Consider the following 288,358-nt stretch of genomic DNA (forward strand, 5'->3'; position numbering starts at 1 on the left):
CAAATGAATAGATGAAGCAATACATCCAGGATGAGATTTCTTTTACCTCTTTGTGGGATGTAGTTTCCCTCTTTTTGTCTCTCATTTTCCCTTTTTCTAAAACTATACCCTTTCCATTTCTACTTTCCTTTTTATGTTATATCAATAAAATCAGATTATATATATAGTCATAGGTTCTTACTAAGTGCTAAGTCGATACTTAACAATTCTCTAGTTCACATCTTTAGTTCACACCTTTAAAAGGAGTTCTGAAAAGGAGTTTACACAACCTTTAAAAGGAACAAGTTCACTAATTGAAGTATTTCTCACAAGTCACTGAGTTCCCATGAGCCTATTCTCTGGGAGGATAAAAGAAAACAACATTGGGCCTGGACAAGCAGTCTGGATTGGGGAAGGACAAGAGCTGGAAGAGAATCAGAGCCAGGATTCAGGAAGAAGAAGAGGCTGGCTGGAGGCTCTAGAAGCTTCCCAAGAAACCTGCACACAGAGAAAAAGTTTCACAGAGAAAAGAAACCTCCTCCCAGAGAAGGATTATAATTGAGAGACCACAGGACATTACAGTCTTTATTTATACTCACAACAGAAATACAGTTCTCAAGAATTCCTTTTACCTTTTTTTCTGCTTCTCTGGAGTCCTATGATTAGAGATCAAATTTTTTGTTTAAATCTGTTTTTTTTTTTTTTTTTTTCTTTAGAAACATATGGAAGTCATCTATTTCATTAAATGTCCATCTTCTTCCATGGAAGAAAATGCTTAGCTTAGCTGGGTAGTTTATTCTTGGCTGCATTACAAGTTCTTTTGCCTTTCAATATATGAGATTCGAGGCCCTTCGATTCTTTAATGTAGAGGCAGCCAAATCTTGAATGACCCTTATTGTGGCACCTTGGTATTTAAATTGTTTGTTTTTTTTTTTTTTTTTTTTTTTTTTTCCTGGCTGCTTGTAATATTTTTTCCTTAGTTTGATAGTTAAGAAATTTGGCCACAATGTTCAGTGGAGTTTTTGTTGTTGTTGTTGTTGTTGTTGTTGTTGTTGTTGTTTTTTTTTTTTTTTTTTTTTTTAGGGTCTTTTTAGAGTCTTAGGTGCTCAATGAATTCTTTCAGTGCCTATTTTACCTTCTGGTTCTATTACCTCTGGGCAGTTCTTTTTGTTGATTTCCTGTAAAATAGTATCTAGGCTAATTTTTTCATCATAATTTTCAGGAAGTCCAATAATCCTCAGATTATCTCTCCTAAATCTATTTTTCAAGTCTGTCATTTTGGCAAGTAGATATTTGACATTTTTCTCCATATTTTCATTTTAAAAAATTTTTCTTTTGGTTTTGCTTGACTGATTCTTGGTTTCTCAATGAATCATTCATTTGTATTTCTTCAGTTCTGCTTTTTTTAGTTCTTTTTGTATATGTCCAATTGAATTTTTAAATGAGTTGTTTTGCTCTATGGACTGTTTTTCTATTTCACTAATTTTGTTTTTAGTGAGTTATTTTCTTTTTCCAATTCACAAATCCTACTTTCTTAGGAATTCTTTAACTTTTCCAATTCACAGATCCTACTGTGATTTCTTTACCTTTTCCAATTCCCTAATTCTGCTTCACTACACTTGCTTTGAATTCTTTATCTTTTCCAATTCACATTTCAGGAAGTTGTTATTTTCTTACATAGCTTTTTTATTTTCCCCCATTTTTCTTCTAAGTCTCTTTTGAGATTTTTAATAATCTCTTGTAGGAGAGCATTATTTGAGGTATTGCCTGGAGGCTGTCTGCTATTAGGCTCCTCAGGGTTGGAAACCTACTCTCTTTCTGTATAAAATTATCAATTGTTTTCTTCATTTTTTTAAAAAGCCTTTAGGATCTACCTTCAGGGCAAGGAGGTTACTGCTTCTTACTGCAGAGTAAGGATGGGCATATGGACAGTGGAAATGACTGCTGTGGGCTGTGCCCCTGCTGTGTGTAACTGTCCCCCAACAAGAGCAGAATGCCCTGAAGAGCTATGTTATGGTCTGCACTTTGTCATTTCTGGTCCTGGGTGGGCACAGCCAGATCCTCTCAGGTTCTGGCATCCCTCAGTGTACCCACTACCCTAGGCTCCAACTTCTCTGCTGGTCCACTACTCTGGCACCAAAGCAAAGCAGTCAGGCTATGGCAGAGAGCACTATGTAAACCTTTCAACCACAGAGGCCACCCCACTCCTGATTCTATCCCTGCCCTGTGCAGATCTACTCCCGCCACCTCACTATACTCAGCCTGCGGTAGTGGAATTTCCCCAACTCAACCATTCTGCCTAGGCACAGACACTTCCAGTGCAGTGAGGGATAGGGTGACAAGTAATACTCAAAGAAGGCATTTGTGGAGTGGTTTCCATCCCTGTCTTTTCAGAGAAGTGAGAACCCCAAAAAGTAGGTGATCACATCCTCCCTGACTTCTCAGGAATGGAGGTGAAAACACCAAAAATGATATGATCATGCCTCCTTGCCTTTTCAGGAATGAGGTGTAAGTACTAAAAAGGAGATTATCACACCCTCCCTGACTTCTCAGGAAGAGAGATGAAAAACACCAAAGGGAATTGGGGAGTCAAGCCAGATTGTTAGTGGGTTTCTGGGCTGAATGGTCTTTACTAGAAATAGGTATACAAAATCCATCAGCATGGGAGGTATTACACAAGCATATAACAATAAAGCAGAGGCTAATAATGATGATTTTTCCCACAGCCAGTGCAGGCTCAATGTGGTGTAGCAAATATTAATTGTACATGCAATAGTGATATAACAAATGATATGAATTAACATGGTATTGTAAATAATTTCTAGAAGTCTTAGAAGAAGGGTATGTAAATAACAATCACACATACCCCTCCTTTAGCAAAAAAGAGATAGTCTAGAACCAATAGGGAACCCAATGATTCCCTGCAAGTTTTTGAAGTCCTGCAACAGTCTTTTTATGTGTTAGGGAATCCAGTGATTACTACAGATTTTGAAGTCTAGCAACAATCTTATCATGTCTCAGGGAATCCAATGATTCCTGAGTGTTTTCAAGTCCTACATCAGTTCTCATTAATAATTTTTGATATCCATGACTCAATTGCCATAACTGCCATGCTCTTTTTGTGGTGGGCATAATCAGCAATGGAAGCACCCAATGTTTATTGGGTCTTCTTCTTTGTTTCATGGGTCTTCTCCATCTCTCTCCAGTGGACAAGGTGAATACAATTCATTGGCAACTATCTGATTCCTTCTCCATCTGGAGAGATATAAGCAAACCCTCTTCCCCAAACAGTTAACCTATCTGGTCCCTTCCATTCACCACTTTCTGGATCTCTCCACATCATCTGGTGATTATCTAAAGATAGTGGAGTTGTTTGCATGTGACATTGTCCTTCCAGTGAGTTATAAAACCTGCCAGAGCCAGTGCATCTTTGTTAAAAATCAAGAAGTTAATTGTATAAATGTAACGTTCTGTTGTCTCCAGAAGCTGCCCATCACTCTCTGGGAGGAGATCTGCTGTGTCAACTCAAATCTCTCAGACAGATTCTTCTTCCTGTAGAGAGCCGACTTCCCTTCCTGCAGAGAGCAGCCTCAAGTCTCATCCAGAAAAAACTCTCTCTTTCCTCTAGAGCTGCCCTCTTTTATCCTCCCAGAGAATGGGCATGGGATAATGCAAGGGCTTCTGGGAAAAATTACTTCAACCAATGAACTTGCTCTTCCTAAGCATGCAAGCTCTTCCCCAGGAATTCACAAGTAAAACTCCCAGTAAAAGCCGGAACTAGAGAATTGTCAAGTACCGACTTAGCACTTAGTAAGAGCCTAATATCTCATTATCTCATTAACACTTAGTAAAAATCTAACATATAAAGAGCTAAATTTAGTAGTACTCTAGGGTTACTTGTGGCTCCCCCTTTCTTTTGTTTTTAAAGGAGTCTTGATATCTCTGTTTCTCCTCTGTACTATTGCCTGTCCTTGAGGATTAAAGGATATACCAGTGGTGTGTAAAATCTTATATTGTGCACAAAAGTGTGCAAAATGTTTAGAAGAATATGCAAGTCCATAGCACACCCATAATTGCAAATGCTTGTATAAGGAGGTCAGTGAACACTCGGGCTGTCTCTTTTGCTACTGGTATTGCAAAAGTGAATCCTAAAAAGGTGTCTACTACAATATGGATAAAAGACAGATGACAAAAAGATTTATAATGGGTCACAATCATTTGCCAAATTACATTGGGTCTCAAACCACAAGGATGGAGTATAGGAGCATAAAAAGGAAGACAAGCTGTACAGGCTTTTACTATGGTCCTAGCTTCCTCTTTTGTTATCCCAAATTGCAAATGTAAAGTTCGAACAGGCTGATGATATTTAGAATGAGATTCTTGGGATGCCTGAAATAAAGAAGTATTCACCAACATAGTTAAAAGACAATCTGCCTTTGAATTTCCATGAAAAATAGGACCTGGAAATTCACTACGTGAGTGAACCTGCAAGGTATAAATCTTACCTTTATGCTTTCTGACTTGCTGTTGAAGTTCCTTAAAGAGCTGATATATATATTAGAAGCTAAAAATTTTATTTGAGCTGTGGCAATTATTTGTACCACACCTACTGAATTGGCTGAATCAGATAATTATGTTTATATATCATGGATAATAGGTAAAAGCTAGAGTGATTGCATACAATTCATTCTGCTGTGTGGACTGAAAAGGAGTTCTGACTACTCTATAGTTTAGTCATGAGAGTATACAGCATAAATGTTATGTTTGGATGCATTTGTAAAGATAGTTGGCCCTAGAGGAACTTTAGAAGCCTTTTCTTAAAGAATCCCTTGCCAATTATGTAATAGTTGATTTATCTTTAATGGAGAACCAGAGGGATAGAATATAAACAGTCCTCAATGTCTATAACCCAAAGAAGCCTTTCTCTAGGCAATTGAGTAGGAGATGGAGGTCCAGGCTGAAGAGTTTCCATAGTTTCCATCTGTTCATTTACTTTTCTGAAGTCAACATCCTCTATTTTCCATATTTCTTTCTTACAACAAACAACAGTGGAATTCCAAGGACTTAGAGAAGGTTAAAGTGTCCTTGGTCAATTTGCTCCTGTACTATATCTAATAAGGCCTGGATTTTATCATTAGCAAAAAGGCCACTGTTCTATTCACACTGGTGTATAATTTTTCCATTGAATAGTAATAGGTGAGAGTGTTGGCAGTCCTTCAATAGCCTAAAAAACCTAAATACTCATTTTTTAAATATTTATTTTATATTTATTTATTTTTTTTATTCATTTTTCCAAATTATCCCCTTCCTCCCTCCACTCCCTCCCCCCGATGGCAGGTAATCCCACACATTTTACATGTGTTACAATATAACCTAGATACAATATATGTGTGTAAATACCTTTTTCTTGTTGCACATTAATTATTAGCTTCCGAAGATATAAGTAACCTGGGTAGATAGACAGTAGTGCTAACAATTTACATTCACTTCCCAGTGTTCCTTCTCTGGGTATAGTTATTTCTGTCCATCATTGATCAACTGGAAGTGAGTTGGATCTTCTTTATGTTGAAGATTTCCACTTCCATCAGAATACATCCTCATACAGTATTGTTGTTGAAGTGTATAGTGATCTTCTGGTTCTGCTCATTTCACTCAGCAACAGTTGATGTAAGTCTCTCCAAGCCTCTCTGTATTCCTCCTGCTGGTCATTTCTTACAGAGCAATAATATTCCATAACCTTCTTCTCCAATTGATGGACATCCATTCAACTTCCAGTTTCTAGCTACAACAAAAAGAGCTGCCACAAACATTTTGGCACATACAGGTCCCTTTCCACTCTTTAGTATTTCTTTGGGATATAATCCCAATAACAGCAATGCTGGGTCAAAGGGTATGCACAGTTTGACAACCTAAATACTCATTTTTAATCCTAACTGTTGTAAAATGTCTCTTCCCCACAGATTGATGGGGATTTTTCAACTATAAAAGGAGAAAAAATTCCTGTTTCACCTTCAAATATCCATCTCAAAGGAGTAGCACTAACTTCAGTTGCTATTGATCCTCCTGCCCCAGACATGTAGGTGTCTGCCTTAATCTTTGGCTAGTGACTGGGCCAGTTGGCACCTCTAATGACTACAATCTGCACCTGTGTCTACCAATCCTTCCAGTCATGTGCCATTTATATAGATAGTGAACATAAGTTGGTCAGCTGTAACTGCTGCAGTCCAGAATATTCCTAGATTCTGTTGCTTGGAGTCAGAATCTTAGCAACTATCCCAAGATTGCCTATTAGGAATCTGCATCAGTAAACCTGTTGCTACTATTTCTCCTGATTGATAAGTCACACATTATCTACCTCTATAAGTGACTGGGATATTATCTACACATTCCCCAGTTTCCCACATCAGTGTATGAATGAACACTATTTTGTAAGCACTCTCAGGAGGTGAAATGGTCAAGTTTATTGTGCCTAGAGGCAAGGGATCCATAGGCTGGAGAGGAACAGATTTCACTTTTCCAGGGCATATCTCAGTTGTCCCAGCCGCATACAATTCTATCCTCCCTAATTGTAATCCCTTTCTCCTATCAGGTCGATTCCTGACTGATTGATTATCTAATCCCTTTTTCCCATCAAATTGCTTCTTGGCTGATTTGTCATATCCGAGTACTGAACATCTCAAGATTCTCTGGGTGTAGCATCAGCTGCCATCATGCCCCAAGTATTTTTTGTTTTGGACCTTGGGGCTGGGTCCCTCATGTTACCCTGTTTTCCTGAATCAATCTACATTCTGATGCCCAATGGAAATATCTGTTGCATTTTGGACATAGGGCTTTGGATCTTGTTCTCCCATCCAGTTTTCTCACTCTGTCTTTATGCCAATATTGAGCTTTCTGATGTCCTACATTACCCATTGAAAGCATTGATGAGTCTCCCTGGAAGTCCCTTGCCAAAAGGGATCCTGTTTTCCCATGTTTGGATCTTGGGAAGTCTGCATGGTCTGGCTATAAAAAGTATGTGTGCCCACTGTGGCACAGCATCTTATTGTCTCATTTAAAGGAATATTCTTGAATAATTCTTTAACAAACCTCATTAGCATTTTCTTTAGCAAGTTGCCTTATCATAATTTCTGTTGTTGCATTTTTACCAATAGTTCATATGATAGCTGCCTTTAGATGTCCCACAAAATCACCAAAGGGTTCATTTGGACCTTGTGCTATTTTTGTGACGGCTTCTCCTCTGTCCTGTTTACCTAGGAAAAAGGATCAAGCTGTTGTTTTGCTGAATTGTTTGATTTTTTACTAATCTTTATTATAAGGAATGCATCTTCTCTAAGAAAACTATTACAGACAGAGCTAAGTTGGCAGAGAGGAGATATGTTTTTCCTGACCTCTCCCCATGATCCTCAAATGAACAGCACATCCAGTTTCTGAACTCATTCAGGAGTGACAGAACTCAAGAATAATGGGAATATAAATTAGCAGAAGATACTTTCAAAGATCTCCAGAAAAGTCTATTTCAATCAGGCAGGAAGGGAGATAGGCCAACCACAGGCAGCTGAACAGACACTGAATGCAGGTATAGCATAGTCCCAGGGCCACATACCCGGAGAACCTATAGGGAGGAATCTACAGCAGTTTTGGCTACTCTCTCCTGGTTGCAAGGCAGTAGATCAGCAAACTAGTTATAAGACATCCAACACAAATGCAAAAGGCAAATAGTGAACCCCAAAATGCCAGAGTTTCCCAGGACCTGGAAAAGCCCATCTAGCACCAAAAATTAGTCAGCACTGACTCAGCACAGCTACTTCCACCTGTAGAAGAAGCTTGGGTAATCACCCCTTCACCCTAAAAGCAGACCTCAGCTTTTATTTTTTTTAATGAACAAAAATCAAAAAGAACTCTGACCATATGTATGTTTGTATGGAGAAAGAGAACAGTTTTTAAATCCCGAGATCATTAAAAGTAGAATATCTCCAGATGAAGTACCAAAGCAAGATATAAATTGGCGCCGACCATTCAAGTCTCTTTTGGAAGACATTAAAAAGGATCTGAAAAAACAGCTAAAAGAAAAATGAGGAAAGGAAATGAGAACTTTGCAAGAGGATATTGAAAAGGAAACAAAGAAATTATCTGAAGAAAATGTCTTACAGAATAGATTTAGTGAAATAGAAAAAGCATATAACTCTTTACAAAATATATTTGACAAATGGAAAAAAGAAAGCATCTTCCTGAAAAACAGAAATTGTGGATGGAAAAAGAAAATAACTGCCTAAAAAACAAAATTTGTGAAATAAGAAAAAAAAAAGACTCAATTAGAAATCCAATTGGCCAAATACTAAAAGAACTAACAAAAAGTAACTGAAGAAAATAATTCACTAAAAATCAGAACTGAACAAAGGGAAATGAATGACTCAATGAGAATCAAGAATCAGTCAAGCAAAACCAAAAAAAAAAAAAAAAGAAAAAATAGAAGGAAATATGAAATTCTTCTTTGCTGGAAAGTTCTCTCTTTTCATTTTTAAGACTAAGAATATGATTCTCTTCTTTCTTTTTTCTAATCAAATTTATCAAAGATTTATCTATTTTATTGTTTTTTTCATAAAACCAACTCTTAGTTTTATTTATTAATTCAATATTATTTTACTTTCAATTTTATTAATTTCTCCTTTTAATTTTAGGATTTCAAGTTTAGTATTTGATTGGGGGGGTTTAATTTGCTTTTTTTCTAGCTTTTTAAGATACAAGCCCCATTCATTGACCTTCTCTTTCTCTATTTTATTCAAGTAAGCCTCTAAAGATATAAAATTTCCCTTTTATTATTAATTGTGTCTGTGATTTGCTGTTTCACCCATTCATTCTTTAGGATGAGATTATTTAGTTTCCAATTCCTTTTTGGTCTATTTTCTCCTAGCTTTTTGTTGAATGTAATTTTTATTGCATCGTGATCTGAAAAGAATGTATTTACTATTATTGCTTTTCTGCATTTAATTTTGAGGTCTTTATGTCCTAATATATGGTCAGTTTTTGTATATGTACCATAAACTGCTGAGAAGAAAGTGTATACCTTTTTGTCTCCATACAGTTTTCCCCAAAGATCTATCATATCTAACTTTTCTAATATTCTATTTACCTCTTTAATTTCTTTCTTATTTGTTTTGTGCTTTGATTTATTGAATTCTGAGAGTGCAAACTTGAGATCTCCCACTATTATAATTTTGCTATCTATTTCTTCTTGCAACTCTCTTAACTTCTCCAGTAGGAATTTAGATGCTATACCGATTGGTGCATATATGTTTAGTATTGATATAGCTTCATTATCTATGCTACTTTTGGCAAGTTATAATTTCCTTCCTTATCTCTTTTAATTAGATCAATTTTTCCTTTGATTTATCTGAGATAAGGATGGCTACCTCTGATTTTTTTTTAAATTCACCTGAAGCATAATAGATTCTGCTCCAGTCTTTTACCTTTACACTCACGAACAGGAAAAGAATATGTGCTGTAATTGAGGAAAAAAGGGAGGGGAAATGTACATTGTGAGACTCTTATTCTCACTGGATTTCACTCAAAGTGAGAAAAATTTTGGTTGCACAGAGAAACTTATCTCATCTTATAGGAAAATGGAAAGGGCAAGGGGAATTCTAATAGAAGGGAAAACAAAAGTAGTAGGGAAAAGGCATAAGAAAGTGGAAGGACTACTTGAAGGAACTGGTGGGAAGAAGCAAAATACTTGGGAGAAGGGAAAGGGGAAAAGGAAAGACAAAAGTATAATGTAGGATAAAGAAGATGGCAGGAAATATGAATGCAGTCATTTTAACTGTGAATGTGAATGGGATGAACTCTACCATAAAAGAGAAGTGTATAGCAGAGAGCCCAAATCCTATAATATCTTGTTTATAAGAAATATATTTAAAACAATGTGATACATAGATCCTGATCTCAGATCAAACAAAATTAAAAGTACATCTAATTAAAAGAGTTAAGAAATAAAACTATACCTTGCTAAAGGTTACCGTAGATAATGAAGTAATATCAATACTAAACATATATGTATGAAGTGGTATAGCATGAAAATTCTAAAAAGAGAAGTTCAGAGAGCTGCAAGAATAAGAATAAAAAGAGAGGACAATTATAATAATGTGGATCTCAACCTTGCTCTCTAAGAACTAGATAAATAAAACCACAAAAGAAATTAAGGAGATAAATATAATTTGAAAAAAGTTAGGTATGACAGATCTTTGGAGAAAATTAAATGGAGACAGAAAGAAGTACATTTTTTTTCAGTGGTTCCTGGAACTTGCCCCAAAATGGCCATATATGAGGGTATAAAATCCCCATATTACAATGTTGAAAGGGAGGCACAATAAATGCATTTTATCAGATCATAATTCAATTTTAAAAATTCATTCAATAAAAGGCCAGGAATAGACTAAAAATTAAGTGGAAACCAATTAATCTAATTAATTAAGGGAATAAATGGGTAAAACAATAATTCATAGACATAATCAATAATTTCATCTAAAAAAATGACAATGAGAAAACATACCAGAATTTGTGAGATGTAGCCAAAGTCTCTATAAGTGGAAATTTTATATCTCTAGCTACTTACTTGCATAAAAGAGAAAAGAGAACATAAATGAATTGGTCTTGCTATTTAAAAAGCTAACCCCCACCCCAGTCAAGGCCCAAATTTGAAATTCTAAAAACAAAAGGGGATGATTATTAAAATTGAAATTAAGAAAACTATTCAATTAAGAAAAAAAAACTGAGAGTTGGTTTTATGAAAAAAAAAAACAAAATATGTAAATCTATAGTTAATTAGATTATAAAAAAGAAAGAGGAAAATCAAATTGTTAGTCTCAAAAATGAAAAGGAAATTAGAGCATTAATTAGGAATTATTTTGTCCAACTTTATGTCAATACATTTTATAACTTAAGTGAAATGAAGGGATACTTACAAAAATATAGATTGCTCAGATTAACAGAAGAGAAAAGAAATTACTTAAATATTCCTAATATTAATATTAAATCATATTTAAATTAATATTTAATTATATTATTAATATTAAAATGAATATTAAATAATATTATTAAATATTTTAGAAAAAAGCCATAAATCAGGCTATTAATCAACCCCGTAAGGAAAAATCTCCATGTTCAAATGGATTTATATGTGAATTCTACCAAACATTTTTTTTAAAAATTAGCTCCAATACTATGCAAACTATATGAAAAATAGGGAAAGAAAAGCTACTATCAAATTCCTTTTATGAAACAGATATTGTACTGATACCTAAACAAGGTATGTTGAAAAAAGGGAACAAAAATTATAGACCAAGTTCCCCAATGAATACTGATACAAAGATTGTAAATAAAATATTAGAAAAGCTTACAGAAAATCATCCCCAGGATAATAGACCATGGCCAAGTAGGATTTATACCAGGAATGCAGGACTGGTGTAATATTAGGAAAACTATTAGCATAATTGACTAAATCAATAATAAAACTAACAATCATATGATTATTTCAATAGATGCAGAAAAAGCATTTGAAAAAATCCAACACTTAGTGCTATTAAAATGCTAGAGTGTATAGTAATAAATGGACTTTTCCTTAAAATGACCAGTAGTATTTTTTAATACCACCAGCAAGCATCATATGTAATGGGAGCAAGCAAACATCATTCCTAATAAGATCAGGTGTGAAAAAACTTTGCTCACTACCACCATGATTATTTAATATTGCATTAGAAGTGTTAGTTTTGGCAATAAGAGAAGAAAAAGAGATTAACCTAATTAGAGTAGGTAATGAGGAAACCAAATTATCACTCTTTGTACATGATATGATGGTATACTTAGAGAAGCCTAGAGAATTAATTAAAACACTATTAGAAACAATCCACAACTTTAGCAAAGTTGTAGGATTCAAAATAAATCCACAGAAATCATCCACATTTTTCTATATTACCAACAAAGTCCAGCAGCAAGGGATACAGAAATTTCATTTAAATTAACTGTTGATGGAGCAGCTAAGTGGTGCAGTAGATAGAGTACCAGCCTTGAATTCAGGAGGACCAGAGTTCAAATCTGGTCTCAGACACTTAACACTTCCTAGCTGTGTGACCCTGGGCAAATCACTTAACCCCAGCCTCAGGAAAAAATAAATAAGCAAATAAACAAACAAATAGATAGATAGATAGATAGATAGATAGATAGATAGATAGATAAATTAACTGTTGATAATGTAAAATATTTGGTAATCTATTTTCTAAGACATATTCAAGAACTATATGAAAGCAACAACAAAATATCCTCTACACAAATAAAGTCTGATCTAAACAATTGGAAAAATATCAAGAGCTCTTGGATAAGCTGATCAAATATAATAAAAATGACAATACTACCTAAATTAATCTACTTTTTTGGTAATATACCTATCAAATTCCCAAGAAATTATTTTACAGATATAGAAAAAAATAATGGCAAAGTTCATCTAGACAAATAAAAGGTCAAGAATTTTAAGATAATTAATGAAAAAAATGCCAATAATATTGACCTAGCTGTGCTAGATCTAAAACTGTATCATAAAGCAGCAGCCACAAAAAACATTTGGTACTGGCTAAGAAAAAAGAGTAGTTGATCAGTGGAATAAATTAGGTTCACAGGATAAAACAGTGAATGATGATATTAATCTAATGTTTGACAAACTCAAATACCCCAGCTTCTGGAATAAGAACTCACAATTTGAGCAAAACAAAACAAAACAAAACAAAATAAAACAACAACAACAAAAAACAAAACAAAACAAAACAAAAAACAAAAACAAAAAAAAACTACTGAGTTAATTTGAAACTAGTTTGACAGAAACTATGCATTGACTAACATCTAATAACATATACCAAGATATGGTCAAAATAGGTTTGTGATTGAATAAGAAATTAAGATTTCATATTAGAATTATAAGCTCACTCAAATCTAACAGGCCTGAGCTTCTAAATTATAGGAACTTGACTGTTCCATAAACTCTGTATGTCCTTGACAAGAGATACCAGGTACTACCCATTCTTGGAAATGCTTATGCTTAGGGCCAGGTGGCTTCCTCCCTGTGCATATGCAATTGATAAGGAAACATGTCAAGCTTCCAGGGTTTGGAATGAGTCAACATGAATATATAGATAAGTTTTGGCTGGGAGCCTTCTTTGTCTGAAAACATATAAAAATCCCATGTTCTAAACCATAGTTGAGCTTCACCTGTGGGAAGTACACTTCGCCCAGGAAAATCTTTACACAATTCAAGTTGATTGAGGCTGAAATGGGGCTCCCAGCCATTTGAGTTTTTGAGGTTCCCTTGAATTGGTGATGTATTCTCTTCCTCTATCTGCTATAATTGTCATATTGTTAATTGTTCTTATTTCTATTTTTTTATGCAAATCTAAACTGTCTATACCTTGTCCTATTTGATTAAAACCTTACTTTCATTTTCAATTGAGTCTGAGAGCATCATTTATTTATAGGAGTGAATCCGAACACATACAACTTTTCTTAATACAATGATATAGATATAAAGAGTGATATAAGCAAATTAAATGATCATAGGATAGTTTACCTCTCAGACCCATGGAGAAGGAAGGAATTTGTGACTAAAGAAGAATTGGAACTTATTATTGATTTCAAAATAGATAATTTTGACTATTTTAAGTTAAATTTTTTGTACAAACAAAACTAATGCAGATAACATTAGAAGGAAATAAATACACTGGGAACTCAATTTTAGATTTAAGGTTTCTGATAAAGGCCTCATTTATAAAATGTATAGAGAATTGCTTTCAATTTATAAGAATTCAAGCCATGCTCCAAGTGATAAATGGTCAAAGTATATGGACAGACAATTTTATGATAAAGAAATTGAAACCGTTTCTAATCACATTAAAAGGTGCTCTAAATCATTATTGATCAGAAAAATTCAAATTTAGACAACTCTGAGATACACCTATATACCTTTCAGATTGGGTAAGGTGGCAGGAAAAGACAAAGATGAATGTTGGAGGGAATGTGGGAAAACTGAAACACTAATGCATTACTGGTGGAATTGTGAACAGATCCAATCATTTTGGATAGTAATTTGAAACTATGCCCAAAGGGTTATCAAACTGTGCATACCCTTTGATCCAGCAGTGTTTCTACTGGCCTTATATTCCAAAGAGATATTAAAGGAAGGAAAGGGACACATATGAGCAAACATGGTTTTGGCAGCCCTTTTGTAGTGGTAAGAAACTGGAAACTGAGTGGATGTCCATTAGTTGGAGAATGCTTAAATAAGTTATGTCATATGAATCTTGTGTAATGTTATTATTCTGTAAAAATGATCAGCAGGATGACTTCAGAGAGGCCTGAAGAGACTTAAATGAATTGATGGTAATTGAAATGAACATAACCAGGAGACCATTGCAAATGGCAACAAGATTATATGATGAACAATTCTGATGGATATGGCTCTCTTCAACAGGGAGATGATTCAGACCAGTTCCAATGATTTTGTGATAAAGAGAGCCATCTACACCCAAAGAGAGGACTGTAGCAATTGGGTGTGGTTCACAACATAGCATTTTCACTCTTTTTGTTGTTGTTTGCTTGCATTTATTTTCTATCTCATTTTTTTTCCTTTTTGATTTGGTTTTTCTTGTTCAGCAAGACAATTATATAAATATGCATGCATATATTGGATTTGACTTGTATTTCTACCATGTTTAACATATTGGATTACTTGCCATCTAGGAGAGTAAAGGGGGGAATTAAAACACAAGGTTTTGCAATACTTAATGATGAAGAATTATTCATGCATATGTTTTAAAAATAAAAAAAAGCTTTAATAAAAAACCTGTTATTCTTCTCTGGGAGAGCATTAGATGATACATATGCTGAAAAGTAAGGATGACATTAAACTTGGATATAATTTTTGAAAAGATATACATTTTTTCTTATTTTGGAAGGAAGTTTGCAAGTGAAAACTTCCCTTGTAAATCAGTATAGAAATAGCCATAATCCTTTCACCTTCATTTGGAAAAATAACCTACATTTTATCTACATGAAGCTATTATTTGACACTATTACAAACAGAAACATTGTATTATCTCTGAAACATGATCACTTACTTATCTTCAGTTTATGTTGTCGCTCACTCACATTTTCAGTTATGTTAGGATTCTTACAAGGTACTTATGCACTTAGTTCGCACCTTTAAAGGAGTTCAAACCTTTAAAGGAGTTTACACTTTTAAAGGAGTTCGATCATTGGTCCACACATTAGACTCACCTTTAGAGAGCATATAAAAGCCCCCACTCTGGGAGGAGGAGTCAAGATTTCATTCCAATTTCAACTTTCGTGCTGGTTGGAGACACTCAGACAAGAGCTCTCGGGAACCAAAGAGAGAGAGAGGCCTCTAAGAAAGTTAGCTGAGCCCCAAGTGAAGGAGATAAGTCTTGAAGGAGAAAATAAAGGATCTGAAGATAAGATTTGGAATGAGACAGTAAAGGACTTTAACTCCTGGCTGCATTTTGGGATTATTAAACTGAATTGAAACTAAGGCTGCTTCCAAGAAACCTGCACACAGAGAACAATTACAATCTAGAGAAACAGAATATCACACAGTTATGTCTGATTTTTACAAACCTCCATTGGGAGTTCTCTTGACAAAAACACTGGAGTGGTTTACTTTTTTTTTTTTTTTTTTTTGACTAGCTCATTTTAAATGTCAGAAAACAGAGATAAACAAGGTTATGAGACTTTCCCAGGGAGAGACAGCTTGTAAGTATCTGAAACCAGATTTGAATTTAGAAGTTGAGTTTTTTTAACCAAGTATTCTAACCTATGTACCAATTAGCTGCCAGACTGAAAAATTTTGAGTACTTCATTTGGCAAATTCACATTGCTTACCTCAATAGATTGTCTACTTGGTATTCAATTTGCTGATTTAGGAAATGAGTTCCTAAGGTTCCTAATAGAGACTTTAATCAATAAAAGTTATTTAAGGTATTTAAAAAGAATTGTTATTGAGGCTTAAAACTACACTTATTTTTAGGGCCACCTTTATAATCAGTGAGGAGACTTCCAGAGAAAAAGACACCCTTCAAAAAATACATATTATTCTGAAAGAAGATTTTGCTAATAGGTAGCTAAACATTACTCAGAAATGATGATGACTGGAAAATTATAGTGTATGTGTGCTACTTGTACTTAATCCAAATTATATTAGCTCTTTATTAGGAAACAACACTGGCTTGTTCCCTTGTTCTTTGACGTTCTTTTCATTTTGACTTATGATGCTGTAAATGGGTTGTCCTTCAAAAGTTACTTGCAAAACAGACAGAATTATTTGTTTTTAAAACTTTTGTAGAGAAAAGCTTCAGAAATGTGTCTTTTAAAACAAAAAAATGCATATTATTATGACAGGACATTCCAAGTGATCGACTGGCAATTTTGAACTGTCAGCAGAATACAATGAAAACCTTCAGCATAGTGAGACCACAAGATGGCAAACTTAGGGGAAGCATAACGAGCAGGAATGAATGGGTTGTTATTGACATCCTTGGGAAAAAACATCAAATTGATGTGAGAAAAATTCTATTAGATATTTGAGATTTTGAGCTTGTTCCCCAAATTTTTTTGCTAAATTTCAATACTTGAACATCTGGCTTGCAGATTCTTGCCAGTGTTTTAATTGAAATATACACTTACCTACTGCTTACCAGAACGTTTGCATTAGATATTTAATCCACAAATTTGATAATTCTTCATATCTCTGTACCTTAAAGATCAGAATTCAGAAGGCTTTTATTCTTTCTACTTCTTTCCTTTCTTTTCACTGTCATCATCTTCCTGAAGTCTTTGGTAGTACAAACTTAGAGGAAACCCTACTTACATGAAAAAGCTTTGGATGAGCAGACTGATAATATGCTGAATAAATTTATTGCCAGAATATGACTCATTTTAAAGGACAAAAACTTGTGAAGATGATTTGCTCCACAGTTCAGGAATTATGATCCACAATGTTGTGAATACCTTCATTAATGAAATAACAAGACTCTCATAAGGATGATGTTAGTAGCAATAATAGTTAAAATTCTCATAGAATATTGAGCTCTACAAGGGAATTTATTTACATTTACTTTTTGCAGCCTTACCAAATTCTGATAATTAAATTTCCCAGTATCACACAACTTTTATGTGGTTAAAGCTTACCTGGAACATAGGTTTTTATGGTTCGTAGTTTGTTCTTTATTATGCCAAAGTTTACCAAATATTTCTTCATTTGGTAATGGTAGTAACAATAAGGACTGAGAAAAGTTTGGTGTCCTGAAAAGAGTTCATGTTAGAATCTGGAGGGATTTGGTTTCAATTCTGTCTTCTGATAGTAATAGCTCTGTAACTCTAAGATGTTTAAACTTTCATTACTTTAGACAACTTTGCAATAGGTGTTCTTATGATCACACACACACACACACATATATGTAAGATATTTATATGATACAAGCTTATATATGTTAAATTACATTTGATATATATATATATATATATATATATATCAAATGTAATTTAAACATATATAAGCTTGTATCATATATATTATATAATAGGTGTGTTTTTGTAATATACACATCATATATATGCGATATATACATAAATTATGTTTTTATATTTCAATATCATTGGGCTCATTTTGATCCTAAGTGTTTTATTCTATATAATTATCCTGATAAGGCTTCAAAAATGCTAACAGTGTCTATGATATAAAATAAAATTAATAACCTTTGTTTTAAGACTGGAAGTCATAGATGGATTGTCAATTTGTGGCTTAGAATATTTCCCCCCTTCTAAGATTTGCAAAATCAAAGAGTAGATTTAGATATCTGTTCCCCGCCCACAAAAATTAAAAAAAATATGAAAAAATTTAATATATTCTTAGGAAGATGGCAAAATAATGTCAAATGATACTCCTTCTATCCAAAATGAATATCTCTTTGCCCCCACATATGCATATACTCAAAATTTATAATTTTCATTTTTTGTGGTTAAGATTTTCATATCAGAGTTACCTTAGGTACTACTATTCTAATGCATTATGTTCATGAACAATTTCCTAAAGTGAGTGAAAATTTGCAGACTTTTATATATTTCACATATGGATATACACAAATATGCATACACATTTATAAATATACATTATGTATACATATGTAGGCATTTTTTACAATTGTGTATATATGCATATGTGCAACTGCAATATAATATTGTACAATGTATGATTATATCAGTTTGCAACTACATATAGCTTAGTTTATGTATACTTGTGAACATACATGTATATAAATACTACATACAGATGTACATAAATATATGTAGTCCTTGAAACATAGTAGGCAGTCAATGAGTGCTTGTTGACTTGACTGTGCATATGCATATATATATATATATATATATATATATATATATATATATATATATATATATATATATATATGTGTGTGTGTGTGTGTGTGTGTGTGTGTGTGTGTGTGTGTGTGTGGTATATGGAAATCCATGTGTACATATATACATATATATGCATAAATTCAGAAAAATAAAATGTAGAAGGATCATTTTACTAATAACTAAATATATTTTCACTTACTCCAGTACCTTGAGCCTCTCCAAGTAAATTGTATAAATAACAATATTATCTTGAATAGATATTTTGAAGGGGGAAATAAGTGCTTATGTTGAGGAGCCAGAAATAGAATTTAACTATGATAACATTGAAAGATAGACATTACACTTTTTAAAGGCTCCAGGAATCTGGGCACTTGAATTAAAATTCATGAATAAAGACCAAAAATAAATGTGTTCAGCATTTAATGGAGGAAGATATTTTAGATTTTTTTTTTTAGCTTCCTAAGTAGAAGTTTCTTTGCTTCATTTTTGGCAGAGGCAAGATATTGATGTTTGGAGATGGAAGGATTTTCTACATGTTTTCAGGATGTTAAGGAATATTATCTCCCCTTATCATTTAATAGTAATAGAGATAAACACTTTAATAAATTGATTTATGCCAATAAGATCGTTATTAAAATAAACAATAGTTGTCAAGTAACTAATTAACAAAGAAAAAATAATCAAATATATTATCACTATTATACTTTAAGTAGATATTTTAAAAAGAAACTTTAAGGCACCCACCACTGAAGGGAGAAGAGAAACATATTACTGTATGGTACTAATGCCTATATAGGCTTAGTTAACTTTTAGGGTTCCCAACACACATAAAAAAAATGCTGAGCAAAAACTAAGAATGTCTTTTCTAGCTACAAGGAAGGAAAAAAATGGTGAGAATGTGGTTGTGTAAATTTATCATTTTACTGAAGGAAAAGTAAAATTAAAATCTTTAAACCTTATGCTATATGCCAAGACATTATTGAGGATTTTCCCTACATTCATTCATTTATTCATTGATCTGTGCATTCATTCATTATCAGAAAGTCATTCTCTTTAGCAAATATTTACTGAAGAGACCTTGAGAATATCAGATTCTCAGACTTGAAAGAGAAGTCCATTTCATCTAGTCATTAGCTAAGCAAAAAGACTCTCTACTTTGTACCCATCAAGCAGGCCTAAAGTTTTTTCCTTAAAAATGCCAACAAAATATTATTTACTATCTGTTAAAGTTTAACCCTTTCCCTTTGGGATTGCTCTAATTATCAAAAAGTTTTCCTTCATCGAAATATCCAAATAAAGCTGTGATTGTTATACTTTTTTATATCAAGTAAAGTCAGCTTTTTCTACACTGTGTAGCTCTGACTCCTTGTTCTGCTCTCTGGTACAAAGCAAAGGTGTGTTCAGTTCCAAATGATTATTGTCAAATACTTGCCAACACCTCTCAATTTTAAGATGGTATATTTGAAACTATTTTCTACTCGTATGCAAGGGTGTTCAAAATTATTATTAATCAGAGAAATGCAAATGAAGACAACTCTGCTATACCACTACATACCTGTCAGATTGGTTAAGAAGACAAGAAAAAAATAATGATGAATGGAGAGGATGCAGGAAAACTGTGACATTGATGCATTGTTTATGGAGTTGTGAATGAATCCAACCATTCTGGAGAGCAATCTGGAATTATGTCCCAAAAGTTATCAAACTGTGCATACACTTTAATCCAGCAGTATTACTACTGGGCTTATATCCCAAAGAGATACTAAAGAAGGGAAAAGATCTGTGTGTGCCAAAATGTTTGTGGCAGCCCTTTTTTAGTGGCCAGAAACTAGAAAATGAATGAATGCCCATCAATTGGAGAATGGTTGGGTAAATTGTGGTATATGAATGTTATGGAATATTATTGTTCTGTAAGAAAATGACCAGCAGGATGAATACTCTTCCAGAGAAGCTTGGAGAGACTTACATGAACTGATGCTGAATGAAATAAGCAGGACCAGGATATCATTATACATTTCATCAACAATACTGTATAAGGATGTATTCCTGATGGAAGTGGATGGCTTTGACAAAGAGAAGATCTAATTCATTTCCAATTAATCAATGATGGACAGAATCAACTACACCCAGAGAAGGAACAATGGGAAATTAATGTGGACTACTTGAATTTTTTATTTTGCTTCCCAGGTCATTTTTTATCTTCTGAATCCAATTATTCTTGTGCAACAAGAGAACTGTACGGTTCTGCACACATATATTGTATCTAGGTTATACTATAAACATATTTAACATGTATAAGAGTGACTACCATCTAGGGAAGGGGGTGGAGGAAGGGAAGGGAAAATTCAGAATAAAAGTGAGTGCAAGGGATACTGTTTTTAAAAAAATTACCCATGCATATGTTCTGTCAATAAAAAGTTATAAAATAAAAAAGGGATTAAAAAAAGAATTATCTCTCAGTATTGTGTAAAATATTATTAGTGACTCACAAATTATCACTATTACTGTAATTACTTTCACAAAATTGAAGGACTTGTAGAAAACTTTATGAAAGAAATAGTTTGAGGTTTGATTTTAAATAATGCATTAGGATCCAACAAATGAAATAGGAAAGAATGATGTTCTAACTCTACAGAACAGCATATGTTACAAATAGGTAACTGAACTTCTCATTACACCAGATAAAAGCTATGATTTCTCCATGTTGCATAAAGAACCCTGTGTCATCGTAAGCAAACATATAATAAGTATTAATAAAGGCTTGTTGGTAGAGTGTGATATTCCAATATATTTTTCCTCAAATTACAAGTATTTTCTTTTCAATTGCATTTAAAAAATATTCTGAACTCAAAGGTAAATAAAATTTACCTTTAGAAGATTTTGATTTCCATTTTTTTTCTTATTCCCTTTTCTCCCCCCTCCCCAAGATGACCAGTAGTTTGATACAGGTTATATACGGGTACTTTCATATTAAACATATTTCCACATTAGTGATATGAAAGAATTACAACAAAATTAAAGAAGAATCAGAACAAAAGTATTCCAATAATCTTACTTCCAACTATCACTTTCAAGTATCCAACCTCAAATAATTTACATTCTAGTGGAGGAAGAAGACATATTTGAATTTTTCTAACACTTACTGGAAACTTCCAAACAAATAGATGTTCTTCTAAATGATGGACTCATAAATTTATGATTAGAAGAGATCATAAAGATGATCAAGACCAATCTCTGATCTTATTAAAGAAGAAACAAAGAAAATATGAGGTAAATTTCCCAAGATGGTAGAATGAGGAGATAAAATCCAGATTCCCTCACTCTAAATCCAACATTCTTCCAATTTTACCCCATATTGCCGATTCAAGAATATTAAAGATTTTATCTTATTCTGTGTCTGAGCTACAGAAATATCACTTCTTCTTAAGTTTGCCCTGAGTTCCCAATTTTTTTTATGTCCTCAGCAAGTTTTTTCAAATGTAGTATGAGTTTATGAATTAAAATGAGCAATTTACCACTCTCAAAATCAATTTTAATCCTCAGTCTACCATTTATAACTATATCTTCTCCATTTCCCTCTTAAATTTTTGCTTATGTTTTCTCCTGGTCCTTGATAAATTATCCTAATGATAGTATTTGTGTTGAAGTTGATAACCTGTCAAAAATAATTAGATTTGTTTCCTAAATTTAGCATTACTGCATACAGGACCATAAAGACAAGAGGAACACTTTCAGAAGCAGCTTGATTTTTAAGATAGGCATTTTATAATCTGGTTTTAATCTATTAAAAATTCCTTCTCAATATATATGAAAAATTATCCTCACCACCACACATATCAAACACAACAAACTATAAGTAAGTAAAATGGACATTGTTATGAATTTGATCAAATGAAATGGTGAGGATTTTATCCAATTCTGCAAAAAAAAAAATCCAGTTAAAGCACCTCTGTAAAAGATGTTTTAAGACAAGGATTTTAAAAACATATCTGTCATTCTTAATGATGTGATATTGAATAAATCACATTGATTAAAAAATATTTTAATTTATAGGTATGTGGGGAATTACTTTTAGTCAAGAATCTCTTTAGGCAAATTTACAACAAAAACAAATAAGAGGAAAGCTAGGTAATGTAGTTCATAGAACACTAAATTTGGACATAGAAAGATTCATCTTTCTGAGTTCACATCCAGCCAGAAACCTATTGTTTAAGTGATGCTGAGAAAGTCACTTAACTCTGTGTGCCTCAGCTTCCTCATCTGTAAAATGATCTAGAGAAAAAATAGCAAACTACTCCAGAATCATTCTCAAGAAGACTCCTAACTAGGAATGAGGAGGAAACTCATGAAGACTTGAAAAATACAATTGAAATGCCTAAACAGCAACAATAGCAACAGTGGTACAACTATCACTTTTAACCAGATTAGTGTAACTTATTCATTTTTTGAAAATTTCATTTTGTAACATCTCTGAAATTAGACTTTTAGGAAGGAATGTTAAAAATGCCCCATCTTCTCATCCTTTATCTCAACATTGTATATTAGAAAGAATAGTGGAATTGCAAAATACCAACCAAAATCACACCCTTGCCACTTGCTGTCTTTATGATCTAATGAAACTAATTCATTTCTATAAATATGTTTCTTCATTTGAAAATGAATGGAATAAACTAACCAATCTTTAATTTCCCTGAAAAGGAGTGATCCAAGATGGGAGAGAGTAGACAGATCTTTTTCTGAGCTCTACCTGACATCCCTCAGATCAACACCAGATCAAACATCTGAATTGGAGTTGGAGTGTAATAAATTTCCAGCAAAAATATATTTTGGAAGAGCTTCAGAATACATCTGTTGCAATAAATAAAATGGGGGAAGGGGAGGAGGTACTCTAGTGGGAGCAAAGCAAGGGAACCAGAATAGTGTGGCATCTGCTCACTAGGGAATCTGCCTGCAGGCTCTTAACCATCATACTACAGGCTTGGTTATTCTGTCCTGATTGAGAAGCCAGTGGATCAACAGATTAGTAGTGAGGCATCCAATACAAATATTAAAGGCAAATAGTGAGTCTCTGAATCTCAGAATAGAGGGGGACTTCACCATGCCCACCCAGCTCCAGAAGAAAGTGAGCAGCACCCAACTTTATGCAAAAATAGCAGAGGAAAGGGGAAAAGAAAGGGAGTGTTTTCAATGTTTGTAAGTTTTTATATACCATATTACCCATAAAATCTTGTACATAAAAGGTACACCATAAATTTGCTTTGAATGAATGATCCAAAATATTTTACTTTTAATCTTGTTTTTTTTTTTAATGTTCCTCATATGTTATATTAGCAATTTTACATTGTGCTTACATACAATTAGGGTTACAAAATATTCATATTCTCTAACATCATGATCCTAATACCTGAACCATAGTGGATTATAAGATAATAGATTTAGAAGACTGTGCATGTAGCCTTCTCTTTTGTCACACAAAGAAATAGATCAAGAGTCAGAGAAGTTGTTATTGTACAAGGCACACAGTCTATATTGCAATTAAACTGGCAAACAGAATTGTTTGATGCCCTCCACTTTGGTCATTCCATTTGCATCTCTTTCCCCTTACCTAGGATGTATTTTTGTCCACCTTCACTTCTCAAAATTTGTCAAAATTTAAACCATACACTCTCTCCTTAGTAAGACACAGAAAGATAATGAATATTAGTTTCACCTAATCATTTCTCTAAAAATATTGGCTAATATAGAGTTACCTTATGTGCCTTTATTTTTTATATTTTATTACTTATGAAAATGCCTCACCATCCAATGTAAACAATATATTTTAAATAACCCAGGCTGGAATGTTCTGCCTAAACTTTAGAAGTAATCCCAATTATTAAATATACAGAACTTAGGAAAACAATCATTCTCCATAGTTTCTTGGTTCATTTGGGGGAATAGATAGAATCTAATCTACCTCATATTCTGATGAAGGAGATAATTGTATTTAGTATGTATGTATATTTTGTATACATGTTATGTGTGTATCTGTACATATATGTGTATTTATACCCACATTGCACATATATATATGTATCGTATATATGTGCATTTATGCTTAAGATGGCATATAAATTTCCCACAGTTCTATTATGTCTGTGGTAGAACAAATAAGATAACAATCCAATCTTAGTACTTTTGTTCCTCATCTTTTTAAAAAATAGGTTTTAAAAAGAAAGAAATGTTGGAAAGAAATCCATAGTTCTAAACTAGAGAACACTGGATTCTTGACATTTTCCCCTTTTTCTTAACAAAAAAAAAAATTGAAAAAAGTCTTACTTTTCTATAAAAACCATGTTATATACCCCACATGAACTTTATAGCTTTTTTTCTTTTCCTTTGCAAGCATTTCTGCCCCTCCCCCCACTCACTCAGGTTCATTTTTTATTATGCTCAGGGATCAATACAGGAAATCTCAGAGGCTAACTTAATACTTAAAAATTCAAATGAGCATTAACTAGATTTTGTCTGAAAGGATAAAGCTTCTGCTTTATATTTAAAAAGCTCCTAAATGTAGTCACATTTTATCTCTGGGATCCAAAAATAATCTGTATTTTAATAGATACTTGAACAATTTCTTTTTCCAAAAAAGAAAAAAAAAATATGCATTTCAAAGTCAGGACTTTTATGAAGTATTTTGAGGGAATTGTGATTTCATAAAAGTTGTCAGAAGTCTTTTGTTTCTTCCTAGAATAAGTGCAATGGCAAGAAAGACAGGAAGGGAGGGAGGGAGGGAAAGGAGACAGAGACAGAGACACAGAAAGAGGCAGAGAAACAAAGACAGAGAGACAGAGGAAGAGAGTGAGAGAAAGAGACAAAGGCAACAAAAGAGACAGAGAGAAACCCTCTTATATCATCAGGTTATATATCCAATTCATTTATTTTTTTCTCTCCACAGCTCTATTTTTATAGAGAAAAATACAGACTAGTCATTTTATATTGAAATCCAAATTGGTCAACTGACCTCAAGATCATCTAGGGAGAATGGGAAAGAAGGGCTTAGAAAGTTTGTTATCTAGCTTCCACAACAATATTCTTTCCACTGTACTTTGCACCCTCCTATATTTTTCAGTATCTACATATAAAAGTTGATTAGTCATTTAACAGGAATTTTCAGGGAATTACTTTGAGCTAGGCATTGTGCTAAGAAAAACAAAGAAATAAATGCCCCTACTCTTCATATTCCAATTCAGGCAATAAACTTAAATAACAGGTACATGCAAAATATATTCATGAAACATAATGCAGCCCTAAGTATTATCTAAGTATGTCCAGTTCACCAACAGGAATTCTCTTTAAGAATCTTTGGAAGATGTCCAGATTTCCTAACATGGAGAACTCTGTTTCCCAACTGCATACATTACATAGCCTTCTTATTGACTGTCTACACTGTTAAAACTTGCAGATTGAGAAAGTTGCTTTTTTTTTGGTCACTTTTTGCTGATCTCTTTCCTGTGTTTGATCAAAGAGTAAAGATCCCAGTTCACTAATGAGAGGAGATGGATTTCCTTCCCTTTTGCTCCCCTTTTACATCGACTATGAGAAAGAGGGAAAAGTAGTTTGTTTTTTTGTTTGTTTGTTTTTGTTTTTGTTTTTTGTTAATTTTTCTTTTGTGTTAACAGAGGGTACCTTTCAAATTCCAATGGAAATTTTGAATGATCACAACATTGGGGCCAGGAATTTTAGACAAGATGGCAAACATAGACAAGGGCTGCAGAACCTCAAGAATTCTCTTCATTCCCTCTTTCAACAACTTCTACCTACCTCTTGAACAGGTGCTGCATTGTTTCCCAGAAATGAAAAGAGTATCTCACATTAATGGGCACTGGGACTCAAGAAATTTTGTAAGTAATTGGTTTTTCAAAAATTGTTTTAAATTGAAGTTTTTATTTTCATTATTATTATTATTATTATTATTATTATTATTATTATTATTATTATTATTATATCTTTTGTTTACAAGGTATATGCATGGGTAAATATTTCAGCAAGGACAATTGCAAAATCTTTTGTCCCAATTTTCCCCTCCCCCAGATGGCAGGTGGACAAATATATGTTAAATAGGTTAAAGGATATGTTAAATACAATATATGTATACATATCCACACAGTTATTTTGATGCACAAGAAGAATCAGATTTTGAAATAATGTACAAGTAACCTGTGAAGGAAATAAAAAATGCCAACGGACAAAAACAGAGGGATTGGAAATTCTATGTAGTGGTTGACACTCATTTCCCAGAATTCTTTCACTGAGTGTAGCTAATTCTATTTATTACTGCACTTTTGGAACTTATTTGGTTCATCTCATTGTTGAAGAGAGTCATGTCCACCAGAACTGATCATCATATAACACAGTTGTTGAAGTATATAATGATCTCCTGGTAATGCTCATTTAAGCGAACATCAGTTCATAAAAATCTCTTCAAGCTTCTCTGAAATCATTCTGCTGGTCATTTCTTTTTTTTTTTTTTTTTTTTTTTTCTCTCCCAATTTTTTTTTTTATATATATATATATATATATATATATATATATATATATATATATATATATATATATATATTTTTTTTTTTTTTATAATATTATCCCTTGTATTCATTTTTCCAAATTACCCCCCCTCCCTCTATTCCCTCCCCCCGACGACAGGCAATACCATACATTTTACATGTGTTACAATATAGTCTAGGTACAATACATGTGTGTGAATATCATTTTCTTGTTGCACAATAAACATTAGAATCCGAAGGTACATGCAACCTGGGCAGACAGATATTAGTGCTAACAATTTTCATTCCCCTCCCAGTGTTTCTTCTCTGGGTGCAGCTACCTCTGTCCATCATTGATCAACTGGAAGTGAGTTGGATCTTCTTTATGTTGAAGATTTCCACTTCCATCAGAATACATCCCCATACAGTATTGTTGTTGAAGTGTACAGTGATCTTCTGGTTCTGCTCATTTCACTCAGCATCAGTTGATTTAAGTCTCTCCAGGCCTCTCTATATTCCTCCTGCTGGTCATTTCTTACCGAGCAATAATATTCCATAACCTTCATATACCACAATTTACCCAACCATTCTCCAACTGATGGACATCCATTCATCTTCCAGTTTCTAGCTACAACAAAAAGAGCTGCCACAAACATTTTGGCACATATATGTCTCTTTCCGCTCTTTAGTATTTCTTTGGGATATAATCCCAGTAGTAGCGCTGCTGGGTCAAAGGGTATGCACAGTTTGATAACTTTTTGGGCATAATTCCAGATTGCTCTCCAGAATGGCTGGATTCTTTCACAACTCCACCAGCAATGTATTAGTGTCCCAATTTCCCCACATCCCCTCCAACATTTGTCATTATTTGTTCCTGTCATCTTAGCCAATCTGACAGGTGTGTAGTGGTATCTCAGAGTGGTCTTAATTTGCATTTCTCTGATCAGTAGTGATTTGGAACACTCTTTCATGTGAGTGGATATAGTTTCAATTTCTTCCTCTGAGAATTGTCTGTTCATATCCTTTGACCATTTATCAATTGGAGAATGGTTCGGTTTCTTATAAATTATGGTCAGTTCTCTATATATTTTGGAAATGAGACCTTTGTCAGAACCTTTGTTTTTAAAAATATTTTCCCAATTTGTTACTTCCCTTCTAATCTTGTTTGCATTAGTATTATTTGTACAGAAACTTTTTAGTTTGATGTAATCAAAATCTTCTATTTTGTGATCAATAATGATCTCTAGTTCTCCTCTGGTCATAAATTCCTTCCTCCTCCACAGGTCTGAGAGGTAGACTATTTTCTGTTCCTCTAATTTATTTATTATCTCCCTCTTTATGCCTAAATCATGGACCCATTTTGATCTTATCTTGGTATATGGTGTTAAGTGTGGATCCATATCTAATTTCTGCCATACTAATTTCCAGTTTTCCCAACAGTTTTTTCCGAATAATGAATTTTTATCCCTAATGTTGGAATCTTTGGGTTTGTCAAAGATTAGATTGCTATAGATGTACCCTTTTTTGTCCTTTGTATCTAATCTGTTCCACTGATCTACCGGTCTATTTCTTAGCCAATACCAAATGGTTTTGGTGACTGCTGCTATATAATATAGCTTTAGATCAGGTACACTTAGACCACCTTCCTCTGAGTTTTTTTTCATTAGTTCCCTTGCAATTCTTGACCTTTTATTCTTCCATATGAATTTTGTTGTTATTTTTTCTAGGTCATTAAAATAGTTTCTTGGGAGTCTGATTGGTATAGCACTAAATAAATAGATTAGTTTGGGGAGTATTGTCATCTTTATTATATTCACTCGGCCTATCCAAGAGCACTGAATGTCTTTCCAATTATTTAAATCTGATTTTATTTTTGTGGCAAGTGTTTTGTAATTTTTCTCATATAATTCCTGACTTTTCTTTGGTAGATGGATTCCCAAATATTTTATACTCTCAACATTTGTTTGGAATGGAATTTCTCTTTGTATCTCTTGCTGTTGCATTTTGTTAGTGATATATAAAAATGCCGAGGATTTATGTGGATTTATTTTGTATCCTGCCACTTTGCTGAAATTTTGAATTATTTCTAGTAGCTTTTTAGCAGAGTCTTTGGGTTCTCTAAGTATACCATCATGTCATCTGCAAAAAGTGATAGTTTAATTTCCTCATTTCCTACTCTAATTCCTTGAATCTCTTTCTCGGCTCTTATTGCCGAGGCTAGCGTTTCTAGTACTATATTGAATAGTAATGGTGATAGTGGGCAACCTTGTTTCACTCCTAATCTTACTGGAAAGGTTGCAGTTTATTTCTATTGCATATTATGCTTACTGATGGTCTTAAATATATACTCCTGATTATTCTAAGGAATAATCCATTTATTCCTATACTCTCAAGGGTTTTTAGTAGGAATGGATGTTGGATTTTGTCAAATGCTTTTTCTGCATCTATTGAGATGATCATATGGTTCTTATTAATTTGATTATTAATATGGTCAATTATATTAGTAGTTTTCCTAATATTAAACCAGCCCTGCATTCCTGGAATAAATCCTACTTGATCATAGTGTATTATCTTGGAGATGATTTTCTGAAGTCTTTTTGCTAATATCTTATTTAAGATTTTAGCATCAATATTCATTAAGGAGATTGGTCTATAATTTTCTTTCTCAGTTTTCGATCTACCAGGTTTAGGTATCAGTACCATGTCTGTGTCATAAAAGGAATTTGGTAGGACTCCTTCATCCCCTATTTTTTCAAATAATTTATATAACATTGGGGCTAATTGTTCTTTAAATGTTTGGTAGAATTCACATGTGAATCCATCTGGCCCTGGGGATTTTTTCCTGGGGAGTTGATTAATAGCTTGTTCTATTTATTTTTCTGAAATGGGACTATTTAAGCAATTTATCTCCTCCTCTGTTAATCTAGGGAGCCTATATTTTTGGAGGAAGTCATCCATTTCACTTAAGTTATCAAATTTATTGGCATAAAGTTGGGCAAAGTAACTCCTTATTATTTCTCTAATTTCCTCTTCATTGGTGGAAAGATCCCCCTTTTCATTTGTAAGACAATCAATTTGATTTTCCTCTTTCTTTTTTTTGATCAAATTTACCAAAGGTTTATCTATTTTATTGGCTTTTTCATAAAACCAACTCTTGGTTTTATTTATTAATTCAATAGTTTTTTTACTTTCAATTTTATTGATTTCTCCTTTTAATTTTTGTATTTCGAGTTTAATTTTTGGTTGGGGGTTTATAATTTGGTCTTTTTCTAGCCTTTTAAGTTGTAAGCCCAATTCGTTAATCTTCTCTTTCTCAATTTTCTTCAAATAAGCCTCTAAAGATATAAAATTTCCCCTTATTACTGCTTTAGCTGCATCCCAAAGATTTTGATATGATGTCTCATCATTATCATTATCTTGGGTGAAATTGTTAATTGTTTCTATAATTTGCTCTTTCACCCAGTCATTCTTTAAGATGAGATTATTCAGTTTCCAATTACTTTTTGGTCTATTTACCCCTAACTTTTTACTGAATGTAGCTTTTATTGCATTGTGATCTGAGAAGAAGGCATTTATTATTTCTGCCTTCCTACATTTAATTTTGAGATCTTTATGTCCTAATATATGGTCAATTTTTGTATAGGATCCATGAACTGCTGAGAAGAAAGTGTATTCCTTCCTATTGCCATTCAGTTTTCTCCAAAGGTCTATCATACCTAGTTTTTCTAATGTTCTATTTACTTTTTTAATTTCTTTCTTGTTTGTTTTGTTGTTTGATTTGTCTAAATCTGAGAGTGCAAGGTTGAGATCTCCCACTATTATAGTTTTACTGTCTATTTCTTCTTGCAGTTCTCTTAACTTTTCCTTTAGAAAGTTAGATGCTATACCACTTGGTGCATATATGTTTAGTATTGATATGGCTTCATTATTTATGCTACCTTTCAGCAGGATATAGTTTCCTTCCTTATCTTTTTTAACAAGATCTACTTCTGCTTTTGCTTGATCTGAGATAAGGATAGCTACCCCTGCTTTTTTGGCTTTACCTGAAGCATAATAGGCTCTGTTCCAACCTTTTACCTTTACTCTGTATGTATCTCCCTGCTTTAAGTGTGTTTCCTGTAGGCAACATATTGTAGGGTTCTGCTTTTTGATCCAATCTGCTATCCGTCTCCGTTTGATGGATCGTTCATCCCATTTACATTTACAGTTAAAATTACTAATTCTGTATTTCCTGCCATCGTATTATCCCCAGATTATGCTTTTTTCCCTTGACCCCCCTGATCCCCCTCCCCGATATTTAATTTACAGACCCCCCTTGTGACGCGCAACCCTCCCTCTTTTTTTTTTTTTTTTTTTTTTTTTTAGGATCCCTCCCCCCTCCCTCCAAGTCCCTTCACTTATTCTCCTTTTCCTTTTCCCTTTTCCTCTCCCCCCTTTTAATGAGGTGAGAGAAAAATTCTCTGAAAAACAAATATGTTAATTATTTACTCTTTGAGCCTCTTCTGATGAGAGTAAGATTCACACAATGATTCTCCCCCTCACTAAGTTCCCTCAGATATGGTGTATTTTCTATGTCTCTTCCTGGGATGTAGTTTCCCTCTTTTTATCACTCCTTCCCCTTTTTCTGAACCGACCTCCTACCCTTTACTACACCCCCCTTTTTTTCTTTTATATCAGTAAAATCAAATTATCCTTGAGTATTTTTTATATACCCACAACAGAGTTACAGTTCTCAAGGGTTCTGTGTACCTTTTTCTGTTTCTCTTCAGTCTTGTGGATGTAGATCAAATTTTTTGTTTAAGTCTGGTTTTTTTCTTAGAAACATATAGAATTCCTCTGTTTCATTGAATGACCATCTTCTTCCATGGAAAAAGATGCTAAACTTAGCTGGGTAGTTCATTCTTGGTTGCAGTCCTTGATCTTTTGCCTTACGGAATATCAGGTTCCAGGCCCTTCTATCTTTTAATGTGGAGGCAGCCAGATCTTGGGTGACCCTTATTGTGGCACCTTGGTATTTAAATTGTTTTTTTCTAGCTGCTTGCAGGATTTTCTCCTTTGTGTGGTAATTCTGCAGCTTAGCCACAATATTCCGTGGTGTTCTTTTTTTAGGGTCTATTTCAGAAGGAGTTCGATGAATTCTTTCCACATCTACTTTCCCTTCTGTTTCTATTATCTCTGGACAGTTCTCTTTGATAATTTCCTGTAAAATAGAATCTAGGCTCTTTTTTTGGTCATAGTTTTCTGGAAGTCCAATAATCCGCAGATTATCTCTCCTAGATCTATTTTCCAGGTCTATAGATTTTCCCAGTAAGTATTTGACGTTGTTCTCCAGCTTCTCATTTTTTTTGTTTTGTTTGACTGATTCTTGGGTTCTCTGTGAATCATTCATTTCTATTTGTTCCATCCTGACTTTTAAGGAGTTATTTTCTTCTTTCACAGTTTTTAGTTCTTTTTGTAAATGCCCAATTTCGTTTTTAAATGAATTATTTTGCTCTATTGAATTTTTTTCCATTTCCCTAATTTTTTTTTTTTGAGAATTATTTTCTTTTTCCAATTCAGAAATTCTATTTTCTTGAGACTTTTTATCTTTTCCAATTCAGAAATCCTACTTTCCTGTGTTTTTTTAACCTTTTCTAATTCACTAATTTTGTTTCCCTGCATCTCCTGTGAATTCTTTATTTTTTCCAACTCCAATTTCATAGCTTCCCTTTCCTTTCCCCATTTTTCTTCGATCTCCCTCAATTTTTTAAGAGCTTCTTCTAGGAGAGAGTTATGTGATGGGGGGCAGGAATCGTTCCCTTTAGGTTGTTATCTGTTGATTCTCTGTTGTCAACTTCCTCGGGGTTGGGTACCCGCTCTTTCTCTGTGTAGAAGGAATCTATAGTTTTTTTAGCTTTTTTGCTCATATTTAAAAAAATGTTTTGGGGTCTGTCCCTGGGGTAGGAAATTATTTACTTCTTTACCAGCTTCCTCCCAGACCGGATGGATGCAGCGGCCCCTGCGCCTGAGCTAAGAGAGAGCTCTGGGAGAGAGTTCCCCACCCCCTCCCTGGAAGTGCCTCAGAGGTGATTAGCACTACTGTGCTTCGAGGGCGTAGAATAGTGAAGACAGCACGAAGCCCAGGCTATGTGTCCGGGTGGGGAGTGGATGTCTGCAGCAGGTGACGTGAGAAGCCCCTGTGCACAAACTGGAAGTGTCTGCCAGAAACCGCGGTCCCTAGTTCAAAGGTTCCGCTTCTCTGGGACTTCCTGGAGCTGAGTTCCACTCCCTCCAGCTAAGCTAGGCAGTGTGTGTTGCCTTGGGCCGTATCCACCCACTTGTCAATCTCTTAACTATTCTCAGGTGGTAGCTGAGGCCACACCCCCTGGTGCCGATTTTCTGCTGAGTCACCCCCAAGATAGGGGAAAATCTAATTTGAGTTTTAAAATATTTTGGCTTTCTCTTCTGAACTGCTAAATAATTAGCAGAGAAGAGCTAACAGCCTGTGCCAGATTTCTTTACCTCAGTGGCTTCTCTGATCCCAGAGCCCTTCCCAGCGCAATGGGCGCAGTGTGCCCCTACCCCACCATCTGTGCTGGTCTTTCTTATTCCTCCCCTGAGAACTGACCTTTCCTGTTGAAACTCCAGATTCTCTTCAGCTGGTAAGTCGTGCTTCCAGTCCTTGTGGTATCTATCAGTCCTGAGCTAATTCTGAGACTTAATTTATCTAATTGGTTGTGAGGGAGTGAGGAAGTTCACTGAGTCGTGTGTTTCTTCTCCGCCATCTTGGCTCCGCCCCCTGCTGGTCATTTCTTACAGAACAATAATATTCCATAATATTCATATGCCACAATTTATTTAGCCATTCTCCAATATATAGGAATCCTCTCGGTTTCCAGTTTCTGGCCACTATAAAGAGGACTGCCACAAACATTCTTGCACATACAGGTCCTTTTCCCTTCTTTAAAATCTCTTTGGGATATAAGCCCAATAGTAACACTGCTGGATCAAAGGATATGCACAGTTTGATAACTTTTTAAGCATAGTTCCAAATCGCTCTCCAGAATGTCTGAATGTATTCACAATTCCACAAACAAAGTATCAGTGTCCCAGTTTCCCCACATCCACTCCCAAATTCAGCATTATGTTTTCCTGTCATCATAGCCAATCTGACAAGTGTGTAGTGGTATCTTAGAGTTGTCTTACTTTGCATTTCTCTGATTAATTATGACTTGGAACATCTTTTCATATGGAATAATTTCAATTTCTTCATCTGAAAATCATCTGTATATATCCTTTGGCCATTTAACAATTGGAGAATGGCTTCATTTCTTATACATTAGAGACAATTCTCTATATATTTTGGAAATGAGGCTCTTAGCAGAACCTTTAGCTGTAAATATGGTTTCCCAGTCTATTGTTTCCCTTCTAAACTTGTCTGCATTAGTGTTGTTTGTACAAAAGCTTTTAAATTTGATATAATCAAAAATTTCTATTTTGTGATCAATAATGATCTGTAGTTCTTCTTTGGTCACACATTCCTTCCTCCTCCAGAGGTCTGAGAGGTATCCCATGGTTGAAGTTTTTATTTCAAAAAATATGCAAGGATAATTTTCAACATTGACCTTCAACAAACAAACAAACTTGTGTTGTAATTTCTTTTTTTATATATCTTTAATAGTTTTTATTTACCAATATATGCATGGGTAATTTTACAATACTGACAATTGCCAAGCCTATTGTTCTAATTTTTCTCCCCCTTTCCCCCCAGATGGCAGGTTGATTAATACATGTTTAATATGTTAAAGTATAAATTAAATATAATATATGTATACATATCCAAACAGTTGTTTTGCTGTACAAAAATAATTGGACTTTGAAATAATGTACAATTAGTCTGTGAGAAAAATAAAAAAATTGAATAGGGACAAAAGTAGAGGGATTGGGATTCTATGTAATGGTTCATGGTCATGTCCCAGAGTTCTTTCACTGGGGTTAGCTGGCTCAGCTCATCACCGCTCTATTGGAACTGATTTGGTTCATCTCATTGTTGAAGATAGCCACATCCATCACAATTGATCATCATATAGTATTGTTGTTGAAGTATACAATGATCTCCTGGTCCTGCTCATCCCACTCAGCATCAGTTCATGTAAGACTCTCCAGGCCTTTTTGAAATCATCATGTTGCTCATTTCTTAAAGAACAATAATATTCCATAATATTCATATACCATGATTTATTCACAATCTCCAATTGATGGGCATCCACATAGTTTCCAGTTTCTGGCCACTACAAAGAGGGCTGCCACAAACATTCTTCCACATACAGGTCCTTTTCCCTTCTTCAAGCTCTCTTTGGGATATAAGCCCAGTAGTAACACTGCTGGATCAAAGGGTATGCACAGTTTGATAACTTTTTGAGCATGGTTCCAAATTGCTCTCCAGAATGGCTAGATGTATTCACAATTCCACCAATAATGTATCAGTGTCCCATTTTTCCTACATACCCTCCAACATTCCAAATTATCTTTCCCTATCATTCTAGCCAATCTGGCAGGTGTATAGTGGTATCTCAGAGTTGTCTTAATTTGCATTTCTTTGATTATTAATGACTTGGAGCACCTTTTCATATGGCTAGAAATAGTTTCAATTTCTTCATCTGAGAATGGTGTGTTCATATCCTTTGACCATTTATCAACTGGAGAATGGTTTAATTTCTTATAAATTAGAGTCAGTTCTCTATATATATTTGGGAAATGAGGCTTTTCTTGAAACCTTTGACTGTAAAAATGTTTTCCCAGTTTATTATTTCCCTTCTAACCTTATCTGCATTAGATTTGTTTGTACAAAAAATTTTCAATTTGATATAATCAAAGTTCTCTACTATGTTATCACTTATGATCTCTCGTTCTTCTTTGGACATAAATTCATTCCTCTTCCACAAATCTGAGAGGTAGACTATCTTATGTTCCTGCATCTATTGAGATGATCATATGGTTTTTGCTAATTGGCTTATTAATATGGCCAATTATACTGATAGTTTTTCTAATATTGAACCAGCCCTGCATTTCTGGTATAAATCCTACTTGATCATGATATATTATTCTGGGGATGATTTTCTGTAGTCTTTTTATTAATATTGTATTTAAGATTTTAGCATCAATATTCATTAGGTAGATTGGTCTACAGTTGTCTTTCACCATTTTCAACCTACCTGGTTTGGGTATCAGGACCATATCTGTTTATTAAAGGAATTTGGTAGGTCTCCTTCCTTCCCTATTTTTCAAATAATTTATATAGCATTGGGGCTAATTGTTCTTTAAATGTTTGGTAGAATTCACATGTAAATCCATCTGGTCTTGGGGATTTCTTCTTAGGGAGCTGATTAATAGCTTGTTCTATTTTTTTTTCCTGAAATGGGACTATTTGAGCAATTTACTTCCCTCCTCTCTTAATCTGAGAATCCTATATTTTTGGAGGAAGTCATCCATTTCACTTAGGTTATCATATTTATTGGCATAATGTTGGGCAAAGTAACTCATTATTTCTCTAAATTTCTTCTTCATTGGTGGAAAGTTCCCCCTTTTCATTTTTAAGACTAACAAACTGATTTTCCTCTCTCGCTTTTCTAATCAGATTTACCAAAGGTTGATCTATTTTATTGTTATTTTTTTCATAAAACCAACTCTTAGTTTTATTTATTAGTTCAATATTTTTTCTTGCAATATTATTAATTTCTCTTTATAATTTTAGAATTTCAAGTTTAGTATTTCATTCAGTGTTTTTAATTTGCTTTTTTTCAAGCTTTAAAGTTGCAAGTCCAATTCATTGATCTTCTCTTTCTCTATTTTATTCAAGTAAGCCTCTAAAGATATAAAATTTCCCCTTATCACTGCTTTAGCTGCATCTGGCAAATTTTGGTATGATGTCTCATCATTACTATTATCTTGAGTGAAATTATTGTGTCTATAATTTGCTGTTTTACCCAATCATTCTTTAAGATGAAATTATTTAGTTTCCAATTACTTTTTGATCTATTTACCCCTAATATTTTGTTGAATATAGTTTTTATTGCATTGTAATCTGAAAAGAAAGCATTTAGTATTTCTGCCTTCCTGCATTTAATTTTGAGATCTTTATGTCCTAATATATGGTCAGTTTTTGGATAGGTTCCACGAACTGCTGAGAAGAAAGTGTGCTCCTTTCTGTCCCCATTCAGTTTAATCCAAAAATCTATCATACCTAATTTTCCTAATATTTTATTTACCGCTTTAATTTCTTTTTTCTTTTCTTTTCTTTTCTTTTTTTTTTTTTGTGGTTTGATTTTTTCTAATTCTGAGAGTGCAAGGTTGAGTTCCCCCACATACAGTTTTGTTGTATATTTCTTCTTGCAACTCTCTTAACTTCTCCTTTAGGAAGTTAGATACTATACCACTGGGTGCATATACATTTAGTATTGATATGGCTTCATTGTCTATGCTACCCTTTAGCAAGATATAGTTTCCTTCCTTATCTCATTTAATTAGATCAATTTTTGCTTTTGCTTGATCTGAGATAAGGATCACTATCCCTGCTTTTTTTACTTCAACTGAAGCATAATAGAGCCTACTCCAGCCTTTTACCTTTCCTCTGTATTTATCTCAATGATTTAAATGTGTTTCCTGTAAACAATATATTGTAGGTTCTGACTTTTGATCCAGTCTACTATCTGCCTCCACTTAATGGGAGATTCATCCCATTCACATTTACAGTTAAAATTACTAATTCTGTATTTCCTGCCATCATATTATCCCAAGATTATGCTTTTTTTTTTCCCCTTCCCCCCCCCGAAGACCTTCCCCAGTATTAAACTTATGGGCCCGACTTGTGTCCCACAGCCCTCCCTCTTTAGTTTCCCTCCCTCCTCCCTTTAAATCTCTTTCCCTTTCTTGTACCTTTCCCTTATTACTCTTTTCTTTTCCCCTTTTCCTCTCCCCTTTTTGATGAGGTGAGAGAGAATTTTCTGTAAAACAAATATGTGAATTAATTTCTCTTTTAGCCAATTCTGATGAGAGTAAGATTTACACAATGTTCCTCCCTCTCTCTAACTTTCCTCAGATATAATAGTTTTTTCTTTGTCTCTTCATGGGATGTAGTTTCTCTCTTTTTATTTTCCCTTTCTCTTTTTAGGACACTATCCTCTTTCCATTTCTACTTCCTTTTTTTTTTTTGTTGTTATATCAATATAATCAAATTATACATGTAGTCTTAATATATATCCACAGCAGAAATACAGTTCTCAAGAGTTCCTTTTACCTTTTTTCTGCTTGAGTCCTATATTTGGAGATCAAAATTTTTGTTTAGATATGGTTTTTGCCTTAGAAACAAATGGAATTCACCTGTTTCATTAAATGTCCATCTTCTTCTATGGAAGAAAATAATTAGCTTAGCTGGGTAGTTTATTCTTGGCAGTATTCCAAGTTCTTTTGCCTTTTGGAATATCAGATTCCAGGCCCTTTGATCCTTTAATGTAGAGATAGCCAGAGCTTGAGTGACCTTTATTGTGACACCTTGGTATTAAATTATTTTTTCCTGGCTGCTTGTAATATTTTTTCCTTAGTTTGATAGTTCTGGAATTTAGCCACAGTATTTCTTGGAGTTTTTTCTAGGGTCTTTTTCAGAAGGTTTTCGATGAAATCTTTCAATGTCTATTTTCCCTTCTGGTTCTATTACCTCTGGGCAGTTCTCTTTGATGATTTCTTGTAAAATAATATCTAGGCTCTTTTTTTATCATAATTTTTGGAATGTCCAATAATCCTCAGATTATCTCTCCTAGATCTATTTTCCAGGTCTATCATTTTTCCAAGTTGATATTTGACAGTTTGGATATATGAGGAGGAGATTCACAAGGCAAGGAGATTCACAAGTAGGGCAGAAGTATAAGAAAGAAGCTCTCAGGGCCACACTCACAAGCCCATTAAAGCCCAAGCCCACTCTTGGACTTCCAGGATATTCACAAGTCAGACGTCCACAATCCCACTCTCTTGGAGGCTGATTCAAGATTTATTCCAACTTCCATCTTTGTGCTGGCTGGTGGCTGAAGGACAAACTATCAGATTCAGAGACATTTGGAGGTAGCTTTTGGAACCAAAGAGAGAGAGAGAGAGAGAGAGAGAGAGAGAGAGAGAGAGAGAGAGAGAGAGAGAGAGGCCTCTAAGAAAGCTAACCAGGCCTTAGGAAAAGAGATAAGACTGTGAAGGAGAAAATAAAGGATCTGGACTTTAATTCCTGGCTTCATTTGAGGTAATTATTGAAAATGAACTCAAAGGAAGGCTGCCTCCAGAAGTTCCCCAAGAAATCTGCTCACAGAGAACATTATATTTTAGAGAAGTGAACTTTACAATGGCATATTGAGTGAACCGGGTTGGGGTGACCTCTGTGGTTAGAAAATTTACAGAGACAACTCTGCCATAGGCTAACAGCTCTGCTCTGCTTTGGTTGCAAAGCAGTAGACCAGTAGAGAAATTAAATCCAAGGGTAGAGGATGCTCTAAAAAAAACTCTATATCCTAACAGGATACCCAAAACTTGAAGTGACTCAACACAGACAACAACACAGCTGTGCAGCGGCATTCTGCAGCACAGTCTGCAGTGGGGCACTCACAAATGTACACTTCCTGAAATATGAATTGGAAAAGGGAAAGAAATCCCAGGAAAGAAGGATTTGTGAATTGGAAAAGATAAAGAACTCCCAAGAAAGTAGGATTTGTGAACTGGAAAAAGAAAATTACTCACTAAAAAAAAAAATTAGTGAAATGGAAAAAAAATTCCATACAGCAAATTAACTCATTAAAAATAATAACTGAACAAATAGAAATGAATGATTCATTGAGACATCAAGAATTGGTCAAGCAAAACCAAAAAAATGAAAAATTAGACAAAAAAAAAGTTAAATATCTACTTGGAAGAACAACAGACCTAGACAATAGCTCTAGGAGAGATAATCTGAGTATTGTTGGACTTTCTGAAATTTATGATGAAAAAAAGAGCCTAGATACTATTTTACAAGAAATCATCAAAGAGAACTGCTGAGATGTAATAGAACAAGAAGATAAAATAAGCATTGAAATAATTCATTGAACACCTTCTGAAAAAGACCCTAAAATAAAAAACTCCAAGGAATATTGTGGTCAAATTTTAAAACTGTAGACTAAGGAAAAAAATATTACAAGCACCCAGAAAAAAAAAATTCAAATACGAAGGTGCCACAATAAGGACCACTCAAGATCTGGCTGCCTCCACATCAAAGGATCAAAGGGTCTGGAATCTGATATTCTGAAAGGCAAAATAACTTGAAATGTAACCAAGAATAAACTACCCAGCTGAGCATTTTCTTCCATGGAAGAAGATGGATATTTAATAAAACAGATGAATTCTATTTGTTTCTAAGGAAAATGCCAGATCTAAAAAAAAAAATTGATCTCCAATCATAGGACTCAAGAGAAGTAGTAAAAAGTAAAAGGAACTTTTGAGAACTGTATTTCTGTTGTGGATATAAATAAAGACTACATGTATAATTTGATTTTACTTATATAACATAAAACAGGGAAGTAGAAAAGGAAAGGGGATATTGTCAGGAAAAGGGAAAAGGGGAGATAAAAAGAGGAAAACTGCATTCCAGGAAGAGGCAAAGGAAACTTATCATATCTGAGTAATTTAGAAAGGGAGAGGAATATTGTGTGAATCTTACTCTCATCAGAGTTGGCACAAAGAGAAAATAATTGACATTTTTTTTAAAAGAGAATCTTCTCTCACCTCAATAAAAAGTGGGAGAGGAAAAGGGAAAAGGAAAAGAGTAATAAGGAAAGGGTACAAGAAATGTGAAGAGATTGAAAGAGGTGAGGGAGGGATCCTAAAGAGGGAGAGCTGCATGAGGCAAGTGGGGTCCATAAGTTTAATACTGGGAAAGAGAGTAAGGGGGGCAAGGAAAAAAAAACAACCTAATCTGTGGTTAATAAGATTGCAGGAAACACAAAATTAGTAAGTTTAACTATAAGTGTGAATGGGATGAACTCTCCTGTAAAGTGGAGGCATTTAGCAGACTGGATCAAAAGTCAGAACGCTATAATATATTGTTTATGGGAAACACATTTAAAGCAGGGCGATACATACAGAGGAAAGGCAAAAGGCTGGAGCAGAATCCATTATGCTTCAAGTGAAATAAAAAAGCAGAGGTGGCCATCCTTATCTCAGATCAAGCAAAAGCAAAAATCGATCTAATTAACAGAGATAAGGAAGGAAACTCTATCTTGCTAAAAAGTAGCATAATCATTGAAGCCATATCAATACTAAATGTATATGCACCAAGTGGTATAGTATCTAACTTCCTAAAGGAGAAGTTAAGAGAATTTTGCAAGATGTAGACAGCAAAACTATAATAGTGGGGGATCTCAACCTTGCACTCTCAGAATTAGATAAATCAAACTACAAAACAAATAAGAAATAAATTAAAGAGGTAAATTGAATATTAGAAAAATTAGGTATGAGAGATTTTTTAGAGAAAAGTGAATGGTGACAGAAAGAAATATACTTTCTTCTCAGCATGGAGAACCTGTATGAAAACTGACCATACATTAGGACATAAAAAACCTCAAATTCAAATGCAGGAAGCAGAAATAGTAAATGTTTTCTTTTCAGATCAGAATGCAATAAAATTACATTCAACAAAAGCTAGGGTTAAATAGACCAAAAAGTAATTGGAAACTAAATAATCTCATCTTAAAAAATGATTGGGTGAAGCAGCAAATTATAGACACAATTAATAATTTACTCAACATAATGACAATGATGAGACATCATACCAAAATTTGTGGGATGTAGCCAAAGTGGTAACAAGGGAAAATTTTATATCTTTAGAGGCTTACTTGAATAAAATAGAGAAAGAGAAGATCAATGAATTGGGCTTGCAACTTAAAAAAACTATAAAAAATACCAAATTAAAAACCCCCAATCAAATACCAAATAAGCATAAAACAGAGTAAAGAAGATGGCAGGAAATAAAGAATTAGTTATTTTTACTATTAATGTGAACAGCATGAACTCTCACATAAAACAGAAACAGAGAGCAGACTGTTTAAAAGCCCCAATCGTACAATATACTGTTTATAAGAAACATATTTAGAGCAGAATTATACATACAGCACAAAGGTAAAGGGCTGGAACACAATCTATTTTGCTTCAGGTAAATTTTAAAAAATCAGGGGTAGCAATCCTGATCAAGTAAAAGCAAAGACAGATCTAATTAAAAGAAATAAGGAAGAAAACTATATTTTACTAAAGGGGGCTGTAGATAATGAGGCAATATCAGTAACAAACATATGCTCACCAAGTGGTATAGCATCCAAATTCCTGGAGGAGAAGTTAAGAGAAATGCAAAAAGAAATAGACAACAAAACTGTATTAGTGGGGGATCTTAACCTTGCTCTTTCAGAACTAGGTGCATTGAGGAGGATGGAGCCAAGATGGTGGAGAAGGCATGTTCTACTTTCTAAGCTCCTCTCATACCATCATGACCAATTATTAAATTCAGCCTCAAAAATAGCACTTGACTGGTAAAATCCATGAAGATTAGAAGTACAACAATTTACCAGCCCAAGATAATCTAGAAGATTGCCAGAAAATGTTTGTCCTGAATGCCCAGAGCATATCAGTGTGAACAGGGAGATAGGAGAGTGTAGCATCCGGAGCAGACCAAGGGCAGGGGTGGCCTCTGTGGATAGAAAAGTTATAGAGTCGACTTTTCCATAGGCTGACTGCTCTGCCTTGATTATAAAGCAGTAGACCAGCAGAGAAATTAAAGCCAAAGGTAAAGGATACCCTAAAAATACAAGAACCTAACAAGATCTGGATATTCTCACCCATAACTGGAAGTGACTCAGCACAGATCACAGCACAGCTATGCAGCCCCATTCTGCAGCACAGGGCTCTATCTGGCAGTCACTAATCTGCACAGGGGGGGTGGGGGGGGAGAGAGACAGCCCAGGACAGCCTCTAAACTGCAGAGTGGTGAGCTTGGCTTGGACAATAGAACTTCTGTAGTACAACTTCCCTGGGCAGAGCCACTTCTGGTGCTATGCAGGACTATTTGCTAGTCAACTGTTAATACCCACAGCCCCACTGCAGGCTTTGGCTTGGGTTAGTTACAATTTCACTGCTGAGCCTCTAGCCCCAGGGCAGTTCTAATCTGCACAGCAGGATTCTTTGCAGGGCAAATCCACATCTCAACCCAGGCCTAGTATCTTCCTGTGGGGAACTTTTTTTTTTTTTTTTTTTTTTTTTTTTTCCCCCAGAGCACTCCCATATCTTGTAGCTCTTTGCAGCCCCTTGGCAGGACAGCTACCGTCAATACACCTATCCTTGCTCTGCAGAGAAAGGGTATATGCTCCTTGCCCTGAAGGCAGACACTACAAGCTTTTTTTTTTTTTTTTTTTTTTTTTTAAAGTCTTTTTTTTTTATTATTATATATATATTTTTTTATAATATTATCCCTTGTATTCATTTTTCCAAATTACCCCCCCTCCCTCCACTCCCTCCCCCCGATGGCAGGTAATCCCACACATTTTACATGTGTTACAATATAACCTAGATACAATATATGTGTGTAAATACCATTTTCTTGTTGCACATTAAGTATTAGCTTCCGAAGGTATAAGTAACCTGGGTAGATAGACAGTAGTGCTAACAATTTACATTCACTTCCCAGTGTTCCTTCTCTGGGTATAGTTATTTCTGTCCATCATTGATCAACTGGAAGTGAGTTGGATCTTCTTTATGTTGAAGATTTCCACTTCCATCAGAATACATCCTCATACAGTATTATTGTTGAAGTGTACAGTGATCTTCTGGTTCTGCTCATTTCACTCAGCATCAGTTGATTTAAGTCTCTCCAGGCCTCTTTATATTCCTCCTGCTGGTCATTTCTTACCGAGCAATAATATTCCATAACCTTCATATACCACAATTTACCCAACCATTCTCCAACTGAAGGACATCCATTCTTCTTCCAGTTTCTAGCTACAACAAAAAGAGCTGCCACAAACATTTTGGCACATATATGTCTCTTTCCACTCTTTAGTATTTCTTTGGGATATAATCCCAGTAGTAGCGCTGCTGGGTCAAAGGGTATGCACAGTTTGATAACTTTTTGGGCATAATTCCAGATTGCTCTCCAGAATGGCTGGATTCTTTCGCAACTCCACCAGCAATGTATTAGTGTCCCAATTTCCCCACATCCCCTCCAACATTCATCATTATTTGTTCCTGTCATCTTAGCCAATCTGACAGGTGTGTAGTGGTATCTCAGAGTGGTCTTAATTTGCATTTCTCTGATCAGTAGTGATTTGGAACACTCTTTCATGTGAGTGGATATAGTTTCAATTTCTTCCTCTGAGAATTGTCTGTTCATATCCTTTGACCATTTATCAATTGGAGAATGGTTCGGTTTCTTATAAATTATGGTCAGTTCTCTATATATTTTGGAAATGAGACCTTTGTCAGAACCTTTGCTTTAAAAAATATTTTCCCAATTTGTTACTTCCCTTCTAATCTTGTTTGCATTAGTATTATTTGTACAGAAACTTTTCACTACAAGCTTTTTAAAAAAATTAGTAAAAAATCAAAAGAATGCTGAATAGCTTCCATACAGAAAGAGAACAGGTTTTCAACCCATAGGAGACTCATAGCAGACAGTCTGCAGACATTTTTGGTTCCCAACACAAAAGGCTCTCCTAGAAGAGATTATTAAAAATCTTAAAAGACAGCTAGAAGAAAAATGGGGAAAGAAGAGAGAAGCTCTGCAAGAGAGTAACAACTTCCTGAAATGTGAATGGGAAAAGGGAAAGAACTCCCAGGAAAGTAGCATTTGTGAATTGGAAAAGATAAAAAATTCCCAAGAAAGTAAGCTTTGTGCATTGGAAAAAGAAAATAACTCACTAAAATAAAAAAAAATAGTGAAATGGAAAAAAAAATCCACATAGCAAGACAACTCATGTAAAAACCCAATTGGACATAAACAAAAATAAGTTAAAAAAGATAATGAAGAAAATAATTCAATAAAAATCAGAATTGAAAAATAGAAATGAATGATTCCTTGAGACATCAAGAATCAAGAATCAGTGAAGCAAAACCAAAAAAATGAAAAATTAGAAAAAAGAAAGTTAAATATCTACTTGGAAAAACAATAGACCTGGAAAATAGATCTAGGAGAGATAATCCGAGGATTATTGGACTTCCTGAAAATTATGATAAAAAAGGAGCCTAGATAATATTTTACATGAAATCATCAAAGAGAACTGCCCAGATGTAATAGAATCTGAAGGTAAAATAGACATTGAAAGAATTCATCTAACACTTTCTGAAAAAGACCCTAAAATAAAAACTTCAAGGAATATTGTGAAAAAAATATATTACAATCAGCCAGGAAAAAAACAATTCAAATACCAAGGTGCCACAAATTGGAAAACTGTATCCACTCATATGAGTGTTCCAAATCACTATTGAGAAGAGAAATGCAAATGAAGACAACTCTGAAATACCACTACACACCTGTCAGATTGGCTAAGATGAAAAAATAATGATGAAAGTTGGAAGGGCTGTGGGAAAACTGGGACATTTATATATTGTTGGTGGAGTTGTGAAAGAATGCAACCATTCTGGAGAGCAATCTGGAATTATGCCCAAAAGTTATCAAACTGTGCATACCTTTTGATTCAGCAATGCTACTACTGGGCTTATATCCCAAAGACATACTAAAGAATGGAAAGGGACTTGTGTGTGCCAAAATGTTTGTGGCAGCCCTTTTTGTAGGGGCTAGAAAATGGAAAATGAATGGATTCCCATCAATTGGAGAATGGTTGGATAAATTATGGTATATGAATATTATGGAATATTATTGCTCTGTAAGAAATGACTAGCAGGATGAATGCAGAAAGGTTTGGAGAGACTTACATGAACTGATGCTGAGTGAAATGAGCAGAAAGAGGAGATCATTATACACTTCAACAATGATACTGTATGAAGATGTATTCTGATGGAAGTGGATATCTTCAACATAGAGAAGATCTAATTCAGTTCCAGTTGATCAATGATAGACAGAATCAGCTACACCCAGAGAAGGAACATAGGGAAATGAGTGTAAACTGTTTGAACTTTTGTCTTTCTTCCCAGATTATTTTTACCTTCTGAATCCAATTCTTCCTGTGCAACAAGAAATTCAGTTCTGCATATATATATATATATATATATATATATATATATATATATATATATATATATATATATATAGTATCTAGGATATACTCTCTCTCTCTCTCTCTCTCTCTCTCTCTATATATATATATATATATATATATATATATATATATATATATATAGTATCTAGGATATACTATAACACATTTAGCATGGGGACTGCCTGTCATCTAAGGGAGGGGGGTGGAGGGAAGAAGGGGAAAATTTAGAACAGAAGTGAGTACAAGAGATAATGCTGTAAAGAATAACTCTTGCATATGCACTGTCACAAATTATAATTATAAAATTAATTTTAAAAAATCCACAAAAAAAGAAAATTGGGAGAAAAAAAAAGTAGGAGAGGAAACAGGAAAAGGGAAAAGTAATAAGGGGAGGGTACAAGAAAGGGGAAAAAATACAAAGGGAGGAGGGAGGGATCCTAAAGAGGGAGGATTGCGTGACACAAGTGGAGCCCACAAATTTAATACTGGGGAAGGGGGTAAAGAGAGGCAAGAAAAAGAAAAACATTATCTGGGGATAATAAGATGGCAGGAAATACAGAATTAGTAATTTTAACTGTAAATGTGAATCAGATGAACTCTTCCATAAAGTGGAGGTGGAGAGCAGATTAGATCAAAAGTCAGAACCCTACAATATCCTGTTTACAGCCAACACCTTTAAAGCAGGAAGATACATACAGAGTAAAGATAAAAGGCTGGAACAAAATCTATTAAACTTCAGGTGAAGTAAAAAAGCAAGGGTACCCATCCTTATCTCAGATCAAGCAAAAGCAAAAATAGCTCTAATCAAAAGAGATAAGGAAGGAAACTATATCTTGCTAAAGGGTAGCATAGACAATGAAGCAAGATCAATATTAAACATGTATGCACCAAGTTGTGTAGCATCTAACTTCCAAAAGGAGAAGTTAATAGAGTTACAAGAAGAAGTAGACAGCAAAACTATAATAGTGGGGAATCTCAACCTTGTACTCTCAGAATTAGATTAATCAAACCACAAAATTAATAAGAAAGAAATTAAAGAGGTAAATAGAATATTAGAAAAATTAGGGATGATAGATTTTTGGAGAAAACTGAATAGTGACAGAAAGGAGTATACTTTCTTTTCAGCAGTCCATGGAACATTTACAAAAATTGAACAAATAATAGGATATAAAGATTTCAAAATTAATTGCAGAAAGGCAAAACTAGTTAATGCTTTCTTTTCAGATCATAATAAATATTATATTCAACAAAATGTTATGGATAGACCAAAAATAATTGGAAATTAAATAGTCTCATCTTAAAGAATGATTGGGTGAAACAGCAAATTATAGACACAATTTATAATTTCACTCAAGATAATGAAAACGATGAGACATCATACCAATATTTTTGGGATGAAGCCAAATCAGTAAGAAGGGGAAATATCTTTAGAGACTTACTGGAATAAAATATAGAAAGAGAAGATCAATGAATTAGGCTTGCAACTTAAAAAGCTAGAAAAAGACCAAATTAAAAACCCCCAATCAAATGCTAAACTTGAAATTCTAAAATTAAAAGGAGAAATCAATAATATTAAAAGATTAAAAAAACCAACTATTCAATTAATAAATAAAACTAAGAGTTGGTTTTATGAAAAAAACAATAAAATAGATAAAACTTTGGTAAATCTGATTAGAAAAAGGAAATTGGAAAATCAAATTGTTAGTCTTAAAAATCAAAAGGGACAACTTTCCACCAATGAAGAGGAAATTAGAGCAATAATAAATTACTTTGCCCAACTTTATGCCAATAAATTTGATAACCTAAATGAAATGGATAACTACCTCCAAAAATAAAGGCTTTCCAGATTAACAGAGGAGGAAGTAAATTGCTTAAGTAGTCCCATTTCAGAAAAAGACATAGAACAAACTATTAATCAACTCCCTAAGAAAAAATCCCCAGGACCAGATGGATTTACATTTGAATTCTACCAAACATTTAATGAACAATTAGCCCAACTGCTATATAAACTATATGAAAAAACAGTAAATGAAGGAGTCCTAGCAAATGCTTTTTATGAGAGAGACATTGTACTGATACCTAAATGAGGTAGGTTGAAAACAAAGAAAGAAAATTATAGACCAATCTCCTAATAAATATTGATGCTAAAATCTTAAATAAGATATTAGCAAAAGGCTAGAGAAAGTCATCCCCATGATAATATACCATAATCAAATAAGATGTATACCAGCAATGTAGGGCTAGTTAAGTGATATACTATTAGTATAATTGACCATATTAATAACCAAATGAACAAAAAACACATGCTCATCTCAATAAATGCAGAAAAAGCATTTGATAAAATCCAAAATCCATTCCTCTTAAAAACATTTGATAATATAGGAATAGATCGTCTTTTCCTTACAATAATTAGTAGCATCTATTTGAAACCTTCAGTAAGCATCATATGTAATGGGTAAATAAGATCAGGAGTGGAACAAGGTTGACCACTATCACCATTACTATTCAATATTGAATTAGAAATGCTAGCTTTGGCGATAAGAGTTGACAAAGAGACTAAAAGGATTAAAGTAGGTAATGAGGAAACCAAATTATCACTCTTTGCTGTTGATATGATGGTATACTTAGAGAACCCCAGAGATTCTACTAAAAAGCTATTAGAAATAATCCATACCTTTAGCAAAGTTGCAGGATACAAAATAAACCCACATAAGTCATCAGCAGTTTTATTTATCACTAACAAAATCCAACAATTAAAGTTACAAAGAGAAATTCCACTTAAAGTAACTGCTGATGGTCTAAAATATTTGGGAATCTATCTGCCAAAGGAAAATCAGAAACTATATGAGCAAAACTGCAAAACACTTTCCACACAAATAAAGTCAAATCTAACCAATTGGAAAAATAGTAAATGCTCTTGGATAGGGAGAGCAAATATAATAAAGATGACAATATTACCTACAGTAACCTATTTATTTAGCACTGTACCAATAAGCCTCCCCAAAAATATTTTAATGACCTAGAAAAAATAAAAACAAAGTTCATATGGAAAAAAACAAAAACAAAAACAAAAACAAAAGGTCAAGAATTGCAAGGGAATTAATGAAAAAAAATCAAATGAAGGTGTCCTACCTGTACCAGGTCTGAAATTATTTTATAAGCTGCAGTTACCAAAACCATTTAGCATTGGCTAAGAAATAGACTAGGTGATCATTAGAATAGGTTAGATTCACAGGACAATATTGTCAATAATTTTAATAATCTAGTGTTTGATAAAACCAAACACCCCAGTTTTGGAACAAGAATTCACTGTTTGACAATAACTGCTAGGAAAATTGCAAATTAGTATGGCAGAAACTAGTCATTGACCCACACTTAACATCAAACACCAAGATAAGCTCAAAACTGGTTCATGATGAAGGCATAAAGAAGGAGATTATAAATAAATTAGAGGAACATAGGATAGTTTTTCTCTCAGACCTGTGGAGGAGGAAGGAATTTGTGACAAAAGAAGATCATTATTGATTACAAAATGGAAAATTTTGATTATATCAAATGTAAAAGCTTTTTTTGTTCAAACAAAGCTAATGCAGACAATATTAGAAGTTATATAATAAACTTGGAAAACAATTTTACCGTCAAAGGTTCTGATAAAGGTCTCATTTCCAAAACAGAGAATTGACTTAAATTTTAAAGAAATTAAGCCATTCTCCAATTGCTAAATGGTCAAAGATATATACAAACAATTTTTAGATGAAGAAATTGAAATTATTTCTAGCCATATGAAAAAAATGCTCCAAGTCATTATTAATCAGAGAAATAAACATTAAGACAACTATGAGATACCACTACACACCTGTTAGATTGGCTAGGTTAACAGAAAAGGTAATGCTGAATGTTGGAGGGGATGTGGGGAAACTGGGACACTGATTCGTTGTTTGTGGAATTGTGAATACATCTAGCCATTTTGGAGAGCGATTTGGAACTACGCTCAAAAAGTTATCAAACTGTGCATACCCTTTGATCCAGCAGTGTTATTATTGGGCTTATGTCCCAAAGAGATTTTAAAGAAAGGAAAGGGACCTGTATGTACAAGAATGCTTGTGGCAGCCCTTTTTATAGTGGCCAGAAACTGGAAACTGAGGGGATGCCTATATATTGGAGAATGGCTAAATAAATTGTGGCATATGAATATTATGGAATATTATTTTTCTGTAAGAAATGACCAGCAGAATGATTTCAGCGAAGCTTGGAGAGGCTTACATGAACTGATGCTGAGTTAACTAAGCAGAACCAAGAGATCATTATATACTTCAACAACAGTGTTTTATGATGATCAATTATGACGGACATGGCTCTCTTCAACAATGAGATGAACCAAATAAGTTCCAATAGTGCAATAATAAATAGAACTTGCTAGACCCAGTGAACAAACTCTGGGAAATGAGTGTGAAGTACAACATTGCATTTCAATTCCCTCTCTTTTTGTCCGCTTGCATTTTTGATTTCCTTCTCAGGTTAATTTTACCTTATTTCTAAGTCTGATTTTTCTTGTGCAGCAAAATAACTCTGTGGATATGTATCACATATATTGTATTTAACATATACATTAACATATTTAACATGTATTGGGCTACCTGCCATCTGGGGGAGGGGTTGAGGAGAAGGAGGTGAAAAGTCAGAACAGAAAGTTATGCAAGAGTCAATGCTGAAAAATTAGCCATGCATACATCTTGTAAATAAAAAGCTATAATAATAATTAATAAAAATAATAATAAATAAATGGTCAGCAGGATGATTTCAAAGAGGACTAGAGAGAATTATATGAAGTGATGCTGAGTGAAATGATCAGAACCAAAAGATCACTGTATTCTGCAACAAAATTAACCAATGGTCAGTTCTGATGGATGTGGCTTTTCTCAATAATGAGATGATTCAGACCAGTTCCAATGATCTTGTGATAAAAAATAGAACTGAGGGAACTGAGCGTGAAGTAGAACATAACATTTTCTCTCTTTTTGCTGTTGTTTGCTTGAATTTTTATTTTATTTTTCATTTTTTCCCTTTTGTATCTGATTTTTTTGGTTTAGCAAGATAATTTTAACCATGCTAAATTATATTTTAAATTCAATATATGCATACATATTTTACAATAACCTTGCTGCTCAAAAAAAAATCAAATCAAAAAGGAAAAAATGTGAAAGAAAATAAAATGTAAGCAAACAACAAAAAGTGAAAATGCTATGTTGTAATTCACATTCAGTTCTCACAGTCCTCTCTCAGGTTGTAGATAGCTCTCATCATCAAAAGATCATTGGAACTGGCCTCAATCTTATCATTGTTGGAAAGAGCCACCTCCATCAGAGTTTATCATTGAATAATCTTGTTGTTGCCATTTATTATAATCTTCTGATTCTGCTCATTTCACTTAGCATGAGTTCATGTAAGTCTCTCCACACCTCTTTGAAACCATCCTGCTAATTGTTTCTTAAAAAACAATAATATTCAATAGCATTTATATAACACAACTTATGCAGCCATTCTCCAAATGATGGGCATCCACTCAGTTTCCAGTTTTTTGCCACTATAAAAATCACTGCCACAAATATTTGTGCACATAATAAGAATTTTTTAGAACTGACTCTGAGACATTTAAATAATCAGATAAAAATACATAAAATACATTTAACAGCAGATTAGAATAACCCAAAATGGAAAGGAAGAAATGAGGAATCAGAAAATTCTTCTGCAAATTTGGGATTTAAACAAATAGCAAAGAAAGCCAAAGAGCCTAAAATAGGTAATGGGCAGATCATTCTAGCCATAGGGAATTGCCAGTGCAAAGGTAAAGTGACTCATAATGGAGCATTGTTATTTTGCTCTTGGAATTTCAATGAAGCAAATATAGTTTATCATAGAATGCTAGAAGGGAACTATGGGCAAAAGAACATACAACTAGGAAGGGTCCATGCTATGAGATTTATAAAATGCAAAATAGAATATTCTAATTAATCCTAGAAAAAATAGGGATTTACAGGTTCTCATTGAGAAAGGAGGTAGAATAATCAGACCAATTGCTATTGTTGCTATTGCTATTTTTATTTTTCTTTTGATCTCAAAGAGGATCATGACATTAAGGAAGTGATGCTATGACATAAAAGTGAATTAGGTTAAGATAACCACATACTTTGCAAATATACAAGCCTCATTTCTTACCTAGACTTTATCACTGCTTGAACATTGCTTCAGTCAAATTGAGGCTTGTTAAAGATCATAGTTTTAAAAGGCCAAGATCTCCCACTTCATTCAGTGCAATCTTCTGTCTTCTGTCATCCTACACTATATTGAGATAATTCTGGGGGAAAAATGATTTACTTAAAAATTGGGACAAACAGCCCTGTGTTTTAGACAAAAAAATAAAAATAAAAACAACTTGGCAGCTAAGTAGAAGATGGATTATAATAGGAAAAGTCTTGTGGCAATGAAATCATATTAAAGACTATTTCAGTATTTCAGGTTAGAGGACTTGAATCAGGGTGATTACTGTATCAGTAATAGAAGACATATTCAAGAACTATTGTGTAGATAAAAATGTTTCACCACAGACTGAATTTTTGTAATAGGATGGATTGAGGATAGATATATGGAACTGAGTTTCTGAGCTAAAGTGATTAGGAGAATGGTAGCTTCATTAAGGAAGTTGGGAAGAGAAAAGGTTTTTCTGAGGGAAAGTATAGGTTCTTGTTCAATCATATTAGTTTGAAATGCCTACTGGACATCTACTTCAAAATACACGTAATTAGAGATATATGACTTAAAATTAACAAAGAAAGTAGGACTGGATATATGCTCTCGCAGTTAAACATCACTTTTAATCTCATTATTATACTGCTAACTTACATCTTTACTGAAACCATCTCCCTTAGCTTTCTTCTAATTGGAGAATTGCTGGGGGAATACAAAAGTCATCTCACTGTCATTATTTAAAAAGGGCAGAAAATGAACTTTGGGGGTTATTCCATGCTGTATCTACAGCATTGCCTATTTTGTTTTTGTTTTTCATTTAATTTTTGTTTGTTTATCAAATACAAAGTACAAGATGTTCTACCACCAGGTGCCTCTTTATGTTTTCCAGTTTCCTGACCCTTCAGCCCCCACTTCTTCCCTACTCTCCCTTCCCACTGTTGCTTTTTTGTGTGTGTGTTTCTTCCTCTATTAGACTGTAATCTCTTTGAAAGCTAGAACTGTCTTTGTTCCTAATAATTGCATTCCTAGCACTCAGCAAAATGTCTGACACATAGTAGTTGCGTAATTAATGTTTATATGATTGAAATATATGGGATGTATATATCTAACAATATCAATTATGGAATGACAATTAAATGCACAGGAGTTTATTATGTCACCACCTGGAATAGTAAGTACTGAAATGGGGGCAGGGATTAAGTAATAAAAATAGCTTTGGGGAAGACAGTGAAAGGAGAAGAAAAACAATTAGTATTCTTAATTAACAATCAAATCAGCAAATGAGCTACCTTCAGAAGTTGACCATTTTAAGTGTTCCATTTACACATATCCTAAGTGGTTTTTTTTCTCAGAATAAGTGTATCTATGCTACCTATGATCTTAAAATATAGAGAAGTCTTTCAGTGCATTGAATAAAATATTATCATTATAATAAATAAGGATCAAAAAAGAGAGAATCTGAATTTTGTGGCAACAAAATAACTATATCTGATTTCTGATCCCTAACTACTAGTCTTCTGCTCACATCCTATTAATGAAGAAATTGTTTCATCAGGAAGCATTCTAATATATTTGTATACATATATATATATATATATATATATATATATATATATATATATATATATATATAAATTAATTTTATAATTAAAACATTTTTTGACAGTACATTATGCCTTGTATTGTCTTCTGTTCCGAGATTTTCCTCTCCTTCCCTAAATCCCCTCCCCTAGATGGCAGGCATTCCCATACATATTAAATATCTTATAGTATATCCTAGGTACAATATATATGTGAAGAACCAAATTTTGTTGTTGTTGTTGTTGCAAAGGAAGAATAGGATTCCGAAGGTAAAAATGATCTGGGAAGAAAAACAAACAAACAAAAATGCTCACAGTTTACACTCATTTCCCAGTGTTCCTTTTCTGGGTGTAGCTGATTCTGTCCATCATTGATCAATTGGAATTGGATTAGCTCTTCTCTATGTTGAAGATATCAACTTCCATCAGAATATATTCTCATACAGTATCATTGTTGAAGTGTATAATGATCTCCTAGTTCAGCTTGTTTCACTCATCATCAGTTCATGTAAGTCTCTCCAAGCCTCTCTGTATTCCTCTTGTTGTTCATTTCTTAGAGAACAATAATATTCCATAACCTTCATATACCATAATTTATCCAACCATTCTCCAATTGGTGGACATCCATTCATTTTCCACTTCGTAGCCAATACAAAAAGGGCTGCCACAAACATTTTGGCACATATAGGTCATTTTCCCTTCTTTAGTATTTCCTTGGGATATAACCCCAGTAGTAGCAATGCTGGATCAAAGGGTATGCACAGTTTGATAACTTTTGGGGCATAATTCCAGATTGCTCTCGAGAATGGTTGCATTGATTCACAACTCCACCAACAATGCATCAGTGTCCCAGTTTTCCTATAGCCCCTCCAACATTCGTCATTATTTGTTCCTGCCATCTTAGCCAATATGACAGGTGTGTAATGATATCTCAGAGTTGTCTTAATTTGCATTTCTCTGATCAATAGTGATTTGGAACACTCTTTCATATGAGTGGAAATAGTTTAAATTTCATCATCTGAAAATTGTCTGTTCATATCCTTTGACCATTTATCAATTGGAGAATGGCTTGATTTCTTATAAATTAAAGTCAATTCTCTGTATATTTTGGAGATGAGGCCTTTATCAGAACCTTTAACTCTAAAAATGTTTTCCCAATTTGTTTGTTCCCTTCTAATCTTGTTTTCATTAGTTTTGTTTGTGCAAAATCTTTCTAATTTGATGTAATCAAAATTTTCTATTTTGTGATCAATAATGGTCTCTAGTTCTCCCTTGGACACAAATTCCTTCCTCCTCCACAAGTCCAAGAGGTAAACCATCCCATCTTCCTCCAATTTATTTATGATTTTGTTCTTTATGCCTAAATCTTGGATGCATTTTGATCTTATCTTAGTATGTGGTGTTAAATATGGGTCCATGCCTAGTTTCTACCATACTAATTTCGAATTTTCCCAGCAGTTTTTGTCAAATAATGAATTCTTTACCCAAAAGTTGGGATCTTTTGGTTTGTCAAACACTAGATTGCTATTTTTATTCACTATCTTGCCCTGTGAACCTAACCTATTGCTCTGATCAACTAGTCTATTTCTTAGCCAATACCAAATGGTTTTGGTGACTGTTGCTTTATAATATAAATCTAGATCAGGTACAGTTAGACCACCTTCATTTAATTTGTTTTTCATTACTTCCCTTGAAATTCTCGACCTTTTGTTGTTCCATATGAATTCTGTTGTTATTTTTTCTAGGTCATTAAAATAGTTTCTTGGGAGTCTGATTGGTATAGCACTAAATAAATAAATTAGTTTAGGGAGTATTGTTATCTTAATTATATTCACTCAGCCTATGGAAGAGAACTCAATGTCTTTCCAATTATTTAAATCTGACTTTATTTTTGTGGTACGTGTTTTGTAATTTTGCTCATATAATTACTGATTTTCCTTTGGTAGATATATTCCCAAATATTTTATACTAGGAACAGTTATTTTGAATGGAATTTCCCTTTTTATCTCTTGCTCTTGGATTATGTTGGTAATGCATATACATGCTGAGGATTTACATGGATTTATTTTGTATCCTACAGCTTTGCTAAAGTTCTGAATTATTTCTAATAGCATTTTAGCAGAGTCTTTAGGGTTCTCTAAATATACCATCATGTCATCTGCAAAAAGTGATAGCTTGGTTTCCTCATTTCCTACTCTAATTCCTTGAATCTCTTTCTCGGCTCTTATTGCCGAGGCTAGCATTTCTAGTACTATATTGAATAGTAATAGTGATAGTGGGCAACATTGTTTCACTCCTGATCTTACAGGGAAAGGTTCCAGTTTATTGCCATGACATATGATGTTTACTGACAATTTTAAATATATGCTCCTTATTATTTTAAGGAATAGTCCATTTATTCCTATACTCTCCAGCATTTTTTGTAGGAATGGATGTTGGATTTTATCAAATGCTTTTTCTGCATCTATTGAGATGATCATATGGTTTTTATTAATTTGATTATTAATATGGTCAATTATACTAATAGTTTTCTTAGTATTAAATCAGCCCTGCATTCCTGGTATAAATCCTACTTGATCATAGTGTGTTTCCGTGGGTGTTGGAGCCCCTGCCCCACACCCCAAATACCAAGAACTGATAAGCAATACAGTGAAGCATGAGAACATCCTGCCATAAAATATCACAAGGTCATACATATCAACCACCAGATGTTCCTTAACCACCAAACGTTCCCTTAGTCATGTAGTCACAGAACTGTTTTATCAAACCTATACTCTGGAAACATATATAAGCCTTGTACTTTCCTCCAATAAATGAGCTATTCTGCTTTGCACAGAGTTGTCTCTGCCTCTTGCTTTCTTCACCCATTCCCAGGTTGTTGCCTTATTAGCTTTGCTTACAGGTTGACACGCGGCTTCAGACCCCCTTAGTTCAAGACCCGCAGGTCGGGTCAATTGGCGCCCTCGAACAGGGACCTGAAGATTCGCGGCAGCCCGGCAGATCGGCGAGGAGAAGGAACAGACCCGTCTGGCCAGACCTCCCTACTTGAGCAATCAAAAGACTGCGAACGGTGAGTACGCCATCTGCCGCATTCATGGGTTCCCAACTCTCTAAAGAACAAGCTTTTATATAAGATCTCAAAGAAAGCTTTAGAGAAAGAGGCTTAAAAGTTAAGAAAAAGGATCTTATAAAATTCTTTATCTATATTGACAAAATTTGTCCCTGGTTTATAATAAACGGTCCAGAAATACACCCCGCTAAGTGGCAGAGAGTAGGTTGTGATCTGAATGAAGTTCTTAAACGAGAAGGACCTGATTCCGTCCCCATAAATGTTTTCCCTTATTGGACTTTAATCAATGAAGTTGTAGAAAGTGCCGCTTCTGACGGCGGAATAAGACAATTAATTATCAATGCAGAATCTTATCTACGGCCGCTGTCTCGTGCTGCCTCTATGCAATCCCTTCCCACACATTGCCTCTTAAAATTCCCTCTACAAAAATGAACAGAGAAAGATGCGCTCCTTGATTTTTAAAATCAAGAAGAAGCAAACAGCCTGACTGCTTAGATGCAGTTAGATGAGGCATGGGACAAAAAATAGTTAAAGCCCATATCAAGCCAACAGATTCAGGAGTATATGCTTCACAATTATATAAACTCTGTAAAAAGAATGGAGTGGATCTTAACTTAAAAGCATGCAGAGCCTGGGTAAAACAAAAGAAAAAACTTGACTATTTTAAACTGGTGGGAAAGTTTTCTCTGAAAAGCAGATTTTCAAAGCCTGGGGGAGTAACGGCATTACAATCTTATCTGCTTAATACCGCCTGGGAAGCTTCTTACTAGTGGCCTTGAAGCACTCAGGCAGAAAAAAAAAAAAAAAAAAAAACTATTTGGTTTGCTTCTGAAACATTGGGTAATTTGTTATCATTATGGTTATGAATCTTAAAGTTTAAAGTTTTTTAAAAAAGGGGGTGATTAAAGACAAGGGACAAGAGAGATTGATTTACAAAAGCAATTGATAGTTTAAATGAAAGCATCTAGTCAGAAGAGTTATTGGTTTGGAAGTATTTAAAGTATGTCGGAGAAAGTTTGAGCAAGTAGGCATTGGGAGGAGAGAAACAGAGAGATGGGACAGGAGAATAAAGGTGATTTAAGAAGGATTTATTAGTGGGAGCAAATGATTTCAAGAAGAAATCAGTGGGGAAAAGAAGGAACTTGTTGGAAAAGGTAGTCACGGAGAGGTGACTGTGAGACGGAACGTATTTTTGCAGGGGTAGAGCAGCAATAGGAAGCTGCAGCTGTTTCTGGTTGAAGAAAGCAAACTGATTTAAAGGGATTCAAAATTCTTCCTTGTATCCAATATTTGAAACCAAGGATTTGTTTTTTAAGGAAATATGTTATGTCTTTACTGTAACATCTGAAAACTTTATAACTAAACAGGCTTAATGCTCAGACTCCTCCCTTAGGATTTCAACAGTGCATGAGTTCTAGCTTGGAGACAGGGTCCTGGTTGGGACATGGAAGGAGGACAAGCTGACCCTGAGCTGGAAAGGACTGTTCCAGATCCAGATACAGCAGTGCTACATAGGAAAGAGAGTGGACTCTGAGGGTGTGGACTTCCCAACTGAATGCAGAGAACAAGCTGAGACAAACATTGAAAAGCAACTGATAAACTGTGCATGTAAAATCTTGATAGCGGTATTGAAACCTCACTATTAGATAAAATATCTATTACTGACACCTCCCCCTCCTACAAAACATCCTCCATCAATCATAAGAGTTCCTAAAACTTGTACCAATAATGTAACTTTTCCTCCTCTGACATATTGTGTTAGAAAGAAAAGAACCTGGTATGACACTTTATTTGGTGGTGCTGGAACTGGTTTGGGTATAGTTAATTCAATAGACCTTGAGACCTTGGCCAGCAGACTGCGCAGTGCTGGACAAGATGTTTCTCAGGCTTTGACTGTAAATGCTCAATAGTTGCCTACGACGATCCTACTCCACCAAAATACATTAAAATATCAAGGCCAATTTCTACAGATTTTTAATGATAGTATTATTACTAGTTTGGGTTTTACTGGAAATATTAGTAAAATATTTAAGTGGACCAAATGCTCTTTACAAAATATGTATACCTAGATACAAAAAGAAAATGCTCAGAGATTGTTGCAATGTGGGATTATATGTTTAATTTAGCAGAAGCATGGAAAAACAATGATCTGAAAATGCTATGTGTACTTCTTTTTGGTGTACTGGAACTATTGTGTATTGTCAAGTTAAGATATGGGCTCTTATGTGTTAATTTCATGTGTTACCTTTTGTCTTACCTAATTACTTTGCTTTACTTCATATATATGGATATCCTAAACAGATCTTTAGTTATAAAGAAACTATTAGAGTCTAATCAGCGCGCATTAAATGAACATCGAATACAGACTCTTATAGCTGCAGGACAACTTATCGAGGCCTCTCATTTAGTGACATCAGATACTAACCACCATTGGTATGATTTCTTATTTAGATCAGGTAGCGCTACCATTTATTTTAATAGTTTAGCTATACCCATAGTATTATTATTACTCTTTCTAGTTATATTATGTATGTGTAATTGTCTTATGTATTGGAAAATGAAATTAATTTACTTTAATTTCACCCCACTAGCTCAGTCCTCTTATTATTTTCGTGATCTTAAGGCCAAATGATTAAGAAATTTAAAATTTCATATTAGGATTATAAGCTCACTCAAATCTAACAGGCCTCAGCTTCCAATTTATGGGAACTTGACCATTCCATGAACTCTGTATATTTTTGACACTAGATGATAGGAACTAGCCATTCCTAGAGATGTTTGTGCTCCAGAGAAGAGTGGCTCCCTCCCTGGGCATAGACAATTAATAAAGAACTGTCAAGATACAGACGATACAGAACGATTCAACTAGTGAAGCCCTCCCGTACCCCGCACCTGCACAGATGTATGTGCCAAACCCTTAAATAATTTTTTGGTAAAAATCCTTCTTTGTCTATAGACATGATAAGAAAATTAACTAGAATGAAACGAGATAGTTCTTTTGATACAGCTATATCATTGGTTAATTTGGCTCTTAATGTGATAGAGGAAATGCAAATATATAAAATACAACAGGAGGTAGCTTTTTTAGCTGCGAGTCTACCACAATTTATGATAAAAAACAATGCTGCTTGGCGGCATCAAGAAAGTTTGGATTGGATAATGTTAAATAAAATCTCACAGTTATCTGATGTAATGCAAATTGTTGTACATCAATAGGCATTGGCCTTTACTCTCACAAAAATCTTTTTTCCCACCTTTGATAAGAGAGAAGGCAAAATGATATTCATAAGAATTAGTCCCTCAAATTCTAACCTCTAATTGGCTGATAAGCCTTTATAAAAGGCCAGGCTTTCTCATACTCTTGCTAGGGGAGAGAAATACGGAGATGGAGATGCAAAACTCATAATGCACTGGCTGTTCCCTGAAAGGCAGAAAGGTACTGACCTCAGCAACACACGAGTACCAGAAGATCATCAGGACTGTATGCTTGATACCCGTCTCAAATCGGCCTGCAATACATATGGTCATTAGGAATTCTGCCTACCATAGAATAGACAGGACCACCTATGACTCAATGGCCTAACAAAGACAGACAAACTCAACAAAAATTGGTGTTCCCCATAGCTGTTGGTCGCAGTGGACCATCTGAGCCTAGGGATAGAAGCCTCTGCTAATTCTCCACTCTGTTCAGTGCTCTCCTCCCTATGCATAGAATTGAGAAAAACCATAACAACAGGATTATAATAATTAAAATTTCAAATTGGCTAGACGTGATTCTTCTGAGTCAAAATGCCTTCCCTCCTATTTTCTAATTCAAGAAGGGGGACATGCTGGAGCATCTGCCCCACACCCCAAATACCAAGAACTGATAAGCAATACAGTGAAGCATGAGAACATCCTGCCATAAAATATCACAAGGTCACACATATCAACCACCAGATGTTCCTTAACCACCAAACGTTCCCCTAGTCATGTAGTCACAGAACTGTTTTATCAAACCTATACTCTGGAAACATATATAAGCCTTGTACTTTCCTCCAATAAATGAGCTATTCTGCTTTGCACAGAGTTGTCTCTGCCTCTTGCTTTCTTCACCCATTCCCAGGTTGTTGCCTTATTAGCTTTGCTTACAGGTTGACACGCGGCTTCAGACCCCCTTAGTTCAAGACCCGCAGGTCGGGTCACCTGGGGATGATTTTCTGAAGTGTTTTTGCTAATATCTTATTTAAGATTTTAGCATCAATATTCATTAAGGAGATTGGTCTAGTGTTTTCTTTCTCAGTTTTCAATCTACCTGGTTTAGGTATCAGTTCTATTTCTGTGTCATAAAGGGAATTTGGTAGGACTCCTTCATCCACTATTTTTTCAAATAGTTTACATAGCATTGGAGTTAGTTGTTCTTTAAATGTTTGGTAGAATTCACATGTAAATCCATCTGGTTCTGGGGATTTTTTCTTAGGGAGTTGGTTAATAGCTTGTTCTATTTCTTTTTCTGAAACGGGACTATTTAGACTACTTACTTCTTCCTCTGTTAATCTGGGCAAGCTATATTTTTGAAAGTATTCTTCCATTTCATTTAAGTTATCAAATTTATTGGCATAAAGTTGAGCAAAGTAGCTCCTAACTATTGTTCTAATTTCCTCTTCATTAGTGGTGAGTTCTCCCTTTTCATTTTCAAGACTAACAATTTTTTTCTTTCCTTTTTTAAATCAGATTTACTAAGGGTTTGTCTATTTTGTTGATTTTTTCATAGAACCACCTCTCAGTTTTATTAATTAATTCAATAGCTTTTTACTTTCACTTTTATTAATCTCACCTTTTATTTTTAGAATTTCAAGTTTTGTGTTTGTCTGGGTGTTTTTAATTTTTTCCTTTTCTAGCAATTTTAGTTGTAAGCCCAATTCATTGACCCTCTCTTTCTCTATTTTATGCAAGTAGGTCTCTAGAGATATAAAAATACCCCTTATTACTGCTTTGGCTGCATCCCACACATTTTGGCATGATGTCTCATTATTTTCATTTTCTTGGGTGAAGTTATTAATTATGTCTGTGATTTGCTGTTTTACCCAATCATTCTTTAGTATAAGATTATTTAGTTTCCAATTATTTTTGGTCTATTTTTACTGGCTTTTTATTAAATGTAATTTTAATAGCATTGTGGTCTGAAAAGGATGCATTTACTATTTCTGCCTTACTGCATTTGATTTTGAGGTTTTTATGCCCTAGTATATGATCAATTTTTGTATAGGTTCCATGAACTGCTGAGAAGAAAGTATAGTACTTTCTGTCTCCATTTAGCTTTTGCTAAAGATCTATCATATCAAACTTTTCTAGTATTCTATTTACCTCTTTTACTTCTTTCTTATTTATTTTGTGGTTTGATTTCTCTAATTCTGAGAGTGCAAGGTTGAGATCTCCCACTATTATTGTTTTGCTGTCTATTTCTTTTTGCAGCTCTCTTAATTTCTCTTTTAAGAATTTAGATGATGTACTACTTGGTGCATATATATTTAATATTGATACTGCTTCATTATTGATGCTACCCTTTTGCAGGATATAATGCCCTTCCTTATCTCTTTTAATTAGATCAATTTTTGTTTTTTCTTTATCTGAGATGAAGATGGCTACCCCTGCTTTTTTGGCTTTACTTGAAGCATAGTTGATTCTGCTCACCCTTTTACTTTTATTTTGAATGTATCACCCTGTTTCAAGTGTGTTTCCTTTAAACAACATATAGTAGGATTCTGCCTTTTAATCCAGTCTGACTACTGCTTCCTCTTTATGAGGGAGTTTACCCCATTCACATTTATGGTTAGAATGACTAATTCTATATTGCTTGCCATCCTGTTAACCCCTGCTTATGCTTTTCTTCTTTCCTTTCCTCTTACCTCCCTACCCAGTATTAAACTTGTGAATACCACTTGATTTTCACAGTCCTCCCTTTTTAGTATCCCTCCCCGTATCCCTCCCCCTCCTTAAAGTTCCTCTTCCTATTTTACCCCTTTTTCTCACAATTTCTCTATTGCCTTCCCCTTAGCTTACTCCTTCCCTCTCACTTTTCAATGATGTGGAAGAAGTTTCACCATAAATCAAATATGTTTATTGATACACACTATGTTCATCTCCCTCCTTTCTTTCTCTCAGATATAATAGGTTACCTTTGCCTCTTCATGAGATGTATTACCACCACTTTACCCTTTTTTATGATATAATTTCCTTTCCACCTCTAGTTTATAGGAAAAATTATACATGTGTTCTTTACATATCTTTATGGCAGAAATATAGTTCTCAAGATTTCTTTTTACCTTTTTAGAAATCTCTTAAGTTCTGTATTTGAAGATCAAACATTTTGTGTAGATCTGGTTTTTTCATCAAGAATAGATGGAATTCATTTATTCCGTTAAATGTCCATCTTCTTCCCTGGAAAAGGATGCTCATTTTTGCTGGGTAAGTTATTCTTGGCTGCATACCAAGTTCCTTAGCCTTTTGGAATATCATGTTCCAGGCCCTTTCTTCTTTTAATGTGGACATTGCTAGATCCTGGGTTATCCTTATTTTGGCTCCTCCATATCTAAATTGCTTTTTTCTAGCAGACCTTTGTCTGATGGTTCTTGAACTCGGCCACTATTTTTCTTGGTGTTTTGATTTTAGGGTCCCTTTCAGTAGGTGATTGATGAATTTTTTCAATGTTTATTTTACCCTCTGTTTACAAAATTTCTGGGCAGTTCTCTTTGATAATTTCCTGGAAAATAGTGTCCAGGTTCTTTTTTTCCTCACATTTTTCAGGGAGTCCAATCATTCTCAAATTGTCTCTCCTGGATCTGTTTTCCAGGTCTGTTGTATTTCCAATAAGGTACTTGACATTTTTTTCAATTTTTTCATTTCTCTGGTTTTGCTTGACTACTTCTTGGTTTCTCCTTGATTCATTCATTTCTACTTGTTCGATTCTAATTTTCAATGATGTGTTTTCTTCACTCACTTTTTTTTATATCTTTTTGTAATTGTCCAAATTGAGTTTTTCTTCTATGGAATTTTTTTCCATTTCATCCATTTTATTTTTTAGAGAGCTGTTTTCTTGTTCCAGCTCCCTAATATTGTTTTCCTTAGAGTTGTTTACCTTTTCTAATTCACTAATTTTATTTCTCAATGATTTGTTTTCTTTATCCACTCTGTCTTTAAATGCATGGAATGACTTCTCCAGACTCTCTTGCCAAGTTTCCCTTTCCTTTTCCCATTTCTCTTCTAGCTCTCTTGTGAGAGCCTTTTTGATTTCCTCTATGAGATTCTTTTGTATTGAGGAGCAGATCATATCCCCCTTAGGGGATTTCTCTGGAGACAATCTGCTTTTAGTTTCTTAGTATTTGAAGTCTGCTCTCTCTCCATACAGAAGCTGTGAATGGTTAAAACCCTTTTAAATTTTTTGTTTATTTTGTCAGAGCAGAATCAAATAAAACAAATTGACAAGAGAAACAACTGGTCTGTTTCTGGGGGGGGGGGGGCTGGATGGTGTTACAGAGCTTCCTCTACAGACTGGGGGAGACAGCAGCAAGGTGCTAACAGGACAGCGATGTCTGTGCTGTGTCTGAGCTCTGAGGCTCTAAGAATGTGCTGAGTCACTCCGGGTGGGGGTGGAAATGGCCGGTCCCAAGATGCTAGCTTTCCGGGGTTTTATTCTTCACCTCTGGTAATTATACCTTCTCTGCTGCTCCTGGCTTGCTGCCAAGAGGGAACATCCACTCTGGGGTAAAAGTCTTTTCACAGAAACAGAAGAGATCCTACCCCTCCCCCCTCAGGTCTGCAGTGTGAGCTGCCTGTCTTACTCTCACTGCCTGCCCTCAGTCTGGGCCCAGTCTGTTTGACCCTTCCCTGAGCAAACACACATTTTCTCTGAGGAATTTCAAGGATTTCTTCTGTTGCTGATTATTTGTGGGTTTCTTTTCTGGTCAAGCATTAACTCCAAGGCTTGTCATGAAGTAAGTCCTGAGAGAAAATGCAGAGCTGAGGCAGCTATCTGCCTCCACGCCACCATCTTGGCCAGAATTCCCAGGACGCATTCTTAATTAAATTTTTATCCATTGGGATTTTCAAGTTTAATTCTGATCATCTGATCTATATCTGATTTCTCAATTCTTGCCGGATTTTTGGAATGAATCAAAACAAAATCTATGTGTACATGTTTCTGTTTCTCTGTAGTGTGTGTGTGTGTGTGTGTGTGTGTGTGTGTGTGTGTGTGTGTGTGTGTATTTCAGTAAAAAGAGAGAGAGAGAGAAAGAGAGAGAGAGAAAGAAATGGAAATAGAGGGAAGGAGAGAGAGGAAGAGGGAGAGGGGGAAGGGGAGGTAGCAAGGAGGAGAGGCAGAGGGAGAGGGAACCCTCAGGTAAAATGAACATTTATGATTTTTTCATAGTCAAAGGAAAGAAGATGCAAATAAAGTAAAATCAGAATTCTATTATGGAGCCACTAAAACTTAAAAGGCATTCATATCCTCTTTTGTATCACCCCAATGTAAATTATTCATATCCTTAAATCATCTTAAAAATAAAAACAAAGTACAGCCACAACACATTCAAATTCCACAGAGCCATGAACTCTTAAATCAGTCTCCCTCTAGGGAATTTTTTGTTTTAATTTCAAAATTTGAGAATCAAATTGCTTTCATAAAGAAAAATGTTTCTGAAATAGGAGAATTAAAATGTTGTAGCAAAAACAAAAACAAAAACAAAAACAAAAAAAAATAGAACCCAGATCTGCTACTTAGTTACTATCCTGATCAATTCACTCTTCATCTAACTGGGCTTCAATTTCTTCATCTATAGTATAAGGAAATTTGCCTAAACAATTTATAACATCTCTTCCATCTCTCTATATATATGATGCTCAGAAGGTTTGATTTACCCTTTTCTTTTTTCCTTCTATCTACATCTCTACTCTGTTGACTATAACAGGCTAAATATGATACTCAGAGTGTTTCCTTAATCAAATGTCCAGTGAGAGGATTAATACCATCAAAACCATGGTTTTGCATACAGTTTTGCCTCCAGTGACAAACATTAAAAGATAGACAGCAATAAATATATAAAACTATATATATATATATATATATATATATACACACATATATATATGTATATATATACATATATATATGTATATATACAAATGTGTATATATTATATATATATAACATATGTTATATGTATAAAATATATAAAATGTGTGTGTATATATATATATATATATATAAATTTAAATTTAACTGGTCAATGCACATTCCTTACTTGGTTGTCTTTTACATTCTTATGATTTTTGTGTATCAAGCTTATCTTTATGGGATTATTGTCTTCTAAATTGAAATTCTAATTTGCCAAATCTCAGATGGAAACTAGACCAACATATTTATAGATTGCTACTTTATGTTCTTGAATATGAAAATGTTAATTATTTAAATATATTTATTCTAATGAAAAAAATATCAACAATTTTCTAATTGAATAGCCATAATTGAAATGTCTGGCATTCATATATAAACACAAAAATACATTATTTTATATATTATGTATTATTTTATACAATCACACATGATCTCTCATTCGCTGCTGACATCAATTTTTTTGAAATAGCTAGCACAAGTTTATGTAAATATAGTTATATATAGTTTTATATATATATATATATATATATATATATATATATATATATATATATATATATATATATATATATATATATATATACATAAATAAAATTTCTATTTTAAAGATGAAGAAAGTGAAGCACACAAAAGCATGCATCAGCTTTCCCTAATATAAAAAGGATAGATCCAGAATTTGAATTCATTTATTTTAACTCCTTCACAAACCTATTCCAATATATATTTGGGCACACACAACAGAGCTAAGGTAGAACATATATTACGTTTCTACTTGGAAGAACTATCCCAAATATTATAATCTAAATGTTATGCAATTGGCATTATTTTAAAATTACCCTGAAGACTTGTCTTCTGCTCATATCCTATTAATGAAACAATTGTTTCATCAGGAAGCAGTCTTAATTAAGTTTTTCTTCATTGGGATTTTCAAGTTTAATTCTGCTCAAGGCTATTTAGTACTTTCTTATGGTTTTATGTTAATAAGCAACCATCTCTGAAGTAATTAATATTGCACTAATATTTTCAGGGCTTTTAAGGTTACATTTTCAATTAATAAGGCTCCCCCAAAAGTTTTCACAGACAACATTTCAGCTGATTTTCACAAATTACTTTCAAATTATGTCTCAATTAAATGAAAAACTTGTTTTCTGCTTAACCCTATTGAGTACAGGATTTGAAATTGGAATCTAATGTTTTTTTTTTTTTTTCCCATTTTCCAATATTTTTTAACAAACTCTCCTACTAGATCATGACTCTCTTGAGAACAATAACCATGAATTTTTTATCTTTTGCCTTTGAGACTTATAAATAACTTCTGTAATACAAGTGAAAAATCGTTTGTGTTTTCTGAAGGAACCCAATTACCAATACAGAAATATCAATAATGGCACATTATCTAATCTTAACTATTTTGCCAAGTCATTATACTTGTTAGCCCTTCTAGATATCAATTTCCAGAAGCAAAGAACCAAGGATAGAATTCTCTATAAAGTTCTTCATCTAATTCTAACTTTTCAATTATATATGAAAGACTTCAAAGTCCTATAGAGGTAAAAGTTATAGATGGTGGCAGAACTACAGGATGAGAACCTATTCCTTACATTTTTAGAGACATTGTCTAACAGGTGATTTATGTTTCTATCCATTCCTCATAAATTAACTAGCCTTCCTATAAAATTTTGACATAGAGCCAATTCATAATTATCCACATTTCTGCTTACTAGGAAAAAATTTTACTTTGTTAGTATTCTTAATGATATTGTCACAAACCCTGTTCCATCCAATACCTTGTTAACCTGAATTGGATATTTCTTTCTTAAAGAATCAGAGAGAAAGCATTTAAGGAAAATAATTTTATTCAGCCCCACTCTCACCACTACCACTCCTCAAAAATGTTTAAACCAGAAAGTTTAGAGAAAAACACAGTTCTACTTAAGAGTGGTAGTATTTAAGGTTTATCAATTGAATTAAACTTGAAAAGATTATTGACAAGTGTGTTAGATTTGATAAACTTTGAGGTTTATATATTCAGTTACCTTGGTTAAGCAACTTGATATACAAAAGTCAGCTATCATTTTCATTGCATCTGCCTGGAAGGTGAGGGCATCTTCAGTATTATTAATCATATTCCTTCAAGGTAATTGTAATATAGATAAAGAAAGGACTTTGTTATATTTTTATCTCACAGAGTGCTTGGCCTAGTGTTATGCACCCAGCCAGCACTCCATAAATACTTTGCTGAATGAATGAAAGGAGGAGTGGAAAGTTACATGGATAAAATAATGAATGAAATGTCAGACATTATTACCTATAGAAACAAAGAATTAAGATATATGTATATGCATTTATATTTATAAATTGAGTTAATAGTGGAGTACTATATAGATTAAGAAATATTAAAAATTGTTTCTTTTTAAACTGTTTTTTAGATTGTGACTTCCAAATTTTTTCCCTCCCTGCCACCTTTCCCCTCCCCCATCATTATATGGCAAGAAATATGATATCAACTGCACATATGAAATTATGCAAAGCATCTTTACATATTAGCCATGGTGCAAAAAAGCAAATAAAACAAAGAGAAAAATTATACTTCAACTTGTACTCCGTTCATCAGGTCTCTCTCTCATGTGGAATAACATTTTTCATCATAAGTCCTTTCAAATTGTCTTTGATCATTGTATTGATCAAAGAAACTAAATCTTTAATAATTTACCATTATTATAATATTCCTGTTAAAATCTGCTGATATTACTTACTTCACTTTGTATCAATTCATATGTCTTCTCAAGTTTTCTTTCCCTCCTTCATAATCTGCTCCCTCAATATTTCTAGACATATACTAGTATTTCATCACAATCATGTAATCCAACCTGTTTAACCCTTCCTCAGCTGATAGGTATTTCCTCAATTTACAATTGGTTGAAGCCACAACAAAAAGAATAGCTATAAATATAATAATACTCCTGGGTAAATTCACAATTTTAGCCCTTTAGATCTAGTTTCAACTTTTTCCCAGAATTGTTGGATCACTTTACATCTCCATCATACATACATACATCATACATACATAGATTCATCAATCTATCTTTTTTCCCAAATACCTTCTAGCATTGTTACTGCTAGTAGTTGTGAGACATACTCATAGTATGTGACTTAAAACATTTTTCATGAGTGTAGAAAGCTTTGATTTCTAATTCTGAAAAAGACCTATTCATATTGCTTGATCAATAAGATCAATTATCCAATAATCAACCAATATCAACTCATAAGTAATTATCATTTGAGTAATAGCTCTCTATTTTGTTTTATGAATTTGTGTCAGTTTACAATATAAGGTCTTTAATAAAGAAATGAGCTAGGATTTTTTAGTATTAATTCATAGCCTGTGTATCTTTTAGGAAAATGTAGTTTCCCCAGTAATCTTTTTAGCTAGATCAATTTTTACTTATGTTTTGTCTGATATTGTGATTGTTACCCCTGCATTTTTTTTTTACTTCAGCATGATGATCATTTCTTATGAAACAATAATATTCCATTACATTCATATAACATAACTTATCCAACCATTCTTATATAGCTCAATAATTTCTAAACTATCTTCCCTTGAGATATTTTAGGTTATTTTTATAAAGAGATTTTTAACCTTGTTTTCTATTTATAGATATTTTTATGTTTTAATTTTTTAATTTTATTATTTTGGATGCTTTATAAAAGTTCCATTTGATTAGTTCGAATTTTTCATTATTATTGTTGCCTAAATTGTTGCATTTTTTTATTTGTAGTTTTCATTTTTTCTAAATACATGAAAAGTTAGTTTTCAATACACACCTTGTCAAAAGCCTTTTGTTTGAAATTTTTTACTCATTTCCTTCTCTTCCCCAAGACAGTAAAGAATTAATATAGGTTAACCATGTATAGTTCTTCTAAACATAATATTTGTTGTGCTGTGGAAAAAATGTTACAAAATGAAAAACAGAATCATGAAAAAACCCTAAACTTTGACACAATTTCTCCCTAACTTCGTATAAAAACAGGGAACATGATGGAAAAATCAGAGGAGTCCTAGGGTATGCAAAGTATGCAAACTTACTTATGACAAGTAAGTTATTCTGACATGAGTTCCCTCCCTAAAACAAGGTTTTGAAGGTCATCGCTGCAGTGTCCAAACAGAGGGCCAGTGGATAGCATTAGTTAGCATATGACAGTTAATAGGATTTTGTAGTATGACCAGTATTTTATCAAAAATTATTTAAAGGACCATGGTGAAAATGTCAGAGAAGTTCCAAAGTACTACAACAAGGTAAGAAATGAGGATAGAATTATAATAAATTGCTTGTGTTTCTTAGCCCTTCAAATGTTGAATATCTCCCATATTTTATACATGTAAAGGGAAACTATAATGATTTTGATTAACCATTCATTTTTGTTATTCATTTGAAACAATTCTTTTTTTTTCTTTTTTTAAATAATCTTTTTATATATATTTACAATATTTATAATAATATTTTTATTTACATGATATATGAATGGGTAATTTTTCATCATTGACAACTGCAAAATCTTTTGTTCCAGTTTTTCCAATCTGAACCCTATTCCCTCCCACAAATGGCATGTAGATCAATACATATTAGATATGTTAAAGTATATGTTAAATACTATATGGGTGTGTATGTGTGTGTGTGTGTGTGTGTGTGTGTGTGTGTGTGTGTGTGTATATATATATATATATATATATATATATATATATATATATATATATATATATATATATATATATATATCCATACAGTTATTTTGCTGTACAAGAAGAATCGGACTTTGAAATAATGTACAATTAACATGTGAAGGAAATAAAAAATTCAAGCGGACAAAAAGAGATGGATTGGAAAATCCATGTAGTAGTTCACACTCATTTCCCAGAGTTTGTTCTCTGTGTGTAGCTGCTTCTATTCTTTACTGCACAGTTTCAATAGGAACTGATTTGGTTCATCTTATTGTTGAAGAAAGCCATATCTGTCAGAATTGATCATCATAAAACACTGTTGTTGAAGTATTTGATAATCTCTTGGTCCTGCTCATTTCACTAAACATCAGTTCATATAAGTCTCTCCAGGCCTTTCTGAAACATCCTGCTGGTCATTTATTACAAAACAATAATATTCTATTACATTCATATACCACAATTTATTCAGCCATTCTCCAATTGATGGGCATCCACTCAGTTTCAAGTTTTGGGCAATTACAAAGAGGGCTGCCACAAACATTTTTGCACATAGAGTTTCCCTTTCCTTTCTTTAATATTTCTGTGGGATATAAGCCCAGTAGATAAAACTACTGGATAAAAGAATATATACAGTTTGATAACTTTTTGAGCATAGTTCCAAATTGCTCTCCAGACTGGCTGTATGTATTCTCAATTCCACCAATGTATCAGTTTCCCAGTTTTCCCACATCCTCTCCAACATTCTGCATTACTTTTCCCTGTCATTCTAGCCAATCTGACAGGTATGTAGTGGTATCTCAGAGATGTCTCATTTTGCATTTCTCTGATTAATAAGGACTTAGGGCATCTTTTCATATGGCTAGAAAGAGTTTCAATTTTTTCATCTGAGAATTGTCTGTTCATATCTTTTGACCATTTATCGATTGGAGAATGGCTTGATTTCATATAAATTAGAGTCGATTCTCTATATATTTTGGAAATGAGGCCTTTATCATAACCTTTGACTATAAAAATGTTTTCCCACTTTATTGCTTCCCTTCTAATCTTTTCTGCATTAGTTTTGTTTGTACAAAAACTTTTCAATTTCCTATTTTGTGATAATAATGACCTATAGTTCTTCTTTGGTCACAAATTCTTTCTTCCTCTAAAGATCTGAGAGGTAAACTATCCTATGTTCTTTTAATTTATTTATAATCTCATTCTTTATGCCTAGGTCATGAACTCATTTTGACTTGATCTTGGTGTATGGTGTTAAGTGTGGGTCAATGCCTAGTTTCTGCCATACAAATTTCCAATTTTCCCAGTAGCTTTTGTCAAACAGTGAATTCTTATCCCAAAAGCTGGAGTTTTGGGGTTTGTCAAACACTGTTTTATTAAAGTTATTGACTATTTCGTCCAGTGAACATAACCTATTCTACTGATCAATTAGTCTATTTCTTAGCCAATAAAAAAATGATAACCACTGTTTTATAATATAGTTTTAACTCGGTACAGCTAGGTCACCTTCATTTGATTTCTTGAAAGTCTTTATATTTTGTTCTTCCAGATTAATTTTGGTCTTATTTTTTTCTAGGTCTTTAAATTGCTTTTTTGGTATCTGATTGGTATAGCACTAAATAAACAGATTAGTTTAGGTAGTATTGTCATCTTTATTATATTTGCTCATCTTATCCAAGAACACTTAATATTTCCCAAATGGTTAGATCTGACTTTATTTGTGTGGAAAGTGTTTTGCAGTTTTGTTCATATAGTTTCTGATTTTCCCTTGTCAAATAGATTCCCAAATATTTTAGACTATTAGCAGTTACTTTAAATGGAATTTCTCTTTTTAACTCTAATTGTTGAATTTTGTTACCGATAAATAAGACTGCTGATGACTTATGTGAGTTTATTTTGTATCCTGCAACTTTGCTAAATATGTGCATTATTTCTAATAGATTTTTAGTAGAATCTCTGGGGTTCTCCAAGTACACCATCATATCATCAACAAAATGATAATTTGGTTTCCTTCTTATTTACTTTAATTCCTTTAATTCCTTTCTCAACTCTTTTTGGAGAAGCTAGCATTTCTAATACAATATTGAATAGTAATTGTGATAGTGGGCAACCTTGTTTCACACCTAATCTTATTGTCTTATTGGGAATGGTTTCAGTTTATCCCCATTACATATGATGTGTACTGATGGTTTTAAATAGATGCTACTAATTGTTTTAATGAAAAGTCCATTTATTCCTATACTATCAAATGTTTTTAATAGGAATGGATGTTGGATTTTATCAAATGCTTTTTCTTCATCTATTGAGATGATCATATGGTTTTTGTTAATTTGGTTATTAATATAGTCAATTATATTAGCAGTTTTCCTAATATTGAACCAGCCATGCATTCCTGGCATAAATTCTACTTGGTCAGGGTGTATTATCCTGTAGTCTTTTTGCTAATGTTTTATTTTAAGATTTTAGCATCAATATTCATTAGGAAAATAGGTCTATACTTTGCTTTCTCTGTTTTCATCCTACCTAGTTTAGGTATAAGTACCATATCTGTGTCATAAAAGGAATTTAGTAAGATTCCTTTATTCCCTATGCTTTTGAATAGTTTATATAACAAAGGAGGTAATTGTTCTTTAAATTTTTGGTAGAATTCACATGCAAATTCATCTGGTCCTTGGGATTTTTTCTTAGGGAGTTGATTAATAGCTTGTTCCATTTCTTTTTCTGAAATAGGACTATTTAAGCAATTTAGGTCCTCCTTTGTTAATCTGGGAAGCCTATATTTTTGGAGGTAGTCATGCATTTCACTTAGGTTATCAAATTTATCGGCATAAAGATTGGCAAAGTAACTCTTTATTATTGTCCTAATTTCCTCTTCATTGGTGGAAAATTCTCTGTTTTCATTTTTAAGACTAACAATTTGATTTTCCTCTCTCCTTTTTTTAATCAGATTTACCAAAAGTTTATCTATTTTATTGTTTTTTTCACAAAACTAATTCTTAGTTTTTTTGTTTTGTTTTGTTTTGGTTTTTTTTACTTTCAGTTTTATTAATTTGTCCTTTTACTTTTAGAATTTCTCATTTGCTATTTGATTGTGGGTTTTTAATTTGGTCTTTTTCCAGCTTTTTAAGTTGCAAGCCAAATCATTGATGTTCTCTTTCTCTATTTTATTCAAGTAAGCCTCTAAAAATATAAATTTTTCCTTATTACAGCTTTGTCTGCATGACACATATTTTGGTATGATGTCTCATCATTGTCATTTTCTTATGTGAAATTATTGTATCTATGATTTGCTGTTTCACCCAATCATTCTTTAGGATGGGATTATTTTGTTTTCAATTACTTTTTGGCTTATTTAATCCTATCTTTTTATTGAATGTAGTTTTTATTGAATCGTGATTGGAAAAGAATGCATTTACTCTTCCTGCCTTTCTGCATTTAATTTTGAGGACTTTATATACTAATATGTGGTCAATTTTTGTATAGGTTTCATGAACTGCTGAGAAGAAAGTGTAGTCTTTTATGTCTCCATTTAGTTTTCACCAAAGATCTATCATGCCTAATTTTTCTTTCTTTTTTTTTCTTTTTTTTTTAATTAATAATTTTTATTATATATATATTTTTATAATATTATCCCTTGTATTCATTTTTCCAAATTATCCCCCCTCCCCCTATTCTCTCCCCCCGATGACAGGCAATCCCATACATTTTACATGTGTTACAATATAGTCTAGATACAATACATGTGTGTGAATATCATTTTCTTGTTGCACAATAAACTTTAGATTCCGAAGGTACATGTAACCTGGGCATACAGATATTAGTGCTAACAATATACATTCACTTCCCAGTGTTTCTTCTCTGGGTGTAGCTACCTCTGTCCATCATTGATCAACTGGAAGTGAGTTGGATCTTCTTTATGTTGAAGATTTCCACTTCCATCAGAATACATCCTCATACAGTATTGTTGTTGAAGTGTACAGTGATCTTCTGGTTCTGCTCATTTCACTCAGCATCAGTTGATTTAAGTCTCTCCAGGCCTCTCTGTATTCCTCCTGCTGGTCATTTCTTACAGAGCAATAATATTCCATAACCTTCATATACCATAATTTACCCAACCATTCTCCAACTGATGGACATCCATTCATCTTCCAGTTTCTAGCTACTACAAAAAGAGCTGCCATAAACATTTTGGCACATATATGTCTCTTTCCGCTCTTTAGTATTTCTTTGGGATATAAGCCCAGTAGTAGCTCTGCTGGGTCAAAGGGTATGCACAGTTTGATAACTTTTTGGGCATAATTCCAGATTGCTCTCCAGAATGGCTGGATTCTTTCACAAATCCACCAGCAATGTATTAGTGTCCCAGTTTCCCCATATCCCCTCCAACATTCATCATTATTTGTTCCTGTCATCTTAGCCAGTCTGACAGGTGTGTAGTGGTATCTCAGAGTTGTCTTAATTTGCATTACTCTGATCAATAGTGATTTGGAACACTCTTTCATGTGAGTGGATATAGTTTCAATTTCTTTCTCTGAGAATTGTCTGTTCATATCCTTTGACCATTTATCAATTGGAGAATGGTTCGGTTTCTTATAAATTAGGGTCAGTTCTCTATATATTTTGGAAATGAGACCTTTGTCAGAACCTTTGTTTTTAAAAATATTTTCCCAATTTGTTACTTCCCTTCTAATATTGTTTGCATTAGTATTATTTGTACAGAAACTTTTTAGTTTGATGTAATCAAAATCTTCTATTTTGTGATCAATAATGATCTCTAGTTCTCCTCTGGTCATAAATTGCTTCCTCCTCCACAAGTCTGAGAGGTAGATTATCCTCTGTTCCTCTAATCTATTTATGATCTCATTCCTTATGCCTAAATCATGGACCTATTTTGATCTTATCTTGGTATATGGTGTTAAGTGTGGATCCATATCTAATTTCTGCCGTACTAATTTCCAGTTTTCCCAACAGTTTTTTCCGAATAATGAATTTTTATCCCTAATGTTGGTATCTTTGGGTTTGTCAAAGATTAGGTTGCTATAGATGTACCCTTTTTTGTCCTTTGTATCTAATCTGTTCCACTGATCTACCAGTCTATTTCTTAGCCAATACCAAATGGTTTTGGTGACTGCTGCTATATAATATAGCTTTAGATCAGGTACACTTAGACCACCTTCCTCTGACTTTTTTTTCATTAGTTCCCTTGCAATTCTCGACCTTTTATTCTTCCATATGAATTTTGTTGTTATTTTTTCTAGGTCATTGAAATAGTTTCTTGGGAGTCTGATTGGTATAGCACTAAATAAGTAGATTAGTTTGGGGCGTATTGTCATCTTTATTATATTCGCTCGGCCTATCCAAGAGCATTGAATGTCTTTCCAATAATTTAAATCTGATTTTATTTTTTTGGCAAGTGTTTTGTAATTTTTCTCATATAATTCTTGACTTTTCTTTGGTAGATGGATTCCCAAATACTTTATACTCTCAATATTTGTTTGGAATGGAATTTCTCTTTGTATCTCTTGCTGTTGCATTTTGTTAGTGATATATAAAAATGCTGAGGATTTATGTGGATTTATTTTGTATCCTACAGCTTTGCTAAAGTTCTGAATTATTTCTAATAGCATTTTAGCAGAGTCTTTAGGGTTCTCTAAATATACCATCATGTCATCTGCAAAAAGTGATAGTTTAATTTTCTCATTTCCTACTCTAATTCCTTGAATCTCTTTCTCGGCTCTTATTGCCGAGGCTAGCGTTTCTAGTACTATATTGAATAGTAATGATGATAGTGGGCAACCTTGTTTCACTCCTGATCTTACTGGGAAAGGTTGCAGTTTATTTCTATTGCATATTATGCTTACTGAAGGTCTTAAATATATGCTCTTGATTATTCTAAGGAATAGTCCATTTATTCCTATACTCTCAAGAGTTTTTAGTAGGAATGGATGTTGGATTTTGTCAAATGCTTTTTCTGCATCTATTGAGATGATCATATGGTTCTTATTAATTTGATTATTAATATGGTCAATTATATTAATAGTTTTCCTAATATTAAACCAGCCCTGCATTCCTGGATTAAATCCTACTTGATCATAGTGTATTATCCTGGAGATGATTTTCTGAAGTCTTTTTGCTAATATCTTGTTTAAGATTTTAGCATCAATATTCATTAAGGAGATTGGTCTATAATTTTCTTTCTCAGTTTTCGATCTACCTGGTTTAGGTATCAGTACCATGTCTGTGTCATAAAAGGAGTTTGGTAGGACTCCTTCATCCCCTATTTTTTCAAATAATTTATATAACATTGGGGCTAATTGTTCTTTTTAAATGTTTGGTAGAATTCACATGTGAATCCATCTGGCCCTGGGGATTTTTTCCTGGGGAGTTGATTAATAGCTTGTTCTATTTCTTTTTCTGAAATGGGACTATTTAAGCAATTTATCTCCTCCTCTGTTAATCTAGGGAGCCTATATTTTTGGAGGAAGTCATCCATTTCACTTAAGTTATCAAATATATTGGCATAAAGTTGGGCAAAGTAACTCCTTATTATTTCTCTAATTTCCTCTTCATTGGTGGAAAGATCCCCCTTTTCATGTGTAAGACTATCAATTTGATTTTCCTCTTTCTTTTTTTTGATCAAATTTACCAAAGGTTTATCTATTTTATTGGCTTTTTCATAAAACCAACTCTTGGTTTTATTTATTAATTCAATAGTTTTTTTTACTTTCGATATTATTGATTTCTCCTTTTAATTTTTGTATTTCAAGTTTAATTTTTGGTTGGGGGTTTATAATTTGGTCTTTTTCTAGCCTTTTAAGTTGTAAGCCCAATTCGTTAATCTTCTCTTTCTCTATTTTCTTCAAATAAGCCTCTAAAGATATAAAATTTCCCCTTATTACTGCTTTAGCTGCATCCCACAGATTTTGGTATGATGTCTCATCATTGTCATTATCTTGGGTGAAATTGTTAATAGTTTCTATAATTTGCTCTTTCATCCAGTCATTCTTTAAGATGAGATTATTCAATTTCCAATTACTTTTTGGTCTATTTACCCCTAACTTTTTACTGAATATAGCTTTTATTGCATTGTGATCTGAGAAGAAGGCATTTATTATTTCTGCCTTCCTACATTTAACTTTGAGATCTTTATGTCCTAATATATGGTCTATTTTTGTATAGGATCCATGAACTGCTGAGAAGAAAGTATATTCCTTTCTATTGCCATTCAATTTTCTCCAAAGGTCTATCATACCTAGTTTTTCTAATGTTCTATTTACTTTTTAAATTTCTTTCTTGTTTGTTTTGTGGTTTGATTTGTCTAAATCTGAGAGTGCAAGGTTGAGATCTCCCACTATTATAGTTTTACTGTCTATTTCTTCTTGCAATTCTCTTAACTTTTCCTTTACAAAGTTAGATGCTATACCACTTGGTGCATATATGTTTAGTATTGATATGGCTTCATTATTTATGCTACCTTTCAGCAGGATATAGTTTCCTTCCTTATCTTTTTTAACGAGATCTACTTCTGCTTTTGCTTGATCTGAGATAAGGATAGCTACCCCTTCTTTTTTGGCTTTTCCTGAAGCATAATAGGCTCTGTTCCAACCTTTTACCTTTACTCTGTATGTATCTCCCTGCTTTAAGTGTGTTTCCTGTAGACAACATATTGTAGGGTTCTGCTTTTTGATTCGATCTGCTATCCGTTTCCATTTGATGGGATCGTTCATCCCATTTACATTTACAGTTAAAATTACTAATTCTGTATTTCCTGCCATCATATTATCCCCAGATTATGCTTTTTTCCCTTGACCCCCCTGATCCCCCTCCCCGATATTTAATTTACAGACCCCCCTTGTGACGTGCAACCCTTCCCAGTGCGATCGGCAGAGTATGCTAGCATCCAGCTGTCTGTGCTGGCCTCTCTTCTTCCTCCCCTGGGAACTGACCTTTTCTGTTGAAACTCCAGATTCTCTTCAGCTTGTAAGTCGTGCTTCCAGTCCTTGTGGTATCTATCAGTACTGGGCTTATTCTAAGGCTTAATTTATCTAATTGGTTGTGAGGGAGTGAGGACGTTCACAGAGTCGTGTGTTTCTTCTCCGCCATCTTGTCTCTGCCCTCCTAATTTTTCTAATATTCTATTTAACTGTTTAACTTCTTGATCATTTGTTTTATGATTTGTTTTATCTAATTCTAAGAGTAAAAGTTTAACATCTCCCACTATTGTAGTTTTGCTTTTTATTTCTTCTTGCAGCTCTCTTAACTTCTCCTTTAAGAAGTTAATGCTATTCCACTTGATGAATATATGTTTAGTACTGATATTGCTGCATTGTCTATGCTACACTATAGCAAGATAGTTTCCTTTATCTCTTTTAATTAGATCATTTTTATTTTTGCTTAATCTGAGATAAGGATGACTAACCCTGCTTTTTTTTTTTTTTTTTTTTACTTCACCTGAAGCATAATATATTCTGCTCCAGCTGTTTATCTTTACTCTGTATGTATTTCCATGCTTTAAATGTTTTTCTTGTGAACAACATACTGTAGGGGTCTGGCTTTTGATCCAGTCTACTGTCCACCTCCATTTTATGGGATAGTCCATCTCATTCACATTTACAGTTAAAATGACTAATTCTGTATTTCCTGCCATCTTATGATCCCCAGATTATCCTTTTCTTTTTCTTACCCCTTTTACCCCTTCCCTAATATTAAAGTTATGGGCACCACTTGCCTCATACAGTTCTCCCTCTTTAGGATTTCTCCCAACTCCTTTAAATTCCTTCCCCTTTCTTATACCTTTCTATTATTATTTTTTTTCCTTTCCCTTTTCCTCTCCAACTTTTTAATGAGGTGAGAGAAGTTTCTCTGTAAACCAAATATGCCAATTATTTTCTCTTTGAGCCAAATCTGATGAGAGTAAGATTCAAACAATGTTCCTCCCCCTCTCTTAATTCCCTCAAATATGATCAGTTTCCTTTGTATCTTTGTTGGATATAGTTTTCCTCTTTTTATCTTCCCTTTTCTTTTTTTTTCTGATACTATCCCTTTTCCATTTCTACTTCCCTTTTTTATATCAGTAAAATCAAATTATACATGAACTCTATATGTATATCCACAATAGAAAAACAATTCTCAAGAGTGTTTTTTACCTTTTTGTGCTTCTCTTAAGTCCTATAGTTGAAGGTAATTTTTTTTTTTTTTATTTAACTCTAGTTTTTTCATTAGAAACAAATGGAATTCACCTGTTTCATGAAATGTCCATCTTCTTCCCTGGAAGAAAATGCTCAGCTTAGCTTGGGTAGTTTATTTCTGGCTGCATTCCATGTTCTTTTGCCTTTCAAAATATGAGATTTCAGTCCCTTCAAACTTTTAATGTGGAAGCAGGTAGATCTTGAGTGATCCTTATTGTGGCTCCTTGGCATTTGAATTTTTTTTGGCTGCTTGTAATATTTTTTCTTAGTTTAATAGTTCTGAAATTTAGCCACAATATTCCTTGGAGTTTTTATTTTAGAGTCTTTTTCAGAAAGTGTTTGATGAATTCTTTGAATGGCTATTTTACCTTCTGATTCTATTACATCTGGGCAGTTCTCTTGATGATATCCTGTAAAATAGTATCTAGGCTCTTTTTTTCATCATAAATTTCAGAAAGTCCAACAATACTCAGATTATCTCTCCTAGATCTATTTTCCAGGTCGGTTGTTTTCCCAAGTAGATATTTAACTTTTTAAATATTTTTTCTTTTCTTTTTTTTTTTTTTTTTGGTTTTGCTTAACTGATTCTTGATGTCTCAACTAATCATTCATTTCTATTTGTTCAGTTCTGATTTTTAATGAGTTATTTTTTTCATTAGCTTTTTAAACTTCTTTTTGTATATGTCCAATTGAGTTTTTAAATGAGTTGTTTTGCTCTATGGAACTTTTTTCCATTTCACTATTTTTTTTAAGTGAGTTATTTTCTTTTTCCAATTCACGAATCTTACTTTTTGGGAGTTCTTTATCTTTTCCAATTCACAAAATTCTGTTTCCATGCACTCCCTGGAAGTTCTTTACCTTTTCCAATTCACATTTTAGTAAGTTGTTTTCTTTTTCCACTTCATTAAATTTTTCTTTAAGTGAATTATAAGCCTTTTCTGTATTCTTTTGCATAACATCTCTTTCCTTTCCCCGTTTTTCTTCTAGCTCTCTATTAAAATATTTTATAATTTCTTCTAGGAAAGCCTTGTGTGATGGGGATCAGGTTACAGCCTCCTTTGGCATTTTGTCTGGAGACTTCCATTAGTCTCCTCAGGATTGAAAACCTGCTCTCTTTCTGTATGGAAGTTATTAATGGTTAGCATATGGTTGGCCTTCTTACTCGTTTTTTAAGAAGTTTTTTATGTCTGCCTTTAGAGCCAGGGTGTTATCAGCTTTCTCTACAGAGTAGGGATTGATATATGGACAGTAGCTGTCCTGCAAATGGGCTGCTAAGTGTTGTGGAATTGCTGAAGTGTCCTAGGAAAAGCCCTGCACCATAAGTGTCTCTGCCTTGGGTAGCACTGGCCGAGCTGCAGAAGTGCCCTGTGAAGAGTCCCACTGTTCAGGTTAGTGACTTCCCTGAGAATAGAGTTTGAGCAAGGAAAGTGTCACTCCTCCAGGCAGAACTCCTCTGTGGGGATTAGCAATTGTCCTGGGAAGAGTCCTGCAAGGGAAGTGTCTCTGCCTTGTGGAAGTTCTATTGCCTTAGGCAGAGCCCCATGCTGTGCAGATTTGTGGGTGCCCCGGGCAGAGTCCCCTCCACCATGCAGATTTGTGATTGTCCCAAGGAGAGCTCCCTTGCTGTGCAGAAGTATGACTGTCCCTGGCAAAAGTGCTGTACTGCAGAATGTAGCTGCACAGCTGTGTTGTGGTCTATGCTGAGTCACTCACTTTCAGTGCTGTGTTGGTGTAGCCAGATCATGTTAGATTCTTGTGTTTTTGGAGTATCCTCTACCTTTGGCTTTAACTTCTCTGATGATCTAATGCTTTGCAACTAAAGCAGAGCAGCCAACTTGTGGTAGAGTCCTCCCTGTAAATTTTCCACCCCTGCCCTGACAAGATTTGAAGGGAAACAATAAACTGGGAAAACATTTTTACATCCAAAGGATCTGATAAAGGCTTCATTTCTAAACTATACAGCCTTTTTACTGAAGAGAGCATTTGTTGGATCTTCATAAGCGATATCTAGTGAGGATCAAGCTATAGAAGTGGGAAGTTTTCAGGCTTGTGTAGTGGCAAAGATGGGCCAGCTCTTCTCCTCCATCCCTAAAGATTCAACATTGGGCTGTCTCTTGAAAAATAGGGACAAATTCAGCTTGAAATATTTAAGATCGAAAAGGCTCATTCATTTTTGCCATACTGTCTGGCCTCAATATAAGTTAGACAACCACTATGTATAGCCAATTTATGGCTTAATCAATTTCACTACTATTAGGGAATTATACTTATTTTGCAGGAAACAAGGTAAGTAGACTGAAGTTGCCTATGTTCAGACCTTCAAGGGTCTTTCTCAGGATCCTAAATTGCAGTTAACTTGCAGGATGTTTCTGGTTAATTTTACTGAGGGGGAACTGGAGACAAAAGCTGATACCCTGAAGGACCGTCTCTTTTCCACTCCTTTGGGGGAGTAAGGACTGTCTACCCCCCCCCCCGTGTGACCCCCAGCAGGACACTCCTAACTTGCCTCCAGAGCTGCCCCCTTATCAGCAGGGGGATCACAGATTCCCCCAGAGCCTGATTCTGCTTCAGCTGTGGCTCTGTACTCTGACTTAACTACCTCCTCTAAGCTTTGCTCCATGAGGGAAATGGCCAACCCTGGGAGGGGAATGCTTAGAGTGCAAATGCCCTTCTCCTTGTCCAATCAAGGAGAAACTGGGCAGATACTCTGGAATTTCACCAAGTTTATTGAGGGGTTTAAAGCTATTGCTCCCCAGCACCATGTCCTGGGGAGATCAGGAGGGGAGTGGGGATAGAGAGAAGAGGGATCATCTCCTAACCTGCCTCACTCAAGGCAGGAAAAAGAGGATTAAAAAGCAGGTGAATTACGATAAACTTAGAGAAATCACCCAACCAGCTGCTTTATTTCAGGGTCACCTTGTAAAAACTATTAGGATGTACACCAAACTGGATCCCACTTCTCCAGAGGGGACTACTGTCCTTTCTATACATTTTATCAATCAGTCTTCCCCAGATATAAGAAGAAAGCTGCAGAAACTGGCTCTAGGGCCCCAGACTCCCATGACTCAATTATTGGAAGTTGCCTTTTGGGTATTTAATAACAGGGATCAAGAGGAGGACCAAAAGGCCAGAGTAAAGAACAGAGAGCAGGCACAGATTCTGGCTACCGCTATTTTCAAGGGGCCCCAAAGTTTGTGCTTTAGGTACAGCCAACATGGCCACTGGACAAGGAATTTTCCTCAGAGGACCTGGCCTCCAGACCCTCACCATGCATACAAACAGAAAACTGGAAGAGCAACTGTCCAGGGAAGGGGAGGACCACAGCCCCCAGCCTGGCCCTATAGGCCTCTCCAGACTTGGACTGGCGAGGCCCTGGGCTTAGTCCCCCTTCCTCCATCAACAAAGCCATGCTGCCTTGGGTAACTTTGGATGTAGCAGGTATGCTAATCTCATTTCTCTTTGATATGGGGGCTTCTCTTTCTGTTCTGTTCAAGAGTCAGGTCAGGTCCCTCTTGCCTCTCTCCCCATAAGGTGATGGGAATTGAAGAAAGACATAGAAATTGTTTGGAAACCCTCTCCCTGTCTTGCCGTCTAGGGGACCTCATGTTTCCACATTCCAGCTCATTGATGGGTAGTGATTTGATGATGATGAACCTGGGAGCCCAATTCTCTCTGCTCTAACCTCCAGATAATCTCTTTCCTAATTTTGAGATTATTCCCGGACCCCTCTATGATTCTACTCAAGGTCTTGATAATCTTCCTCTTGAATGGGGACCTGGGCAGGTCAAGGCTTTTAAAAATCTGTAAGCTAAACTGTCCCCTGCCCTTGCTTTGCCTAATTTACAGAAACCTTTTACTCTGTATGTAGATGAGAGGCATGGGCAGGTGTTGGGAGTCCTCACTCAGCCTCTAGGGACTGATCCCAGGCCTGTGGCTTATTTCTCAAAGAAGTTGGACTAGGTTTTCCTAGGATGGCCTTCTAGTCTCAGCACAGTGGCTGCCACAGCACTGTTAATTGAGGAAGCCTCCAAACTGACTCTGGGTCAGCCATTAGAGGTTTTAACCCCCCACAGACTCCAAAGCATTCTAGAAACCAAAGGGCATCAGTGGTTCTCGAGTGGGAGGCTTACTAGGTACCAGGCTCTCCTACTAGATACCCCTGACCTGATTCTCTGAGTCTGTCACAGTTGAAATGCTGCCACTCTTCTTTCTTACATCTCTCAATTGGGAGAGATTGTCCATAATTGTGAGGAAGTCATAGATTCTGTATACTGCAGCAGATCTGGCTTAAAGGACACCCACCTTGAGAACCCAGACAGGGAGTGGTTCACAGATGGGTCTGGCTTTTTCAAGAATGGAGAGAAAGGCAGGTTATGCAGTGGTGTCTCTTCATAACACCCTGGAGGCCAAGCCATTGCCTCCTGGGACTTTTGCACAGGAATTGGAGCTCACCGAATTAACCAGGGCTTAGAACTGGGGAAGGGGATGAGAGTCAATATTTACACTGATTCCAAATATGCTTTCCATATTTTGCCTGCTCATGGAGCTATTTGGAAAGAAATGGGCCTGTTGACAGCAAAAAAACCTCTCCCATTAAACATGCGGGAGAAATTCTGCATCTATTGCAAGCTGTCTGTGAACCTAGAGAGGTCTCAGTCATATTTTGTAAAAGGCACCAGAGGAGAGATTCACCTCAAGCAAAGGGGAATAGGCTGGAAGATTCAGCTGCCAGAGTTGCTGCTCTTTTAACCACTGATAACACCTTTAATACCCCAGCTGCCTGAGTCTTTTGTTCTTTCCTATAGCTCACAGGAAATAGCTCTTGCAAAGGAAAGGAAAGGGAGTATAGCCTTTCCTCCTCTGATTGGTTTCAAACGCCCTCTTAATCCCGGAGGCAAGTCAGTGGAAACTAATCTCTGGTCTGCACCAGGCCACACACCTGGGGAGAAATACTTTCCATTCCCTGGTGAAGTGCGTTTTCATTGGCCACAAACTGGGAGAAACAATCAAACAGACGTGCTGGCCCTGCCCAGTCTGTGCCCAGGGAAAATCCTGAGGGAGTTGTTAAGCCCTCACCTCTCCTAAAGCCAGTCCAGAGGAGAGGCACATACCCTGGTGAGTATTGGCAACTAGACTTCATGCATATGCCCCCTTGTAGAGGTTTTAAGCTGCTTTTGGTATTTGTTGATACATTCACTAACTGGGTGGAAGCCTTTCCTTCTAGGACTGAGAAGGCCCATGAAGTATCTAAATGCTTGCTTAAGGAGATCATAGCACGTTTTGGTTTGCCCAGCTCTTTGCAGAGTGATAACAGGCCGACCTTCATTTCTCAGGTAACCCAAGGAATAGCCAAGGCACTTAACATCTCTTATCATCTCCACTCTGCTTGGCATCCTCAAACCTCTGGGAAGGTAGAAAAAATGAATCATACCCTTAAGAGGGTCCTTACTAAACTCTGTTTTGAGACTAGGGGAGACTGGATAAAGAATCTCCCATTGGGGCTACTAAGAGTTAGAATTGCCCCCTGGGAAATAATTAAACTAAGTCCTTTTGAACTTTTGTATGGGAGGCCTTTCTTAATTACTGACATTCTAGTAGATTGATTTGCATGGAGTCACAGAGTTCACCACTCAGCTCAGTGCATTTCAAAAGACTCTCTGAATATGCAAATGAGCACCTCCCTGAGCACCTCCCTAAGCCCCTGGAAGCTTCAAACCAAACCCCATCCTCCATCAATCCAGGTGATATGGTGTATTTGAAAACTTGGAAGCCCCAGAGATCCGACCCTCTAGGCATAAAGTGGAAAGGCCCATACAAGGTCATTCTAAACCACTCCAACTGAAATTAAACTGGAAGGGTCCTCCAGCTGGATTTATATTTCTAGATTTAAAAATGCTGCTTTTTTTACCTCTCTGTTGCTCTCTCTCTAGCTTTCCTGGTCTTACTTTGTGGGCCTTCGCCATTGGGGTGACAACTTCCTGGTCAGACTAGGGGACTCTGCAGGTAATGGGGGTGTCCAGGATTGCTGGGTATGCCATCACCACCCCCAGGGTGGCCCACAGATGCGGCCTAATTCACTATTTGCAAAGGCCCCATTCCCACGTGCCACTATTTCCTTCCTAGATGCCACTCCCTTCGCACTAGCTAACCCTCAAAGGAACTACTCTGACACCACTGTGCCTTGCTTTCTGGCTGAGAAGAATCTTGCATCTACATATCATCACACTACAGAGAAAGTGGATGTCACTGTTTCCCATGATGGCCAGGTCATATCCCTGATGTGGGGACACTGACCTGTAATACCAACACTGTAGGTGCAAATGAATGTGATCTCTCTCAGGCCTACTGTAATTTCACCTTGGCAACTTGCACCAGCTGTGTGAAAGGGTCACAGGTGAGGGTGCACTTTTGATCATGCGCCTTCCCAGAAAGTGACTGTGGGGAACCCATTCCAGGATTATCCTGGCAAACTCCTTCACCTTGCTTCTAAGACTCCTTCCTTAAAGCTTCTGCATAACCTCTTGAAAACTAATATTCCAATTGATAGATTGCTTTGCGACTATACTCATCTATGGGGCCAAGCAACCAGGAGACTGCTTCAGAATCTAACCTCAAGTACCATTTGTGCACCTAAGGGATATGCTTTCCTCCTCCAGTACCTCTCAAAGGCCTGTTAAGAGAAATGGCTATGATTGGAACCCTCTCCCACTTGTGATTCTCTCTTAAGGGCTTAATGCCCTCCAAACACTAAGGGTCTTGCACTTTAGGCCACTTGATTACCCCTTTCATTATATACAATGCCAGTACCCCAGATGCAGCCCCCACTCCTCTGAGAGACATAAGTGGAGATTTTGGGAGAATGCTCTGTGGTACTTGAAGAAAGGGGCTGGGATGCTAATTCCCTGGGTTGGATACTTAAGAGCATGAAAACATTCTCTCCAACCTGACAGCCACAATCCACCAATTTGCCAACAAAATGGCTCATTCCTTGAGAGAGATCCAGGAATCTCTTGACTCGTTGGTTAATATGGTTTTGGATAATGGCATGGCTTTAGATTATCTTCTTGCCTCAAGTGGAGGGATCTGTGCTCAAGTCAATACCTCTTACTGTATATATATTAACAACTCAAGGAAAGTTGAGCCGCACACTGAGAGAATCTTACAAAAGGCTGCCTTGATGTAAGACATCCATGAGCAGTTTCTCATGCCCTCCCCCCACCAAGTTCTCCTCTGGGTGGAGTTCCTGGATATGGTCACTACTGGCCCCTATACTAACTTATCTTCTGATTATTATTCTTTTGCTCATATTTGATCCCTGCATTTTCAGATTGCAGGTGAGATTTGTTTCCTTTAGGCTTCAGGCTGCAAAGTTCCAACTTCTCTTGTGACCTGGGGATCTTTTTTTTTTTTTTTTTTTTCCCATAATATTTGGTTTTTATTACACTTTTCATTAGATAAATGGATAATAGATAATTGATAGATACATTGGATATAGATACATAAACACAGAGATAAAGATAGACAGACAGATAGATAGATAATTTGCCATTTAAGATATTCCTAATTGTAAATGCAATCCTTCTTCTATGAATGCTAATCTATATTGCTTCCTGGAGAATGTATACACCTCTATATATTCACTCTCTCTTCACTATTTATATCTAGAATATAATGGGAAATTTGTGAACAGTTTTGCACAATCTTTATATTTATCTCCCTAAGAGCAACCTCAAAGTAAATTTTCCTTGAGGAAGGAAATAACAAAGCTCTTTTTTAAGTCTAAGGAAAAAAATCCTTAGAATATTGTGACCTGGGAATCTTGAGACAACTGATATACAAAGTCCACATCCACTGGACACTAGAGCTGCTGCTTTCAGATCTTGCTTCTGGCCCCCAAGTACCACTCCCCTTTTTTCTCCTTTAGGGTGAACTCTACTGCCCTTTCCAGCAGGAAGTAACTATAGAAGATTTAAGACCATCAAACCCTTTTCCAAAAGAAATTGTGCTTATTGTTTGAGGGGGAAGATGATGAGGGTGGATAGCCCTACAAAGTGATGTAAACAAACTTAAATGGATTTACCCCACATCCTCTGGAAGCAGGAGAAAAGATTTTCTAAAGAATGTACCATTTCTGGTGCAATTCTGTTCTATTGTTCTGTATCTCTATAAAATAGGCTTTGAGAAAAATGTCTCTTGGCAACATCACTTCACTCTTGAAGCTGATCTTGCCCACCAAGACATCTTGGTGTCTTTTCCTAATCAATAAAGCTTTTCATCACAAAAAAATATATACATATATAAAAAATAAATATATATATATCCTTGACCTTTTGTTCTTCCAGATGAATTTTGTTGTTGTTTTTTGTAAGTTAGTAAGATTGTTAATTGGGAGTTTGATTGATATAGCACTAAATAAATAAATTAGTTTAGGAAAATTTACAAGAGGGACTTTCAAGAATTCTTTTATTTTTTTTTGCAAAGGCAATTGGGGTTAAGTGACTTGCCCAAGGTCACACAGCTAGGAAGTGTTAAGTGTCTGAGAGCAGATTTGAACTCAGGTCCTCCTGCCTTCAGAGGTGCTCTCTATACACTTCACCACCTAGCTGCCCCAACTTTCAAGAATTCTTGATGAAAAAACCAGAACTGAATAGAAATTTTGACAATATTAACATTAATTTTTAAAATTCTGAATTCCAAATTTCTCCTTTCTTTCCTTTTCATCACTCCAATTAAGAAGACAAACAGTTTAATATGGGTTATAAATATGTAATCATGCAAAATATGATTCATGTTATGAAAGAAAACATAGACCAGAAAAATACCCTCAAAAAATGAAAATAGTAAAAAAAAAAAATAAACAAAAAATAAATAAGAAAACAATAACACATCCTTCAATCTGTATTCAGACAACAATATTTTTTTTCCCCTAGGGATAGATAACATATTTTTTCCTAAGTCCTTCAGAGTTATCATGGATCATTGAATTGCTGAAAATAGTTGTCATTCATAACCAATCATTTACAATGTTCTTACTTTGTACATAGTACAATTGCCTTAAGTCTTTTCAGTTTTTTTTCTGCGAACATCCTGCACACTGTTTCTTACAATAGAATTGTGTTCTATCATATCATATATCACATTTGTTTAGTCATTTCTCAGTTGATGGGCATCCCCTCAACTTCTAATTCATTGTCACCAAAATACAAATAATTTTGTATCTATTGATTCTTAATTTTTTTGTTGTTTTCTTATCTCTTTTCAGATACAGACTAGTGTTGGTATTGAAAAGTTAAAGGCTATATGTGATTTTTATAGCCCTTTGGGTATAGTTCTAAATTGCTCTACAGAATGGTTTAATATGTTCACAGTTCTACCAACAATGCATTAATGTCTCATTTTCCCTTCACAACTCCACAGTAAATATCACTTTCCTTTTCTGTCCTATTATCTATTTTTTAATTTTAATTTTTTTATTAATTTTATGATTACAAATTTCTTGACAGTACATATGCATGAGTAATTTTTTTTATAACATTATCCCTTGTATTTATTTTTTCAAATTTTCCCCTCCCTCCCTGTACTCCCTCCCCTAGATGACAGGCAATCCCATACATTTTACATGTGTTACAGTATAACCTATATACAATATATGTGTGTAAATCCAATTTTCTTGTTGCATGTTAAGAATTGGATTCCAAAGATATAACTAACCAGACAGTAGTGCTAAGAGTTTACATTCAATTCCCAGTGTTTCTTCTCTGGGTGTAGTTGTTTCTGTCCATCATTGATCAACTGGAAGTGAGTTGGATCTTCTTTATGTTGAAGATAACCACTTCCATCAGAATACATCTTCATACAGTATTGTTGTTGAAGTGTACAGCTATCTTCTGGTTCTGCTCATTTCACTCAGCATCAGTTCATGTAAGTCTCTCCAAACTTCTCTGTATTCATCCTGCTGGTTATTTCTTATAGAGCAATACTATTCTATAACCTTCATATACCTTAATTTACCCAACCATTCTCCAATTGATGGACATCCATTCGTTTTCCAGTTTCTAGCCACTACAAAAACAGCTGCCACAAACATTTTGGCACATATAGGTCATTTTCCCGTCTTTAGTATTTCCTTGGGATATAAGCCCAGTAGTAGCACTGCTGGATCAAAGGGCATGCACAGGTTGAAAACTTTTTGGGCATAGTTCCAAATTGCTCTCCAGAATGGTTGGATTCTTTGAGAACTCCACCAACAATGCATTAGTGTCCCAGTTTTCCCATATCCCCTCCAACATTCATCATTATTTGTTCCTGTCATCTTAGCCAATCTGAGGTGTGTAGTGGTATCTCAGAGTTGTCTTAATTTGCATTTCTCTGATCAGTAGTGATTTGGAACACTCTTTCATATGAGTGGATATAGTTTCAATTTCATCATCTGAGAATTGTCTGTTCATATCCTTTGACCATTTATCAATTGGAGAATGGTTTGATTTCTTAAAAATTAGAGTCAGTTCTCTATATATTTTGGAAATGATGCCTGTAAAAATATTTTCCCAATTTATTACTTCCTTTCTAATCTTGTTTGCATTAGTTTTGTTTGTACAGAAACATTTTTAGTTTGATGTAATAAAAATCTTCTATTTTGTGATCAATGATGATCTCTAGTTCTCCTCTGGTCATAAATTCCTTCCTCCTCCACAGGTCTGAGAGGTAGACTATGCTCTGTTCCTCTAATCTATTTATGGTGTCATTCTTTATGCCTAAATCTTGGACCCATTTTGATCTTATCTTGGTATATGGTGCTTAGTGTGGGTCCATATCTAATTTCTGCTATACTAATTTCCAGTTTTCCCAACAGTTTTTTTTTCAAATAATGAATTTTTATCCAAAATGTTGGTATCTTTAAGTTTGTCAAACACTAAATTGCTATAGTTGTACCCTTTTTTTGTACATAATCTGTTCCACTAATCAACTGGTCTATTTCTTAACCAATACCAAAGGGTTTTGGTGACTGCTGCTAGATAATATAGCTTTAGATCAGGTACATTTAGGCCATCATCATCTGACTTTTTTTTTTATTAATTCCCTTGAAATTCTCGACTTTTATTCTTCCATATGATTTTGTTGTTATTTTTTCTAGGTCATTAAAATAGTTTCTTGGGAGGCTGATTGGTACAGCACTAAATGAATAGATTAGTTTGGGGAGTATTGTCATCTTTATTATATTTGCTCGGCCTATCCAAGAGCACTAAATGATTTCCAAATATTTAAATATGACTATTTTTGTGGCAAGTGTTTCATAATTTTGCTCATGTAATTACTGACTTTTCTTTGGTAGATGGATTCCCAAATATTTTATACTCTCAACATTTGTTTGGAAAGGAATTTCTCTTTGTATCTCTTGCTGTTGCATTTTCTTGGTGATGTATAAAAATGCTGAGGATTTATGTGGATTTATTTTGTATCCAGCAACTTTGCTAAAATTCTGAATTATTTCTAATAGCTTTTTAGAAGAGTCTTTGGGGTTCTCTAAGTATACCATCATATCATCTGCAAAGAATGACAGTTTGATTTCCTCATTTCCTAATCTAATTCCTTGAATCTCTTTCTCGGCTCTTATTGCCAAGGCTAGCATTTCTAATACAATATTGAATAGTAATGTTGATAGTGGGCAAACTTGTTTCAATCCTGAGCATACTTGGAAAGGCTCCAGTTTATCTTACTGAAAGTCTTAAATATATGTTCCTGACTACTTTAAGGAATAGTCCATTTATTCCTATACACTCAAGAATTTTTAATAGGAATCAATTTTGTGTTTTATCAAATACTTTTTCTGCATCTATTGAGATGATCATATGGTTTTTATTAATTTGATTATTAATATGGTCGCTTATACTAATAGTTTTTCAAATATTAAACCAGCCCTCCTTTCCTGGTGTAAATCTTACTTGATCATAGTGTATTATCTTGGAGATGATTTTCTGAAGTCTTTTTGCTAATATCTTATTTAAGATTTTAGCATCAATATTCATTAAGGAAATTGGTCTATAGTTCTGTTTCTCAGTTTTCAATCTACCTCGTTTGGGTACCAGTACCATGTCTATGTCATAAAAGGAGTTTGGTAGGACTCCTTTATCGCCTATTTTTTCAAATAGTTTATATAACATTGGGGCTAATTGTTCTTTAAATTTTTGGTAGAATTCACACGTAAATCCATTTGGTCCTGGGGATTTTTTCCTGGGGAGTTGATTGATAGATTGTTTTATTTCTTTTTCTGAAATGGGACTATTTAAGGAACTTACTTCCTCCTCTGTTAATCTGGGAAGCCTTTATTTTTGGAGGTAATCATGCATTTCACTTAAGTTATCAATTTTTTTGGCATAAAGTTGGGCAAAGTAACTCCTTATTATTTCTCTAATTTCCTCTTCATTAGTGGAAAGATCCCCCTTTTCATTTTTAAGACTAACAATTTCATTTTCCTCTTTCCTTTTTCTGATCATATTTACAAAAGGTTTATCTATTTTGTTGGCTTTTTCATAAAACCAACTCTTGGCTTTATTTATTAATTCAATAATTTTTTTTAACTTTCAATATTATTGATTTCTCCTTTTAATTTTAGTATTTCAAGTTTGGTTTTTGGTTGGGGGTTTTTAATTTGGTCTTCTAGCTTTTAAAGTTGCAGGCCCAATTCACTAATCTTCTCCCTCTCTATTTTGTTCAAATAAGTTCTAAAGATATAAAATTTCCCCTTATTACCTCTTTAGCTGCATCCCATAAATTTTGGTATGATGTCTCATCATTGTAATTATCTTGGGTGAAATTATTAATTGTTTCTATAATTTGTTGTTTCTCCCAGTCATTCTTTAAGATGAGATTATTTAGTTTCCAATTACTTTTTGGTGTATTTACCCCTAACTTCTTATTGAATGTAGTTTTTATTGCATCATGATCTGAGAAGAAAGCATTTACTCTTTCTGCCTTCCTATATTTAATTTTGAGATTTTTATGTCCTAATATATGGTCAGTTTTTGTAAAGATTCCATGAACTGCTGAGAAGAAAGTATACTCCTTTCTATTGCCATTCAGTTTTCTCCAAAGGTCTATCATACCTAATTTTTCTAATGTTCTATTTACTTTTTAAATTTCTTTCTTGTTTGTTTTGTGGTTTGATTGTCTAAATCTGAGAGTGCAAGGTTGAGATCTCCCACTATTATAGTTTTGCTGTCTATTTCTTCTTGCAACTCTCTTAACTTTTCCTTTAGGAAGTTAGATACTATACCACTTAGTACATTTATGTTTAGTATTGATATGGCTTCATTGTCTATGCTACCTTTTAGCAGGATATAGTTTCCTTTCTTATCTCTTTTAATTAGAACGATTTTTGCTTTTACTTGATCTGAGATAAGGATGGCTACCCCTGCTTTTTTTTTTTTTTTTACTTCACTTGAAGCATAATAGGTTCTGCCCCAGCCTTTTACTTTTACTTTGTATGTATCTCCCTGCTTTAAATTTTTTTCCTGTAAACAACATATTGTAGGGTTCTGACTTTTAATCCAGTCTGCTATCCGTCTCTGTTTGATGGGAGAGTTTATCCCATTCACATTTACTGTTAAAATTACTAATTCTGTATTTCCTGCCATCATATTATGCCCTGATTATGCTTTTTTTTATCCCTTGACCCCCCTGAATCCCTTCCCCAATATTTAATTTACAGACCCCACTTGTGTCACACAGCCCTCCCTTTTTAGTATCCCTCACCCCTCCTTTTAAGTCCCTTCCCCTTTCTTGTACCCTTCCCTTATTCTTCTTTTCCTTTTTGCTTTTCCTCTCCCCCCCTTTTAATGAGGTGAGAGAGAATTCTCTGAAAAACCAATATGTCAATTATTTACTCTTTGAGCCTACTCTGATGAGAGTAAGATTCACACAATGTTTCTCCCCTTCTCTAAATTCCCTCAGATGTGATAGATTTTCTTTGCCTCTTTCTGGGAGGTAGTTTCCCTCTTTTTATCTCTCCTTCCCCTTTTTCTGATACTATCCCCTTCCCTTTACTACTTCCCTTTTTAAAAATATTATATCAATAAAATCAAATTATCCATGTGGACTTTCTTTATATCCACAACAGAGATATAGTTCTCAAGAGTTCTTTTTACCTTTTTCTGCTTCTCTTGAGTCTTGTGGATGTCGAACAAATTTTTTGTTTAAGTCTGATTTTTTTTTTCTTAGAACCAAATGGAATTCCTCTGTTTCATTAAATGCCAATCTTCTTCCATGGAAGAAAATGCTAAAATTAGCTGGGTAGTTTATTCTTGGTTGCAGTCCAAGTTCTTTTGCCTTTTGGAATATCAGGTTCCAGGCCCTTTTGATCCTTTAATGGGAAGGCAGCCAGATCTTGAGTGACCCTTATTGTGGCACCTTGATGTTTGAATTGTTTTTTTCCTAGCTGCTTGCAATATTTTTTCCTTAGTTTGTTAGTTCTGCAGCTTAGCTACAATGTTCCATGGAGTTCTTTTTTTAGGATCTTTTTCAGAAGGTGTTTGATGAATTCTTTCAACACCTATTTTCCCTTCTGTTTCTATTATCTCTGGACAGTTCTCTTTGATGATTTTCTGTACAATTGCATCTAGGCTCTTTTTTTGATCATAGTTTTCGGGAAGTCCAATGATCCTCAGATTATCTCTCCTAGATCTATTTTCCAGCTATATAGATTTTCCCAATAAGCATTTGACGTTATTCTCTAGCTTTTCTTTTCTTTCTTTCTTTCTTTTTTTTTTTTTTTTTTGTTTTGTTTTGTTTTGTTTTGTTTGACTGATTCTTGGTTTCTCAATGAATAATTAATTTCTATTTGTTCAGTCCTGATTTTTAATGAGGTAGTTTCTTCATTCAGATTTTTTAGTTCTTTTGTGTATGTCAATTTGAGTTTTTAAATGAATTATTTTGCTCTGTTGATTTTTTTTACATTTCACGATTTTTTTTTTAGTGAGTTATGTTCTTTTTCCAATTCAGAAATCCTACTTTCCTGTGATGTTTTTAAACTTTTCTAATTCACAAATTTTGTTTCCCTGCACCTTCTGTGAATTCTTTATTTCTTCCAACTTGAGTTTCTGGATGTTGTTATTCTCTATCATAGCTTCTCTTTCCTTTCCCCATTTTTCTTCAAACTCTCTTAATTTTTTAATAGTCTGTTCTAGGAGAGAGTTATGTGATGGGGGGCAGGTATCATTCCCCTTTAGGGAATCTGTAGATTCTGCTGTTAGCTTCTTTAGGGTTAGATACCCACTCTTTCTCTGTCTAGAATGTGTCAATCGTTCTCTTCAGCTTCTTACTCATTGTTAAAAATCTGTTGGGGTTTGCCCTTGGAGTAAGAAATTTATTTATTTACCAGCTTCCTCCCATTTGGGATGGATGTAGTGAATTTTGTGCCTAAGCTAAGGGAGAGCTCTGGGAGAGAGTTCCCTTCTCCCCTCCCCAGAAATGACTCAGTGGTGGTTAATGCCACTGCAGCTTTGAGGAGTACCCAGTGAAGGACCCTGCTGTGTGGCCTAGCAACTGCCCTAAGGTTTAAGGCTGAACAGTGAAAGCATCACAACCCTCAGCCAATGCCTCCCATGGGGCCATGGATATTAGCTGACATTAAAAGCCCCTTTGCTCAAACCAGAAGTGTCTGCCTGGAAACCGCTGTCCCTACTTCAAAGGTTACGCTTCTGTGGGATTCTGCTTCTCTGGGAATTCCGCTGCTGCTAGAATTCCAGGCTGAACCCCACACTATGTGAATTGGAGGCTGCCTGTGGTTGTGTCCCCACTGTTCAGGCTCTCAACTACCCCAAGGAGAAGCCCCAGGCAGTAGAAGGCCGTGCCCAGATCTGTTAGGTCACTTCTGGATTGGGGTGAATTTAGGATCTGGCTTTATATTTTAAAGTGGCTTGATTTCTCTTTTGAACTGCTGTTTTATAAGCAGAAAAGAGCTAACAGCCTGTGCCAGACTCCTCTATCTCAGTGGCTTCTCTGATCCCAGAGTTCTTTCCAGCCCGATCAGCACAGTGTGCTAGCTCCTAACCCTGTCTGTGCTGGTCTTTTTTTTTCCTCCCCTTGGAACAAACCTTTTCTGTTGAAATTCCAGATTCTCTTCAGCTGGTAAGTTGTGTTTTTAATCCTTGTGGTTTTTATCAGCTCAGCATTATTTTTGAGGCTGATTTAACTAATTGTTATTGAGGGTAGAAGGGAGCTTACAAATTCACCTGTATCTTCTCTGACATCTTAGCTCTGCCCCCCTGTTAGCTAATCTAATAAGTATGTGGTATTACCTCAGATTTATTTTAATTTGAATTTCTCCAATCAATAGTAAGAATTTTTTTTTTCATATGGCTATAGACAACTTTGATTACTTTATATGGAAATTCTTCCTAACTTTTGAACATTAACTGGGGGGGGGAATAGATGTTTTCATTGTGAGTAATGAGCCCTTTATTAGAGAAACTAGGTTCAATTTTTTTTTCCATAGTTACTATCGCTGACTGTATTTCCTTTCATCCCTCCCTCTCCCATTTATTGTCTCTCTCATTTCTCCCTGTTTCACTTCAAAAAGGTTTTCTGACTACCCTTTCCCCCAATCATCATTCCATTTTGTAGACTTGCTGCTCTCTTGTCTTAGTCCCTTTCCCTCTTATTGTCTTGAATTGTAGATAGATTTAATTACCCAGTTGAATATATATGTTTTTCCATTTTTTGAACACCAAATTTTAAAAATGGTTTTTACAGGGAATTAGAGGAAAATGAAATACTGAATTTATCCAAAAAGAAAAAACAAAATGGAGAATAAACTTGCCATCTTGATATTGTGAGGATCTTGTGCATTGAAAATACTTAAATATCTAATAGTTGAACGTGAAGCCCATGAAGAAAATGAGAGTGAGGAGTAAGTTGAAGGATGAGGATTAAGACCATAAAATCAACAGGTAACAATATTTAGAGTTGAAAAGAGAAATTACCTCTAAATTTTAATCTCTTTTTTTTCTTTTTCATTCTTTATTTTTGCAACTTGAGATTAATATTATACTTCATGCATCATTATGTTATATGTTGTGAAAGGCCCATTCTTACGCAAACTATTAGGGCAGATGAAAAGAATCAGTTGTGGCTGATTGTACAGCTATAAATTTGGATCTGTAAAGAATATCAGAGTGGCTTTAGTTTATTTGTCTAATTTTATAGATGTAAATACCAAATCTGGAAGAGTTTGTGACTTGTTAAGTCACTCAGGTATTAAGCATCAGAACATCAAGTTCAAGTCATGGACCATTAAGATGGCTCTCAACCACAAAAAAGGGGGAAAAAATGATATTCTGTAGTTGTCACCATCAGCTATAAATTTTTAATCCTTTGAAATTATATGATCATTCTAATTTAAGTAAGATGTAGTGTTGAGTGCTGGATAGAAAAAAAAAAATCATAGCCACACCCTCTTCCTTGCTATTAAGAATGGAAAATTGACTTTAAGAAAGAACCCAGGAAAAATTGTGAAGCTCTGATCATCTTTACCTAAACTCCAGATACATTATCTTGATTCTTTCTAGGAAAATTCCCCCTCCTTTTGAGTATTGCTCCTCACCTTGCTGTCTCCTGTCCATGACCTTCTTATCTTGACCTGTATCCTGTCAGGATTAAGTTATGATCTTTCCTGGGAATTATGGCTTTTCCATCCTCCCAGTGTCCTTGCCGCTCCCCCCCCCCTTCTACCTTTTCCCATCTATGAGATTGTATACCAGGTTATGTATTCAGCTTGCAAACCCTAATTGGCTAAAATCCTATACAAGTTCCCTGCCTCAGTTTAGCTGCACCAAATGCTTTAGACAAGACTCCCATCTGGTCAACAACCTTAAACTGCACAGTAAAGATTAAAAACCAATCTCTGATTGCCTCATTTTCTCTGGCATCACAGTAGCAGTAGTAGTAGTAGTTTTAACAGTAATAGTAGTAGTAGTTGTTGTTGTGGCTTTTTAGTCATTTCAATTACTCCTTGTACTCTTTGGTGGGGATCACCACCAAAGTGATTTGTCATTTCCTTCTCTGGCTCATTTTACATATGAGAAAACTGATAGGATTTTTACTTGTCTGTGTTCACACAGCTAGCAAATATCTGAGGACAAATTTGATCTCAGCTGTTAATGACTATATACTGAGCCACTGATCTGCCCTAAAAATAAGTAACATACATATTTCCTTCCCCACCAGTCTGATCATGTTTTGTGTCACAGATGTATTCTCTTATCCCTCAACATTTTCTTATCATCAAATTTACCTACTAAATATAATCTAAGTGTTCAAAATCTACAGCTCTCATTATCCACTACATGTCTGCTGCTTTTAGTTTTGGATGGACTGGTATCTCAAGGATGGTTGTAGTTCCCCTTACTGTTTTTATTCTGCTGAAAATATTTTGAGATTCATGTGTATTGGGTTTTATTTGTGTTCTCGATTCAAGAAAGAATGTAAGCTTCAGTTTACTTAGAAAGAAAGAGGGAAAAATCAAGTAATGCAAAATTAACAAACAAAAAGCTCCTAAAACCTGAGAAATATGTAGATAATATTATGAGAAAGATCTGCCAATTAAAGATGCAAAAAAAATCATAAAAGTTGACAAGGATAGATTTTTTTTTATTTATGAATAGAAGTCTAACTGAACTAAGAACACAGTATTAATATAAGAAATTTAGAGTACATAGGTTGTTTTAAATTTTGTGTTGGTGGTAAAGAATAATGAATCCATGACCTCAACAATTTTCATATTTCTTCCAAAAACAGATCCATTTCTTCCCATCCTGTGCATCCTATTCATGTCTTACATTAAATTTTACAACTTGAAAAACTTAAATAGTAGATAAAATTCTAAACAGATATATCTATGTATAAGGATGAACATAAAATAACCAAACTACATATATGTGTCTGTGTGCGTGTGTGAAATAGCAATTTGATGAAACAAAATTAAATCACTTTCTTTGTGTCCTTTTCCCCTTTCATATTTGCATATTTATCTAGAATTTTGCGGGTTATTATCTTATGTTACTCTGGAAATTTTGTTCTGCCTTTAAAAAATGTTTGGTTTTATTTATTTTGCTTTTGGGTAATCTTGATTTTTGTTTCCTTTCATGTCCTTCATTAGGATGGGATTAAGGGACTATGGTTCTTCATCTACAGCTAACCATGAAGTAAAAGCCCTTCAAATTAGAATCATTTGACATTATAACAATTCAAATTCAGTAAATACTGATAACCTTCCTGGCTGTAAACTATTTTTTCTTTACTCTTTTTTTTTTCCCTATAGCTTCTTCTAAATGTTCTCTGATTAGGAAATGTCAATACTTCTTTGGTGAGAATCTGCAATTCTTTCTATCATCCCTAACCCCATACAATTGAAAGCTGTCATTTACACTCTCTGACTGACTCTTTCACATCTACTAATTTCATTCCTTGATCTTTAGAGCACATAGATAGTTAACCAATAAGAGATCAAGTTGTACTTAGTAGCTAAGTGCAAAAGAATAGACTTAGGATGCTACTGTCAGGAAACAATGAAGAAAACAATAAAAGTTAGAGAAGCCAGCTATGGATATCAGTATCAGTCCTTTAAAATCCTAGCTAATTCCAGAGCACAATGCAAGAGAACAAGAAATAGAAGTCAAGTAGTCAAAACAGACTGAAGTCTTCAAAAGCACTAGTTAATCCATTCAATTTAGAACAAAATAAAACAAAAAGAAAATCTCTATGTTTATATCCTGAGTTTTCATTTCATAATATGTAAACATATTTGTGTCTACACAACACAAAGCAAATAGAACATCTGGTAATTGTGCTGTCAATTTGATTAATGCAAGCAGACATTTGAGATATCAGGCCCTAAAATGGAAAATTTTGTTGCAGATTATCCAAATTGCTATTTTATGGTCCAAATTTTCCAAATATCAGTGCTTTCACTTAGTGCAATGTATTCCTAGGCACAGCTATGTCATAAGGAAGTTAAAGTGTTTGGGGATTTATATAATTATCTCAGGTTTTTTTTCCCATTTTTTCTGCATTTCTTCCATCTGTCTTCTGTTTCTTCTCTAGAAATATTTATCTTTTGGTAACCAAATAATATTACACACAGTTAATCATAAAAAATTCATAAAGTTTTCACAAGCTCAATTCAAAAACACTACCTGATCTGTCAAATCACATTTTTAAAATATCAAAATGCCTTTCCATTATGGACCTTGTCTATAGTGTGTTGTCTTATAACTCCATTTTACTGGGGAAAAGGAAGTGTTAAGATTCAGAGGGAAGATGTTTCTTCTGGGAGGAAAAGATAGCCATGCATTGATGTAATGCAGGACTTTTCTAAATCAGCAATGTTTTCATTATTTATGTTTTAAAATTATGTAAATGCTTATTCAAACCTTGAGGCAAAGAGCACATTTTGAAAACTGAAATAGAAATTAATCATGTGGATTTCTCTAATTGCTTAAGACAAGTCAAGCATATCTCTCACTTCACTGTTAACTTTTTCTGAATTTAATGAGTATGCTAAGCACCAAAGTTTCCTCATCCTCTTCTCTTTATATACCTTTTGGAAATCTTAGTATCTACTCCTAAAACATACATTATTCCTAAATTCCATATACTCAAACTCAATATCTACCTGAAGCACTGATCCCACATTTCCAGATGCCTATGAAACATTTCCTTTAGGTGTTACACACAATCAAATTCAACTTATACATAATTTGAAATGAATAAAAATCAGTAAGAACCTACTATATGTGAAGTACTAGGGAATGGAAATATAGAGAAAAACTTTTTTTCCCAGTAAATCTGCTTCTCCATTGAGATGGCCATAATTATTCTAGAGTCAAAAACATGGAAGTATTTTGTACTCTTACCTTTTCTTCATCCCCTATATCAGCTCAGTTGCAACCTTGAACCCATTCTACTTACCACCAAATTCTCATCTTACTTCTCAACACTCACATGACCACAAACTTTTTGGAGAATCTCAATATATCTTATTTGACTAATTTATTCTTCTTTGTATTCTCCCTAATATCAGAATTATATTCTACAATTTATGTTCCACATTTTACTATGGGTTGTCTTGATCCACTTACTAATCCCCTCTAGCGCTCAGAACTGTAGGAGTGGCCAGCATCACTGAAGCCATACTTTCTGCTATTAATATTCTTTTTTTTATGGTGTCAAAGAACTTCACATACATTTAATTCTTTTTTTTTTAATTCATTTTTCCAAATTATCCCCTCCCTCCCTCCACTCCCTCTCCCCATGGCAGGTAATCCCATACATTTTACATGTGTTACAATATAACCTAGATACAATATATGTGTGTAAATACCATTTTCTTGTTGTACATTAATTATTAGCTTCCGAAGGTATAAGTAACCTGGGTAGATAGACAGACTATACCCAGAGAAGGAACACTGGGAAGCGAATGCTAACAATTTACATTCGCTTCCCAGTGTTCCTTCTCTGGGTATAGTTATTTCTGTCCATCAATGATCAACTGGAAGTGAGTTGGATCTTCTTTATGTTGAAGATTTCCACTTCCATCAGAATACATCCTCATACAGTATTGTTGTTGAAGTGTATAGTGATCTTCTGGTTCTGCTCATTTCACTCAGCAACAGTTGATGTAAGTCTCTCCAAGCCTCTCTGTATTCCTCCTGCTGGTCATTTCTTACAGAGCAATAATATTCCATAACCTTCATATACCACAATTTACCCAACCATTCTCCAATTGATGGACATCCATTCAACTTCCAGTTTCTAGCCACTATGAAAAGAGCTGCCACAAACATTTTGGCACATACAGGTCCCTTTCCACTCTTTAGTATTTCTTTGGGATATAATCCCAATAACAGCAATGCTGGGTCAAAGGGTATGCACAGTTTGACAATTTTTGGGCATAGTTCCAAATTGCTCTCCAGAATGGCTGGATTCTTTCACAACTCCACCAACAATGTATCAGTGTCCCAGTTTTCCCACATCCCCTCCGACATTCATCATTATTTGTTCCTGTCATCTTAGCCAATCTGACAGGTGTGTAGTGGTATCTCAGAGTTGTCTTAATTTGCATTTCTCTGATCAGTAGTGATTTGGAACACTCTTTCATATGAGTGGAAATAGTTTCAATTTCATCATCTGATTATTGTCTGTTCATATCCTTTGACCATTTATCAATTGGAGAATGGTTTGGTTTCCTATAAATCAGGGTCAGTTCTCTATATATTTTGGAAATGAAACCTTTGTCAGAACCTTTACTTTTAAAAATATTTTCCCAATTTGTTACTTCCCTTCTAATCTTGTTTGCATTAGTATTGTTTGTATAGAAACTTTTTAGTTTGATGTAATCAAAATCTTCTATTTTATGATCAATAATGATCTCTAATTCTACTCTGGTCATAAATTCCTTCCTCCTCCACAGGTCTGATAGGTAGACTATTCTCTGTTCCTCTAATCTATTTATGATCTCATTCCTTATGCCTAAATCATGGACCCATTTTGATCTTATCTTGGTATATGGTGTTAAGTGTGGATCCACATCTAAGTTCTGCCATACTAATTTCCAGTTTTCCCAACAGTTTCTTCCGAATAATGAATTTTTGCCCCTAATGTTGGTATCTTTGGGTTTGTCAAAGATTAGATCGCTATAGATGTACCCTTTTTTGTCCTTTGTATCTAATCTGTTCCACTGATCTACCGTTCTATTTTTTAGCAAGTACCAAATGGTTTTGGTGACTGCTGCTAGATAATATAGCTTTAGGTACACTTAGACCACCTTCCTCTGACTTTTTTTTCATTAGTTCCCTTGCAATTCTCGACCTTTTATTCTTCCATATGAATTTTGTTGTTATTTTTTCTAGGTCATTAAAATGGTTTCTTGGGAGTCTGATTTGTATAGCACTAAATAAATAGATTAGTTTGGGGAGTATTGTCATCTTTATTATATTCGCTCGGCCTATCCAAGAGCACTGAATGTCTTTCCAATTATTTAAATCTGACTTCATTTTTGTGGCAAGTGTTTTGTAATTTTTCTCATATAATTCCTGACTATTCTTTGGAGTATATATGGAGTATTCAAATACTTTATACTCTCAACATTTGTTTGGAATGGAATTCTATTGCTGTTGCATTTTGTTGGTGATATATAAGAATGCTGAGGATTTATGTGGATTTATTTTGTATCCTGCCACTTTGCTAAAATTCTGAATTATTTCTAATAGCTTTTTAGCAGAGTCTTTGGGGTTCTCTAAGTATACCATCATGTCATCTGCAAAGAGTGATAGTTTGATTTCCTCATTTCCTACTCTAATTCCTTGAATCTCTTTCTCGGCTCTTATTGCCGAGGCTAGCGTTTCTAGTACTATATTGAATAGTAATGGTGATAGTGGGCAGCCTTGTTTCACTCCTGATCTTACTGGGAAAGGTTGCATTTTATTTGTATTGCATATTATGCTTACTGACGGTCTTAAATATATGCTCCTGATTATTCTAAGGAATAATCCATTTATTCCTATACTCTCAAGAGTTTTTAGTAGGAATGGATGTTGGATTTTGTCAAATGCTTTTTCTGCATCTATTGAGATGATCATATGGTTTTTATTAATTTGATTATTAATATGGTCAATTATACTAATAGTTTTCCTAACATTAAACCAGACCTGTATTCCTGGTATGAATCCTACTTGATCATAGTGTATTATCCTGGGGATGATTTTCTGAAGTCTTTTTGCTAATATCTTATTTAAGATTTTAGCATCAATATTCATTAAGGAGATTGGTCTATAATTTTCTTTCTCAGTTTTTGATCGACCTGGTTTAGGTATCAGTACCATGTCTGTGTCATAAAAGGAGTTTGGTAGGACTCCTTCATTCCCTATTTTTTCAAATAGTTTATATAGCATTGGGGATATTTGTTCTTTAAATGTTTGGTAGAATTCACATGTAAATCCATCTGGTCCAGGGGATTTTTTTCCTGGGGAGTTGATTAATAGCTTGTTCTATTTCTTTTTCTGAAATGGGACTATTTAAGCAATTTATTTCATCCTCTGTTAATCTAGGAAGCCTATATTTTTGGAGGAAGTCATCCATTTCACTTAAGTTATCAAATTTATTGGCATAAAGTTGGGCAAAGTAACTCCTTATTATTTCTCTAATTTCCTCTTCATTGGTGGAAAGATCCCCCTTTTCATTTGTAAGACTAACAATTTGATTTTCCTCGTTCTTTTTCTGATCAAATTTACCAAAGGTTTATCTATTTTATTGGCTTTTTCATAAAACCAACTCTTGGTTTTATTTATTAATTCAATAGTTTTTTTTTACTTTCAATATTATTGATTTCTCCTTTTAATTTTTGTATTTCAAGTTTAATTTTTGGTTGGGGGTTTTTAATTTGGTCTTTTTCTAGCCTTTTAAGTTGCAAGCCCAATTCGTTAATCTTCTCTTTCTCTATTTTCTTCAAATAAGCCTCTAAAGATATAAAATTTCCCCTTATTACTGCTTTAGCTGCATCCCACAGATTTTGGTATGATGTCTCATTATTGTCATTATCTTGGGTGAAATTATTAATTGTTTCTATAATTTGCTCTTTCACCCAGTCATTCTTTAAGATGATATTATTCAGTTTCCAATTACTTTTTGGTCTATTTATCCCTAACTTTTTACTGAATGTAGCTTTTATTGCATTGTGGTCTGAGAAGAAGGCATTTATTATTTCTGCCTTCTTACATTTAATTTTGAGATCTTTATGTCCTAATATATGGTTAATTTTTGTATAGGATCCATGAACTGCTGAGAAGAAAATATATTCCTTTCTATTGCCATTCAGTTTTCTCCAAAGGTCTATCATACCTAGTTTTTCTAATGTTCTATTTACTTTTTTTAATTTCTTTTTTGTTTGTTTTGTGGTTTGATTTGTCTAAATCTGAGAGTGCAAGGTTGAGATCTCCCACTATTATAGTTTTACTGTCTATTTTTTCTTGCAACTCTCTTAATTTTTCCTTTAGAAAGTTAGATGCTATACCACTTGGTGCATATATGTTTAGTATTGATATGGCTTCATTATTTATGCTACCTTTCAGCAGGATATAGTTTCCTTCCTTATCTCTTTTAATTAGATCAACTTCTGCTTTTGCTTGATCTGAGATAAGGATAGCTACCCCTGCTTTTTTGGCTTTACCTGAAGCATAATAGATTCTGCTCCAACCTTTTACCTTTACTCTATATGTATCTTTAAGTGTGTTTCCTGTAAACAACATTTTGTAGGGTTCTGACTTTTGATCCAGTCTGCTATCCGTCTCTGTTTGATGGGAGAATTTATCCCATTCAAATTTACAGTTAAAATTACTAATTCTGTATTTCCTGCCATCATCTTATCCCCAGATTATGCTTTTTTCCCTTGACCCCCCTGAACCCCTTCCCCAATATTCAATTTATAGACCCCCCTTGTGACACGCAGCCCTCCCTTTTTTTTTTTTAGTATCCCTCCCCCTCCCTCCACGTCCCTTCCCTTATTCTCCTTTTCCTTTTCCCTTTTCCTCTCCCCCCTTTTAATGAGGTGAGAGAGAATTCTCTGAAAAACAAATATGACAATTATTTACTCTTTGAGCCTCTTCTGATGAGAGTAAGATTTACACAATGATTCTCCCCCTCTCTAAATTCCCTCAGATATGTTGTATTTTCTATGCCTCTTCCTGGGATGTAGTTTCCCTCTTTTTATCACACCCTCCCCTTTTTCTGATACTACCCCCTCCCCTTTACTACATCCCCTCCTTTTTTTTCTTTTATATCAGTAAAATCAAATTATCCTTGAGTATTTTTTATATACCCACAACAGAAATATAGTTCTCAAGGGTTCTGTGTACCTTTTTCTGTTTCTCTTCAGTCTTGTGGATGTAGATCAAATTTTTTGTTTAAGTCTGGTTTTTTCTTAGAAACATATGGAATTCCTCTATTTCATTGAATGACCATCTTCTTCCATGGAAAAAAGATGCTAAACTTAGCTGGGTAGTTTATTCTTGGTTGCAATCCTTGATCTTTTGCCTTTCAGAATATCAGGTTCCAGGCCCTTCTATCTTTTAATGTGGAGGCAGCCAGATCTTGTGTGACCCTTATTGTGGCACCTTGGTATTTAAATTGTTTTTTTCTAGCTGCTTGCAGGATTTTCTCCTTTGTGTGGTAATTTTGCAGCTTAGCCACAATATTCCGTGGTGTTCTTTTTTTAGGGTCTATTTCAGAAGGTATTTGATGAATTCTTTCAACACCTATTTTCCCTTCTGTTTCTATTATCCCTGGACAATTCTTTTTGATAATTTCCTGTAAAATAGAATCTAGGCTCTTTTTTTGGTCATAGTTTTCGGGAAGTCCAATGATCCACAGATTCTCTCCTAGATCTATTTCCCAGGTCTATAGATTTTCCCAGTAAGTATTTGACGTTGTTCTCCAGCTTCTCAGTCTGAGACCTTACCTACAGAAACTCTTAAAAACAATTTTTTTCACTTGCACCCCAGAAATCTTGGGGTTTACTGGCTAGATTTCTAAAGGATCATGTTTTATATCAAAATCAATCTGATTCCAATTTACTAAGCCAAGTCCCATTTGGTCATTTTTTGGGTACTGATTGAAATAAAATGTAAATAGCAGTTATTTCTGCTTTTGCCAGAAATCTGGAGGGTCTTCCCCTCTCAAATTCATTTACTTATTTAGATTTCTTTGGACTAGATGAAAGAAGAGATTCTTTGCCTCAATTGCTATCTAGCCTTAATCATTGAATGTATGCAACCTCAGTCAAACTAGGACCCAATGGAGACCTTGGTTAAAAAAGGCAAACATCTATTTCATCAAAGTGAGAAAGCATCCAGATAAGATGTATATCTTGCATATGCACTCACATACTGGACTTCCAGGTCCTATTTTTGGTGGAAATTCAAAGACAGATAGCCTTTTAACTATATTAGCCAGTAGTCCTTTAGGTCACAAAGCCCAAGAATCTCATTTTAAATATCATCAGGCTGCTCAAGCTTTACATTTGCAGTTTGGAATAACAAAAGAGGAGCATAGTAAAAAGCTGTACAGCTTGCCTTCCTTTCCATGCTTCTACACTCCCTCCAGGGAAGAACCCTCATGGCTGCCAATGAAATTTGGTAAATGGATGTGACCCATTATAAATCTTTTGGTCATCTGTCTTTTATCCATGTTGTAATAGACATCTTTTCAGGATTCACTTTTGCAATGCCAACAACAAAAGAGACAGCCCAAGTGGTCATTGAATTTCTTATCCAAGCATTTGCAATTATGGGTGTGCCACAAGAAATAAAAACAGATAATGGACCTGCATATACTTCTAAACATTTTGCACACTTTTGTGCACAGTATAAAATTTTACACACCATTGGCATAGGTTTTAATCCTCAAGATCAGGCAATAGTAGAGAAAAGAAACAGAGACATTAAGACACTCCTTCAAGAAGTAACAAATTGGGAAAACATTTTTACAGTTAAAGGTTCTGATGAAGGCCTCATCTCCAAAATATACAGAGAATTGACTCTAATTCCTAAGAAATCAAGTCATTCTCCAATTGATAAATGGTCAAAGGATATGAACAAACAATTTTCAGATGATGAAATTGAAACTATTTCTACTCATAGGAAAGAGTGTTCCAAATCTCTATTGATAAGAGAAATGCAAATTAAGACAACTCTGAGATACCACTATACACCTGTCAGATTGGCTAAGATGACAGGAACAAATAATGATGAATGTTGGATGGGATGTGGGAAAACTGGGACACTGATACATTGTTGGTGGAGTTGTGAAAGAATCCAACCATTCTGGACAGCAATCTGGAATTATGCCCAAAAAGTTATCAAACCGTGCATAGCCTTTGATTCAGCAGTGCTACTCCTGGGCTTATATCTCAAGGAAATACTAAAAAAGGGAAAGGGACCAAAATGTTTGTGGCAGCTCTTTTTGTAGTGGCTAGAAACTGAAAAATGAATGGATGCCCATCAATTGGAGAATGGTTGGGTAAATTATGGAATATTATTGTTCTGTAAGAAATGACCAACAGGAGGAATACAGAGAGGCTTGGAGAGACTTACATGAACTGATATTGAGTGAAACAAGCAGAACTAGGAGATCATTATACACTTCAACAATGATACTGTATGAGGATGTATTCTGATGGAAGTGGATACCTTCAACATAGAGAAGAGCTAATCCAATTCCAATTGATCAATGATGGACAGAATCAGCTACACCCAGAGAAAGAACACTAGGAAATGAGTGTAAACTGTGAGCATTTTTGTTTGTTTGTTTTTCACCCCAGGGTATTTTTAGCTTCTGAATCCAATTCTTCCTTTGCAGCAACAACAACAACAACAAAATTCCATTCTGCACATATATATTGTACCTAGGATATACTATAAAATATTTAATATGTATGGGAATGCCTGCCATCTAGGGGAGAGGGTGGAGGGAAGGAGGGGGAAAATTCATAACAGAAGGAGTACAAGGGATAATATTGTAAAAAATTACTTATACATATGTACTGTCAAAAAATGTTATAATTATAAAATTAATAAAAAAAAGACAATACTTCAAAAACAAAAGAAAAGTGTAGCCATGGGTAACCTTAGAGAACTTGTAAATTTAGTTCTCTATATCATTAGTTTTTTTTAATTTTTGACAAAGATGCATTGGCTCCAGCAGACAGGTTTTATAATCCACCGGAAGGACAGTATCCAGTGCGAGGAGCTATTATTTGAACATTTGAAATTATTTAAATTATTCACTCCTTGAAAGGCAAGATTTTTATTATTTTTTATTATAGCTTTTTATACAAGATATATGCATGGGTAATTTTACAGCATTGACAGTTGCAAAACCTTTTATTCCAACTTTTCTCCTCTGTCCCCCCACCCCCACCCCCTGATGGCATGTTGACCAACACATGTTAAATATGTTAAAGTATAAGTTAGATGCAATATATGTATACATGTCCAAACAGTTATTTCACTGTACAAAAATTATTGGACTTTGAAATGGTATACACTTAGCCTGTGAAGTAAATAAAAAATGCAGGTGTACAAAAATAGAGGTATTGAGAATTCTATGATTCATAGTCATCTCCTAGAGTTATTTTGCTGGATGTAGCTGGTTCAGTTCATTACTGCTCTATTGGAACTGATTTGCTCCTCTCATTGTTGAAGAGGGCCATGTCCATCAGAATTAATCATCATATAGTATTGTTGTTGAAGTATATAATGATCTTCTTGTCCTGCTCATTTAACTTACCATTGGTTCATGTAAGTCTCTGCAGGCCTTTCTGAATTCATCCTGCTGGCCATTTCTTACAGAACAATAATATTCCATAATATTCAAATTCTGATAATGGGAATGAAGAAAAAAGCAAACAACTTTTGATTTACTTAATTGTCTGTTTGTATTGTGGTATAAAACAAAAGAACAAATGAGTATTAGTTAAGAAAAATGAAAGCTAAATAACTAGCTGTGCATTCTGGCATAAATCACAAAATCTCTTGGGGTCTCAGTTTGTTCATTTGGAAAATGAGTGAGCTTGATTACCTGCTTTAAAGCTTAAATTTCACATTGGTCTTAAGTTCATTTATTAGTATTACTATTAAGTAAATTTTTATCTTTGAAAAAAATTAACCCCCCCTAAATTAATCAGCTTAACAAATGGACAAATCAGGCAGAATATAATATACCATAGGAGATTGCAAACAGACCAATATGACCCTGGATTAAAAGGACCCTAAATATCAAAAAGGCTACTCTTAGATTTTTAATTAAATTATCTTAAAGAACTAGAAAATTCAATAATGTTGATATTGGTAATATAATTTTTTACATCCAATCTCTTAATATATATTTATCTAGTTATCATCTCTCTATATAGCTATTTTCTAAGTCATACATTTTATTCAGTGTCAGAGGCCTTCTCTTGAAAATATCATCTGCAATATTTCATCAATATACACTTCCCTACACTGTGAGAGGGAGTTTCTATCTTTAAGCAGCTTATTATCAGGATTGGGCTAACAAAACAAGGTTCATAATTCAGAAAATTATTTGTATAGAAAACTCATAAAAATAAAGATGGCATCAGAAGGAAACAAAGTAACTTCTAAAGTTGTGCAGGCCTGAAATAGATCATGGATTGTGAATTAAGAAAGAGTAAAGAATTGTGGTATATAGTAAAGTTAAATGGGTAGAATGTAGAAACTGATGAGATTTGAAGAAGGAAGAATCCACTCTATAAAGTTCAGAGAAAATTAGGATAGGCTTAGGTAGGAAGATGGTGAGTGAATCATTTCTTCTTTTTTATTAAAGCTTTTTATTTACAAAGCATATGCATGGGTAATTTTTCCAACATTGACCATTGCATAACCTTTTGTTGCAAATTTTCCCTTCCTTCCATTCAGCCCCTCCCCTAGCTGGCAGGTAGTTCACTACATGTTAAATATGTTGAAATACAGACTGCATACAATGTATGCATACATATTTATACAATTACCTTGTTGCACAAGAAAAATCAGATCAAAAAGGGAGAAAAAAGAAAAGTAAGAAAGAAAACAAAATACAAGCAAATAACAACAGAGAGTGTGAGAATGCTATATTCTGTTCCACACTCTCCTCCTACAGCTCTTCCTGGGTATAGATGGCTCTCTTCATCACTGCACAAGTAGACCTGATCCAAATCATCTCAAAGTTCAAGAGAGCCATGTCCATCAGAATTAATCATGGTATAGTATTGGTGTTGCTGTGTGTGTAATGATCTCTTGGTTCTACTCATTTCATTTAACATCAGTTCATGTAAGTCTCTCCAAGCCTCTCTGAAATCATCCTGCTGGTTATTTCTTACAGAATAATAGTATTCCATAGCATTCATATACCATATTTTATTCAGCCATTCTCCAATTGATGGGCATTCATTCAGTTTCAAATGTCTTACCACTACAAAGAGGACTGCCACAAACATTTTTGCACATTTGGGTCCCTTTCCCTCCTTTGGAATCTCTTTGTGATATACTCCCAGTAGAAACACTGCTGGATCAATGGGTATGCACAGTTTGACAAGTTTTTGAGCATAGTTCCAAATTGCTCTCCAGAATGATTGGATCTCTTGACAGTTTCAGCACTAATGTATTGGTGTCTTACTTTTCCCACATCCCTTCCAACATTCATCATTAACTTTTCCTGTCATGGTACCCAATCTGACAAGTGTGTATTAGTATCTCAGAGTTTTCTTAATTTGCATTTCTATAATTAATAGTGATTTGGAGCATCTTTTCATGTGGCTACAAATAGTTTCAATTTCTTCACCTGAAAATTGTCTGTTTATATCTTTTGACTATTTATCAATTGGAGAATGGTTTGAATTATTATAAATTTGAATAACTATTATCCATATATTTTAGAAATTAGGTCTTTATCAGATCTTTTGGATGTAAAAATGTTTTCCCAGTTTATTGCTTCCCTTCTAAACTTATCTGCATTAATTTTGTTTATACAAAAATATTTTCTCTTAATATAGTCAAAATCATCTATTTTATGATCAATAATGACCTCCAGTTCATCTTTGGTCACAAATTCCTTCCTCCTCCATAAATATGAGCGGTAAACTAACCTATATTCTTCTAGTTTGTTTATAGTATCATTCTTTATGTCTAGATCATGAACCGATTTCGACCTTATCTTGTTATATAGTATTAGGTGTGGGTCTATGCCTACTTTCCACCATACTAGTTTTCAATTTTACCAGCAGTTTTTGTCAAACAGTGAATACTTATGCTAATAAGAAGGAACTTTGGGTTTCTCAAATACTAGATTGCTATAGTCATTGGCCATTTTGTTCTGTCAATCTAACCTATTCCACTGATCAACTTTTCTATTTTTTAGCCAGTACCTAATGGTTTTGATAACCACTGCTTTATAATATAGCTCTAGATATGATACTGTTAGGCTACCTTTATTTGCTTTTCTATTAATTCCTTTAAAATCCTTGACCTATTGTTCTTCCAACTGAATTTTGATGTTATTTTTTTCTAGGTTAGTAAGATAGTAACTTGGGAGTTTGATTGTTGTGTCACTAAATAAATAGATTAGTTAGGGATTGTTGTCATCTTTATTTATTTATTTATTTTTGATACTTTACATTTTTATTAATTTTATAATTATAACTTTTTTTGACAGTACATATGCATGGGTAATTTTTTTACAACATGATCCTTTGTACTCATTTCTGATCCAAATTTTCCCCTCCTTCCCTCAACCCCCTCTCCTAGATGGCAGGCAGTCCCATACATGTTAAATATGTTATAGTTTATCCTAGATATAATATATGTGTGCAGAACCGAATTTCTTGTTGCACAGGAAGAATTGGATTCAGAATATAAAAATAACCCGGGAAGAAAAACAAAAACATAAACAGTTTACACTCATTTCCCATTGTTCCTTCTCTGGGTGAAGCTGATTCTATCCATCATTGATCAATTGGAAGTGAATTAGATCTTCTCTTTATTGAAGCTATGCACTTCCATCAGAATACATCATCATACAGTGTTGTTGTTGAAGTGTATAATGATCTGGTTCTGTGCATTTCACTCAGCATCAGGTCATGTAAGTCTCTTCAAGCCTCTCTCTATTCATCCTGCTGGTCATTTCTTACAGAAAAATAATATTCCATAACATTTATATACCATAATTTGCCCAACCATTCTCCAATTAATGGGCAACCATTCCAGTTTAGGGTTGCCACAAACATTTTGGCACACAGAGATTTCCCTTCTTTAGTATTTCTTTGTGAGTAAGCCAAGTAGTAGTACTGCTGGATCAAAGGGTATGCACAGTTTGAAAACTTTTTGGGCATAATTCCAGATTGCTCTCCAGAATAGTTGGATTCTTTCATAATGCCACCAACAATGTATCAGCATCCCAATTTTCCCACAGCTCTTCCAACATTCCTCATTATTTTTTCCTGTCATCTTAGCCAATCTGACAGGTGTGTAGTGGTATCTCAGAGTTGTCTTAATTTGCATTTCTCTGATCAACAGTGATTTGGAAATCTTTCATATTTATGGAAATAGTTTCAATTTCATCATCTGAAAATTGTCTGTTCATAACATTTGACCATTTATCAACTGGAAAATGGCTTGATTTCTTATAAATTAGAGTCAGTTCTCTAGATATTTTGGAAACGAGGCCTTTATCAGAACCTTTAACTGTAAAAATATTTTCGCAGTTTGTTACTTCCCTTCTAAACTTGTTTGCATTAGTTTTGTTTGTACAAAAGTTTTTTAATTTTATGTAATCAAAATTTTCTTTTGTGATTGATAATAATCTCTAGTTCTCCTTTGGTCACAAATTCCTTCCCCTTCCACAAGTCTGAATGATAAACTATCATATGTTCCTCTAATCTATTTATGATATCATTCTTTATGCCTAAATCAGCTACATCCAGAAAAGGAACACTGGGAAATGCGTGTAAACTGTGAGCATTTTTTATTTGTTTGTTTTTCTTCCCAGATTATTTTTACCTTCTGAATACAATTCTTCTTTTGCAACAACAACAAAATTCAGTTCTGCACATATATATTGTACCTAGGATATACTATAAGATATTTAATATATATATGGGAATGCCTGCCATCTAGGGGAGGGGGTAGAGGGAAGGAGGGGAAAAATTTGGAACAGAAGGGAGTACAAGGGATAATATTGTAAAAAAAAAAAATTACCTATGCATATGTAGTGTCAAAAATGTTATAATTATAAAAGTTAATAAAAAATAAATTAAAAAAATTAACTTGTGCTTGATCTGAGATAAGGATGGTTACCCCTGCTTTTTTTAACTTCACCTTAAGCATGATAGATTCTGCTCCAGCCTTTTACCTTTACTCTGTATGTATTTCCCTGATTTAAATGTGTTTCTTGTAAACAACATATTGTAGGGTTCTGCTTTATGATAGAGTTCATTCCATTCATATTTACTGTTAAAATGACTAATTCTATATTTCCTGCCATCATACTATCCCCAGATTATGCTTTTTTTTCCTTGCCCCCCCAAATCCCTTCCCCAGTATTAAACTTATGAGCTCCTCTTTAGTATCCCTCCCTCTTCCCTTTGAATCCCTTTCCCTTCCTTGTACCCTTTTCTTATTACTCTTTTCCATTTCCCTTTTTCTCTCCTCCTTTTTATGAAGTAAGAGAAAATTCTCTGTAAAACAAATATATCAATTATTTTCTCTTTGAGCCAACTCTGATGAGAGTAAGATTCACACAATTTTCCTCCCCCTCTCTAACTTCCCTCAGATATGTTAGATTTTCTTTGCCTCTTTGTGGAATTTATTTTCCCAATTTTTATCTCCCCCTTTCCCTTTTTTCTGACATTATCCCCTTTCCATTTCTACTTCCCTTTTTTATCTTATATCAGTAAAATTAAATTTTACATGTGGACTTTATGTATATCTACAACAGAAATACAATTCTCAAGAGTTCCTTTTACCTTTTTCTGCTTCTCTTGTGTCCTATGGTTGGAGATCAATTTTTTTGTTTAGATCTGGTTTTGTCCTTAGAAACAAATGAAATTCATCTGTTTCATTAAATGTTTATCTTATTCCATGGAAGAAAACACTCAGAGTAGCTGGGTTGTTTATTCTTGGTTGCATTCCAAATTCTTTTGCCTTTTGGAATATCAGATTCTAGACCCTTTGATCCTTTAATGTAGATGCAGTCAGATCTTGAGTGACCCTTATTGTGGCACCTCGGTATATGAATTGTTTTTTTTTTTTTTTTTTTCCTGGCTGCTTGTAATATTTCTTTTCCTTAGTCTAATAGTTCTGAAATTTGGTCACAATATTCCATTTATTTATTTATTTATTATTTATTTATTTATTTTTTTTTTTTTAGGTTTTCAATGAATTCTTTCAATGCCTATTTTCCCTTCTGTTTCTGTTACCTCTGGTCAGTTCTCTTTGATGGTTTCCTGTAAAATAGTATCTAGGCTCTTTTTTCATCATAATTTTCTGGAAGTCCAATAATCCTCAGATTATCTCTCCTAGATCTATTATCCAGGTCTGTTGTTTTTCCACGTAGATAGGAAATATTTCCAATTTTTCATTTTTTTGGTTTCGCTTGACTGATTCTTAATGTCTCAGGGAATCATTCATTTCTATTTCTTATGATTTTCAATGAGTTATTTTCTCCATTAGTTTTCTTTTTACTTTTTTTTTTTTTTTTTTTGTATAAATGAATTGTTTTGCTCTATGGGATTTTTTTTTCCATTTCACTAATTTTTTTGGTTTTTTTTTTTGTTTTTTTTTTTTGTTTTTTTTTTTGTTTGTTTTGTTTTGTTTTATTTTGTTTTGTTTTAGTGAGTTCTTTTCTTTTTCTAATTCACAAATCCCAAATCCTACTTTCCTGGGAGTTCTTTACCTTTTCCAATTCACAAATTCTTTTTTCCCTGCAGTTCCTAGGAGTTTTTTACTTTTTCCAATTCACAGTTAAGGAAGTTGTTACTTTCTTGCATAGCTTCTCTTTCCTTTCCCTATTTTTCTTCTATCTCTCTTTTAAGATTTTTAATAGTCTCTTCTAGGAGTGCTTTTTGTTTTGGGGACCAACAATTGTCTGAAAACTGTCTGCTATTAGTCTCCTCAGGGTTGAAAACCTGCTCTCTTTCTGTATGGAAGCTATCAATCATCCTTTTCAATTTTTTATTCATTTTTTAAAGCCTGTAGTGTCTGCCTCAAGGGCCAGGTGGTTACCAGCTTCCTCTGCAGAACAGGGATAGGTGTATGGATGGCCTCCCAACTGGCTACAAAGAGTGGCCAGGTAAGGGAGTGCTCTGGGAAATAGTTCCCCAATGGAAGTGACTCAAGCCTGCATGGCCCACCTGTGGGGTGCCCTGGTAAGAACCCCGCTGTGTGGATTGATGACTGTCAAGAAGCAAGAGGCTGAGCAATGAAAATGTCACTATTCCAATCCAAAACTGGCTGTGGGGCTTTGGGTATTAATAGCTGACCAGCGAATAGCCCTGCATGGACAGGAAGTGTCTCTGCCCTGGAAGCACAGGTGTGCTACGAAAGTTCTGTTGCCTCAGGCCAAGCCCCTCACTGTGTAGATTAAAGGCTGCTCCTGGCTGCACACTCCTGCCATGTAGATTTGCAGCTGCCTTGGCCTTGCTTCAGTGTGCAGCTGCACAGTTGGGCTGAGTCTCTTCCAGTTTGGGGGAGGGGTACAGTTCTGGTTCTAATCTCTCTGTTGGTCCACTCAATCAAGGCAAAGCACTCAGCCTATGGCAGAGTCATTTCCACTACTGTTCTAGCCAGAGAGGCTACCCCTATCTGTGGAACTCTCAGGATGCCAGACTTTCCTATCTCCCTACCTGGTGCTAGTCTGTTCCCACCAATCAGAACAAACCTGCTCTGGCATTCCTCCAGATTATCTTTAGCTGGTAAGTCATTGCACCTTTACTCTTGATGAATTTCACCAGTCAAGTGCTATTTTTGAGGCTGAACTAAAAGGTTAGTAGTGAGGGTATGAGAGGAGTTTAAAGAGTCATGTGTGAGAAGGCACACTTCTCCACCATCTTGGCTCCATCCCCTGTCATTTTTATTATATTCACTCAACCTATCCATGAGCACTTGATAGTTTTCAAATTGCTTAGATCTGACTTTATTTGTGTATAAAGTATTTTGTAGTTTTGCTTATATAGTTTCTGATTTTCTCTTGTAAGATAAATTCGCAAATATTTTACATTATCAACAGTTATTTGTATTTCTTGCTCTTGGATTTTGTTAATGAAAAATAAGAATGTTGATGATTTATGTGGATTTATTTTGTATTCTGCAACTTTGCTAAACTTGTGGATTATTTCTTATAGCTTTTTAGTTGATTCTCTGGGGTTCTTTAAGTATACCATATCATCTGCAATGACAATTTGGTTTGCTTATTACCTACTCTTATTCCTTTAATCTCTTTCTGAACTCTTATTGCTGAGTCTAGCATTTCTAATACAAAATTGTGTAGTAATGATGAGAGTGGGCAACCTTGCTTCACTCCTGATCTTATTTGGAATGGTTGTAGTTTATCCCCATTACATATGATGAATGCTGATAATTTTAAATAGTTGCTACTGACTGTTTTTCAGGAAGAATCAATTTTTTCCTGTGCTCTCAAGTGTTTTTAATAGGAATGGATGTTGGATTTTATCAAATGCTTTTTCTGCATCCATTCAGATAATCATACAGTTTTTGTTAATTTGGTTATTGATACAGTCAATTATTCTAATAGTTTTCCTAATATTAAACCATCCCTGCATTCCTGGCATAAATTCTACTTGGTCATGGTGTATTATCCTGGTGATGATTATCTGTAATTTCTTTGTTAATATTTTATTTATGATTTTTGCATCAATATACATTAGGCGATATAATTTTCTTTCTCTGTTTTTGTTTTTGTCCTACAGGATTTAGGTATCAGTACCATACCTGTGTCATAAAAAGAATTTGGTAGGAGTCCTTCATTCCTTATTTTTCAAATAGTTTATATAGTACTGGAGTTAATTGTTCTTTAAAAGTTAGGTTGCATTCACAGGTAAATCCATCCAGTCCTGGGGATTTTTTTTTAGGTGGTTGATTAAAAACTTGTTCTATTTCTTTTTCTAAAATGGGACTATTTTGGTAATTTATTACTTCTTCAGTTAGTCTGGGCAATCTATATTTTTGTAGGTATTCCTCCATTTCACTTAGGTTGCCAAATTTATTGGTATAAAGTTGGACAAAGTAACTCCTGATAATTGTGATAGTTTCCCCTTCCTTGGTGGATAGTTCGCCCTTTTCATTTTGAGACTAACGATTTGGTTTTCTTCTTTCCTTTTTCTAATTAAATTAACTATAGATTTATCTAGTTTGTTTTTTTTTCATAAAACCAACTCTTAATTTTACTTATTAATTCAATAGTTTTTTTTTTGTTTGTTTCAATTTTATTTCTCTCTCCTTTTATTTTTAGAGTTTCAAGTTTGGTATTTTATTGAGTGTTTTTAATTTATTCTTTTTCTATTATCATTCTCTTGGATGAAATTATTTATTGTGTCTATGATTTGCTGTTGCACCTATTCATTCCTCAGGATGAGATTATTTAGTTTCCAATTTCTTTTTGGTTTATTTTCCCTGATCCTTTATTGAATGCAATTTTTATTGTATCATCATCTGAAAAAAATGCATTTCCTATTTCTGCTTTTCTGTATTTGATTTTGAGGTCTTTATGATCTAATATATGGTCAGTCTTTGAATACATTCCATGAACTGCTGAGAAGAAAGTGTACTCTCTTCTATCTCCATTAAATTTTCTCCAAAGATCATCATATCTAGTTGTTTTTTTTGTTTTTTTTAGGATTCTATTTACCGCTTTAACTTTAACTTTTTTCTTATTTATTTTGTTGTTTGATTTATTTAATTTTGAGAGTACAAGCTTGAGCTCTCCCACTATTATAGTTTTGCTGTCCATTTCTCCTTGCAACTCTCTTAACTTCTTCTTTAGGAATTTAGATGCTGTACTACGTGGTGCATATATGTTTGATACTGATATTGCTTCATTATCTATTGTACCCTTTAACAAGATATAGTTTCCTTCCTTATCTCTTTTAGTTAGATCAGTTTTTGCTTTTGCCCCATCTGAGATCAGGATAGCTACCCCTGTGTTTTTTTTTTTTTTCTTTTTTTTTACTTCACCTGAAACATAGTAGATTTTGCCCCAGCCATTTACCTTTTTTTCTGTATGTATTGCTATGTTTTAAATGTGTTTCTTGTAAGCAACATATTGTAGGATTCTGGTTTTTAATCCAGTCTGCTATCTGCTTACGTTTTATGGGAGAGTTCACCCCATTCACATTTACAATTAAAACTACTAACTCTGTATTTCCTGTCATCTTATTAACCCCAAATTATATTTTTCTCTTTCCCTTTTCCCTTTCTTTACTCCCCAATAGTTTTCTTATGAGCACTACTTGCCTCAAGCAGTCCTCCCCCTTTTAGAGAGCCCCCTTTTTTACTTTCCTCTAATATTTCTTTGCCCTTCTTTTCAGCCTTCCTTTTCACTTTTCCTTTCCCCTCCCACTTTCTTTAAGATGAGAGATTTTTTTCTTGGTGAAAACAAATATATCTCATATTTTTTTTTCCTTTGGGCCAAGTTTAATGAGAGTAAGACTCACACAATATTCATCACCTCCCTTCTTTCCCTTAATTATAATATATTTTAATTGTCTCTTCCTGATGTGTAATTTCTCTCACTTTACCTCCACTTTCTCCTTTTTTCTGTTACAATGCCCTTTCCATCTCTAGTTTCTTTTTATATTATAACAGTAAAATCAGATTATATATGTATTCTCAATGTATATCTATAACAGGAATACAGTTCTCAAGAGATTTTTTTGCCTTTTTCTTATGCTTCTTTTGAATTCTATATTTGGAGGCCAATTTTTTTTTTGTTTAGCTTTGGTCTTTTCATCAAAAATAAATGAAATTCACTAGTTTTATTGAATGTCCATCCTCTTCCCTAAAAAAAAAAAAATTCCTTTAGTAGGGTAATTTACTCTTGGCTGCATTCCAAGTTCCTTCACCTTTTGGAATATTAGATTCCAGGGTCTTTGATACTTTAAAATGGAAACTGCTAGGTTCTGTGTAATTCTTATTGTGACTCCTCAGTATGTGAATTGTTTCTTTCTGGCTGTTTGTAATATTTTTTTCCTTAGTCCAATAGTTTTCAAATTTAACCATGATATTCCTTGAAGTTATGGTTTTGGGAATTCTTTAAAGAAGTACGGAGTGAATCCTTTCAATGGGCATTTTAACTTCTATTTCTATGCTATCTGAGAAGATCTCTTTGATGATTTCCTGAAAGATAATGTCTAGTCTCATTTTTCATCAGGTATTTCAGGGAGACTAATAATCCTTAGATTGTCTCTCCCAAATCTATTTTCCAAGCCAGTTGTTTCCCCAATTAGATATTTTACATTCTTTTCTATTTTACATTTTTGGGGGGGTTGCTTGTCTGATTGTTGTTGCCTTATTGAGTTATTAATTTCCATTTGTTCAATTCTGAATTTTAATGAATTATTTTCTTCATTTACCTTTTTAACTTCTTTTTTTTTTTTTATTTGTCCAATTGAATTTTTAAATGAGTTGTTTTGTTATATGGAACTTTCTTCCATTTCACAAATTTTGTTCTTAAGAAGTTATTTTCTTTTTCTGTTTCACAAATTCTGTTTTTCTGGGAGTTGCTTTTTCCCCCATTTTATCAAATATATCTTTTAATGAGTTAAATCCTTTTTTCCATTTCACAGTATATTTTATAGTGACATTTCTTCAAATAGCTTCTGCATTGCCTTTTCCAAACCCTCTTGAAAATTTTTCATTTCTTTTCCCATTTTGCTTCTAGTTCTCCCAACTCTTCCTACCTTCAGACCCCATGGACTTTCTATTCTGCTACAGAACCTATCAAAGGAGAAGAAAATGAGCATACAGACTTTCAGTAATATCAGCAAGGAAATAAAGTTCTAATTTTAAAATCTATCTTTCAAAGATTCCTAAGCTTTATTGTAGTTTTTAGGACAATTTTATCTAGACATTTTAGCTGCTGGAAAAATTAGTTAATATGTTGTCAAGAAATATATGTATTACATTTATTGGAAGTGCTGAGTCCATCTAATAGCCCAAGTAAAATGGTAAGGAAAAAGCTAGGGTGGGATGGGAATGAACAGCAAGGAAAGGGATTCTTTGATGTTTCATGGTCTACAAAATATGGGAATGACATAGAAAACTAACAGCAATACTAGTAAACACAATGTTTAAAGAGAACAATTGAAATCAAATGGCTCTTAAATCTAAACATGGCCCTACTTTGACAGGCTTGATGTGACAAAATCAAAATAAGGTCAATTATAAGTAAGGAATGTTTAAAGTTTATCAATTCTTGAATCTTATTTAGGTTTTCTATAGACCTCTAATTTGTTTTGATTCATTTTCTTTTTGCAAAAAAAAGAATGTTTTTTAATTATTATTTTTATAACATAGGCATTTCTACTTTATTCCCCCTTCTCTCTGGAAACCCTTCTTTATAATAAAGAATTAAAAGATGAATGTAAAATTTAAACAAAGATAAAAAACACATAATAATGAGGGTAAATTCATTACTGGTGTTTCATCTTTTGACTCCTCTCAACTCTACAAAGAGTTATAAACAGGGAGCTACTCATACTTCTTCTCTGGGGGTCGTTTGGTTCAACTCATTTTCATCTGAACCAGCCAATATTTACAAAGCAACACAATTTAGACATTATAAGATTTAATCATTCAAACTATTATTTATTATAGAATAATTTTTTTGGTCAATTGTAGTAAAGTTAAGGAAAGAATAACTCTTAGAATCATTTTGCACCTATATGTGGAACATCATCTTTATTCTACACTTGAGACAAGAAATTATATGTATTTTTCTTAAAAGAAAAAAAGTACAAAAAGTTGATAGAAGTAAATAAACTTATGCGTGAGGCCTTATGACATGTTACCTGTTTACAATCATGTCACTTTCCACCTTTAAAATGAAAATGTTTTAATTTGCGACACAGATAATAAAGTTCTCTATATGGACAGAAATAAATAATAAACAATTTCTAATTCAAAGTATGTCTTCAAAACGGAAGGACCTATTATTGCAATGTTTCACCCATTCTGTGCTGTGTGAAGAGTTATGGAAAGGTCAGATAATTCATAAGGCTAAAGCAATATAATTTTTATATCTTTTTTATTTACAAGATATATGCATGGGTAATTTTTCAGCATTGACAATTGAAAAACCTTTTGTTCCAGCTTTTCCCCTCCTTCCTCCCCACCCCTTCCCCCAGATGGCAGATTGACCAATACATCTTAAATATGTTAAATTATATGTTAAATACAATATATGTATACATACCCAAAAAGTTATTGTGATGTACAAAAAGAATCAGACTTTGAAATAATGTACAATTAGCCTGTGAAGGAAATAAAAAATGCAGGTGGACAAAAATAGAAGGATTGGGACTTCTATGTAGTGTTTCATAGTCATCTCCAGGAGTTCTTTCACTGGGTGTAGCTGGCTTAATTCATTACTGCTTTATTGGAACTGATTTGGATCATGTCATTGTTGAAGAGGTCCATATTCATCAGAATTAATCATTATATAGTATTTTTGTTGAAGTATATAATGATCTTCTAGTCCTATTCATTTCACTCAGCATCAGTTCATGTAACTCTCTGCAGGCCTTTCTGAAATCATCCTCCTGGTCATTTCTTACTGAACAATAATATTCCATAATATTCATATGCCATAATTTATTCAGCCATTCTCCAACATATAGGCTTCCCCTCACTTTGCAGTTTCTGGCCACTACAAAGAGGGCTGCCATAAGCATTCTTGCACAAAGGTCCCTTTATCTTCTTTAAAATCTCTTTGGGATATAAGTCCAGTAGTAACACTGCTAGATCAAAGAGTATGCACATTTGGATAACTTTTTAAACAGATTTCCAAATTGCTCTCCAGAATGGCTGGATATATTCACAATTCCACCAGCAAGGTATTTTCCCGCATCCCCTCCAACATTATGCATTATCTTTCCCTGTCATTCTAGCCAATATGATAGGTGTGTTGTGGTATCTCAGAGTTGTCTTAATTTGCATTTCTCTGATTAAAAATGACTTGGAGCATCTTTTCATATGGCTAGAAATAGTTTCAATTTCTTTCTCTGAGAATTGTCTGTTCATATCCTTTGACCAATTATCATTTGGAGAACGAATTGATTTCTTATAAATTAGAGTCAATTCTCTATGTATTTTGGAAATGAGGCCTTTATCAGTACCTTTGACTATAAAAATGTTTTACCAGTTTATTGTTTCCCTTCTAATCTTGTCTGCATTAGTTCTCTTTGTACAAAATCTTTTCAATTTGAAATAATCAAATTTTTCTATTTTGTGATCAATAATGATCTCTAGTTCTCCTTTGGACATAAATTCATTCCTCTTACACAGGTCTGAGAGGTAAACTATCCTTTGTTCTTCTAATTTATTTATACTCTCATTTTTTATCTCTAGGTCATGAACCCATTTTGAACTGATATTGGTGTACAAAATTAAGTGTGGGTCAATGCCTAGTTTCTGTCATACTAATTTCCAATTTTCCCAGCAATTTTTGTCAAAGAGTGAGTTCTTATCACAAAAGGTGGGGTCTTTGGGTTTGTCAGACACTAGATTATTAAAGTTATTATCTGTCTTGTTCAAAGGACAACCTATTCCACTGATCAACTGTCTATTTCTAAGCAATACCAAATGGTTTTGGTAACTACTGCTTTATAATATAATTTTAGATCTGGTACAGCTAAACCACCTTCATATGATTTTTTTATTAATCCCCTTGAAATTCTTGACCTTTTATTTTTCCATATGAACTTTGTTGTTATTTTTTCTATGTCATTAAAATAACTTTTGGGAGTCTGATTGGTATAGTGCCAAATAAATACATTAGTTTAGATAGTATTGTTATCTTTATTATATTTGCTCACCCAATCCAAGAGCATTTAATATTTTTCCAATTGGTTACATTTGACTTTATTTGTGTGAAAAGCTTTTGTAGTTTTGCTCATATAGTTTCTAATTTTCCCTTGGCAGATAGATTCCTATATATTTTATACTATCAGTAGTTACTTTAAGTGAAATTTCTCTTTGTAACTCTAACTGTTGGATTTTCTTAGTGATATATAAGAATGCTAATGACTTATTATGTAGGTTTATTTTGTATCCTGCAAGTTTGCTAAAAGTGTGGATTATTTCTAATAGCTTTTTAGTAGAATCTCTGGGGTTCTCTAATTATACTGTCATATGATCAGCAAAGAGTGATAATTTGGTTTCCTCATTACCTACTCTAATTCCTTTAATCTCTCTCTACTCTTATTGCCAAAGCTAGCATTTCTAATACAATATTGAATAGTATGGTGATAGTGGGCAACCTTTTTCACTCCTGATCTTATTGGGAATGGTTCCAGTTATCCCTATTACATATGATGTAAAGCAATAAAATTTAATCACATAAGCCAGATGTCCAATCTCTGAAAGTAGAATTATCTTTTGGATGTAAATTTAAGTATTCGTTTAAAAAGCAGTCATTATCTCTTTCTGTTATATAAATTAAGAGATCTGAAAATGTGTTCTTTACTTTGATGATAGTTACTGAACATATATTTACTTGGTAAATATTATATATAAAATTCAAATAATTACTTCTGCACAATAGAGATTAGATGTTAATTATTTTGAGATTAAATGTCATGTTTCATGAGACTGTACACAGAACAATACTTTTCTTATTGCCTTAAACTCATCCCCAAACTCTATAATTCTCACACAAAATATGATCACTTTAGCATAAAATTTTCAAAGATTTTATAGAAGGGTTCTAACTAAGAGGTTTCTCACTATTTGATTGTTGACAAGCATCATCACAATTAAACAAGTTTGGAATTATTTATATAAATTCTGTAAATTCAGTACACTGAATCCTTAAGTATGCCAGTACTTGAGTTTTCAGTGAGGTCTCACAACCACTCATGTAGCCAAAAAGCACTTTGACTATCTTTCCATAACTGACTTGTAGCAAAGGTATTATAGAGCAATATAATGAATATAATTGACAAAATTGACTCTGCACTTACTGTGATGATTTTCTCCTTCTAACCAGTCCCTGAAGTCTTATACTCAGTTTTTTTTTGTGGAAAAGCAGCTACCCAAATATCTGCTATCTCAGGGATTTCTACTCATATTTATTATGAAATTTTTCCAGACAACAAAGAATGGCATTTATAAAGAAGCTAAAATATTTGAAAGAACAAGGGTCAAGCTAAATAAGTGAAGCCTTAGTATTAATTTTTAAATGTTCCATTAGGGATTTGCTAATTAAGTCTTTAATTCTTTTTTTTTTTCTCATTTAAAGCACAAATTCAGATAATGATTTTTAAAGAAAAAAAAATAGAGAACTGCTGAGTGGAAATTTTCATTTGACATTAGTGCACTAAAAAGTCTACCAGATTTTTCCTTTTGATTAACAGGATCTATGTTTAGATTTCTGACTGTGAGATGAGTTTGCAAATCTGCACTTCTGAAAACTACACAATCAGTGTTTAGGGAACTCAAACTGTTTCTTATCTGGGGCAAGTGGTAAATATTTTCCTCCTCATTCCAAGTAATTATATTACTTTGAAAATTTCCATTGGTGTCCCTAGTAATCTTTTGGCCTGGAAGTAATATAAGTTGAAATATATTTTTATTTTTTCTGTAATCATAGATCCTGCTGCCTTTCTTACTGTTTAATTATTGGAGAAGAAAATGCAAAAATATTCACATTAGTACTGGAAATTTGCTACTTTGCTATTTGCTAAAAGGAAGAAAACTTTCTAAATAGAATGTCTTATTCTTCCAATTCATAGAATGATTTGAAGATGGTAGAATGGTCATAGAGTGCATTCTTATCAGAATGAGTCTTGTTAAAGAGGTCATATTACTGTTTATATATAAATATTGAAAACTTGAACCTACTTTCTAATCCTTTCCTCTTCTAGCAAGAGAAGATGGACAATTTAGAGAAAAATTCTTTGTTGAAACTAATCAATTAATAAAGATTAAGCACCAACTGTGTGTAAGAAACTGTGATAAATGCTGATGATGGCAACAAAGAACCTGACCTCATGGAGCTTATATTTACTTGAAATGTAAATAATTAAGCTTGAACAGATAATAAATAACAATATGTGTGACAGACAGAGGAAACAAAGTTGAAGAAAAGAAAAGAGAGAAAAAAAATGATTGTGAAGCATCCCTAAGTTTGTGAAACAATTTCCAATGGAGAGGAAAATTATCCTATTATTACTCAAACAAATATAAAATGATAGATCTAGTAGATGAAATGAAAGTCATATAATTCTCTTTCTTCATTTTGGATATGAAGAAATTGAAGCAATGAGAAAAATAAATGGTCTATGCCAAGAAAACTCCAAATATTTGCAACTGGAGGTTACAATTTAGCCCTGCCATTCTGCCAGGTAATTCTCTGTTATCAGATAGCTAACTTAGGGAAACAGTGGAAAGTCAGTTTCCCAAAGATAAACTGTAAAGAAAAAGTCTCTAAATCAATGTTCAATCACTTTAAAATTATTTATGCAGATGTTTCTTAAAATAATCATATCATTGACTTTGATAATATGAAAAATCCACTTTCTGATCACTAAGGAACCAATACTTGATAAAAAGAAAAAAAAAATGATGTTAAAGATTTTAGAAAAAAAATTATAGAATAATACCCAATGATAAAAATTCAGATGGGAAGGCAGTCCCAATTAATAAGTGGTCAAAAGAAACACCCTGGTTCAATATATGGAAAACTATTATCATAATTGATTATATAAACAACCAAATTAACAAAAACCACATGATCATGTCAATAGATGCAGAAAAAACATTTGATAAAATCCAACATCAATTCCTATTAAAAACACTTGATAGTATAGGAACAAATGGACTTTTCCTTAAAATAGCCAGTAGTTATCTATTTAAACCATCAGAAAACATCATATGTAATGGGGATGAACTGGAACCATTCCTGATAATATCAGGAATCTTCCCAATAAGAGAGAAACAAGGTTGCCCACTGTCACTATTACTATTTAATATTGTATTAGAAATGGTTGCTTTGGCATTAACGATTGAGAAAGAGATTAAAGGAATTAGAGTAGTTAATGAGGAAACCAAATTATCACTCTTTGCAGATGATATGATGGTATACTTAGAGAACCCCAGAGAATTTACTTAAAAAAACTATTAGATATTCTACAACTATTAGATATCTACAACTTTAGCAAAATTGCATAATAGAAAATAAATCCAAATAAATCATCAGAATTCTTATATATCACTAATAAATCCAACTGCTAGAGATACTAAGAGAAATTTCATTTAAAATAACTACCAGTAGTATAAAATATTTGGGAATCCATCTGCCAAGAGAAAGTCAGAAGCAGTTAGCAGACTGAATTAAAAGCCAGAATCCTACAATATGTTGTTTTCAAGAAACACACCTAAAGAGGGTGATACTTATATAGTAAAGGTAAAAGGTTGGGGCAGAATCTACTATGCTTCAGTGAAGTACAAAAAGCAGGGGTAGCCATCTTGAACTCAGATCAAGCAAAAACAAAAATTTATCTAATTAAAAGAGATAAGGAAGAGAACTATATCTTGCTAAAGGATAGCATAGATAATGAAGCAATTTCAATATTAAACATATATGCACTAAGTGGTGTAGCATTTACATTCTTAAAAGGAAAATTAAGAGAGCTGCAAGAAGAAATAAAGAGTAAAACTATAATAGTGGGAGACTATAATAGTGGGAGATTTAAATCCTAGCACTCTCAGAATTAGATAAATCAAACCACAACATAAATAAGAAAGAAGTCAAAGAGGTAAATAGAATACTAGAAAAATTAGATATGATAGATCTTTGGAGAAAACTAAATAGAGACAGAAAGGAGTACACTTTCTTCTCAGCAGTTCATGGAACATACACATAAATTGACCATATATTAGGACATAAAAACCTCAAACTCAAATACAATAAGGAAGAAATAGTAAAAGCATCCCCTTCAGACCATGATGCAATAAAAATTACTTTTCAATAAAAGGGGAAAATAGACCAAAAATAATTGGAAACTAAATAATCTTGTATTAAAGAATGATTGGGTACAACAGCAAATCATAGAAATAATTAATAACTTCACCTAATAAAATTATAATAATGAGACATTATACCAAAATGTGTGAAATGCAGCCAAAGTGGTAATTAAGGGAAATTTCATATCTCTAGAGGTTTACTTGCATAAAATAGAAAAAGAGAACATTAATGAATTGGACTTGCAACTAAAAATGCTAGAAAAAGACCAAATTTAAAAACTCTAGTCAAGCACTAAACTTGAAATTCTAAAAATAAAAAGAGAGATCAATAAAAATGAAACTAAAAAAACTATTGAATTAATTAATAAAACTAAGAGTTGATTCTATGAAAAAAAAAGGTAAAATAGAGAAACTGTTAGTAAATGTGATTTAAAAGAGGAAAGAAGAAAATCAAATTGTTAGTCATAACAATGAAAAGGGAGAACTCATCATGAATGAAGAGGAAATTAAAGCAATAATTAGGAGTTACTTTCCCAACTTTATGTCAATAAATTTAATAACTTAAATGAAATGGAAGAATACCTTCAAAAATATAGCTTGCACGGATTAACAGAGGAAGAAGTAAATAATCTAAATATTCCCATTTCAGAAAAAGAAATAGAACAAATTATTAACCAGTTCCCTAAGAAAAATCCCCAGGACCAGATGGATTTTCAAGTGAATTCTACCAAACATTTAAAGAATAATTAACTCCAATGCTCTATAAACTATTTGAAAAAATATGGGTTGAAGGAGTCATACCAAATTCCTTTTATAACACAGACATTGTACTGATACCTAAACCAGGTAGGCAGAAAACAAAGAAGAAAATTATAAAACAATCTCCCTAATGAATATTTATTCTAAAAATCTTAAATAAAATATTAGCAAAAAGATTACAGAAAATCATCCCCAGGATAATACAAGTAGGATTTATACCAGGAATGCAGAGCTGGTTCAATATTAGGAAAACTAGTAGCATACTTGACTATGTCAATAATCAAATTAACAAAAACCATAAATATGATCATCTCAATAGACACAGAAAAAGTATTTGAATAAATCCAACATTCATTTCTAAAAAAACTCTATAGAGGATAGAAATAAATGGATTTTTCCCTAAAACAGTCAAGAGCATATATTTAAAACCATCAGTAAGCATCATATGTAATGGGGATAAACTGGAACCTTTCCCAGTAAGATCAGTAGTGAAACAAGGTTGCCCACTGTCATCATTACTATTCAAGATTGTATTAGTAACTAGCCTCAGCGATAAGAGTCAAAAAAGAGATTAAAGGAATTAGAATAGGTAATGAGGAAACCAAACTATCACTCTTTGCAGATGATATGATGGTATATTTAGAGAATCCCAGAGATTCTACTAAAAGGCTATTAGAAATAATTCATAACTTTAGCAAAGTTGCAGGATACAAAATAAAGGCACATAAATCCTCTGTATTTTTATACATTACCAAAAAAAGTCTAACAGCAAGAAAGGCAAAGAGAAATTCCATTCAAAACAACTGTCAATAGCTTAAAATATTTGGGGATCTATCTGCCATAGGAACATCAACAACTATATGAGCAAAACTACAAAACACTTTCCACACAAATAAAGTCAGATTTAAATAATTGGGAAAACATTAAGTGCTCTTAAATAGGCCAAGCAACTATAATAAAGATGAGAATATTTCCTAAAATAATCTATTTATTTAGTGCCATACCAATAAGACTCCCAAGAAACTATTTTAATGACCTAGAAATAATAACAACAAAATTTCTGTGGAAGAGCAAAAGGTCGAGAATTTCAAGGGAATTAATGAAAAAAAAAAATCAAATGCAGGTGGCCTAGCTGTACCTGATCCAAAACTATATTATAAAGCAGCAGTCACCAAAAACATTTGGTATTGTCTAAGAAAAAGATTAGTTGATCAATGGAATAGGTTAGGTTCACAAGACAAAATAGTCAATAACTATAGCAATCTAATGTTTAACAAATCCAGAGATCCTAACTTTTGGAATAAGAATTCACTATTTGACAAAAACTGTTGGGCAAACTGGAAATTAGTATGGCAGAAATTATACATGGACCCACACTTAACTTCATATACTAATATAAAATAAAATGGGTCCATGATTTAGGCATAAAGAATGAGATCATAAATAAATTAGAGGAACATAGAATAGTTTACCTCTCATACTTGTGGAGGAGGAAGGAATTTGTAACCAAAGAAGAACTAGAGATCAGTATTGATCACAAAATAGAAAATGTTGATTACATCAAATTAAAAAGCCTTTGTACAAACAAAACTAATGCAAACAAAATTAAAAGGGATGCAACAAACTGGGAAAACGTTTTTATGCTTAAATGTTCTGATAAAGGTATTATTTCTAAAATATATAGAGAATTGACTTTAATTTATAAGAAATCAAGCCATTCTCCAATTGTTAAATGGTAAAAGGTTATGAACAGACAATTTTTTTTTGAGGCTGGGGTTAAGTGACTTGCCCAGGGTCACACAGCTAGGAAGTGTTAAGTGTCTGAGACCAGATTTGAGCTTGAATCCTCCGGATTTTAAGGATGTTGCTCTATCCACTGTGCCACCTAGCTGCCCCAAAATAGACAATTTTCAAATGACGAAATTGAAACTATTTCCAATCATATGAAAGAGTGTTCCAAATCACTATCGATCAGATAAATGCAAATTAAGACAACTCTGAGATACCACTACATACCTATCAGATTGGTTAAAATGAGTAGAAAACATAATGATGTTTTGGATGGTATGCAGGAAAACTGAGACATTGATGCATTGCTGGTGGAGTTGTGAATGAATCCAACCATTCTGGAGAGCAATCTGGAATTATGCCCAAAACATTATATCCCAAAGAAATACTAAAGAAGGGAAAGAGATCTATTTGTGCCAAAATGTTTGTGGCAACCCTTTTTGTAGTGGCTAGAAACTGGAAAATGAATCAATGCCCATCAATTGGAGAATGGTTGGGTAAATTGTGGTAAATGTATGTTATGGAATATTATTAAGAAATGACCAACAGGATGCACATAGAGAGGCTTAGAGACACTTACATGAACTGATGCTAAGTGAAATGAGCAGAACCAGGAGATCAATATACACTTCAACAACAATACTGTATGAGGATGTATTCTGATGAAAGTGAATATTTTCAACAAAGTGAAGATCTAATTTAGTTCCAATTGATCAATGTTGGACAGAATCAGCTACACCCAGAAAAGGAAGACTGGGAAATGAGTGTTTGCATTTTTGTTTTTTTCCCCAGGTTATTTTTACCTTCTGAATCCAATTCTCCCTGTGCAACAAAAGAACTATTCAGTTCTACACACATATATTGTATCTAGGATATACTATAACATATTTAACATGTATAAGACTGCTTGCCATCTAGGGGAGGAGGTGTAGGGAGGGAAGGGAAAAGTCAGAATAGAAGTGAGTGCAATCAATAATGTTGTAAAAAAATTACCCAAGCATATATGCTGTCAATAAAAACTTATAATAAAAAAAATTAAATGATCTTTCCTATGCTGGACTGTTTTTCATTAATGGGACTACTAGTTGAGTAAATGACAAGAGTAAATGAAAAATGAAAAGATAAGAGAACAAGGGTTTTTTGATTCTCAATTTGGTTTCATTTTTCCTTTACCATCTGTGAAGGTCCCAGCTAGCTCCTCTGAAGGGCTCAGAATAAGTCCATGTCAGGATAAGCAAAAGTCCTTGCCCCAGGTTGGGCACCAAAATGTAATGTAATTAACAACTAAAAAGATATTCCCCAATTGATAAATGGTCAAAGGATATGAATATACAATGATCAAAGGAAGAAATAATTATTTTATTTATTTTAATTTTTCGAGTTACATTCAAAACAACAAAAAAGTTTACATTTATTTTTAATAAAGTGATTTTTTTCAAAACATATGCATAGAAGGATACAAAATAAATCCACATAAATCCTCGGCATTTTTATATATCATTAACAAAATGCAACAGCAAGAGATACAAAGAGAAATTCCATTCCAAACAAATGTTGAGAGTATAAAATATTTGGGAATCCATCTACCAAAGAAAAGTCAGGAATTATATGAGAAAAATTACAAAACACTTGCCACAAAAATAAAATCAGATTTAAATAATTGGAAAGACATTCAGTGCTCTTGGATAGGCCGAGCGAATATAATAAAGATGACAATACTCCCCAAACTAATCTATTTATTTAGTGCTATACCAATCAGACTCCCAAGAAACTATTTTAATGACCTAGAAAAAATAACAACAAAATTCATATGGAAGAATAAAAGGTCAAGAATTGCAAGGGAACTAATGAAAAAAAAACTCAGAGGAAGGTGGTCTAAGTGTACCTGATCTAAAGCTATATTATATAGCAGCAGTCACCAAAACCATTTGGCATTGGCTACGTAATAGACCGGTAGATCAGTGGAACAGATTAGATACAAAGGACAAAAAAGGGTACATCTATAGCAATCTAATCTTTGACAAACCCAAAGATTCCAACATTAGGGATAAAAATTCATTATTCGGAAAAAACTGTTGGGAAAACTGGAAATTAGTATGGCAGAAATTAGATATGGATCCACACTTAACACCATATACCAAGATAAGATCAAAATGGGTCCATGATTTAGGCATAAAGAGGGAGATAATAAATAGATTAGAGGAACAGAGAATAGTCTACCTCTCAGACTTGTGGAGGAGGAAGGAATTTATGACCAGAGGAGAACTAGAGATCATTATTGATCACAAAATAGAAGATTTTGATTACATCAAACTAAAAAGTTTCTGTACAAATAATACTAATGCAAACAAGATTAGAAGGGAAGTAACAAATTGGGAAAATATTTTTAAAAACAAAAGTTCTGACAAAGGTCTCATTTCCAAAATATATAGAGAACTGACCATAATTTATAAGAAACCGAACCATTCTCCAATTGATAAATGGTCAAAGGATATGAACAGACAATTCTCAGAGGAAGAAATTGAAACTATATCCACTCACATGAAAGAGTGTTCCAAATCACTACTGATCAGAGAAATGCAAATTAAGACCACTCTGAGATACCACTACACACCTGTCAGATTGGCTAAGATGACAGGAACAAATAATAACAAATGTTGGAGGGGATGTGGGGAAATTGGGACACTAATACATTGCTGGTGGAGTTGTGAAAGAATCCAGCCATTCTGGAGAGCAATCTGGAATTATGCCCAAAAAGTTATCAAACTGTGCATACCCTTTGACCCAGCAGTACTACTACTGGGCTTATATCCCAAAGAAATACTAAAGAGCGGAAAGAGACATATATGTGCCAAAATGTTTGTGGCAGCTCTTTTTGTTGTAGCTAGAAACTGGAAGATGAATGGATGTCCATCAGTTGGAGAATGGTTGGGTAAATTGTGGTATATGAAGGTTATGGAATATTATTGCTCGGTAAGAAATGACCAGCAGGAGGAATATAGAGAGGCCTGGAGAGACTTAAATCAACTGATGCTGAGTGAAATGAGCAGAACCAGAAGATCACTGTACACTTCAACAAAAATACTGTATGGGGATGTATTCTGATGGAAGTGGAAATCTTCAACAAAAAGAAGATCCAACTCACTTCCAGTTGATCAATGATGGACAGAGGTAGCTACACCCAGAGAAGAAACACTGGGAGGGGAATGAAAATTGTTAGCACTAATATCTGTCTGCCCAGGTTGCATGTATCTTCGGATTCTAATGTTTATTGTGCAACAAGAAAATGATATTCGCACACATGTATTGTACCTAGACTATATTGTAACACATGTAAAATGTATGGTATTGCCTGTCGTCGGGGGGAGGGAATAGAGGGAGGGGGGGTAATTTGGAAAAATGAATACAAGGGATAATATTATAAAATATATATATATATATATATATATATATATATATATATATATATATAATAAAAAAAATCAAAAAAAAAAAAACATATGCATAGATAGACTTTAACATTTACCTCTGTAAACCCCACATTACAGGTTTTTTTTTTCCTCCCTCCTTTCCTCTTACCCTCTCCCTGAAATGGCAAGAAATCCAATATATGCCAAATGTATTTCCACAATCATTATGATGCACAAGAATAATCACATCAGGAGGGAAAATTGGGGAAAAAAAGTAAAATGCCAGCAAACAACAACAAAAAAGTGAAAATACTACATCGTGATTTACACTCAGTCCCTACAATCCTCTCTCTGGTTGCAGATGGCATTTTCCATCACAAGGCCATTAGAACTTATCTAAGTCAGCTCACTGTTGAAAAGAACTAAATCGATCACAGTTGGTTATCACATCATCTTGTTGTTGTGAACAGGGTTCCCTTAATTCTATTCACTTCACTTAGCAAAAGTTCATGTAAGTTTCTCCATCCTTTTCTGAAATCATCCTGCTGATCATTTCATATAGAATAATAATATTCCATATTTATACAACATAACTTATTCATCCATTCTTGAACTGATGCACATCCACTCAGTTTCCAGTTCCTTACCACTACATAAAGGCCTCTACTAATATTTTTTGCACATGAGTATCCTTTTCCCTTTTTTATGATCTCTTTGGGATATAAGCATAGAGATACTGCTGAATCAAAAATAACCTTTTGGGCATAGTTCCAGATTACTCTCCAGAATGTTTGGATCAATTCACAATTCCACCAACAAGGTATCACTGTCCCTGTTTTCCCACATCCCCTCCATCATTCATCATTATCTTTTCTTGTCATATTAGCCAATCTGAGAGGTGTGTAGTGGTATCTCAGAGTTTTCTTAATTTGCATTTCTCTGATTAATAGTGATTTAAAACATTTTTGCATATGACTAGAAATGGTTCAGTTCCTTCACCTGAAAATTATCTGATCTTTTCATTTGGCCATTTATCAAATAGAGAAGGAATTACATTCTTACACATTTGAGTCAATTCTATATTTATTTTAGTAATAAGGCTTTTATCATAACCTTTGAATGAAAAAAAAAATCCAGCATATTTCTAAGGTATCCAGAGTGCTAATGCAGTCACCACAGATCTGAGAGGTAGACTATCCATTGTTCTTTTCATTTGCTTATCATCTCTCTCTGTATGTCTAAATCATGAAACCATTTCCACCTCATCTTCCTTTAGGGTGTTAAGTATTGGTCAATGCCTAGTTTCTGCCATATTAGTTTCCAATTTTCCCAGCAGTTTTTTTTTTTTTTTGGTCAAATAGTGAGTTCTTATTCCAAAAACAGGGATCTTAATGTTTGTCAGATACTAGATTACTATAGTCAATGACTAATTGTGAATCTAACCTATTCCATTTATTGACTACACAATTTCTTGAACAGTACCAAATGGTTTTATGACAACTGTTTTATAATATAGCTTTAGGTTTGGGACAACTAGGCAACCTTTGTTTAATTTTTTTTTCATTAATTCACTTGAAATTATTGATTTTTTTGTTCTTCTAAATGTGCTTTTGTCATTTTTTCTAGGTCTGTAAAATAATTTCTTAAAAGTTTGATTGATATGACGCTAAATAAGTAGATTTAGGTATTGTCATTTTTATTAATTAGCTCAACTTACCCAAAAGCACTTGATATTTTCTCATTTATTTAAAATCTGACTTAATTTGTGAAAGAAGTATGTTGTAATTGTGTTCATATTGTTTCTGACTTTGGCTTAACAGGTAGATTACCAAATACTTTATATTATCAACAGTTATTTTAAAATAGAATATCTCTTTTTCTATCTCTTGCTGATAAACTTTGTTGGTAATATACAAAAATGTTGATGATTTCTGTGGATTTGTTTTGTATCCTGAATTTGTACTAAAGTTGTAGATTATTTTTAATAGTTTTTAATGGATTCTCTAAGTATACCATTATATTGTCTGTAAAGAGTGATAATTTGGTTTTCTTATTACCTAATATAATTCTATTAATTTATTTTTCTTCTCTTATTGTCAAAGCTAACATTTCTATTTACAATACTGAATATCAATAGTGATAGTGTGCAAACTTGTTTCACCCCGATCTTATTAAGAATGGTTCTACTTTGTCCTTATTATATAAGATGCTTGGTGATAGTTTTGAATACATGCTACTGATCATAAAAAGTCCATTTATTCCTATACTCTCTAGTGTTTTTAATAAGAATGTGTGTTGAATTTTATAAACTTTTTTCTGCATTTATTGAGATAATCTTATTATTTTTGGTAGTTTAATTATTGATATAGTCAATTATGTGAATAACTGACATAATATTGAACCATCCCTGCATTCCTGGCATAAATCCCATTTGGGCATAGCGTATTCTTCTGGAAATGGCTTTCTGTAATCTTGTTACTAATATTATATTAAAGATTTTTACATCAATATTCATTAGGGAAATTGGTCTATAATTTTCTTTCTCTGTTTTCACCCTATGTGATTTAGCTGTAAGCACTATATCTGTGTCATAAAAGGAATTTGGACATCTTTCCCTATTTTTTCAAATAGTTTATATAGTATTGAAATTCACTGTTCTTTGAATGATTAGTAGAATTCATATGTAAATCCATCTGGCCCTGGAGATTTTTTCTTAATAATTTGAATAATAGAATGCCTGCCATTTAGGGGAGGGGGTGGAGGGAAGGAGGGGAAAAATTCAGAACAGAAGGGAGTACAATGGATAATGTTGTAAAAAAATTACCTATGCATATGTACTGTCAAAGAAAATGTTATAATTATAAAAATTAATAAAAAATAATTTGAATAATAGCTTGTTCCATTTCTTTTTCTAAAATGGGAATGTTTAAATAATTTATTTCCTTTTCTGTTAAAGTGGGAAATCTATATTTTTGCAAATATGCCTCAATTTCATTTAAATTATCAAATTTATTGTCATGTAGTTTTGCAAAATATCTCTTAATTATTGCTGTAAATTCCTCTTCATTGGTTGAAAGTTCTTCTTTTTCATTTTTATACTAATAATTATATTATTTTCTTTACGTTTTCTACTCAAATTAACTAAAGATTTAGCTATTTTGTTGTTTTCTTCATAAAACCAACCCTTGCTTTTATGTATTAATTCAATAGTTTCCTTACTTTAAATTTTATTAATCTCCCCTTGTATTTTCAGAACTTCAAATTTGATATTTAATTGGGGGGAGTTAATTTGTTCTTTTTCTACCTTTTTTAGTTGCAAGCCCAATTCATTGATCTTTTCTTTTTCTATTTTATGGAAGTAAGCATCTACAAATATAAAATTTCTCTTTACACCACTTTGGCTTCATCCCACAATTTTTTTTATGTCTCATTTTTGTCATTATCTTGGATAAAGTTGCTGACTGTGTGTATTATCTGTTTTTTCACCCATTCATTCTTTAGGATTAGATTATTTAATATCCAATTATTATTTGATGTATTTTCTCCTGGTGTTATATCGCATGTGATTTTTTGATGGATCATGATCTGAAAAAAATGCATTTACTATTTCTGACTTTCTGCATTTGATTTAAGGTGTTTTTGCCCTGTCAATTTTTGTAGAAGTTCCTTGAACTACTGAGAAAAAAGTAAACTCCTTTCTGCCTCCATTAATTTTTCTTCAAAGGTCTATCATACCAAACTTTTCTAACATTTTTTTACCTCCTTAACTTCTTTCTTACTTATTTGTGATTTAAATTATCTAGTTCTAAAAGAGCAAGGTTGAGATCCCCCACAAGTACAATTTTGCTATTTCTTCTTGCATCTCTCTTGATTTCTCCAGTGGAAATTTGGATGCTATACCACTTGGCACATAGATGTTTAATATAGATATTGTTTCATTTCTATGGTACCCTTTCTTAAACATAGTTTCCTTCCTTATCTCTTTTAATTAGATTGTTTTTACTTAATCTGAGAACAGGATTGCTACTCTTCCTTTTTTTTACTTCACCTTGAAGCATATTTTCTGCTTTAGCCTTTACATTCACTCTGTATGTATCATTCTGCTTTAAATGTGTTTCTTGTAAACAACATATTATAGGATTCTGGCTTTTAATCCAGTCTGCTATCAATTTTAGTTTTATAGAAGAGTTCATTCCATTCACCTTCACACTTAAAATAACAAATTCTGTATTTCCTGCAATCTTACTTATCCTAAGTTATACTTTTCTCTTTTCTTTCCACCTTCTATCCTCCCCAGTATTTTGCTTTTGATAATTACCTCCCTTAAACAGTCCTCCCCTGTTAGGATTACCAGATGAGAATTCAGGTTGTCTGGACAGTGACAAGGTGAGAATTCAGGTTGTCTGGACAATTACAATGTGAGAACTCAGGTTTACTTGACAGTTCTCTGGAAAAGACCTTTGATTCAGGCTTTTAAAGGCAGTTTACACCTTAGGAATTCTAAGAGTAGCAAGTTCATTGGTGGAAGTATTTCCCCATGCCCCACTGAGTTCTCACCTGCCTATTCTCTGGGAGGTCTGAGAGAATTGACTCTGGGATAGAGTTTTGACACCAGGCGGGCTGAAAGGAGACCAGTCTGATTTGAGGAAGGACAAGAGTTGGAGGAGATTCAGAGCTCCCAAGAAACCTGTGGACAGAAGAAAAGATTTTACAGATCTCCTCCCAAAGAAGGATTATAATTGAGCAGACAGAACCTCACAATTCAAGAACATTACATATTGACATCCACAACGTGGGACAAGGATTTATTCTGAGCCCTTCAGAGGAACTAGACTGGACCATCGCAATTTGGTGCCTGAACAGGGACAGACATGATCCTGATTCCAGTGGAAAAGCCTCCCATCCAGATCTCAGTCTCTCTGACCCAGAATTGTGAGTAACAAGGAAACTTTGTTAAAGATTAAGTGAGAGTTCTAATAGATAAATAAGGAACTTAACTTGTTAAGGGCTAAACCAGCAATCTCTTATAGCTGAAATGGGGCAGATGTTAGCTAAAGACATTCCCTCGACCTCAGCCAACTCAGCCCCAGCCCCAGCGGCAGCCTCAGCTCCACCCCCAATCAAGAGTTGTACTATGGAGAGTATAATTAAGATAATTGAGGAGCAGAGTTTACTTGTAACATGGGTACAGATTGCTAAACTCTTGGCTGCATTAAGATGTACGTCCCCTTTGTTCTTAGAGGAAGAAAAAATAGATGTAGATAACTGGAAGCTAGTGGGATTTGAAATGAAAGAATTTCATGCAAAAAACGGGCCTCATTCAATTTCTGCAGAGGTATTTTATATCTACAACATAGTTCAATTAGCCTTAAACTATTGAGCAAGTTGTAGGAGAAGGAAAAAGTTTTAAAAATGAACAGAGGAGGAAGTGTGAGGAAAAAAGGAAAGATCAAGATCTTGCCCAAGAGCAAAGGGATTTAAATGAGGAATTAGGGTTTGATGACTCTGATTCTCTTGAATAAACTTCAACCCCGCCTAGAGAGCAGATTATTGACAGGCCCACATCAACTCCACCTTCAGAGGTGGAGGAAGAAGGAGGAAAGGAAGAGGCAGAAACACAAACAGAATCACCTGTGAAGCAGCCTAAGCCTATGACAAGATTAGAAAAAGCATTGGTTAAAGCTAAGAGAGAAGGAGAACATATAAGTGATTTTATACATGCATATCCTGTGATTGAAGATATTGACTCTGTAGGTCAAAAAAGGAGAAAATATACACCTTTAGATTTGAATAAAATTAAAGATTTGAAAAAAAGGTTGTACTCTTTATGGGGCTACATCAGCTTATGTTAAAATGTTACTAGATGGTTTGTCTTATGAAGTCCTAACCCTGAATGATTGGAAATCCATAGCAAGGACATGTCTAGAAACTGGACAAAATTTGTTATGGCTTGAAGAGTTTCATGAATTATGTAAAATCCAAGTCAGATGCAATTTGGAAATAGGAGTTAACACACAATTCACTTTTGAGCACTTAGCTGGTAAAGGTCGGTATGGAGAGAATTCAGAACAGATTAATTATACCATGACAATATATGAGCAAATTGCTAAGGCTGCAATAAAAGCTTGGGGTGTCCTCCCTGCACAGAAAGAGTGGGGAGAGGTTTTCACTAAAATAGAGCAAGGTCCCAATGAACGTTTTGCAGATTTTGTGGGACGTTTGCAAACTGCTGTCAAAAGAACTATTGGAGAAAATGCAGCTACAGAAATAATGGCCAGACATCTGGCTAAGGAAAGTGCCAATGAGATTTGCAAAAGAATTATATAGGGATTAGACAAAGATGCACCTTTAGAGGAGATCATAAGACGTTGTGCTACAGTGGGAATAAATGCTTTTTACACCCGGACAATGATGAACATGGAAAGACAGGGTCCCTCCTGGCAAGGGACTTCTAGAGAAACTCAGCAATGTTTTCAATGTGGAAAAATTGGACATCTAAGAGCTCAGTGTAAATATGGAGATAGCATGAGAAGACAGGGTGAGAGAAGACCTAAAACCCCATGTCCAAAATGCAACAGAGGACTCCATTGGGCATCAGAGTGTAGAATAATTCAGGGAAATCGGATGAGGGGCCCAGGTCCAGGGCCCCAGCCAAAAAAGACTTGGGGCATGATGGCAGCTGATGTTATACCCATAGAGCCTTTAGAAGGTCAGGACTCTGATATGATCAACCAGCAGAAAAGCAATCACATGGCAGAAAGGGATTACTTGATAAGTGAGCCAAAAGGCAATCAGATTGCAAAAATGGATTACACTTGGGGAGAATACAGGCCTTTTAAACCAACAGGGCTGTGTCCAGTGCAAACAACTCCAATGTAATTGTCAGATGATGAGAAAAGATTTAGAAAGTGGTAAATAGAAAGTAATTAGATAGGTTAACTGCCTGGGAGAGAGGGTTGCTTGTATTTCTACAGAGGGCAGGCAAGCCAGAGCAAGACAGGCAGCTCACACAACCCGGACCAGAGGGGAGAGGGGTACAATCTCTGCTGTTTCTGCGAAAAGACTTTTATACCAGTGTGGATATTCCGTCTTGGCAGCAAGCCAGCAGCAGTGGAGAGGGTGTAAACACTGGAGGTGAAGAATAAAACTCCAGAAAGCTAGAGTCTTTCAGGACCCAGCCAACGCCCCCCCCCCCCCCACACACACACACCCAGAATGACTCAGCATGTTCTCAGTGCCTCCGAGTGCAGACACAGGGAAGCCAACATTGTTCTGGTAGTTCCTCGCTGCTGCCCTCCCCCCCCCCCAGTCTGTAGAGGAAGCCCATTAACACATCCAGCCCTATCCCTCCAAAACAGACCAATTGTTTCTCTTGTCAATTTGTTTTCTTCAATTCCCACTCTGAAAAAATGAACAAAAAATTCAAATGGTCTCTAACCATTGACAGCTTCTGTATGGAGAGAAAACAGACAAAGTTGCAGGATACAAAATAAATACACATAAATCCTCAGCATTTTTATACATTACCAACACAATCCAACAGCAAGAGATACAAAGAGAAATTCCATTCAAAATAACGGTCGATAGTATAAAATATTTGGGAATATTTTACCAAAGGAAAGTCAGGAATTATATGAGCAAAATTACTAAACACTTGCCACAAAAATAAATTCAGATTTAAATAATTGGAAAAACATTCAGTGCTCTTGGATAGGACCAGCAAATATAATCAAGATGACAATACTCCCTAAACTAATCTATTTATTTAGTGCTATACCAATCAGACTTCCAAGAATGACCTAGAAAGAATAACAACAGAATTCATGTGGAAGAACAAAAGGTTGAGAATTTGAAGGGAAGTAATGAAAAAAAAAAATAAATGAAGGTGGTCTAGCTGTACCTGATCTAGAATTATATTATAAAGCAACAGTCACCAAAACCATTTGGTATTGGCTAAGAAATAGTTGATCAGTGAATAGGTTAGGTTCACAGGGCAAGATAGTGAATAAAAATAGCAATTTAGAGGTTGACAAATCCAAAGATCCCAACTTTTGGGATAAGAATTCATTATTTGACAAAAACTTTTGGGAAAACTGGAAATTAGTATGGCAGAAACTAGGCATGGACCCACATTTAACACCACATACTAAGATAAGCTCAAAATGGGTCCAAGATTTAGGCATAAAGAACAAATCATAAATAAATTGGTGTAACATGGGATGGTTTACCTCTCATACTTGTGGAGGAGGAAGGAGTTTGTGTCCAAAGGAGAACTAGAGACCATTATTGATCACAAAATAGAAAATTTTGATTACACCAAATTAAAAAGTTTCTGCACAAACAAAACTAATGCAAACGAGATTAGAAGGGAAGTAACAAATTGGGAAAACATTTTTACAATTAAAGGTTCTGATAAAGGCCTCATCTCCAAAATATACAGAGAATTGACTCTAATTTATAAGAAATCAAGCCATTCTCCAATTGATAAATTGTCAAAGGATATGAACAGACAATTTTCAGATGATGAAATTAAAACTATTTCCACTCATATGAAAGAGTGTTCCAAATCACTATTGATCAGAGAAATGCAAATTAAGACAACTCTGAGATATCATTACACACCTGTCAGATAGGCTAAGATGACAGGAACAAATAACGATGAATGTTGGAGGGGATGTGGGAAAACTGGGACACTGATACATTGTTGGTGGAGTTGTGAAAGAATCCAACAATTCTGGAGAACCATCTGGAATTATGCCCAAAAAGTTATCAAAATATACATACCCTTTCATCCGGTAGTGCTACTACTGGGCTTATATCCCAAGGAAATACTAAAGAAGGGAAAGGGACCTTTATGTGCCAAAATGTTTGTGGCAGCCCTTTTCATAGTGGCTAGAAACTGGAAAATGAATGGATGTCCATCAATTGGAGAATGGTTGGGTAAATTATGGTATATGAATATTATGGAATATTATTGTTCTGTAAGAAATGACCAACAGGAGGAATACAGAGAGACTTGGAGAGACTTACATCAACTGATACTGAATGAAATGAGCAGAACCAGGGGATCATTATACACTTCAACAATGATACTGTATGAGTGTGTATTCTGATGGAAGTGGATATCTTCAACATAGAGAAGAGCTAATGCAATTCCAATTGATCAATTGGAATCAACTACATCCAGAAAAGGAACACTGGGAAATGAGTGTAAACTGTGAACATTGTTTTTTTTTTGTTGTTGTTGTTGTTTTGTTTTGTTTTGTTTTTCTTCTCAGATTTTTTTACCTTCCAAATACAATCCTTTCTTTGCAACAACAACAAAATTCGATTCTGCACATATATATTGTACCTAAGATATACTATAAGATATTTAATATGTATGGGAATGCCTGCCATCTAGGGGAGGGGGTGGAGGGAAGTAGGGGAAAATTTCAGGAACAGAAGGGAGTATAAGGGATAATGTTGTAAAAAAATTACCTATGCATATGTACTGTCAAAGAAAATGTTATAATTATAAAAATTAATAAAAAAATTAAAAATAAATAAATATATAAACAAATAAATTAATTTAAAAAAAGATCTTTAAAATATGTGTGTGCATTGATATTGAAGTGTTGTGACTAGATATTAAAATCTGTATTTAAGTTAATAAAAATTTGAGGGTATTGAAACAAAGTTCTCTTGTAACTTACCTAGTCACATGTTTCTGTCTCTTAATTAGATAAAATATAAGTTACTATGTTGCTTGCTAAGTTGCATATTGGGCAATTTGAAAAAAAAAATCGTATGAGCTGTGCTTTTAAATGTTTTTAGCCCTGCTGGATATGTAGTATAAATTTTGTGAAATTTGGTGCAGTTATTTAGACATTACCTATATTCTGAATCTTAAGTTTTGTCTCACTTTCTCCCTTTAACAAATAAAACAAGAGATTTTGGCATGTAGGTTATATGTGTAATTGCAAAATAATTTGTATCTGAAAGATATGCAATATGTCTAAAGTTAAATAAGAAGGTACTGAAGAGGTGCCCCTCCAGAGGGAGTGAGCCTGGTTCCAGAATATTCAAGTTGTGCTTTACTGAAATGACACCAGTAATAAAACTGAGGTATTTAGTTATTTATTGATTGTAGTAGATCATTTGATAGGATAGGTAGAAGCATTTCGCTGAGTTCTACTGACTTAAGAAAGGTTAATGGAATTATATTGAAACCTGTTATGGGAGCCACTCATTAATGGATGTAGGATCTAATTATGACCAGCAGAATAAGTCTTGTCATATCATTATCATGATAGGATTTGAGAGGCAACTACATTGAAATTCTCTGAACCTCTGATTTATTTCATCCCCAATGCAAGATATTTGTTTTCTAAGCACAGCAAGATGATTATTGCTTAAAGAAAAGCTTACTTTTTTCCCCCACAAGCAACATCTGCATCAGTAAATATGTTTTATAATCTTCAAACATATTGCTGATTCCCAGGGTCATGGTGGTTCCTGATGTCTAGAGTACTTATTATGAAAAGCAAAGCATTCCTTTAGTGTTTCAAATGTGCTGTGATTCACAACTGTAGAGGCTGGACAACCGAACCACACTTTTTTTGTGCAGTCTCCTATTAGCCGTTTACAGAATTTCTAGGTTCCACAGTTATGTCTGGTCCTTAACAGGAATTGATTATATCTAAGGATGATTGATAGAGACTTATGATGCCAATAATGGATAATGGAACATACTTTACTTCTAAGGTTTTATAAGTTAAAGGACTGTGGGAATTGGATGTGGATCACAGCATGACATTCTCACTCATTTTGTTGTTCACTTGCATTTTATTTTTATTGATTATTTATTATTATTTCAGTCATGTGTTATTCTTTGGAACTTATATTGGAGGTTTCTTGGCAAAAGTACTTGAGTGGGAAGCAGAGCCAAGAAGGAGAAGAAGATACATGTGGCATTCTAAGCTCCTCTCATACCCTCACTACTAATTACCAAATTAAGCATCAAAAATAGTGCTTTACTGATAAAATCCACAAATATTTGAAGTACAGCAACTTACCAGCTGAAGATAATCTGGAAGATCGCCAGAAAAGGTTTGTCTTGATCAGTGGGAGCAGGCCAGTGCAGGCAGTGGGTAGAACTAGAGGCTAATATACTGAGCTGACTGGAGTGGGGACATACTCCTTATGGGTGGAGATTTTGCAGGGAGAATTCTGGCACAGATTGACTGCTCTGCTTTGGTTGTAAAGCAGTAGATCAGCAGAGAAGTTATAAAAAGGCCAAAGGTAGTGCGCTCCAAAAAAACACTAGAATCTAATAGGATCTGGCCACACCCACACAACAGTGTATATGACTCAGCACTGGATTGCAGCACAGCTGGACAGATGCATTTTGCAGTACTGAATTTTGACTGGGATAGTCACACTTCTGCACACCAGGGGGGCTCTGCAAAGGGCAGCCACAAATCTGCTTGGCAGGAAGGTTCTGCCCAGGGCAATAGAACTTTCACAGTGCCACTATGCATCCCAGGACAGAAACACTTCTGGTGAGGGGTTATTCCCAGGGCAGCCTCTGATCTTCAAGATTCTACCCAGGGTAGTGACATGTTTACTGCTCAGCCACTAGTTCCAGGGCAACCATTAGCACCAGGACAGCTGCTAATTCTCACAGTGGGGCCCTTCACAGGGCACTTCCTTAGCTCTCCCATGCATCCCAGGGCAGAGACACCTCCAGTGCAGGATTCTTCCCAGAGATCTTGTGCAGCTCAGCAAATCTTAGCAGCCTGTTTACAGGACAGCTACTGTGTATATATCTATCCCTGCTATGCAGAGGAAGCTGGTAATCTCCTTGCCCTGAAGCCAGACCATACAAGCTTTTAAAATATGCATAAAAATCATATACTAATGATCAATAGCTTCTATACAGAAAGAGAGCAGGTTTTCAACCACAAGAAGACTATCAGCAATCTCCAGACAAAACCCCAAAGGAGGCTATTACCTGGTCCCCATCACATAAGACTCTCCTAGAAGAAATTATACAACATCTAAAAGAGAGCTAGAAGAAAAATGGGTTAAGGAAAGAGAATTTCTGTAAGAGAGTATGGAAAAGGCATATAATTTACTTAAAGAAAAAATTTGATAAAGTGGAAAAAGAAAATAACTTCCTAAAATATCAGTTGGAAAAGATTAACTCACAGGGAAACAGATTTTGTGAATTGGAAAAGATGTAAAACTCCCAGGAAATTGGAAAAAGAAAATAACTCAGTAAAAAAAAAAAATAGTAAAATGGAAAAATTCCATAGAGCAAAACAACTAACTTAAAAACTCAATTGGACTTATGCAAAATGAAATAAAAACACTAATAAAGAAAATAACACATTGAAAAGCAGAACTGAACAAATAGAAATGAATGATTAGTTGAGACATCAAGAATCAGTCAAGCAAAACCAAAAAAATGAAAAAAATAGAAAAAATGTTATATATCTACTTAAAAAAACAATAGACCTGGGAAATATATCTAGGAAAGATAATCTGAGGATTATTGGAATTCCTGAAAACTATGATGAGAAACAAGAGCCTAGACACAATTTTACAGGAAATCATCAAAGAGAACTGCCCAGACATAATAGAATCAGAAGTTAAAATAGGCCTTGAAAGAATTCACCAAAGACCTTCTGAAAAAGACCCTAAAATAAGAACTACCAGACTAAGGAAAAATATTACAAGCAGCCAGAAAAAAGCAATGTAAATGCCAAGGAGCCACAATAAGGTCACTCAGGATCTAGGTCCTTCTACATTCAAGGATTGAAAGGCCTTAAATCTTATATTCCAAAAGGCAAAAAAAAACTTGGAAAGCAGCCAAGAATTAACTATTCAGCTAAGATTATCATTTCCTTCCCGGGAAAAAGATAGAATTTAATGAAAGAGGTGAATTCCACTTGTTTCTAATGAAAAAGCAGAACTAAATAAAAAATTGGACCTCCAAATATAGGACTCCAGAGAAGCAGAAAAAGGTAAATAGAACTCTTGTGAACTCTATTTCTTTATATAAATATTGCATGCATAATTTGATTTTACTGATACAATATAAAAAAGGAAATAGAAATGGAAAGGGATTGTATTAGAAAAAAGGAATAGGGGAGATAAAAAGAGTGAAATTATACCCCATGAAAAGGCAAAGGAAACCTATCATATCTGAGGGAATTTAGGGAGGGGGAGGAACATTGTGTGAATCTTACTTTCATCAGTTTTGTCTCAAAGAGAAAATAACTGACATATTTGGTTTACAGAGAAACTTCTCTCATCTCATTAAAAAGCAGGAGAGGAGAAGGGAAAAGTAAAAGAGCAATAAGGGAAACATATAAGAAAGAAGAAGGTATTCAAAGGGGCGGGAGGAATTATAAAGAGGGAGAGCTGCATGAGGGAAGTGGTACCTATAAGTTTAATACTGGGGAGGGGGTAAGGGAGATAAGAAAAAGAAAAGCATATTTTGGGGATAATAAGATAGCAGGAAATACAGAATTAGTCATTTTAACTGTAAATGTGAATGGGATGAACTCTCCCATAAAGCAAAGGCAGAGAGCAGACTGGATCAAAAGCTAGAAAACCCTACAATATGTTGTTTACAAGAAACACATTAAAATCAGGGAGATACATACAGAGTAAAGGCAAAAGGCTGGAGCAGAATGTATTTTGATTCAGGTGAAGTGAAAAAAGCAGGGGTAGCCATCCTTATCTCAGCTCAAACAAAAGCAAAAATTGATCAAATTAAATGAGATAAGGAAGAAACTAATCTTGCTAAAGGATAGCATAGACAATGAAGCAATATCAATACTAAACATATATGCACCAAGTGGTATAGCATCTAGTTTCCTAAAGGAGAAGTTAACAGAGTTGCAAGAAGAAATAGACAGCAAAGCTATAATTGTGGGAGATCTCAAACTTGCACTCTGAGAATTAGATCAATCAAATGACAAAACAAATAAGAAAGAAGTTAAAGAGATAAATAGAATATTAGAAAAGTTATGTATGATAGATCTTTGGAGAAAATTGAATGGAGACAGAAAGGGTACACTTTCTTCTCAGCAGTTCATGGAATCTATACAAAAATTTACCATGTATTAGGACATAAAGATCTCAAAATTAAATGCAAGAAGACAGAAATAGGAAATGCTTTCTTTTCAGATGATGATGTAATAAAAACTACATTCAACAAGAAGTTAGGGGAAAAGAAGTTAGACCAAAAAGTAATTGGAAACTAAATAATCTCATTCTAAGGAATGATTGGGTGAAACAGCAAATCATACAATCAATAATTTCACACAAGACAATGACAACAAGGACACAACATACCGAAATTTATGGAATACAGCCAAAGTGATAAGGAAAAATTTTATATCTTTAGAGGTTTACTTGAATAAAATATAGAAAGAGAAGATAAATGAATTGGGGCTGCAATTTAATTTTTAAATGAACTAATAATTTTCATTTATTAAGCCCCTACTAATATGTACCAGGGGAAACTATAAAGACAGAGATAAAATAGTCCCTATTTGCCAAGAATATATTATAATGAGCAAACAAATATGTATATAAAATATAAACATGTTATGTAATTTTTTTTACTTTTTTAATTAATTTTGGATAGGTAATTCTTTACAACATTATCCCTTGTACTCCATCCTGTTCCAAATTTTTCCCCTCCTTTCCACCTCTCCCTCCCCTAGATGGCAGGCATTCCCATACATATTAAATATCTTATAGTATATCCTAGTTAAATATATATGTGCAGAATGGAATTTTGTTGTTGTTGTTACAAAGGAAGAATTGGATTTGAAAGGTAAAAATAATCTGGGGAGAAAAACAAAAAATGCTAATATTTTACTCTCATTTCCCAGTGTTCCTTTTCTAGGTGTAGCTGATTCTGTCCATCATTGATCAATTGGAATTGGATTAGCTCTTTTCTATGTTGAAGATATCCACTTCCATCAGAATACATCCTCATACAGTATCATTGTTGAAGTATATAATGATCTCCTAGTTCTGCTTGTTTCATTCAGTATCAGTTCATATAAATCTCTCTAAGCTTCTCTATATTTATGCTGTTGGTCATTTCTTACATAACAATATTTCATAACATTCATATACCATAATTTATCCAACCATTCTCCAATTGATGGACATCCATTCATTTTCCAGTTTCTAGACAATACAAACAGTGCTGCCACAAACATTTTGGCAGATACAGTCTTTTCCCTTCTTTAGTATATATTTAGGATACAAGCCCAGTACTAGCACTGCTGGATCAAAGGGTATGCACATTTTGATAACTTTTTGGGCATAATTCCAGATTGCTCTCCAGAATGGTTGGATACTTTTACGACTCCAACAACAATGCATCAGTGTCCCAGTTTTCCCACATCCCTCCAGCATTCATCGTTATTTGTTCCTGTCATCTTAGCCAATCTGACAGGTGCGTAGTGGTATCTCAGATTTGTCTTAATTTACATTTCTCTGATCAATAGTGATTTGGAACATTCTTTCATATGAGTGGAAATAGTTTCAATTTCATCATCTAAAAATTGTCTTTCATATCATTTCACCATTTATCTATTGGAGAATGGCTTGATTTCTTATAAATTAGAGACAATTCTCTGTATGTTTTGGAGATGAGGCCTTTATCAGAACCTTTAACTGCAAAAAATGTTTTCCCAATTTGTTACTTCCCTTCTAATCTTGCTTGTATTAGTTTTGTTTGTATAAAACCTTTTTAATTTGATGTAATCAAAATCTTCTATTTTGTGATCAATAATGATCTCTAGTTCTCCTTTGGTCACAAATTCCTTCCTCCTCCACAGGTCTGAGAGGTAAACTATCCTATGTTCCTCAAATTTACTTATGATTTCGTTCTTTATACCTAAATCATAAACCCATTTTGATCTTATCTTAGTATGTGGGTCATTGCCTAGTTTCTGCCATACTAATTTCCAGTTTTCCCAAAAGTTTTTTTTCAAATAATGAATTCTTATCCCAAAAGTTGGGATCTTTGGGTTTTTCAAACACTAGATTGCTATTTTTATTCACTATCTTGCCCTGTGAACCTAACCTATTCCACTGATCAACTAGTCTATTTCTTAGCCAATACCAAATAGTTTTGATGACTGCTGCTTTATAATGTATTTTTACATCATGTACAGCTATGCCACATTCATTTGATTTTTTTTTTCATTACTTCCCTTGAAATTCTCAACATTTTGTTCTTCCATATGAATTTTGTTGTTATTTTTTCTAGGTCATTAAAATAGTTTCGTGGGAGTCTGATTGGTATAAATAAATAGATTAATTTAAGGTGTATTGTCATCTTGATTATATTCGCTCAGCCTATCCAAGAGCACTTAATGTCTTTCCAATTATTTAAATCTGACTTTATTTTTGTGGCAAGTGTTTTGCAATTTTGCTCATATAATTACTGAATTTTCTTTGGTAGATGGATTCCCAAATATTTTATATTCTCAACATTTGTTTGGAAAGGAATTTCTCTTTGTATCTCTTGCTGTTGGATTGTGTTGGTAATGTATAAAAATGCTGAGGATTTATGTGGATTTATTTTGTATTCTGCAACTTTGCTAAAGTTCTGAATTATTTCTAATAGCGTTTTAGCAGAGTCTTTGGGGTTTTCTAAGTATACTATCATGTCATCTGCAAAGAGTGATAGTTTGATTTCCTCATTATCTACTCTAATTCCTTGAATTTCTTCATCGGTTCTTATTGCCGAGGATAGTGTTTCTAGTACTATATTGAATAGTAATGGTGATAGTGGGCAACCTTGTTTCACTCCTGATCTTACTGGGAAAGGTTCCAGTTTATCACCATTACATATGATGTTTACTGATGGTCTTAAATATATGCTCTCGACTATTTTAAGGAATAGTCCATTTATTCCTTTACTCTCAAGTGCTTTTAGTAGGAATGGAAGTTGAATTTTATCAAATGCTTTTTCTGCATCTATTCAGATGATCATATGTTTTTTGTTAATTTGGTTACTTATATAGTCAATTATGTGAATAGTTTTCTTAATATTAAACCGGTCCTTCATTCCTGGTATAAATCCCACTTGGTCATAGTGTATTATCCTGGGGATGATTTTCTCTAGTCTTTTTGCTAATATTTTATTTAAGATTTTAGCATCAATATTCATTAGCGAGATTGGTCTATAATTTTCTTTCTCAGTTTTCGATCGACCTGGTTTAGGTATCAGTACCATATCTGTGTCCTAAAAGGAATTTGGAAGGACCCCTTGAATCCTTATTTTTTAAATGGTTTATATAGCATTGGAGTTAGTTGTTCTTTAAATGTTTGGTAGAATTCACATGTAAATCCATCTGGTCCTGGGGATTTTTTCATAGGGAGTTGGTTAATCGCTTGTTCTATTTCTTTTTCTGAGATGGGACTATTTAGACTACTTACTTCTTCTTCTGTTAATCTGGGCAAGCTATATTTTTGAAGGCATTCTTCCATTTCATTGAAGTTATTGAATTTATTGGCATAAATTTGGGCAAAGTAGCTCCTAACTATTGTCCTAATTTCCTCTTCATTATTGCTGTGTTCTTCCTTTTCATTTATAAGACTAACAATTTGATTTTTCTCTTTCCTTTTTTAATCAGATTTACTAAGGGTTTGTCTATTTTGTTGTTTTTTTCATAGAACCAACTCTTAGTTTTATTAATTAATTCATTAATTTATTAATTTATTAATTAATTAATAGTTTGGTTTTTTGTTTTATTTTGTTTTGTTTTGTTTTTACTTTCAATTTTATTAATCTCACATTTGATTTTTAGAATTTCAAGTTTCGTGTTTGTCTGGGGGTTTTTAATTTTTTCCTTTTCTAGAATTTTTAGTTTTAAGCCCAATTCATTGACCTTCCCTTTCTATATTTTATGCAAGTATGCCTCTAGAGATATAAAATTCCCCTTATTACTGCTTTGGCTATATTCCACACATTTTGGTATGATATCTCATTATTGTCATTTTCGTGGGTGAAGTTATTAATTATGTCTATGATTTTTTGTTTTACCCAATCATTCTTTAGCATAAGATTATTTAGTTTCCCTTTATTTTTTGGTCTATTCCCCTGGTTATTTTCCCCTGGCTTTTTATTATATGTAATTTTTATTGCATTGTGGTCTGAAAAGGATGCAGTTACTATTTCTGCCTTACTGCATTTGATTTTGTGGTTTTTATGTCCTAGTATATGATCAATTTTTGCATAGGTTCCATGAACTTCTGAGAAGAAAGTGTACTCCTTTCTGTCTCCATTTAGCTTTTACCTCTTTGACTTCTTCTTATTTATTTTGGGGTTTGATTTATCTAATTCTGAGAGTGCAAGGTTGAGATCTCCCACTATTATAGTTTTGCTGTCTATACCTTTTTACAACTCTCTTAATTTCTCTTTTAAGGATTCAGATGCACCAGTTGGTGGGTATAAGTTTAATACTGATACTGCTTCATTATCTATACTACACTTTAGCAGAATATAATGCCCTTCCTTATCTATTTTAATTAGATCAGTTTTTGTTTTTTCTTGTTCTGAGATGAGGATGACTAACCCTGCTTTTTTGGCTTCACCTGAAGCATAGTAGATTCTGCTCCCCCCTTTTACTTTTATTTTAAATGTATCACTCTGTTTCAGGCGTGTTTCCTGTAAACAACATATAGTAGGATTCTGGCTTTTAATACTGTCTGCTAACTGTTTGCTCTTTATAAGGGAGTTTACCTTATTCATATTTATAGTTAGAATGACTAATTCTATATTGCTTGGCATCCTGTTAACCCCTGCTTATGCTTTTCTCCTTTCCTTCCCCCTTACCCCCCTACCCAGTATTAAACTTGTGAACACCACTTGCTTTTCACAGCCCTTCCTTTTTATTATCCCTCCCCCACCTTAAAGTTCATGTTCCTATTTTACCCCTTTTTCTCACAATTTCTGTATTCCATTCCCCTTAGCTTATTCCTTCCCTCTCACTTTTCAATTAAGTGAAAGAAGTTTCACCATTAATCGAATGTCTATTGATATATCCTATGTTCATCCCCTTCCTTTCTTTCTTTCAGATATATTAAGTTACCTTTGCTTCTTCACGAGATGTAATACCACTTTACCCTTTTTTATGATATAATTTCATTTTTACCTCTAATTTCTAGGACAAATTATAAATGTCTTTTTTACATATCTTTATGGCAGAAATGATTTCTTTTTACCTTTTTAGAAATCTCTTGAGTTCTGTATTTGAATATCAAACATTTTCTGTAGGTCTATTTTTTTCATCAAGAATAGATGGAATTCATTGATTTTGTTAAATGTCCATCTTCTTCCCTGGAAAAGGATGCTTATTTTTGCTGGGTTAGTTATCTTGGCAGCATACCGAGTCCCTTAGCCTTTCAGAATATCATATTCCAGGCCCCTCGTTCTTTTTATGTGGACGCTGCTAGATACTGGGTTATCCTTATTGTGGCTCCTCCATATCTGAATTGCTTTTTTCTATCAGCTTCCAATATTTTTCCTTTGTCTGATAGTTCTTGAACTTGGCCACTATATTTCTTGGCATTTTGATTTTAGGGTCCTTTTCAGTAGGTGATTGATGAATTTTTTTCAATGTCTATTTTACCCTCTGTTTACAAAATGTCTGGGCAGTTCTCTTTGATAATTTCCTGGAAAATAGTGTGCAGGTTCGTTTTTTTCCTCACATTTTTCAGGGAGTCCGATTATTCTCAAATTGTCTCTCCTGGATGTGTTTTCCAGGTCTGTTGTCTTTCCAATAAGGTATTTGACATTCTTTTCAATTGTTTCATTTTACTGGTTTTGCTTGACTACTTCTTGGTTTCTCCTTGATTCATTCATTTCTACTTGTTTGATTCTAATTTTCAATGATGTGTTTTCTACACTCACTTTTTTTTATATCTTTTTTTAATTGTCCAAATTGAGTTTTCATCTTCTATGGAACTTTTTTCCATTTCATCAAGTTTATTTTTAGAGAGCTATTTTATTTTTCCACATCACTAATCCTCTTTTCCTTGGAGTTGTTTACCTTTTCTAATTCACTAATTTTGTTTTTCAGTGATTTGATTTCTTTATCCACTCTGTCTTTAAATGCATGGTATGATTTCTCCAGACTCTCTTGCCAAGCTTCCCTTTCCTTTTCCCATTTCTCTTCTAGCTCTCTTGTGAGAGCATTTTTGATTTCCTCTAGGAGAGTCTTATGTATTGAAGAGCAGATCATATCCCCCTTAGGGGAATCCTCTGAAGACAATCTGCTTTTAGTCTCCTCAGTGTTTGAAGTCTGCTCTCTCTCCATACAGAAGCTGTCAATGGTTAGAGCCCTTTAAGTTTTTTGTTCATTTTGTCAGAGAAGGAATCAAAGAAAACAAATTGACAAGAGAAACATTTGGTCTGTTTCTGGGAGGGTGGATAGGGCTGGATGGTGTTTCCAGGCTTCCTCTATAACTGCGGGAGCCAGAAGCAAAGCCCTAACAGGACAGCGATGGCTGTGCAGCCTCTGTGCTCTGAGGCTCTAAGAATGCTCTGAGTCACTTAGGGTGAGGGTGGCAGTGGCTGGGTCCTGAGAGACTCTATGTTTCCAGGGTTTTATTCTTCACCTCCGTTGTTTACACCCTCTCCACTGCTCCTGGCTTGCTGCCAAGACAGAACATCCACACTGGGGTAAAAGTCTTTTTCACAGAAACAAAAGAGATTGTGCCCCTCCCCCCTCAGGTCTGAGCTCTGTGAGCTGCCTACCTCACTCTTGCTGCCTGCTCTCAGTCTGCACCCACTGTGTTCTTCTCCTCCCCTGAGAAAATACAGACCTTCTCTGGTGAATTTCAAGGATGTCTTCTGTTGGTGATTATTTGTGGGTTTCTTTTCCAGGAAAGTATTAATTCCGATGGTTGTTAATCCTGAGATTAAACACAGAGCTCAAGCAGCCGTCTGCCTCCATGCCACCATCTTGGCTGGAAGTCCCAGGCCTGGAACATAAAAAGTTAGAAAAGACCAAATTAAAAACCCCCAATCAAATACTAAACTTGAAATTCAAAAAATTAAAATAAGAAATTGATAAAATTGAATGGTCAAAAAAAAAAAAAACTATGGAAATAATAAATAAAATTAAGTGTTGGCTTTATGAAAAAAAAACAATAAAATAATTAAATGTTTGGTATATCTGATTAGAAAAAGGAAAAAGGAAAATTCAATAGTTATTATTAAAGATGAAAAGGAAGAACTTTCCATCAATGAAGAGGAAATTAGAGCAATAATTAGCAGTTACTTTGCCCAACCTTATGCCAATAAATTTGATAACTTAAGTGAAATGGATGACTACCTCCAAAAATATAGGCTTCCCAGATTAACAGAGGAGGAAGTGAATTGCTTTAATAGTCCCATTTCAGAAAACGAAATAGAACAAGTTATTATTCAACTCCTTAAGAAAAAATCTCCAGGACCAGATGGATTCACATGTGAATTCTACCAAACATTCAAAGAAACATTAGCCCCAATGCTATATATAAACTATTTGAAAAAATAGGGAATGAAGGAGTCCTATCAAATTATTTTTATGCCACATACATGGTACTTATACCTAACCCAGGTGGGTTGAAAACCGAGAAAGCAACCAATCTCCTTAATGAATATTGATGCTAAAATCTTAAAAAAGAAAATCATCCCCAGGATAATACCCCATGATCAAATAAGATTTATACCAGGAATGCAGGGCTGGTCAATATTAGGAAAACTATCAGTATAATTGGCCATATTAATAATCAAATTAACAAAAAACATATGATCATCTCAATAGATGCAGAAAAAGTATTTGATAAAATCCAACATCCATTCCTATTAAAAACATCTGAGAGTATAGGAATTTTTCCTTAAAATAATCAGTAACATCTATTTAATACCATCAGTAAGCATCCATATGTAATGGGGATAAATTGCAAATCATTTCCACCAAAATCAGAAGTGAAATAAGGTTGTCCACTATCACTATTACTATTTAATATTATATTAGAAATGCTAGCTTTGGCAATAAAAGTTGAGAATGATATTAAAGGAATTCAAGTAGTAATGAGGAAACCAAATTATTACTCTTTGCAGATGATATGATGGTATACCTAGAGAACCCCAGAGATTCAACTAAAAAGCTATTAGAAATAATGCACTTTTATCAAAGTTGCAGGATACAAAAAAACCCACATAAGTCAGCACTGTTTTTATATATCACTGAAAAATCCAACAGTTAGAGATATAAAGAGAAATTGCACTTGAAGTAACTGCCGATGGTACAAAATATTTGGTAATCTATGTCCCAAGGAAAAGTCAGGAACTATATGAGCAAAATTACAAAAAAATAATTCCACACAAATAAAGTCAGATCTAATCAATTGGAAAAAATATTAAGTGCTGTTGGATAGGTCAAGCAAATGTAATAAAGATGACAATACTACCTAAACTAATTTATTTATTTAGTGCTATATCAATCAGACTCCCAAGAAACTATTTTAATGACTTGAAAAAAATAACAAGAGGCGGAGCCAAGATGGCGGAGAAGAAACACACGACTCTGTGAACGTCCTCACTCCCTCACAACCAATTAGATAAATTAAGTCTCAGAATTAGCTCAGGACTGATAGATACCACAAGGACTGGAAGCACGACTTACCAGCTGAAGAGAATCTGAAGTTTCAACAGGAAAGGTCAGTTCCCAGGGGAGGAAGAAGAGAGGCCAGGACAGACGGCTGGGTGCTCGCATACTGCGCCCATTGTGCTGGGAAGGGCTCTGGGATCAGAGAAGCCACTGAGGTAAAGGAATCTGGCACAGGCTGTTAGCTCTTCTCTGCTAATTATTTAGCAGTTCAGAAGAGAAAGCCAAAATATTTTAAAACTCAGATTAGATTTTCCCCTGACCCTGGAGGTGACTCAGCAGATCTCGGCACCAGGGGGTGTGGCCTCAGCTACCTCCTGAGAATAGTTAAGAGATTGACAAGTGGATGGATACGGCCCAAGGCAACACACACTGCCTAGCTTAGCTGGAGGGAGTGGAACTCAGCTCCAGGAAGTCCCAGAGAAGCGGAACCTTTGAACTAGGGACCGCGGTTTCTGGCAGACACTTCCAGTTTGAGCACAGGGGCTTTTCACGTCACCTGCTGCAGACATCCACGCCCCACCCTGACACATAGGCTGGGCTTTGTGCTGTCTTTACTATTCAACGCCCTCGAAGCACAGTAGTGCTAATCACCTCTGAGGCACTGCCAGGGAGGGGGTGGGGAACTCTCTCCCAGAGCTCTATCTTTGCTCAGGCGCAGGAGCCGCTGCATCCATCCGGTCTGGGAGGAAGCTGGTAAAGAAGTAAGTAAATAATTTCCTACCCCAGGGACAGACCCCGAACGTTTTTTTAAGTATGAGCAAAAAGCCAAGAAAAACCATAGAGCGGGTATCCAACCCCGAGGAAGTTAACAGCAGAGAGTCAGCAGATAACAACCTAAAGGGGAATGATTCCTGCCCCCCATCACATAACTCTCTCCTAGAAGAAAGTCTTAAAAAATTAAGGGAGATTGAAGAAAAATGGGGAAAGGAAAGGGAAGCTATGATAGAGAATAACAACGTCCTGAAATTGGAGTTGGAAAAAATAAAGAATTCACAGGAGATGCAGGGAAACAAAATTTATGAATTAGAAAAGGTTAAAAAAACACAGGAAAGTAGGATTTCTGAATTGGAAAAGATAAAAAAGTCTCAAGAAAATAGAATTTCTGAATTGGAAAAAGAAATTAATTCTCAAAAAAAAAATTAGGGAAATGGAAAAAAATTCAATAGAGCAAAATAATTCATTTAAAAATGAAATTGGGCATTTACAAAAAGAACTAAAAACTGTGAAAGAAGAAAATAACTCCTTAAAAGTCAGGATGGAACAAATAGAAATGAATGATTCACAGAGAACCCAAGAATCAGTCAAACAAAACAAAAAAAATGAGAAGCTGGAGAACAACGTCAAGTACTTACTGGGAAAATCTATAGACCTAGAAAATAGATCTAGGAGAGATAATCTGCGGATTATTGGACTTCCAGAAAACTATGACCAAAAAAAGAGCCTAGATTCTATTTTACAGAAAATTATCAAAGAGAACTGTCCAGAGATAATAGAAACAGAAGGGAAAGTAGATGTGGAAAGAATTCATCGAACTCCTTCTGAAATAGACCCTAAAAAAAGAACACCACGGAATATAGTGGCTAAGCTGCAGAATTACCACACAAAGGAGAAAATCCTGCAAGCAGCTAGAAAAAAACAATTTAAATACCAAGGTGCCACAATAAGGGTCACCCAAGATCTGGCTGCCTCTACATTAAAAGATAGAAGGGCCTGGAACCTGATATTCCGTAAGGCAAAAGATCAAGGACTGCAACCAAGAATGAACTACCCAGCTAAGTTTAGCATCTTTTTCCATGGAAGAAGATGGTCATTCAATGAAACAGAGGAATTCTATATGTTTCTAAGAAAAAAACCAGACTTAAACAAAAAATTTGATCTACATCCACAAGACTGAAGAGAAACAGAAAAAGGTACACAGAACCCTTAAGAACTGTAACTCTGTTGTGGGTATATAAAAAATACTCAAGGATAATTTGATTTTACTGATATAAAAGAAAAAAAGGGGGGTGTAGTAAAGGGTAGGAGGTCGGTTCAGAAAAAGGGGAAGGAGTGATAAAAAGAGGGAAACTACATCCCAGGAAGAGACATAGAAAATACACCATATCTGAGGGAACTTAGTGAGGGGGAGAATCATTGTGTGAATCTTACTCTCATCAGAAGAGGCTCAAAGAGTAAATAATTAACATATTTGTTTTTCAGAGAATTTTTCTCTCACCTCATTAAAAGGGGGGAGAGGAAAAGGGAAAAGGAAAAGGAGAATAAGTGAAGGGACTTGGAGGGAGGGGGGAGGGATCCTAAAAAAAAAAAAAAAAAAAAAAAAAGAGGGAGGGTTGCGCGTCACAAGGGGGGTCTGTAAATTAAATATCGGGGAGGGGGATCAGGGGGGTCAAGGGAAAAAAGCATAATCTGGGGATAATACAATGGCAGGAAATACAGAATTAGTAATTTTAATTGTAAATGTAAATGGGATGAACGATCCCATCAAACAGAGATGGATAGCAGATTGGATCAAAAAGCAGAACCCTACAATATGTTGTCTACAGGAAACACACTTAAAGCAGGGAGATACATACAGAATAAAGGTAAAAGGTTGGAACAGAGCCTATTATGCTTCAGGTAAAGCCAAAAAAGCAGGGGTAGCTATCCTTATCTCAGATCAAGCAAAAGCAGAAGTAGATCTCTTTAAAAGAGATAAGGAAGGAAACTATATCCTGCTGAAAGGTAGCATAAATAATGAAGCCATATCAATACTAAACATATATGCACCAAGTGGTATAGCATCTAACTTTCTAAAGGAAAAGTTAAGAGAACTGCAAGAAGAAATAGACAGTAAAACTATAATAGTGGAAGATCTCAACCTTGCACTCTCAGATTTAGACAAATCAAACCACAAAACAAACAAGAAAGAAATTTAAAAAGTAAATAGAACATTAGAAAAACTAGGTATGATAGACCTTTGGAGAAAACTGAATGGCAATAGAAAGGAATATACTTTCTTCTCAGCAGTTCATGGATCCTATACAAAAATAGACCATATATTAGGACATAAAGATCTCAAAATTAAATGTAGGAAGGCAGAAATAATAAATGCCTTCTTCTCAGATCACAATGCAATAAAATCTACATTCAGTAAAAAGTTAGGGGTAAATAGACCAAAAAGTAATTGGAAACTGAATAATCTCATCTTAAAGAATGACTGGGTGAAAGAGCAAATTATAGAAACAATTAACAATTTCACCCAAGATAATGACAATGATGAGACATCATATCAAAATCTTTGGGATGCAGCTAAAGCAGTAATAAGGGGAAATTTTATATCTTTAGAGGCTTATTTGAAGAAAATAGAGAAAGAGAAGATTAACGAATTGGGCTTACACTTAAAAGACTAGAAAAAGACCAAATTATAAACCCCCAACCAAAAATTAAACTTGAAATACAAAAATTAAAAGGAGAAATCAATAAAATTGAAAGTAAAAAAACTATTGAATTAATAAATAAAACCAAGAGTTGGTTTTATGAAAAAGCCAATAAAATAGATAAACCTTTGGTAAATTTGATCAAAAAAAAAAGAAAGAGGAAAATCAAATTGATAGTCTTACAAATAAAAAGGGGGATCTTTCCACCAATGAAGAGGAAATTAGAGAAATAATAAGGAGTTACTTTGCCCAACTTTATGCCAATAAATTTGATAACTTAAGTGAAATGGATGACTTCCTCCAAAATAATTTTGGTAGATGGATTCCCATCTACCCCCTCCAAAAATTAAGAGAGGAGGAGATAAATTGCTTAAATAGTCCCATTTCAGAAAAAGAAATAGAACAAGCTATTAATCAACTCCCCAGGGCCAGATGGATTCACATGTGAATTCTACCAAACATTTAAAGAACAATTAGCCCCAATGTTATATAAATTATTTGAAAAAATAGGGGATGAAGGAGTCCTACCAAACTCCTTTTATGACACAGACATGGTACTGATACCTAAACCAGGTAGATCGAAAACTGAGAAAGAAAATTATAGACCAATCTCCTTAATGAATATTGATGCTAAAATCTTAAATAAGATATTAGCAAAAAGACTTCAGAATATCATCTCCAAGATAATACACTATGATCAAGTAGGATTTATTCCAGGAATGCAGGGCTGGTTTAATATTAGGAAAACTATTAATATAATTGACCATATTAATAATCAAATGAATAAGAACCATATGATCATCTCAATAGATGCAGAAAAAGCATTTGACAAAATCCAACATCCATTCCTACTAAAAACTCTTGAGAGTATAGGAATAAATGGACTATTCCTTAGAATAATCAGGAGCATATATTTAAGACCTTCAGTAAGCATAATATGCAATAGAAATAAACTAGAACCTTTCCCTGTAAGATCAGGAGTGAAACAAGGTTGCCCACTATCACCATTACTATTCAATATAGTACTAGAAACGCTAGCCTCAGCAATAAGAGCCGAGAAAGAGATTCAAGGAATTAGAGTAGGAAATGAGGAAATTAAACTATCACTTTTTGCAGATGACATGATGGTATACTTAGAGAACCCCAAAGACTCTGCTAAAAAGCTACTAGAAATAATTCAAAATTTCAGCAAAGTGGCAAGATACAAAATAAATCCACATAAATCCTCGGCATTTTTATATATCACTAACAAAATGCAACAGCAAGAGATACAAAGAGAAATTCCATTCCAAACAAATGTTGAGAGTATAAAATATTTGGGAATCCATCTACCAAAGAAAAGTCAGGAATTATATGAGAAAAATTACAAAACACTTGCCACAAAAATAAAATCAGATTTAAATAATTGGAAAGACATTCAATGCTCTTGGATAGGCCGAGCGAATATAATAAAGATGACAATACTCCCCAAACTAATCTATTTATTTAGTGCTATACCAATCAGACTCCCAAGAAACTATTTCAATGACCTAGAAAAAATAACAACAAAATTCATATGGAAGAATAAAAGGTCGAGAATTGCAAGGGAACTAATGAAAAAAAAACTCAGAGGAAGGTGGTCTAAGTGTACCTGATCTAAAGCTATATTATATAGCAGCAGTCACCAAAACCATTTGGTATTGGCTACGTAATAGACCGGTAGATCAGTGGAACAGATTAGATACAAAGGACAAAAAAGGGTACATCTATAGCAATCTAATCTTTGACAAACCCAAAGATTCCAACATTAGGGATAAAAATTCATTATTCGGAAAAAACTGTTGGGAAAACTGGAAATTAGTATGGCAGAAATTAGATATGGATCCACACTTAACACCATATACCAAGATAAGATCAAAATGGGTCCATGATTTAGGCATAAAGAGGGAGATAATAAATAGATTAGAGGAACAGAGAATAGTCTACCTCTCAGACTTGTGGAGGAGGAAGGAATTTATGACCAGAGGAGAACTAGAGATCATTATTGATCACAAAATAGAAGATTTTGATTACATCAAACTAAAAAGTTTCTGTACAAATAATACTAATGCAAACAAGATTAGAAGGGAAGTAACAAATTGGGAAAATATTTTTAAAAACAAAGGTTCTGACAAAGGTCTCATTTCCAAAATATATAGAGAACTGACCATAATTTATAAGAAACCGAACCATTCTCCAATTGATAAATGGTCAAAGGATATGAACAGACAATTCTCAGAGGAAGAAATTGAAACTATATCCACTCACATGAAAGAGTGTTCCAAATCACTACTGATCAGAGAAATGCAAATTAAGACCACTCTGAGATACCACTACACACCTGTCAGATTGGCTAAGATGACAGGAACAAATAATGACAAATGTTGGAGGGGATGTGGGGAAATTGGGACACTAATACATTGCTGGTGGAGTTGTGAAAGAATCCAGCCATTCTGGAGAGCAATCTGGAATTATGCCCAAAAAGTTATCAAACTGTGCATACCCTTTGACCCAGCAGCGCTACTACTGGGATTATATCCCAAAGAAATACTAAAGAGCGGAAAGAGACATATATGTGCCAAAATGTTTGTGGCAGCTCTTTTTGTTGTAGCTAGAAACTGGAAGATGAATGGATGTCCATCAGTTGGAGAATGGTTGGGTAAATTGTGGTATATGAAGGTTATGGAATATTATTGCTCTGTAAGAAATGACCAGCAGGAGGAATACAGAGAGGCCTGGAGAGACTTAAATCAACTGATGCTGAGTGAAATGAGCAGAACCAGAAGATCACTGTACACTTCAACAACAATACTGTATGAGGATGTATTCTGATGGAAGTGGAAATCTTCAACAAAAAGAAGATCCAACTCACTTCCAGTTGATCAATGATGGACAGAGGTAGCTACACCCAGAGAAGAAACACTGGGAGGGGAATGAAAATTGTTAGCACTAATATCTGTCTGCCCAGGTTGCATGTACCTTCGGATTCTAATGTTTATTGTGCAACAAGAAAATGATATTCGCACACATGTATTGTACCTAGACTATATTGTAACACATGTAAAATGTATGGTATTGCCTGTCGTCGGGGGGAGGGAATACAGGGAGGGGGGGTAATTTGGAAAAATGAATACAAGGGATAATATTATAAAAATATATATATATAATAAAAAAATTAAAAAAAAAATAACAAGAGAATCCATAAGGAAGAACATCAAGACTTTCTCTTTTTTTCTTTCCTCTTTTTTCTTTTCCTCTTTCCCTTTATTCTTTCGTTATTGTAATTATTTTTTTTTATTTTATAATTATAACATTTTTGACCCTACATATGAATAGGTAATTTTTTTTACAACATTATGCCTTGTATTCCCTTCTGTTCTGAATTTTCCCCTCCTGTCCTCCACCCCCTCTCCTAGATGGCAGGCATTCCCATACATATTAAATGTTATAGTATATCCTAGATACAATATGTATGCACAGAACTGAATTTTGTTGCTGTTGTTGTTACAAAAGAAGAATTGGATTCGGAAGGTAAAAATAATCTGGGAAGAAAAACAAAAAATGGAAACAGTTTTCTCTCATTTCTCAGTGTTTCTTCTCTGGGTGAAGCTCATTCTGTCCATCATTGATCAATTGGATCAGTGGAACTGATCCACTTCGTCAGAATACATACTCATACAGTATCATTGTTGAGGTGTATAATGATCTCCTAGTTCTGCTAATTTCACTCAGCCTCAGTTCATGGAAGTCTCTCCAATTCTCTCTGTATTCATCCTGCTGGTCATTTCTTACAGAACAATACTATACCATAATATTCATATACCATAATTGACCCAACCATTCTCCAACTGATGGGCATCCATTCATTATCCAGTTTCTAGCCACTACAAAAAGGGCTGCCACAAACATTTTGGCACATACAGGTCCCTTTCACCTTCTTAATATTTCTTTGAGATATAAGCCCAGTAGTAGCACGGCTGGATCAAAGGGTATGCACAGTTTGATAACTTTTGGGGCATAATTCCAGATTGCTATCCAGAATGGTTGGATTTTTTCACAACTCCACCAACAATGTATCAGTGTCCCAGTTTTACCACAGTCCCTCCAACATTCATCTTTATTTTTTCCTGTCATCCTAACCAAACTGAGTTGCCTTAATTTGCATTTCTCTGATCAATGGTGATTTGGAACACTCTTTCATATGTGTGGAAATAGTATCAATTTCATCCTCTGAAAATTGTCTGTTCATATCCTTTGAGCATTTATGAATTGGAGAATGTCTTGATTTCTTATAAATTAGAGTAATTTCTCTATAGGTTTTGGAAATGAGACCTTCATCTGAACCTTTAACTGTAAAAATAATTTCTCAATTTGTTACCTCCCTTCTAATCTTGTGTGCATCAGTTTTGTTTATACAGAAGCCTTTTAATTTGATGTAATCAAAATTTTCTATTTTGTGATCAATTATGATTTCTAGTTCTCCTTTGGTAACAAATTCCTTCCTCCTCCACAAGTCTGGGAGGTAAACTATTCCTCTAATGTATTTATGATCTCATTCTTTTTTTTTATTTATAATTTTTTTTTCCACAGTATATATGCATGAGTAATTTTTAAAATAATATTATCCATTGTATTCATTTTTCCAAATTATCCCCCCCTCCCTCCATTCCCTCTCCCCATGACAGGCAATCCCATACATTTTACATGTGTTACAATATAACCTAGATACAATATATGTGTGTAAATACCATTTTCTTGTTGCACATTAAGTATTAGATTCCGAAGGTATAAGTAACCTGGGTAGATAGACAGTAGTGCTAACAATTTACATTCACTTCCCAGTGTTCCTTCTCTGGGTGTAGTTATTTCTGTCCATCATTGATAGGATCTCATTCTTTATGCCTAAACCATGGATCCATTTTGATCTTATCTTGGTATGTGCTGTTAAGTGTGGCTCCATGCCTAATTTCTGTCACAATAATTTCCATTTTTCCCAGCAGTTTTTGTCAAATAATGAATTCTTATCCCAAAAGTTCAGATCTTTGGCTTTGTCAAACACTAGATTGCTATAGTTGTGCACTATTTTGTACTGTGAACTTAACTTATTCAACTGATCAACTAGTGTATTTCTTAGCCAAAATGGTTTTGGTGACTGCTGCTTTATAATATAGATCTAAATCAGGCATAGCTAGGCCACCTTCATTTGATTTTTTTTTTTCATTAGTTCCCTTGAAATTCTGGACCTTTTGTTCTTCCATATGAATTTTGTTGTTATATTTTTCTAGGTCAATAAAATCGTTTCTTGGGAGTCTGATTGGTATATCACTAAATAAAGACATTAGTTTAGGGAGTATTGTCATCTTTATTATATTCACTCGGCCTATCCAAGAGCACTTAATGTCTTTCCAATTATTTAAATCTGACTTTATTTTTGTGGCAAGTGTTTTGCAATTTTGCTCATATAATTCCTGACTTTCCTTTGATAGAGAGATTCCCAAATATTTTATATTCTCAACAGTTTTTTTTTTAAATGGAATTTCTCTTTCTATCTCTTGCTGCTGGATTTTGTTGATGATGTATAAAAATGCTGAGGGTTTATGTGGATTTATTTTGTATTCTGCAACTTTGCTAAAGTTCTGAATTATTTCTAACAACATATTATTAGAATCTCTGGGGATCTCTAAGTATACTATAATATCATCTGTAAAGAGTGATAGTTTGATTTCCTCCATATCTACTCTAATTCCTTTAAACTCTTTCTCAACTCTTATTGCCGAGGCTAGCGTTTCTAATACAATATTGAATAGTAATGGTGATATTGGGCAAATGTATTTAACTCCTGATCTTACTAGGAAAGGTTCCAATTTATGCCCATTACATATGATGCTTACTGTTGGTTTTAAATATATGCTCCTGACTATTTTATGAAATAATCCATTTATTCCTATACTCTCAAGAGTTTTTAGTAGGAATGGATGTTGGATTTTGTCAAATGTTTTTTCTGCATCTATTGATATGATCATATGGTTTTTGTTCATTTGATTATTAATATGGTCAATTATACTAATAATTTTCCAAATAGTAAACTATCCCTGCATTCCTGGTATAAATCCTACTTGATCATGGTATATTATCCTGGGGATGATTTTCTGTAGTCTTTTTGCTAATATCTTATTTAAGATTATAGCATCAATGTTCATTAAGGAAATTGGTCTATAATTCTTTCTCAGTTTTCAACCGACCTGGTTTAGGTATCAGTACGATGTCAGTATCATAAAAGGAATTTGGTAGATTTCCTTCATTTACCTATTTTTTCAAATAATTTATATAACATTGGGGCTAATTGTTCTTTAAATGTTTAGTAGAATTTACATGTAAATCTATTTGGTCCTGGGGATTTTTTCTTAGGAAATTGATTAAAATAGCTTTTTCTATTTCTTTTTCTGAAATAGGACTATTTTAGCAATTTACTTCCTCCTCTGTTAAAATGAGAAGTCTATACTTTTGGAGGTAGTCATCCATTTCACTTAAGTTATCAAATTTATTGGCATAAAGTTGGGCAAAATAACTCATTATTTCTATAATTTCCTCTTCATTGGTGAAAAGTTCCCCCTTTTCATTTTTAAGACTAACAATTTGATTTTCCTCTCTCCTTTTTCTGATCAGATTTACCAAAGTTTTATCTATTTTATTGGTCTATTTCATAAAAGAAACTCTTAGTAATATTTATTAATTCAGTAGTTTTTTTTTTTCTTTTACTTTCAATATTATTCATTTCTCCTTTTAATTTTAGAATTTCAATTTTAGTATTTGATTGGGGTTTTAAAAATTTGGTCTTTTTCTAGCTTTTTAAGTTGCAAGCCCAATTCATTGATCTTCTCTTTCTTTATTTTATTCAAGTAAGCCTCTAAGGATATAAAATTTCCCCTTATTACCACTTTAGCTGTATCTCACAAAATTTGATATGATGTCTCATCATTGTCATTATCTTGAGTGAAATTATTAATTGTTTAAATATTTTCTTGTTTCACCCAATCATTCTTTAATATGAGATTATTTAGATTCCAATTCCTTTTTAGTCTATTTACCCCTAACTTTTTGTTGAATGTAGTTTTATTGCATCATGATCTATAAAGAAAGAATTTACTGTTTCTACCTAACTGCATTTAATTTTGAGATCTTTATGTCCTAATATATGGTTAATTTTTATATAGGTTCTATGAACTGCTGAGAAGAAAACATACTCCTTTCTATCACCATTCAATTTTCTCCAAAGATCTATCATACATAACTTTTCTAATATTCTATTTTCTTCTTTAAATTCTTTCTTATTTGTTTTATGGTTTATTTAATTCTGTGAGTGCAAGTTTGAGATCTCCCACTATTATAGTTTTGCTGTCTATTTCTTCTCACAACTCTTTTAACTTCTCCTTTAGGAAGTTAGATGCTATACCACTTGGCTAATATATGTTTAATATTGATACTGCTTCATTGTCTATGCTACCCTTTAGGAATATATAGTATCAATTCTTCTCTCTTTTAATTAGATCAATTTTTGCTTTTACTTGATCTGAGATAAGGATGGCTAATCCTGTTTTTTTTTTTTTTTTTTTTTTTTTACTTCACTTGAAGCATAATAGATTCTGCCCCAGCCTTTTACTTTTTCTTTGCATGTATCTCCCTGGTTTAAATGTGTTTCCTGTAATTAACATATTGTAGGATTCTGACTTTTTATCCAGTCTGCTATTCACCTCCACTTAATGGGAGAGTTTATCACATTCACATTTACAGTAAAAATGACTAATTCTGTATTTCCTGCCATCATATTATTCTCACATTATGCTTTTTTTTTTCTTTGCCCACCTGAATCCCTGCTTCAGTATTAAACTTATTGGCCCCACTTGTGTCATGCAGCCCTCCCTTTTTAGTATCCCTTCCCCCTCCCTTTAGATGCCTTCCATTTTCTTGTACCCTTCCCTTATTAATCTTTTCCTTTTCTCTTTTCCTCTCCCCCTTTTTAATGAAGTGAGAGAGGTCTCTGTAAAAGAAATATGCCAATTATTTTCTCTTTGATCCAACTTTGATGAGAGTAAGATTCACACAATGTTGCTCCCCTTTTCTATATTCCTTCAGATATGATAGGTTTCTTTTGCTTCTTCATGGGATGCAGTTTCCCTCTTTTTATCTCCTTTTTTTCCTTTTTCTGACACTATCACCTTTCCATTTCTACTTCCCTTTTTATATTAGATTGGTAAAATCAAATTATACATGTGGACTTTATGTATATCCACAACAGAAATATAGTTCTCAAGAGTTCCTTTTACCTTTTTCTGCTTCTCTTGAGTCTTGTGGTTGGAGATCAAAATTTTTGTTTAGATCTGGATTTTTCCTTAGAAACAAATGGAATTCTCATCTGTTTCATTCAATTTCCATCTTCTTCCATTGAAGAAAATGCTCAATTTAGGTGGGTAGTTTATTCTTGGTGCATTCCAAGTTCTTTTGCCTTTCAGAATATCAGATTTGAGTTACTTTGATCCTTTAACGTGGAGGCAGCCAGATCTTGAATGACCCTTATTGTGGCACCTTGGTATTTGAATTGTTGTTATTGTTGTTGTTATTGTTGTTGTTGTTGTTGTTGTTTTTCCTGGCTGCTTGTGATATTTTTTCCTTAGTCTGATAGTTCTGAAGTTTGGCCACAATATTCCATGGAGTTTTTTTTTTTGTTTTGTTTTGTTTTGTTTTTTTGTTTTTTAGGGTCTTTTTCAGAAGGTGTTTGATGAATTCTTTCAATTCTTATTTTACCATTTGGTTCTATTACTTCGGCGAAGTTCTCTTTAATGATTTCCGGCAAAATTGAATCTAGGCTCTTTATTTCATCATAATTTGTGGGAAGTCCAATAATCCTCAGATTTATTTTCCAGGTCTGTCGATTTTCCAAGTAAATTTTTGATTTTTTTCTTTTTTTCTCCAGCTTTTCATTTTTTTTTTTTTTTTTTTTTTTTTTTTTTGGTTTTGCTCAACTGATTCTTATTGTCTCAGGGAATCATTCATTTCTATTTGTTCAGTTCCTATTTTTAACGAGTTATTTTCTTCATTTGCTTTTTTATTTCTTTTTGTATATGTGCAATTGAGTTTTTAAATGAGTTGTTTTGCTCTATGGAATTTTTTTTTCCATTTCCCTAATTTTTTTTCTTTTTCTTTTTTTTTTTTTTTTTTAGTGAGTTATTTTCTATTTCCAATTCACAAATCTTATTTTCTTGGGAATTCTTTATCTTTTCCAACTCACATTTCAGCATATTGTTACTCTCTTGTATAGCTTCTCTTTCCTTTCTCTCTTTTGAGGTTTTTTAATAGTCTCTTCTAGGAGACAGTTATGTGACGGGGGCCATGTAACATTCCTCTTCAGGGTATTATCTGGAGACTGTCTGCTATTAGTCTCCTCGGGGTTGCAAACCTACTCTCTTTCTGTATAGAAGCTATGGCTTGTCCTTTTAATTTTACTCATTTTAAAAAATTTATGGAGTCTGCCTTCAGAGCAAGGAGGTTATCAACTTCCTCTGTACAACAGGGATAAATATATGGAAGGCAGCTGTCTTGTGGATAAGCTGCAAAGCTATGAGTGTGCTATGGTAGTTCCCCCCCTCTCCCACTGGAAGTGATTCAGAGCTGGTTATCACAGGCTGGGTGGGGAAGTACCCAGTGAAGAACCCTGCTATGTGGCCTAGCGACTGCCCTGAGGCTAGAGGCTGAACAGTGAAACTATCACAATCCCAGGCCAAAGCTCCCTCCCTTCCCCTCCCCCAGGGCTATGGATATTAGCAGCTTACTGGCAAATAGCCCCAGGGCACAGACTGGAAGTGTCTCTGCCCTGAGAAGCACAGTTGCTGCTGTGGAATTTTTGGAATTTTCGCTTCTGTGGAAATTATACTGCCTCAGGCTGTGCCCCGAACTGTGCAGATTAGAGGCTGCTCCAGGCTGTGTCCCCCTGCCTTGCAGTTTCTTGACTGTCCCAAAGAAAATACCCCTACAGCAGAAGGTGGCTGCACAGCTGTTCTGTGATCTGTGCTGAGTCACTTCCGGTTTGGGTAGGTATAGGCAGACTATAGTTTCTGGGGTTTTTTTAAGTGGCTTTGATATCTCTGATGATGTGCTGTTTTGCAAGCAGAGTAGAGCAATCAGCCTATGCTAGAGTCGTCCGTCTCTGTAGCTTTTCTAACCCCAGGTGCCTCCCTAGCCCGATCTGCACAATATGTTAGTTCTATTACTGCCATGCCAGTCTTTTTCTGCCCTTCAGGACATACCTTTTCTGACAAAATTCCAGATTCTCTTGTTGTACTTCTAATCTTCGTGTGTTTTACCAGTCTAGTGCTATTTTTGAGGCTGCATTACATAGTTGGTAGTAAGGGTAAGAGAGTACTCAGAATGTTGTATGTGGCTTCTCTGCCATCTTGACTCAGCCCCCTACCCTTTATGTTTAATAACTGTGTTTTGCCCTTGTTATGACATCTGTTTGGAGTACTATGTTCATTTCTGGGCACCAGAGTTTAATAATGATATTGATAAGCCAATAAATGTTTAAAGGGACATCAAAATTATCTGCCTTGAAATGTGGTGAAGCCTCCTTTTTAGAATGTCTTCAAGTAAATGCTAGATGTCCTCTTGTCAGATATGTTATAGTGAGGATTGCTTTGTTGATTTCTTTGAACTAGAAGGCCATCCTGATTTTGTACTTTTGTGATTGCTATTGGGAAGAACATTTTTCCCTTTACTGACTAGAGCAAGCTTAAATGACACACATAAAAAGTGAAAAAATAGTATTATGTAATAGCAGCTTCACCAGCTTTATGAGGAAATTTTCTTTTTTGGACACAGTAGTAATTTTATTTCCATAGAATACTCCCAGTGAGACAAGTCCCTCTAGCAAAACAGAACAGTACCACCTCTGCATTCTCCCATTTTAGAGAGTTGCCTTTGGCATTGAGTGGTTAAGTGACTTTCCTTGGGGCATATAGGCAAGATGTGACAGAGACAGGATTAAACCTAGTTCTTCTTGTTGGTTAAGCCAGCTTTCTTTCTCTTTCTCTCTCCCTACCATGCAATAGTTCCTCTCATGATACAGTTGAACTCGCCAAATGCCCTTCCTTCTTTCATTCCCTATATTTATGCTTCCATAAAAAACAAAACAAAACAAAACAAAAAAACCAGAAACAACTATCACAAAATAATCAAATATGGCAACCAGATTGTCTTAAATTAGAGAACTATTTGTTTTATAAATGTAAAAATAATTTCACGTTGCAAACAACTAAATGAAAAGCTTCAGAGGTTTCAAGATATTCTTATTATTCTTTGTTTTTCTCTTAAAGGAAACACATTTAATGGAAAAATATTTTGCCTAGATGAATCATATCTAATGAAATGATGTTCAATAAATTTAATTGATTGCTCTGAAATTTATAATAAAATTGTAAAAAGCAGGAATTACATTAATGTAATCTAATGAAATGAAATTCCATTTAGAAAGAAAAACAGATAAAGACATTGCATGATACAGAATGAATATAAATAATAAATGCATAACACTTTTTGATTTATGTACCAATGTACAAATCAAATTCATAAAAAAGATATATTAATAGTGATGTAAAATAAAATGCAATTATAATAATACTAGAGAACTCAAATATTCCATGCTTGAAGTATGATAAAATAAATTAAAAGATGGACAACAAAATGAAACTAAATTTGACATACTTAGGTAATATTAGAAATTAATAGCTCTTTGCCGAAACCTTTAAGAAAAAAAAAAAAACAGAACAAATAATTCATTCAGTGGATTACAAAATTAGGTCTCATGTTGGAAATAGAAAGGCCTTAATAGATTGAAAAACAGTTTACATATTATATTTCAGATACATATAGAAGTAACATAGAAATTGAAAAAGCAATTAATGTGTAATGTGTAAGACATCAGAAAATTTATCAACTATTCTAAAATAAATTCATAACAAAAATTTCACATATGAAAAACTAAAAACTACTAAGAGTGTCAACTATAATCTCAGCTCTTGGAGAATTAAGATTGGGAGGAGCATATATGGTATACATCACAGTGAGTTAAACCAATGATTATTTCCACTGAGTCTTGTATGAATATAGTGAGCTCCCAAGATACCTTAGGACCAAGTCAGAGCTCCAATGCAAGTACTGGGCTTGGGCCTATAATTGGCCACTGTGTTTGTTGCCTGAGTTAGACTGGGAAATTTGTTGTTATTGCTACTGTTGTTGTTGTTGTTGCTGTTTGTCTTTCATTCTTGAAGAAGTCCATGGCATCAGGGATGTGATACTATGACATGCAAGTTAATAGGATTTAAGTAAGGGAGGATTGTGCAAAATCATTGGCTTCATTTTTCCCTCCAAAAGCATCTTAATCCAATGAACAGACATAGATCAGGATGACTGGAGATGGCCCTGGATGCAATGGGACACTAGGGCATTTTTAAGCTAAAGTCTTCAATAGGTTTCAGTGTGATTAAAACTGCACCCATTCAGTGATTAAGGCTAGGTAGCAATTGAGGCAAAGAATCTCTCTTCTACCTTTCTAAGTTTCCCTTTAATTTTGTTTGAAGATTAAATTTTATGTTTAGTTCTGTTTTTTTCAATAGAAATGATTAAAAGTTTCTTACGCTATTGAAAATTCATCTCCTCAGCTAATAATTAATGTGCAACAAGAAAATGGTATTTACACACATATATTGTATCTAGGTTATATTGTAACACATGTAAAATGTATGGGATTACCTGCCATCAGGGGGAGGGAGTGGAGGGAGGGAGGGGATAATTTGGAAAAATGAATAAAAAAAAAAAAAGAAAAGAAAATTCATCTCCTCCCTTGAAAAATGATATTCAGTTTTGTTGGGTAGCTCATTCTTGATTCTTGGTTGTAATCCCAGATACTTTGCCTTTCAAAATATGGTATTCCAGGCCCTCTGATCCTTTATTGTAGATGCAGCCAGATCCTAGATCTTACTGACATAGAACACCCTCCAGTTATTAGCTTAAATACAATTATCAAAATTCTAGTGATTAACCATAGTAGGCTAGTAAAATAATTGATAACCAAATCTCCCAGAAAAAAAAAAAATCATGCTTTTAAGTTTAATCTTTTAAGTTCTTAAAAGTTTCTCCATCACTTTAAGTCAACATTTAACAAATAAATTAAGCTCTTATTTCTAGCATTTGCTGATTTAGGAGCTGTAATTATTCACAATTTAAAATTTAAAGTTGATTCTTAATAGTCACTCCAAGTTTACTTCCTGCTGCATCTTCATAGAGAAAAAAAGGAAATAAGCAAATGTAAGAAGTTTCATAATTTCCAAATTCCTCGATAATGAGAGATATAGAAAGTCATTATAATTGATAATGACAAATACATCAATAAAGAAGTGGGAAGAAAATGATTTTTTTTTCACTTTTTGAGTAAATGAAATTGAGAAAAATTTCCAAATATCCTTAGGAAATGTTAGTATTTTTATTTTAAAAACAAATGAGGAGGGTATTATAAGAGCTCCTAAGCAATGCCACTCATACAGCCTATGAAGTAGGGCCAGGTACCAGAAGTGAAAACAGTTCAATTAGATAGTGCAAGTCAGTAAACATTCTAGCAGTGAAACTATTCATATCATCAAAACTTCTATTATTGATGAGCAGATGCTAACTTCCAGTGAAGAAAATAGGTTGCAGAGTAAACAACAGAAGTTTCTGTTTAACTGCCTGTGAAGTACTAATTTGAAATAACTGTTTTTATGGATCGTTGAAAGTGAGATAGTTCTGGAAGGCCTCTTCTCAGAGGGAGTTCTAATTTGGCTTAATCACAGAACAGTTTAAATGCCTTGTGGACATAGTTCCCAGATGGCATTACCCAAACCTCTTATACTGCCAATATATATTTTTTTGATAGTATGTCTTGCATTAGAAATGGAGGATAGATGGTTTCCCTTAAACTGAGTTCAAGACGTTCCAAAATCTCTGTGGTTCCTGAAATCATTCCTTTATTCCTAATATTTCATACAATGAGGCAGCTAAGTTACCTTAATGAATTGAATGCTAGTTCTAGGGTCGGGAAAATTGATCTTCTCAAGTTCAAATCTGGTCTCAGACACTCCCTAGATGTGTGACTCTGAGCAAATCACTTAACTCTGTTTGTTTCAGTTTCTTTCTATGTAAAATGAGCAGAAGAAGGAAAAGACAAACCACTCCAGTATCTCTGCCAAGAAAATCACAAGAGTCATTAAGAGTGAGACACTGAAATAATTGAGTACAGATTTCAGACATAAAGAAATACATAATTAACATTCTCTGTCTTCCATAATCAATTTTCCTTTCTTAAGTACATTAACAAAACATAAAATAAGGGCAATCCAGTGCTTTTGGTGTGTCTCCTATCTTTTATACCAATGTATATGTTTGTGGACTGAACAAGATCCATGCACCTTCCTTAAGAAATTTCCTAGAAGCATAACATGTTATTGAAAGATTTTCCAGTATTTTTACTTTTCTTTCCAAATATCCAAATTACATACCAATACCATAATATATTTTAACTGGTGTTAGGATAATAGGATCCGTCATTTGACCCGGGAGAAAATTTGTAGGCAATGTGTCCAACTTCCTCATTTTGCAGAAAGGAAAACAAACCATTTTTTTTTTTATTCCTAGAATCTTTGTCCTTCTTAAGACAACAGGAGATGACATTAGTTTTTTCTGAACCATCCTATATTTAAGAATAGGCTTTACATTTTAAAGAACATTTTTAATATAAAAACACATATTAATTCAAAAAACATATCAAACAGATGGTGGACTAGAATTGGTCCACCAGACAATCCCTCTCTAGCCTGTTGAAATACTTTTAAAGTCTGACTTTCATTTAGTTGGTTAGCTATCTCTCTCAACTTTATATCATCTACAACTCTGATGAGTAGACCATTATTTCCTTTATCCAAATCACTAATAAAGAGTCATGCATAAAGATTACGTCCACAGACCTCTTGCCATGTTGGTAATTTATCATTAATAACCAGATCCTTTTTGAGTCCAGTCAACTAATCTGTTTCACATCCATTCAATTAAAGGATTACCTAATTAATAATACCCACTAAAAGACCATATGCTAATTGAATCAAAAGCTTTGCTGCAATATAAACTACATCTACAGCATTCCCCTGTTCTATCGTGGTAATAAGTTAATCTGGCATGACTTTTTTATTTATGAAAGAATGCCAGTTTTTCTTAATCATCACATTTCTTTCTTTTTTTTTTATATATTTATGTATTCAATTTTTTTTACAAACATTTTATGCATAGGTAATTTTTCAGCATTGACAATTGCAAAACCTTTTCTTCCAACTTTTCCCCTCTTTGCCCTACCCCTTCCCCCACATAGCAGGTTGACAAATATATGTTAATTATGTTAAAGTATAAGTTAAATACAATATATGTATACATTTCCAAACAGTTATTTTGCTGTAAAAAAGAATCAGATTTTGAAAGAGTGTACAATTAGCCAGTGAAGGAAATAAAAAATGTAGACAGACAAAAAAAAGAGGGATTGGGAATTCTATGTATTTAGGTTCTTACTAAGTGCTAATGAGATAATGAGATATTAGGTTCTTACTAAGAGCTAAGTCAGTATTTAACAATTCTCTACTTCCAGCTTTTAAGGGAAGTTTTACCCTGTTGAATTTCTAGGGAGGAACTTGCATGTTTAAAAGGAGCAAGTTCATTGGTTGAAGTATTTTTTTCCCAGAAGCCCCTGAGTTATTCCACACCCATTCTCTGGGAGGATAAAAGAAGCAACATTGAGCAAGGGAGGAGTCTCTACTTTAGATCAGAGTTGGGGCGGCTCTCTACAGGAAGAAGAATCTGGACGAGAGATTGAGTTGACACAGCAGATCTCCCAGAGAGCAATTGGCAGTTTCTGGAGACAATAGAACATTACATATTGGCGCCCAATGTGGGGAAAGGAATTTTGCTTATCCTGATAAGGACTTATTCTGAGCTCTTCAGAGGAGTTAGCCCGAACCTTCACAATAAGATCCATTTCCCAGTTAATAAATGATTCAAGGCTATGAATCCAAGGGAAGAAAGTCATACTATTTATAACCATATACAAAAACTCTCCAATCACTACTAATTAAAGAAATGAAATTTAAAACATTTATGAGATCTTTAATAGAGAAATTTGCTCAATTCTATGAACACCCACATTATCTTCTAGAAATAACATCAACAAAAGATGTCTCATTCATTATAAGGGATTATAATGCTAAAGAAGGAAATCAAAAGAAGTTTGGTCTTGGTATGGTACAAAATGAAACAAGACAGAGACTAGAAGAGTTTTGTTAAAATAACTTGTAAGTCATAACAAACATTCTTTTCAGCAATGGAAAAGGTGACTCTGCACCCAGAAATAATTAGTCAATATTAAGATTTGATTACATACTTTAATAGGCAAAGGTGGAGAAGTCTATACCATTAGTTAAAACAAGGTCTGCCTCTAATTGTGGCTCAGATTCTAAATTTAGATTTAAAAGCAAAGAAATTAAGAAGATATATTATCATAAAGACACCTTCCCCTAAACTTCTTTGTAGAAGTGAGGATTCATGGGAGTGGAATATTATACATGTTAGCAGATTTTTTCTATTATTTTGTATATGGTTTTCTGGTTTTCCTTCTCTTCTTCCTCTTTCTTAACTTTTTTTTTTTTTTTTTTTTTTTTTTTTACAAGAGATAGCTCTCTGAGATGAAGAAAGAGGGAGTGATACAGGAGACAGTTGGGCAATATAAAAACAAAACATATCAATAAAATTTCTCTGAGAGGATAAAAGAGTGTGGCACTCTGGAGGAGTAGGAGTCTCTAGAGTTGGGGGCTCTCTACAGAAAGAAGACTCTGGCTGAGAGATTGAGTTGAGACAGCAGATCTCTTCCCAGAGAGTGCGTGGGATAAAGCAAGGGCTTGTGGGAAAATTGCTTCTACCAATGAACTTGCTCCTTTTAAACATTAAGCTCCTCCCCAGAAGTTCAAAGGGGTAAAACTCCCCTTAAAGGCTGGAACTAGAGAATTGTTAAGTACCGACTTAGTACTTAGTAATAACCTAATATCTCATTATCTCATTAGCACTTAGTAAGAACCTAACACTATGTAATGGTTCATAGCATACTCCCAGAGTTCTTTCATTGGGTATAGCTAGTTCGGTTCATTATTGTTCTATTGGAACTTATTTGGTTCATCTCATTATTGAAGAGGGCCTCGTCCATCAGAATTGATCATCATAGAGTACTGTTGTTGAAGTATATAATGATCTCCTGGTCCTGCTCATTTCACTCAGCATCAGCTCATGTAAGTCTCTATAGGTCTTTTTTTTAAATTTTTTCCCTTCCTCTCCCAACCCCCTCCCCAGATGGCAGACAGTCTTATACATGTTAAATATATTACAGTATATTCTAGATACAATATATATGTGCAGAACCGAATTTTTTTTTTTTTTTTTTTTTTTGCACAGGAAGAATTGGATTCAGAAGGTAAAATTAACAGTTTACATTCATTTCCCAGTGTTCCTTCTCTGGATGTAGCTGGTTCTGTCCATCATTAATCAATTGGAATTGGATTAGCTCTTCTCTATGTTGAAGAAATCCACTTCCATCAGCATACATCCTCGTACAGTATCATTGTTGAAGTGTATAATGATCTTCTGGTTCTGCTCGTTTCACTCAGCATCAGTTGATGTAAGTCTCTCCAAGCCTCTCTGTATTTCTCCTGTTGGTCATTTCTTATAGAAAATAATATTCCATAACATTCATATACCATAGTTTACCCAACCATTCTCCAATTGATGGACATCCATTCAACTTCCAGTTTCTAGCCACTATGAAAAGGGCTGCCAAAAACATTTTGGCACATACAGGTCCCTTTCCCTTCTTTAGTAGTTCCTTGGGGTATAAGACCAGTAGTAGTATGGCTGTGTCAAAGGGTATGCACATTTTGATAACTTTTTGGGCATAATTCCAGATTGCTCTCCAGAATGGTTGGATTATTTCACAACTCCACCAACAATGCATTAGTGTCCCAGTTTTCCCACAGCCCCTCCAACATTCATGGTTATTTGTTCCTGTCATCTTAGCCAATCTGACAGGTGTGTAATGATACCTCAGAGTTGTCTTAATTTGCATTTCTCTGATCAATAGTGATTTGGAACACTCTTTCATATGAGTGGAAATAGTTTCAATTTCATCATCTGAAAATTGTCTGTTCATATCCTTTGACCATTTATCAATTGGAGAATGGCTTGATTTCTTATAAATTAAAGTCAATTCTCTGTATATTTTGGAGATGAGGCCTTTATCAGAACCTTTAACTGTAAAAAATATTTTCCCAATTTGTTACTTCCCTTCTAATCTTGTCTGCATTAGTTTTGTTTCTGCAGAAACTTTTTAATTTGGTGTAATCAAAATGTTCTATTTTGTGATCAATAATGGTCTCTAGTTCTCCCTTGGACACAAACTCCTTCCTCCTCCACAAGTCTGAGAGGTAAACCATCCCATGTTCCTCCAATTTATTTATGATTTCATTCTTTATGCCTAAATCTTGGACCCATTTTGATCTAATCTTAGTATGTGGTGTTAAATGTGGGTCCATGCCTAGTTTCTGCCACACTAATTTCCAGTTTTCCCAGAAGTTTTTGTCAAATAATGAATTCTTATCCCAAAATTTGGGATCTTTGGGTTTGTCAAAGATTAGATTGCTATTTTTATTCACTATCTTGCCCTGTGAACCTAACCTATGCCACTGATCAACTAGTCTGTTTCTTAGCCAATACCAAATGGTTTTGATGACTGTTGCTTTATAATATAGCTTTAAATCAGGTACACTTAGACCACCTTCCTCTGACTTTTTTTGCATTAGTTCCCTTGCAATTCTTGACCTTTTATTCTTCCATATGAATTTTGTTGTTATTTTTTCTAGGTCATTAAAATAGTTTCTTGGGAGTCTGATTGGTATAGCACTAAATAAATAGATTAGTTTGGGGAGTATTGTCATCTTTATTATATTCGCTCGGCCTATCCAAGAACACTGAATGTCTTTCCAATTATTTAAATCTGACTTTATTTTTGTGGCAAGTGTTTTGTAATTTTGCTCATACAATTCCTGACTCTCCTTTGGTAGATATATTCCCAAATATTTTATACTATCGACTGTTATTTTGAATGGAATTTCTCTTTGTATCTCTTGCTGTTGGATTGTGTTGGTAATGTATAAAAATCCTGAGGATTTATGTGGATTTATTTTGTATCCTGCAACTTTGCTAAAATTCTGAATTATTTCTAATAGCTTTTTAGCAGAGGCTTTGGGGTTCTCTAAGTATACCATCATGTCATCTGTGAAAAGTGATAATTTGATTTCCTCATTTCCTACTCTAATTCCTTGAATCTCTTTCTCGGCTCTTATTGCTGAGGCTAGAGTTTCTAGTACTATATTGAATAGTAATGGTGATAGTGGGCAACCTTGTTTCACTCCTGATCTTACAGGGAAAGGTTCTAGTTTATCACCATTACATATGATGTTTACTGAAGGTTTTAAATATATGCTCCTGATTATTCTAAGGAATAGTCCATTTATTCCTATACTCTCAAGCGTTTTTAGTAGGAATGGATGTTGGAATATATCAAATGCTTTTTCTGCATCTATTGAGATGATCATATGGTTTTTATTAATTTGATTATTAATATGGTCAATTATACTAATAGTTTTCCTAATATTAAACCAGCCCTGCATTCCTGGTATAAATCCCACTTGGTCATAGTGTATTATCCTGGGGATGATTTTCTGAAGTCTATTTGCTAATATCTTATTTAAGATTTTAGCATCAATATTCATTAAGGAAATTGGTCTATAGTTTTCTTTCTCAGTTTTCGATCTACCTGGTTTAGGTATCAGTGCCATGTCTGTGTCATAGAAGGAATTTGGTAGGACTCCTTCAATCCCTATTTTTTCAAATAGTTTACATAGCATTGGAGTTAGTTGTTCTTTAAATGTTTGGTAGAATTCACCTCTAAATCCATCTGGTCCTGAGGACTTTTTCTTAGAAGTTGGTTAATAGCTTGGTCTATTTATTTTTCTAAGATGGGACTATATAGACTACTTACTTCTTCCTCTGTTAATCTGGGCAAGCTATATTTTTGAAGGTATTCTTCCATTTCATTTAAGTTATCGAATTTATCGGCATAAAGTTGAGCAAAGTAGCTCCTAATTATTGTTCTAATTTCCTCTTCATTAGTGGTGAATTCATCCTTTTCATTTTCAAGACTATCAATTTGCTTTTTCTCTTTCCTTTTTTTAATCAGGTTTACTAAGGGTTTGTCTATTTTGTTGGTTTTTTCATAAAACCAACTCTTAGTTTTATTAATTAATTCAATAGTTTGTTTTTTTTTTTTTACTTTCAATTTTATTAATCTCACCTTTTATTTTTTGAATTTCAAGTTTTGTGTTTGTCTGGGGGTTTTTAATTTGTTCCTTTTCTAGCAATTTTAGTTGTAAGCCCAATTTGTTGGCCCTCTCTTTCTCTATTTTATGCAAGTAGGCCTGTAGAGATATAAAACTTCCCCTTATTACTGCTTTGGCTGTATCCCACACATTTTGGTATGATGTCTCATTATTGTCATTTTCTTGGGTGAAGTTATTAATTATGTCTATGAGTTGCTGTTTTACCCAATCATTCTTTAGTATAAGATTATTTAGTTTCCAATTATTTTTTGGTCTATTTTCCCCTGGCTTTTTATTAAATGTTATTTTGATTGCATTATGGTCTGAAAAGGATGCATTTACTATTTCTGCCTTATTGCATTTGATTTTGAGGTTTTTATGCCCTAGTATATGATCAATTTTTGTATAGGTTCCATGAACTGCTGAGAAGAAAGTATATTCCTTTCTGTCTCCATTTAGCTTTCGCCAAAGATCTATCATATCAAACTTTTCTAGCATTCTATTTACCTCTTTGACTTCTTTCATATTTATTTTGTGGTTTGATTTATCTAATTCTGAGAGTGCAAGGTTGAGATCTCCTGCTATTATAGTTTTGCTATCTATTTCCTCTTGCAGCTCTCTTAATTTCTCTTTTAAGAATTTAGATGCTGCACCACTTGGTGCATATATGTTTAATATTGATACTGCTTCATTATTGATGCTGCCCTTTAGGAGGATATAATGCCCTTCCTTATCTCTTTTAATTAGATCAATTTTTGTTTTTGCTTGACCAGAGATGAGGATGGCTACTCCTGCTTTTTAGGTTTTGCCTGAAGCATAATAGATTCTGCTCCACCCTTTTACTTTTAGTTTGAATGTCTCACCCTGTTTCAGGTGTGTTTCCTGTAAACAACATATAGTAGGATTCTGACTTTTAATCCAGTCTTCTAACTGCTTCCTCTTTATGAGGCAGTTTGCCCCATTCACATTTATGGTTAGAAGGACTAATTCTATATTGCTTGCCATCCTATTAACCCCTGCTTATGCTTTTCCCCTTTCCTTCCCTTTTACCCTCCTATCCAGTATTAAACTGGTGAACACCACTTGCTTTTCACAGCCCTCCCTTTTTAGGATCCCTCCCCCACCTTAATTATCCCCCCCTTATTTTACCCCTTTTCCTCGAAATTACTGTATTCCCTTCCCCTTAGCTCACTCCTTCCCTTTCACTTTTCAATGAAGTGGAAGAAGTTTCACCATAAATTGAATATGTCTATTGATACACGCTATGTTCATCTCCCTCCTTTCTTTCTCTCAGATATAATAGGTTTCCTTTGCCTCTTCATGAGATGTAGTACCACCACTTTACACTTTTTTATGATATAATCTCCTTTCCACCTCTAGTTTCTAAGACAAATTGTACATATGTTCTTTACATATTTTTTTGATAGAAGTATAGTTCTCAAGATTTCTTTTTACCTTTTTAGAAATCTCTTGAGTTCTGTATTTGAAGATCAAACCTTTTATTTAGGTCTGGTTTTTTCATGAAAAATAGATGGAATTCATTTATTTCGTTAAATGTCCATCTTCTTCCCTGGGAAACGATGCTCATTCTTGCTGGGTAAGTTATTCTTGGCTGCATACCAAGTTCCTTAGCCTTTCGGAATATCATGTTCCAGGCCCTGCGTTCTTTTAATGTGGACGCTGCTAGATCTTGGGTTATCCTTATTGTAGATCCTCCATATCTGAATTGCTTTTTTCTAGCAACTTCCAATATCTTTTCCTTTGTCTGATGGTTCTTGAACTTGGCCACTATATTTCTTGGCATTTTGAATTTAGGGTCCCTTTCAGTAGGTGATCGATGAATTTTTTCAATGTCTATTTTACCCTCTGTTTCCAGAATGTCTGGGTAGTTCCCTTTGATAATTTCCTCGAAAATGGTGTCCAAGCTCTTTTTTTCCTCCCATTTTTCAGGGAGTCCGATTATTCTCAAATTGTTTCTCCTGGATCTGTTTTCCAGGTCTGTTGTCTTTCTGGTAAGGTACTTGACATTCTTTTCAATTGTTTCATTTCTCTGGTTTTGCTTGACTACCTCTTGGTTTCTCCTTGAGTCATTCATTTCTACTTGCTCCAGTCTAATTTTCAATGATGTATTTTCTTCACTCACTTTTTTTATATCTCTTTGTAATTGTCCAATTGAGTTTTTATCTTCTATGGAATTTTTTTCCATTTTATCCATTTTATTTTTTAGAGAGCTGATTTCTTTTTCCAGCTCACTAATCCTGTTTTCCTTGGAGTTGTTTACCTTTTCCAGCTCACTAATCTTGTTTCTCAATGATTTGATTTCTTTATCCACTCTGTCTTTGAATGCATGGGATGACTTCTCCAGACTCTCTTGCCAAGCTTCTCTTTCCTTTTCCCATTTCTCTTCCAGCTCTCTTGTTAGAGCCTTTTTGATTTCCTCTATGAGGTTCTTTTGTATTGAGGAGCAGCTTATATCCCTCCCAGGGGATACATCTGGGGACAGTCTGTTCCTAGTCTCCTCAGCATTTGAAGTCTGCTCCCTCTCCACACAGAAGCTGTCAATGGTTAGAGCCCTTTTGAATTTTTTGTTCATTTTGTCAGAGTAGGAATCAAAGAAAACAAACTGACAAGAGAAACAATTGGTCTGTTTTGCGGGGGATGGGGCTGGATGGTATTAATGGGCTTCCTCTACAGAATGGGGATAGGGCAGCAGAGAGCCACTAACAGAACTGCAATGACTGTACTGAGTCTGCGCTCTGAGGCTCCGAGAATGCACCGAGTCAGTCCAGGTGGGGGTTGGGGGTGGCCAGGCTCTGAGAGACGCTGGCTTTCTGGGGTTTTAATCTTCACCTCCGGTGTTTACACCCTCTCCGCTGCTCCTGGCTTGCTGCCAAGACGGAGCATCCACACTGGGGCAAAAGCCCTTTCACAGAAACGGCAGAGATCACACCCCTTCCCCTCCGGTCTGAGCTGTGTGAGCTGCCTGTCTTGCTCTGGCTGCCTGCCCTCAGTCTGCGCCCAGTCTGATTGACCCTTCCCCGAGCAAACACAGACCTTTTCTGGTGACTTTCAAGGATGTCTTCTCTTGGTGATTATTTGTGGTTTTCTTTCTGGGTCAAGCATTAAGTCAGAGGCTTGTCATGAAGTAAGTTCTGAGAGAAAACAAGGAGCTCAAGCAGCTGTCTGTCTCCATGCTGCCATCTTGGCCGGAAGTCCCTCTATAGGTCTTTCTGAAATCATCCTGCTGGTCATTTGTAACAGAACAATTTTATTATGTAATATTCATATACCACCAATTATTCATCCATTCTCCAATTGATGGGCACCAACTCAGTTTCCAGTTTCTGGCCACTACAAAGAGGACTGCTACAAACATTCTTGTACATACAGGTCCCTTTCCCTTCTTTAAAATCTCTTTGGGATATAAGCCCAGTAATAATGCTGCTAGATCAAAGGGTGTGCCAGTTTGGTAACTCTTTGAACATAGTTCCAAATTGCTCTCCAGACTGGCTGGATGTATTCACAGTTCCAACAACAAGGTATCAATGTCCCAGTTTTTCCACATCCCCTCCAACATTCTACATTATGTTTCCCTGTCATTATAGCAAATCTGAGAGGTCTGTAGTGGTATCTCAGAGTTGTCTTACTTTGCATTTCTCTGATTAATAATGACTTGGAGCATTTTTTTCATATGGCTAGAAATAGTTTCAATTTCTTTCTCTGAAAATTGTCTGTTCATATCCTTTGACCGTTTATCAATTGGAGAATGGTTTGATTTCTTATATATTAGAATCGATTTTTTTATATACTTTGGAAATGAGGCCTTTATCAGAACCTCTGACTGTAAAAATGTTTTCCCAGTTTATTGCATCCCTTCTAATTTTGTCTGCATTAGTTTTGTTTGTACAAAAACTTTTCAATTTGATATAGTCAAATTTTTCTATTTTGTGATCAATAATGGTCTCTAGTACTTCTTTGGTCATAAATTCCTTCCTCTTCCACAGGTCTGAAAGGGAAACTATAAGCTCATCTAATTTATTTATAATCACATTCTTTATACCTAGGTCATGAATCCATTTTGACCTTATCTACCTGTACAGTGTTAAGTGTGGGTCAATGCCTAGTTTCTGCCATACGAATTTTCAATTTTCCCAGCATTTTTTGTCAAACAGTGAGTTCTTATCCCAAAAGCTGGGGTCTTTGGGTTTGTCAAACACTAGATTATTGAAATTATTGGCTATTTTGTCTTTTCATCTTAACCTATTTCACTGATGAACTAGTCTATTTCTTAGCCAATACCAAATGGTTTTGGTAACGGGTGCTTTATAATTTAATTTTAGATCTGATACAGCTAAGCTACCTTCATTTGATTTTTTTCCATTAATTCCCTTGAAATTCTTGACCTTTTGTTTTTTCCATATGAAGTTTATTGTTATTTTTTTTTTCTAGGTCATTAAAATAGTTTTTTAAGAGTCTGGTATAGTGCTAAATAAATAGATTCATTTAGGTAGTATTGTTATTTTTATTATATTTTCTTGCTCAATCCAAGAGAATTTAATATTTTTCCAATTGGTGAGATCTCACTTTATTTGTGTGAAAAGTGTTTTGTACTTTTGTTCATATAGTTTCTGATTTTCCCTTGGCAGAGAAATTCCTAAATATTTTATACTATCAGGAGTTGCTTTAAATGTCATAAAAGGAATTTGGTAGGACTCTTTCATTGCTTATTTTGTCAACTAGTTTATATAACATTGGGGCTAATTGTTCTTTAAACATTTGGTAGAATTCACATGGTTCTGAGGATTTTTTCTTAAGGAGGAGATTAAAACTTGTTCTATTTTTTTTTTTTCTGAAATGGGATTATTTAAGCAATTTACTTCCTCCTCTGTTAATCAGGGAAGCCTATATTTTTGTAGGTAGTCATCTATTTCACTTAGGTTATCAAATTTATTGGCATAAAAGTGAACAAACTAATTCCTTATTATTACTCTAATTTCCTCTTCATTGGTTGAAAGCTCCCCCTTTTCATTTTTAAGACTAACAAATGGGATTTCCTCTTTCATTTTTCTAATCATATTTACCAATGGTTTATCTATTTTATTGGTTTTTTTCATAAAAATAGAACCAACTCTTAGTTTTATTTATTAATTCAATAGTTTTTTTTTTTTTTTTACTTTCAATATTGTTAGTTTCTCTTTTTAATTTTAGAATTTCAAGTTCAGTATTTGATTATGGGTTTTTAATTTGGTCTTTTTCTAGCATTTTAAGTTGCAAGCCCAATTTATTGATCTTTTCTTTCTTTATTTTATTCAAGTAAGCCTCTAAAGATATAAAATTTCCCCTTATTACTGCTTTAGCTGCATCCCACAAATTTTGGTATGCTGTCTCATCATTGTCATTATCTTGAGTGAATTGTTTCTATATTATCTATATATCTATATATCTATATTAATTGTTTCTAGAAGTTGCTGTTTCACCCAATCATTCTTTAAGATGAGATGATTTCGTTTCCAATTACTTTTTGGTCTATTTACCCCTAACTTTTTGTTGAATGTAGTTTTTATTGCATCATGATCTGAAAAGAAAGCATTTACTATTTCTGCCTTCCTGCATTTAATTTTGAGATCTTTATGTCCTAATATGTGGTCAATTTTTGTAAATGTTTCATGAACTGCTGAGAAGAAAGTATACTCCTTTCTATCACCATTCAGTTTCTCCAAAGATTTATCATATCTAATTTTTTCTAATATTCTATTTACCTCTTTAATTTCTTTCTTATTTGTTTTGTGCCTTCATTTATCTAATTCTGAGAGTGCAAAGTTGAGATCTCCTAGAATTATAGTTTTGCTGTCTATTTTTTCTTGCAACTCTCTTAACTTCTCCTTTAGGAAGTTAGATGTTATACCACTTGGTGCATATATGTTTAGTATTAATATGGCTTTATTTTCTATGCTACTCTTTACAGGATTTAGTTTCCTTCCTTATCTATTTTAATTAGATCAACATTGAGATGATTCAAACCAGTTCCACTTGTGCAGTGATGAAGAGAACCATTTACACCCAGAGAGTGAACCATGGGAACATAGGATAGAGCACAATATAGTATTCTCACTTTCTCTGTTGTTATTTGCTTGCATTTTTCTCAGTGTTTCTTTTTCTTCCTTCTTGATCTGATTTTTCTTGTGCAACCAGATAACTGTATAAATATGTATACACATATTGGATCTAAAATGTATTTAAACATATTTAACATGCATTGGACTGCCTGTCAGAAAGGGGTGGAGTGGGGGGAAGAAGGGGAAAATTTGCAAGAAAAGGTTATGAAAGGTTCAATGTTGGAAAAAATTACCCATGTGTTTGCTATATAAATAAAAAGCTTTAATTTTTTTTAAAAAGAGTAGGTCAAACAACCAGTCACAGAAAGAATATATAATTTCCTCCAAAACACTGACAATAATGAGACAACATACCCAAATCTATGGGATATGGTAAAGCAGTTCATTTATTTCTAGAAAGCTACATGAATAATATAGAGAAAGAAATTAAAACTATTAAAATGATTGGATTAATAAATAAAACTAAAAGTATGTTTTATGAAAAAATAAAATATATAAATCTTTAATTATTTTGATCAGAAAAAAGAAAAGAAAAAAAAAAAAAAACAAACTGCAAACATCAAAAAAAGAAAAGGGTGAACTTACACCAATGACAAAGAAATTAAAACAATAATTAGGGGCTATTTTCCCCAATTATATGGTAACAAGTCTGATAATCTAACTGAAATTGATGAATGTTTATAAAAAATATAAATTTTCCAGATTAACAGAAGAGGAAATAAATTACTTAAATAGTTGCATTAAAAAAAATAAATTTAATAAGCCATTAATGGACTCCTTAAGAAAAAAATCTTCAAGGTCAGATGAACCCAAAAGTAAATTTTACCAAACGTTTAAAGAACAATTCATTCCAATATTGTGTAAAATATTTGAAAAAATAGGTAAAGAAGGAATACTGCCAAATTTATTCTATGACACAAATATGTCCAGACCTTCTCACTAGAGGATTTTGGGACCAGTCTGAATCCTGATAATAATTGAGGAGTGAAGGACCAAAACTCATGAAGATGGTCAGGCAGGAGTCTGTTTATTCAAAATTTTCTCAGCCCTATATACTCTAATACACTTACATAACTACAGCACACTGCACATATGCTAAATATAAGATCCTGTGCATGTTGGACCACATAAACAACTTGCTATTGTGTGCAGTTGTCTCCTTGCCTCTTTAATATAATTCTGCTTTAATTACATCAGTTTGTTAGCCTCTTGACTTCTCAGAAGGGTAGACCCTACTCAAGTTTTGAGTAGATTATATTAGCTGCTGAGAAATGGGGAACCAAACTAGACACATCAGCAGGATTCCACTAGACTAAAAAACGTTAAACCTCACGCAGGGTTCACCAGTATCCATGACTCTCTATGCAAATATGGGACTGATACTTAAGCTAGGAGAGCCAAAACAACAAAAAAATAAAATGACAAACCAATCTCCCTAATGAATATTTATGCAAAAATTGTAACTAAAATGTTAGAAAAAAGATTACAGTAACTTATTAGCAGATTAATACACTTTGACCAAGTGAGATTTATACCAGGAATGCAGGGTTGGTTCAATATCAGGAAAACTATTACCATAAATGACCATATCAATAACAAAGTAAAAAGGAATCATATGATAATCTAAAAAAATACAGAAAAAGCTTTTAACAAAATCCCACATCTATTTCTATGCAAACAACTAGAAAACATAGGGATAAAGGGAGCCACAACTATTAATCAAAAATATACTAGAAATATTTTCTTTAGCAATAATAAAAGAAAAAAAGAAATTCAAAGTATTTAGAATAGGTAATGAGGAAAAAAAAACCTATCACACTTTACAGATGATTGCATTGATACTCCAAGAAAACCATGAAGAAACCTTTTGGAAGCAATTCACAGTTTTAACAAAGTTTCAGTATGTAAAATAAACCTACACAAATTGTTCACATTTCTGTATATTACTGACAAAGCCTATAAGCAAGAGATAGAAAGAAAAAAATTACATTTAAAATTAGAGTAGAAAAAAAATACTTGTCAATCTGCTAGCCAAGACAAAACACAAGAAATAGATGAAAATAATTGCAAAACACTTCTCAAACAAATAACATCAGATCTACAGATCTAAGCAATTGGAAAACTATCAGTTTCCCATTGGTAGGCCAAGTTAATATAATAAAAGTAACAATTCTGTTTAAATTGTTCCACTTGTTCAGTACCAATCAAAATGCCAAAAATTATTTTATAGAACTAGAAAAAGTAATGACAATAGTTCAATAATATCAAGAGAATTAATGAAAAAAAATACCAACATGGTTATTTAGCAGTACAAAACCTAAAACTATAGAAATCATGAATTATCAAAACTATTTGGTACTGACAAAGAAATACAGTAATGGACCAGTGAAATACAATAGATACATGTGACACAATAATCAAGAGCTATAGTGATCTAGTATTTTGCAAATTCCTATATTGAAGCTTATGGAATAAGAACTCAGTACACAGAAATTTATGGGAAAACTGCAAAATACCATTTCAGAAATTTGGCATAGATCTGCATCTCACACCCAATTGGGTACAAGACTTGAGCATGAAGGATTTTGCTGTAAACCAATTTAGACAAGTGATAATTTACCTATCATATATTTGGAGAAGGAAGGAATTTATGACCAAAGAAAAATTAGAAAACATTATGAAAAGCAAAATGGACAACTTTGATTACATTAAATTAAAAAGTTTATGCACCAGGGTGGAGCCAAGATGGCAGAGAAGATACACACGCATTTCTAAGCTCCCTTCTACCCTCAATACCAATTAGTTAAATGAGCCTCAAAAATAACACTGGACTGATAAAAACCACAAGGATTAGAAGCACAACTTACCAGCCAAAGAGAATCTGGAATTACGGCAGAAAAGGTCGGTTCCGAGGGGAGGAAAAAAAAGACCACCACAGACAGGCTTGGACTAGGGGGCTAGCACATTGTGCCAAACAGGCTGGCGAGAACTCTGGGAGCAGAGAAGCCACTGAGATAGAGGAAGCTGGCATAGGCTGATAGCTCTACTCTGATTGTAAAACAGCAGATCAGAAGAGAAATCAAAGCCACTTTAAAATAAAAAGCCAGAAAATATAATCACCCCAAACTGGAAGTGACCTAACACCTATCTTGGCACAGCTGTGCAGCTGCCTTCTGCTGTCTGAGGCTTTCCTTGGGGCAGTTAAGAACCTAAACATCAGGGAACACAGCCCAAGGAAGCCTCTGATCCATATAGTGTGGGGCTCAGCCTGAGGCAGTGGAATTCTCCCAGTAGCGAAACTCCAGCAGCAGCGGAACTCCCACAGCAGCAGAAACCCTGCAACAGTGACTGTGCTTTCCAGGCAGAGACTTCCAGTTTGAGTGCAGGGGCTCTTAGCATCAGCTGCTAATATCCATGGCCCCACGGAGGCTTTGGCTGGGGTTTGTGACACTTCTCCTGTTCAGCCCCTAGCCTCAGGGCAGTTGCTAGGCCACACACCATGGGTCCTTCACTGGGCACTCCTCCCGCAGCCGTGCTAACCACCTAAGAGTCATTTCTGGGGGAGAGGGGAATTCTCTCCCAGAGCTCTCTCTTACCCTGTCACAGGATTGCTGCTGTGATTCTATCCCCAGTCTGGGAGGAAGCTGGTAAATTTCCTACCCAAGGTCAGACCCCCCACAGAGTTTTAACAATGAGTAAGAAACTGAAGAAAACGATTGACACCTTCTATACAGAGAAAGAAAGGGTATCCAACCCCAAGAAGGCTAACAGCAGAGAGTCTCCAGATAACACCCTATAGGGGAAGGATACCTACCCCCCATTACATAGCTCTCTCTTAGAAGAAATTATTAAAAAGTTAAAAGAGTTTGAAGAAAAATGGGGAAAGGAAAGAAAAGCTATGATAGAGAATAACAACATCCTGAAATTTGAGTTGGAAAAATAAAGAATTCACAAGAGGTGCAGGGAAACAAAATTTGTGAATTAGAAAAAGTTAGAAAATCACAGGAAAGTAGGATTTCTGAACTGGAAAAAATAAAAAAATTCTCAAGAAAGTAGGATTTGTGATTTGGAAAAAGAAAATAACGGGTGGAGCCAAGATGGTGGAGAAGATACACGCTAATCTGTAAGTTCCCTTCTTCCCTCATTACCAATTAGTTAAATCAGCCTCAAAAATAACACTGGACTGATAGAAACCACAAGGATCAGAAGCACAACTTACCAAATGAAGAGAATCTGAAATTTCAATAGAAAAGATCAGTTCTGAGGGGAGGAAGAAAAAAGGCCAGCACAGACGGTTAAGTAATAGCACACTGTGCCGATCAGGCTGGGGAGAACTCTGGGATCAGAGAAGCCACTGAGATAGAGGAATCTGACACAGGCTGTTAGCTCTTCTCTGCTTATAAAACAGCAGTTCAAAAGAGAAATCAAGTCAATTTAAAATATAAAGCCAGATTCTAGAACGACCCCAATCCGGAAGTGACCTAACAGATCTTGGCACAGCTATGAAGCTGCCTTCTGCTATCCAGGGCTTCACCTTGGGGTACTTAAGAGCTTGAACATTGGGGACACAACTCGAGGCAACATCTAATCCACATAGGGCCAGGCTTTGCCTGAGGCTGTAGAACCCTAGCAGCTGCAGAATTCCCAGACAAGTGGAACTCCCAGAGAAGCGGAATCTCTGCAGTAGGGACTGCGGTTTCCAGGCAGACACTTCCAGTTTGAGCACAGGGGCTTTTCACATCAGCTGTTGATATCCACGCCCCATGGGATGCATTGGCTGGGCTTTGTGACGCTTTTACTGTTCAGTCATAAACCTCAGGGAAGTCGCTAGGACACACAGCAGAGTCCTTCACTGGGCAACACTCACACTGCAGCTGTATCACCTCTGAGACATTTCCAGGGAGGGGCAAGAGGAATTCTTTCCCAGAGCTCTCTCCTAGCTCAGGCACAGGAGCCGCTGCATCCATTCAGTCTGGGAGGAAGCTGGTAAATAAGTAAATAAATAAACTTCTTACCCCAAGGGCAGACCCCAAAAGATTTTTAACAATGAGTAAAAAGCTGAAGAGAACTATTGATTCCTTCTACACAGAGAAAAAGTAGGTATCCAACCCTGAGGAAGTTAACAGCAGAGTCAGCAGATAACAGCCTAAAGGGGAATGATATCTGCCTCCCATCACATAAATCTCTCCTAGAAGAGACTATTAAAAAGTTAAGAGAGTTTGAAGAAAAATGGGAAAAGGAAAGAGAAGCTTTGATAGAGAATAACAATGTCCAGAAATTTGAGTTGAAAAAAATAAAGAATTCACAGGAAATGCAGGGAAACAAAATTTGTGAATTAGAAAAGGTTAAAAAATCACAGGAAAGTAGGATTTCTAAATTGGAAAAAGAAAATAACTCTAAAAAATTAGGGAAATGAAAAGAAAAATTCAACAGAGCAAAATAATTCATTTAAAAACTCAATTGGGCATATACAAAAAGAACTAAAAAAATGTGAATGAAGAAAATAACTCATTAAAAATCAGGACTGAACAAATAGAAATGAATGATTCATTGAGAACCCAAGAATCAATCAAACAAAACAAACAAAAAAAAAAAAAAAATGAAAAGCTGGAGAATAATATCAAATACTTACTGGGAAAATCTATAGACCTAGAAAATAGATCTAGGAGAGATAATCTGAGGATCATTGGACTTCCCGGAAACTATGACCAAAAAAAGAGCTTAGATTCTATTTTACAGGAAATCATCAAAGAGAACTGTCCAGAGATAATAGAAACAGAAGGGAAAATAGGCGGTGAAAGAATTCATCAAACACCTTCTGAAAAAGACCCTAAAAAAAGAACTCCACAGAACATCATGGCTAAGTTGCAGAACTACCAAACAAAGGAAAAAATATTGCAAGCAGCTGGAAAAAAGCAATTCAATTATCAAGGTGCCACACTAAGGGTCTCAAGATCTGGCTACCTCAACATTAAAAGATTGAAGGGCCTGGAACCTGATATTACAAAAGGCAAAAGATCAAGGATTGCAACCAAGAATAAACTACCCAGCTAAGTTTAGCATTTTCTTTCATGGAAGAAGATTTTACTGATATAAACAAAAAGGGGGAGTAGTAAAGGAAAGAGGGCAGTATCAGAAAAATGGGAAGGAGTGATAAAAAGAGGGAAACTACATCACAGGAAGAGGCATAGAAAATATACCACATCTGAGGGAATTTAGAGAGGGGGAGAAACATTGTGTGAATCTTACTCTCATCAGAATAGGCTCAGAGAGTAAATAATTGACATATTTGTTTTTCAGAGAATTCTCTCTCACCTCATTAAAAGGGGGTAGAGGAAAAGGGAAAAGGAAAAGGGGAATAAGGGAAGGGTTTTGGAACGAGGGGGGAGGGATATTAAAAAGGGAGGGCTGTGAGTCACAAGTGAGGTCTATAAATTAAATATTGGGGAAGGGGTTCAGGGGGATCAAGGGAAAAAAGCATAATCTGGGGATAATATGATGGCAGGAAATACAGAATCAGTAATTTTAACTGTAATTGTGAATGGGATAAACTATCCCATCAAACAGAGACGGATAGCAGACTGGATCAAAAGACAGAAACCTACAATATGTTGTTTACAGGAAACACACTTAAAGCAGGGAGATACATACAGAGTAAATGTAAAAGGTTGGAGCAGAATCTATTATGCTTCAGGTAAAGCCAAAAAAACAGGGTTAGCCATCCTTATCTCATATCAAGCAAAAGCAGAAATTGATCTAATTTTTTTAAATATTTTTTATAATATTATCCCTTGTATTTATTTTTCCAAATTATCCCCTCCCTCCCTCCACTCCCTCCCCCCGATGACAAGTAATCCCATACATTTTACATGTGTTACAATATAACCTAGATACAATATATGTGCGTAAATACCATTTTCTTGTTGCACATTAAGTATTATATTCCGAAGATATAAGTAACCTGGATAGATAGACAGTAGTGCTAACAATTTACATTCACTTCCCGGTGTTCCTTCTCTGGGTGTAGTTATTTCTGTCCATCATTGATTAACTGGAAGTGAGTTGGATCTTCTTTATGTTGAAGATATCCACTTCCATCACAATACCTCTTCATATAGCATTGAAGTGTACAGCAATCTTCTGGTTCTGTTCATTTCACTCAGCATTAATTGATGTAAGTTTCTCCAAGACTCTTTGTATTCGTCCTGCTGGTCAAGAAATTGATCTAATTAAAAGAGATAAGGAAGGAAACTATATGCTGCTAAAAGGTAGCAAAAATAATGAAACCATATCAATACTAAACATAGATGCACCAAGTGTTATAGCATCTAACTTCCTAAAGGAAAAGTTAAGGGAGTTGCAAGAAGAAATAGACAGTAAAAGTCTAATAGTGGGAGATCTCAACCTTTACACAAATCAAACCACAAAACAAATAAGAAAGAAATTTAAAAAGTAAATAGAACATTAGAAAAACTAGGTATGATAGACCTTTGGAGAAAACTGAATGTTGATAGAAAGGAACATACTTTCTTCTCAGCAGTTCATGGAACCTATACAAAAATAGACCATATATTAGGGCATAAAGATCTCAAAATTAAATGCAGGAAGAAAGAAATAATAAATGCCTCCTTCTCAGATCACAATGCAATAAAAACTACATTCAATAAGAAGTTAGGGCTAAATAGACCAAAAAGTAATTGGAAACTGAGTAATCTCATCTTAAAGAATGACTGGGTGAAACAGCAAATTATAGAAACAATTAATAATTTCACCCAAGATAATGACAATGATGAGACATCAAACCAAAATCTGTGCAATGCAACTAAAGTGGTAATAAGGGGAAATTTTATATCTTTAGAGGCTTATTTGAACAAAATAGAGAAAGAGAAGATAAATGAATTGGGCCTGGAACTTAAATAGCTAGAAAAAGACCAAATTAAAAACCCCCAAACAAAAATCAAACTTGAAATACGAAAATTAAAAGGAGAAATCAATAATATTGAAAGTACAAAAACTATTGAATTAATAAATAAAACCAAGAGTTGGTTTTATGAAAAAGCCAATAAAATAGATAAACCTTTGGTAAATCTTATCAGAAAAAGGAAACAGGGAAAATCAAATTGTTAGTCTTACAAATGAAAAGGGGGATCTTTCCACCAATGAGGAAGAAATTAGAAAATAATAAGGAATTACTTTGCCCAACTTTATGCCAATAAATTTGATAACTTAAGTGAAATGGATGACTTCCTCCAAAAATATAGGCTTCCTAGGTTAACAGAGGAGGAGATAAATTGCTTAAATAGTCCTATTTCAGAAAAAGAAATAGAACAAGCTATTAATCAACTCCCCAGGAAAAAATCCCCAGGATCAGATGGATTTACATGTGAATTCTACCAAACATTTAAAGAACAACTAGCCCCAATGTTATATAAACTATTTGAAAAAATAGGGGATAAAGAAGTCCTACCAAACTCCTTGTATGACACAGACATGGTACTGATACCTAAACCATGTAGATTGAAAACTGAGAAAGAAAACCATAGACCAATTTCCTTAATGAATATTGATGCTAAAATCTTAGAGTAAGATATTAGCAAAAAGACTTCAGAAAGTCATCCCCAGGATAATACATTATGATCAAGTAGGATTTATACCAGGAATGCAGGGATGGTTAATATTAGGAAAACTATTAGTATAATTAACCATATTAATAATCAAATTAATAAAAAACATATGATCATCTCAATCGATGCAGAAAAAGCATTTGAAAAAATCCAACATCCATAACTACTAAAAATGCTTGAGAGTATAGGAATAAATGGACTATTCCTTAGAATAATCAGGAGCATATATTTACGACCATCAATAAGCATAATATGCAATGGAGATAAACTGGAACTTTTCCCAGTAAGATCAGGAGTGAAACAAGGTTGCCCACTATCACAATTACTATTCAATATTTTATTAGAAATGTTAGCCTCGGCAATAAGTCGAGAAAGAGATTAAAAGAATAAAGAGTAGGTAATGAGGAAATCAAACTCTCACTCTTTGCAGATGATATGATGGTACACTTAGAAAACCCCAGAGATTCTAATAAAAAGTTATTAGAAATAATTCACAAGTTTAGCAAAGTTGCTGGATACAAAATAAATCCACATAAATCCTCAGCATTTTTATACATCCCCAACAAAAGACAACAGCAAGAGATACAAAAAGAAATTCCATTCCAAACACCTGCTGAGAGTATAAAATATTTGGGAATCCATCTACCAAAGAAAAGTCAGGAATTATATGAGCAAAATTACAAAACACTTGGCACAAAAATAAAGTCAGATTTCAATAATTGGAAAGACATTAAATGTTCTGGAATAGTCTGAGTGAATATAATAAAGATGACAATACTCCCCAAACTAATCTATTTATTTAGTGCTATACCAATCAGCCTCCCAAGAAACTATTTTAATGACCTAGAAAAAAATAACAACAAAATTCATATGGAAGAATGAAAGATCGAAAATTTCAAGGGAATTAATGAAAAAAAATAAGATAAAGGTGGTCTAGCTGTACCAGACCTAAAGCTATATTATAAAGCAGCAGTCACCAAAACCATTTGGTATTGCCTAAGAAATAGACTAGTCTATCAGTGGAACAGATGAGGTACACAGAACAAAATAGGGTACAACTATAATAATCTAGTGTTTGACAAACCCAAAGATACCAACATTTGGGATAAGAAATCTTTATTGGAAAAAAAAAAACTTAGGAAAACTGGAAATTAGTCTGGCAGAAATTATATATGAACCCACACTTAAGACCATATACCAAGATAAGACCATGATTTAGGCATAAAGAATGAGATAATAAATTGATTAGAGGAACAGAGTATAGTCTACCTCTCACACCTGTGGAGGAGGTAGGAATTTATGACCAGAGGAGAACTAGAGATCATTATTGATCACAAAATAGAAGGTTTTGATTACATCAAATTAAAAAGCCTTTGTACAAACAAAACTAATGCAAACAAGATTAGAAGGGAAGTAACAAATTGGATAAATATTTTTACAGTAAAAGTTTCTGATAAAGGCCTCATTTCCAAAATCTATATAGAACTCATACTAATTTATAAGAAATCAAACCATTCTCCAATTAATAAATGGTCAAAGGATATGAACAGACAATTTTCAGATGATGGAATTGAAACTATGTCCACTCATGTGAAAGTGTTCCAAATCACTACTGATCAGAGAAATGCAAATTAAGACAACTCTGAGATACTACTACATACCTGTCAGATTGGCTAAGATGACAGGAACAAATAATGATGAATGTTGGAGGGATTGTAGGAAAACTGGGACACTAATGCATTGTTGGTGGAGTTGTGAAAAAATCCAGCCATTCTGGAGAGCAATTTGTTCTATGTCCAAAAAGTTATCAAACTGTGCATACCCTTTGATCCAGCAGTGCTACTACTGGGCTTGTATCCCAAAGAAATACTAAAGAGGGGACAGGGACCTGTATGTGCCAAAATGTTTGTGGCAACTCTTTTTGTAATGGCTAGAAACTGGAAAACGAATGGATGTCCATCAATTGGAGAATGGTTGGGTAAATTATTGTATATGAAAGTTATGGAATATTATTGCTCTATAAGAAATGATCAGCAGGATTAATACAGGGACTTTTGGAGAGACTTACATGAACTGATGCTGAGTGAAATGAGAAGAACCAGAAGATCACTGTATAATTCAACAACAATATTGTATGAAGATATATTCTAATGAAGTGGATATCTTCAACATAAAGAAGATCCAACTCACTTCCTGTCGATCAATGATGGACAGAAATGCTACACCCAGAGAAGGAACACTGGGAATTGAATATAAACTGTTAGCACTACTGTCTTTCTACCCAGGTTACTTATACCTTCAGAATCCAATTCTTAACGTGCAACAAGAAAATTGGATTTACACCCACATATTGTATCTATGTTATACTATCACACATTTAATATATATGGGATTGCCTATCTTCTAGCAGAGGGAGTAGAGGGAGAGAGGGGAAATTTTGGGAAAATGAATACAAGGGATAACGTTATAAAAATTACTCATGCATATGGACTGTTAAAAATGTATAAATATAAAATTAATTAAAAAAAAAGAAACCAAGCCATTCTCCAATTGATATATGATCAAAGGATATGAACATACAATTTTCAGATAATGAAATTGAAACTATTTCTACTCATATGAAAGAGTGTTCCAAATCACTACTGATCAGAGAAATGTAAATTAACACAACTCTGAGATACCACTACAGTCCTGTCAGATTGGCTAAGATGACAGGAACAAATAATGATGAATGTTGGAGGGGATGTGGGAAAACTGGGACACTGATGCATTGTTGGTGGAGTAGTGAAAGAATTCAGACATTCTGGAGACCAATTTGGAACTATGCACAAAAAGTGATCAAACTGCGCATACCCTTTTATCCAGCAGTGATACTACTAGGCTTATATCCCAAGGAAATACTAAAGAAGGGAAAGGGACCTATATGTGCCAAAATGTTTGTGTCAGCTCTTTTTGTAGTGGCTAGAAACTGGAAAACAAATGGATGTCCATCAATTGGAGAATGGTTGGGTAAATTATGATATATGAATAGTATGGAATATTATTGCTCTGTAAGAAATGACCAGCAGGATGAATACAGAGAGGTTTGGAGAGACTTGCATGAACTGATGCTGAGTGAAATGAGCAGAACTAGGAGATCACTATACACTTCAACAACAATACTGTATGAAGATATATTCTGATTTAAGTAGATATTTTCAACATAAAGAAGATCCAATTTTCTTCCAGTTGATCAATGATGGGCAGAAACAGCTACACCCAGATAAGGAACACTGGGAATTGAATGTAAATTGTTTGTATTACTGTTTTTCTACCCCAGGTCACTTATACCTTCAGAATGCAATTCTTTCCATGTTGTAAGAAATTTGGTTTTACACACATATATTGTATCTAGGTTATACTGTAACACATTTAATATGTATGGTATTGCCTCTCATCTAGGGGAAGGAGTAGAGGGAGGGAGGGAGGGAGGCGAAAATTTGAAAAAAATGAATACAAGGGATAATGGTTTTTTTAAAAAAAGTACTCATGCATATTTTCTGTCAAAAATTATAATTTTAAAATTAATTTTTAAAAAAGGCAGTGTTTTTAATATGTAATAATAACAAATATCCCTGGTCAACATGGTTTTGTAATAGGAATCTTTCCAAGTCATGGTACATGCTCTTCCTGCTATTAGAGTTAAAATAGGAAATATTTTTAGTCAACATAAAGGTGATAATATTGCATCTTAATACTTTTATTCAACTATTAAAAAACCTATCATAACAATTAACTATTATAACAAAAACAAAATTCCATCCAATAGCAACGCAAAGTAAACGTAATTTAGTAAAAGGAGTGAAAGAATTTAGCATTGCCTACATAGTCATTTTTCCCAATTCAGTTTTGCATAATTTCTCACTGTAGAAAGTGAGTTATATTTTTTTAAATGAGCTGAATGACTGATAGATCCTATTATATATTATGCCTCAGATTCAGTGAATAACTATTCTCAAATGCAATTGCCTACTTTTAAAAATAATAGGGTTGAAAAATGTTTTAGAGCTAAGTTATTCCTTTATTTTCATTTTACATGTGAGAATCAACCTAGAGAAACTAAATGACTAATCTAAAGTCAAAAAGTTTGCAAGTAGGAAAGGCGAATCTCAGGTTCTCTGATTCCAATATATTATTATCCTTTTTTATTAAATCACAGTTGCATCTCAAATAACACTTTATACATTTGTTTAGTGAGAAATAGTTGAATTACATAAAACTCAAGTTAAACAAATTTGAAATAAGTATCCACAGCATATCCATGTAACTAACTGGAAGAGTCAGATGTATAATATAACTTCTTCTCCATCAAAATAATATCCATCGTCTCAATTTAGTCCAGCACTGATTATTCCCCCTTCAGAAAATCTTCCTTTATTATTCCATTTTAAACAGATCTCTCACTCTCCTAAATGCAAAAGGAACTATTATCTAGACGATTACACGTAGAGATAAATTACCCACATATATATCTATGTATCTATGTATCTATTGATCTATCTATTGATATATCTATTTATCTATCTATCATATCATATCAATCATCTATCTGTTTAACTCCCCACTTTTAAAATCTGGATTATGACCCCACGTGAAGACTCCTAATGGAAGATAGGAGTTGTGAAATTATGATTTATGTAATAATAAATGATTTTTGTAGGACATCAAAATGTTTAATTTTCATACCTATTTCATAAATATACATATACCCATGGTCTCATAAAAATTTCTAGGGTAAAAAGGGACTGGGAGTGGGAAAAATTTAAGCAACCTTGATCTAGCTGACTAATTAGCTTTGTTATGTCTCTTCTATTTTTTGAACTGTTATCTTTCAGAGAAAATGTACAATTAATTATTCTTTATTTCCTCCCATAATGAATCTTGTCTCCATGAAATTTCACATGTAATTTGTACATTTATCACAATATTTGAGACAAAATCCTTTCATATTTTTATTACTTCTTGAAATACTACTTTTCAAAGTCTGGCTTAGGCACGAACTATTCCAAGAAGTCTTTCTTGATCCTCTCAAAAGGCAGCTTATGTCTTCAACTTCTGTTACTTCAATTTAATGGACTACTCTTTTACAATCGTCTTCTGTTAGCTTGTGCATTTATTTGTGAATATTACCCCACATTATTTTATCAATGCTTCAAATGAAGATTTTGTTATTTTTTTTAAAATTATTATATTTGTCAAAGTTTTATGACCTCAGTGTCATATTTTCCTACTCATTGTCCTTCGAAAAAATCTTCCCATTTCTAATACTTCAACCTCTGAGTCGCCAATGATTGTCTGAGACTATGAAAGTCACCATATGCTTATGACTGACTGTTTATAAGCATTTTGTATTATGCCCCTGGTATACCAGCTTTTGGCAGATAGGTCAGTAATGTTGAGTAGGTTACATTTACAGGGATACTTAATATCAATTTACATTCTGGAACAAGAGGCTATGATCTCAAATATAAGCCTAATACAAGATAAATAATTATTGATTTTAATAGAAATGTCCACTTAGGGGGCCTGATATTTCTATAGTTGTTTCTGCTCATTATTACCACCTCACATAAGGTGAAGAAATATACAACTTTGCTGGAGAATCATCAGCCCTTCTGAAGCTATAATATTCTTGGTGTTTATCATTTTATTTGTTATCCCCACTTTGCATTAGGAGATCCACTATGAAACTCAAAGTTGTAACATTAAATGTCACATGGAAAAGACTATGAAACACTGAAGTATTCTGAAGGAGGAAAGAAGGGTTAGGACTCCTAACTTTTAATTATTCCATATTTTTGTTTTATTTTGTTTGTTTCTATTATCCTTATCCCTTTACTTGATATTTGGCCCTTCCTAAGTTCATTACTTCTGTTATTGCACGTATGTCCAAGTTAGCATAAAAAAGAAATAAGATTCCCACCAATGCCAAAGTATTCATAGAAGCATTTTTATGGTAGCACACACATACACATACACACAGAGAAAATAAAGTAGATTCCCATCTATGAAAGATTAGCTGAAAAAATACCTAAATATAAATTAGTAAAATTATACCACAAGAATTGAAAACTATGCAAGATCCAGATAGGCAGAAATACTCATAAAATTAATACAAAGTAAAGAAAGCAAAATCACAAGAGATTATTAAAGAATATATGTAAAAATAACATAAAAGACAAAGGAATGCTGATTAAGTATAATGGCAAAACTTTGTCCTGAATAATAAAAGTAATGTATCTCCTCTCTGAATTGGGGAAGAGATAGCTGCAGATGCAAAATCATGTATATGTAAACAGATGAAGTTTCTCTGCTTTCAGATTTTCTTAAACTCATTCTACTCTGTAAAAAAACAAAGCAAAACAACAACAACAACAAAAAAAAAACAGAATAGTTCAGTATGTGGTCTCAGACAATCTCATAATGTGACATTATGAAAAAAAAAATAAATAATTATTTCATTGTTTTACCTGTCAACATCATCCATTCATCTTTGTCCTTTGAGAAAAAAGTACTTTACATCTTTATATTCCCATCAAGCCTAACATGGTGTTCAACAAATATTATATTTGTGAATATGCACATATGAATATGTATACACACAGGTGGTATGTCTATGTATTTCAAGTGTGTTCTATAAAATATATAAGTATATATGTATTTAATTTATGTTTTATATATGTACATTTGTGTAAAAATGTATCACAGAATTGACTATTAAAGGTATCACAACTACTCAACAATTCAAATTCTTGTACACACAAACTCTGTAGGTTACTAGATACTGGTGCCATTCAGTCCCATTAAGTTGTATGTCCTAGGACCAGACCCATTTACTTAGTGACACAGGGAGAATAATTCACATTGCTGTTCTTATTAAATCATTTTTTCAGTAGAACCAGAAGATCGCTGTACACTTCAATGTTGTATAAAGATGTATTCTGATGGAAGTGGATATCTTCAACATAAAGAAGATCCAACTTACTTCCAATTGATCAATGAGGGACAGAAACAACTACACCCAGATTAGGAACACTGGGAAGTGAATGTAAACTGTTAGCACTACTGTCTATCTACCCAAGTTACTTATACCTTCGGAATCTAATACTTAATGTACAACAAGAAAATGGTATTTACACACATATATTGTATATAGGTTATATTGTAACATGTAAAATGTATGGGATTGCCTGTCATCAAGGGGAGGGAGCAGAGGGAGGGAGGGGAAAATTTGGAAAAAGGAATACAAGGGATAATGTTATAAAAATTACTCATGCATATATACTGTCAAAAATTATAAATAAATAAAATTAAAATTTAAAAAATCATTTTTTCAGTCATGTCCAATTCTCTGTGACACTATTTGAGTATTTCTCGGCAAGATAAGGAATTGAGGCAAACGATTAAGTGACTTGCCCACAATCACACAACTAGTAAGGGTCTGAGGCTAAATTTGAACTCATGAAGATTAATCTATTTCCAAGCTTAGTGTTCTGTCCACTATGCCTCATAGATCCCCAGAATAATTCATAGAAAACTTCAAACCATAGTTCATACTATTGCTTAAAATGCTTATTATTTAATATTGAATTACTAGCTAAATAGGGGAGGGAGTTGGCAGAAAAAGAGAGAGAAAAAATTGGAGCACAAGGTTTTGCAAGGTGAATGTTGAAAACTATCATCTATGTGTATTGAAAATAAAAAAATCATAGGGGGCAGCTAGGTGGTGCAGTGGATAGAGCACCAGCCCTGAATTCAGGAGGTTCAAAATCTGATAACACTTCCTAGCTGTGTGACCCTAAGCAAGTCATTTGACCGCAGCTTCAGAAAAAAAAAAAGAAAGAAAAAGTCATTAAAATAGTTATTTAGTAAGCATATTTATCTTTCCATTAATTTTGGGTAGTGATGGCTTAGATCTTCATAAAATTCTTGAATGTTTATCACATTTCCAATTTCCCTTCAAATCAAATTCTTTATAGATCACATTCTACTAAATTAGGTCCCAATGGAACTATCCTCAAAAAGTTATAAAACTGTGCATACCCTTTGACCCAGCAGTGATACTACTGGGTTTATAGCCCAAAGAGATCTTAAAGAAGGGAAAGGGATCTGTACATGCAAAAATGTTTGTGGCAGCCCTCTTTATAGTGGCCAAAAACTGGAAACTGAGTGGATGCCCATCAACTGGAGAATGGCTGAATAAATTGTGGTATATTAATGTTATGGAATATTATTGTTCTGTAAGAAATGACTAGTAGGATGATTTCAGAAAGTCCTGGAGAGACTTACATGAACTGATAATGAGTGAAATGAGCAGGACTGAGAGATCATTATATATTTCAACCACAGTACTATATGATGATCAGTTCTGATGGACGTGGCTCTCTTCAATACTGAGATGAACCAAATCATTTCCATTTGTTCAATAATGGATAGATCCAGCTATACCCAGTGAAAAAACTCTGGGAAATGAGTGTGAAGCATTACATAGCATTTTCAATCCCTATGTTTTTGTCCACTTGAATTTTTTTATTTCTTTCACAGGTTAATTATACACTATTTCAAAGTTTGATTCTTTTTGTGCAGCAAAATAACTATGGACATATATACATATATTGTATTTAACATGTACTAGTCTATCTGCCATCTGGGGGAAGAGGTGGGGGTAAAGAGAGGAAAAATTGAAACAAAAGGTTTTGCAACTATCAATGCTGAAAAATTACCCATGCATATATCTTTTAAATAAAAAAGCTATAATAAAAAATAAATATAAATAAAATGAATTATATGCCAATGTCATGCTTACTTACATTTCTAGTAAAAATAAAGGGCTATACTTTTTTCTCTTTTAAATATATTTTATGCTATTTAATACTTGCATATTGAAAAATAGGTTCTTTATAAAAAGGGATGCTTATCCCTTAATATTTATGCAGATCTAAAAAAGAATGAATAAGAAACAAAAGAAAGCTGCTTGGGAAAGCTCAGCCTTATTATTGAGATGATGATAAAATATACTCCATACTGTAGATGGTATTTTAAAGTGATTTAGAATCAACTTCTTACTGCTAGACTTAATACTATTTTTGGCCTTTCTTCATTTATTGACATCACTGTAGGAAATGAGACAGTCATGGTTGTTACATCTCAAAGAAAGAAAAGCCTGGTCTTTATCAGTAAATAAAAGGCATATCAGATCTTTACTTTTACCCGGACAATGCTACTTTTGCCCACCACCCAAGGAAAAGTCTTGCAGATTCTTTTTTGTCCAAATCAAAATTCCCTTGTTCCAATATAATAGAATCTGGGTCATACTCTGATCATGTGAACCCTTTCTGCTAGAACAGTATAGATTATAGGCAAGCTATGGGTATAGCTTTAAGGATGCCTTAAAACCATATTTTGTGGGCCCCCCAAAAACATATTTCTTTTACTAACCAAAGAATAAATAAATTCAGAGAAAAATGCATTTAATTAAAGCAAAAAATATAAAGAACAAAATAAAGTATATCCACATATATACAGAGATGCATTCCCATATCTTTATTAACACTGCAGGGGAAGAAACATATGAATGATATGTATCTAGGGCATATATAGGAAGCAAAATAGGGAACATGTATGTTTCCATACACGTTATTGTGGCAACTAACGCTTTTGAACACTAATGTCCTTTATATCTTCATAGTGCTTTTCCTGCTTAACTTTGGTCTTCTAGTGCATCATTCTTTTTTGTCACATTGCTAAACTCTTTTGGGGTATGTCCATTAGAACTCATGCTGCTTCCTTCTGCTATGATCTGTTAGTCTCTGTTTGTGCTAAAGTATAGCAATTCATAGATTGAGGGATTAGCTAGGTCTTTTGTGAAGTGGTCTTTAAATATGTCTTTGAATGCACTCCTCTGCTATTATTTCATTGGAACTTTTAGTAGAAACCTTTTCTGAATAAAGTCTATAAAATTCCATTTGATTTTTTAAATATCCTGGTCATAGAAAACAATTTCCCAATACTTTACTTAGTAAAGTGCAAAATAAGTGAGGTGTTGTTTCACCTGATAAAGCTGTACATATCCCTTATGGTACCTAAACTGTTAAGGTACCTTGTTCAGAAAGCTACTGCTGCTGCTGCTGATAATAATGATGATGATGATAATGATAACTCATTCCCCAAGAGCTAATAATTACTCAAGGCTATTCTCCTTAGCACTGTAATAATGAACATTGTCAATTAGACTAGAACCACTCTCTAACCTGTGAGTGGCTGGAATTGAAAAGAACAGGACAGAGATAGGAGAGTTAGGGATTAAATAGAAATTTAATTAATTTCAAATTTAGGAAAATGCTTACAATTGAAAGCCCTACTTAAGAGAAGAGTTCAACTTGATGGGGCAAAGGCAGTGCTTTATATACCTAAAAATGCACTGGATAGTGGCATAATTATTCTTAGTTTTTGGATTGCAGGTTCAAACATAAACAATATGAACATTCCTAAATCCTGTGGATCAGTCTCCAAGCTGATTGTTTCTAGAGTGGTTTAGAACCGGTGTTAGCATGGCAAGCTTATTTTTGTTCCCTTAGATGTTATAAGAAACAGGGATCATAAGCATGTCAAGAGATGTGATGGATCATCTGTATCTTCTCCCAGGAAATGAGGAGAGCTCCCTCAGTGAATACCTGGTTATTATCAAAGCAGTCCACTTTGCCAGGGCATAAGATTATTTAGAGGGCAAAGGATTGTTGTTGTAACAAGTGTTTACTGAGTCTTAACTCTGGGAAACAGATTATCTCCAAAATATTTTGGCATTTCTCCCTTTTGATTAAAGGAACGGATTATTAAAGAACCCCTAATTTTATGGCCAATAAAGGAGAGGCATATGTAAGTCAAGATAACAGAAGAGGTCAATTGGGCCAAGATGAAATATTGTCCAGAGACTTGGTTCCTTGGGACAACCTGGCAAAAAAGTATAACCCAGCTATCAATTGCTAAACATTGTTTATTTACAAGCAGAAAGGAGGTCAGGGCAAGAATGTGGAGAGAAAGAATGCTAACACACAAATGAATTATGGCATTGTTGGTTTGGGCACATAATTACACACCACAAGTTTGGCAGCTATGTGAGTAGTCAGAAAGATCTGGTAGAACACCTTAATAGCAATTATTAGTTCATAAGTATGGAGTCATTTTTCAGAGTAGACATGAGCTGCTTGAAAAGTACAAACAAACAAACAACAACAACAACAACAAAAAACTTCTTACGTCAACTTTTGTATCTGCACATAGAGATGATCCAGTTTCTCAGATACAATGCTCAATGTTCAAATGATGCAATAAAATTATATACACAATTTCCATACAAGTTATAATTACATTGTCAGGTGCATATCAAACTACTTAGAGGACTTACCAAAAAAACTTAAACAATAACAATTTGGAACAAGAGACCAAAGTAATATAAGAGTTATCACTAATATTAATTAGCATCAATTCCTTGTATCCTACTAACCCATTTTCAATATCCATTTAACCAGAATATTTTGAGTTCCAGATGTCTCACATAGTTTATCTGTTTTATTAATTAAATTTGGTCCTCTAATTTTGAAACTTAAGAGAATTTCAGTATATACACCTTTGATGTTTCTATCCTTAACTAAATCCTGATATAAGAATCTTTTAAAGATGTATGAGGGCCAAAATATAAAATGTATTCTTCTGCCTTTAAAAAAAAATCAGATATAAAATAATGGGAAAAATAATTTCACTTTCTTTGCTATTCTCATTATAATTTATGTATGAAGCCCAATTAATACATAATTAACAAATAGTTAATATAATTTTTGTGAACTGATTACAAAATGTAAATTACATGGTAGATACATTTTATAAGTCAATCATATGTATCTGTATAATTACTATTCTATTTATTTAAAAAAACATTAAATTATTAACTTATATAATCATTCCTCCCCTAAAAGGATATCATTTCTATATCATTATTTGACCAAATATAAGTTAAAATTTTAAGATATTCAAACTTAAATCCTATTACAATAACAGAGATGTTCTAATATCAATCTATTAAATAATATATTAGCAGTGTACTAACAAAACTTCTTGATTACAGATATTTGCTATAGAAAGAAAAAGAGGAACATATAACAGTGCCATATATCTTAAAAGAGGAGAAAACTTCCTTAGTTCTTTTTAATTTCAGTTATGATTCATATCTGACAGCTAAACATGTAGTCACAGAGTGTTAAAAGCAAGGCTCAAGATTAACCAGGTAGAAATTTTCCTTTTCATAAAGGAAATGGTGTAATGGAGAAATAAAGTCAGTGGATGTTACCAAAGCTGTGTCTGAGATTGTCCTCAAAAGCAGTTCTTAGACTTCAGTACATGCTATTTTCTACTATTAATTCCATAATAATTTAAACAACTATTCCTGCAATCGAAACTCAAACAGTAATAAATTATATTCCCAGGAATTGTATCTTAAATAGCAAAATTTCAACAACCACAACTTAGGGCTTAAATATCTTTCCTGATGTTTCCCTAACAGTTCACATTTCAATTATTCTTTATTTATAAATTAAAACTACTGTTTTACACAGTATGAATATGTTGAAGTTATATTTTAGACCATATAATGTATAATAAATTATATAATTACACAAATATGCAATTATGCATAAATTTATAATAACCAATATTTTCAAATGAAAAATTGCTATTATAGTAAATATTATTACCTCATTACATACTTAATAATCCATTTTTAATGACATTTATTTAAGTAACTGCATCCAAATTAAAAGGGAAATTTTTGTTTAACGGCATTTCTGTTTACAATGATCTCTCATGTTTTACAATATAGATTTCCAAATACAATGTAATTTATAAACACAATAATGGCACAAACAATAAATTTTAGATGGCATCAATTGTATTTCAACATTATCATATACAAAATCACTATTCTCATTACATTTGACATCTTAAAATCACTTTAGAGTTATAAACTGGGACAAAGAGACATAAGTTGTCTAAAATTACACAGCTAATAAGTTTCTGTGATCAGAATTAAGGTGGGATCACCATAGGCAGAATCTAGCTGGCTCCTCCAAATTATACAGCCATGCTAGCCACTTCTAGGAGCACCTGGCCTTTCACAGGAAACAGCTGGATTGGTTTTACTGAGGGCTAGGTTCACCTTGGATTAATTGACTGGGCTTTGGGGGTGGTGGTGGCTGAGGGCACTGCTAACATCTGGTGTAATTGGTGTTAGGATTTTCCCATTGATAATAGTTTCCAGTGGAAGGGCAAAGGGAATGCTGGCTGTGGGGCCACCCTCAACAAAACTCCAGATGCTGCTCGGGCTGTGATCACTTGCACTTGCTAGGGCATGTTGAGCAAGATGTACTACAACTGGATGATGCCCCTCAGGTTCACCTAGAGGGAATGGCTGCTGGATACTCAGGGACAAGGGGCCATAACAAACATGGAGCCCTCATAGTTGTAGCTCACCTCCCCCTCCACCTGTTATTACAAAATATAATTCAAATTTCCTCACAATTCTCAAGCATTCTCTATTCTTACTTTGTTTAGAGATGAGAACAATTAAGGGACATGAGCTATTATGGTCTTATTAACAATCCCCACAACTGAGATACTCAAAACTCCATGGTAGTTGTGTGAGGAAGGCTGAGGGGTTTAAGGCTGCTGAATATCACCTGGCTTTCTGTCACCCCTATTACCAACCTTCTCTGGAGCTATTATGTTGAATAAGTGGGGTTGTGGGGAGGGTCTTTCAATATTTTGGGGGTACTTTCCTTTTGTAACAACTATGCTAGCTATTATTCCATATTCTGCTCTCCAGTGACTAGGTATCTTACATTAAAATCAAACTTCTTCCTTGCATATCTTGTTAATTAAAGGAATAATTCCCTTTCCTAGTGGTGCAAAAGGGACTTGAAGACTAGTTTTATCCTCTAGCTGTGGTCTCAAGAAGGAACCAAATGTAAAAATGTTACAAAAAAGAAATGGTTAAGATACTTTTTTGAGAGATAGATGGCATGATTACTAATAAAATAGGTTAAAAACTGAAAAGACACTAAAGGTTGTTATGCAAACTAATTTTTTCCCTTCACTCTCTTCACCATAGGGGTCACTGCAAAACTAGTCTTCCTTTATTGCCTTATAAGAATGAAACTATTAATCTTGCCAATTACTTATAACATGTTTAAAAACCTTTAATAAGATTCAATTTTTATTTATTTATTTATTTATTTATTTTATTTATTTATAAAACAAATATTACAGAATTCTATCACAAAACTTACTAAGATATTTCAGAAAGGAATGGATGCCTGGAATTAATCCAAATTCTCAGCAGTTTTCTCTTGTGATGGTAAAATAATTATTTGCCAAACTTCTTTTTTTTCCTTTTTTTAATTGATTTTAAAATTATAATTTTTGACAGTACATATGATATGCATGGGTAAATTTTTACAACATTATCCCTTGTATTCACCTCTTTTCTAAATTTTCCCCTCTCTCCCTCTACTCCCTCCCCTAGGTGACAGGCAATCCAATACATGTTAAATTTGTTACAGCATATCCTAGATACAATATATGTGTGTAAAAGCAAATTTCTTGTTGCAGGATAAGAATTGGATTCTGAAGGTAAAAGTAACCTGGGTAGAAAGACAATAGTGCAAACAGTTTACACTCAATTCCCAGTGTCTCTAGGTGTAGCTGTTTCTGTCCATCATTGATCAACTTTGCCAAACTTCTTAATGCTTAATCTCTAAACCCTCCATATATGATAAGAAACTTTTAATATCTCTACAAATTTTGATTATTGGCTTCATTTCTATACTTCTAACAGCAAATGTTGCAGTGACAGAAAAAGGCGAGTCTTACACTGCTCCCTCACTTTTGCTATCTTTCCCTTTATAACTTAACCTCTTACCTAAAGCTTAAAATATAGGTATTCTCGCTTACTGAGATGACTACTTCAACTATGACAATTCATTAATATTTCTCAGTGCGTTATGGCACCAGACATTAAAAGGTTTTGTTTTGTTTTGTTTTGTTTTGTTTTCTGGCTGTTTGCATTTTGAATCTCAAGGTAATAGAATTTTGCTTAAAGCACAAATATTACACAGACCTACTGCATCTTACAGTCAGTCACAAACAAAACAAGAAAAATACACATAACAAAGTGTGTGAACATAATTTTACTTAGTTAACTTAGGGCACACAGACCATGGGACATATAAATAAAAAAATGAAGTGTGCAAAGGAGTCAAATTCCAGAGGTATGCCATTCATAGAGCTAACCAAAAATAATTTTTCCTTTTTTCTAATTAAAGCTTTTTTATTTTCAAAATATGTAGATGGATAGTTTTCAATATTTGTCCTTACAAAAGTTTGTGTTCTAATTTTTTATCCCCTTTCCCTCTGCCCCTCCCTTAGATGGCAAATGATCCAATGTAAACATGTAAAAATTCTGTACATATTTCCATAAATATAATGCTACACAAGAAAAATCAGATCAAAAAAGAAAAAAAAATTGAGAAAGAAAAAAAATTCCAGCAAACAAAAAGTGAAAATGCTATATTGTGATCCACATTCTGTTCCCACTTTCCACTCTCACTGTACATATGGCTTTCTTCATCACAAGACCATTGAAAGTGACCTGAACCATCTCTTTGATGACAAGAGTCATATCCATCAGAATTGATTATCATATAATCTTGTTGTTGCTGAGTATAATGATCTACTGGTTTTGTATCAGTTCATGTATGTCTCCAGACCTCTCTGAAATCAACATTCTGATCATTTCTTATAGAAAAATAATATTCCATAACAATCATTTACCAGTTTCCAGTTTCTTGACACTACAAAAAGGGCTGGCACAAAAAAATTTTGCACATGAGAGTCCCTTTTCTTTTGTATGATCTCTTTAGGATACAAGACCAGTAGAAACACTGCTGGATCAAAGGATATGCACAGTTTGATAACCCTTTGGACATTGTTCCAAGTAGTTCTCCAGAATGGTTGCATCAGTCCATAACTCCACAAACAATGTATATAGTGTTTCAGTTTGCCCACATCCCCTCTAATATTAGTCATTATCTTTTCTTATCATTTTAGTCAATATGAGAGGTATGTAGCAGTACCTCAGAATTGTTTTAATTTGCATTCCTTTGATCAATAGTGATTTAGAGCACCTTTTCATATGATTGGAAATGTTCTTAATTTCTTATTCTTTGACCATTCACAATTAGTGAATGACTTGCATTCCTATGAATTTGATTTGGTTTTATAATTTAGAAATGAGGCCTTTATCAGAAACTTTAATATAAAAAAAAAGTTTTGTTTTTTTCCCCCTCAGGTTATTGCTTCCCTTCTAATCTTATCTGCTTGGTTTTATTTGCACAAAATTCTTTTTTAGCTTAATATAATCAAAATCCATATTTCATTCAATAAAATACTTGAGTTCTTCTATAGCCAAAAATTCTTTCCTTCTCCAGAGATCTGAGAGGTAAAGAGTCCTTTGTTCTTCTATTTTGCTTATATCACTCTTTAGGTCTAAATCATGAGCTAATTTCAAACCTATATTGAGATAGGATGTTAGGCCATTCTCCAATTGATAAATGATCAAAGGATATGAACAGACAATTCTCAGATGATGAAATTGAAATTATACCCATTCATATGAAAGAGTATTCCAAATCACTACTGATTAGAGAAATGTAAATTAAGACAACTCTGAGATACCATTACAAACCAGTCAGATTGGCTAAGATGACAGGAATAAATAATGATGAATGTTGGAGGGGATGTGGGAAAACTGAGACACTGATGCATTGTTGGTGGAGTTGTGAAAGAATTCAGACATTCTGGAGAGTAATTTGGAACTATGCCCAAAAAGTTATCAAACTGTGCATACCCTTTGATCCAGCAGTGCTACTACTGGGCTTATATCCCATAGTAATACTAAAGAGGGGAAAGGGAGCTGTATGTGCCAAAATATTTGTAGCAACTCTTTTCATAGTGGCTAGAAACTGGAAGATGAATGGATGTCATCAGTTGGAGAACTGTTGGGTAAATTATGGTATATGAAGGTTATGGAATATTATTGCTCTGTAAGAAATGACCAGCAAGATGAATACAGAGAGGTTTGGAGAGACTTACATGAACTATTGCTGAGTAAAGAGCAGAACCAGAAGATCACTATACACTTCAACAACAATACTGTATGAAGATATATTGTGATGGAAGTGGATATCTTCTAGTTGATCAATGATGGACAGAAACAACTACACTCAGAGAAGGAACACTGGGAATTGAATGTAAACTGTTAGCACTACTGTCTTTCTACCCAGGTTACTTATATCTTTGGAACCCAATTCTTAACGTGCAACAAGAAAATGGTATTTACACACATATATTGTATCTAGGTTATACTGTAACACATGTAATATGTATGGGATTGCCTGTCATCTAGGGGAGGGAGTAGAGGGAGGGAGGGGAAAATTTGGAAAAATGAATACAAGGGATAATGTTATAAAAAAAAAAGAAAAAAAAGAAGAAAGAAATAGGATGTTAGGTGTGGGGCAAAGCCTAGTTTCTGCAGTACTGGTTTCCAATTTTCCCAGCAGTTTTTGTCAAATAATATATCAGATTCCAGGTCCTTGGATCCTTTAAGCTGGAAGCTGCTAGGTCCTGGGTAATCCTTATTGTGATTCCTTGGTATCTGATTTTTTTTTCTGGCTATTTAACAATATTTTCTCCTTGGTCCAATAGTTCTAAAATTTAGTCATAATATTCCTTGGAGTTTAAATTTTGATATCTATTTCAGGAGGTGTTTGGTGAATTCTTTCAATAGCTATTTTAAATTCTGATTCTATGACATTATGGCAGTTTGCTGTGATAATTTCCTGAAAAATAATGTCTAAGATCTTTTTTTATTTTCATCATGGTTTTCAGGAAGTCTAATAATCCTTAGATTGTCTCTCCTAGATCTATAATCAAAGTCAATTAGTTTCCTCAAAAGGTATTTTACATTTTTTTCTATTTTTCATGTGTGTTTTTTAATTTTTTTTTATTTGCTTGCTTGATTCCCCCCAACCCCCTTTGGTAAAGCAATTGGGATAAGTGACTTGGGCTGGGTCACACAACTAGGAAGTGTTAAAGTATATGAGGCCAGGGGTGGAGCCAAGATGGTGGAGAAGGCACACAGGACTTTCTAAGCTTAGCACTTGACTGGTAAAATTCACGAAGATTGAAAGTACAACAACTTACCAGCCAAAGATAATCTGGAAGATTTCTAGAAAAGATTTGTCCTGAGCAGCAAAAATAGACCAGTGCAGCCAGGGATAGAATGAGAGGCTAGCATTTGGAGTGAACCAGGAACTGAGGGGACCTCCATGGTTGGAAGGTTACAGAGAGAGGTAAATCTCATTAGGAAAGAGTAAAATCAAATTGTTAGTCTTAAAAATACAAAGGGAGAACTTTCCACCAATGAAGAGGAAATTAGAGCAATAATAAGGAGTTACTTTGCCCAACTTTATGCCAATAAATTTGATAACTTAAGTGAAATGGATGATTACCTCCAAAAATATTCGTTTTGCAGATTGACAGAGGAGGAAGTAAATTGCTTAAATAGTCCCATTTCAGAAAAAAGATATAAAACAAGCTATTAATCAACTCCCTAAGAAAAAAAAAAAATCCCCAGGACCGGTTGCATTTACATGTGAATTCTACCAAACATTTAAAGAACCATTAACCCCAATGCAATATAAACTATTTGAAAAAAATATGCAATAAAGGAATCTTACAAAATTCCTTTTATTACACAGATATAGGACTGATACCTAAACCAGGTAGGTTGAAAACAAAGAAAGAAAATTATAGACCAGTCTTTGTAATGAATATTGATGCTAAATCTTAAATAAGATATTAGCAAAAAGGCTACAGAAAATCATCCCCAGGACAGAAATGCAAGGCTCGTTCAATATTAGGAAAACTATTAGTATAATTGACCATATTAATAATCAAATTAACAAAAGCCATATGATCATCTATAAATAGCTGCAGAAAAAGCATTTGATAAAATTCAGCATCCATTCCTACTAAAAACACTTGAGAGTATAGCAAAAAATGGACTTTTCCTTAAAATAATCAATAGCATATATTTAAAACCATCAGTAAGCATCATATGTAATGGGGATAAACTGTAACCATTCCAAATAAGATCAGGAATGCAACAAGGTTGCCCATTATCACCATTACTATTCAATGTTGTATTAGAAATGATAGCTTTGGAAATAAGAGTTGAGAAAGAATTTAAATGAGTTCGAATAGTAATAAGGAAATCAAATTATCCCTCTTTGCAGATGATATGATAGTATACTTAGAGAACCCCAGAGATTCCACTTAAAAGCTAAGCAAAGTTGCAGTATACAAAATAAACCCACCAAAGCCATCAGCATTCTTGTATATCACTAACACGATCCAACAATTAGAGGTACAAATAGAAGTTATATTTAAAATAACTACTGAGAGTATAAAATATTTAGGACTCTATCTGCCAAGGGAAAATCAGAAACTATATGAGTAAAACTATGAAATACTTTCCACACAAATAAAGTCAGATCTAAACAAATGGAAAAATATTAAATGCTCTTGGATTAGGAGAGCAAATATAATATAGATGACAATACTACCTAAGGTGATCTATTTATTTAGCACTATACCAATCAGACTCCCAGAAAACTATTTTAATGACCTAGAAAAAATTGCAATAAAATTCATATGGAAGAACAAAAGATCGAGAATTTCAAGGGAATTAATGAAAAAAAAATCAACTGAAGGTGGCCTAGTTGTACCAGATTTAAAATTATATTATAAAGCAGCAGTTACCAAAATCATTTGGTATTGGTTAAGAAATAGTCTAGTTGATCAGTGGAATAGGTTAGATTCAAAGGACAAAACAATCAATAACTTTAATAATCTTGCGTTTGATAAACCCAAAGACCTCAGCTTTTGGGATAAGAACTCAATGTTTGACAAAAATTGTTGGGGAAATTGTAAATTAGTATGACAGAAACTAGGCACTGACCCACACTTAACACTGTACACCAAAATCAGGTCAAAATGGGTTCATCACCTAGGCATAAAGAATGAGATTATAAATAAATTAGAGGAACATAGAATAATTTATCTCTCATATCTGTGGAAGAGGAAGGAATTTATGATCAAAGAAGAACTGGAGATCATTATTGATCATAAAAAATTTTGATTATATCAAATTGAAAAGTTTTTGTAGAAACAAAACTAATGCATATACGATTAGAAGGGAAGCAATAAACTGGGAAAACATTTTACAATCAAAAGTTCTGATAAAGGCCTCATTTCCAAAATATATAGAGAATTGACTCAAGTTTATAAGAAATCAAACCATTCTCCAATTGATAAATGGTCAAAAGATATGAACAGACAATTACCAGATGAAGACATTGAAACTATTTGTAGTCATAAGAAAAGATGCTCCAAGTCATTATTAATTAGAGAAATGCAAATCACGACAATGCTGAGATACCACTACAGACCTCTCAGATTGGCTATAATGACAGGGAAAGATAATGCAGAATGTTGGAGGGGATGTGGGAAAATAGGGATACTGATACGTTGTTGGTGGAATTGTGAATATATCCAGCCATTCTGGAGAGCGATTTGGAACTCTGCTCAAAAAGTTATCAAACTGTGCATACCCTTTGATCCAGCAGTGTTTCTACTGGGTTTATATCCCAAAGAAATTTTAAAGATGGGAAAGGGACCAGTATGTGCAAGTATGTTTGTGGCAGCCCTCTTTGTAATGGCCAGAAACTGGAAGCTAAGTGGATGACCATCAATTGGGAATGGCTGAATAAATTGTGGTATATGAATATTATGGAATATTATTGTTCTGTAAGAAATGACCAGCAGGATGATTTCAGAAAAGCCTGGAGAGACTTACATGATGCTGAGTGAAATGAGCAGGACCAGGAGATCATTATACACCTCAACAAAAATATTATATGATGATCAATTCTGATGGACGTGGCCATCTTCAACACTGAAATGAACCAAATCAATTCCAATAGAGTAGTAATGAATTGAACCAGCTACATCCAGCGAAAGAACTCTGGGAGATGACTATGAACCACTACATAGAATTCCCAATCCCTCTATTTTTGTCCACCTGAATTTTTTATTTCCTTCACTGGCTAATTGTACACTATTTCAAAGTCCGATTCTTTTTGTACAGCAAAATAACTGTTTGGACACACATACATATATTGTATTTAACTTATACTTTAACATATTTAACATTTATTGGTCAACCTGACATCTGGGGTGGAGTGGAAAAGTTGGAATAAAAGGTTTTGTAATTGTTCTTGCTGAAAAATTACCCATGTATATATCTTATAAAAAAAAGCTATAATAAAAATAGTATCTGAGCCTAAATTTAAACTAAGGTCCTCCTAACTTCCAGCGTGATGCTTTATCTACTGCACACCTTCTTGAATGATTCTTGATATTTCTTTGAATTATTAATTTCCATTTGTTCAGTTCTGATTTTTAGTGAATTATTTTCTTTTTTTACTTTTTTAGCTCTTTTGAATTTGTCCAATTGAATTTTTGAATGAGTTGTTTTGTTCTATTTTTTTTTCCATTTTACAAATTCTGTTTTTCAGGGAATTATTTTTTTATATTTTATCAAATTTAATTTTAGGAAGTTATGTTTTTTTTCTATTTTGCTAAGTCTATTTTGTAATGAATTTTTTTAGATATTTTTTTCCTTTTCCAAACTCTCTTGCAAGTTCTCATTTCCTTTCCCCTTTGTTTTTACTAGCGCTCTCTGTCTCTCTCTCTCTCTCTCTCTCTCTCTCTCTCTCTCTCTCTCTCTCTCTCTCTCTTTGAGGCCTGGGTTAAGTGTCTTGCCCAGGGTCACACAGGAAGTGTTAAGTGTCTGAGACCAAATTTGAACTCGGGTCCTCCTGAATTCAGGGTTGGTGCTCTATACACTGCTCCACCTAGCTGCCCCCTAGCTCTTTTTTAAGATCTTTTTTTTAAAGGAATTTATGACTAGAGAAAAACTAGAGATCATTATTGATCACAAAATAGAAGATTTTGATTACATCAAATTAAAAAACTTTTGTACAAACAAAACTAATGCAAACAAGATTAGAAGGGAAGTAACAAATTGGGAAAATATTTTTACATTTAAAGGTTCTGATAAATGCCTCATTTCCAAAATATATAGAGAACTGCCTCTAATTTATAATAAATCAAGGCATTCTCCAATTGACAAATGGTCAAAGGATATGAACAGACAATTTTAAGATGATGAAATTGAAACTATATCCACTCATATGAAAGAGTGTTCCAAATCCCTATTGATCAGAGAAATGCAAATTAAGACAACTCTGAGATACCACTACATACCTGTCAGATTGTCTAACATGACAGGAAAAAATAATGATGAATGTTGGAGGGGATGTGGGAAAACTGGGATGCTGATACATTGTTGGTGGAGTTGTGAAAGGATCCAACCATTCTGGAGAGCAATCTGGAATTACGCCCAAAAAGTCATCAAACTGTGAATACCCTTTGATTCAGCAGTGCTACTACTGGGCTTATTTCCCAAAGATATACTAAAGAAGGGAAAGGGACCTGTATTTGCCAAAATGTTTTTGCCAGACTTTTTTGTAGTGGCTATAAACTGGAAAATGAATGGATGCCCATCAATTGGAGAATAGTTGTGTCAATTATGGTATATGACTGTTATGGAATATTATTGTTCTGTAAGAAATGACCAACAGGAGCAATACAGAGAAGTTTGGAGAGACTTGCATGAACTGATGCTGAGTGAAATGAGCAGAACCAGGAACTCATTATACACTTCAGTAACAATACTGTATGAAGATGTACTCTGATGGAATTGGATTTCTTCAACAAAGACAAGATCTAATTCAGTTCCAATTGATCAATGATGGACAGAATCAGCTACACCCAGAAAAGGAATACTGGGAAATGAGTGTAAACTGTTTTTACTTTTTTTTTTTCCAGATAATTTTTACCTTCTGAATCCAATTCTTCCTGTGCAACAAAAATTCAGTTCTGCAAAGAAAAATTGTATCTAGGATATCCTATAACATATTTAACATGTATGGGACTGCCTGCCATCTAGTGGAGGAGGTTGAGGGAAGGAGGGTAAAATTTGGAACAGAAGTGAGTGCAAGGGGCAATGTTGTGAAAAATTACCCATGCATATATACTGTCAAACAATTTTATAATTATAAAATTAATTTATAAAATGAAAAAAAAAATAGATGGAATTCACCTATTTTATTGAATGTCCGCCTTCTTCCCTGGAGAAAAATGTTCATTTTGGCTGGGTTTGTTATTCTTGGTTGCATACCAAGCTCCCTAGCCTTTTGGAATATCAGGTTCCAGGCTGTTCAGTCCTTTAATGTGGGATCCTGCTACACCCTGAATAATCCTTATTGTGGCTCCTCTATATTTGAATTGTTTTTTTTGTTTGTTTGTTTGTTTGTTTGTTTGTTTGTTTGTTTTTCTAGCTGCTTGTAGTATTTTTTCCTTGATCTAATTGTTCTGGAATTTAGCCACAATATTTCTTGGAATTTTGATTTTGTGATCTCTTTCAGAAGGTGATCAATGAATTCTTTCAGAGTCTATTTTATCCTCTCTTTCTTTAACATCTGGGCAGTTCTCTATGATGATTTCCTGAAAAATAATGTCTAGGCTCTTTTTTGCATCATAATTTTCAGGAAGTCCAGTAATCCTCAGATTATCTCTCCTAGTTCTACTTTTCAGGTCTGTTACTTTTCCAAGTAGGTATTTAACATTTTTTCTATTTATTTTATTTTATTTTATTTTGTTTTGCTTTTTAAATTCTTGCTATCTCCTCAAGTCATTTATTTACATTTATTCAATTCTAATTGTTAATGTATTATTTTCTTCATTTTTACAAATTACATTTTATAATTGTCCAATTCTGTTTTAAAATGAGTTGTTTTTTTCTATAGATTTTTTTTCATTTTGCCAATTTTATTCGTTAGAGAGGTATTTCTTTTTCCAATTCACTAATTCTGTTTTTCAGGGAGCTTTTAATGAGTAGGATGATTTATCCAGACCCTCTTGCCAAGCTTCCCTTTCCTTTATCCATTTTTTTTTCTAGCTGTCCTTTTTTCCTTTTTTCAAAATTTAGGGTTAAGGTTAGGTTTCCTTTTTTCAAAATTTCTTCTATGAGAGCCTTGTGTGGTGGATCATAAACCCTGTTTGGGTGTTTATCTAGAGACAATCTGTTTTTAGGTTTCTCAGAGTCTGGAATCTACTCTCTATCAATATAGATGCCATCTGTAGTTAGAGTTCTCTAACTCTTTACTCATTTTGACAAAAAAGGAAACAAAGAAAACAAACAAACAAAAACAATTGGGGTCTGCTTTTTGGGCAGTATGGTATTAACAAGATTTCTCTACAGTTAATAGGTAGAAGTGAAGTAGCAGCAGGACAACAATACCTGCTCTGCATCTGCGCAGTGATTGTACTCTGAGAGCATGCACTTAGGGTGCTGGGAGGGTGTGGCCAGGTCCCAAGAGACTCTAGTGTTTCAGGGTTATAGTCTTTACCCCTTGTGTTTTTAGATCTCTGCTGATCTATTGGCTTGCTACCACAGCAAAGTAGATCACACTGTGGCAAAGTTCTCCCCGAAAATTTTCTGCTGGCTGAGACCACACCCCACCCTATTCCTGTCTGTTCCAGGTGCCTTCCTTGCTCCTTGACTGCCTGAGGCTGCACCTGGTTTAATTGTCCCTGCTCACAAGCAAAAACAGACCTTTTCTGGAAAATTTCGAGGATATCTTTTATTGATAATGTGTTTTACTCCCAATATATATATATATATATATATATATATATATATATATATGTATGTATGTATGTATATATATATATATATATATATATATATATTTTTTTTTTTTTTTTTTTTTTTTTTTTTGTTCAGTCAAGTAGTAATTCTGAGGCCGTTTAATGAAAGAAGTAGTCTGAGGGCAAGGAAGAGCTTAGTTGGATATATTTGTCCTCTCCATCATCATAGCTCCACCTCCCAAGACAACTCATTTAGAACTCTGAAGCTCAGTTTCCCTGAGTGATGTATTCTAATGGAAGTGGATATCTTTGAAAAAGAGAAGATATAATTCAGTTCCAATTGATCAATGATGGACATAATCAGCTACACCCAGAGAAGGAACATTGGGAAATGAATGTAAACTGTTTGCATTTTTGTTTTTCTTCCCAGGTTATTTTTACATTCTGAATCCAATTCTTCCTGTGCAACAAGAAATTCGGTTCTGCATACATATATTTTATCTAAGATATACTATAACATATCTAACATGTATAAGACTGCCTGCCATCTAGGGGAAGGGGTGGAGGAAAGGAAGGGAAAAATTGGAACAGAAGTGAGTGCAAGGGATAATGTTGTAAAAAATTACCCATTCAATGTACTGTCAAAAAAAAAGTTACAAAATAAAAAAGAAACAATTAAAAAAGAAAAAGAAAGAAAGAAAGAAAGAAAATATATAAATGGAAAATGGTATGGATCACAAAATAAGTAAGAATCCTGAATCTAAGTGCTATGACCTTTGTGACACTAATCAAATTACTTGATTCTCTGAAAAAAAGTTACCTAGATCTAGTATTATACACCTTAGAATTGTTGTAAAAGAAGCATTGAAGTTGTTTAATTATTTTTCTATTGTGTCTGCCTCTTTGTGATTCCATATGAAGTTTTCTTGGCAAAGATATTGGATTATTGCCCTGGAACATGTTAAATGACATGCTTGAGTTCAAACATCTAGTCAGAAACTGCATTTGAATTCAGATCTTCCTAATAGCTCAGTTATCTCTCACTTGTTTGCTTTTAATAAATAAATTTAATAAATAATAAATAAAACTGGGATCTATAGTTATAGTGTTGTGTATGGGTAACCCAAGCCTAGGATTATCTTATTCCTGGAAGAAGCAATGGGATTAGGCAGTGCCCTGGGTGTCCAAACAGCCTCTTAAAGGATCATACTACTCAAGTAGTGATAAGGAAAGAGATAGAAAGGGTACCCTAAAAGTTGTCTACTTAACTACCTATGGTCTGATTAATGAAGCAGACAAAGATCCCATCTTGGCATCAAAACATGCAACTCAAAAATATACAAAACCTTCTGCAAAAATGATTTCAGTTACCATCATACATGGAATTTGCACACATTTATAAACAACATAAAATACAATAGACCTGAAAGAACAGCTCTTGTTGCAAGAGAACTCAGCAAGTATTACATCCAAAAAACAGCTCTCAGCAAAATAAGACTGGCAAATGAAGGCCAGCTTACTGAAGTTGGAGTTGTATATACATTTTTCTGAAGTGACTACAGGAGGGGAGTGGTTACAGTGAAGTTGGTTTAGTTTTTGCAATCAAAACTAATCTAGTCAACAAGCTTGTATTTCTACCAAAAGGAGTGAACAACAGGTTACAATAATGTGATTGCCATTCACAAACTCTCCTAATCAGTGCCTCTGCTTCTACCATGGTGTATTCTGTTGAAGTGGAAGAAATTTTTATGAATATCTCAAGACCTTTATCATCAATATGCCAAAAGATGAAAAGCTTATATTTCTAGGTGACTTGAATGTTAAAGAAGGCTCAGATTTCCAGACATGGCAAGAAATCCTTGGGCAGAATAAAATTGGAAACATCAATGTCAATGTTCACTTCACTTACTAATGGAGACTTGTGCATCCAATGACCTTTTCATCAGGAACAGTCTTTTATTTATCTGAATGTAATAAAACTTTGTGCAGGAACCCTCACTGCAAACATTGATATTTAATTGATTATATGATTGTAAGGAGAACAGACAGAATCTGAGAGTGATGAAGGCAATATAGATTACAGTGTATTGGACTGATCATAGTCTTATTCTCTACAAGCTAAATATTCACATTCAATAAAAATGGTGATTGCCAAGACAAAATAACTGATGAAAGAAATAATGTCAATTGATCAGAGCCTTTCTCTGTGCAGGAAACTGTTGTTAACTTGAAGAGAAAATTGAGTTAACATACAGTTTACAATTGTAGGGTAGAAAAAGAGTGGACAACTTTAAGAAATTTGAGCACTGAATTTGCTCAACTGGGACAAAATATTCACAGCCACCAGGAATAGTTTCAAGAAAATGATAGGGATATTAAGTAGCAGCTAAATGAAAAAATTAGTATTCCATAGAATTTACCATAAGGATGGTACATCCATCTCTAAGAAGGTAACATTCAATTCCTTCAAAAGTAAAGTACACTTAAAACTTAGAGAGCTACAGGATTCTTGGCCCAGCAAAAAGATAAAAGACATTCAGTTTTATGATAAAAGTAAAATTAAAGGACATTTTTATGATGACTTGAAGGCTATAAATGTGTTAAAGACCTATGGTGCATCTCAACTACTGAGTGCCGATGGTACCGCATTAATTTCTTTTTAAAATTTGTAATTCTGTTTCATGCACTAAGAATAATATACAGAGAAGGTGTCCATAAGCTTTGCTATGGCACTACATGAATTCCCATACTACACTACAAATAAGAATTTTTAAAATAAGTTTTTATTGACAAAACATATGCACGGGTAATTTTTCAACATTGCCCTTTGCAAAAACTTCTGTTCCAACTTTTCCCCTCCTTCCATCCACCCTCTCCCTTAGAAGGAACATAGTTCCATACATGTTAAATAAGTTAAAGTATATGTTAAATCCAAAATATGTATATGTATTTATACAGTTGTCTTGCTACACAAGAAGAATCGGATTTAGAAGAAGGTAAAAACTTGAGAAGAAAAACAAAAATGCAAGCAAACAATGACAGAAAGAGTGTAAATGGTATGTTGTATCCCACACTCATTTTCCAGTGTTCTTTCAGTGGGTATAGTTAATTCTGTTTCTTACTGATTAATTGAACTGACTTGGATCCTCTCATTGTTGAAGATAGCTACTTCTGTCAGAATTGATCTTCATATAGTATTGTTGTTGAAGTGTATAATGATCTTTCAGTCCTGCTCATTTCACTTAGCATCAATTCATGTTTGTCTCTATAGGTGTCTCTGTATTCATTTCTTACAGAACAATAATATTCCATAACATTCATATGCTACAATTTGGCCAGCCATTTTCCAATTAATGGGCATCCATTCAATTTCCAGTTTCTAGTCATTACAAAAAAAGCTGCCACAATCATATTTACAAATACAGGTCCCTTTCCCTTCTTTAATATTTCTTTGGGATATAACCCCACTAGTCACACTGCTGGATAAAAAGATATGCACAGTTTGACAACTTTTTGAGCATAGTTCCAAATTGCTCTGCAGTAGGGTTGGATCCATTCACAATTCCACCAACAATGCATCAGTGTCCCAGTTTCCCCACATCCCTTCCAACACTCATCATTTACTGTCATCTTAGCCCATTGGACAAATGGTATCTCAGAGTCAAATAATTTGCATTTCTCTGATCAATAATGATTTGGAGAACATTTTCATATGGGTAGAAACAGTTTTAATTTCATCATGTCCTTTAACCATTTATCAATTGGAGAATGGCTTAATTTCTTATGAATTTGGTCACATTCTCTATATATTTGGGAAAGAAGGCCTTTATCAGAGCCTTTAACAGTAAGTAAAGATTTTTTTCCAGTTTACTTCGTCCCTCCTAATCTTGTCTGCATTAGTTTAGTTTGTACAAAATCTTTTTTAACCTAATATAATTAAAATTTTCTGTTTGTGATCAATAATGATCTCTAGTTCTTTTTTTGGTCACAAATTCCTTCCTCTTCCACAAGTCTGAGAGTTAACTATCCTATGTTCTTTGAATTTGTTTATAATCTCATTCTTTATGGATAGATCATGAAACCATTTAGACTTTATCTTGGTATATAGTGTTAAGTGTGGGACATGCCTAGATTCTGCCATACTAATTTTCAGTTTTCCCAGCAGTTTTAGTCAAATAGTGAATTCTTATTCCAAAAGTTAGGATCTCTGGGTTTGTCAAACACTAGATTGCTATAGTTATTGACTATTTTATCTTGTGAACCTAACCTATTCCATTGATCAACTAATCTATTTGTAAGCCAATATCAAATGGTTTGGTGACAATTTCTTTTTAATATAGTTTTAGATCTGGTACAGCTAGGCCACCTTCATTTGATTTTTTTTTTATTAGTTCGCTTGAAATTCTTGATCTTTTGTTCTCCCATATGAATTTTGTTGTTATTTTTTCTAGTTCATTAAATAGTTTCTTGGGAGTCTCATTGTTATAGCACCAAATAAATAGATTAGTTTAGGTAGTATTGTCATCTTATTACCTACTCTTTACCTATCCAAGAGCCTTTAATATTTTTCCAATTGGTTAGATCTAACTTTGTTGTGTGGAAAGTGTTTTGTAGTTTTGCTCAAATAGTTCTGGACTTTACCTTTCCCAAATATTTTATACTATCGATAGTTGTGATAGTGACAGGTGATAGTGGGCAACCTTGTTTCACTTCTGATTTTAATGGGAATGGTTTCCAGTTTATCACCATTGCATATGATGCTTACTAATGGTTTTACATAGATGCTACTCACTATTGTAAGGAAAAGTCCATTTTTTTCCTATACACTCTAGTGTTTTTAATAGGAATGTGTTTTGGATTTTTATCAAATGCTTTTTCTGCATCTATTGAGATGATCATATGTTTTTTTGTTAATTTGGTTATTGATATAATCAATTATGCTAATATGTATTATTATTCCTAATACTGAACCAGCCCTGCATTCCTGGTATAAAAACTACTTAGTCATGGTTTATTATCCTGAGGATGATTTTCTGTAATCTTTTTGCTAATATTTTATTTAATATTTTTGTATCAATGTTCATTAGGGAGATTTGTCTACAATTTCCTTTTTCTGTTTTCATCCTGCCTTGTTTAGGTTTTAGTACCATATCTGTATCATAAAAGGAATTTGGTAGGACTTCTTCATTCCCTATTTTTTCAAATAGTTTATATAGCATTGGAGGTAATTGTTCTTTAAATGTTTGCTGGAATTCACATGTAAGTCCATCTTGTCCTGGGGATTTTTTCATAGGAAGGTAATTAATAGCTTGCTCTATTTCTTTATCAAAAATGGGGCTATTTAACCAATTTACTTCTTCCTCTTAATCTGAGTCACCTATCTTTTTAAAAGTATTCATCCATTTCTTTTAAGTTATCCAATTTATTGGCATAAAGTTAGGCAAAGTAACTCCTAATTATTGTTCTAATTTCCTCTTCATTAGTAGCAATTTCTCCCTTTTCATTTTTATGACTCATAATTTGATTTTCTTCTTTCCTTTTTCTAATCAAATTTACCAAGGGTTTATCTATTTTGTTAGTTTTTTTTTTTTCATGAAACCAACTCTTAGTTTTATTTATTAATTCAATAGTTTTTTTAAACTTTTAATTTTATTAATGTCTTCTTTTATTTTTTAGAATTTCAAGTTTAGTATTTGATTAGGGGGGTTAATTTGCTCTTTTTCTAGCTTTTTTAGTTGTAAGCCTAATTCACTGATTTTCTCTTTCTCTATTTTATGCAAGTAGGCCTCTAGTGATATAAAATTTCCCATTATTTCTGCTTTGGATCCATCACCCACATTTTGGTATTGCATCTAACTATTTTCATTCTCTTGGGTAAATTTATTAATTGAGTCTATGATTTGCTGTTTCACCTATTCATTCTTTAGGGTGAGATTTTTTAGTTTCCAATTACTTTTTAGTTTATTGCATTGTGATCTGAAAAGGATGCATTTACTCTTTCTGACTTACAGCCTTTGAATTTAACATCTTTAAGTCCTAAAGTATGGTCAATTTTTGTATCGGTCCCATGGACTGCCAAGAAGAAAGTGTACTCCTTTCTGTCTCCGTTTAGTTTTCTCCAAAGATCTATCATACCTAACTTTTCTAATATTCTATGTACCTCTTTGACTTCTTTCTTATTTATTTTGTGGTTTGATTTATCTAATTCTGAGAGTTCAAGGTTCAGATCTCCCACTATTATAGTTTTGCTATCTATTTCTTCTTGTAGCTCTCTTAACTTCTCTTTTAGGTATTTAGATGCTATTCCACTTGGTTCATATATATTTAATATTGATACTGCTTCATTATCTATGCTACCCGTTAGCAAGACATGGTGCCCTTCCTTATCTCTTTAAATTAGATCAATTTTTGCTTTTGCTTGATCTTAGGTCAGGATGGCTACCCCTGCCTTTTTTTTTTTTTTTTTTAACTTTACCTGAAGCATAGAAGATTATGCTCCAACCTTTTACCTTTACTGTATATTTATCAAGGTGCTTCAAATGTGTTTTCTGTAAAGAACTTATTGTAGGATTTTGGCTTTTAATCCAATCTGCTATCTGTCTCCACTTTATTGGGGAGTTTACCTCATTCATATTTATGGTTAAGATTACTAATTTCATATTTCCTGCCATCTTGTTAATCCCAGATTATACTTTTCTCTTTCTTTTTCCCCTTACCCCCCTCCCCAATATTAACCTTATAAGCACCACTTGCCTCATGCAGTCCTCCCTCTTTAGGATCCTTTCCTTAGAGTGCCTCCTCTTTTCTTAAACATTTCCCTTTCAATTTCTGTATCCCCTTTTGTTTATCCTATCCCTTGCTTTTTTTGCTTTTCCCCCTCCCACTTTTCAATGAGGTGAGTTAAGTTTCTCTCCAAACCCAATGTGTCTAATATTTTCTCTTTGAGCCAATTCTGATGAGAGTAAGATTTACACCATGATCATTCCCTTCCCTTCTTTCCCTCAGATACAGTAGGCTTCCTTTGCCTCTTTGTAAGATGTAGTTTACCTCTTTTTACCTGCACTTTTCCCTTTTTTCTGGTACAATTTCCTTTCCACCTATAGATCATTTTTTAAAATATTATAACAGTAAACCAAATTATACATGTACTCTTTTTGTATACCCATAACAGAAATACAGTTCTCAAGAGTTTACCTTTTTATGCTTCTTTTGAGTCCTGTATTTGAAGGCCAAACTTTTTGTTTAGCTCTGTTTTTTTTTTTTTTTTTTGATTGTTTGTTTTTGTTTTGTTTTTTAGTAAGAAATATATTGAATTCACCTGTTTCTTTGAATGTCCATCTTCTTCCCTGGAAGAAAATGCTCAGTTTTGCAGGGTTATTTATTCTTGGCTCCATATCAAATTTCTTTGCCTTTCAGAATATCAGATGCCAGGCCCTTCGATCCTTTAATGTGGGAAGCTGCTAGATCCTGAGTGATCCTTATTGTGGCTTCTTGGTATTTGATTTTTTTTTTCCTGGCTGCTTGTAGTATTTTTCTTTGGTCTGATAATTCAGGAATTTAGCCACAATATTTCTTGGAGTTTGAATTTTGGGATCTCTTTTTGTAGGTGATTGATGAATTATTTCAGTGTCTATTTTGCTTTCTGTTTTTTATGACATCTGGGTAGTTCTCTTTGATGATTTCCTGAAAAAATAGTGTCAAGGATCTTTTTTTCATCATGTGTTTCAGGGAGTCCAATAGCCCTTAAATTTTCTCTCCTAGATCTATTTTCCAGGTTGGTTGTTATCCCCATTAGGTATTTTACATTATTTTCTATATTATGTTTTTTTTATTTTGCTTGACTGATTGTTGTTGCCTTATTGAGTCATTCATTTCCATTTGTTCAATTCTGAATTTTAGTATGTTGTTTTCTTCATTTACTTTTTTTACTTCTTTTTATATTTGTCCAATTGAATTTTTGAATGCATTAATTTCTTCTATGGATTTTTGTTTTCCATTTCACAATTTCTGTTTTTAGGGAGATATATATGTGTATATATATATATATATATTTTTTTTTTTTTACCATTTCACAAATTTGTGTTGTTAAAAAGTAATTTTCTTTTTCTCTTTCACAAATTATGTTTTTTTCTGGATGTTGTTTTCTTTTTCCAGTTTATCAAGCCTATCTTTTAATGAGTTATATGATTTTTCCATTTCATTGTGTTGCCTTTTCCAGCTTCTTTTGCAAGGCTTTCATTTCCTTCCCTCATTTTTTCCTGTAGCTCTCTTTTAAGATCATTTCTAAGTTCTTCTAGGCTAGCCTTGTGTGATGGGGACCAGATTATTTCACCCCTTGTAACTTCATCTTGAGACAATCTGTGTTTAGTCTCCTCAGGGTTTAAAATCTGTTCTCTTTCACCATAAAAACTGTCAATTGTTACAGTGCTCTTTACATTTTTTAAGCAATTTTTTTCATGTTAAGTTAAGGTGTGCCTTTTAGGGTGGGAGGGGTTTTCCAAAGAAAGGCAGCTGTGCTGAATCAGTGCTGATTCACTCCTGAAGCTGGCTCTGCCAAGTAGAATTTTTAGCAATGCCCTGGGGCTCTGTGTTGTCTGCTGTGGTAGGAGTCTGCTCAAGTACTCTGGGGATTGCACTGTTCCTGGACTTTGAGCTGTCTTCACAGGCATTTGTGGTCAGCTGCCTGGGCCTTATTGTCTCTCTCCCACTTCCGACCAGAGAAGGTCTACTAACTCCTGCAAACATGCTGCCCAGTTGAGGTTGTACTGCCACAGTGAGACTGTTCTGCTTTGGGGCCCTGCTCCGTCTGTGCTGGTGTTTGTGGTCAGCTGTTTGTGTTTCACTGCCTCTCTCCTATTTCTGATTGAAACGTCTTTTCTGGTCTGTGTCCACCTGCAAAGTCTCTGCCCCCAGGACACTGAGCTATGCACTGGAGTTTGTACTTGTTGCCTTGGCTCCTCCCTCCCATTTCCAATTGAAACAGACTTTTTTTTTTGTCAATCTTTGAAATTATCTTCTGCTAATAATGTGTTCCACTCCCAATATTTGTGGGTTATGCCTGTCCAGAGCTAATTTAGAGGCTAGATTTCATAGTTATTGTGAGGGTAGTAAAGCAGGTCAGAGAGAATGTGTGTCATCTCAGCCATATTGGCTCCCCACATTAATTGCATAATAAGAACATTATCTTAGAGAAATGTGATAAGCATTCCCTTAGTGTTCTCAGCAAACTGCCACCAAGGAATGCTGAACTTGTTGACTCTTTAACCCAGGTTGATGTCAATTCCTGACCCCACCTTGTAAAGGGCTGGAACTTTGGGGAAATATATTTAAGATTGATTTAATCCTACATTAAGGTATTAGCTCAGTGGAATTGATAAAACAATGATTATCTAACTTAGCATTGTGATTAATAGTTCTTTAGTTTGGTATAATTGATTTAATCCTAAAACAAGGTGTTAACTCAGTGGAATTAAGATAATGATTTTCTACTTACATGAACTGATGCTGAGTGAAATGAGCAGGACCAGGAGATCATTATATATTTCAACAACACTATATGATGATCAATAATGAGATGAACCAAATCAATTCCAATAGAGCAGTAATGAATTTCACCAGCCACACCTAGCAAAAGAACTCTGGGAGATGAATATGAAAAATTACATAGAATTCCCAATCCCTCTATTTTTGTCCACCTGCATTTTGGATTCCTTCACAGGCTAATTGCACATTATTTCAAAGTCTATTTTTGTACAGCAAAATAACTATATGGACATGTATACATATATTGTATTTAACTTATACTTTACCATATTCAACATGTATTGGAAAATCTGCAATCTGGGAGAAAGGGTGGGGAGAAGAAGGGGAAAAGTTGGAACAAAAGGTTTTGCAATTGTCAATGCTGAAAAATTACCCATGCATATATCTTGTAAATAAAAAGCTATAATAAAAAAGATAATGATTCTTTAATTTACATGTACTTAGTACTTAGTATAGTTCTATAAGTTGGTACCTATTCTACAAGACTGACAGCTATGATGATGTACTTGTAATAGAGTATTTCAACTGAGGACAAAGTAAGGCACAAAGATTCCATCTCTCATCAGCTTCATGCTGACTGTCCTGCCTCCTGCACTTTGAGAGATTCCATCTTTGATCAGGCTCCTGGTGGCTGTCCTGCCTCCTGCACTTAATTATTGTTATTGAGCACCTTCAATTAAGATGAACATGGCATCAAAGTCAGATACTGCACTGATGGTAACAACTTTAACTTGAAAAAGCTACAAGCTAAGACTAAAATGGAGAGAATGTTGGTGCATAATTTTTTTTATTTTTATTTGCAGTTGATCTTGCACTCAATGCAGACTCTGAAGCTGGTATGCAACTAAGTATAAAACATTCTCTGCTATTAATGCTAATTTTGGACTAAAAACACAGATGCTCCATCAACAAATACCACATCATTTATATGTGAAACCATTGCTTACAGCAAATGTAGAAATTTTGAATAATGTTCATAAGTTAACTTACTTTGGCAGTATACTTTCCAGGGATTTCCAAATTGATAATGAGATCAATAGACATTTTCGGACATACCTTAATGTTAAATCTATCTAGTCTTGTGAAACATACTCTAAATCAGTACTGATTGGAGAAATGCCAATTAACTGATCTCTGAAATACCAAAATGTGGGAAAACTGAAACACTAATGGATAGATTATTGATGATATTGTGAACTGATCCGACTATTTTCAAAAGCAATTTTAAGCTCTGCAAAAAGGGCAAACAAACTATACATATTCTTTGACCAGCGATACAAAACTACTTCTTCTGCATCCCAAAAGGATAAATAAAGGCAAAGAACCCACAAGTACAAACATAAATAGTTCCTTTGTGGTAGCAAATAATTAGAAATTAGGAGGATGCTCACCAACTGGAGAGTGGCTATATAAACTGTGGTATATGAATATCATTGTGCTATAAGAAATGGTGAGCAGACAGATTTCCGAAGAACCTGCAAAGACTTACATAAACTTAGTGAAGTAAGCATGACCAGGAGAACACTGTACTGTACACTGGGAAAGAACAGCGACATTATGGGACAATCAACTGTGATAGACTTAGCTATTCTTAGCAATACAATGAAACACAAGACAAAGCACTCATGATGGAAAATGTTATCCACATCCAGAGAAAGAATTATAGAGTCCAAATGCAGATTGAAGTATACTATATCCACTTTATTATTTTTTTTCTCATGATTTTTTTCCTTCTGTTCTGGTTATTCTTTTGTAATATGGAGTAAAGTGAAACTATACATGTATAACCTATAACAGATTATTTGCTCTCTTGGAAGGAAGTGAAGGGAGTGATGGGAGGGAGAAAATATTCAGAACTCAAAGTCTTATAAATTTTAATGTTGAAAACTATCTTTAGATGTAACTGGAAAATATTCTGTTATTGTTTTTATAGAATATTAATATCTCATAATATATATGCCATACCTTATTCAGTCATTCTCTCACTGATGGATATCCATTCAGTTTCCCGTTTCTTCACATTACAAAAAGGCTTTTAGAAACATTTAGACATATGGGTTCTTTCCACTTTTTTATGAGCTCTTTGGAATACAGGTCCAGTTGGGACACTGCTGGATCAAAAGTTATGCACAATTTTATAGTCTTTTGGGCATAGTTTCCAATTGCTCTCCAGATTGATTGGATCAGTTCACAACTTCACCAGCAATGTATTAGTGTCCCAATTTTTCCACATCCTCTGAAACATTTATCATCATCTTTTCCTGTATGGGAAGTATTATAGTGTTATCTCAGAATTGTCTTAATTTGCATTTTTCTGATCAATAGTAATTTAAATTATTTTTTCATATGATTAGAAAATTTCTTCAGCTAGAAATAATATCTTTTGACCATTTATCAATTGGAACCACTATATTTCTGAGCCAGGTATGGAGTGGAAATAGTCATTGAAAATGTATAATGCCTTCATTTCTAAAATATATAGAGAATTGACTCAAATTTATGAGAATACAAGCCAATCCCCAATTGACAAATATTCAAAGGATGTGAATAGACAATTTTCAGATGAAGAAAATAAAGCCATTTCTAGTCATGAAAAAATACTCCAAATCACTATTGATTTGAAGAATACAAATTAAGATAACTGTTAAGTACTACTTCACACTTCTCATATTGGCTAAGATGACAGGAAAAGATAATTATATATGTTGCAGGGGATGTGGAAAAACTGGTACCTTAATAAATTGATGGTGGACTTGTGATGTAACCATTCTCAAGAGTGATTTGGAACTATGATCAAAAAGAATATCAAATTGTGCATATGCTTTGATCTTAGCATCTCTACTGTGTCTGGTTCCAAAGATATCATAAAAAAGGGACAAGGACACACAGGTACAGAAAAGTTTGTAACACAGCTATTTTTTTAGAACTATCCATGGCCAAGTGTACAACAAGGCATTTGGTGAGATGGCAGAGCTGAGAGAAGGAAGTGCAGATTGGATTCAGAAGCAAATAAAATCAGAAGAGGATGGATAGGATGAAATGAGTGAAGTATGATAAAGAAGGGAAGGATAGGATGGCAGAAATTATACAGTAATTATAACTGAAAAAGCAACTATTTATGATAGATACTTCATTTCTGAAAAACATGGAAACTTAGTCAAAATTTATAGTAAGAGTTATTTCCCATTTGACAGATGGTCAAAGGATATGAACAGGCATTTTTCACATAAAGTAACCAAATCTCTCTGAAGTTATATGAAAATTGTTCTAAATCAGTATTAATCAGAAAAATGCAAATGTAAACAACTCTGACATATTACCTCTCATCTATCAGATGGGCTAAAATGACAGAAAAGAAAAATGACAAATGTTGGAGGGCAATTCAGACACTAATGCACTGTTGGTGAAGTTGTTTATTGACTGAATCACTTTATAGAGAAATTTGTAATTATGCTCAAATGGCTACAAAAGTGTGCATATCCTCTGACCCAGCAATATTACTGTTAATTCTACATAACAAAGGTGTTTTAAATGAAAAGGAAATATTGTATAAAAATATTCATAGCAAATATCTAGTGGTGATAAAGAATTGGACATTAAGAGGGTGTCCTTCAACTGGGGAATGGCTAACCAAGTGTGGCATATGATTGTGATGTAATGCTATTATGCTATTATAAGACATGATGAGCAGGATATTTTCAGAAAACATAAAAACACATGAACTGATCCAAAGTGTTGTGAGCAGAAACAGGAGAACACTTTACATAGTAACAGCAGTATTGTATGATTATCAGCTTTAAATGAGAGTTATTGTCAACAATACAATGATCCAAAATAATTCTGAAGAACTTATGATAAAAATGTTATCAATTTCCAAGAAAGAATTGATGATGTAATCTGAATGCATATTGAAACAGCTTTAAAAATTAAAATAAAAACTTTTAAAAAATGTTTGCAGCAACTTCTTTTGTTGTGGTAAGGAGCTGGAAATTGAGTGAATGACCATTGCTTGAGGAATGACTGAATAAGTTATATCAATGTAATGGTACATTATTGTTCTATAAGAAATGATTAGCAGGTTGAGAAATTTACATGAACTGATGCTAAGTGAATTGAGTAGAACCAAGAGAACACTGCACACTGTAAGATTATATGATGATCAATTGTGATGGATTTGGTTCTTTTCAAAAATGAGATGAATCAGGCCAATTCCAATAATCTTGTAATGGAGAGAGAACTATGGGGACAAAATGTGGATCACAACATAATATTTTTTAACTTTTGCTTTTTGTTGTTTGCTTTATTATTTCTCATTTTTTCCTTTTCATCTTATTTTCTTGGGTACCCTGATAAATATGGAAATGTATTTAGAAGAACTTCACATGTTTAAAATATATTGCCTTACTTGTTGTCTAGGAAAAGGAAGAGAGAAAAATTTGGAACACAAGGTTTTGCAAGGGTGAATGTTGAAAACAATCTTTGCATGTATTTTGAAAAATAAAAAAAAAAAAAGAAAATGTGAACTCCTATGGAACAGAGACTTTGTCTTTCTAGTATTACCACAGTTTTTGGTACATAATGAGTAGTAAATAAATATTTGTTAAATGACTTGCTATCTGAAGATGAGCTTGGGAAAATTTGTGGTTCTAATGGGTTCTTTTTGAGAGCTTTGTAAGGAGAACATGAAATATGGCTGTTCCTTACAAGTTCAATGTCCTTTGAATATGGCTAAACATTGAGTGACATGTTAACTATTTCAGGATCTTCAATGTAATTAAGTTTGAAGAAGCTAATTTATAAAAAAAAATTTCTTTTTTAATTGGAGAAATTTTAAAATATTGCCTGCTAACACAAGGAAATAGTACATTTTTCACTGATGAAAGGAAAGTCAAAAATGATGAATTCATAAATTTTGAAGCATAAGATGGTCAACATTATATCTTAATATATAATGATGAGCAACTTGACAAATCCATTCAAAATTATTCTAAAACATCTGGGATTCATAAAATTTTGTATTAGACTGAAGGTATCAAACATACTTCCTGAGGCTGATATGTGACTATCAATACATCTGAGTGAAGCCAGAAGAATATTGAAACATAGTTGGTAAATATTTAACAAAATAAAAATACAATAGGATATTCTGAGTTAATATATGGCCTGTAGGTATCCTGTAGGGTTTAGTGAACTCATTTCTATTTGAAACAACTGTATCAGACTATAGTATTTACATTATAACACATAACATATTCTTGTTTTAGTTCAACCATTTATTTCATTTCTTAAGAGCTTAAAAGGTTCATGGATTCAGTACAAATCAAGATCACATGCAATGCTAATAGGAAAGATTCTTCCTTTAAAATGCTTTCAATTGTGTGAGAGAGAAGTAACATACTCATTACTTGTCACATAAGCTTTACAACCATTGAGCATTTTTCATTTGCCATATAATACTTATCTTTTGTCCTTGAGTCAACATATAAATTTTTCAATACTTTGATTTTTTATGTGAAATTAATAACACAATTAAGTTCCTTATTGTTATTAACACAAATTATTTCTGAATTTGAAACTCAATATTTGTACAAGTTCCCAAAGTAGTAATTACTCAAAAAGTTCAAACAGCTGAAAAGGCAGTTGTAATGAAAGCCATCTTTCAAACTTGCTACATTTTCCTATTCCCCTGAACACAATAATAGGTAGCATGACTTTGCACAGGCAGGTATAAATGTTTCTGCTATGTAGGCAAAATGAAACAATCCCCATGACCTAAATACATCTTGACCTGCATAATATAAAGAGAGAATATGCTGATAACAGCAGTCAAAAAATCATGTCCTCTACCATTTGACCAATCAATGTTAACCAATTTTCTCTAAGTTATTGTTGCTGTTCCAAAAACAAAGCTATAATTAGAACAGTCTCTCTGAAAATCACAAATTTGAAATTGGGTACTGGACATCTCTTTTTGCCTCTGGGTACTTGATGTCAACAGGGCCTAGAAAATATTGTTGAGTTGTTCTCTCAAGGGAGTCAAATTCAGTCAAATATAACTGACAGCAGGAAGATACACATAGATTTTCAGGAACACATTCTCTAGAGCATAATGTATTAGAAATATTTTAGAATGTTTCTTACATATGAGTATATTCACATACACAGACACACACACACACACACACACACACACACTCACAAGGCCATAACTTTATTTTCAGATAAAAGAATAGAAGACTTTTAAAAATTAAATAACAGGATTATCTTATGACATTAGATAAATCCATAAATGAGTCTTCTGTATTTCAAACATCTTTATCAATTCTATTTTTTAAGTTGGTATATTTCTCTGGAATGTAGTATGTTTTAAGGGAGTTGAAAGCCCAGCAATAAATTGGAGGGGAAGGCAAATTAGCCAGCACATTTGCAGGTAGAATGAATATTCATATATCATGTAGCTCAATGAGTATGGTTAATGTCTTCTAAAGCTCAATTTCTTTAGGATTCATCACATAAAGATTGATCAGTATGGTTTCATGTAATTGAATAGTGCACTGTGGAGGAAAAGAATGAAGTGATATCAACAGGAGAATAGAAGGGAGCTAATCTAATGGGCTAGTATATTTTAAGTCTAACAGATAGCATAAAAACTATTGAAGTGATAGATATATAATTGGAATGGATTTCAGAGGTTATCTATTTTTATTCCCTCATATTACAGGTAAAGGCTAGGGGTAGGAAATTATATGTCCCAAATCATTATTATAATAAATCAAAGAAACAATAACCGCAATTCTAAATCCAGAACTGTTTTAATGGCAACATCCTGCCAATTTTTTGTGTTCCTACAGAAAGAAAATACCTATAAAGTGAAATAGGAGTATCTTGAGCTGTAAGCAGTAATTTTACTTAAAAACTCTATTTAAGAAATGTGAAGTCAATAATCTATTGGGAATGGGAAGCCCATTATGTATCTTGAATGGAGATCCAACTAAAAGTGGCATATAATGGACTTCTTTTAAAGGTCTGTACTAATCTGACTTTGGATAGCCTCATTCACCCTAGAAAAGTAGATACAAATCTCTATTTTTGTCATTCTAGTAACCTTATATTTTTTAATATACATTATTTTATGAATCAAATTAGGAGAGAAAAATCAGAGAAAAGGGGGGAAAACATGGGAGAGACTAAAAAAACAAGAAAAAAAGGAACATAGCATGTATTAATTTACATTCAGTCTCCTTAGTTCTTTTTCTGGTTGCAGATGGCATTTTCCATCCAAAGTCTATTGGAGTTACTTTGGATCACTGTACCACTGAGAAGAACCAATTTTTTCATTGTTGATCTAGATGTAAATTATTGAGAAGAGATTTCCAATACCAGGATGCAACACTGAAAGACCTGCTAAGGCACTATTTACTTGGGCTTAGAAAACGAAGTTATGCTCAAAATAGTAAGATAAACTTTACTGAGAATTTTTTTTAATTATCTGTTCTTGGAATATGCTCTATGTTCTTTCGTCTCCAAGTCTTGTCTTACATTCTCTCTTGTATGTGGATTGCTTACATTCTTCCTTTTCCCCTTTGAATTCCTATTATTCTATTCCTACCTCCTCTTTGAAGGTACATCTAATTATCCCTGTTAGTACTGACCTTTCCCCACAGATATCACATCAAATTTTTCTTTCCAAGTAAAATGATTTATGGACTATTTTGTTATAACACTTTTTAATTTTGTTTTATTTCCTTACTAGTTTGTAAGCCTTCTAAAGCAAGAATTATATCTTATCTGAGTCCAGGAGACTTAATCAAATGCTTGACCTCTTGACAGATAATATTCATAAAAGAATATCATGATATCTTAGATTTTTTTTTTGCTGGAAGTTACCTGGTTGTTGTTCAATCAATCAGTCCAACTCTTCACTACCCTGTAGCATGATGAAATTTTCTTGGCATAGATACTGGAGTGGTTTGCCATTTCCTTCTCTGAAGTATAGAGAAGTGAAAAATACTTTTTCAGAGTTACACAGCTAATAAAAGTCAGAAAAAGAATTCAAATCCCAGTCTGAAATCTAAATCTTATGACATATTTTCTGGGGCACTTTCACATTCTCACATTTACTGTCATTGACTATCCCCAGGTAGAATAAATAGCCACTATTGGAAAATGAAATTGGTGGTCATCAAAGTCTTCCCAAAATGTCCTTCCACCTTACCAACATTCCTATGGTGGAAATTATTTTTTTCATTTGACAATTAGTGCTTAAGATTAATGTGTGAATCCTTCTAAACAACAAATCTACAGCAAATAAACAAAGTTAATATGGTGGGGGGGTAGACAACTAGACATAATCTGGATTTGAATCCCTACTCAGACATTTATTGATTGTGTCCTCACTTAATAACTCTTAGCATTCAGTTTCATCATCAATCAAAGGAAGAAGTGGAACTCAATGTAATGTCTAAAATTTCTGTCAGCTCTAAAGACATTTTGAAAATACATTTATACATTCACTAAAATAGTTAACTGAATGAGACTTGATAGGGATATATGCAATCTATAGAAATAGCTAGTTGTGTAGTTTCAATGTAAAAGATGGATAAAGGAAAGGCATGATTAGAATCAGAATTCCCAATATGTAAATTATATCATTTGCTATTGCTTTTCTCTCCTTAACTACTTCTACTTTTTCCTTATTCTCACCTTATCCCACTTTTTCTTCTCTGACCTAATGTTTATTCTCTATATTCTTCCTCTCTTTTACTCAATTTCCCTATGTTTCTACTTACTTTTTAAACTTTTCTTCATCATCCTTAGAAATAGTGGGGGCTTAGCAAGGAGATGAAGCAACTCTTATTGACACCAGACATCACCTTGTAGAAGGAAAGACCAAAAGAATATGTGGAACACAAACCTGAATAACTATAGTAGCTAACATGTGCCTGAAAAGATTCCGTAGACATGATAAAAAAACAAACAAACAAACAAACAAAACAAAACAAACAAAAAAATTAATATATATATGGACTTTTGAGAAACAGAATTTAAAATAATAACTCTTGACATAGTTTACTTAGAAATGTGCACTCCTTAATTTATATACTTTTGAATCCAGTGTCCCATTCACACAGATAGGGAATGGAGTAGAAACTAAGCTGCTTTATGGTAGCCTTATATAGTCTTTAGAGGGGGAATAGCAATAAAGTATAAATCCTTTGTTCCTTGGTAGTAGGCTTATAAATACTATCACATAACAGAATTTACAAGGCTCTAAGGAAAGAAATCATGAATTTTACTTCTTTCTATCTCACAAACTAATAAACTAACGTGGGGCAAAAAGAAAGTTTACAAAGAAATATTTGCTGAATTAATGAAATTTAACACTAATCCAAGAAAACTGATTGGTGTGGTTGCCCAATTATCACAATTTCTGAAAAAGGCACACATCCTTCCCAGTTTAGTAAAATTATCTTTTTTTTATAGGTGGTACAGTGAATAGAGTACAGGGCCTGATTCAGAAAGACCTAAGTTCAAATCTAGTCTCAGACCCTTGGTACTTGTATGATCCTAGGCAAGCCAGTCAATTCTGTTTGCTTCAGTTTCCTCAGTTAAAAAATTAGCTGGAAAAAGAAATAGTAAACTACTTCAGTATCTTTGCCAAGAAAATTCCAAATAGAATTATGAAAAGTCAAACAAAAATGGAACAAATGACCAAAAACAACTTTCTTTGATTTGAATAAAAAAATTCTGCCAACTTGGCACAAAGTATTTTCCTAATGTATCCTAAAAGTAAAAATTGTGAATTTATGTTAGGATTACATGGTGATAACTCAGGTTGTCTGGGCAATTCTCTAGCTCAGAATTCACACCTTTAGTTCTGGCCTTTAGGGGGAGTTTACACCTTTGGATTTCTGAGGAGGAGTTTGCATATTTAAAGGAGTTTACACCTTTAAAAGGAGCACGTTCATTGGTTGAAGTAATTTTCCAACAAGTCCCTGAGTTCTCATTACAATCCCTGCTAGGATAAACGAGGAGGGCAGGAGGGCAAGGATTTAGTGAGTCTGAGACAGAGTTGGGTTGGCTGTCTGGAAGGAGAGAGTCTAACTGGAGGCTCCAGAAGCTTCCCAAGAAACCTGCTCACAGAGTGAAAGATTTTAGAGAAAAGAGATCTCCTCCCAGAGAAGGATTATAATTGAAGAGATGACTGGATCTTTACAATTTTGGCACCCAATGTGGGGCTTAAAAATGTGAAAAAAGATTGTACCCTTTATGGGGATACATCAGCTTACGTTAAAATGTTACTAGCTGGTTTGCCTTATGAAGTCCTAACCTGGAATGATTGGAAATTCATAGCAAGGACATGTTTAGAAGCTGGACAAAATTTGTTGTGGCTTGTGGAGTTCATGAATTATGTAAGATCCAAATCAGATGCAATTTGGAAACAGTAGTTAACACACAATTCACTTTTGAGCAATTAGCTGGTGAAGGGCAGTATGGAGAGAATTCAGAACAGATTAATTATCCCATGATAGTGTATGAGAAAATTGCTAAGGCTGCAATAAAAGCTTGGGGTTCCCTCCCTGGACAGAAAGATCGCGGAGAGGCTTTCACTAAAATACAGCAAGGTCCCAATGAACCTTTTGCGGATTTTGTGGGATGTTTGCAAACTGCTGTCAAAAGAACTATTGAAGAAAATGCAGCTAAAGAAATAATGACCAGACATCTGGCTAAGGAAAATGCCAATGAGATTTGCAAAAGAATTATATGGGGATTAGACAAAGATGCTTCTTTAGACGAGATCATAAGATGCTGTGCTACAGTAGGAACAAATGCTTTTTACACTCAGACTATGATGGACATTGAAAGACAGGGTCCCTCCTGGCAGGGGACTTCTAGAGAAACTCAGCGATGTTTTCAATGTGGAAAAATTGGACATCTAAAGAGCTCAGTGTAGATACGGAGATAGAGTGAGAAGACAGGGTGAGAGAAGACCTTAAACTCCATGTCCAAAATGTTACAAGGGCTTGCACTAGGCCTCTGAATGTAGTAGCAATGCTGGGTCAAAAGGTATGCACAATTTGATAACTTTTTGAGCATAGTTCCAAATTGCTCTCCAGAATGACTGAATGCATTCACAATTCCACCAACAATGTATCAGTGTCTCAGTTTTCTCACATTCCCTTCAATATTCCTCATTAACTTTTCCTGTCATCTTAGCCAACCTGAGAGGTATGTAGTGATATCTCAGAGTTGCCTTAATTTGCATTTTTTTGATCAATAGTGATTTAGAACACATTTTCAAATGACTAGAAATAGTTTCAATTTTTTTATCTGAAAATTGTCTATTCATAACAATTGGAGAATGGCTTGGATTCTTATAAATTTGAGTCTATTATCTATATATTTTAGAAATAAAGTCTTTATCTAAACTTTTGAATATAAAAAAATGTATTCCCAGTTTATTGTTTGTCTTCTAATCTTGTTTATATTAGTTCTGTTTGCACAAAAACTTTTTTAACTTAATATAATCAAAGTTACCTATGTTGTGATCAATAATAATTTCTAGTTTTACTTTGGTTACAGATTCCTTCCTCTTCCACAGATCTGAGAGATAAACTATCCTATGTTCTTCTTCTTCTTCTTTTTTTTTTTTTCTTTTTTTTCTGAGGCTGGGGTTAAGTGACTTGCCAAGAGTCACACAGCTAGGAAGTGGTAAGTGTCTGAGAACAGATTTGAACTTGGGTCCTCCTGAATTCAAAGCAGGTGCTCTATCCACTGCACTACCTAGCTGCCCCTATCCTATGTTCTTCTAATTAATTTTAATATTTTTTATGTCTAGATCATGAACCCATATTAACCTTGTCTTAGTATATTTTATTAGGTGTGGGAAAGTGTTTAGTTTCTGCCATAATAGTTTTCAATTTTCCCAGCAATTTTTGTCAAATACTGAATTTTTATCGCAAAAGCTGGGGTTTGTGGGTTTGTCAGACACTAGATTACTATAGACATTGACTATTTTGTCCTGTGAAACTTAGCCAGTACCAAATGGTTTGGATGACTGCTGCTTTATGATATTGTTTTAAACCTAGTACAGCTAGGCCACCTTTATTGTTTTGTTGTGTTTTGTTTTGTTTGTATTAGTTACTTTGAAATTTTTGACCTTTTATTCTTTCAGATTAATTTTGCTATTATTGTTTTCTAAGTCAGTAAAATAGATTCCTAGAGTTTCATTGGTATATCACTAAATAAATCAATTAGTTTAAGTAGTATTGTCATTTTTATTATATTCACTCTAGCTATACAAGAGTACTTTATATTTTTCCAATTGCTTATATCTGACTTTATTTGTGTGGAAATTATTTTGTAGTTTTGCTTATATAGTTCCTGACTTTCCCTTGGCAGATAGATTTCCAAATATTTTGTACTATCAACAGGTATTTTAAACAGAATTTTTCTTTGTATCTTTTGTTGTTGGATATTGTTAGTGGTGTATAAAAATTCTGATGATTTATGTGGATTTATTTTATAAATCCTGCAACTTTGCTAAAGTTGTGTATTGCTTCTAGAAATTTTTTAATTCATTCTCTAAGGTTCCCTAAGTATATCATATTATCATCTGCAAAGAGTGATAATTCAGTTTCCTCAGTACCTATTCTAATTCTTTTCATCACTTTTTCTTGTCTTATAGCCAAAGCTAGCATTTCTAATACAAATTTGAATAGTAATGGTCACAGCTAACAACCTTGTTTCACTGCTGATCTTACTGGGAATGGTTCCAGTTTATCCCCATTACACATGATGCTTGGTGATGGTTTTAATTGATGTTACTATTTTAAGAAAAAGTCCATTTATTCCTATACTCTCTAGTGGTTTTAATAGGAATAGGTGTTAAATTTAATCATAAGCTGTTTTTTTTTCTGCATCTACTGAGATAAGCATATATTTTTGATAATTTGGTTGTTGATATGCTTAATTATGGTAATAGTTTTCCTAATATTGAAACAGCCCTTCCTTCCTGGGTATGAATACTACTTGGAAATGGTGTCTAATCCTGGGGGTGGCTTTCTGATATCTCTTTGCTAATATTTTGTTTAAGATTTTTGCTTCAATATTCATTAAGGAAGTTGGTATATGATTTTCTTTCTCTGTTTTCATCCTACCTGGTTTAGTGATCAGTACAATGTCTGTGTCATAAAAGGAGTTTGTTAGGAATTCTTCTTTCCATATTTTTCCCAATATGTTATATAATATTGCAGTGAATTGTTCCTCAAAAGGTTTGTAGAATTCATATGTCAATCCATATAGCCATAGAGATTTTTATTTAGGGAGATTTTGAAGTCCTGTAGCAGTCTCATTGACAATTGTTGATGTTCATGAGTCAATTGTCATACACATTGGGTTAATACCCATGCTTTTTCAGTTGCATGTGTAGTCAGAGATAGAAACATCTGGTGTTTCTTGGGTATTTTCCTTTGTTTTAAGGGCCTTCTCTATCTCTCTCTGATAGACAAAACAAATATGACTTATTGCTACTCATCTGATTCCTTCTCCATCTGTAGAAATACAAGCAAACCTTCCCCCTAAGCAGTTAACCTGTCTGATCCCTTATATTTACCACTTCCTAAATCTCTCCACATCACCTGGTGATTATCTAAATATAATGGAGCTGCTCACACTGGACATTGCCCTTCTGGTGGGTTATAAAACCTGTCTGCTATAGCCAGGGAATTTTTATCAAAAATTAAAATTATCCCAGATAATTGTACTATGCACTTAATGGCCTTTAATAAAATTCTAGCCACAAGCACTGGGTAAGGAGTAAGGCTTTGGTCTGGTTGTCTAACCCATTCTATCACACTGTGTCCTTGATGAAGGACTGCTGTGGGTGCAAAACTGATTTTGTAGCAAAAACTGATATTTCCAAGAGTTTTTGAGTGACTCTTTCAACCACACTGGATAAAGCCAGTTCAATTTCAATAAAAGTCTCTTGGCTTTTTTTGCAAGCTGACATGGTGAGTTTAAACCAGTACCTCCCTTTAAAATGTCATATAATGGTTGTAATTCATAGATAGTTAAGCCTAACACTGGAGCCATCCATTGGATATCTCCTATGAATTTCTCAAAGCCATTTAAGGTGCTCAACTTCTCTGTTCTTTAAGAAAGTTTTTGTACTATAAGCACCTTGGGATATACGTCATATTCTAAATATTGGAAAGGAGCATGTCTTTGAATTTTTCTGAAGCTATATGCAATTTGTAGTTTCTTTTGTCTTTTGTAGACATGTTTCTAATATTTGCTCCTCAGATGCACAACCCAAGATATAATCCATTTTAATGTAACAACAAAACTTGTGGAAATGCTTTTCTTACTGGAGTAAAAACAGCAGACACACACATTTGACATATAATAAGGCTATCTTTCATTCCCTGTGGCAAAACTGTCCATTCATATTTTTATAAGGCTCAGCAAAATTAAAGCTTGGCAGTGAAAAGACAAATCTTTTCATATCCTCCTTAACTAGGAGGATAGAATAGAAATAATCCTTAATGTCTATAACCCAAAAAGGCCATTCTCCAGGCAAGTGTTTATCATAGCCTGGGTATAAAAAGCATTTGTGTCAACTGTGGCACAACATCTTATGATCTCATGTAAAGGATCATTCTTGTGTAGACCTAGCATAATTTTTCTACAAACCTCATTAATATATTATTTATAAAGTTGTATTATCATAGTTCCTATTGCTACATTTTCACCAGTAGTTCATATGACAACTGTCTGCAGACATCCCACAAAATCAGCAAAGGGTTCATTTGGACCTTATGCTATTTTTGTGAAGGCTTCCTCTCTATCTTTTCTTTTATTGTTATAGTTTTATTTATTTTTATAGTTTTATTTATTATTATAGTTTTATTGACAGAATATATGCATGGGTGATTTTTCAACATTGTCCCTTGCGATCAGTTCTGTTCCAACATTTCCCTTCATTCTTTCCACCACCTCTCCTAGATGGCAGGCAGTCTCATACATGTTAAACATGTTAAACTATATCTTAAATATAATATATGTGAACATATTTATACATTTCTCTTGTGCAAGAAAAATTGGATTTAGAAAGGTAAAAATAAAGTTGGAAGAAAAACAAAAATGAAAGCTGTCCACATTCATTTTTCAGTGTTCTTTTTCTAGGTGTAGATGGTTCTGTCCATCACTGATCAGTTGGAACTCTATGGATCTTCTCATAGCCAAAGATACCAACTTCCATCAGAATATATCCTCATATAGTATTGTTGTTGAAATATATAATGATCTCCTGGTTCTGCTCATTTCACTTAGCTCAACTGTAAATCACTCCAAGCCTCTCTGTCTTCATCCTGCTTGTCATTTCTTACAGAACGATAATATTCCATATCATTCATGTACCACAATTTACACATCCATCTTCCAATTGATGGGCATACATTCAATTTACAGTCTTTAGCCACTACAAAAACATTTTTGCACATATAGGTCCCTTTCCCTTCCTTAATATTTTTTGGGATATAAGCCCGTAGTAACAATGCTGGATAATAAGGTATGCACAGTTTGATAACTTTTTGAGCATAGTCCCAGCTCTCCAGAATGGTTAGATCCATTCACAACTTCACCAGCAATGCATTAGTGTTGCAGTTTTCCCTCATCTCCTCCAACATTCATCATTATCTTTTACTGTCATCTTAGACAATCTGACAGATGGGTAGTGGTATCTCAGAGTTGTCTTAATTTTGTATTTCTCTGATCAATAATGATTTGTAACAACCTTTCATAGGACTAAAAATAGTTTCAATTTCATCATCTTTATAAAATTATCTATTCATATCCTGCAACAATTTATCAATTGGAGAATGGCTTGATGTCTTTAATTAGAGTCAATTATGTATTTTGGAAAGGAGGCCATTATCAGAACTTTTAACTGTAAAAATATTTTCCCAATTTATTGCTTCCCTTCTAATCTTGTATGCATTAGTTTTGTTTGTATAAAATCGTTTTAACTTGATATAATCAAAATGACCTCTAGTTCTTCTTTGGTCACAAATTCTTTCCTCCTTCACAAATCTGAGAGGTAAATTTCTTATGTTCTTCTAATTTACTTATAATCTCATTCTTTATTCCTAAATCATGAACCCATTTTGATCTTATTTTGGTGTATAGTGTTAGGTGTGGGTCCATGCCTAGTTTCGGCCATACTAATTTCCAGTTTTCCCAGAAGTTTTTGTTAAATAGTGAATTCTTATCCCCAAAGCTGGGATCTTTGCATTTGTCAAACACTAGATTGCTATAGTTATTGATTATTTTGTTCTATGAAATTTACCTATTATACTGATCCACTAGTCTATTTCTTAGCCAATACCAAATGGTTTTGGTGACTGCGGCTTTATAATATAGTTTTAGATCATGTACAGCAAGGCCACCTTTATTTCATATATATATATATATATATATTTCATTAGTTCCTTTGAAATTCTTGAACTTTTGTTCTTCCAGATAAATTTTATTGTTATTTTTTCTAGGTCATTAAAATAGTTTCTTGAGAGTCTGATGGGAATAGCACTAATTAATAGCTTAGTTTAGGGAGTCTTGCCATCTTAATTATATTTGCTCAGCCTATTAATCTTTTTCCAATTGTTTAGATCTGACTTTATTTGTGTGGAAAGTGTTTTGTGGTTTTGCTCATATAGTTCCTGAGTTTTCTTTGGCAGATAGAATCCCAAATATTTTATACTATTGACAGTTATTTTAAATGGAATTTCTCTTCGTATCTTTTGTTTTGGAGATGTATAAAAATGGTGAAGATATATGTGGATTTATTTTGCATCAAGCAATTTTGTTAAAGTTGTGGATTATTTCTAATAGTTTGTTAGTAGAATCTTTGGGGTTCTCTAAGTATACCATCATATCATCTACAAAGAGTGATAATTTGGTTTCCTCATTGCTTACTCTAATTCCTTTAATCTCCTTCTCAAATCTTATTGCCAAAGCTAGCTTTTCTAATACAATATTGAATAACAATGGAGATGATGGACAACCTTGTTTCACTTTTGATCTTACTGAGAAAAGTTCCAGTTTATCCCCATTACATAATGATGCTTACTGACAGTTTTAAATAGATGCTACTGACTATTTGAAGGAAAAGTTCATTTATTCCTATATTTATATGATTTTAAAAGGAATGGATGTTAGATTTTATCATCCTTTTTCTGCATCTATTGAGTGGATCATATGGTTTCTGTTAATTTGGTTATTGATATAGTCAGTTATGCTAATAGTTTTCCTAGTATTGAATCAGCCCTGTATTCCTGGTATAAAAACTACTTGGTTATGGTATATTATGCTGGCGATGATTTTCTGTAAACTTTTTGCTAATATTTTAATTAAGATTTTTGCATCGATGTTCATTAGGGAGATTGGTCTATAATTTTCTTTCCCTGTTTTCAATCTACCTGGTTTAGGAATAAGTACCATGTCTGTGTCATAAAAGGAATTTGGTAGAATTCCTTCAATCCCTATTTTTCCAAATACTTTATATAGTATTGGAGGTAATTCTTCTTTAAATGTTTGGTAGAATTCACATGTAAATTCATCTGATCCTGGGGATTTTTTCTTAAGGAATTGATTAATAGCTTGTTTTATTTCTTTTTCTAAAATGAGACTATTTAACCAATTTACTTCTGGGCAAACAATATTTTGAAGGTATTCTTCCATTTTATTTAAGTTATCAAATTTATTGGCATAAAGTTAGGCAAAATAATTCCTAATTATTGCTCTAATTTCCTCTTCATTTGTGGTAAGTTCTTCCTTTTTACTTTTAAGACTAACAATTTGATATCCCTCTTTCCTTTTTCTAATCAATTTATCAAGGGTCTATCTATTTTATCGGTTTCTTCATAGAACCAACTCTTAATTTTATTTATTAATTTAATAGTTGTTTTATTTTCAATTTTGTTAAACTCTCTTTTTATTTTTAGGATTTCAAATTTAGTGTTTGACTGGGGGGCTTTGATTTTCTCTTTTTCTAGATTTTTTTACTTGGAAGCATAATTCATTAATCTCTTTCTGTATTTTATGCTAATAATCCTCTAGAGATTAAAAAAAAAAATCCCTTAATACCACATTGGCTGTATTCCACACATTTTGGTATCGGAATACTATTGTAATTCTCTTGGGTGAAGTTATTAATTAAATCTATTGTTTGCTATTCCACCCAATAGTTCTTTACGATGGGATTATTTAGTTTCCAATTATTTTTGGTCTATTTTTCCCTGGCTTTTTATTGAATGTAATTTTTATTGTAGCATGATTTGACATTATGATGCATTTACTATTTCTGCCTGTCTGCATTTGAATTTGAGGTCTTTATGTCCCAATATATGGTCAATATTGTACAGGTTCCATGAAATTCCAAAAAGAAAGTATACTCCTTTCTCTCTCCATTTAATTTTTTTCCAAAGATCTATCATATCTAACTTTTCTACTATTCTATTTACTTCTTTAAATTCTTTCTTATTTATTTTGTGGTTTGATTTATCTAATTCTGAAAGTGCAATGTTGAGATCTCCCACTATTACATTTTTGCTGTCTATTTCTTCTTGCAGCTCTCTTAACTTTTCCTTTAGGAATTTAGATGATACAACACTTGACGCATATATGTTTAATATTGATATTACTTCATTATCTATGTTATGCTTTAGCAAGATAGTAACTTCCCTTATCTCTTCATTAGATCGATTTTTGCTTTTGCTTTATCTGACATAAGGATGGTTATCCATGCTTCTTCTTCTTTTTTTTTTACATAACCTGATGCATAGTAGATTCAGCTCCAGCCTTTTAACTTTACTCTGTATTTATCACACTTCTTCAAATGTGTTTCCTTATAACAATATATTGTAGGATTCTGATTTTTAATCAAGTCTGCTATCAACTTTCGTTTTATGAGGAAGTTTACCCCATTCACATTTATGGTTAAAATTACGAATTCTATGGCAGAAACTAGGCATGGACCCATATTTTACACCACATACTAAGATAAGATCAAAATGGGTCCAAGATTTATGCATAAAGAACAAAATCATAAATAAATTAGAGGAACATAGGATAGTTTACCTCTCAGACTTGTGGAGGAGGAAGGAATTTGTGTTCAAAGGAGAACTAGAGACCATTATTGATCACAAAATAGAAAATTTTGATTATACCAAATTAAAAAGTTTCTGCACAAACAAAAGTAATGCAAACAAGATTAGAAGGGAAGTAACAAATTGGGAAAACATTTTTACAGTTAGAGGTTCTGATAAAGGCCTCATCTCCAAAATATACAGAGAATTGACTTTAATTTATAAGAAATCAAGCCATTCTCCAATTGATAAATGGTCAAAGAATATGAACAGACAATTTTCAGATGATGAAATTAAAACTATTTCCACTTATATGAAAGAGTGTTCCAAATCATTATTGATCAGAGAAATGCAAATTAAGACAACTCTGAGATATCAGGTTGTCTAAGATGACAGGAACAAATAACGATGAATGTTGGAGGGGCTGTGGGAAAACTGGGACACTGATGCATTGTTGGTGGAGTTGTGAAAGAATCCAACCATTCTGGAGAGCAATCTGGAATTATGCCAAAAAGTTATCAAAATGTGCATTTTTGACCCAGCAGTACTACTACTGGGCTTACATCCCAAGGAAATACTAAGGAAGGGAAAGGGACCTGTATGTGCCAAAATGTTTGTGGCAGCCCTTTTCATGGTGGCTAGAATTATGCCAAAAAGTTATCAAAATGTGCATTTTTGACCCAGCAGTACTACTACTGGGCTTACATCCCAAGGAAATACTAAGGAAGGGAAAGGGACCTGTATGTGCCAAAATGTTTGTGGCAGCCCTTTTCATAGTGGCTAGAAACTGAAAAATGAATGGATGTCCATCAATTGGGGAATGGTTGGGTAAATTAGGGTATATGAATGTTATGGAATATTATTGTTCTGTAAGAAATGACCAACAGGAGGAATATAGAGAGACTTGGAGAGACTTACATCAGCTGATGCTGAGTGAAACGATCAGAAATAGGAGATCGTTATACACTTCAACAATGATACTGTATGAGGATGTATTCTGATGGAAGTGGATATCTTCAACATAGAAAAGAACTAATCCATTTCCAATTGATCAATGATGGACAGAATCAACTACATCCAGAAAAGGAACACTGGGAAATAAGTGTAAATTGTGAGCTTTTTTTTTTTTTTGTTTTTCTTCCCAGATTATTTTTACCTTCTGAATACAATTCTTCCTTTGCAACAAAAACAACAATAAAATTCGATTCTGCACATATATGTTGTACCTAGGATATACTATAACATATTTAATATGTATGGGAATGCCTGCCATCTAGGGGAGGGGATGGAGGGAAGAAGGGTAAAAATTTGGAACAGAAGGGTGTACAAGGGATAATGTTGTAAAAAAAATACCGATGCATATGTACTGTCAACATAAAGTTATAATTATTAAAATTAATAAAAAATTAAATTAAAAAAAAGTTCTTCCATATATAAAATGTAAAAAAATAAAATAAAATTACAAATTCTGTGCTCTGTCATTTTGTTAACCCCAAATTATTCTTTTCTCTTTTCTTTATCTCTTACTCCCCTCCCCAGTATCAAACTTATGAGCACTACTTGCCTCACACAGCCCTTTTCTTTAGGATCCCTTCCCCCACCTTAGATTCCCTCCCCTTTTCTTAAATAAAGTTTCTGTATTCCTTTCTGTTAAGTTTACTCCTTCCTTTTTCAACTTTTCCTTATCCACTTTTAAATGAGGTGGGAAAAGTTTCTCTGTACATGGAATATGTCTAATATTTTTTTCTCTTTAAGCTAATTCTGCTGAGAGTAAGATATATACTATGTTTATCCCTCTCCTTTCTTTCCCTCAGATATAATATGTTTCCTTTGCTTCTTCCTGATATGTAGTACCTCCACTTTTCCCTTTTTCTAATATTATTTTCTTTCCACCTCTGGCTTCCTTTTTATATTATAACAGTAAAACCAAATTATACATGTATTCTTTATGCATACTCATAACAGAAATATAGTTCTCAAGATTTTTTTGTACCTTATTATGTTTCTCTTGAGTACTATATTTGTAGGTCAAACTTTTGTTTAGTTCTCTGTTTTCTGGAAGAGACAGATAGAATTCAAATATTTTTTTAATTGTCTACCTCCTTCCCTGGAGAAAAATGCTCATTTTGAGTGGTATGTTATTCTCTTGGATGCACACCAAGTTCCTTAGCCTTTTAGAATATCAGATTCTAGGCCCTTTGAGCCTTTAATATGGATGCTGCTAGATCTTAAGTGATCCTTACTGTGGCTCCTCTGTATTTGAAATTTTTTTTAGCTGCTTGTAGTATTTTTTCCTTTGTTTGATAGTTCTTGAATTTAGTCACATTATTCTTGGAGTTTTGATTTTAGAATCTCTTTCAGTAGGTGATTGATTAATTCTTTCAGTGTCTGTTTTGCTTGCTGTTTCTATAACGTCTGTGCAGTTCTCTTTGATAATTTCTTTCCTTAATATGGATGCTGCTAGATCTTAAGTGATCCTTACTGTGGCTCCTCTGTATTTGAATTTTTTTTTTAGCTGCTTGTAGTATTTTTCCCTTTGTTTGATAGTTCTTGAATTTAGTCACATTATTTCTTGGAGTTTTGATTTTATAATCTCTTTCAGTAGGTTATTGATTAATTCTTTCAGTGTCTGTTTTGCTTGCTGTTTCTATAACGTCTGTGCAGTTCTCTTTGATAATTTCTTTCTTTGGGGTTCTCTAAGTATACCATCATGTCATCTGTGAAAAGTGATAATTTGATTTCCTCATTTCCTACTCTAATTCCTTGAATCTCTTTCTCGGCTCTTATTGCCAAGGCTATCATTTCTAGTACTATATAGAATAGCAATTGTGATAGTGGGCAAACTTGTTTCACTCCTGACCTTACAGGGAAAGGTTCTAGTTTATCGCCATTACATATGATGTTTACTGAAGGTTTTAAATATATGCTCATTATTATTTTAAGGAATAGTACATTTATTCCTATACTCTCAAGCGATTTTAGTAGGAATGGATGTTGGATTTTATCCAATGCTTTTTCTGCATCTATTGAGATGAGCATATGGTTTTTATTAATTTGATTATTAATATGGTCAATTATACTAATCGTTTTCCAAATATTAAACCAGCCCTGCATTCCTGGTATAAATCTTACTTGATCATAGTTTATTATCCTGGGGATGATTTTCTGAAGCCTTTTTTGCTAATATCTTATTTAAGATTTTAGCATCAATATTCATTAAGGAAATTGGTCTATAGTGTTCTTTCTCAGTTTTCAATCTACCTGGTTTAGGTATCAGTACCATGCCTGTGTCATAAAAGGAATTTTATAGGACTCCTTCAATCCCTATTTTTTCAAATAGTTTATATAGCATTGGAGTTAGTTGTTCTTTAAATGTTTGGTAGAATTCACATGTAAATCCATCTGGTCCTGGGGATTTTTTCTTAGGGAGTTGTTTAATAGCTTGTTCTATTTCTTTTTCTGAGATGGGACTATTTAGACTACTTACTTCTTCCTCTGTTAATCTGGGCAAGCTATATTTTTGAAGGTATTCTTCCATTGCATTTAAGTTATCGAATTTATTGGCATAAAGTTGAGCAAAGTAGCTCCTAACTATTGTTCTAATTTCCTCTTCATTAGTGGTGAGTTCTCCCTTTTCATTTTCAAGACTAACAATTTGCTTTTTCTCTTTCCTTTTTTTAATCAGATTTACTAACATTTACTAACGATTTTGTTGATTTTTTCATAGAACCAACTCTTAGTTTTATTAATTAATTCAATAGTTTTTTTACTTTTAATTTTATTAATCTCACCTTTTATTTTTAGAATTTCAAGATTTGTGTTTGTCTGGGGGTTTTAATTTGTTCCTTTTCTAGCAATTTTAGTTGTAAGCCCAATTCGTTGGCCCTCTCTTTCTCTATTTTATGTAAGTAGGCCTGAAGAGATATAAAACTTCCTCTTATTACTGCTTTGGCTGTATCCCACACATTTTGGTATGATGTCTCATTATTGTCATTTTCTTGGGTGAAGTTATTAATTATGTCTATGGTTTGCTGTTTTACCCCATCATCCTTTAGTAGCTTAAGTCTAATAGAATCAAGTTGTATAAATAAAATACCTCTGGGAAAATTTGACAAAGCCCATTTTTTGGGTAGAATTCTTTCATTTCAAGTCCCACTAGCTTCCATTTATCTATATGTTGTTTTTCTTCATTTAAGAACCAAGGGGACTTGCAACTCAATGAGTGTAAGAGATTATTCATTTGTGGGATGGGAACAAGTAAACTTTTCTCATCAATTATCTTAATTATATCCTCTATAGCATTGCTAGATGAGGCAGGGGCTGGGGTTGGAGCAGGGTCAGCTGAGGCCCAGGATTTACCTAACATCTGCCCCATCTCAGTTACTAGAGATTGCTGATTTAGTCCTTAACAAGGTAAGTTCCTTATTTCTATTAGAATACTCACCTAATCTCCTGGTCACAGGAGGAGTTCAGTGGAAGTAGGGTGCCAGCCACATGTTGGACGCCAAATGCTGGAACTCTATCTTTCGAGAAATCAGCAGGAGTCAGGACCACTAAATGTCTTTATTCTAGATCTTTACCGTCACCTCCAACACCAGGTCACAAGTGCAAGTGAGAATGAGTTCCACCATCCAAGTTTCTCTTACTCCTCCCACATAAGTCACTTCCCTCTCTTTGTCCCACCAATCAAGTCAGCACAGAACAGCTGGGGAGGGTCAACCTTCAAACAAGTTAATAGGGAACCGTCCAATGGGCAATTAGTCTCACGTGCTTCATTATCCAAGTGCATTGCTCAGTTCTAGCCCTTTACAAATTCCCTTGAAATTCTCGACCTTTTGTTTTTCCATATGAATTTTGTTGTTATTTTTTCTAGGTCATCAAAATAGTTTCTTGGGAGTCTGATTTGTATAGCACTAAGTAAATAGATTAGTTTAGGGAGTATTATCATCTTTATTATCTTCGCTCAGCATATGCAAGAGTACCTAATGTTTTTCCAATTATTTAAATCTGACTGTATTTTTGTGGCAAGTATTTTGTAATTTTGCTCAAATAATTCCTGACTTTTCTTTGTTAGACAGATTCCCAAATATTTTATACTCTCGACAGTTGTTTTGAATAGAATTTCTCTTTGTATCTGTTGCTGTTGCATTTTGTTGGTGATGTATAAAAATGCTGAGGATTTATGTGGATTTATTTTTTATCCAGCAACTTTGCTAAAGTTGTGAATTATTTCTAATAACTTTTTATTAGAATCTCTGGGGTTCTCTAAATATACCATCATATCATCTACCAAGAGTGATAATTTGATTTCCTCATTACCTATTCTTATTCCTTTCATCTCTTTCTCAACTCATATTGCTGAGGCTAACATTTCTAATACATTATTGAACAATAATGGTGATAGTGGGCAACCTTGTTTTACTCCTAATCTTACTGGGAAAGGTTCCATTTTATCCCCATTACATATGATGCTTACTGACAGTTTTAAATATATACTCCTGACTATTTTAAGGAATAGTCCATTTATTCCTATACTCTCAAGTGTTTTTAGTAGGAATGGATGTTGTATTTTATCAAATGCTTTTTCTGCATCTATTGAGATGACCATATGGTTTTTGTTAATTTGGTTATTGATATAGTCAATTATTCTAATAGTTTTCCTAATATTGGACCAGCCCTGAATTCCTCGTATAAATCCTACTTGGTCATAGTGCATTATCTTGGGGATGACTTTCTGTAATCTTTTTGCTAATATTGTATTTAAGATTTTAGCATCAATATTCATTAAGGAAATTGGTCTATAGTTTTCTTTCTCAGTTTTCGATCTACCTGGTTTAGATATCAGTACGATATCTGTGTCATAAAAGGAGTTTGGTAGGATTTCTTTATCCCCTATCTTTTCAAATAGTTTATATAACATTGGGCCTAATTGTTGTTTAAATGTTTGGTAGAATTCACATGTAAATCCATCTGGTCCTGGGGATTTTTTCTTGGGGAGTTGATTACTAACTTGTTCTATTTCTTTTTCTGAAATGGGATTATTTAAGCAATTTACTTCCTCCTCTGTTAATCTAGGAAGCCTATATTTTTGGAGGTAGTCATCCATTTCACTTAAATTATCAAATTTATTGGCATAAAGTTGGGCAAAGTAACTCCTTATTATTTCTCTAATTTCCTCTTCATTGGTGGAAAGATCCCCCTTTTCATTTTTAAGACTAACAATTTGATTTTCCTCTTTCCTTTTTCTGATCAGATTTACCAAAGATTTATCTATTTTATTGGCTTTTTCATAAAACCAACTCTTAATTTTATTTATTAATTCAATAGTTTGTTGTTTTTTTTTACTTTCAATATTATTAATTCTTCCTTTTAATTTTAGAATTTCAAGTTTGCACAAGTTTTACATGGTAAAAACAAAGATATTTTAGGCATTGTTAAAGACAACTAAACAAATTGTTTTCCATATAATTGAATACATAAATAGGAATTATCCAGTTTTCCTTGGAAATGTACCATTATTCACAGGAGTAAATACTACTGGCACATTACAGAGTTTGGAAACTGAGTATATTTCAGCTTCATACATTCACACTATTTATTGAACTCAATTTATACTTAAAGAAAATTCTATATAACTCACTGTTAAAGTGTATCATTTCTTTTCTCTTCTTCCCTTCTTCAGGGACTATATCCTCCTTCCTATTTTCAAAGTTCCATTAATAGCATCCTTGTTGCTTCTTTGTGGTGATCCTGAAACAAATTTATAAATACAATGCCTTCTTTATTAAACAAAAAAGATTACTGTATACTATGTTTAATTAAAATGAAGAGCACTGATGAGATTAAGAGGTAGATAAATTAGGTCAGGTTACTTTTTGCAAATTTTTTTCTCTACTTGAAGATCATGCCTGAAGAACAACTTAGTGTACCTATTCTCAAAGATACAAGATAGATTCAAATAGTGAATCTGTGCAAAAGTATCATAAGAACCAAGGACAATGTAATAGCAGTGCCTCCTTTAGGAAAATAAGTGAAAACCAGATTGCTCTCTTATCATACTTTTGGTGAAATAAAATGAATCATTATATTAGGAAAACTATTAGCATAACTGAATATATCAATAACCAAATTAACAAAAACCATATGATTATCTCAATAAATGCAGAAAAAGCATTTGATAAAATACAGCATCCATTCCTATTAAAAATACTTGAGAGTATAGGAATAAATGGACTATTCCTTAAAATAGCCAGGAGTATATATTTAAAACTGTCAATAAGCATCATATGCAATGGCGATAAACTGGAAGCTTTTCCCAGTAAGATCAGGAGTGAAACAAGGTTGCCCACTATCACCATTACTATTCAATATTGTACTAGAAAATCTAGCCTCAGCAATAAGAGTCGAGAAAGAGATTCAAGGATTTAGAGTAGGTAATGAGGAAATCAAACTAACACTCTTTGCAGATGACATGGTGGTATACTTAGAGAACCACAAAAACTCTGCTAAAACACTATTAGAAATAATTCAGAAGAAGGGAAATAATGAAAAAAAAATCAGATGAAAGTGGCCTAGCTGTACCTGATGTAGAACTATATTATAAAGCAGCAGTCACCAAAACCTTTTGGTATTGGCTAAGAAACAGACTAGTTGATCAGTGGAATAGGTTAGGTTCACAGGGCAAGATAGTGAATAAAAATAGCAATCTAGAGTTTGACAAACCCAAAGATTCCAACTTTTGGGATAAGAATTAATTATTTGACAAAAACTGCTGGAAAAACTGGAAATTGGTATGTCAGAAACTAGACAAGGACCCACACTTAACACCACATACTAAGATAAGATGAAAATTGGTCTATGATTTAGGCATAAAGAACAAGATCCCAAATAAATTAGAGGAACATAGGATAGTTTACCTCTCAGACTTTTGGAGGAGGAAGGAATTTGTGTCCAAGGGAGAACTTATGAACTAGAGATCATTATTGATCACAAAATAGAAAATTTTGATTGCATCAAATTAAAAAGCTTTTGTACAAACAAAACTAATGCAAATAAGATTAGAAGGGAAGAAACAAACTGGGAAAAAATTTTTACAGTTAAAGGTTCTGATGAAGGCCTCATCTCCAAAATATACAGAGAATTGACTCTAATTTATAAGAAATCAAGCCATTCTCCAATTGATAAATGGTCAAATGATATGAAAGACAATTTTTAGATGATGAAATTGAAACTATTTTCACTCATATGAAAAAGTGTTCCAAATCACTATTGATCAGAGAAATGCAAATTAAGACAACTCTGAGATACCACTACATACCTGTCAGATTGGCTAAGATGACAGTAACAAATAATGATGAATGTTGAAGGGGATGTGGGAAAACTGGGACACTGATGCATTGTTGGTGGAGTTGTGAAAAAATCCAACCATTCTGGAGAGCAATCTGGAATTATGCTCAAAAAGTTATCAAACTCTTCATACCCTTTGATCCAGCAGTGCTACTACTGGGCTTATATCCCAAAGAAATACTAAAGAAGGGAAAGGGACATGAATGTGCCAAAATGTTTGTGGCAGCCCTTTTTGTATTGGCTAGAAACTGGAAAATGAATGGATGCCCATCAATTGAAGAATGGTTGGGTAAATTATGGTATATGAATGTTATGGAATATTGTTGTTCTGTAAGAAATGATCAACAAGATGAATATAGAGAGGCTTGGAGAGACTTACATCAGCTGATGCTGAGTGAAACGAGCAGAACTAGGAGATCATTATACACTTCAACAACAATACTATATGAGGATATATTCTGATGGAAGTGGATATCTTCAGCATAGAGAAGAGCTAATCCAATTCCAATTGATCAATGATAGACAGAATCAGATACACCCATCTCCCCAGGTTATTTTTACCTTCCAAATCCAATTCTTCCTTTGCAACAACAACAACAAGAATAACAAAATTCAGTTCTGCACATATATATTGTACCTAGGATATGCTATAACATATTTAATATGTATGGGAATTCCTATCATCTGGGGGGGGGGAGGAGGGGAAAAATTTGGAACAGAAGGAGTACAAGGAATAATGTTGTAAAAATTACCTATACATATGTACTGTCAAAAATGTTATAATTATAAAATTAATAAAGATATAATCCTGTAAAAAATATATATACTCCTGTTTATTTTAAGGAATAGTCCATTTATTCCTATACTCTCAAGTGTTTTTTAGTAGGAATGGATGTTTGATTTTGTCAAATGCTTTTTCTGCATCTATTGAGATGACCATATGTTTTTTGTTAATTTGGTTATTGATATAGTCAATTATTCTAATAGTTTTCCTAATATTGGACCAGCCCTGAATTCCTTGTATAAATCCTACTTGGTCATAGTGTATTATCCTGGGGATGACTTTTTGTAATCTTTTTGCTAATATTGTATTTAAGATTTTAGCATCAATATTCATTAGAGAGATTGGCCTATAATTTCTTTCTCTGTTTTCAACCTACCTGGGAAGAGTCTGAGCAGTGAAAGTTTCAATACCCCAATCTAAAGCCGGCTGTGGGACTGTGGGTATCAGTAGCTGACCAGCTGAATAGCCCTGCTCGGACTGGAAGTGTCTCTGCCTTAGAAGCACAGTCTTGTGCTGTGGGAATTCTGTTGCCCCAAGCTGAGCCTCCCCACTGTGCAGATTAGAGGCTACCCCAGATGCACCACCCTGCCCTGTGTGTAGATTTGCAGCTTCCCTGGCTATGCTTTACCATGCAGCTGCACATTTGCGCTGGTCTACGCTGAATCACTTCCAATTTTGGGGGGTACAATTCATGTAAGTCTTTCCATGCCTTTCTGAAACTATCCTGCTGGTCATTTCTTACAGAACAATAATATTCCATAATATTCATATAGCACAATTTATTCAGCCATTCTCCAATTGATGGGCATCCACTCAGTTTCCAGTTTCTGGCCACTACAAAGAGGGCTGCCACAAACAGTCTTGCACAAAAAGGTCTTTTCCCTTCTTTAAAATCTCTTTGGCGTGTAAGCCCAGTAGTCACACTGCTGGCTCAAAGGGTATACTTTCTGAGCACAGTTCCAGATCATCCTCCAGAATGGCTGGATATATTCACAACTCCACCAACAATGTATCAGTGTCCCAGTTTTCCCACATCCCCTCCAACATTGCACATTATCTTTTCCTGTCATTCTAGCCAATCTGGCAGGTGTGTTGTGGTATCTCAGAGTTGTCTTTATTTGCATTTCTCTGATTAATAATGATTTGGAGCATCTTTTCATATGACTAGAAATAGTTTCAATTTCTTCATCTGAGACTTGTCTGTTCATATGCTTTGACCATTTATCAATTGGATAATGGCTTGATTTCTTATAAATTAGAGTTGATTCTCTACATATTTTGGAAATGAGGCCTTTATAAGACCCTCTGACTGTAAAAATGTTTCCCCAGTTTATTGTTTCCCTTCTAATCTTGTCTGTATTAGTTTTGTTTGTACAAAAAATTTCAATTTGATATTTAAAAAGTTTTATATTTTGTGATCAATAATGATTTCTAGTTCTTCTTTGGTCATAAATTCTCTCCTCTTCCACAGGTTTGAGAGGTAAACTATTCTATATGCTTCTAATTTATTTATAATCTCATTCTTTATGCCTAGGCATGAACCCATTTTGACCTTATCTCGGTATATGATGTTAAGTGTGGGTCAATACCTGGTTCCTGCCATACTAATTTCCAATTTTCCCAGCAATTTTTGTCAAACAATGAGTTCTTATCCCAAAAGCTGGTGTCTTTGGTTTTATCAAACACTACATTATTAAAGTTATTGACTGCTTTGTCCTTTCAACCTAACCTATTCCACTGATCAACTAGTCTGTTTCTTAGCCAATACCAAATGGTTTGGTAACCACTGCTTTATAATATGATTTTAAAGTTGGTACAGCTAGGCCACCTTCATTTGATTTTTTTTTTCATCAATTCCCTTGAAATTCTTGACCTTTTGTTTTTCCATATGAACTTTGTTGTTTTTTTCTAGGTCATTAAAATAGTTTTTTGGGAGTCTGATTTGTATAGCATTAATTAAAAAAGATTACTTTAGCTAATATTGTCATCTTTATTATATTTGTTCGCCCTATCCAAGAGCATTTAATATTTTTCCAATTGTTTTGTAGTTTTGGCCATATACTTTCTGATTTTCCCTTGGCAGATAGACTCCTAAACATTTTACTCTATCAATAAATTCTCTTTGTAACTCTAACTGTTGGATTTGTTAGTGAATAAGAATAAGAATGCCAATGACTTATGTGGGTTTATTTTATATGCTGCAACATTGCTAAAGGTGTGGATTATTTCTAGTAGCTCTTTAATAGAATCTCTGGGATTCTCTAAGTATGCCATCATATCATCAGCAAAGAGTAATAATTTGATTTCCTTATTACTTACTAGAATTCCTTTAATCTCTTTTTCAATTCATTGCCAAAGGCTAGAATTTCTAATACAATATTGAACAGTAATGGTGATAGTGGGCAACCTCGTTTCACTCCAGATCTTATTGTGAATGGTTCCAGTTTATCCTCATTACATATGATGCTTATTGATGGTTTTAAGTAGATGTTACTGATTATTTTAAGGAAAAGTGCATTTATTCCTATACTCTCAAGTGTTTTTTATTAGGAATGGATGTTGGGTTTTATCAAATGCTTTTTCTGCATCTATTGAGTTGATCATATGGTTTTTGCTAATATAGTTATTAATATCGTCAATTATCCTAATAATTTTCCTAATAGTGAAGCAGCCCTACATTCCTGGAATAAATTCTAATTGATCATGGTATATCATCCTGGGAATGATTTTCTGTAGTCTTTTTGCTAATATCTTATTTAAGATTTTAGCATCAATATTCATTAAGGAGATTGGTCTGAGGTTCAGTACCATGTCTGTGTCATAAAAGGAATTTGGTAGGACTCCTTCATTCCCTATTTTTTCAACAGTTTATATAGCACTGGGGCTAATTGTTCCTTAATTTTTTGGTAGAATTCACATGTAAATCCATCTGGTTCTGGGTTTTTTTCTCAGGGAGATGACTAATAGCTTGTTCTATTTCTTTTTCTGAAATGGGACTATTTGAGCAATTTACTTCCTCCTCAGTTAATCTGGGAAGGCTATATTTTTGGAAGTAGTCATCCATTTCACTTAGGTTATCAAATTTATTGGCATAAAGTTATGCAAAGTAATTCCTTATTATTGCTCTAATTTCCTCTTCATTGGTGGAAATTTCTCCCTTTTCATTTTTAAGACTAACAATTTGATTTTTTTCTTTCCCTTTTCTAATCATATTTATCAAAGTTTTATCTATTTTATTGTTTTTCTCATAAAACCAACTCTTAGTTTTATTTATTAATTCAATACTTTTTATTACTTTCAATATTGTAAGTTTCTCCTTTTACTTTTAAAATTTCAAATTTGGCATTTCATGGGGGTTTCTAATTTGATCTTTTTCTAATTTTTTTACTTTGCAGGCCAAATTCATTGATCTTCTCTTTCTCTATTTTATTCAAGTAAGCCTCTAAAGATATAAAATTTCCCCCATTACCATTTTGGCTGCATCCCACAAATTTTGGTATGATGTCTCATCATTTTCATTATCTTGAGTGAAATTATTAATTGTGTCTATAATTTGCTGTTTCACCCAATCATTCTTTAAGATGAGATTATTTCATTTCCAAATACTTTTTGGTGTATTTACTCCTAATTTTTTGTTGAATGTACTTTTTATTGCATCGTGATATGAAAAGAAATTATTTACTATTTATGCCTTCCTTCATTTAATTTTCAGTATTTTATGTCCTAATACATAGTCAATTTTTGTATAGGTTCCATGAACTGCTGAGAAGAAAGTAAACTCCTTTCTGTCACCATTCAGTTTTCTCCAAAGATCTATCATACCTAATTTTTCTAATTTTCTATTTACCTCCTTAATTTCTTTCTTATTTGTTTTATGGTTTGATTTATCTAATATTGAGAGTGTAAGGTTGAGTTCTCCCACTATTATAGTTTTGCTGTCTATTTATTCTTGCAACTCTCTTAACATCTCCTTTAGGATATTAGATGCTATATTTTTAATGTTGGTGCATATATCTTTAATATTGATATGGATTCATTGTCTATGCTACCTTTTAGCAAAATATAATTTCCTTCCTTATCTCTTTTAATTAGATCAGTTTTTGCTTTTACTTGATCTGAGATAAGGATGGTTACCCATGCTTTTTTGATTTTCCCTGAAGCATAATAGATTTGCTCCAGCCTTTTACCTTTACTCTGTATGTGTCTCCCTGCTTTAAATGTTTTTCCTGCAAATAACATATTGTAGGGTTGTGACTTTTGATTCAGTCTGCTATCCTCTTTCACTTTATGGGAGAGTTCATCCCATTCATATTTAATATTAAAATTACTAATTCTTTCTGCCATCTTAGTATCCCCATATTATGCTTTTATTTTTATTGCCCCCCACTTACCTCATTTCCCAGTATTAAACCTCTGGATCCCACTTGTGTCACACAGCTCTCCCTCTTTAGGATATCTCCCCACCCCTTTGAATCCCTTCCCCTTTCTTGTACCTTTCCCTTATTACTCTTTTCCTTTTCCTTTTTCCTCTCCCACTTTTTCATGTCGTGAGAGAAGTTTCTCTGTAAAACAAATATGTTAATTATTTTCTTTTTAAGCCAACTCTCATGAGAATAAGGTTCATACAATATTTCTCCCCTTCTCTAATTTTCCTCAGATATGATAGGTTCCTGGCCTCTTTGTGGGATGTAGTTTCCCTATTTTTATCTCACATTTTCCCTTTTTCTAACATTATCCCCTTTCCATTTCTACTTTCCCTTTTTATGTTATGTCAGTAAAATCAAATTATACAAATACTCTTTATGTATATTCACAACAGAAAAACTGTTCTCAAGAGTTCTTTTTACCTTTTTTTCTGCTTCTCTTGAGTCTTATGTTTGGAGATCAATTTTTTTTTTTGTTTAGATTTGTTTGTTTGGTTTTTTTTTTTCCCTTAGAAACAAATGAAATTCATCTGCTTCATTAAATGTCCATCTTTATCTCTGGAAGAAAATGCTCAGCTCAGCTGGGAAGTTTATTCTTGGCTGCATTCCAAGTTCTTTTGCCTTTTGGAATATCAAATCCCAGGCCGTTTGATCCTTTAATGTGGAAGCAGCCAGATCTTGATTGATTCTTATTTCAGCATCTTGGTATTTGATTTTTTTTTCTGATTGCCTGTAATATTTTTTTCTTTAATTTGATATATCTGAAATTTTGTACAATATTCCTTGGAGCTATTTAATAATCTTGCCTAAAAATAACCCCATATAGAAATCTATTTAGAAAATGTTTAAGAAACAAATATGAGTGTGTATAAATTATATTTATTTCTTCCCATGAATATTTGTTCCCACAAAAATAACTATTAAGTTGTTTTTCTATCTCTTGTAATTACATTAAGTAACAGTCATGATGACAATGATGAATATCACAAACTACTAAGTGTACTGGATAGAATTTAACATGGTTTTGGATGGCACATTTTGTAAGAGTGGAACTGGCCTGTGAGTGATTAACATAAGGGAATTTTGACACTAAAAGCTTGTCACTCATAGTTGTATTCATGTTTCATGTCAATCTTCTGCTTTCTTTTTATCTAGACAAAACACAATCTTGTTAAAATGAATGTAATTTGAACCATCATTCAGATGATCATAAACACCATCATGCAGCAGTTTCATCTATCTATCTATCTATCTATCTATCTATCTATCTATCTATCTATCTATCAATCTATCTATCTATCTATCTATCTATTTATCTATATGTGCAAAACCACTTCACACATTTTATGAAGTTGACAACAAAAAATATGTTGCAATATACAAAAAAAGAGCAAAACTATTGTGTAAGAATTCACTAATTTCTGCAATGAATTTTGTTTTGAGAATGTATTTAATATATTTCATGGTAGCAATAACATTGTCCTGTCCATGGTATCTTTTAAATATTTTTAAAAATTTTATTCTTTTTACTTTTTAATATTTTATTGATGCTCTTTTCTTTTTTGTTGTCCTTAATCTCTACTTTTTCTCACAAAGTCATCCTCTCTTTTGAATACAAGTTCTCTTTTATAACAAATAAATATAGTCAAGAGATCAAATAAAGAGATCAAATAAACATATTGGCCATATCTTAAGTTCATCACATCTGAGCCAAAAATATAGAAATGTGGTCCTTCAATAGGCATCAAATGTTTTACTTTTTTCTTTTAATATGCTGGCTGATTTTGTGTGTGGATGAACTTCAGATCTTTTTTTTTTTAATCTATTTTTAAACACCACTTGAAAGAGCCACCTCTTTTTTACGCTGCTCCCATCCTCTTCCATGATTCTTCATTCGTAATATATGCTCATTTTAAGATATAGGGTGGGAAGAAATGGACTTAGATCAGAGTTTGCTGTACTAGGGAACCTTCTGGCTTAGTATCAATTTGTGAGAGCATTTAATACATTGAGAATCAAGTCTCTCTTTTTTCCCTAGAGTAACTTTCCAAAAAAAAGTTTGCAATGAAATCCCCTTTCTTAACTTTGTAATTTCTGAGAAACAAAGTACTTTAAAAGACAACAAATCAATCCAATGTGATTGTTTTCTCTATGGCTTTGTTAGACATCACAATTGCAAATATCAATAGAGATCACATAAAAATCTAACTGCCCCTATTCAAATCTGTACAACCTTAGTACACAAAGTATTTTAGGAATTAATTACTCTGAGAAAAATAGACTTATCACTAGAAGAATATGACTCTCCACTACTATATTATGCCTTGCTCTGTTCCTAGCCCAATAAGTAGACTTTAAAAGAAATGAGTCTATTTACAAAAATAACCGTATGAGGGATGGAAAACTCAATAACACACTTATATTTGACTTTGCCCTTTTTGAAAATATAATTGGTCTAAGATACATGCTGAATCATGCAGCTGGAAGGAGCAATTACCACAACACCTACTAGTTATGTGTTATCCCCTACATTAAGTGCTAATATTTCTATAACATAATGGCTTTTGCCTTTGAAGTACAACAAAATGACTTGAATCAAATCTAAACTAAATTGTTTCAGAATATAGGCTGTGATTTTTATAGACAAGCTCTTTCACCTCTAATTATCTTGAATCTGGCTGGTATTTATTTGAAAAAAATGATAATTTATCTGTCTTTATCAAGAAAACCTAGTTTAGAAATAAAGCCTAAAAAAAGTGTACAATATTTCAAAGTCCGATTCTTTTTGTACAATGAAATAATTGTTTGGGCATGTATACATATGTTGTATTTAACTTATACTTTAGCATATTTAACATGTATTATCAACCTGCCATCTGGGGGAAGGGGTGGGGGGAAAGAGGAGAAAAGTTGGAACAAAAGATTTTGCGACTGTCAATGCTGAAAAATTACCCATGCATTTATCTTGTAAATAAAAAGCTATAATAAAAAAGAAAAGATGTGCATTTTTGTCCATCATAAATTTTTCTAGAAAGAATTTTAAAAGTGAACCCCAACCTACTAAATCTTAATTTCCAGGTTTCAATACTGAGTAATGCAGCTTCGGCATTTCCTAGCATTCTGATATGACTTGGGTAATAATAATAACTCTCTTAAAATCACATTTCTATAAAGCCTGTAAAATAGGTCATTTGATTTAATCATTATAGGAGAAGAACTTGCCATTACTTATCTATATATGTTTTCTGTCCCCATCTATCAAGTAGAATACAAATTCTAGGATAAGCCAAAAAGACAAAATAAAAAATAATCTCAGAGAGATTATAAAATAGGGAGATGGGGAATGGATGCAACATGAACACAGAAAAGCCTATGTAATACAAAATATGGAGAGAGAGGAAAAGGGAGAGGGTGCTAAAAATAAAGTGTTCAGTAAGCAGTCTTATATTAGAGTTAGTACCTGAGTTATTCTTCAAAAGAAGCTAGAAATTCTATAAAATAGAGAAGAGGAAGAAATGCATTCCAGGAATGGTTACCTCTTAACCCAAAGGACATGGTATATTTCCATGTACAAATAAAAATCACTTTCTTTTTCTTCTCACATCCCTCTCCCATGGTTCCCTATGCACAGTGGGTACTTATAAAATTTTTGTTGATCAATTCTTCATCTAAAATGGCAAGTAACTCAATAGATGTGATTGTTGATGCTACAAGAGGGAAATATTTTTTTTTCTCATAAAAAAGTGAATGCAAAGGTCGATGAAGGTGAGAACTGCCATCAACCTTTAGAATTTGTTTTTGTTATTATAGAATTGAGTATGAAAGTTATGAACAAATGACAGCCAGCTAGACTGTCCAGGCTCATATTACCAACTGAAGATGTTATGAAAAAGGAACATTGTGTACATAAATTGTTCCATTTTCTTTCTCCTAAAATTCCTCAAACCAATAAATCAACCTAATGAGAGGCAGCATGGTTTTAGTAGAGAGCAAGCTGGCTCCATAGGCAAGAAGACCTGAGTTCAAATCCCCCCCCACATACAAGCAGTTTATTCCTGAACAAATAATTTAGCTCTCAGTGCCCTAGGAAGCTCCATAAAACAGTAAATTAAATAGCATTTAAAGAGGAGGGTTTACTCCTTGTGAGTTTGGCATTTGAAAGAAATTTAATATCTGGATAATTTACATATAATAATTGAACTCTTACCATATGTTAACCTTTTGCCCAAGGAAATGTTAGCCTCTGGGAAGCAATTGAAATTCACATCTCCTAAAATCTCTCCTATAGAGAAAAGCTGAAGGAATCAATCAAAAGGTTATTTGTTAACAAGTAATTATTACTATGCAGTCTTTAGTGTTGACTTCCCTAGAAGATGCAAAAGAAGCATAAGCTAAGGCCCCTGCCCTTGAAGAATTGTCTATCTAAAAGTAAATGAAAGAATAAGTTGAAATATAAAATAAATTGAATTTTCAGGGAAAGACATTAATGATTTTAACCTACTTCTTTAATATTAAAATGATATAGGGTCACAAGTATAAAAGGATTTTTGCAGAGAGAGCCAAAGTGTTATTTTTTAATTTTGATCTAGAAGAAGATCAGAAGAAAACTTCATTGTATTGTAAAAAATCTCAGAAATCTTTAATGGATCTCTGTTGCCTGCAGAGTAATGTAAATTTGCTTAATCTAAGGTTCTTCAGAGTTTGAGAGCAACCTAAATTGGTATAATGCAATAAACATGTATTAAGCAAGCACTAGAGTGAAAGACACTTTTATGGGTACAAAGACAAAATATAAAATCGTTCCTTCTTAGAATGAACTAACATCCTACTAGGGGATATCAAATGTTAACTAAAAGCATACACACAAAAATTAGAAGAAGGAAAGAGTAATTTTAAGTAGGTGAATCAGTAAAGACTTTTCAAAATATTTTGACATGTGAGGTATGTCTTGAAGGAATGTAGGAGTTTTAAGAGGTAGAAGTAAAGAAGTACAGAAATGCATAAAAGAGAGGAAGATTGTTGGACATGCTTTAGGAAGTCTATTTTGGTAATTTAGTGGAACATAAAAGGAAGTGAGAAGAGACTGGAATGTAGAAGTCCAGTTTGGATGCTCACAATCAAAATGTAACTGAACTAGTTAGTTATCTTTGTGAGTGGGGAAAAGGGTTTGGAAAATAAAAGACTTTTGGTTGTAAGATCAACAAGAATGCACTGTTTAAGGGATTTGGGGTTAAGGGAAAGAGTTAAGAAAGATTATGACATTGAGAATGTGAGTTAAAAGTGATTGTGTTTTTGAGGGGGAAAAAAAGGTAAATTTGAAGTTTGTGTGAAGGTAGAAAATAAAGAACTTCATTTTGTATGTGTTTGAACAACAAGGTACAATTTTCCAATAGGCAGTTGATTATGCAGGAACAGAACTTGGAAGAGTGGCTAGAATTGAATATACTGTTAGCTGTAAGGGAGATTCTCCAAGAACTACTAATATTTAAATATTGTACTTTGAATGTAAGGATTGTTTTCAAATACAATAGAGACGATAGGTAAACCAACAGGAGGTGATAAAATCACTAAGATCTCATTTCAATTTAGACAAAAAAAGAGGTCCTAAGACAAAATTTTGTGACATCTTTATAGTTAAATGTATGGGACATAACTAGTGATATAGAGAAAAAGCAGACAGATAGGTAAAGGCATAATTGTGTAAGAGTTGTGTCATGGAAAGCCAGGGAGAAGAAATTATACAGGAGGGAATGGAAAGTAATCTTAAATCCTATAGGAAGGCCATTAGAATTAGTAATTGATAAATCACAGGAAACTTTGGAAAGAAGAATTACTGGCAATTGATAACTTTAGAAGCTATATTATAACAGCCTAAGAATTCTTTTTAAGGAGAAAAAGTAGAGACAGTTAAATACTATTATAAGTATAAAATGCACAAAATAGACCACATTTTCCTATAACATGCTTTCTTTTTTTTTCCCTTTTTTTTTTTTTTTTTTTTTTTTTTTTTTTGCTCTTTGTGCTTTGCTCTACTACTCCTTCTGCTTAGAATGTTCTGGAACCTTTATAGTCTGAATTCCTACTCATATGTTAAATCATGGATTTAAAGTTAGGAGGGATAATAAGGATCATTTAGTTTTATCTCTTTATTTTATGTGAGGAAACTGAGACCTAGAAAGGTAAAATAAATTATCCAAGGTCACACAAATTTCACAACTAAGACTTTGACCCAAAAGTTTTAACTCTAAATCCAATGTTTCAAGCATTATATTGAGGTGTATATTGGGCCCAGACTGAACTAGCTCTCAAAAGCTGCATTTTGAAATGTTCAATGTGAGAATTTGCACCTTGAAAATCAGAAAAGGATATAAATCAGAACTTGGTTTATTGTTTTGTTAACTGTATAGATGAAGAAATTAAAGCAGAAAAGGTTAATAATGAAGATTAAACTTTTTAAAAGGTATATTTTACATATGCTCCCCATCCTGAGAGCCAGCTGTTAAATATATAAAAATATATCTCAGAATCTATCTATATCATCTATTACACTATTTTGCAATAGATAACAAGTGTTTTACCCCCTGGATTTTGTAAATAAATTCATATTACATCCTTCTAATGCACTAGTTAGATACTATTTTGGCTCAGTCATTTTTGAAATTTTGCTATCTTTTTAAGTTAATTTTCATTTCTTTAACCACATGGGTGATATATAATTTAAGTGTAACTTGAGAAGAGAGAGAAAGACAGACAGAGAGAGAGAGAGAGAGAAAGAGAGAGAGAGAGAGAGAGAGAGAGAGAGAGAGAGAGAGAGAGAGAGAGAGAGAGAGAGAGAGAAGCAGGGAAAGGGGGAGGGAAGGAAGAAAAGAAGGGGAGAAAAGGAAAGAAAATGAGAGAAGAAAGGAAAATGAAGGAGTAAGAAAGGGTGGGATGGAGAAGAAAAATTGGTTCCCATTACTGGAATGTGTTGCATCTTCACTTCTGCCTCTTAGAATCCCTAGTATTCTTTGTTTCATTTTAAAATACCATCTTATATATGAAGTTTTTCCTAATATCTCAAATTATTATTGCCATCTTCTCATTCTTTTGTACTTACTTTGCTAAAATAATATATCTAGAAGATGGTGGAGAGAAGACATAATTCTCTGTAACCTCCTCTAACCTTCTCTCAAACCAAGAGCAGATTAAGCCTCTAAACTGATTTTGAACTGAAAGAATCCACAAATACTTGGAGTACATACATTTCTAGAAGTTACCAGAAGAACTTCAGAACAAGTCTGTTTCAACTGGGCAGGGGAACAGTCTGCCAAGCCCAGATGACAGCATAGAGAGACCAGGGCAAGAAGCTGGAGCAGAGAGTCAGAGTGTTGTAGCTTCCATATACCTGGGAATCTTCTGTGAGCCCTTAGGCCACTCTGTACTAGTTGTAAGCAGGTGGTTAGGCAGATTTGCCTTTTGTAAAAGACAAATTGTAAAGTGCTGACCACAGAAGAATACCACACCTAGACACCATTACCCAGCACTGGAAATCAATTAGCAGGACTGACCCAGGCTATATTAAAGTAGCTGTCACTCCTTTGCCTTGAACAGAACTCAAACATGTAAAAAAATGAAAAACAACAATAACAAAGAACTCTCACCACAGACAGCTATTATGGAGAGAGAGAGAGAAGTTAAGACCTCAAACCCTGAGGTTCCTAAAGGCAAAGCAACATCAGAAGAAGCCCCAAAGAGAGACATGCCAGTGGTTTTCATTTCACAAGGCTTTCTTGGAAGATTGAATGAAGGATGTTAAAAGCGAGTTAGAAGAAAAATTGGGAAATGAAAAGAGATCATTCCAAGAAGGAATGTAAAAATCCAAAAATAATGCAATAAACAAAAAAAAAAATGGCCAATTGCAAAAGGAGCTAAAAAAAAGGTAACTGAAGAAAATAATAAACTAAAATTTAGAATTGAACAAATGGAAGTGAATGACTCAACAAGACTTGAAGAATCAAACAAAAAATTTAAAAATGAAGAAAATATGAACTATCTCCTAGGAAAAACAACTGGTGTGGAAAATAGATCTGGAAAAGACAATGTAAAGATGATTGGCCTTCTTAAACCTAGACATTATTTTACAGGAAATCATAAAAAATGCCCTGATATTTTAGAATCAGAAGGTAAAATAGCCATCAAAAGAATCCACCAATCACTTCCTGAAAGAGACCTCAAAATATAATCCCCAAGGAATATCATGGTAAATTTTCAGAACTATCATACAAAGGAAAAGATATTGCAAGCAGCTAGAAACAATTTAAATTCCCAGGAGCCACAATTAGGATTACCAGGACCTAGGAGTTTCTACCTTAAAGAACCAAAGGGCCTGTAATCTGATATTCTGAAAAGCAAAGGAACAAGGATTACAGCCAAGAATAAGCTATCTAGGTAAAAAGAGCTCTATCTTTCAGGGAAGAAGATGGACATTCAATGATGTAGGTGAATTTCACCTATTTCTAATGAAAAGACCAGAACCAAACAAAAAAAAATTATCTCCAAATACAGAACTCAAGAAAAGCATAAAAAGGTAAAAAGGAAATAACTCTTGAGAAATATATTTCTGTTATGGGTCTACTTAGAGAATGTGGGAATAATTTGATTTCATTATTTTAATATGAACAAGAAAATAGAAGTGGAAAGGGGATCACACAGGAAAAGAGAAAAAAGGAGGCAAAATAAGGGGGAAAATCTCACAAGATGAAAAGAAAACCTCTTATAATTGATGGAAAGAAGGGAGAGGGGTGAGAATTATGTGAATCTTACTCTCATCAGTTTTCCTCTAAGAGAATATCAGAACTATTTGGTATCATAAAGAAACTCATCTCATCTTATAGAGAAATAGGAGACAAAGGGGGGAAAGAAAGGGAAAGACTAATAGAAGGGAAAACAGAAGAATTAGGGAAATGGTGTTAAAAAAAGGTATAGGGTTTCTAAAAGGGGAGGAATGTTTGGGGGAGATGGTCATGAAAAGCAAAATACTGCGGAGGAGTAAAGGGGAATAGGAAAGAGAAAAGCATAACCTAGTGTTAGGTCCTTACTAGGTGATATGTCAGTACTTAACAATTTTCTAGCTCAGAATTCACACCTTTAGTTCACATCTTTAAAAGGAGTTTACACCTTTGGAATACCTACAAGCTCATTCTCTGGGAGGATAAAAGAAGAGGGCAGTTGGAAGGAGTTGGTTCTGAATTAGGTCAAGGAGAAGACATCCTGTGGATTCGCAAGTCCAGCAATCCCACACTTTTGGAGGGGAAGAAGAGGATTTGAGATTCTACCTTCACTCTGGCTGGAGGCTCCAGAAGCCTCCCAAAAAACCTGCTCACTGAGGGAAAGATTATGCAGAAAAGAAACCTCCTCCCAGAGAAGGATTACAATTGAGAGATAATCAGAATATGTTGGCAGGAAATACATAATTAGTTATTTTAACTGTGAATGTGAATTCTCCCATAAACCAGAACGAAATAGCAGACTGGATTAAAAGCCAGAATCCTATAATATATTGTTTACAAGAAAAAAAAATAAAGTATAGTGATACATACAGAATGAAGGTAAAGGGCTGCGGGAGAATATATGATGCTCCAGATGAGGAAAAAACAAATAAATAAATAAATAAATAAGAGAGATGGAACTGAAAGAGACAAGGAAGGAAACTTTATTTTACTAAAGTGTACCATAGATAATGAAGCAATATCAGTTCTAAATATATATGCACCAAGTGATATAGCATGGAAATTCCTAGAGGAGAAGCTAAAAGAGATGAAAGAAGAAATAGACAGAAAAATTATATTAGTGGGGGATCTCAACCTTGCTCTCACCACAATTACAAAATAAATAAGAAAGAAGTTAAGGAGGTAAACAAAATGTTAGAAAAGTTAAACATCATAGATATTTGGAGAAAATTGAATGAAGACAGACAGGAGTTTATATTTTTCTCAGAGGTTCATGGAACTTATATAAAAATTGACCAAGTATTACGGCATAAAAACCTAAAAATCAAATGCAGAAAGACAGAAATGATAAATGCATTTTTTTCAAATCATGATGCAATAAAAATCACATGTAATATAAGGTGAGGAGAAAATACACCAAAAAATAAGAAGAAACTAAATAATCTCATTCTAAAGAATGAATTGGTAAAATAGCAAATCATAGGCATAACTAATAATTTCATCCAAGAGAATGACAATAATGAGACAACATACTAAAATTTGTGTGATGCAGCCAATGTGGTAATAAGGGGAAAATGTATATCTCTAGATGCTTATTTGCATAAAATAGAGAAATAGAAGATCAATGAATTAGGCTTGCAACTACAAAAAAGATAGAAAAAGGACAAATTTTAAAACCCCAAGCAAATACCAAACTTGAAATTCTAAAAATAAAAGGAAAGGTTAATGAAATTGAAAGTAAAAAAAAAAAAAAAAAACTATTGAATTAACAACAACAACAACAACAACAACAAAAACCTCACAGTTGATTTTATAAATAAAAACAAGAAAATGGATAAACCTTTAGTGAATTTGATTAGAATAAGGAAAGAAGGATATCAGATTCTTACTCTCAAAAATGAAAAGGGAGAACTTTCCACCAATGAAGAAGAAATTAGAACAATAATTAGGAGAAGCTTTGCCCAACTTTATGCCAATATTTTTGCTAACCTAACTAAAATGGAGGAATACCCACACAAACATATATTGCCCAGTTTAACAGAAGAGGAAATTAATTACTTAAATGTTAACTCTTGCTGCTAAACTCAGCAGGGGTCAACTAGCATCTTACCTTCACCAGGTCTTCCGACATCAGGGCTCCAATTAGCTGAATCAGAGATTGACCACAAGGGTCCCCCACAGAACACCCAACTCACCTGAATATGTAGCAACAAGTCTTTATTCTATTACTTCACTACATAGAGTTCCCTCAATCCTAGTGCTCTAATGATTCCTCCCCTTTCAGTGACCCTTTTTTCTATTATCCCCAGATCACATGTCAGAGAGTGCCAGAGCAAGGTGCATAATCAATCAAGAGTGAGGAGGGTTTCCACCTCATTGTATAAGGCTTAATCAATGCTGTCAATGCCCTATTTTAGACTCAGGCAGAATTAGCCTCCGAGGGCCTCATACTCTGCTCTTGAGATTTGCCCTCTACTCTAACACTTAAATAGTCCCATTTTAGAAAAAAGAAATACACCATGACCAGGGATGCAAGGCTCATTCAATATAAGGAAAACTATTAGCATAATTGTTTATATCTATAACCATATTAACAAAAACCATATGATTATCTCAATAGATACAGAAAAAGCATTTGGTAAAATCCAACATCCATTCCTATTTAAAAAACACTGGAGAATATAGGAATAAATGGACTTTTCCTTAAAATAGTAGCATCTATTGGAAACCATCAGCAAGCATCATATATAAATGTGATAAATAAGATCAGGGTTAAAAAAAGTTTGCCCACTTTCACCATTACTATTCAATATTGTATTAAAAAGGCTACCTTTGGCAAAATAGAGAAGAAAAAGAGATTAAAGAAATTAGAGTAGGTAATGAGGAAACCAAATTAACACACTTTGCAGATGATAAATGATATACATAGAGAATCGTAGAGAATCAACTAAAAATATATTAGAAAAAATCCATAACTTTAACAAAGTTGAAGGATACAAAATAAATCCACATAAATCATCAGTATTTTTATACATTACCAACAAAATCCAACAGCAAGAGATACAAAGGGAAAATTTAAATAATTGTCAATAGTATAAAATATTTGGGAATCTATTGTAATGTCTTTATTTGTTTTTCAGGAGGTTTAGGAGTAGCCTTCTTTTCAGTAGATTAATCACAAGAATAGCCAGGTGTTAAAGTCCAAAAGCTTTATTGTCTCCTTTGCCTGGTGCTCAGCTAGCTTTCTTCTACCTTCAGAGGGGACTTGGTTTCAATGGAGAAAATGCAGAAGGACAGGCCTGCAACCACAGGGTATGAGATGAGATGAATGACTCTGTCTCTTAATCACCCCTATATGCTTAACACTGAGTATAAAACAATCATTATATCCCTAGGAAACCATTATTTGTTGTAAGATTAAATCAATCATACTGAACTTAGAGAACTATTAAGCACCATGCTAAACTAGATAACCACTGTCTCATCAATCCCACTGACTTAACATCTTGTAAGAATCCTTGTTTCAGAATTCCGGCCCATAACAACTCTCTCTTTTGTTTTAGAGCATAGGTGGTCATGCCCTCCCTAACTTCTCAAGGAGGTGAGATCCCCAAAAAAGGAGGTGATCACATCTTTCCTGACTCCTCAGAAAAGAGGTGAAAAGACAAAAAGGGAGGTCATCATGCCCTCTCTGACATCTCAGGAAGGGAGATAAAAAAACAAAGGAAAATGGGGAATTAAACCAGATTAGCGGGTTCTGAAGGATCACACTTGACACACGTATACATAAATCAATCAAGGTGGGAGATGTTACATAACAAACAACATGAATCATCATGAGGAATTATACATATACATAAGTCCTAGAAATAGTCCAAAACCAATCTATTGTCCATTACTTCATGTGTCAGGAATCAGATGATTCCTGCAAGTTTTGAAGTCCCGCAATAATCTCGTGTTAGGGAATCAAATAATTCTTACATATTTTGAAGTTCTGCAACAGTCTTAGCAATTTTTCATCTCAAGGAATTCAATGATTCTTGCAGATTTTGAAGTCCTGTATCAGTCTTATTATGTCACAGGGAATCCAATGATTCCTGCTGGTGTTGAAGTTCTGTGACAATCTCATTGTCAGCCATGCTCTTTTTAGTGTCAGATGTTTCTTAGGTCTTCTTTGTTTTAAGGTTTTTCTCTTTTTCTGCCTCTCTTCAAGGGATAAGGTGAATACATCTCCTTGGCATCCATTTGATTCCTTCTTCATATGTAGAGATACAAGCAAACCCTTTCTCCCAAGCAGTTAATCTATCTCGTCCCTTTCATTTATCACTTTTGGGATTTCTCCTCATCACTTGGAAATTACATTGGAGCTGCTGACACTGGATACTGCCATTCTGTGGGGTGAAAAAGCCTATATTCTCCCCAATTGCAATCTCTTTCTGCATCTGATGGCTTTTCATCTGTCTGATCATGTAATCCCTTTCTCCCATATGATTGCTTCTCTGCTGTTTGAACATATCAGAGTCCTGAACTTCTAAAGACTCTCTGGGTGTAAACTCAGCTGCCATCTTGCCCCACCTGTTTTTGTTTGAGGTTATGGAGCTGGGCTCTGCCTCTCATTTCCCTGAGTCAATCTACTTTCTGAGGCCTAGTGGAAGCCTCAGTTGCATTTTGGACATAGGGTTTTGGATCTTATTCTCTCACTCTGCCCTCTCACTCTATCTCTATGCCTACATTGAGCTTTAAAATGTTCTATTTTTCCAAACTGAAAGCATTTACAAGTCTCTCTAGAAGTCCCTTGCCAAAGGGGACCCTGTCTTCCCATGTTTTGCATCATAGCCTGGGCATAAAAGACATTTGTGCCCATTGTGGCACAGCATCTTATGATCTCTTCTAAAGGGGCATCTTTGTGTAGTTCCCATATAATTCTTCTATAAACTTCATTCACATTTTCCTTAGCCAGTTGTTTAATCATTATTCCTATTGCTGTATTTTCTCCAAACATTTGTATGACAGCTGTTTGCAGATGTCCCACAAAATCCTTTGGACCTTGCTCTATTTTCATGAAGGCTTCCTTGCATTCTTTTTCCTAGAAAGGAGATCCATGCTTTTATAGCAGCAGCAATTTGTTCATATGCTGCTATGGGGCAATTAATCTGTGCTAAAGTGTCTGCATACTGACGTTTACCTGTTAAGTTGGTAAAGGGTGATTTGTATATTGACTCCAGTGTGCCTATTTCATTGGGCTTCTATCCTAAATAATTCACTATACTTCAAAAGCCACAAAAAGTTTTGTCCAAATTCTAAACATGTCCTTGCTATACATTTCCAATCACTAGGGGTTAAAATTTCATAAGCCAAATTTTCTAATACCATCTTAACATAAGATGATGTAGCCCCATGCAGAGTGTAATACTTTTTAAGCCTTTAATCGTTTCCAGATGAAAAGGAGTGTATCTTCTCCTGGCTTGACCTGAAGAAACAAATTATTCAATCACAGAGTATGCATTTATCAAATCATATATATCCTGCCCCTCTGTTTTTTTTTTTTTTTTGTTTGTTTTTGTTTTGTTTTGTTTTTTGCTTTACCTAGTACCTTTTGTAATCTTGTTATGGGGGTGGACAAAACTGCTGCATTGGTGGTTCTGATGGTGTCACTGCCCCTCCCCTTCCTCCTTCTCCCTCCACCCATGAAGGGTAAAGTGGAGGGGTAGGTCAGGGGATATGGAATGCCCTAATGGCTCCTGCTGTGAAGCACCACATCAACAAAATTGTACTTAACTCCATTCTTGTCTAATTCTTCATCCTTTTCACCTAGATTATCAGTATCTTCCCCCTCTTGCACATTCTTCTTTTTCCTTATTCTAATACTTATATAATTTCTTTTTTTTATTATTTAGAATTTTTTCCACAGTATATATGCATGAGTAATTTTTTATAATATTATCCATTGTATTAAATTTTCCAAATTATCCACCCCTCCCTCAACACTCTCCCCCCAATGACAGGCAATCCCATACATTTTACATATGTTACAATACAACCCAGATACAATATATGTGTGTAAATACCATTTTCTTGTTGCACATTAAGTATTAGATTCCAAAGGTATAAGTAACCTGGGTAGATATACAGTAGTGCTAACAATTTACATTCACTTCCCAGTGTTCCTTCTCTGGGTGTAGTTATTTCTGTCCATCATTGATCAAATGGAAGTGAGTTGGATCTTCTTTATGTTGAAGACATCCACTTCCATCAGAATATATCTTCAACCAACATTGAAGTGTACAGAGATCTTCTGGTTCTATTCATTTCACTCAGCATCAGTTGATGTAAGTCTCTCCAAGCCTCTCTGTATTCTCCTGCTGGTCATTTCTTACAGAGCAATAATATTCCATTACCTTCATATATCATAATTTACCCAACCATTCTCCAATTGATGGACATCCATTCATCTTCCAGTTCCTAGCTACAACAAAAAGAGCTGCCACAAACATTTTGGCACATACAGGTCCCTTTCCACTCTTTAGTATTTCTTTGGGATATAAGCCCAATAACAGCAATGCTAGGTCAAAGGGTATGCACAGTTTGATAACTTTTTGGGCATAGTTCCAAATTGCTCTCCAGAATGGCTGGATTATTTCACAACTCCACCAACAATGTATCAGAGTCCCAGTTTTCCCACATCCCCTCCAACATTCATCATTATTTGTTCCTGTCATCTTAGCCAATCTGACAGGTATGTAGTGGTGTCTCAGAGTTGTCTTAATTTGCATTTCTCTGATCAGTAGTGATTTGGAACACTTTTTCATATGAGTGGATATAGTTTCAATGGCATCATCTGAGAATTGTCTGTTCATATCCTTTGACCATTTATCAATTGGAGAATGGTTTGATTTCTTATAAATTAGGGTCAGTTCTCTATATATTTTGGAAATGAGACCTTTGTCAGAACCTTTAACTTTAAAAATATTTTCCCAATTTGTTACTTCCCTTCTAATCTTGTTTGCATTAGTATTGTTTGTACAGAAACTTTTTAGTTTGATGTAATCAAAATCTTCTATTTTGTGATCAATAATGATCCCTAGTTCTCCTCTGGTCATAAATTCCTTCCTCCTCCACAGGTCTGAGAGGTAGACTATTCTCTGTTCCTCTAATCTATGTATTATCTCATTCTTTATGCCTAAATCATGGACCCATTTTTATCTTATCTTGGTATTTTCCAAATAATGAATTTTTATCCCTAATGTTAGTATCTTTGGGTTTGTCAAAGATTAGATTACTATAGATGTACCCTTTTTTGTCCTTTGTATCTAATCTGTTCCATTGATATATTGGTATATTTCTTAGCCAATACCAAATGGTTTTGGTGACTGCTGCTATATAATATAGCTTTAGATCAGGTACACTTAGACCACCTTCCTCTGACTTTTTTTTTCATTAGTTCCCTTGCAATTCTCGACCTTTTATTCTTCCATATGAATTTTGTTGTTATTTTTTCTATGTCATTAAAATAGTTTCTTGGGAGTCTGATAAGTATAGCACTAAATAAATGGATTAGTTTGGGGAGTATTGTCATCTTTATTATATTTGCTCGGCCTATCCAAGAACACTGAATGTCTTTCCAATTATTTAAATCTGACTTTATTTTTGTGGCAAGTGTTTTATAATTTTTCTCATATTATTCCTGACTATTCTTTGCTAGATGGATTCCCAAATACTTTATACTCTCAACATTTTCTTTCACAACTCCAACAATAAGGCATCCGTGTCCCAGTTTTCCCACATCCCCTCCAACATTCATCATTATTTGTTCCTGTCATCTTAGCCAATCTGACAGGTATGTAGTGGTGTCTCAGAGTTGTCTTAATTTGCATTTCTCTGATCAGTAGTGATTTGGAACACTCTTTCATATGAGTGGATATAGTTCCAATTTCATCATCTGAGAATTGCCTGTTCATATCCTTTGACCATTTATCAATTGGAGAATGGTTTGATTTCTTATAAATTAGGGTCAGTTCTCTATATATTTTGGAAATGAGATCTTTGTCAGAACCTTTAACTTTAAAAATATTTTCCCAATTTGTTACTTCCCTTCTAATCTTGTTTGCATTAGTATTGTTTGTACAGAAACTTTTTAGTTTGATGTAATCAAAATCTTCTATTTTGTGATCAATAATGATCCCTAGTTATCCTCTGGTCATAAATTCCTTCCTCCTCCACAGGTCTGAGAGGTAGACTATTCTCTGTTCCTCTAATGTATTTATGATCTCATTCTTTATGCCTAAATCATGGACCCATTTTGATCTTATCTTGGTATATAGTGTTAAGTGTGGATCCATATCTAATTTCTGGCATACTAATTTCCAGTTTTCCCAACAGTTTTGTCCAAATAGTGAATTTTTACCCCTAATGTTGGTATCTTTGGGATTGCCTGTCATCGGGGGGGAGGGAATGGAGGGAGGGGTGGGATAATTTGGAAAAATGAATACAAGGGATAATATTATAAAAAAATACTCATGCATATATACTGTGAAAAAAATTCTAAAAAAAAAAAAAAAAAGAAAGTTAGATGCTATACCAATTGGTGCATATATGTTTAGTATTGATATGGCTTCATTATTTATGCTACCTTTCAGCAGGATATAGTTTCCTTCCTTATCTCTTTTAATTAGATCAAATTCTGCTTTTGCTTGATCTGAGATAAGGATGGCTACCCCTGCTTTTTTGGCTTTACCTGAAGCATAATAGATTCTGCTCCAACCTTTTACCTTTACTCTGTATGTATCTCCCTGCTTTAAGTGTTTCCTGTAGACAACATATTGTAGGGTTCTGCTTTTTGATCCAATCTGCTATCCGTCTCTGTTTGATGGGATCGTTCATCCCATTTACATTTACAGTTAAAATTACTAATTCTGTATTTCCTGCCATCATCTTATCCCCAGATTATGCTTTTTCCCTTGACCCCCCTGAACCTCTTCCCCGATATTTAATTTATAGCCCCACTTGTGATGCACAGCCCTCCCTTTTTTTAGTATCCCTCCTTCCTCCCTCCAAGTCCCTTCCCTTATTCTCCTTTTCCTTTTCCCTTTTCCTCTCCCCCCTTTTAATGAGGTGAGAGAGAATTCTCTGAAAAACAAATATGTCAATTATTTACTCTTTGATCCTCTTCTGAAGAGAGTAAGATTCACACAATCTTTCTCCCCCTCTCCAAATTCCCTCAGATATGGTATATTTTCTATTCCTCTTCCTAGGATGTAGTTTCCCTCTTTTTATCACTCCTTCCCCTTTTTCTGATACTACCCCCTTCCCTTTACTCCACCCCCCTTTTTATATCAGTAAAATCAAATTATGCATGCGTACCTTCTATATATCCACAACAGAGATACAGTTCTCAAGGGTTCTGTGTACCTTTTTCTGTTTCTCTTCAGTCTTGTGGATGTAGATCAAATTTTTTGTTTAAGTATGTTTTTTTTTTTCTTAGAAATATATGGAAGTCCTCTATTTCACTGAATGACCATCTTCTTCTATGGAAAAAAATGCTAAACTTAGCTGAGTAGTTTGTTCTTGGTTGCAATCCTTGATCTTTTGCCTTTTGGAATATCAGATTCCAAGCCCTTCGATCTTTTAATGTGGAGGCAGCCAGATCTTGAGTGACCCTTATTGTGGCATCTTGGTATTTAAATTGTTTTTTTCTAGCTGCTTGCAAGATTTTCTCCTTTGTGTGGTAATTCTGCAGCTTAGCCACAATATTCCGTGGTGTTCTTTTTTTAGGGTCTTTTTCAGAAGGAATTCGATGAATTCTTTTAACGTCTATTTTCCCTTCTGTTACTATTATCTCTGGACAGTTCTCTTTAATGATTTCCTGTAAAATAGAATCTAGGCTCTTTTTTTTCATCATAGTTTTTGGGAAGTCCAGTGATCCTCAGATTATCTCTCCTAGATCTATTTTCCAGGTCTATAGATTTCCCAGTAAGTATTTGACGTTATTCTCCAGCTTTTCATTTTTTTTTTTTTTGTTTTGTTTGACTGATTCTTGGGTTCTCAATGAATCATTCATTTCTATTTGTTCCACCCTGAATTTTAAGGAGTTATTTTCTTAATTTACAGTTTTTAGTTCTTTTTGTATATGCCCAATTTCATTTTTAAATAAATTATTTTGCTCTATTGAATTTTCTTCCATTTCCCTAATTTTTTTTAGAGAATTATTTTCTTTTTCCAATTCAGAAATCCTATTTTCTTGAGGCTTTTTTTTATCTTTTCCAATTCAGAAATTCTATTTTCCTGTGATTTTTTTAACCTTTTCTAATTCACAAATTTTGTTTCCCTGAATCTCCTGTGAATTCTTTATTTTTTTTTGAACTCCAATTTCATAGCTTCTCTTTCCTTTCCCCATTTTTCTTCAAACTCTCTTAATTTTTAATAGTCTCTTCTAGTAGAGAGTTATGTGATGGGGGGCAGGTATTGTTCCCCTTTAGGCTGTTATCTGCTGACTCTCTGCTGTTAACTTCCTCGGGGTTGGATACCCGCTCTTTCTCTGTGTAGAAAAAATCAATAGTTTTTCTTGGCTTTTTACTCATGGTTAAAAAATATTTTGGGGTCTGTCCCTGGGGTAGGAAATTATTTATTAATTTCTTTACCAGCTTCCTCCCAGACCAGATGGATGCAGCGGCTCCTGCACCTGAGCTAAGAGAGAGCTCTGGGAGAGAGTTCCCCATCCCCTCCCTGGAAGTGCCTCAGGGGTGATTAGCACAGCTGAGCTTTGAGGGTGCTGTGTGTCCTGGAGACTTCCCTGAGGTTTAAGAATGAACAGTAAAGGTGACACAAAGCCCAGCCAATGTGTTCCGTGGGGCGTGGATGTCAGCAGCTGACGTGAAAAGCCCCTGCACTCAAACTGGAAGTGTTTGCCCAGAAACTGCAGTCCCTATTACAAAGGTTCCACTTCCCTGGGACTTCAGCGGCTGAGTTCCACAGCCTCCAGCCGAGCAAGGTACTATGTGTTGCCTTGGGCCATGTCTACCAGCTTTTCAATCTCATAACTACCCCCAGGTGAAAGCCTGGACAGCCTAAGTAGGCCACACCCACAGTGCCGAGATCTGTTGAGTCACTTCCAGATTGGGGTGGTTCTAGTATCTGGCTTTATATTTTAAGTGGTTTGATTTCTCTTCTGAACTGCTGTTTTATAAGCAGAGAAGAGCTAACAGCCTATGCCAGATTCTTCTATCTCAGTGGCTTCTCTGATCCCAGAGCCCTCCCCAGAACGATTGGTGCAGTGTGCCACCACCCAACTGTCTGTGCTGGCCTCTTTTTTTTCCTCCCCTGGGAACTGACCTTTTCTGTTGAAACTCCAGATTCTCTTCAGCTGGTAAGTCATGCTTCCAGTCCTTGTGGTTTCTATCAGTCCAGTGTTATTTTTGAGGCTGATTTAACTAATTGGTAATGAGGGAAGAAGGGAGCTCACAAAATCGCGTGTATCTTCTCTGCCAGCTTGGCTCCGCCCCCTAATACTTATATAATTTCTTAAAGCCAGTTGTATTAAGTTATATGTATAAAATATTTCTTTAGAAATTGAATCAGTACCATTATCATTATAGTATTCACATAGTTGCTCTCTTATTAATTTCCACTTGTCTGGATTTAATTCTTTTTTCTTTCAGAACCAAGGAGATGTATACTGTAATGTTTCTAAAAGTTCAATGATCTGCTGCCAAGTTATAATCAAACCTTGGCTTTTAATGAGTTTAACCATGCTCTTTACACATTTTCCTTGAAGTGGAAAAGAAGGCTCCTTTCTAAACATTTGTCTCATTTCAGATGGAATACTACTTTATCCCTTAATAAAGTTTCCTTCTTGTCTATTTTTGTACTTTTCTTAGTCCCATGTTCAGGTGCCAAAATGTAACATTCTTGTTTGGTTTTCTGGAGGTCTTGTAGCAACTTTATTTTCATTAGATTAATCACCACAAGAATAGCCAGGTATTAAAGTCAAAAAGGCTTTATTGTCTCCTTCACCTGGTGCTCAGCTAGTTTTCTTCTGCCTTAAGAGGAGACTTAGTTTCAGTGGAGAAAATTCAGGGAGACAGACCTACCACCATTGGGTATGACATGGAAAGAATGAATCTAGCTCTCAATCCCCCCTGTATATGCTCTATACTGAGTATAAACCATTCATTATATCACTAGGAAACCATTATTTGTTGCAAAATTAAATCAATCATACTGAACTTAGAGAACTTTTAAGTACCATGCTAAATTAGATAACCATTGTCTCATCAAATCTACTGACTTAACATCTTGTAAGAATACTTATTTCAGAGTTCTGGCCCATAACAATTTATCTACCAAGGGAAAGTCAGGAACTATATAAGAAAAACTACAGTACACTTTCCATACAAATAAAGTTAGATCTAAACAATTGGAAAAATATCAATTGCTCTTGAATAAGTCAAGCAAATATAATAAAGATGACAATATCACTTAAAGTAATCTATTTATTTAGTGTTATACCAATCAACTTCCCAAAAACTATTTTACTGATGTAAAAAAAATAACAAAATTTACCTGGAAGACCAAAAAGTCAAGAGTTTCAAGGGAATTAATGAAAAAAAAAATTAAGGTGGCCTAGCCATACCAGATATAAAACTATATTATAAAGCAGCATTCATCAAAACCATTTGGTATTGGCTAAGAAACAAGAGTAGTTGATCAGTAGAATAGGTTAGGTTCACAAGACAAAATTGTAAATGACTATAATAATGTAGTGTTTGATGAACCCAAAGACCCCAATTTTTGGAATAATAAATCACTATTTGACAAAAATAGCTGGAAAAATTGGAAAGTAGTATGGCAAAAACTACTTATTGACCCACACCTAACATTGTTTACCAAGATAAGGTCAAAATGGGTTCATGACATAGACATAATGATGTTATAAACAAATTAGGGTATATTTAAAATAGGGTAGTTTACCTCTCAGATCTATGGAGGGGGAATGAATTTGTAATGAAAGAAAAACTGCAAATAATGATCACAAAATAGATAATTTTTATTATATTAAGGTAAAACGTTTTTGTACAAACAAAACTAATACAGACAAGATTAATAGGGAAGCAATAAACTGGGAAGATATTTTTACATTCAAAAATTCTAATAAAGGCCTCATTTCTAAAATATATAGAGAATGAACTCAAATTTATAAGAATTCAAGCCATTCTCCAATAAATGGTCAAAGGATGCGGACTGAGAATTTTCAGATGAAGAAATTGAAACGATTTCTAGTCATATGAAAAGATGCTCCAAATTGATATTTATCAGATAAATACAAAATAATACAATTCTGAGATACTACTATATACTTGCCAAATTGGCTAAGATGACAGGAAAATATAATGATGAATGTTGGAGAGGATGTGGGCAAACTGGGACATTGATACATTGCTGTTGGATCAGTAAACAGATACAATCATTCTGGAGAACAATTTGGAACTATGCTCAAAAACTTATCAAATTGTGCATACCCTTTGACCTAGTAGTATTTATACTATACTTGTATCCCAAAGATATTTTTTAAAAGGCAAAGGAATCCATATGTGCAAAAATGTTTGTGGCAGCCCTTTGTGTAGTGGCTAGAAACTGGAAACTGAGTAGATGCCCACCAATTGGGGAATAAATTATGGGATATGAATGTTATGGAATATTATTATTATGTAAGAAACAACCAACAGGATGATTTTAGAGAGGTCTGGAGAGACTTACATGAATTGATGTTAAGTTAAATGAGCAGAACCAGGAGATCATTAGACATGACAACAACTACCCTATATGATGTTCAATTCTGATTGACATAGCTCTGTTCAACAATGAGATGATTCAAACCACTCCCAATTTTTCAGTGATGAAGAAGGCCAGCTACAGCCAGAGAATTGAATGTAGACCACAACATAGCATTTTTATGCTTTCTTTTGATATTTGCATGCATTTTGGTTTTCTTCTCCATTTTTTCCTTTCTAGATCCGATTTTTCATGTACAGCATGTACAGCACAATAACAGTATAAATATGGATACACATATTATATTTCACATATATTTTAACATATTTAATATGTATTGGAATATCTGCCATCTGGGGAGGGGATGGGGGGAAGGAGGGAAATCAGAACAGCAAATTTTGTAAACTCTACATTGAAAAATTATTCATGCATATGTTTTGTAAATAAAAAGCTTTAATAAAAAAATAATATATCTACATGTTATCTTCCTGAATGAGATTATAAGCTTCTAGTGGTCAAGAACTACTTCATTTTTACCTTCTCACTCTCCATGAACTACCAAAGTTTCTTTCACATGGTGTTTTTTTTTTTTTTTTAATTATTAAAGCTTAATGATTCACTATTTAAAGTTCTTCTAGAATTCTTCAGGCTCTAAATCTTTGAAAAACTGAAAAAGTTTCAGATTGTGGCTCAAAGCTTCTACTGTAATATAGACCCACACCAGATATCAATAGAACACAGGCTATAGATATGATAATGGAGAAAACATAAAGATGGAAAACATGCAGGTTCATTTAAATTTGTATTATTTGATCTCAACAATCCTGAAATGTAGGCACCATTATTATATTCATTTACAACTAAGAAAATTGAGTGATTTGATCACAGTCACACATATGGCAATTGTTTAGGTTGAATTTGAACACAAGTCTTTCTGCCTCCAGATCTGGGTCATCTAGTTGTCTCTACAATTTGGAGCTTACTAGTGTTATTTAAGGAAGAGTTACCAATAATTTTTTCCCCAGGACTATATTTCCCTCCACAAAAGTCATAATTAGAAAGCCATTTTAGGAGGTAAAACTAAGATGATAGAGAAAAGCCAGAAACTTGCCTGATCTTTCCCTGGTTTCCCCTGAAACAACATTACATCAAGCCTCTTAATGGATTGTTGAATGGCAGAACCCCTCAAAAAAGAGAGTAAAAACATTTTCCTACTTAAAATAATTTAAAAGGACTTCAGGATAGGTTTGTCTCACTTAAGTAAAAGAGAGTACAGCTCAGCATAGGTAGCTACAGCACAAATCAACAACATAGACCCCTGGATCTATGCTCAGAAAGCCAGCTGAGAGATCACTATCCCCAGGATAGAAGGCAAATTGAGGGCTCAGAACCCCAGCACAACCAGCATGACTAGACTAGGCCACTCCAACACAATTGGCAAGCTACAAGAACCTGAGGCTCCAGCACGGAAACCCAGTAACCAGACCTCTGGCTTCAGTATAAGAAGACTAGGAAAGTAAAACCTCTGTTTCAAGTATAAAACTCAGATTTAAAAATCACAAGATAAGCTAAAAATGGGGAAAAAACAAACAGAAAAGAGTCCTGACCATACAAAACTATTATGGTGATAGCGAATATCAAAGCACACATTTAGAAGAGGACAACACTGTCAAAATACCTACTAGTGAAGCCTCAAAGAGGAATATGTCTTAAGCTCACAAAGTCTTCCTGGAAAAGCTATACTATAGATACTATACTTGCAAAAGTATAGTATCCACATTCTTAAAGGACAAAAGAATAGAAAACAAAACTATTTTGGAAATTAACTTGTATTCTTTTTTAAAATTAATTTTATAATTATAATTTTTGACAGTACATATGCATGGGTAATTTTTTTTACAACATTATCCCTTGTATTCACTTTTCCAAATTTTCCCTCTACTCTCCTCTTCCCTCCCTCTACTCCTTCCCCTAGATAACAGGCAATCACATTGTATTCTTAAAAATTTGCTTTATTACTTTCTATTTGTTTAAAAATGATGTCTTTATCAGAAATTAAAGTGCCTATAACTTCATAAAACAATGTTCTAAATCATTATTGATTAGGAAAATCCAAATTAAAACAACTCTGAAATAGCACCCATATGTATCAGCTTGTTTAAGTTCAAAAATGAAAGTGGGAAAATTGGAAGATATGAATTTTTGGTGGAGTTGTGAAGTGATTTACCCATTCTAGAGAAGCATTTGGAACTAAGCCTAGAATTATAAAATTGTGCATACTCTTTGATCCAGCAATACCACTCCTATTTCTGTATCCCAAAGATACTGAGAAAAAGGAAAAGGACACACATATAAGTTGCAAGTCTTTTTGTAATGGCAAAGAATTGAAAATTGCTCCATCAGTTGGAGCAGAGCTGGACAAGTTGTGATATATGAATGTAATGGAATATTACTGTTCTACCTATAAAATCTACTTATAGCAAGAATGAGAAAGCAGGGGCAAAAATGGAAAGACTTATGTACTGATATTGAATGAGATGAGTAGAACCACAAGAACATTATACACTGTAACAGTGACATGTACAATGATCAATTATAATAGACTCAGCTCTTCTCAACACTGCAATAATCCAAGACAATTCCAAGGAACTCATGATGGAAATGATGACCATATCCAGTGAAAGAACTATGGCGTTTAGATCAAAACATACTAGTTTCACTTTTTTTGTTGTTTGTTTGGGGTGGTGTTTTTTTTTTTTTTTTTGTTAATCTTTTTTTGTGCTCTTTCCTTTTTGTTCTAATTATTCTTTCTCAACATAACTATTGTGGAAATATATTTAACATTATTGTACATGTATAACAGATCCTATTTAATATATCAGATTGCTTGCTCACTTTGAGAGGGAAAGGCAAGGGAAGTAGGAGAAAATTTGGAAGTCAAAATCTTACAACAATGTATGTTGAAAACTATATTTACATATAGTTGATGAAAATAAAATGCTACTAAGTAAATTAAAAAAAAGAAGTCTTTGATTCTTGTAGGCAATTTGTAAAGGACATTTAAATGAAAATAACTCTGGAATTTTGACCCTTAAGTTGTTAAGGATTTTCATATTCACCTAAAATATATCTGTTAAATGAATATTAAAATTAGTTTATAAGATCCATTTAATCAAGACCAAGAGGCATTGGTAGTGAAAGGAAGTTATGAAAAGAGGTAGGAAAGGAAAAAAGTAATGTAAAAATGTGCATTGAAATAGACAGCAAAGAGAAACTTTCAGTTTGAAAATTTTGACTGGATTGATTCTAATAAATACAAGAAA

Source organism: Sminthopsis crassicaudata, chromosome 4 (assembly GCF_048593235.1).
Source record: "Sminthopsis crassicaudata isolate SCR6 chromosome 4, ASM4859323v1, whole genome shotgun sequence".
Taxonomy (NCBI): domain Eukaryota; kingdom Metazoa; phylum Chordata; class Mammalia; order Dasyuromorphia; family Dasyuridae; genus Sminthopsis; species Sminthopsis crassicaudata.